A 243,793-nucleotide genomic window follows, 5' to 3' on the forward strand; every position below is an offset into this window, starting at 1 on the left:
TGAACATTCTCTTCCATAGACTACACAAGGGCAAGATAACTGCTACAGTAGTTATGAACTAATAGCAAGATAAACCAGGATTTTCTCTAACTTTTGAAGCATTTGCAGCAGAGAGTTGTTTCAGTAATCTCTTCCAATCCCCACTGAAAAACTATGAAGTCTACAGCCAGTAACCCATTGATACAATTGAAAGAATGTCTGTACCAAATCACTTATTGATCTGCATGCAAAGATGTGAAACCACTTCCCTTCAGCGCTTGGTTCCTCAAATTGCACCCTGTGAAACTAACAACCTAGTTACCTGCAGAGGTGAAGTAAATGTCTTATTCTGCTGCAGAAATGTTAATTGGAGGCTGAAGCATGTCTTTTAAAAGAATATTTTCTTCCAGATGATCGATTGACACATGACCTTGCTTAGGTAGAGTCAACAAGTACTTCAAACTACTGTTTAATAAATCCTTACTGGTCTACAACAAATGTGGCATTCATTTTCTTCCATTAGCCAAGGCCAGCCTGACAGTGTAGGGCTTTCACTCCTGTTTGTATGGCTGTCTCTTGTACGTGACTGCTGAATGCCAACTGCAGTGAATGATGTGACCAATTCATAGTCTCGCACACCAAGTGTATCAATTTTAGCAAATACACTAATGAACTGTTAACCTGTTACTGAAGCTGCTGCTTCAGTAGACACCAGTAGACACCACACTTAATGTCTGAAATGATAAAGGTTCTTTACTGTGGAAAAACCCTGTTTATGCGTCCTTAATAACTACACAGCTAATGTTGTTAGTGCCTAAAATTCAAAGTTTCCCATTTCACACTGACCTTTTGACACATCTCTGTGTTCGTGCGTGCTATTTAACACTCCATTGAGCAGTATTAAAATACCCAAATCATCCAATAATACAAATCATTGAGCAGTACCATCCCGAGTACCATATTTCACTGAAACCAGGCATTTCCCGGCTTACTTCTGTTACCAGTTGTGTTGGGATGCTTTTGAACACTAGATTATGATTATTGCCATTTGTATTAGAGTGATACTGATGATGAAAACACCCAACTTAGTAAACATGAAAGAAAAATTTTAGAAGAATAGTAACAGACATACTTTTTCGTCTTGCATTTTCAGTTCTTGAGGTGTTTGCACATGTTTCTTGGTGTGTAGCTTATTGCCTTTTTCCATATTTGCCCAGATTCATGGGGCTTATTTCAAACAGAAATAGTAAGATTAAGGTAACAAAATGAGCCATCATTTCTGGTTTTATTACACTTCCTAGGAGTATATTGATAAACAAATGAAAGCTTTATCTTCTTTGCAGGTGAAATTCAGAGAATACTTATATCTATAGAAAATACTAGTTCTTGGAGTCTGTAAGCAAAACACTTGGGACCCATCTGTGAAAATATCTCACAGCAATTAAAATGAGTCATGACCTAATTAAATGATTTCCTACTTCATTTCACACAGTCCTAACCCATCTCTGACTCTGACATCTCCATCACTATTTCCATTTAACCTCGGCCAAGAGGATGGGATGTTTGTCATAACGGAATAGCTAAAGCAGACTTTATCTACGTGATTCTTACCACTTTCAAGTCTGCTGGTGTCACGTTCCTGGTATGCCTAGAGGCACTCAATGTAAAGTGGATCTTTTATAGTAATTAGGACAGCAGAGGAACAATGTACATACTGTGGTCTTATAGTCCAATGAAAGAGGTCTTTGTAATTGTTGTACATTTCACTATGCCTAAAGGGTTAAAAGTAACTGTTTTCTACTCTAATAATAAATAATTTTTAGCACGAAATTTCTTACAGATCCATTTTAATGTGAAAGTTCTTAAAGTCATTTTAAAAATCCAAACCCTAACACTTTGTCAAGCTGGTCTTTGTTTTGTTTCTCAAATAGAATATATTTATCAGACTTGACAAAACTAACAGAAAGAATGTTTCAGAATTTGCATTCATGCTTTGCAGTTAATGGGCTTTTTGTTTCTTGTGTGTAATTTGGCATTCTCTCTCTTATTCATTCCTTTTGTTTTTCCCCAGTTTGTTTCATTACAGTTACAGCTATTTGTCACCTGTTTATTTCCATAGTCTTCAGAAATTCTAGGACAGTGTTATCTATCATTTTTTCCCTAATGTCTATCTCTTGTATAAGCATTTACTCCTGTATACTTATTTTTCTTACACTCAAGGAGAAAACTTTTTTGTTTTCTACTGGATGCTGTAGTGTTAAAAACACCTAGAATAAAGGAGAGTTTCTTCAACTGCTCTGGGGATGGTATCTAATTCCTGGGTGGAAAGGGGTTCATTCACTGCAAAGGATAACTCTGTGGTGGTGTTTTTCTATAACTATAGAAATACTAAGTAATCGGTGGAAACCTGTGGATCCTGTAAGGAGTCTGGGACGCCGCTGATCTTGTCTTAGCAGACACTCATCTCTATTGTCCATTCTGTTATCTCTAGAGACTGCTCCTTCCAAGAAACTGCATTATGATTGGGTTCCTTTAACTTCTTGCATCCCCTACCTCATTTTACAAGACTTGTCTTTTTCCTGCAAAAATATTAAATACATGAAAAAAATACGATTACAAGCAGATACTGTAGATTACAAGTAGATACTGTCTGAAAGTGATCTGATGTGAATGGATTTAAAATACTGCACATCAATGTGTTTATATCAATGACTTCTGAGGACATTACAAATAAACATTTTTGTGACAACAGTCTAAATGCAAATAAATACACTTTTTGAGGCTCAGAGGGGAGCTTATATGTACAATGCTTTGATCCTATCCTTTCAGCATACCCTGCACCTTTTCCCCTGACATTTTGGTTGCTTGGTGTTTATATGGCAAGGCTTGAAAAAATAATGAGTGGTGCAATAGGGAGCGTGGACTGAATGCACACAGGCTGCTGTGAATCTCTCCAGAGATGCAAACTCATCTCCTCTCTGAAAGGGATGTTGGTGCTTGGGAGTGTTTTGAAAGATTTGCTTTGTAACTTGAAAACCCTCATATACAATTTGCTATGTTTTGGGAAAGTAGGTATATTAAATCTGGATGTGTAATATCTGCAAAGCTTTGTAATTAATGTTTCATGATATAACTAATCAAAGCAGTTTGAAAGTAAGATAAAATCAAGCACACTATGACAAAACATTGATTTCTAGATGAGAGAGTTATTTCGCGCTCCTAGTTTTGCAAACTTCTAAAGTGGAGTTGGAATGGGGGGGAAATTCTGTTACTTCTAGAAGAGGTTTGAAGCATTAACTTTTTCAAGCTGGCCTGAGCTACTCTGCCTTTGAATGCTAACTACTGCAAGCTGATCTTCATTATACTGCTCCTTTATTATACAGACTGTTCTAGGAATTGAATGTCAACTTAGTGTCCTATGCAAGACATTTCTGTGTCTCTGTACCTGTTGTATTGTATTCGTTGAAAGGATGGTTGTCCGTTTAAAATCCTTTCCACTGCTCCACTATTCAGAACCGTCTTGTCCTTCTGCCATGTCAGATGGTAAGATTACAGTCCCTGGCCATTACCAAATGAAAGGTATTCAGACAAGTTGTGAACAGTCACCAAACAGAGGAACAATGAAATATCTGTTCCCTGGGTGGAAGCAAAGGGATTCATCTTTCTTTTGTCAACTGATGGAACACACTAAGCTCTTGCAATTCAGTTTTTCTGTTTTCTTCTTTGTTACTAATCTTAAGTATAGCAAGAAAGAAGCTTGCTATAGGGAGTTCATCTACAGATCACGTCATTCTAAGACTGACTAATAAATCTTTTGAGCCTGTTAATGTATTTGTTTGTGGACACTAAAAAGTACTAAGTAGTAAAAAAAAAAAACCCAACCCTTCCTAATTTTCAGAATACAAGCACTTGAAAGGAAAAGCACTGAAACTACAGCAAGAAATCAAGTTATATTGAGAATGGGATTTAGCTTAAAAAAAAAAACCCAAAACATTTTTAGCAAATTTCTGTATTTTTCTGGGGCAGAACCTGTACTCAGCAAAAACAATTCTAATTTTGCCATTGAATTCAGTGGGAACAGATCAGTGCCAATGAATCGTAGAGCAATTATGTAGGTTTCATGGTGTTGCTAAATAAAAGAAGTTTGAATGAAATTTGTTTCAGAAGCTTAAAAAAATATCTCTTGGAATACACATGTCTTATCATGGCTGTTAAGCAGAGCTAAAGAATAAACACAGAACCCATTAGCACCATTAATCCTTTACCATATTTTTTTCCAAACAGGTTGGAGGAAAGAAATGCAATACATCCAAACAAAACCTTTTTTGTGTTTTAAGTGGAACATGTCCTTGTTCTGAGCAGTTTGTGAGCTTCCTCATTGCGCTCATATCTCTTAAACAGATTGTGGTTAATGTAGCACTGAACTTACACTGATTAGCTGACTTAATTTTACATTCAGCAAAGCTTATTGGTATGGAATAATCAGTCTCTGCAATTTGGTGCCCCCAGAGGTGCTCCCAGCAACCTATAAGTAACCCAAGAGATGCTTTTCTTTTCCTCTACGGGACCTATATAAGGCTTAACACAATTAACTCCATGGGTTCAGGGCCCTCTGAGGATGGGAGCTCTCCAAGGCTTCTTTGTCACGTGCAGAAACTTTTTCTGGTATCTTTGCTCAGAGCCACAATGTGGTTTAGAAGTGACATATGAGGCAATCAAGGCACTTGTTTCTTTCAATCTATTAGTCTTACAGTATTGTCTGTTTTCATGCTCTCATGGCTTAGTTTTTTAAGGTATATTATTTTCAGAAAACCTCAGTTAGTAAAGTGCTTTTTCCTTTTAATAGAGGGGAACTGAGACAAGAACAAGGGCTGGGGAGGTGAGTTGTGGAGTCCTGAGGACAGTTCCTCACGTGGAGTGGACTCCCTGAGTGGACCTAGAGCTCAGAAATAAGTCATCCCCCTGATCAGTTGGTGTGCACAGCCCTGGAGAAAGCCATTAGGAAGGAGGGGTGTGTGTAAAACCACACCTCAGGGCGTGTGAGTGGGAGAGAAGGAGCAGTCCCAGCTTTGAAGTCTCATCCAGAAAGCAGGTTACCCAGGTTTAGGTCACTCCTTTGCCTAAGGAGATCCAAACCCACTGCTCCCACCTCCTTTTAGAGCTCCTTAATCTTGTGCTATGGGCCGCTCTTGGGTGGCAGTTATCTCCACCCTTCCTGCTGAAGCTGTGCCCACACAAGGTCCTCACAAAAGCATCCTGACCTTTGCCTTCTCCCATGCTTTTACTGAGTACCAGAAGCTGCCTTATGCACCCGTTCCTTGCTGTCCTTTGACCATATCGCTCTGTAATGGTGGTGATGGTTAAAGGGGGCCTGAGCAAGCAGGGTGCCAGCCTGTGAGGTGAAGTGTGGCAGCTGGGCACATACACATTAGAAAACCCTTATTTACTAGCAGCACGGTGTTGGAAGGGGTCCTTCAAGTATCTTTATTTTTTTTTTTCTCTGAAACAGATATGGAACAAGTGGAATTTCTCCCTACCAAGGTTTCAAAAGATAAAATGTTTGTTGGGAAGCATCCCATGTGAAGACTTCTGACATATTCATACACAGATGTGGCTTTGATTACTGTGTGCTCCTTATTTTTCAAGTGGAACCTTGAAAATCAAGTCTAATTAATGCTCATATTTGAAAGAAAAGGCATCTAGGACTTTGTTCTGATCACAAAGTTGATGTAGGTTTTAATACTGAATCCTTTGGCTAGAACATTGGATGAAAATTTATGCCAGTACAGTTTGCTAAACGATGACATCTAAGTCAGCATTTATACATAATATTACATCTGTTTTGGCTCATATTGTGCACTTATTAAGCTTTTCATCTGGAGATCTGAGTGCTATGTAAACAGTAATTTATTTAAACCTTTCTGTGTCCCGAGTGATATGCAGTTTTAAATTGCAGCTTTTTAAGAAATGAAAACAATAAAGTAGATTTTTCTCTAGAAAGTAGTTGGACTAGCTAACCTTAATGAGACCCTAGCAGAGTTCTGGTTTTGTTCATATTGAAAGAATTAAATATACAGAAGAAATAAATAGTTAGGGAAAGGACTTTTCTTCCTTCACAATCATCTTAAAATCATAACTTAGCATTTAATTGTGAAATACTCTGATTCTTCTATTGGCAAGAGTCACATGTTTTTCACAGAAGTTGCATCTAAATTCACTGCTGGCCCAGTGAATGTGTATCCCAGTATTTTGCTCAAGGTTGTGGGAGCACAGAGTAACACAAACTGCTTAAAAAAAGTAGTTGTTATGCCTTCTTGAGCTTTTCTTGCTGTTACTTCTCAACTCCTAGGAACTACTGTATAAAAATCGGCCATGTTTTGCATAGTCCTATAAACACAGACTGTTTTCATGACTAGAGCTCATATGTGTATAGCATGGATGTAAATGTTCAAAATGAAAGCATGTTTTGATCATAAGATCAAAGTGTGTCTGGTGTAGAGCAACTAAAGTATCTGGTATGCAAACTTACTGTCATATAGATCTTGCCTAATGCCCGAAGACTGGTTTCCTTCATATGGTCAGAGAGGGGAGAGGAAGGACTTTGATACAAAACCTTGCAGGGAAGAGAGAGGCTTCTCCTAACTTTGTGTTACTGATACTGTCAAGTGTGAAAATAGGATGTAAAGATTTCTTGAAAAGAAATGCTGAAAATATATTAGGCTAGACTACTGTGAAAATATTGTACCTCACACAACTGGCTTGTATGTCCACCTGGTTATTTTAACCCTGCTTTTCACAGGTTGCAAAATAGTGTACCCCAAAGCTACCAGTTCAAGCTGTGTTAGGTGAAGGAAGGAAGCCAGCTCCAAAGTCCAGGATGTAATCTAGGCACTGGCCACTTTTGTTACAGCTACATAAATATCATCATTTTAATCTACTGTGTTGAAATAAAACCAAGCTAGAACTATAGATGGGTTTTATAGATCATAAATTTTGCCTTGGATTATATCCTTGAGATTGAATGGGAGTCATGCCAGTAAGCAATTTGCTATCAAGTTCTTCTTGGGTAAATCTTCATGATCGTTTTAAGAGCTGCTACCTTTGTATCATGTCATATACTAAGCCACTGTTGTTCATCACAGAAAAGAAACATTCACAATTTTACAATGAGCAAGAAACTTTTTTGGCTAATACTATAATCTGAACATCTAGAATAATTGAAAGATTTCATAATATTCCTAAACCTCGCTTTCCCAAGGTGAAGTATTTGGGGAATTCTCACCCAGACATTATGTATCATCCTTGAAGTTTCCTGTGGTTTCTTTCTTAACCCTTGTAGGAATTAAGATAGGAGACTAAGTTGCAGTCAGCGTTACTCCAGGTCTGTAGCTCAATTAGCTGCCTGGTAAATTGCTCAGTTAAGTTGCATGATTCTGTTCCTGGTTTAACAACAACAAAGTAGAGCTAAAAAGCATCTGAATGAGTAATTAACATCCTCCTACAAATGCGGAATCTCTTAGAGTGAGAGTCTGTATTCAGAAGAAGAAATATTGCTATGAGGTTTGCACTGTGCTCTTCCAAGCCCTTGGATTTGTGAGGACACCCAATGTTTAAGTGAAAGGATTTTCCCCTCTTGCTGCTCACCCTCCCTCAGGAGCTGGCTACCTGCCTCCATCCTCCCAGTCCCCAGAGGTCACTGGCACCCACATACTTAACAAGTGTACTGAGGGGACTGGTGCCTTGTAATACGGTCTGAAAAAGCAGAGGTCAAAGTGAGAAAGAGAAAATCCATAACAGGGAGAGAGAGCGCAGACAAATGCAGTTGTGTAGGGCAGACACAGCCATGTGAAGTGAGCAGATGTTATTACTGCTGGCGTGGATACTGGATGAGCTGATTGAGTTGTTAAGTATAGATTATATCTTGTAGCAATTCTCTTGAAACACAACAAAATTGCCTGCACCACAGTGGATTATTTATATAAAAGATTATTATTTTTTTTCTTTGCCTAATAAGGCCTCTTTCCAAGATGCTACAGCTCCTCTATGTCTTGCTTTGGCTTCCCTGCTGCAACAAGATGAGGAGGAGGATAACTGTCACTAACACACTCATGGTGGAGCAGTTGGCCCATTTAGCTGCTCCACATTGTAAAGGTAGGAGGCTAAGTCCTCAGGCAAGTTGTGTTGGATGCTAGTGAGCAGCAGCTCTCTTTAGTCAGAAAAGCCAAGCCCTGGAACAACTAGCTGATGAGGTGCCCAGTAAAGAAGGAATAGTTTGAAACATATAAAAACAGCTGATGCAAATCCCACTCTAGTGCTTCTTTTCCACCTTTCTTTGCTTGAATGCTGTTGTGCAGTCGCATAGGACTTGCCCTGAAATAGGGCACCTGCTTGCTTCCAAGAAAAAAGTGATTTCTACCCTCGACCTCAGTTCTCCTCTCAGCCAGAGGGAATGAGACACAGTCTGTATTTGGGCATGTCTGTGGTATAATTTCACCTTGAGTTAATTGTTTGCTGTTTAGAAAGACTAGTCTGGACGCTTCCTGAATGTTTGTTTTTAGGCTACAAATGTTTGTTGTTCGTGCTGACAGCCAGGATGTAAATTTTACATGTATACAAAATTGACTAGATTTTTTTGTGTATCCCTATGTGGTGATACAGTCTGTTAACTTTCTGACTAACTTTTGAATGTTTTTCTTTTGTGAAATATTTACTGGGCTAAGAGAGGAGAGGGGTTTAGCATTTCTAGCAATCAGTTTTGGCTAGAACTCCACCCAATGGTAATGACTAAAATTCTTCTCTTGACTGTGCTAAATGACAGGGAAAAAAGGGAGATTTATATCAATGCCTTACATTTGTGTATAAGTGGATTTCTTCCTTCTAGATTGCTTTACCAGTGTAAGATTAATGTTAAGACTTTCTATAAATATGTGTTTTCATGCAGTTTTGCTCCATAAACATTTCAAAACTATCAGCATAGTACATCTTGGTGATTTGTGTGTGCATCTCTTAATACTACACTGCATGAAAGTGGGAAAGCTGGGAAAAGAACAATGATAGAGTAAGAAATGGCAGACTACCTGGCATGATTCTCCCAAGGCAGATTACTGTTCAAGTTAGCTGTTTGTGTGGATACATCTTTTGGTTCTGCCTATGCTACTGAAGCAATTCTGTTATCAAGGCTGGCGTTCTATAACGTTACTTATGGTAGGTTAAAACCCTTGTCATTCCAAATGCAATATTGCATTTTGATCAAAGGCATTGACAGGTTTCCAAAGTTAGGAAACCAGATATCAAGCATTCACATGCATTGCTGTTTCTTCCAGTTACCTTTGGGTATGTCTCATATTCATAGCACCCCGGTAGAGTAGTTAGAGCTAAGCTTATGCTTTAGGAGAGGCAGCTTTTGATTTGAGTTTCATTCTGTGAAAATAAATTGGATGTGGGAGCACTTTTTAAAGAGGTCAGGAGCTCTGACCATTGTAGGGTATTTTTTCCTGTCTACAAGTTTGATGTCAGCAGAGCATCATCTAAGGCAGTTAGATTTGTGGAATCTAGGTTTTCACAATTAATCTTTGTAATTATCTATGGACTTGCTCAGATCTGGCACTGAGATGTGTATGCTCAGCAAGGAGAACACCAATGTTATGAATGGGAGCTTTTGAAAAACATCTCAGTGTGACATTGCTGACTTAATGTACTTCCTACCCATATATGACTATTACCAAGAAAAGTTAGGCTTAGGAAAGATCCTAAAAGTTTCCAGGTTTGTTTTCAGTCTGTATTTTAGTAAGAACCGGACACAATTCTTCAGAATTGTAAGAAAGCCACCAATGGTAACTCTGGGCATGTTTCAGTGTATGAAATCACAAAAATTCTCAATGCAAAAGTTTTTCTCCTGGTCTAGACCAATATGTTTTCCTTTGTATTAGTTTACAAGTTCAAGTTTCAAAGGCATAGCACTTAAATCATGCAGCAGGTCCAAAATTTGCAAAAAGTGGAAGTGATCTTGGACTGCTTTCACATGTGACTTTGAAAACCAACAACCTTTTGGAGGACAGTTCTCACTGGAAGTCAAAGACGCTTCACAGAATCACAGAATCTCAAGGGCTGGAAGGGACTTTGAAAGATCATCTAGTCCAATCCCTGTGCCAGCGCACGACCACCTAGAGTAGGTCACACAGGAACACTTCCAAGTGGGTTTTGAATGTCTCCAGAGAAGGAGCTTCCACAACCCATCTGGGCAGCCTGTTCCAGTGTTCCCTCACTCTCACAGCAAAGAAATTTTTCCTTGTGTTTCTTTGGAACCTGTACCTCCTCTGAAAGTGGGATTTGGGTTCCTAAGTCAAGAAGTAGCTTTCAGTGTCTTATCCGCACCCTTTCTCCCCTCAGCAAATGTTGCAAAGGAAGCCCCTGTGGGCATACCGAGGGGTGGAGATATGTTTGATTTGAAGTCAGTGACTGCCAGTCCTGCCAGACTGGTTGGCTTGCGCTAATCCCTTTCAGAAAGAGGGCCAAGCTTAGACATGATACTCCAAATGGCGTGATGTTTGCTTAGCATCAAGAAAGATAGTTGAATGTAGTCACTTGGGGACTACCCTTCCATTATTTTTTGAGATGAGTAATTGCTTCAGAGTAGGGGGTATAGAGGATAACGCTATTTGCTGAAAAGAAAATTAGGCATGGGTGTGCCCAAGTGACAAGTGAGCAACAGACTTCTCAAACAGCAATGGAACATGTCTCATTGTAAGCTTATATTTGTTTATGGATAGACTGCACTCAGATGTGAATGTATGACACTCATGAGCGTCATGGAAAATCTTAATATTTGAACCTTGGAACAGAATTTGACCCTTATTACTCTTAGCGAAACATGCAATTGACTGTTCAGCTGCATTTCTTGTTCTTAAGGATTTAAGTCAAAAAAACCCCAAACAATCACCACCAGTGACCAAAAAAAAAAACCCAAGCAAACAAAACACTCAGAAAAAATATTTTTTTGAGCCAGTGTTAATGTAATTTATAGAAGTGCTTTATAATACATATAAAAGTGCTTTATACTTGAATGTTGAATGTATCTGGATCTTAACTTTTGTACTTGTACATGTTTACGCTGGATTTGCAAGTGGATATAATAACAGATTATTTAATTAAGAGTTATTCAAACTAAAGACTGACTACACATTGCTTACAAACATTCCACACTGAAATTAGCTTAATTTTCCTCCTTAGTAATTTGAATTTGTACTGGTTGTTCATTGACATACTTTTTATCTACTGATGTTCATACTTTAAACATAGGATCAGGAAGAAAAGTCAGCCTTAGTCATCTTGTGTTTAAGTGAGTAGTTTATAAATATGAGTTATGAATTTTTGCAGACATTATGCTGTTGGAAGAATTTGTTGGGAATTGTGAGGTATTTCTGAAGCCTTCAATCTGAAGTGTATGTTAACATGCAAATAATTTCTTCTAAAGAAATCTTGACTACTTGTAAACTTTAAAGCAAAGGATAGTAATAAAATCTTGTGATGGAACAGGATTTTAGTTTTCAGTCATTGACTACATGATTAATATGTATAGCTATATGAGTGATTATGTTCAGTTAACCAACATTCAAACATTGGATTTGCAGTTAAATTTTAAGAAATATTTTTGAGTGTATAACATGGTTTAATGCCTGACTGCCATAAGAGGAGACACAATACAGAACATAAAGCAGTAGAAACAGTACTTATGCATGTCGTGTACTAAATACATATATAAAGCCAGATGAAATGTTGAAAGCAAGTTCCAGTTGTATCATTTTCTCATTACTTCCATTATTTGCATTGTTCCATCTATCAAGCCCTGCTGTTATTAAAGCTCTATCTAAAAATACTTGCAGACTTAGGCACTAGGCTCAATACTTTCCATTCTTGTGTTTGATATTATTTAGTTCTTTAGCAATTTGAATTAAAATGGAAATTTCTCAGGTTAATTATATACTATGTATCATGGCTACCTTCCCACATCCAGGCTTTTGGTGAGGGGCCAAACTGTTTGGAAGATGTAGAGCACTAATTGCAGCGGGTTCCTAGACAACAGAACTAGCCATAGTGTTCACTTGTCCTATATAATAAATAGGGCTTTCATCTAGACAGATCAAAAGATACATTATAAAATGTTTAGAGTAATTCCTTTTGAGTCCTAGTGACAGATGCAGTCTTTCACATTATTTGTACATTAAAGTCATCTGTGGCAATACAGATCTCTATAGGAGTGTCCTTCAGTAACTAAAAAATATTCTATGAGGGATTTTTTTAAGTAAGATGAGAACTTCAGGGCTGAGCTCAGTTCAAATTGCTGCACTGGCTGTAGTCTGTGTGAAGGGAACAATCTTGTCTAACATGCAATATCCACTGGTACTGATTCTGATACTTCACCTGAAATTATCAGGTATGGTTGATGGAAAAGAAACAACTTCCCTGTTGTCAGCCATGTCCCAGACAGAACAGCAATAGCTGGAAGAGCTCATCTGAGAGGAAAGTGTGCAGGAGTGATACCTGCTCACTGGGTCAATCACCTTTGTCACTTGGTCATCCCAAAATGTGTTGCTTTTGCTAGACTGGCAAATGAAAATAGAACAGCTTGGTCAGAACTTTCCCAACCAACTATGTTCTCCATTATACATCACAGAAAAATCAATTCACTTTTCACTGAAGCATGTTTTAGTGCACCAATTTGGCTGTTATGATGAACAATGCAGGTATCCCAATTTCTGATAGCCTGTGAAGGCAATCTCAAATTGTAGGCCAAACTTCTGTTGGAAAATTTTACTCATGGACAGATCTTTACAGTATGTGTGGTTTCCTCCATTAAAGAGAAGTACAGATATCCATAAGATGGTGAATGAAACATGCTTATAGAAATAGCAGCTATTTATGTCACTAATATGCAAATGAATAAAATATTCCATAAACCATACATTTTCAGTATAATAGTATAGGCTTGAGACTTAAGGAATATGGTTATGGTGTAGTCTTGTACAATGCTTTCCTAATATTCTCTGCATGGGGATCGGTCTGTTCACCCTAGTAACAAGCAATAGAACAAGAGGAAATGGCCTCAGGTTGCACCATGAGAGGTTCAGGCTGGATACGAGGAGAAATTTCTTTACTGAAGGGGTTGTCAGGCATTGGAATGGGCTGCCCAGGGAGGTGCTGGAGTCACTGTCCCTGGAAGTGTTTGAGACAGGTGGATGTTGCACTTAGGGAAATGGTTGAGAGGGCTGGGACAAAGGCTGGACTCTGATCTTAAAGGTCTCTTTCCAGCTGAAACAATTCTATGATAACAGCTTGTATATGTCTCTATGTGTTACCTGCTATATGGCTCCTGTGGCAGCAAGGCATGGACAGGAATTTGTACCTTGTGTGCTGCCTGTACCACACCACAGGCTGAAAGTGTGGGTCTAGCAGAGAGGAAAATGGGTTGAGAATCAGGAGAGCTTGCTTCTGTTTCCATCTTAGTTACTGACCTGCTGTGCACTCCATTCAAGCCACTGCAGCTCCTCTGCTGTCACCTCAGCTGATGCTTGGCTTGTCTGTCTATTCTGTGATCATATCAAAGCAAGGGCTGTCTTGTCCTGTCTTTTAAAAATACATAGTATAGTATAACAACTTTCTGTCTTGTGAGGTCCTATTACTGTACAAATGTTAATAAGAATTACATGATTTAATTTTAGATGAAAATGTACCAATTAATCACTGGGTGTACTGGGTACATCTTCAAGATTTCTAACTTCTTTCCTTTTACAAGCAGATTCCAATATCCTGGGCCAAACAGCAGAGCCTTGTGGCTTTTGCATAAACTTGTCTGGTTACCCATCTTTAAGCTAGGAAAATGTCCATGCTTCAGTTTTAAAAGTAAAAGGAATCCCAGAATACTGGTGTGAAAGCAGCTTGGCTGGAATGACTGTGACTTAGTGGTTGTAAGCTTTGAGCTGAAAGTGTGTGGCAGATGACTTCTGAACAGGCAGGTATCTCTCGCCCTTGTTACTGCAAAGATGAAACTCAATTGCTAATGACTGGAGGAAAAGGAAAAGGCTTGGAAACTCTGTGGGGGAAAATATTGGAGGGAGGGGCAATGAAACAAAGTTAATAATGAAATATACGTTCTATAAACTATTCCTTTAGGCATAATAAAGCCATAGGAGCTGATAATTGTGGAGGTGGTTATGAAGCTAAAATGCAGAAACAAGTATAAGGTCCAATTAATATTGTCAAAACATGGTAATTGTGTTCATTAACTACGTTAAGTGACCTACAGGTGAATCACTTCAGTGACACATGATGAGAGACTTTAAACAACTGAAATATAAACCTGGCTCAGTTCGCTTGTTTTATACAAGCTCATTTGCAAAACAGAAATGTCATTGCACATGCTTCGCTTGTGTAAACTGGACTAATAGGTCTGGAGTTGCTTTTACCTTAAGCTTGTCTATTAAACTGAGCTAAAGACTCTGTTTTCTTTGTGCTACTGTTTTTGGCAAATCATGTAGGTAAACACTCAGAGGAACATGACAACATCCCAGGTCATAAAACAGCAGCTAAGGCTTAATGTTCTAAGAAAGGAGTGCATTGCAGAGAAGCTTTGATGATATAAAACTATGTATCATCTAGGAAAACACTCATTTCTCCATATTTATGAAGTGTAAGTTTAAAGTGAAGGGAAAAAACAATTTGAGTATTATCTCATCCTTAAATTCCTATCATGACAGTCTATTGCAAGTTCTGCAGTCAATGGCCTTAACAGCTGAGTTATCAAAAACCCTAGGAAAGTCACAAGACTTGTATTGATCTGCTTTCCTCCTTTTCAGCTGGCTATGGTGTTGATACACTGTGAAAATAGTGTGGCATGAACTCCTGTGCATCCCAGGCTGCTGTTTGTTAGAGGGTTGTAGTGAAATAGCTTGAAGCACTAGGTACATGGTACTTATCAGAGACTCAGAGTTTTCTCCCTTTTTACAGGGCAGGAGTTGATTCATGCCCCTCCTGCTACGTTCCTATTGTCCTGGCTTCTTTCTGGTTTTTGTCTTGTCTTGTTTGTTTCCTTCAGTTACTTCCTCTTCAGCTTGAGTTTCTTTGTCATGGTTCCATTCTGTTTGTCAGGGTTTCATTCTCCATGCTCTTGTCTCCATCTATTTCCAAGTTATTTTGGCAGTGCAGAGGCAGGAAATTTTTCCTTCCCCAACAGAACAGAAAGCAGCAAGGTCCACGCTCATTACTACCCTCATTGGTTTAGAAATCTCTCTAAGCCAGGATGACATTTTCATACCTAACAGTACACCTGACAGGTAGGGAGTAGGGCACAGTGTTTTGGAAAACCCACACCCTGAAGTCAGTAAATATGTAAAAAATAACTCAAAATAATCAGATTATTAGGTTATTCTATTTCTCTTTGGCCTTTCTCACAGGTGGTACCACTAGTTACCCTTGTCAGGGCTAAGAATCAGTGATTTAGAACACACTGCCTTCAAACCTGTCTTTTCCTGTACTAAACTTCGAAAAACATTTCTAATCAGCTCACCTCTGTGGCTGGTGCACAGCTGGAAGTGCCATTCTGTATGTTACAGATACAGGACACCTGGAGCTGTGTGTGCTATTATATCTTCCTTTGGAGTATGGCAAAATTTGAGTGCCTGACCCTCTATTATCTTGTCAGAGCAATATTTTTTGAGATCAAGCAGGGAAAGTAGAAGACATGGGAAATATGCAGGGACAGGATAATAAAGATGTCAATCTTGGCTTTAATCTTTTACTATATTGGTGATTCATGAGTCATCCAGTCACTCTGATAAGAAAACCTGTTGTAGAATTATGTCATAGGCCTTACCATGAGAAAGTGAAGAGCAACTGTGAAAGAAAGGGCAACGTTAAAAAAGCTAGAAGTTTGCAGTCAAAAGCAACCAACTTGCTTCTGTGCTAGTGGTAGGAAGAACATGCATCAGTGTTTTCAAAAGGTAATCTATGTCTCCATTTCCAAAGTCACTTTTCGTCTGTTCTTCAGATGTGTCTATCAAGTGAAGATTCAGTGGAAGGCAAAAAAAAAAGAGGCTGCACTGATAACTAAATGCATAAACTAATAGCCTGATTACATGAAAAAAATACATTGTAAGAGATTAAAACAAGGGGATTACATTAAATTGAAACAGGGATTAAAAGCCTTTAGGAAAAATATTTAACGCATTTTCCAAAGGCCTCCTTGTGAGCACAATTTAACTGATGAAAACTATTTCTTTTAGAGATAATAGCCTAAATCACATAATTAAGCCATGTGAAGTGCAGTGCTAGTAAGCTGATGACAGTATGTTTCAAATATGTAAGAGCTCTTTCTATGAGTCACAGATGATTTTTAGAGTTTTGTTGTGTGGGGGGTTTTTTGTGTGTTGTTTTTTTTTTCTTCCAGTAAACTCTATAAAACCCCAAGACTAATTTTATCAGGATTGTGGTCTGAGATAAATCTGAACTGGTGTCATGGAGCTATTCAGCAGGAAAGATGATTTGAAACCATTCAGAAAAGAGAAATATACTTCAATGTTAGGGGAACTGAGTCACAGAAGAGTGAAATTGTTTAACATTTTCATTATTGCAGTACCTAGAAGGCTTTGAGTAGATTAGGCCTCCTTCTGCCAGATGGTGTACAATCACACAGTAAATATCTTCATCAAAAGCTTACGCTCCGAGGGAAATAAGATACCACTCATTACCCGAGTTATTCTTCAAACAGGAATAGAAACTGTATCTCCCTATCCCAATGCTTCACCGTAACTTCCCTCCTAGAATGTCATTTAGGAGATGTGCTCCCTCCTTGTGTGAGAAGCACTGCCTCATATTAGAAGGGGGAAATGCAGAAGGGAGCTTGGAAACATGTTTAAAGAAAAAAACAAACAGGAGGGGTAGGGGGAGGCAGGCAAGGAAGAGTTGAGCAACAGTGGCATAAACCAGCTGCAGAGAGTAGTGTGTCCTTACAGCATGTGTCATGTTATTACATAAAGAATTAGAAAAATACTGCTGAGACTGTCACATTGCTACACAAATAACGAGGTTTTGCCAAGACTTAAAAAATCGTTTTCCTCCAGATTTTTACCAAGTGGGATCCTAATGCTGAATCCATAGAGTCCCACCAATTCCAATGAATTAATGAAATTCAGAGCAGATGATGCTGAGTGGGGGAGGAGCAGGTTGGCAAGAAGGAGGAGAAAAGTTACTGGGAGAAAACTTATCTTTTTTCATTGAAAATAGGTTTCTGGAACACTTTCAAAGCTGAGGGGAGATTTTAATCAAACTTCCCAAATAAAGTTTAAAGTGTAATAAAAGCAGAATGTAGATAGTGTGTAAAGCCTGTAGAAGTTCTGTTTTAAGGGTATAATCTAATGCTCTGGTAGAGTAGTACTGAACACTCTTAAGAAATGAGTGGCCAACTCAGGAGTGTTATGCAGTGTGTGAAGCAGTGTGACAGCCTACCCTGCATGGAAGGTTCTGCTCTAATGCATTTACACAAGTAATGTATTAAATTATGCAAGCAGTATATTTTAGTGTATTTTTTTAAACACTATTTGACAATTCTGCTTGAAGACATTTGGCTGATTTGCATATAGAGCCCAATTTTGCTTTGGTAAATGGAAGCTTAACAGAAAACTTTAATAAGCTCAATGTGAGTTTGTACAAAAGAAGTAACGTCTGTGTAGAGTTCTTGCTCTTTGCAATGCTCATTTCTTTAAACATTGTGTGGCAGCTCAGGAGCAAAAATATCAAGTGACTTCAAAGGACAACTGCTTCCAACAGTCCACAATGGCTTGTATTTCAACTCAGTAACCAGCACAGCTCACCAGACCTGTTATTTTATTTCAAGGCCTGTGCTGCTCTTTTCATGTATTGAGCTACAGTCCCAGCTCAGTGTAAATGAAAAGGGGGGAAAAAAAAGCCTGAAGTAGTGGGGAATTTGGGATGGGGGGAGGTCTATGTGCATGTCTCCAGACATAGGCACAGAGACTATTTTTAAAGTAAGCCTGGAATACAAGTTTCATGCAAGCAGTCCTTTCACACTTCCTTCCCTCCTTCAACTATATTTTGTCTGAAACCAAGAATGTAAATTCTTTGGAAAAGGATCGGTCACGATAACTCAACCAGACGCTGATTTGGCTGGCTACCTGCTGCCTTAGAATAAGTGGCAATAATTAATAGGGCATTCATTTTGCATGTCAGTGGTGTTCATTACAGTAAAAGTATTTGCCTTCTCTCTTCCCTCCCTCTTTAAGGCATCAAGTGGTATCCCTACAAAGTGCTTATTCAAACTGGCAGTTTTCTCACATGTGTTACAGACTAGAAATATATTGAATTTGATACAAAGTCTTCATTGTGATAATATTGTTTGATAGTGGGTTTCTGAAGCAAGATCCAGGCTAAAAGCTGGACTACTTGACTCATTTTGCGATTCAATATAGGTGAGTATAATTGATGGCAACAAAGCTTTAGCTCCAGCCTTAGTCTTCCACTTGAAACCTTCTCTTTAGACTTTTATCGAGGGAATACTTAGTCTGACTTAAGGTTTTGCCACCATGCAAGCCAGCATAATATAGTGCCAGTTGCTGAAAGAATCAATTCCAACTTTCCAAGTGCCTTCAATTTCCCTTTTTTACCATCGTATCTTGTCACTGATGGAAGTATTTGTGTGACTGTACATTGAGCTACATCAGGGAGTCACCTAAATTAAAGGTCATCAACATTTTCTGATCTGGTTTACTATCTGGCCCCATAAGCTCTTGTATAGGCACAAAAAGTGCTGTGTAGGGTCAGAAAAAACATGGCCAAGAGCAGCAAACAGACAGGACTTGTATAGTAGTGCTTTATAATGCTTGTTTAAAGGGTACATGAAACTAAGGCCTAATTCTACTCTGATTATATCTCTTGGACAAAACTCCCTTTGATTTCTATAGGAATTGTCTGAAAGAGACCTGACAGCTTCAGTTCTTGATGGTTCCTTTGAGAAGCAGATTCAGAGTACTGAATAAATAGGGCAATGTGGTGCTATACACAGATTTATTTTAAATACTTGATGATGCTGTTAAGGTTTTTTATTTAATCTGTAGCTGTCTGTATTTCCTTGTCTGGTCTTAAGTTGACAGAAAGATTGGACTGGACTTGACACTGGGAGATAGAAGAGAATGGTATTAAAAAAAACCCAAACCCACAACATACAAACCCAAACGAAACAAAAAACCCAACAACCCAAGCCAAGGTGTTGGTTGGAGGTTTCACCTCTCTTGGCAGTACCAGAAAGCAGACTCATGGTGTCAGCTAGGTTTTTTTTCTGCTGCTATCTCTCTCTCCCATTCTCTCAGAACTGGAAATGAGATAAAAATCCTGCCCTTCTGTGATTCTGAATTAGTTCTCCTAACCCTTGGCTAGGTGCCTGGCAAAATCCCAGAGCCAAATTCTGTGTCAAAGTCAAGCATCCTGCAGCTTGTCTTTGTTATCTAAGTGAGGGTACACAAGTCCAGAAGAAGATGGGAAGTGAGAAGTATTGGGTCCAATGCAAACAGTGGTTTCCTCTTCTGTACCAATGTTCTAATAATGGTTTGAGAGAGATAAGGATTTGTAAAGATGTTTGAATTCCATCACTGTGCAGGAACAAAAACAGAGCCAATTGCATTTGTAACTGTGTTTAAATATCAAATAAATGTACCCAGTTCCCTCTGCACAACATAGCAACCCATTCAACTATGTACTTGTATGAAGTCACTGCATCTCCCACCAAAACCTTGAGCCTACAGTGCCACAAGCATGCACTCTCACCCGTTTTCCTGAGACTAGGCCCAACAGCTCTGCAGGGTCACAGTCTACTGCATCATCTCTGGGGCACAGAGAAGCTGAGAGCAGGCACCACAGGGTGCCCTACAAGAGTGTCTTCCAACAATGTGGAGCAAAAGTAGTTTTGTCCTGTTTTCAGGCTTTTCTTAACTAAGGCAGACTTTGCTTTGCCATTTTCAATTTCCTGGCTTCCTTCACCTCAAGCTCCACAAAATACCTGACACATATCAATAGTATGATGAAGTATGACCTGTTGCAGCTTATTTCTACAATGTGCTTGCTTTTTATTTGCTTGGTGTGGCTAATGGGAGAACTTACGTAAAGCAATTTCAGGTTTATTGCTTACATCAGTCACTGGAGAATCTATCAACGGTTACTTGCGTCACCCACCCATTCCCTCTGCGCTGCTTAATACAATGCAGGGTAACAATGTGATTCCTGCACCCCTCAACTTCTTCAGCTCTACTCCCATATAGATACTTTTAATTTCAGAGTGAGGTGAAATTCCCTCACTCTGGACATGTGTAAATACTTCTAAGTGTCATTACACTACCCCTGCAGGGAGTGGATCTCTAGAAAACATTATCTGTTACTTCTACCTCAGGCAGTCCCTCAGGTCAGCAGACAGTGAGGGGATAATGCTGTCAGGAGACAGACTGGAGAGGTGTGGCCTAGTGTATCTTTCCACTTGTTTTGCAAGTGCATGAATGACACCATAACAAACATGACATAATCCCTGACCCAATCTATATTTTCTTTCAAATCATACTCAATTGGGAACACTTTAAATTTAATCTTAAGAGTTTTATTAGGTCTAAAAATAAGTTCTTAAATATTTTCCAAGGTGGACCATAATATGAAAAACAATTATATCATCTGTGTTTAAAATAAACCACAGTTTGTTATAACTGAGACCCCTTCAGTGGAATAACATTTGTCAAGAATTATAGCATACAGGGAATTGTACAGCCTCAACCAATTCACATACAGTATTTCTCAGATTGCTTTCAAACTAGACCAGTTGCAGAGTCTAGTCCAGAATTCCTACCAGCAAGAACGTCGCAAAAGGGTGGAACCTGGTCTTCAGGTGAAGAAGGTGTGAGGTCTTTACCACAAATAAAAACGTGTCTATTAGTGTACCCCTTTTTTATACCTTATCCCTTAAATGAACACTTTCATAAATAGCCCTACATAAATAATAATGTCAGAAGTTTCTAAAAATTTACTCCATCAGTCAGACCTGACTTGACGTTCTCTGGTCTCTCACTGCTCAGTGTTTCTGCAATTATTCTGTGATACAAGAATCCTTAATGTCACTTACAGAGCAGATCATACATTTTCAGTGAGAGTTAAGCTGCAGAGGAAGATTTGGCAGTTAAATGAAATGCATGTTACAGCTGATGCTGTATTTTTTTTCATTGGAATAACTGAAAAGATTAAGCTGTAGTGCAGGCAGGGCTTGAGTCATGCTTACATCATTGTATCTCTTGGCCTGATATGAACCATTAAAAATGGTAGCTCAAGCTGCTTCTTTGCTTATCTACAACCATGCTCAGTCAAATAGCAGTTAGTCTAGTGGGGAAAAAAAAGTAGTAGTTGAAGGCTGTATACATACAAGCACTGCTCGTTACTGTCAATGACTGTCCCAGGACCATTGATCTAATAGATTCCTTAGTATACCTTTAAACAAAGCACACTCTTACCTATGCATAAGAAAAAGCACTACAAAGAGCAGTTAATACAACATCTTACTCTGCATTTTGATTCAGGTTGTTTTTAAAAAAGCAATTTGTTGTTGTTGCCAAAACTGCACAACCTTCCACTCTGGGAGATCCCAGGGTCAGTGGCAATAGCACTGATACCTCTTCTGTAGTGTTTAAACAAGCAGCAGCTTTAGTCTCAGTGCCTTTTCACCTGTGAAGGAGAGCTGGGTGTATTACTAAACAACAGCCACTATTCCCATCTAACTTTTCTATGCTGAGAAACTGTTCAGGAGAGAACTGGTTTACAGTGCTCCACTCGTGAGCAGCATCCCTGGAGCGCCTGTGCTGCTGTGGGGTAGTGTGGGGAGCCACAGCCTTAAAAGGCCCAGCAAGAAGCCTTCGGAGGGAAGCAGGGAGCAAGCAACCCCCGACGTGAGTGAAACACAAACACGTTGTGGGTTTTTCTTCCTCAGATAAAAGTACCGGCGCACCAGCCTAAGTGCTGCCCGCGGATGACTAGTTAGAACAAGTTTAAACGCAAAAGCTAAAATTAAAATGTTTCCTCGGCGTGACTGCCTCCTTCAGCGAGTTTTCTTGCAGTCCTGCAGCTCGCTCTGTCCCGGCACTGCGGCTCCGCTCCGCCCGCCGCGCCTGTGCCGCGCTGCCCAGCGGACGGGGAGGGCACCGGACCGAGCTCTGCTGCCAGGCGGGTGCTAAACGAGGGACTCGCAGACGGGCAGCGAGTCCGAGTCTTGGCTGTGCATGGAGCTCAGCCCCGTGTCCGAGTCCTCGCCGTTGTCGGCGCGGTCCTTGCGCAGCGCCCGCGCCTGTTCCACCCAGCCGGCCGCGCTGCTCCCCGCCGCCCCGCGCGGCTCCGCCGCCGCCTCCGCCACGTCCAGGGTGCCCAGCGTCTCCAGCAAGCGCTGCAGCTCCCGCTCCTTGTCCTCCCACGCCCGCTGCGTGTAGTCCAGGTCGGTTTTGACGGCTTCCAGGTCCGTGCTCAGCTTGAGGCCAATGTAGAGGCTGGTGCTCAGCTGGGTCTTCACTCGCTCGTGCTCCAGGTGCAGCTCGCCCTCGCCGCCGCCGCTCAGCTCCGTGGTGTCGCAGTCCGTCTCGGCCAGGCCGGGCCCCGCTGCCAGCTCCAGCTCCTCCCGCCGCCGCTTCATCCAGCGCTCGTTGAGCTCCTCCTGGATCTCCGCGGCCAGGTGCTCCAGCAGCTCCTCCTGCTGCGCTCGCTGCTCCTGCAGCTGCAGCACCTCCTCACACTTCCTAGCGTAGTCTTCCTCGGGGCGGCCGGCAGCGGGCTGGGCCGCCCCGCCCGGCTCCCGGCCCGGCTCCGGCTCCCCGCCGCCGGCCCCCACCAGGTAGGTGTCCTGCACGTAGTTGACGCCGTGCCGCTTCATGCGGTCCAGGTGGATCTTGGCCTCGTACCTGTCGATCTCCCGGTCCAGCTCGCGAAGCCGCTGGATCTGCTGCCGGATGGTGTGGTCCTGTGAGAGCACTAGGTGCACCAGCGTCTCCATCCTCTCCGCCGACGAGGCTTCCCGAGCCAGCGGCTGCTGCCGCCTCTTGTTGATCTTGGCCAGCTTGCGGAAGGCTTTCCTCACCACCCGCCGCTGCCGCTCCTGCGTGAGTGCCAGGCTGGCGCGGGCCGCCCCCAGGCCGTGGCCGGGGCGCTCCTTGCTCAGCACCACCCGCGCCTCGGCGCTGCGCGGCCCCGCGTTGGGCAGCGAGGCCTCGCTGCGCACCAGCACGAAGCGTACGTTCTCCTGCTCGTCCCCCCACGCCACCCAGAGCCGCAGGATCTTCGTCTTGTTGGGCAGGATGCGCTCGAAGCCGCGCCACTTCTCCACGATGCAGTAGGAGTGCGGCGGCCCCGACAGCATCCCGCCGCCGGGCTCGGGCAGCGCCGGCCGCTGCCGCCGGTGGTGGCTGTCTTCCAGTAGCACGCGCACCACGTCCGAGCAGGTGGTCCGCCGGGAGAGCCCGGAGATCAGCTTCTCCTCCTGGCAGATCCACACCGAGATCTTCCGCTCCTCGGGCTCCATCGGGGTCGGCTGCGGGCGGGCGGCCAGGGCCGCCGGCTCAGGGCTGGCCGGGCGGCCGTTCCATGGGCAGCGCTCCTGGCAGGCGCGGCGCGGCGCAGCCCGGCCGCCCTCAGCCCGGCCGGGATGCCTCCCCGCCCGCGGCTCCCCGCCCGTGCGCTCCGTCGGCCGCTCCACCCCTTCCTGCGGGCCGCCGGGAGGGGCTCGGCCCGGCCCGGCCCGGTGCGATGCGCGGCGGAGGGCTGCCGCCTCCCGCACCTCGCAGCCGCCGGGTTTTCCTCGCCCACCACGTGGGCGACCCCGCGGCTCACGCCCCGGCGGCGGCCGCCCCGACACCCCGCGCCCGGATCCGCCGGCGCGGAAACTTCAAGGCGGGCAGCTGTCCGTTCCGCGTCTCGTTCTGTTACCAGCCGCCGCCGCGGACGAGCGGCGTCGAGGGATCTCCCAGACTGCCGAGGGACAGGAGCGGATCCGCGAGCTTCAAAGCGAGAGCCAGAACTAGGGAGGAATTTCCAGTTTTAGTAAATCATCCGCCTGTAATTAGGAAATTCATGTTTGTGAAGCACTTCGCAGATGAAATATGCAAAGGACGGGGATGTCTAAGTCTTATTAAAATACTAGCCGAGCCAGATTTTAATGGGAGCTTGCTGCCTGCTTTGATGGGAACAGGCTCGGTCTCTGAGTGTGGAGTAAAATGAGGAGCTGTAAAAAAATGGTAATGTTATGGTAGCGATTTTCATCTTGCGATTGCATCGCGAGCATTCTCTGACCTATGCTCTTCTGTGTGGCTAGAAGGTATTATGATAGGCAAAAACCTTAAAGTCCCTAAAGCCTGAAGGCTGATCTGTACCTTCTGGGGAACTGTAAGGGCCAATAAAATAGCTGGTGCCTGTGGAGAGGGTCTTTGTGTGAATGCCATTTGTGTTCAAATCAGTGGAACAGAACAGAGTTGAGAGTATGGTAGCCTGATTACTCTAATTCCACTGTTTGGAACAGCAAAGTTGGTGCACACAAAGTTAACAATTCTGCAGCCTAGTGCTGTCTTTTCCCCTCTGGTGCACAGGCTCAGTGTGGGCAGCTGCTGCTCTAGCTTTTCCTGTATTTTCCCGGGGAAGGCAGCCTGCCTGCTGCTCTCCCTGCATACAGCAGCTAATTATGATGGTGGCTTCTGCCATGCAACCTTCAGTCCCGTGAGGAAGTGGGCTGAGGGACCACCGAATGCCTGCATTCCTGGAGCTGAAGGTCATGTAGATCATGTGCCTGCTGCTAACGTCCCTTTCCTGTATTACTGCAGGTTAAATTCCAAACCGAAGTGGCTGCTGCCTGTTGCAATGAGGGCACGCAAGATAGGGGCGTTGGTACCAGGCTGAATTTTGCTTCCTGACCCCAGCCACCTTCCATTATAGTTGCGTGGTAGTAAGTTGCATTTAGTGGTAAAGCCTGCTATTGCTAAAGTTGTTTAGCTCTTAACATGTGTCAGAAGGGCTAGATCACTGTGCCTTTTTTTTTTTTTCAGAGGTAAGTGTTTGACAATGGAAGGTTATTCCTGAGGTGCATAGTCTTTTTGTTCAGTGCATCAGTTATACCTAAAAGCATTGTTCACTCCAGGGCTGAGGAAGGTGGACCCAGCAATAGCAGTCCTATAAGAGAGCAAAATAGCCCTAACAAAGGGAGTCATAAGGACTCTGGGATACCAAACAACTCACACTGCCCTAGAATGATAGGGTCTTGAACAGGAATGAAACATGAAACAGGGCTGTACAATTTGGCTTCACCACTGAAAAGTCTAAGATAAAAAAAGACTTTAGAAGAGTTAGAAGAGCCTTGTTGCTCTCATCAAGCTGGCAGAGTCTTGGAAAGACATACCATTCCTTGATGTCTTCTGTAGAAGCAGGTGCAGCAAAGGCTTAAAGAGGCAGTGAAAAACTGTCAGATTCCTTTACTAATGGTTCTTTGTCTTTCATATTTAGTTTTGATCTCATTTTATGGGTATTTCCTATGGAAATGTCTGTACCTACTTCATTCTGGCAAAGAACAATACAGGAAGAACAGGGTGTGATGTGAAGAGGCATCTTACACTCCCCACAGGTCAAGCTGCTCCAACTTGTTCAACTACCTTTATCTATCCAGCATCCAGCATCGCTTTGTGCGATGAAATTGGAAGGTGATCTTTCCATCTTTACTTGACCACATCTCTGTATATGGAAAACTGGCTTTGCCTCCCTAGCAGAGGCTCCAAGGCAGCATTGCCAGAGAGAGAATGAACATGTTGGCAGTTTGATTGCAGGCAGTAAGATTAAGTAGACAAGCGCTTGACTTTGGCTGGATAAGCCTATTAGATGAGTATGTGTGTGATATGTGGTTAAAAGCTCACATCAGAAATATACATTATAAGATCTCAGGTTTGCCTTCCAGAAGTTTGTTTTAGGCTGTCTGCAGACTCAAGAACATGCCACTAAAGCTTCAAAAGTTTAAGAGCTTAAACAAATAAGCACCTATCTGAAGCAGTTTTGGCCCTGCCAATGAGAATTCCAGAAGCAATTGAATGCAGGCAATCCTTTGCCTTCCCTCCAAGGATCTCAAAGCATCCAACAGAAGAAGGTAGTGTCATAGTCTCGTTTTTACAGATATGAATGCTATGGCATTAAGAGAGTCAAGTGCCTTGCCTAAGGTTATATAACAAGGCAGTAGTAATGTCATGAAGCGAGTCAGGTTCCTTCACTTCAGTGCCATTAGTCACTGAACTTGATTGTCTAGTGCTCTCTATCCTTCCCCTCCTTTTAATTATTCTATGAGAAAGGGAGATGAGGAAGCATACATTAGTTCAATGACTACAGACGGTGATAAAGTGAAAGTGCAAACTCAGCAGATGATATATTCTGCATCTCCAACGGGACCTCTCCCACTTGGTGAGGACAAATCTCTCTCAGCGGACTGTGCCTGCAGACCTGCAAGCCTCAACAGTGACATGCAAAGAGCCTGTCTCATTAAAATGTCACTGGAAGGACGATTGTTCCTCTTCCCCACAGAACAGCGTTATATGAAGTCTTCTGTAATTTCTGAAATGAGCATATCACACAATTTAAAGCTTAAAATGTAATAAACATGGTCTGTAATCCAGAGACTCTTTCTGTGCTGCTCTATCAATACAGAATTGTCAACAGGCTCTGCTTCTGAAGCACAGACTTCCTGGACAGAATGTTATTCAGAACATCACTACATGGTATATATTTCTTTGGTTTGTTTTATTAATTACAGAAATTCAAAGTTAATTATATTCTTAACAGCTGCCTAAGCCAAAAAGGAGATTTATGAGCTTAACATTTCAGGCTGTGTTGAAAAGTCCAAGCCCAGGTGTAGACTAGTTTGTTTTTACCTTCTGCAAAAAAAACCTACAAGGCTGAGAGATAGGAGATCAGCTGTATGCTGGCATTTCACATAGCATTCTTTCTCTTCCTTCCTTTTCATTGAGCTGTGTAAGTAAATTACTAAGGCTTTTGTGATAAGAACAGCATCTGTTATAGGGTTAGATAGTGAAACATTCATTTATTTTTTAATTCTTTTTTTTTAAGCTGAGCTACCACAGTGAAATTGCAGTCCTGCTATTTTTTTTAATAAGTGAAATGACACAAGACTTTATCTTAAATACTTTGAATCTAAAACAAATGAATAAAAATGTGTTTCCTCCTTCCATAATTCATATAGCAGCAAAGTGGAAGAAGTTTTAGCAAACTGTATTTGAGGCACAGAATTAATTTCTTTTAAAAGCATTCAAATGGAAAATAGGTAGGGATTCAGATTCAAGATGTTTTTCTTTTTTTCCACAGTGAAGTTGCTTTTACTTTTCAGATCACTTTCAGGACAATTTACTTATTTTTCCTGAGGTTACAGTTCAAAAGAATACAGTCAAAGTGAGATGAGTAAAGGCAGGCTACAACTGGTAATCTATTGAGCCATCACTGTCTGGAGAAGTTATTTTTTGTTGTGATGCTGAACAGCAACACTGCTTTCCCAACTCTTCTTCCTATGTTGCTGTTAATCTTATTTGTGTGAAGTTTAGCTGTTGGTGCCTTAGATTTTCTGCTTTCTAACCTCTTGCCTCAACCAGCATTGATGAAGTCCTAGGACATAGTTTGACCGTTAATATTACAGATTTCTGCGATGCTTGCTAACCTTTACAGATACGTGAATAGTGGAAGGGGCTACTTGAGCATACAGGTCACTCTCTCACGGGTGCTGTTGTCATTTGTACCTAGTTTTTCCTGAAAGTATAAAGCTGAATAAGCAGATCATGATGTGAATAAGCAAATCATCCCTAGTTAGCATGCATAGAGTGAAGCGCTTGAAAAACTACTTCTTAGTAGGAGTATTCAGACTTTAGTCAAAACAGTTTGTAGGCTTAGACTTTGATTTGAAAGTTGTTCAGTTTGCATCTGAACAGCTTTAGCTATGAGATAAAGCTTCTCACTTTCAGGTTTTCTGTTGAAGACAGTGAAGCAACTGGTACTTTTGATAAAGATAACTCGTAAGGACAGTAATGAACTGCTTCTGTAAGCTCTGTGAACCCTTGATCTGCTTCTTTCAGTTTCTTGCATCTGATGTGTACTGTCTTGTTTCTGAATGCTCCCTGTGCAACCAGTACACTTGACGTATACAGTCTGCAGTAATTCTTTACTTTGCGTCGATGGTGATGCTTACATGCTTGTGTGATCCATTTGGGAAGACTGTGGTGTAGTCTGGTTGAATAATAGCTGCCAGTGTTGGGTTATACTGCTTTGACTACTTCATCTGACTTCTTTTTTTTAATGTGCAGACACCCAAACTACAAACGGATATATCAGGAGGAAACTGTCTTCCAGTGAAATCAGTGGGGACTGCATGGGTAAATCCCTCTGCACTGCTTTGAAAATGCAGGTATGTCTATAGACTACCATTAAAGAAAATTATGATGATGATGTATATTCATATTACAGTGCAGTCTGAGAGTCTTGATGTGCTAGATGTAATGTGAATGTACGGGAAGAGACTATCCCTGCCTTGAAGGCTTAACCAATTCATGCAACAGGTTAGGGGCACTGCAAAGATCAGTAGGAAGAATACTAATTTCCAACTTCTCATCTTCAATTTGAGTCTTTAACAACTTGGTTTTATTTGTTTGTCAAGTACCTGTGATTCTTAGGATAGAAAGGAGTCCAGCACCTTATCTTTCAGATTTTATTTTCCTACTGAATGCTATTTAGCAGAAGTGAAGAAAACAAAGAATTGAACAGAGGAGAAAACTTTTTTCTTTATAAGCTATGGAATAGGTGTACAAAGCTTTGATACTACATAGGTCAGTGGAGATGTATTAGTATGCTTTAGGAGAAAATATGAGAAAGATCAGAGTCAAATGGTGGCTATAACCTTCCTTCTCAAAAAAATGTTAGATGTATTTGAAAATGTTTTAATACTACTTTAATAGCTTAGTTTTAACTTGAATACTCAGCCTTTGTTGATCAAAAAAGGACTCAAGAATTAGGTATAGTGACGTTCCTGTTCTCAGCAAACATCCTCAGTGCAAATATGACAATTTTAACTATTTAGCACTTGTAGCTTCTTTGCTTTTACTTTAAACAGTTCTCTCATCCCCTGAGAAAATGTCTGAGGTGCTTGTGTCTTCATTTTTGCTAATTAAGTTCAAAATACTAGGTCATTTGTTGTCTTATTGAGATTTATTGCGAAGGCTTTTAACTACTTTGGGATCAAAATATTCTTGCTGATTTTTTTCCCCTGCTAATTTGCAAAGACCCACTTGAATGTGTCTTCTGTTTTTTCTGAGTAAGCAAGCACTGTGTCCTCAGTAACACAAATGATACAGGATTTCCCATAAAGGTACTCGGATGACCTCTTTTGCAGGTCAGCTATATGTGCATGGAAGGGACTTGAGCTTTCTGGCCTTAATGGGGGATGATGGCTAGTGAAAAGCTCCCTTGTTTTTTCTGTTCAGACCAGGTAAAGAAACTGCCCTCTGTCTGCTGGGATCAATGGCAAAACTCTTGACAAATTTTGCTGGGAGCTAGCCCTAGAGTGCTGGTAGTTGGAAATACAAGTTAGGTATGAAGCAAACATCTGTTTTCGTACTGGCAATATGAGTAATAAGGTTCCTCAGCATAACTGCTGTGAAGAAAGAGGCCCCCAGATCAACCTGAGGGTTGCTTTTTGGCAAGCACGTTGGACCCACATGTGCTCACAGGTACACTGTATGCACCACATCTCTTTAAGGCGGTTCTTGCAGATACAAAGAGAGGGATAGAGTTTAATTAGGTATTCTTTGAGCTGGGGAGTAGTTAGTGATGTAGTCCTGTCTGTGACTATGAAGTGTGTATCGTTCTCTCACTCCACAAACACAGTCACTCAGAAACTCATAAGAATCGAAGGGTTTGTGTGCAAACGAGGGCGTTGTCTGTGTATTGTGTATGGATCTCTTGTGTTTAGATGTAGTGACATCCTTTTCTTCACTGAAATACCTTGCAGAGAGCTTTTTGAGGATGTTGCAAACCACCTGGAAGTGGGACATGATAAAATCAGGATATATTATTGCAGTAAGATGTTTTGACAGATTAGAACGAGGACAAAGGAACTCTCAGTGTTGGAATGAAAAGAACTTTCAGTACTTCTAGTATTACTGTGAAATTGTTTTATTTTAAAAGTCTGTCCTTTCAACATGCTTAACAGGCAATCCATTTTACTTGTTCTGTTTGTAGGATCAGTAGTTGATTTCAGCTTTTATAGCACACACTTCTGTTCAGATATGGGTTTAAATATGCAGCTATGAAGTATAAGTCACTTTTCAAGTATAATTAAATCCTTACAAAGGATTCCTTACTAAACTAAGACTGTGAGATTGCTTCATTCTCCAGTCTCATTCTGTCAAGTTGTGATCTTTCTAACTCTGTAGAAAACATTCCTAAAGCCTTAGTTCTGAACTTTTGTGTTATTACCGCAAGACATTTGTATCTTTGACCCATTTCTAAACATTTTTCTTTTGTATTCTTGGTAGATCATCATAATCAAGCCTTTGTGAGTGTTTCAAGTAAGTAAATAAAATTCATAGATGAATAAATAAGGATGTTTTACAAATGATTTCAACAAAAGGTAATTGAAAAGGACTTAAAGAGAATCCAAAGCTGGATATAGACTCCGTATATTCACATGGCCCCTGACCCCATTCTGACATCAGCGGTGTCAGATGGATTAGGTCCAGAGGCCAGAAGTCTATTTGGAAAGCAAGATGATTTCAATGATGCTCTTCTTTCCCTTGAGCAGATATGTTCTAGATGGGACAGAAGGTAAAATAATATGCAACTTAAGCTCGTGAAAAATTTAAGCAGCAATATTTGAGCAGTAATATGCAACATGAGAGAGGAACCTAGGTTAAAGTAATGTGGGAAAAGCCTTGGAGTTGGGTGCATGCAGCAGGGAAATGATGTGTGTTACTCTTTGTAGCATGGCTTTCCTGAGAGTGCCAGGAAGATGGTGTGATCTAAGGAAAGGCTCCGTTTCCCTCAGGATGGCTCAGCACAGGTCTGAAAAATAACATTGTAGGAGACAGCTGAATTGTTTAGCTCTTGTTACATGGCTATTAAAAAAAAGAAAACAAAAGCTTTTGCTTTATCCTTTTCCACAGCTTATTAAGATAGCATGATCCCTAGCTAAGCCACAAGTATTAAACGGTATTGAAGCAATGGAAAGATGACAGCAACTGCAGCGCAAGGAGAACAAGAAAAGAGAAATTCAGGGGGATGTCAAGAAAATCAGTTGGATCTGTCATTTTTTAGAGTTCTGGTTTAAAGGGAATGACAGCAACGCTGATAAAAACAAGTATTGACACAGCACTCTAAAATGTGCTGAGTGGTCCTGGCAGAAATGGGGACTGTATCTAGAGCTTGTGTGTGTGTAGTAGCAACCCAGTTTTGGAAGGCCTAAGTCTTTTCAAACCCATGCAGATATTATACCCAACAAGGGAATAATATTCCTGTATACTGCTGTGCTTTTTGCACTAGCGAATTTGAGGCTAGCTTACAAATTGACAACTGTATTAAAAGTGAGATTGTATCTGCCTCATTTACTTGTCACTCGAGAAAGAATGATACTCCATCCATCATCAGCTCCTTGTGCTGCAGTGGGCCACCGCATTGTCATTCTCTTGTTATTGTAAAGACCCTCCAGTCTTATCCTTTATAGACAATTCTCCAGGAGTATCATGGGGCTTCTGAGGTGGGTGTAGGTTCTGCTGGCAGCTGATTAGTGTGGATGCCTTGCATGCATCCAAGTGCTTGTAAAGTCAGTTGTCAAAAGCTGGCTATTCAGTGGGAAAAATAACACCAGCCGGCCACATTTACAGTGCTTCCTGTTGACTGGCCGTTAATGACTGAAGGGTCATCATTTTGTAATGGTTTCATACTTACAACTAAAAAGGCAGCTGTTGAAATGGAGCATGTATATTTTACATCTAGTGAGGTCTTGAGAGTAACCTATCACTAATTAGTACATATAGTAATTAATAAAGTTAACTTGAGTGGTTTTTATATGCGGAAAACACTTGAGTATTGCTTCTAATAGCAATATTCACCATGAATCAGATTTTTAATAGCTTCAAGTGAATTAACTTCTTAAAGCTATGATGACTTATATCAGCCTAACATTTGGTTCAGATATCTCTTTAAAGCTGTTACCTACAGTGTCTTGTTGTAATTGATGTCATCTTTGAATCCTGTGTACTTTTATTATGGAAACTTAACTGATTTCGTTTATCCTGATCAAATGCACTTTTAACTCTAAAACTTTGTCAGCTACTTATTTAGAAGGCACTGGATGAACTGGTACTATTTGAACTGAAAAAAAAAAATCTTGACTACAGATTTTAAATCCCACATTGTTATGACAAGTCCTCTATTCTTTTTGGTATTTTTCCTCCATTTCCTTTCTATCCTGCTTGTACCAGCACCAGTCATTGGTTTTGGCAGTGTTTCTTAACAGATAAAAGGAAGGAAAGACAACCTCTGAGCATGAAAAGTTAAGTGACATTTTTCCATTATATAGAGTTTTAGCAGTCTTGACAGCTTGAGGTCTGTTTTTCCTAAGGAACTTGTCAGTATTCAATGTACTACTCATAGACACAGCCTCAGACTTGTCAAGTTGCCTACTGCTAATAGCTCTGTGCTTTGGGTATCTGATCTCCTAACATCCTTCTTGACTGCTGCTATGCCTGATCTAGTTCCACTGAACCACTCCTGCTCTGGAGTATGAAAGGTGTCATACAAAAATAACACAGCAAACCAATAAATGAAAAAACAAAAAGGGAAATTGAACCCATCTCTGAGGGTTGGGTTTGTTTAAGCAGAAAAAGAAAAAGAGCACAGGCAGGGAAGCCTCACGTATTTGGCAGAAATCCTAACGTTAGTAGCATAGAAGCAGTGTCAGGAGTGGAAAATAGACCTTATTGAAAATCCCAAGAGAATTACTTTCTGAATGAGGGAAGGCTTAATCCAGAGAGATCTTGGATTGTTGCCATGAGCTTCAAGGAAAGCTGGAGATGCTCGGAGCTATATGGCATAGTCCTCCAATCTTCTTAGCCTGGAAGTTCAGGTCTCATCTTTCCCTTACTAGAATACATGCTTACTCATGCTGCAGCCCAAGTGAGTGATATGAAGCCTTGTGGCTAAAAGTTGAAAGGAAGCTGAAATCCTGTATTGGGATGTTTGACAGTGGGGTTCTTAAAATATGCCAGAGTAAATGCTGAGAAGTGGAGCTTACCTGCAGCTCAGTGCCCTGGTATAATACCATGGTCAGTGTGACAGAAATGTCTAGATAGCCACCAAGCTCTCACCATCTTTAATGAGAGTGGATATGTGTGAAAACTTTCAATCCAAGAATTTAAATGAAACTTGAGTGCAGAATTTGTGGAGTAATTTCCTCCAACTTTCTGTTACATATAGTTTTCTTTATTCGTAGGGCTAATTGTGATTTCCAAATGGTGGATTAGAAGCCTTCAGGTAAACAAAGCTGTAGAAAGGACACAGCCAGGGCCAGGATCCTGTCAGGCTGTTTACTGTATAAGCACATAGTTAGAGATGTATACCTGTTAGGACTGGGACTAGTTAAAGATATGCTGGGAGAAGAAACCAGCTACACTTGTGTTTTACAGAGAGAACACAGGGATGCAGAAATAGAGCAGATAAGATTGAATATGTACTGGCTCTGGACTTCTAAGTGTCACTTGTGCCTTTGAAAGCCAGCTTTTGCATGGTAGACTTGCCTAAGTTGGGAGGTGTTGATCTGGCAGCCCCAGCCCAGGGTCAGCCAGAAATGATGAGGCAGTGACCCCCACACCCATTCCTTTGGGACTTGTTGCCTTTTGGTGGCCTATTTCCACGATGCTGTTAGCATCTTCCACAGCTGATGGGCTGCAGTTGCCCAGCCCACAGCCAGGTGTGGCTGTTGTGTTTGAAGCCTGAGTTTGATGAGTGGAGGGGTGGTGTGAGCAGGATGCAGGATGAATGTGGATGTGTAATGGAATTGACTTGAATTCTCTCTAGCATTATTTGGCTCCTGTCCCTCTTTTCCTTTTCAATCAGTACAGTAGAAAATTCTTTTGAAGGGAGATAATTTTACAAAGTGCTGAGTTCAGAGTTCCAGAGCCTCTGGCATTCAGCAGGAGGCTTGGATGCTTTTAATCTATCTCCTGTGTTCCTATATTAAAGGAAATGTTTTCAAAGTGATTTGAGCAAGTTATTTTTGTGAAGCCTGTTAACAAATAATAGGATAAACGTGTGTAACATTTTTTTGCCTTCAAAGTTTGCCCTTAGGAGCAGAAAAGCTTTCTCACTGCTAAAAATACTTTTTTTCTTAAAAAGAAAGGAAAAGAAAGGCTCTTGAATGTGATTTTTCGTTCCTATCTGTCTTCTGCTGACTTTAATCATGCAAACCTCCCACCAAGGTCAAGAGGAGTTCTGTCTGATTTACAGACTACAGGAACTGGAAAGTTGATACAGATTTAGTGGCTGTCTCCAGAGGACTGGCTGATGACTGGGCCCAGAGACTGATGGGGACTGGAGTTAAACCCAGCTGGTGGCTGGTCACCAGTGGTGTTCTCCAGGGCTTAGTGTTGGGGCCTGTTCTGTTTAACATCTTTATCAATGATCTGGATGAGATCAAGTGCACCCTCAGTAAGTCTGCAGATGACACTAAGCTGGGCAGGTGCATAGATGTGCTTGAGAACAGGAACGCTCTGCAGAGGTACTTGGACAGGCTGGAGCAATGGGCTGAGGCCAATTGTATGAGATTCAACAATTCCAAGTGCTTGGTCCTACATTTGGGCCACAACAACCCCATGAAACGCTACAGTCTTGGGATGAGTGACTGGGAAGCTTCTTGGTGGAAAAGAACCTGGAGGTGTTGGACATAATCCGTCAGGGTGGCAAAGAAGGCCAATGGCATTCTGGCTTGTATAAGTAACGGAGTGACCAGCAGGGCTAAGGAGATGATTGTGCACCTATACTCAGCCCCTTACCACAATAATGACATTGAGGTGCTGGAGCATGCCCAGAGACAGGCAATGAAACTGGCAATAGGTCTGGAGAACCAGTCTTTTGAGGAGCAGCTGAGGGAACTGGAAGTGTTTAGTCTGGAGAAGAGGAGGCTGAGAGGAGATATGATCACTCTCTACAACTGCCTGAAAGGCAGTTGTAGTGAGGTGAGGGTAGATCTGTTCTGATGGGACAGCAGGAAATGGGCTCAGCCTGCACCAGAAGAGGTTTAAATTCAACATTAGGAAGAACTTTTTCACTGAGAGGATTATTAAGCATTGGAATGGACTTCCCAGGGAGGTGATGGAGTCACCATCCCTGGAGAGATTTAAAAGATGCATAGATGAGGTGCTGAGGGACATGGTTTAGCAGTGGGCTTGGCAGTGTGAGGTTAGTGGTTGGACTCGATCTTAGAGGTCTTTTCCAACCAAAAATGATTCCATGACTGAGGGATACAGTGGAGGCAAGAAGCAAATCTCAAACCCAGGAGCCTCCTCAGTCATTTCCCCTTCACCAATGTTTTACTCCTTGAGAAAGAATATTCAAAGGGAGAATTCTTTGAGAGATCCCACCCACTTGATTGCAGCATTTTCCTGTCAGAGAGTTGATCTTGTAACCGTGTGTTTGGGCTGGTGAACGTGCTCATATCCTAATGGGCTGGAGAATACTGAAGTGATTACGTCCCACAGACAGTTTTGATAGGCTGTAGACAAGGTGAAAGTGTGTAAGTATGCATGTATGATATTGTTTCTTACTGTTTCAGTTTTGCTAAGAAATTAGATTTTTTTCAAACATTATATAAATTGAAAATAGACAAAATTGTAGCTATGATAAACTGCAAGACCAGTGGTGCAATAGTACCTATTCCTGCAGTGTGACTTGGCTTTGCCTCTCCCACAGAAAGGCTGGTCACCTCCTGTTACTGAAGAGCAGCCAACGGGCACCAATTTGTTCCCATGTGAAGCAGCAGTTCATGGCTTCTGTGGTCTGCAGTGTCCAAGACAAACTAGAACCTGCATTTCCAGGTGGGAATGCAGAGCATGAGAGGGCCAGAGTATTTAGGAGAGGAAAGAACAAAATGGACTGTGACTAATGTGGCCAGCATGAATTTTGAGAGGAAAGAATTCCTGGCTTGGATTAGGTGAAGTGAGAAGCACAAGGATCTTGTTGTGTGGCATGAAGTAAGAAATAAGATATGGGAAGGCAGTGCACAGGGAGCAGCAGTCAGAAGTAGTGGAGAGTAGAAGATACATGATGGGACAATCACGGACTATATTTGTATCCATGAAAAGTATGGTCCACCAGCAGGCCTCTGGAATAAAACACATCATTATTTGTTTTCATTTATGGTTATTTCCCATCAGCAGTCTTTGAGCTAAAATACCTTATTTTGTGGTGATTCTGCTGCTCCTCTGTGCAGTCTCAAGAGTATCTTGAGTTGACATCTGTTGCAGGCCAAATAACTGCAGTCTGCTATTTGAAACTCTGGTCTTCTGTGCTCATTCAGTGCATTTTTGGGGGACTGAGTGCCTGAGAACCTTTTTTTGGTAGTCATAGCCTTTAGCATTACTGATATTTGCGTACTTAGCTGGATCTCATTTGTTCTGTGTAGTGTAAATCTGCAGGACTATGGTCAATCTTAAACCACTATAATTGTGAGTCCTATTTAATTTCTTTAAGCTGATGGAAGTCTCTCTAGAGACATACCAGAGGGAGAAACAGTGATCAAGTGGGGCACAAAGTGTGTTTGCTGTTCTGCTTTATTCTTCTGTTCTGAGAAACTCTCCCTGCTTCCCTTGCCTGTCTGTACTTAGCAACATCCTCTGATGCTTGTCTGATGAGACAGAAGGGGAGACTGAGGTCAGAGATTTGTCTGTATCAAGAGCAATGTGACAAAGCTTAGAGGAGTTGTGGATGTGTGAAAGAAGTGGCCACTCAGGGAATGAAGTTGCTGACTGCTCAGCACAATGTGATGCTGTTTCTGGTTTTGGTGTAGTAATTTAAAAAAAAGTGAAGGGTCCATAAAAAAACCCAAATCACCTCCCACCCCCAGTGCTAGAAGAGAAAGGGATACTGCTTATAACATTACTCCTTGGGAATTCAGACTATGATCTTTTTGCCAAGTGAGATATATGCACTGTTATCTTTTGTGTGACTTATTTGATCTTTACAGTTGGATTTGCCCAAGTATGTCTCTAGTGATCAAATGTGGCAATGTAACTTACCAGTCCTCCCCACAGGAAAGAAAAGACTACTGTCGGTTTTCTTGTTTCACATTCCATCAATACCTCTGCTACTGCTGCGTTTTATGTAGGAGTATTTTTTCTGCAAGTCTTTTTTGTCATTAGAGCTCTTTCTAATTTGAACAGCTGCTCACACTGGTTGGGCAAAGATTTAGGCCCACGGTGAATTAATATGATCTGTTCCTAACAGATACTAGAGGGAAGGATTTCCCCCTTCCTCCTTTCCACTCTGACCCAGCACCTTCATCCCACCTCACTCTGCTCCTTCTGCAATATACTAATAACAGCACCTGCTGTTGTCTCATTGATTTTTATTTTCTCTTTGGCTTAATATAGGTCAAAAATAGGCAGCAATCTGTTCCATTTCAAGTGTCAAAACAAGTTCACATAGTGTTGGAGAGCATGATGTCACTCCACAACTTCTAGATGATATTGACCTCAAACCAAGCTGGCTCCAAAACCCAATACAGTCACTGGTAGTCTGGTGGTGGCTGGGTCTGATCCATAACCCTCCTGCCACTGTGTAATTAACATACCAGTTATGAGGGCTGTGTATGTCACAGACTGTACTGGAATGGCTCCAAATGTACCTCACTCCCACTAATTTTCTGGTTGTCTCCTAGCTGGGCCTCGGGCGAGCTCCCGGCACCCCGCCACCATGGCAGGCTCCTCTCCATAGCAGCAGCTCGGGCTCTGGTTGCCGCTGTTCTCCAGCTGCTTCTAAAACCGCAGGCCAAGAGGGGCTTCCGACTTTCTGCTCAGAGGGCGGTTCCGCTCACCGAGTGAAATACATTCCTTGCAGAAGGGTACTGGAACTGCCGTCCCGCTGGAACGTGCTGCCCCACGAAGCTTCAACCTCACTGCGAGCCGCCGGTGCCGCCGCTTGCACCGGGCGCTGCGGGCACGGCCGGGCGCTGCGGGCCGTCGGGATGGCGGCAATGGCCTGGCCGCGCTGCCACCTGCGGGCTGCGCGCCGCCGCACCCGGGCTCGGTGTCGATCCGTCCCATCCCGCCGTCAGGAACCCTTCGGCTGCCGGCGGCACGGCAGCAGTCCGGCACCCGCTGCCGCCCGAGCGCTGGCCGGCTTTAAACGCGCTTGCTAGTTACCGGGCGGCTGTGCCCAGGGCAGCGGCCGCCCCCGGCCCAGCACGCCTCGCCGCCCGCCCGGCCCCGGCCCCGGCCCGCGCGCAGTGACGGGCGGAGGGCGCCGCGGCTCCCCGGTCTCTGGCGCCCCCTGGCGGCGCGCGGCGGCCGTCGGGGAGTGGCCGGGGCGCGAGGGGGCGCGTGCCGGGCCGGGGGCTCAGGGCCGCGGGGTCAGGGCCGCGCGCCGCCGCCGCCGCCGCCGCGCCTTGGTCGGGGTTCGGGCTCCTGCGTTCGGCCGTGCTCCTGCGTTCGGCGGTGCTTCTGCGCGGCTCTGGCTTTCGCTCGGATGGAGAGCGACCGGTATCCTCCGTCGAACCGGGATGCTCCTCTTCAGACTGCCCCTCAGAAAAGTCTCCCACGTAGCTAAACTCTTGCCCAGGGTGCTCTGGTTTACCTCAGGATGCGTTTCTCTGTTTCTGGGAGCCTAGGGCACGGGTTGCCCACTTTGCATTCGGCTGAGCCTGTGTAAATCTGAATCTTTGCAGCAGTTGCAGGTTGTGCAGAAACAACGGGAAAAATAGTTTCCTGATGTGACATTTTCCTCCCAGAATACATTTCTCCAACAGATTCCCGAAATGTTCTCAGGATGCTAGGCCTTTGACTTTATTTTCAGGGTAGAGAGAGGCAGATAATCAGCCGATATACGAAGAAAGAAACTTAACAAAAGATGGCTCCTGCTTGTGCTGTAAAGTCACAGAAGAGTTCCAGAGCCAGTCTCTTATCACAGAGCCCCAACAGGGATCATACCAGCTTGGGAGGTAATTTGTTATGACAGTTCTCCTCTGTAACCCAGCATGGACAAAAGCTACAGTACTTGAAAACTACATTTTGTCTTCAGGATATCTTCATGGTACTGATAATAAACCTTTAGTACAAACCACATCATCTTCTGGCATCACATAATAGTTTGGCAAGCAAGCACAAGAGTTAACAAAAAAAGCATTGTCTGCACATTTTGATCTGAACTCTTGTCTCTTTACTGAGGAGTTCATTTTGAGATCTCATAAAGATGGTTCACTGGCTACAGGGCTGCATGTAACCAGGAAAGGTCATCATTACAGTGCTGGAGCCCAACTGCACCAAGGTCTACCCATATGCAGCAGATCAACTGCAGGTTCTCACAGCTCCATGATACACATAACACACACTGACGGTAGATTTGCATAGATTTTACTGGTAAATAAATTAAATTGAATGGAATGTAAAGAGAGAAAAACTAATTAAGTGTGGTAAATATGATTGCAAGAGAGGATTCATTCGTGAAAGTGGAGAAATGAGGCAAATTCATTTCTCGTTTGCAGTAATTTACCTTGTGTTTTGCCATGAGGATGCATGTTCAGTTGCAGACCGCTTTGATAGTAAGCTGATTCTCATTTAGCAGCATGTCACCTTCAAGTCAAAGTAGGCTCTGAAAATCAGTGAATTATATATTTTAAATTAGGGATGTGATCAAATATTTTGACAGGAAGCCAATTTTTTTGGTTTTATGTTCAGCACCAGTGGGCATTTTCTCTGTGTTGAAACTGAACTCCGTGCTTCTTACAGCTCATGATGGTTAAAGGAAGTGATTTTACTCTCCTAATCAAATATATTTACCTCTGAAGGTGGTGTGGTCATTTCCCTGCATTAGCCATCAAAACCATTTGTGTCAGGAGATGAGTAACAAGAGTAATCTTGCAGTCAACACTCATATTTTGGAAAGAAGGAGTACCTAAAGAGGTATTCACATGGGATGGGCATGGGTTCAGAAAGGGTCTTTCATAGTAACAGTTGCACTTAAGTGTTTTTTTGCATGGGCAACCTCCAACTGCTTAGTTTTCTCTTCCCCCCCCCCCCCCCCCCCCCCCCCCATCAGCTGCCACACCTCAAATACTGTGTTAAGTTTTGAGCTCCTCACTACAAGAGGGACATTGAGGTGATGGAGCATATCCAAAGAAGAGCAATGAAGCTGGTGAAGGGTCTGGAGCACAAGTCTTATGAGGAGTGAGGGAACTGGAGATGTTTAGTCTGCAGAAAAGGATGCTGAAGGAGACCTTATTGCTCTCTACAACCATATGAATGGAGGTTGTAGTGAGGTGAGTGGTGGTCTCTCCCCAAGTAACGAGTGACAGGAAAAGAGGAAACTGCTTCAAGTTGTGCCAAGGTGGGTTTAGATTAGATATTAGCAAACATTTTTTTCACTGAAAGGATTTTCAGGCATTGGAGTAGGCTGATTGAGCCCCCATCCCTGGAAGAATTTAAGAGACAAGTAGATGTGGTGCTTAGGGACACGGTTCAGTAATGGGCTTGGCAATGTTAGGTTTATGGTTGGACTTCATGATCTTAAAGATATTTACAACCTAAGCGATTCTACGGTTCTTAAAAATTGACTGTAGTAGATTATTAAGACTAGAGACAGACTTTGGGTGCAGTAGCAATCAACATCAAAATGTCAAGGAACACTATTATTTATACTTCTTAGCCTAACTGATATCTAGCATAGGGACAATAATGTCTTGCAGCTCCAAGTTCAGTGTTCCTAGAGAGTTCTATATAATAGATTCAAAAGAAGTTTTAAGATTTCTCCCTCATATCTGTGTTAAAAGTAGGTATAGCATAGTGCTGTTAGGATGCTATTTAACAGTATTTAATGGAGAAGCATTAGAAAAATCTGTTACAGAGCACTGCATGGTCAGAGAGTGCCCCTTTAACTGCGCTTTTTACTAGTTTGTACTTACATTAATTTTATTTAGATTTGCTAAATGAGGTAGGCACTAGCAGTCCCTGCAGTCCTCCATTAGACTCACCTCCAATAACACTTCGCTGCTGATTGTTATCCTTTGTTTACAGAGCTCCTGCCAATTTTCCATCCTGTGACTGCCTATGTCTGACACTGAGTACAAGAAGGAGCTGCTGTAGCAAATGCCTTCATAAAATCCCCAAAGCCAAAGTCTCTCATGCTCTTTGCATCCACTGATTTTGCAGTCCAGTAGAAGTGAAGTTTGTGCAAAAAGATTTCTACACAAGTGCACGTTGCTCGTGGCTCAGACCTACCATCTCTGCTAGATGATTTGCAAATTTTGGCTCTAGATATTGTTGATATTTTACAGGTGTCTGAAGTAATGGCAAGGACTACTGAAGCTGTACTTGCTTTATTCCTCTGTGGCACATACTGCAGTGCTGGTAATTTCTGTACTGAACATTCCAGTGAGATTCACAGTGATATACTTTCCGGGCTGGTGGAGATTTTAGGAAGTGATATTAATGTGAAGTAAGAATTTCATCCCCTGATGCATGAGTGTTTATTTCCTCTGTATTTTACTGTTTATTTGGACTGAAAGAGCTTTGTGTTTGAGGCAGAACTCCCATGCTGTTGTGCCTATGGCCTTATCAGCCCTTCTGATTCACTGGTTTTGTTGGTTATTCTGAGAGGTGTTTTTTCATTACCATTTTGCAAATCATTGGATACATGTAAAACAAACTTAAGTCAGACACATCAACAAGAAAAATCCCTGCTGTTGTTCCACAATCCCTCCACTCTGAGAGCTTTAATTATTTAATAGTATTTGGGCTCATGTATGGCTTTTCATATCAAAACACCTTATAAACATAAACTAATTAATTCCTCTTACTGGTAAGCAATCTTTTTTCTGCTGTTCCCAACCTCATCTTTTCTCCACCCACCAGGACACAGAGGTCAATTTATAGACCCTTCACTAGAATTGGAGCTGGAGTGACTAAGCTGTCAAAATATTTGCGTCACAGGTTTTCCAGTCTTCTCTCTGCCAAAAATCCCACCCACCTTTTCCTAGATAGTCGAAGCACAAAGGTTACAAGACTGAGTATAAGTTACATTGGCTTGGTGTCACTACAGAAAAGACCTCGAGAGCTGATTCTCTCTTTTTAATGAGAAAGCAGCAAGAGATTTCAGCATGAGTTTGGGAAGTTACAGCTGTCATTTAGAATGTCCGTATTTTTAAGTGTTGAAAAATACAGCAGTCAAGAACATACATGGAGGCATCCTGTGAAAGACTAGTCACCATCTGTTAGATTTGGTTGATCAGAGTACTTGTTTTGGGAAGTCTTGGATACTTCTAATACATTCTATCCCTACATCAAGTACCCCTGTAGGAAATACAGTCCTGCATCATTTCTTCAGTTCCTTGCATTGGGTAGTAGAAAGGCAGAGCTTCCCCTTCCTAAGCAACCTCCTCTCTGGTTTCGGGGTAGGTTATAGCAAGTATGACTGGCAGGAGGAGAAGAACTGGCTGAGAATGCAGCTTCCAGGTACCAGCTGGGTGTCTTTGGTCTCAGAGGAGTGCTTGGCCACAGGCTCCCATTAAATACAGTCAGGATACTGGGTAAGAATACCAGCATACAGAACATGGCAGGATACTAAGAACTGAATAGTGCTACACGGTGAATGTGTGTGCAATTTTATCACACAACACGTATTTGATCCTACTGAGTAAATTATACTATAGAACGTGGAACTAAATTAAACATTATTTTACATAAAATATCTTAATGCAGTGAAGTGTTGACTTGAGAACCAAATTCTGCCCTCATGCAGGCAACCATAATTCCATGCAAGTGATTGGTTCAGATTGTGTCTTAAGGCAAATGCAGTTCCTTTGTGACTGGATTGATACTGTTGCACACCAATGTAGAATTCCCTTTTCTGTGCTTTAAGTAGAAATTTGGAATTGCTAAATTGAACTTGTATAATAACAGCTTCTCTTTTCTTAAAAAAAGACACAGTCTTCTTATAAAGGAGCTAACTAGAAGAATGTATTTCCTGTGTGTTTGTTCTCATATTGTATTTTATCAGAGCTGGAGTTGGGGATTCCCATTTCCTGCTTTTTCTGTAAGATAGCAGCAGCAGTATGGCATAGCTAGGGGGATGCCTGTGATGTAACTGCTTCTGGGCATTGCAAGCAAGCAGCTGGGTAGTGTGGGTTAGGGGAGAGAGTGGAAGCACCACTGCTGTGAGATGTGATGGAAATGTTTCAGAATTCTTGGGGTTTTTAACCTCATCAAGATCAAACAAGCTAACTTTTTCACAGTGACAAAGTTTATCATAAAAGAAGACATTCTTAACCATCTCTTCCTAAAAACCCTTTGGAAATCCCAATTTCAAGCCCAGTAACGCAGTGATAGTTTTGCATGACACTTCCTGTATATGAGGAAGCATTTGGGTGTCTAAAATGTGAGCAGCAGGCTGATGTGTTATGGTTCTCACCTGTACTGTGGCCAGAGGTAACTCAGTGTCAAGATTTAAATAAATCTCAGAAAAAGACAACTTCCTCCCTCACCTGCCATGCAGTGCCAAATAGTTAAGCAAACGGTTGAGAGTAGGATGATTTTATGTCATTTGAACCTTCAGTGCAGCAGTGAGCAGCATTTAACTGGTCTTCATGTACATCTTGTTGTAAAACCCAGCAGTAGCTGGAGCATGTCTTTTCCCACCAACAGTGGTAGTTGTACTCTAGTGATGTCCTCAGCATCCCCAAACCATCCACAGCAGGGCTAAGACTGAGATGCCATTAGAGGGGAAGGAGGAATTCAGTTGTTTCTTCAGGATTTTCTCATCTGTAGGTGTGAAAAGCCATGAGGTACATGATACTTTTATCTCTTCATTCAAGGCTATCCAGCCAGTAAACTATGCTAAAGAGGCTGTCCAAGTTTCAGCATCAAGACCCTTCAGAAGTGATTTAGATAGCAAGAGCAGCAGCAACAAGCGATTGCTAAACTTCTCTGGAGCAGTATCTTATAGCTGCCTTGAAGCAGCCCCTGCTCTACTCTCTCACCAGACACCTCACAACCATTCAGCTTCTTATTAGATCCATCTCTTTCATGCCAGCATCTGCTGCATAGCTGATAGGACATTCCAGTGTATCTGGTCAAATCTCCTTTTTTCTTGCGATATAGAAAACCTGACAGAGACTTGATCTTCTTGAGGTATGGTCTTCTATTCTGTTGCAGATCCAAGTGAGAAATCAAACCCATGGGATTGATCCGGTTGGGCAGCCCTGAGTAAATTAGGGAAGAGATTAGCTCACTGAATTGTTGCATGAGGCTTATGGGGGGATTAAAGATTTCCCCCTCCAGAACTGAGTACTGTTATTTTTTTGGTCAGAGATATTGCTAGTAATCTCTGCACTGTTTTGAAAAGTACTTTTCTTCCTTAGGAGGTGAATATTGGCAGAAAATAATGGTTTGTGGGGTTTTGATTTTGTGTGGGATTTTTTTTTTTGAGGAGTGTTTGGCTTTTTAAGCAAAATCTCAATGGTTGCAGTAGCAAATTTGGAGATTCACTTTGTTCAAATCCAAAAAACATAGCAGAACTGGCTTTGAAACAAACACAAGTTATGAAAAAGGCTGTGTTAATAAATCAGACCAGAAGAGATAATTCTAATGGTAGATTTCAGCTTCCCATTTAAGTAGGTCATCAGAGTTCAATATTTTAATTTATTTGAACTAGAGCACCTCTTTAAGAAATTGCAACCTATTTTGAATTTAAAACTGGTAATGGGGTAAAGTCCATCATAAATCTTGATGTGCTTCTCCAAAGGTTTATACTGCCTTTTGAAAAATATATTTCTAGTGTGAATATTGCAGGGTTTTGGTTTGCATCATTAGATCTCTTTATATTGTTACCTTTGTATGAGAAACAAAAGCATTTTTCTCAACCCTTTTAATCATTCTCATGATTCTCCACTGTCTTTTCTTCATTGAATGAGCTGATCAATCTTTGCTTCTTGGCACTGGAGCTAGGTACCATAGACTTGCTGTAATAATACCATATATAGTAGTATCTTGGTTTAACTCCATGCAGCAACTAAGCCCCACACAACCACTCATTCATTCTCCCTATGTTGAGGTGGGAGAGAGAATCAGAAATGTGAGAAAATTTGTGGATTGAGACACTGACAGTTTAACAGGTAAAGCAAAAGCCATGCACACAAGCAAAGCAAAACTAAGAATTCCTTCAGCACCTGCCATGGGTGGGCAGGTGTTCAGCCATCCCCAGGAAAGCAGTGCTCCCTCACACATAATGATGTCTTCCCAGGTAGGAAGACTAACACCATCTCTCTAAACATCCTCCTTTCCTTCTCCCTCCCCCAGCTTTATATGCTGTCCATGACATCATACAGTCTGGGATATCCCTGGGATCAGTTGGGCTCAGCTGCCTCTGCTGTATCCCCTCCCAACTTCTTGTGCACCCCCAGCCCCCTCACTGGTGGGATGAGATGGGGAGCAGAAAAGGCCTTGACTCTATGCAAACCTTGCTCAGCAGTAAGAAAACCACTTCTGTGTTACCAACACTGTTTTTAGCACAAACCCAAAACACAGCCCCAGACCAGATACTGTGAAGAGAATTAACTGTACTTCAGCCAAAAGGAACACAAGTAGTAAAGTACTTCTAGACAAGGTTCTTCCATTTCAACGTTCAGGAACTGCATTCACTGTTCTGCACCACAGTAACAGCTTGGATTTAACTACTTGTCCATCACACACCAAATTATTTTCTGTTTTGCTGCTTCTTAGAATGGAATCTTCTGTCTGTAACTCAACCAGTAAAAGTCCTGGGTGGTATTAAGTCAGATTTAACCCCAATACATTTTTTTATCTCTGTGATGCGTCAGGTGTGCTGAGTGTAATATTTTGAGAAGCTCTGAGTGCAGTGCCTCTATGGCCTCAGGCAGGTAAATTGCTCATGAACAGGTCACCTGTGCAGAGCTGTTCAGATGAGCCAAAAGCCCAAGACAGAGACATCATCTGACCTGTCTGTCTGTGCACTTTATCCCTGCTTACATGTGTTTGTAGTGGCTGCTTTGCCAGGTGCCCATCAAGCCAAGAAACTGAGTATCCAGGAAAGCAGCCAGTTGCTATGAAAATGAAAGAAGAATGTGTCCTGTCTGGCTTTTCAGGTCAGACTTAGGATTTCACATTAGAGTAAGAAAATGCAGTATCATATGTCCAGCAAACCATACAGTGGCCCATACTGTCACTTTAAACCGAGAGTCCACTGTATAGGAGCATGCATGTCCTGCTCAATGCTTAGTACTATTGACTGCCATCATCACTATTGCAGAAAAAAGAGAGTACTGCATCACAGTTATTAAGTAAGGAATCCTCCTGACATGTTTTCTTACTATGAATTCCAATAACAGAGCAATGACTGGCTAATACGTTCCTTCAATGCTCTCACTCAACAAGGAGGATCATTTCCATTTTAGAAACACTGAGGTTAGATGGGCAGGCTGCAGCATGCCAAAAGATGACACCCACTGCAAACCTGTGGAGCATATCAGGGTTAGAAACCAGTAATGTTCTTTTAACCTTTCTCTTTATGTGCTCTCCCAAACAACTTGAAGAGTGGCCCACGTCTGAGCACTTAATTGCACCTAAGCAGATGTATGAAATGAATATGCTGAGGTGTGTTGCTGGAGAGGTCTTGAGTGGGCAGCAGCAGGAGCATCCCCAGAGTCACACAGGAATGAACACAGCATTGCACAGACCTATGATGATATTTTAGTAGGCTTCCTGTTCCAACTTGATTGATTCCTGTGTGCATAAACACTTGGAGGACAGACCAGCCTCAGGCATTTGGAAAGTTTAGTCGATTCTTATCTTTTTTGGTTTGTTTTGAACATAAGGCATATCTGTACTTGGGTGCTGGGAGCTTTTTGTGACTTCTTAACTGCATTGGCGTTTTCTGTGTCAGTGCGTTTTGGTCAGCTCAGAGAACTTCTCATCTTTCAACACAGAGGAAAAGGTAGGAAACTTTTATTTGAAAAAATATTAAGCCATCTTCTTGGGACGGTGTCTTCATCAAGCCCTGAAGTAGCTATGGGGCTCAGTTGGGTTCCCCTCACTGTCCTCCCCTGTATGGCTCAAGGCTTCTCACGGCCTCTACTGTATCAGAAATGTTGATGGACGTTGGAGGGGAAAATTCTCAGTTCCAGCACTTTGACTGAAGAGCCTCCAAAGAGTTTTCAGAGGATGACAGCTAATAAGCCAAACTTTGAACCTAAATGCAGACGTTTACCACATGGCTCCCGCTGAGTACAGAGTCTGGAATTTGGCATTGCTGCCTTGGGCTCTCCAGGATTTCAACAGATGTAGTGCATTGATTTAATGTTTAAAAGGGAACCCTGCTGTGGCTTCCACAGCTTGTTTCATCGCTTTAGAAATCAAGCAGTAACACACAAACAATACAAGCAATTTTGTGTTATAAACAACATCCAATGTTTAGGGAATTGGGATTAAAATAAAACGTCTTCAAGACTTTTGGCATTCCCCTGTCCTCCATCTGGAGGTCATTTTCTTTTTCCAGACTTTTCCCATTTTTGTCTCTTTCTGAGTTTTCAATATTTTCCTTGTTAACTTGGCAATATCTTCAATTTGCACTTCTTTTTTTAACCACACACTTACCTTGACAAGGCTTGCTGTTTGCCCAAAATAATACAGAGCTAATAAAAAGGCTGACTTCACACATATGACAGTTCAGTGTTTGTGCAATGAGCACTCCACAGTGCTCATTTCATTGTTCGATACTCACATACAATAAGATGCAAAGCTCACAATAAGATTTTTTCTGTGTTAACATCCATGCTTTGTTTATACATTCTTGGGACCTGGTGCTTATGTTAGGCTCTCTCAGTTTGTACGTGGTATGGGAAGGAGGTCATCATACTTCTAAAAACACTTCTAGAAACATAGATGTGCAGAGATTTGCTAAATCTTCTACCATTTGCTTTCAAGAAGTTGCTTTCTGAAGTATTCAAAGGACTTTGCAGAAATAAATCCAGATTCCTTTACCTCTACCACTGTGTCATTGACATTACACCTCTAAAAAAAACTAGTAGAGCTAGAAAAGATAACGATAAAGGCAGATAGGATAGTAAAAGATATGGACCACCTTCTGTGCTGAGCACATGAGGTTTTTAGCTTAGAAAAAGACAGCTGAGTGGGGATGAGAGAGAAAAGTATAAAAGTCATACATGCAGTAGAGAGTGTGACTAGGAAAGCATCATTTGCTGTTTCTCATAGTTCAAGAAATAGGTGGCAAATGTGAAAGAAATTAAGAGATGCTTCTCCAAACATAGTATAGGTACCTGTGAGCCTTACTGCCAGAGGGTATTGTCAATGCCAATGCCTAGATTCAGAGTAGACCCATTCACAGAAGTAAGCTCCACCAAAAGCTATTAAACACCTCTGGTTGCAGAAATTATTACCCTGTGTATCTCTGAAAGCTGAGTTTGTCAGGCAAAAAGCTCTATACACTTCTGTTCTCCTTCTCTTCCATCCGACTTTAAGCAGTGTTGAGACCTGAGACTGGACTGTATCCTGGTTTGAAGTCCAGCAATACTTATGGTTTTAGTCTAAAACTTAATTTCATTCAACTTAGCTTCTTTTCTCTTTGTTTCCTGCTTTTTCTATCACTCTTCAATTTTTTCCATCCATCAAGCCATGGATTTTTTGCCTTCTTTACTACCTCTGCTGTTTTCTACTTTTTTTAGGTCATCTTATGAAATTACCTCATTTGACCTCCAGCAGATCTTCTACCTTGAGACACAGAAAAGAGGCAGAAGAGTTTAGCAGCTGGACACTCATTTTCTAGTTACCAGTGATTCGAGAGTCTAAGAATGAAGTACCTCAAAAAGTAGTTGGAGTTTCACTCCCTTGAAAAGGTAGATTTGTTTAAGGAGTTTCTATCCAATTACCAAAGAATTCTAATATACAAGAATTTGGTTGTCACTACTATTTTTACTTGTTCAAGAGCTTGTTAAATTTTTGTGCCTTTAGCTGAGCATTGACTGCAGAATTGGGCACAGTGGGGATCATGAAAAATGCCAGATGGAACAAAATTATTCTGATTTTTGATCCACAAAGAGCCTAACTGTCAGTCATGCTGAGCATCCAGCAGCTCCCATTGAAATGAATGGCCCCAGGCCAATCCTGCTAGAACTGCTTAGTTTAGTTCACTGGGTTGATATTACTGCTCAACCTGCCTTGCACCACAGCTGAGCTTTTAGAATACAGGAAGATATGGTAGTGTCAATAAAATAAGGAGATGCAAAGAAGCTCTGGGGAAAAGCAGGAGATTGATGCCCTACTGTTCCTTCCTTTTTCTTTTGAACCTCCTTTGCGTTTTTCATTCAAGTGCTGAGTGTCTGTTCTGTTTACCACTGTCAGCTCTGTTTAGTAGGACCTGGCAGAAAACTTATTTGGAAAGATAAATTTGCATCTCAGGTAGCAACCTGAAATCATACTTTCTGAATCCTTTGCCTCTTTTGTAGCACATTCTTACGTGTCAGACCATAGGGGAAAAAATCCCTGTGATCATACTTGGTTGTGGTACATTGAAGGGCATGGCAACAAGCAGCAGAGCAGTTCCTAAAGATACACTTGGGATTCACTTGTTAAGTTTATTCAGATGATTGTTTAGTCTTCTGGTTTGTTTTTGAGTATTTTTCAGATGGCAGTTCAGTTTTATTCTGAACCATATCAAAGCTCCAAATCAAAACACACCTGAAATTGGAACAGTGAACTTCAGATTCAAGTGTAAGACTATTTGGATGTCTGGATTTAGCCCACTCTTGAGAATAGTGGAGCTGTGATGCAGATTCAAAGTCTAAACCTAAGTATTTTATTTGAACCTATCTCTATATTAAAATAGCAAAACAACTACTGATATGTTTATAAGAATAAGCATACATGCTCTGTTGAAGGTGGTCTGTTGCTTTGTCTGCATGAAGATAAAACTGCTTGCGGAACAGAATGATACTTTCAAAAGTTGCACAAGCAATAGATATATATAAACTTCAAAGAATGAGGCTGAGGTAGTAAAGACGAAAGAAACAAGGAAAATAAGAAGGGACTTGAAAACTTTGGTCATTGTGTCTTTTGGGTATAACTCTTTTTCTATTTCACTGAACAATCCAAATTTATTAAGAGGTTCAGATCCCTGTTCACAGAAACAAAATCATATGCTCACCTGTAAACAGGGAGGGACAGAAGTCTACAATTCACTTGAAGCACATCATGAATAGCCTGCTTTCTTCGAAAACTGAGCTTTTAACATTAACCTGGTTTGAATTCTGCCACCTGCATGGTAAGATCCTTACCTGAGATGATACCATAATCCCATGGAAATCTTTAACACAAAAGCATTGAACTGGTAGTTTACTTTTTCATAGCTTTCAATTGTGCCTTTCCATATTGAAATTGCCTACAAACATGCTGTTTAAGCTTCTAGCAATACATTTCGATTTGAATCACAATGTATTTAGTCTTGTGGTAGTCTTCTATTTTGTGTTGCATAGAATTGTGATAACTGGAAGAAAAGAAAAAGTATTGGTGAGTAGGAATGGGAAGCTGGAAGTGAGTACTAGGAGTGTCACAAGTGTTTCCCCACGTGGAGTTTATCAGTCTGCAGGACAGGCCAAGGCTCTTAGTAACGACTGTGGATAGTTATTATTGTCAAAGACATGCAATTAAGCTGCTCAGACTGCCCAGCATCTCGGTCCTGTATATACACAGTGTTGGAGGCCCAAGAAGTTTAATTGCTGCTTTGTGCCATGTCCACAAATATCAGTTACATCCCTCCTGCCCTATGGCAGAGCTGCATGGCACTGTCTGAAGATTCCCAAATGTGCTGCCAGCCCAGGTGCATGTTTTCTATGTGCTAGAGATGAGGCAGTTGTGGCAGGAGAAGCCTGGCCACCGACACCAGCAGATGGGCTTATCCTTGGAGCAAATGAAGCAATGAAGCCAGGTGGCTGAGAGTTCCCAGCTGGCCACTTGTAGCTGGGGGTGGCCTGTCCAGAGGAACCAAACTCGCAGCTTTATCCCTAAGTTTTTGGAGGGCTCATGTGTAGCTCTGCAAGACACAAAGTGGGGGGGTGGGGGGGGGGGAAGGATATTAGTGTGATAGCAGGCTAGAATTTTGCCAGGCTGTTTGCTTTCCTTTTTGACGTCACATAACATCATAAACAATTTCTCCAGATGATCAGGTCTCCATCTAGCTGTCCTATAGGAAAATGGGATCTTCTGGCAAGTAGTTACAATACAGGAAGCCTATGTTGGAATCTCCTAACTGTCCATTTGCAGATTTTAACTGCCAAACTTGGACAGGCTACAGTCTGTAGCCAGTGGTTGCCCCCGGATGACTGGTGGCCTTACCCTTTTGTCAGCTTTCCTTTAAGCCTGGAAAAGTTAGTCTGTGCAAACTGTGGCTGGCACAATGTTGTCAATGAGCTTTTACTCCAGTGGGAGGCACTAACAAGGTGCGTTTTCAACCTTTAGTAAGAGTGTCTATGAATGAAACAGGAATGAGAGCAGATCTATGTGAGAGAGTGAGGTGTTTGGTTAAACTGATTTACAACACCGATAGATGGCAGCAGATAAAGAGACGACATGTTCAGGACTGGTCTTTGTATTAGACAAGTCTGGATTTTGTTTCTCTATGGCAAACAAGCAATTTATGCTACCAGCTATTTTTTCATTTTGTGGGAGGCGTGATGCAGCCTTTTCTCTAGGTGGACTGCATTTTGAACATTACTCAGGGGTTTTTTCTGACTCTTAGCTAGCTTAAAGGTTTCTATATATAGTAATGATCCATCCCTCCAGCGTCCAGGAGTGGCTGTTGAAATAGCCAAGCAGAAATCCTGAAGAAAGTAAATAAAGAAAATAAACTATCTATATTGTGTGTATATGTAAGCACTGAACACTTCACACAGTTAAGTAGATGTCCTGTCCCCTTTTAAATGCTCTAGCTGCATTGGTGGCATTGACATACTATGTCTATTGCTCTGGGCTGACGCTTGCTCTGGCTCTCAACATCGAGTCTAGAGCCTGGAAGAGGCACTCACCAATAAACTGGCTGCTATCCAGTGAAGAAAGGAGGTTATTTGTGTCTGCCTGCATGGGGTTATTTGTCTCTGTAAATGTGCGCTCTATTCAGTGCTGACAATTCCCACAGTCTTATGATATGGCTCAATATTTAGCACTGGCCTAAGAGCCAGACCTGGGGCATTGTGGGGGCTGGATAGAGGTCCTACAATTACAAACACAAAAAGGGATGTTTTCCGTTCCCTTGAATACAGCAAATTGGAAACACCAAAAGGTAAAAGCAAAGGTTTCCTTCAAATGGTTCTTTTTAACAATTCTATCACATGAATTTTGGGAGTGTGACATGGTTGCTGGCTGGCTGGCTGTAGTTTACAATGCTGCATTCATCTGTTTTTAGTGAAACCGTGGTCAGAATCTGCCTTGGCAATGCCTGCAGCTCTGAGCTCCATTATGGGCTGATGCATCACAGATTTAGCTGCACAATGCTCCTTCATGGTGCTTTCTGCTCGCTGGCCTGGTAAATGGCTCACGCTAACCCGAGCACGCGTCAACTGCAGCTTGTGCTCGACACAAATGATGCTACTTGATGCGGTCGCTTTTGGGGCAGAAAGGCACTGACACGGGGAGATGCCTCCTGCCTGTTGGCCTGGCTGATGAAGCACAACCACACTCCCAGGGAGTTTGTTAACTGCCTCTCGTAGCGGTGTAATTTGTCCCAGGTGCCAGGCAGGGGAGAGCCGAGGAGAGTGGCCAACGGGTATGGTGTCTTATGTAATAAAGATAGTGAGCACTTAAAAACAGGTCTGTCAGCCACGCGGGGAGGGTTTTACTCTCTTGAGGGGAGATAGAAAAGCTATTAACCTGCCAGCAGATTCACAGGTTAAAGCCCTGAGGGATCCTCAGTGATAATCTAATCTGATTTCCTGTAAAACAGAAACCGTGGAATTTCCCTGGCTCGATCCGCGCTCCTTCGGTACAGCCGCGAGAACGCGCTTATCGGAGAAGCGTCCGACCCGCTTGCAACATTCCCTGCCCGAGGGGTCGCACGGCTGGCCGACAGGGCTGGGCGAGCGGTTACCGGCCGCGGGGCGGCCGCGGGGCTCCCGGCTTGCCTGTGCGGGCGATGGGTCGGCAGCCCCGGTAGCCTCTGCAGCCCCTCAGCCGCAGTAGCCCCGCAGCCGCGGCAGCTGCGGCGGGGCGTGGGGCGCGGCCGCTGGGTGGCGCTGCGGGGCCGCAGAGGTGATGCCGCGCCGCTCCCGCCTCGCTCCCTCTCACCCGCGCCTCGCTCCCGCCTCCCTCGCTCTCCCCCGCGCCTCGCTCCCGCCTCGCTCCCTCTCCCCCGCGCCTCGCTCCCGCCTCTCTCCCTCTCCCCCGCGCCTCGCTCCCGCCTCCCTCGGTCTCCCCCGCGCCTCGCTCCCGCCTCCCCGCGCCCTGGCCATGGGGCGCCCGCGCGCCGCGCGCCCGTGGCCCCAGCGGGAGCGGCTGCAGCCCCCCGAGGGACAGAGCGCGGAGAGCTGGAGAGAGTCTGCGTGTCGGGGACAGATCCCACTCCCTGTCATTCTGGGAAATACAGAAGTCGCCCCTTTGCTTACCGCCTTATCAGAAGCTTCTGACGTGACTTTTCTTCCAGGGACATAGTTTTAATAGGAAGTCCGGCTGCTCTTCAGTCTGAGTCCCCGGGGTAGTTATCCGCCATCCATTTTACATCGGAAACCGTGAGACAAGCCAATATGCTGATGACGATGGGGAGCACAGACTTCCCAGTCTGACTCCATTCCCAAAAGGCTTTTCCAGCTGTGAGCAGCAGTTAAACAAAAGTTTGTCCAAAAGGATGAACCACGTTCTGAACCACGTTCTGAGTGCCGAAAATCAGGCTGCAGAGGGAGCTAGGCTCAAGGTAAAACCTTTCCTCCCCGTGCTCTTTCCCTGACAGTTGATGCAATTTTTGCCGATTCCTCTCAATGCCACAGACAGGATTCCTGAAAATACAGTTTTCCCAAATACATCTTATGCTGTTCCCCCAACACAACTGTTTTGCAGGCCAAGTTTGAGGATTCAAGCTGTACCAGAGTGCGTGAACAGTAGTTTCAGATGATGAGCCAGTCAGCCAGAGGTATTGGCTGAGCACTGCAATGTGTGCACCAACACCACAGAACAGGGCCAGAGGGTCTGAGGCAGCCATAGATGTATTGGACAGTTGCTGCACAGATGGTCAGTGCTTGCAGAGTAAATATGATGAAGTCAGAACTAGTCAGACTTACCGCACATGCTCATATTTCTGCACGGAAATACAGTAACTTGGGAATCCACCGAGGACTACAACGACAAATTAGTTTGTGGATCATAGAGTCAGCATAGCTCAGCCTTCTGGTGAGCTCTGGGCAGCCTGGGTATGGCAGAGCTTTGCAGATGTAAAGCCAGTTACACTCAAAGTGCTCTCAGCACTCAACGATTGTCACTTCATCTCTTGCTCCTGCAACGTGATAGTAGCAATTTATGTTATGTCCCTTGACTTAGAGTATGTCTGCTTCACGACCCCAGTTTGAAGCAACATGTTTCTTTCACTATCTGTTAAAAAACTGAAGGAGTGTAAAGTAAAGCAAGCTGTTCTCAGCTGGGCAGCTCTCAAGCTGCCCTTTTATGGGAGGTGGCAGTGGCTGCCAATTCCCTGTCCTAGTCTGGTTCTGCATCTCATGGTCTGACCAAGCAGAAATCTGGGAAGGACAGAGTCTGTATCAACTCCTGCCCATGGTGGAAGGTGGCACTTCGTTTTCATCTGGCTTTGGTTGCTTGGCCCCTGACTGGATGTCTGTATTCAAAGTATTTTAAATCTCTGCGGATTTGTATTCCTCTTCACCATGGAAACATATGAAATGGCAAGTGAGCAAAGACTGATAATGCCAGCAATAGGCAATAAAATGCAAAGATTTTGGCCTCTGTGTCTTCAGCTTGACAGGTGTTGTTACTGTTTGATGAGTTTTCTGTGGACCATATGAAATGATTCAGTGTTGTAAGATCAGGTCCTACCTCATTGTCTCCTTTGCAGCCAGCAGGCAGTCACAGAGCAGTGCACTGGCATGAGTGACATGTCTGTTTCTGAGGCATGTTGAGCTGAAGTGATTGGCCAGTGGTCATACAAGTGGTCAGTGGCAGAGGTGAGAGGAGATCTCCATACCTTAGTATGAAACTGTAGCACCTAATCTGGTGCTCAAGTTACCAGAGTGTGTCTCATGGCTCTGCACAGGTGAGCATGCCAGGATTTCAAAATATTCCTCTGTGTTTTTCCTGCACAAGTAGCTGATAGAACCTTTTTTCCATTTTGTCTCAGTCCTTTATCCTTTTTCATCTCAATTTAAGTTTTTGCTAAACAGAGTTGACAAAAATAATTGCTCACTATTTATCATAATCCTGTTATCTGTTGGTATTGTTGATAAACTATTGAAAACAAAAGTTCTAATGAAGCAGTAGTCTGTTATAGAACTACTTTATTTCAGGCTGTAGTATTATACATATGTGAACAGAAACCCAGATGCAGCATGCACAAGGGGTTGAAAAGGGACTCCATCACGTTTTTAAATTAAACCTGTTTCTCAGCATGCCCCAGGCTGTGGCTGGTGGGTAGGGTTTCAGGAACCGAAAGTCTGCCGGTCACAGCTAGAAGCACTCGGGGCACCAGGAATCCTGAGTACCTGGAGGTGGAGGAGAGGGCTGCAGGCACTCAGAGTGCTCCCCACCAAAGGGGAAGGCTGCACCGGGTCTGTACCACGCACTCTGCCGGAACAAAGCCTTCCAGCATCTGTGGCAGGAAAGTCACCCACTGCCATATGTCACTCTGCTGTGCATATGTTAAGTGGGCCCAACCATTCGAGCCTGCACGTTCCCTGTGTGACTTGTAGCCGCACACAATGAGTGCCCTGTTGTCACCAGCGCTAATGCGATGCAATCTGCTCTGGTGCAGCAGGCTGCTCGCCGCCTCGTACCGCAGCACATCGGGTGCTCAGCAGTCTGTTGCCAGGGGTGCGGGCCCGGCAGGCGCAGGGGCGCGGGCGGGACGCGGCTGCTCCGCGGCCGACCCGGAGGGGCTCGCGGCGGCTCGGGCACAGGGCAGCGGTGACGAGCGCGGCCGAGGAGCTTCACAGCTCCCTTGTCTGTAATCAATCGTTCCCCTTCCTTATTGATTTTTGTTTGTATTTGCTTCATGCGTAGCAAGCACATGCCAGTCTGCCAGTCTGACTTGCACAAGGGAAATGGGGTACTTGGAACGTTGCTTAGAGCAATGCTTACTCAGCTAACACACGTGAGGTAGAGCAGTGGCCTGGTACCTTACTAAGAAACAGAGCTCACTGAAAAAGTTTCTTCGAAAACTGTTGGTGTACCACCTTTTAACTCAGGTCAAGGAGATTCGTAAGGGTTTTGTAAAGTGAAATTCACTGAAACAAACCTTGGAGCGACACAGCCTTGCTGAGGACTGGAGGCCGAGCTGCTGCTTAGAGGAGCCCCAGGAAAAGAAATACACACTCTTGAGTATTCATGGGACATAAAGGCCTTCTCCATGACACAGTTAATGATGCTGGGGGTCACCTGTTGATCAGCAGAGATGTAATAGAGTATTTAAAAGCTTGTGCTTTCAGATATATCAGCAAAATCACTAGCATCCATTTGGAGATTGTAGTCTGTAGAGAAATGTGTATGTACATGGAACCTAAATTAGGTCTGAGAGGACAGTTTTAATTTAGGCATGCCTTAAAACTAGGTGCTCTATTCCCAGGCTGTAATTCCTTATTGTAGCTTTTCTCAATGCGGAGTAGTTGTGTCTTTTGACATACAACTGGTATTGAGTCAGAAAAAAAGCCCTGATTTAGCAGTGTAATTTTATAACATTCACACATATGTTTCCACTGAGAGCTTTGAAGCCCAGTAAATGGGTAAGACAGAAATGGAGAGAAGAGTCAAAGAAAAAAAGAAACCTGCCTGTAGAAGTATGACTAATGCCCAGACCTGTCTGTACTTGTTAAAATGTGCTAGAACGACAACGTTAACAGCTTGGCCAAACATCAGAAAATCACTACTTCATCTGATGCTGTTAGCTGAGTTATTCAGTAAAGGCAGAGCCGGAAAAATAGTGATGCCTCCGTGATGCTTCCGTGGGCCTGCGGGCAGAGTGGCAGAGAGGTGACGCAGGCGTGACTAAGAGGTGCTAATGAGAGTCTGGCTCTTGCACAAGCTGCCCCGTGCTCCTGTCACCCTATCTTCAGTGGCCTGGTACATCCAGGCCCCAAAAGCTGTCTGTATCTAACCAGGCAGTAACTTGAGGGGCCTTTCCTGGACAGCACTTCAGAAAGACAAAAATGTCACTTCATAGTTCCTTGTAAGGCTATGTTCAGGCTGCACAAGAATGCCCAGGGCAAGTCACAACCACCCTGAGAATTAGCTGTGTGCCTGATAGTTGCTTTCAAAGCCCCACTTTCCTGAGGGTGGGCTTTCTGAGCAGGAACACAAATCCTCATCAGCTTTTGTGGTATAACTTGGACAGTTATATTTCTACAGCAGTAACACCAACAGTGGGATTTGTCTCTCTGGTGTTTCTTTGCCTGCCCAAAGGCACACCTTTGGGAGGTGAAGAAGCTGATCTTTGGATTTGTGTCTCACCATTCTAAAATGCTGTGTGCTGCTTTCAGGTTACAGGCCCTGTCTTGTCTGCATCCAGAGAGGCACGACTCTCACCTGCCTGGCTTGGGGGGAACAGGACCTGTCAAGTTGTGTTTGTGATAATCCTGTCTGGCCAAGTGTCATCCCCTGAGCAAAAAGTGACACGGAAGAGTGAGCCTGTGATAAAGCCAGAGGTGCTTTGTACTGCAGCTTCGTGTTTCCTGGAAAGGTCTCTAGGAATGAAGGACGGCAATTTAAACAGCACTTGCCGTAGGCATGTACTTCATTATGCACTTCATGCAAGGACACATTGAAATCCAGTTCAAAGGGAGAAGGAAAACCATTTTGCAGTAACCAGAGATCAGATTATTTGGTAAGGACAAAAGCCTTTTGAGTAATAACTTTTCTGTCGAGAGTCAGATGCTTTCTATGTGCTTAGTAGTCTCAGTTTCTCTTGAACTGTGTAATTCAGTTGAAGTGCGTCACTCAGCTTTTAAGCCATCTCATGGCAATGTGTCGCAGTACAGCTGTATTCCCAGACTGGCAAAGCCACTGACCAGTGCTTGCAAGGACAGGATCTGCAGCCTTGGGCCTTTGTATTTGGAGGGGTACAAGGACAGTCTGCCTGACTAAAATCCAAATCAGTCTTCTCCAGTGACCTATCTTCAACAGTAGTTGTAAGCAAGACTGGAAGTAAACTGATGCTTTGAATTTCTGTTTGTACTAATCCAGAGGTACATAGAGGTCTCCAGGAGAGACAGAGCCTCTGTTATTTTATTTGCTGTGTGATGTAGGGTATTGCATAGGCCAGACAGAGAATTCAGATCCAATCCAAGAGATACATGGCTTACTGTATTGGCAGTGATGTGAAGAAACAAAACAAACAAACAAAAAAGCAATCAACCTGAACTAGAACTAAAAATTACAGTGATTTTGTGTAGTGGTTTTGCCTGGGCCAGGTTTGGTAGTGGGGGGAGCTACAGGGGTGGCTTCTGTAAACAAAGATCAGCCAGAAGCTTCCCGTGTAGCTGATATAGGGCTAATGCCAGTCAGTTCTAAGATGAACCCCACAGCTGACCCAGGTCTGGCCAATTAGTGACTGAGGTAATGACTCTGTCAATGATGTATTTGAGAAGGGGAGGAAGTGGCTGCACAGTTGCTAAATGGCAGCAGCAGCAGAAGGGAGTAAGAATGTGAGAACAGCATCTCTGCAGACACCAAGGTCAGTGGAGAAGGAGGGGAAAGAAGTGCCCAGACACTGAAAGAGAGATTCCACTGTTACCTGTGGTGAGGACCATGGTGAGGCAGCTATCCCCCTGCAGTCCATGGATGCTACTGGCGATGAGAGATCCACTCACAGCATGTGGAGGACTCCATGCCAGAGCAGGTGGACGCCTGAAGGAGGCTGTGACTGTGGGAAGCCCACACTGAAGCAAGCTCCTGTCAGGACCCGAGAACCCATGGAGAGAGGAGCCCACGCCAGAGCAGATTTGCTGTCAGGACTTGTGATCCTGTGAGGGACACACATTATAGCAGTCTCTTCCTGAAGGACTGTTCTCATGGTGGATGACCCACACTGGGGCAATGTGTGAGCATTTGCCCCTGTGGGATGCCCCATGACAGAGCAGTTTGTGAACAACTGCAACCTATGGGAGGGACCCCACGTTGTATCAGTGGAAAGTGTGAGGAGGCCTCCCTGTGAGAAGCAGTAGTAGCAAAGTCCATCTGTAATGAATTGACCATAACTCCCATCCCTTTTGCTGTGGAAGGGAAGGGAGGAGAGTCCTGGGAAGAGAGGTGTTTTAAGATTTGGTTTTATTTCTCATTTCACTGCTTTGTTCTATTTGTTCAATAACAAATTAAACCTGTTCTCCCCAAGTTGAGTCTTTTGCCCATGATGCTAATTGCTGAGAGATCTCCCTGTCCTTATCTTGACTCAACAGACTTCTCATTATATTTCTCCCTTCACTGTCCAGTTTAGGAGGGGAGTGATGGAACAACTTGGTGGGCATTTGGCACCCAGCCAGAGCTGGGTTTTGGGTTTGTTTTTTTTTTTTTCAATGTGAGCTTTACTGTCTCAGCAGAAGCCAAGAAGTCAAAATGTTATGGTAACTGGTATAGTTTTCCTTCTTTTCAATGTTTAATCGATTTAGCAACTGAAAGATGTCAGAGTGGATGCTAGTGGTACAGGAGAGAGCTTTGGAAGAGAATGGAAAAGACAATGTATTAACACTTGCTTTTACATTAGTAGTTCCCTAAAAAGACTTATGGGCTGAGGTAGTAGATAAGTAATTACTAAGCTATTCCCAAGTACCAAACTGTGTTGCTAAACCAGGCCATAGTGAGAAAAGGGAGGAGGATGAACAAGTGGGTCAAGTCTTTGCAATCTTGGTGCTTAATTTATGTTGATGGATAAATTTCTACATTGTGCATTCAGAATGTGCACTAGAGAAGACTGAGAAAACGAAATATCTTACCAAATCCTATTCAGCTTCTGCTGAGGATCTCGCTATTTTGTTAATTAGGCAGGAACTGATCAGCCCACCTCCAAAGGACACTCAGAAGGAGTTGCTGCAGTTCATAGTCATTTATGATGAATGCTGCAGCTGTTCTTTCTGAACATAGATCCAGAAAGTAGAAGGGAAATGACCTTCAAGATTTACAGAAGATCAAAAGAGTGGCTGGCAGGAATATGAGAGGAGGGGAGAAAGGTGAGAAGTTTCTGTAACAAAGAACAGTAATCCCTCTGCCTGCAGGTCAGCAGCATCTTTAAATTGGTAGTTCTTCTCTCTTGTGCTAATTAGTAAGGGCTACAGTGGAAGTGCATATTCTGTCAGCTTAAATTCAGTTAGTCCAGAAGGTAGACTGTGCCTTTTAGGTATTTTTTTAGGGTAAACTCTTCCTATTAGGCACAATGCATTAAGTAGGGATCCATCCTTCACTCGAGATTGTAGAAAATTTCCCGTGTCCCAGCTGGGATCACGTGCATCCAGAAAGATGGAGAACAGAGGCTTTCCAGGCTATCCTAGTATCTATCCATAAACAGCACGCTGGACAGATTGTTCATGATTTCTTTGTACTACCTATATGTCCTATATATCTCTGTTTCTTATTTATCTTTATATATATTTATTAATTCAAAGACCATTTACAATGATTCCCTTTATTTAAACATCCTCTAGATTCTATCTGCTTGTTTGTGCCTCCAGGAAAATCAATCTGTGTAGGGTACTGAGCACAATTGTAATAAAGGAGAAAGAAATAAAACAGACAATGAAATACGACGTGCTCTCTCCAGAAAGGGAAGGTAAATGCCTCAAGCTAAAGTCCAAAGGTTACATACTGTGGTAATGGTCTCATCTAACCTGGTTATCCCTAGTACTTGCAAGTAAACAGATTGAGCCACCCTGCAGTCATGAAATGGCTATAGCAAAGCCTGATGAGCCTCACTGCCACCCTGTGCTCTACATTAGACTGCATTGCAGCAGCAAGCACCAGAATCCTTCAAGACCTAGCTGTTGTCTTAGGGCTGTATCCTTCTTTTGGGCATCCACTTCGGTGAGGATTCTGAGGAGAAAATTTGAAACATGTATGAGCCTCCTGGGCTCCTGACTGAGGGACATTGTCAGATGTTCAGATCACAAAGTGATCCTTTGTATAAGCACAAGAACTAACTTGATTGTCTAATGGAAGCTCAAACCTAGTTATAGTAGGAATCTATACACTCTTGGAATGAAAAGGTGTAAGAATGATTGTTTCTTTTTGAGATATTTTGGATTGTACACTGGGTTGTACCCTGGTCAGACTTTCAGGATTTTTGTTTGCTTGCTGGCAGAGAAATTTCTACTCTTTCACCTTTCCCACGTCCTCTCTGTCGCCTGACCCTTCCTATAGATGTGGGCTTGGGCACACTCTCAGCACCGAGGCTGAGCGGAGCTGAGCAGAACGTACTCTGAGCCCAGAGTCCCAGCTTCTTGTCAGGGACTTTTCTAATAGCTGAAAAGCATCTTTCTGTTTAACCTTTGAGCAGAAAGCTTAAATATTGTACAGAATTTATCTTTTTCTGTTTGTTAAAGAAAGTGGACACTTCCTCATTACATGGTTCCATGTTCCATGCCTGTTGTTTGGGTACTACGAGAGTAACAAACTATCCACACTGCACAAGTTTCTATTGTGCAGGTATCAGTGTCCATAGATCTCCTTTGTAATCATGACCATCTCTTACGCACAAACACTTGCCTGTCCTGCTGACAGGCAGCTGGAAATGAGCTCCAGATGACGTGTTGGCTTTTTAGCCCTGTGTTTGGAGAGCTGTTAGTCTCACCACTTCCCTGTTCCCCTTGTTTTGCAGACACAAGCACACGACACTGCCTTCTACCACCACACACTCTTCTAGTAAGGAAGAACTAGTTGCTGGAGCTTCAGCTTCACAGGTCTGTACTATGCAACTTTATCTCCATCGTGCTTTTATCTCCTTGCTTCCCTTGACCTCCCATCTGCCTCCCTCACAGGGAACCTGTGGGCAGCCGTAATCATGAATTCTCCATCCTCTCTTAGATCATTCTTATCTGTAAATCTGCTACTGCTACATCCACAGCTTTCCCATGCATGTCTTGGGCACACCTGAGAGAGCCTAATTTGTGCAGTAGCTCCTGACCTTGGCAATGGTCACTTGCAACTACCCAGCCACTTGAACACATAGAGCTCTGCACCTGCTCTTCCAGTGTTTCAGGGACTGTCTGACATTCTTCTCCCCTTCCACCACTCAGTGGTTCCCTACCAGGTTATTTGCCATGTGCATATTAATATGCATATATTAATGAACAGCCTGTACCCTTTCCTCAGTCTGGTCCCTGAGGTCATTTCTCTTTAATACTTTTCCAGCTGCCTCCAGTTGATTAACACTCACCTTTTATGTGTCTCATCAGAGGTAGTGGAGAAGTCAACTTCTCTTTTGCAGTTCTCTGAAGCAGCCATTACCCTATCTCCTGTTTCATCAGCTTCATAGCATCATAATTGTTTAGGCTGAAAAAGACCTTGAAGATCATCAAGTCCAACCATTAACTCAGCGCTACCAAGTCCACCACTAAACCATGTCCTTCAGCACCACAGTTACACAGCTTTGGAATGCCTTCAGAGAAGGTGACTCCAACATTTCCCTGCCCAGCCTGTTCCAGTGCTTCACCATTGACCTTTGAATGGGCTCATCTTCAAATCATGGCTAATCCCCACAGCTAATGATTTCTTTCTGTTAGTGTTCAGGTACCTTCCTTCACTGTGCTTTTACTGATTCCCTTTGTGCTACAGTTTTTAGGGGTAGAATTTCTCTTCCTACCTCCTCCTGAGCTAAGAAATGACCCTGGCCTAGAGCAGGGCTCAAGGAAAGAGCTTGCCTGCCCATGCCTGCCCTCTTTGTCTCCTCTCAGTGTCTCTTGAACTCTCAGAGTGGCTCTTACCTTTGTAACACTCCAGCACTGATGTACTTAATGGGAAGATAGTTTGTTTGCATGGGAAAGAATGCTGAGCTGATGTGTCTAAGTGCTCTGCATGCCCTGCAGTGCCTCACTCAGAAAGGAGTTGTGAACCTGATGATCTTCTGTCTCAAGTAACAGCCTTTCAGAGACTGGAGCAGTCAGAGACTCTGAAAACATGGTGGGGGATATCTCAGACCACCTCATTCATGTGTTCATTAGTTCAGTGCCCATGTGACATTGTGTCCTTTTCTTGTCTGGGAGATGGGTGAAATTGGGCAGAAAAGCCAGAAGTTTGGAGCTTGCTGTTACTGTATCACATCTACCTGTTCCTTTGCGCTTATCCAGAGGCTATCGCTGGAGAGTGTTGGGTCACCTCCCAAACATTACTCACCACCACCTCCCTCAGAACAGGAGATCATTGGAGGAGATAGGGGAGCTTGAACCCTGCTGAGACTGGTGTTCTCTCTCCCACATTATTGCTATAAACTCTGGAGGTAAACTGCACGAAGTGTGCACCCATCATGATGTTCTGATGATAAAGCTTAGATTAAATCCTATTAAAAATACAATATAGTCCTAGTAAAACCAATACGAAGCCATCAAATTCTCTGTACTGTGGAATGGTATAATATTCATGCAATGTGGTTGAATCCAGTGCTTGATTGCCAGAGTTTGTCATATGTGGGTTCACTTTTAAACTAACTAATGGAAAGGCCAACATAGACGTAGATGGTCCCTCTGCATCCCTTTCAATTAACATAGAGCTACAATCAAAAGACAGAAGTGTTCTCAAAGAGTACCAAAGGGAATGGCTATAGCCTGAATTCTGTTCTTTCACATTTTGCCAAATATAATGCTCACTAGGAAGTTCAGCATCACAGGTGAAAGGATAAGACAAGTATCTTGGAAAAATAGAAATTCTCTGATAACACTGTAGAGAACACATGATCTTAGCAGAAAGGAATTTTTTAAAGTCTGGAAAAACCCTTATTCTTTGGGCTCTGCCAACAACAACAAAAAAAGCGAACAATCTTTAAACACAGCTAATAAACTTAACATGCTTGGGGCAGGGAAAAAAAAGATCAGTTTGTAGTTTGTTAAGCCACTGGCAGAGTCAGCTCTGTTCAAACAAGAGTCAGGCTGAAAGCTGCTGCCAGATTCTGTCTTTGCTGGAACTGCAGAAAGCAAAGCATTAAGGTACATTGCAAGGTAAGCATGGGTAGTGAACTAATCCCCACTTTGAACTGTATAAGCAAGAGGAATGAAAAGGGACAGGTACAGAGTCATGATGGCCCCAGCCACCATCCTTAGTGGGACGTGGGCTTTACCAAGGAAAAGCTACAGCGCCTAAGGCTCCAAAATTGCTCCCTGTGTGTGGACATCTCCGACAGTTGATAAAAGATGTTTGGAAGGAGACATGATGTTGTTGTTGTTTTGTCTTTGTGCTCAGATTTAATAACATCAAGATTACCTGTCTGTGCTCTTACCTCTGGAATGGAGTGAGAGGCATGGAAAGCAACATTTTTGAAATTACTCAACCTAAACCTGTAACAGACTCAGTGCATATGTATCCAAACCCACAGGTACATGGAAGGAAGGTGGCTTTAGAAATCACCAGTGCAGGATTCATTGAGACCAGTCACTTGAACTCGGGTGTCTTTGCTCAGCTGATTGTTTCAGATACTCTTATGGCTATTGCTCACGCTCAGCCTCTCTCTCTGCTTTCCAACTGAAACCAAGCTAGCAGCTTTTCACCAGTCAGGGAGGCTCCAGGGTGCCTTGCTGCTGAGATTTTGGGATTTATTGATGCTCCACAGTGAGGCTTACAAGAACAGAGGCCTACAGCAGCCTTTTCCCTTAAGCTTAAAGAGCATCTGTCCCAAAACTAGAAAGGGCTAATAAGAAGCAGTACAGGAGGGGATAAAAAAATCCCCCAAGAAATGGCAAGTCTGTTCACTGACCTAGAAGGTGAATGGTTGCCCGTTTTCGTTGTAGCTTTTTTCTTAGTTTCAGTTCTTGCGCCTTCTAATGGATTTTATTGATGGTGGTGGTCTTCAAACAATCCTTTTCCTCCTTTCTTCCTATTTTGTCCTGTCCTCTGCTTTTAATTTTCTTTGAAAAGCAATATCCTGCCACTCATTACTTCAGTCACTTGCACTCTGGGTTTCTAGTGTTCCTTTTCCTTCTAACACCGTCTCTTTATCCACTCCCTCATGTCCTTCCCACCTTTACCAAGTTTCTTGTGTCTGCAGCACAGCTCCAGCTCTCACAAAACAACAGTCACATAACAATTTACAACCATTAACCAATGAAATGTCACACCTCCTGACAAGGTAGGTAATTATTTATGAACATTGCTAAGCTGCTGCTGTTTGGTGTAACAGATTGTTCAGCTGTTTCTGCCGTAAGGGCCCCAGACAACAATAGTAAGGCCGCAAAAGGTCAGGGTGGGATGAACAGCTAGAGCTGTGTGGGGGAACTACAGACATCTGCTAGCTGAACCCTCTTTCTACTCTTGGGTTTGTGAGCACTAAATGTGGTCTGTACTTGTAGCGTCAAATAAGCTGCATCTTTAAAACACAAAATCCACAGAAAAGCCCACAGAATACGTAGAGCACATCAGGTTCATGGCAGCCCCTGCTGAGGCAGGGAGAGGCTCCTTAAGAAACTAATGGTGTGACGTTACGTGGGGAGTCCCGGCCTGAAATGCTGCACAACATTTTTCCCAAAGGTGGAAGATTTATGGTTTTTTTAACCTAAATTAATTACGAAACAGAACCTTAATTAAAAAGCAGGTTGCTTCTGAAGCAGCTAACCCACTTCAAAGGGCTGAAGCTGCATACTTAATGGGGAACAAAGAAGAGAAAACAGGGTCAAACCAGACCATATCTGTGTGTTGTTCTCAACCCATTCATCTTGCACATGGCGGGGGTGCTCTGCTGGCATTTCAGAAATGGCAGTGGAACATCTGCCACCCAAAAGGAGAATTGGGGTGTGTGGGAGGGGCATGTGGTTTATTCAAAAGCCACTGCCTCACTTTTGAAGCTGAAGATGAGCCAGATGTACATTTCTTTTTCTCTGCCAAGCCCTGGTCATGTTCGCCTTGATTTCAGTTGAGCAAGGACATCCTGCTTATTCTCCTTTTCTTCCTCCTGCCCCCCAGCTAGGTGGTTTCACTTAATGAGTGTGGCAGGCAAGTTGATCCTGTTTTGTCCTCTCATGGTGCAAAGTACAGTTGCTAGCTGGGGGGCAAGTGGCTTAAGAAAAACAAGAGAGCAGTCTCCCAGAAAATGTCGCATTTTTAGGAGCTCAGTGTCCTTCTGGCAGAAATGGAGATGGGTGGCTTTTCCCATTAGAGCAGTATAGTTAAAATGATGTTTCAAAAAATCTGCTCCTGTGTCTTCCTAAAGACACACAAGCTAGAGGTGGGTCTCCTTTCTTGCTGATAAAACGCCAGAATGCATATAGACTCATTGCTGTGCCGACCCTACAGGCTTTTGCAAACCCTGCTCGACATCCAAGCAGCAAATCTTACCCCATTAGATGCAAACACCATCGCTACTGCAAGTCTGCCCCTGTGCTATTTTCATGCTTTTGAAAGTTGCAGCCGACATAGACAAGACTGATGTAAGAGACTAAGATAAAGGCACAAGACACTTTCATTTTCTTTATTTTCAATCGATACTGTATGAATACAAAGTTTCTAGAAAGCTACAAAAATTCTACCACTTTATCAAGAAGGCATCAAAATGTGTCACTTTGCAAAGACATGAAAACACCTGCAGTAACCGACACAAAAATAGCATTTTTAGAGTGATGAAATAATTGCACTTAACTGTCATGGATATTAAAGTTATCACACATATGTACCGCCAAAGCTAGAATACATTTGTTTTTTACAAAGCACTTTATAAAAAAATTCTCTGCACACAAAACCTATAATTTTCATATTACTATCATACTAAAGATAAATTCACTTTAAAGCCAACACTTAAAACATTTTAAACAAAAAAAGGTACCAGTACCTACACACAGACAATAACAAATACAAGAATACTGTACTGCCAAGAGGTTTGACTGAAACTCCTTTTGAAAGCTTCTGCAAATATGTTAAGAAAACATTGGAGAACATTCACTTTTTTTTTTCAAAGAGCCTTCCCTCACTGTCTAACCTAGAGGTACTTTATCATCAAAAGGCAAGTTCTACATCAAAAGTTACCAGCAGCAGTACAATATTAAAGTAACCACTGACCATATATGAATATGCTTAAGTCACAAACCCATTTTATACACATTACACAAATAAACATAAAGTGAGAATTCCATTAAGTCATTTACAAATGTGAACAGATGCACATGGCAAAAAAAAACCCCAAAACAAAACCCCAACCTGTTTTACATAAAATGTACTGAAGAATTAAAGGCTATTCAGGTTTTCAATGTTATAAAATTCTTTTGTCTTTTTTTTTTTTCAGGCACATATTGTATTTTTTGTCTGCAGTCATGAGCCTGAATCAGAGGCCCATAAAACAAAGCAAAACCAAAACCACCTATTCTGTAAGGAGGTAACAGGGATCCATCTCCTTTTAGTCAACTGAGTGCATTTAAGGTTTAATTTACACACTAAAACTAATTACATGATCTCAGCAAGAATGACCTGAAAAGTTAAAAGATGAAGATGTCCAAAGTGTTTCTTGTACTTTGACTTATCCAGCCTCAATCTTTTTTTAGGGAGCTAAACGTCTCATTATGAAAGATAAGAGGGGAAAAAAGAGATCATCCTGAGAAAAGTGTAACACCAGACTCTGTTATGACCATCTGCTGCGTGCCCTCGTATGTGTGTCAGTCTGGGCCAAGTCAAAGGTAGACAAAAGGTTTCTCAGTATGACTGAGTGATCCAGGAAAACTGTTAAGGGGAACAGAAAGCAAGTACCTCCTAGGACTTGCAGTGGAAAAATAAATAGCTACAGATTAGTACGTCAAATGTTGTATCTGCCTTGAACTGGCCAGTTCCTGACATTCAACATTAATGTACACCCTTCATTATTTCCAATAGCCTATACTGTGGAGGTTTGAGCAGAAGCTACTGCCAAACTTACTGAGCTGTAGCTGCAGTAGAAAGGAAAAGTGAGAAACAGGCATAAGATCTGCAATTCCTTCAAAATAGTGGTGCAGTACCTAAACAAAATAATTTGGAATTCAAGTAAGTAAAACTACTTCTGTTAGTAGCAATTTTTAACAGCCCCAAATGGTACCGTTATGCTTATTTTAATGAGACAGAGGTGTAGTTTATCACAAATAATGACTAATACAGCTGAAAGGTTTGGTAACTGAAAAGATCTGCTCTACTTGTGGGGCGAAAGTGTCTTTGCCCTACCTCGGTCTCACTGACTTCAACAGGATTACTTGTCTTATAGAGAGGTAAGTGAGATTTAAACCTTGAAGGAATAACAAAAATAATATTTTAGAGACAGGGAGCTTGAATTATCACAATATTTACCACACAGTGTCACAATATTTCTATATATAAAAAGTTAATCTTAGTTTTCATCAAATACTTTAAAAATCAAGTTAAAATTGTATTCACAACTATATAATCCCTCTGACAGCTTTTGGTTTTGCTGATATTTGTTCTTTCTAATATCATTTTCTTAAAATCTGTCTCCTCTTCCCATCCATTTGAGTTGTAGCGTACAGTATGGCCCCCGTTCACAGAAGGTATCAAATACAGACACAATATCAAGAGGAGCAGTTTTTCTTTTTTTAACAAGACATCATCTGGGAGAAAACCAAAACAAAATAACCCTGTGTTTAGAATTGTGCTGGCCAGAGTTTCTCTAACAAACAGCACCTTCATCCGCAACGCTCACATTCGACACTTCATTGCTTAAACCCACCCAATTGCATTTACCCAACTATTTCGTTCTCTGGTTGAGTCTCGCTTGATGCATCTGACTTGCAGCATGCACAACTTTGTAAACAAAAATCTTTTGTCTAAACAAAAAAATCTTCACAGATACTCAAATATTGTTAGAGGAGAGCAATAAAGTCACATTTGTCCACTGTCTGAACTTCTGCAGTACATGGATCTGTCACCATGCAGATGCACGACTGGATGAAGAGAATACAAACGTGAACCACTTTCATTTTTATGTCACAGACAAATCAGTTGCTGGTTTGCAATGCTGTCAGAAACGGCAAACAGTAGGTTATTCTTCAGCAGGCTGATTGCTAGCAAAACGACTTTGCTATAAATGGTGCTGTTTTGTGAATGGAGGCCTGTAGATTCAACTTATTCCAATAAACCAAAGGCATTACGGTGATAACTAAATATTTTTGGTCTCTCTACAAATTGTCATTATTATGGCAGCACTTTTCTAAGCTGGAATTTCAAACCAAAGGCACTTTCATGCTAGAGTGCAGAAGAGTCACAATTAATTATTTGGTCATGAAATTTAAAAAGGCAGCATTTGTTAATATAATTCACTTTTCACGGAGAACTAAGAATCTGTAACCTTTCCTTTTGGTATAGGCATTTAACTGCGCAGTAACGGGACTGACTTGTACAGAAGGTCGGTTTAGACCAAGCGGTCAAAGAGCATTTCTCTGGGGAAAAAAAGTACAGATATTTTTTAACAATGGAACCAATTAATAAAACAATCTATAAAGTTCATGTTAGAGGCTAAAGGTATTTCTAATATAATGCTAAGGCACTGCATATTGTAATGCTTTGGCAGCTCTCAATTAAAAGGTTCCTACAAAAAACTTAACAGTAACAGGAGAAGTACTTCCAGCTTACAAAAGAGCTCACAGTTTACAGGCAGCCTGTTGGACTACACACCCCACACTGGACAGGTGAAGGATTAAGGCTTTTAAGAATTAACATATACAGGGTATGGATCATTTACAGAAGTGTAAGGAAAAGACAATGGAAGTAGTTTCCCTAATATTACATACGTGAACACCAATAAACATTGTGACTTTTTATACCCTATAGTTATGGCATATGTGGTGTGCCAGATTCTATCAAAAAGACGGTACCTGGTTTTGCAAATTGACTTACATACTTTATATGCCTCAGAGTGTTTGCTTGTTATTTAAAAAAACAAAAAAAATTAAAATCACCAAAACCACAATTCAAACCCTAAATAAAAGACAACTTTAGAACAAAATAAAACAGAAAAAAACAAAGTAGTTTTTGACTTGTAACACCAAGTGCTTAGAATAAAGGGCTACCGTTAGGCTGTTACAATGCAGTGCTTTTCCTGATGTGACTGTTAGTGTTAACAATGTGTGTTAAAAGAGACCTTACCATGGACATGTTTCTCTGTTCAGTTCACAGACCACAAACCGAAAGATCATCAGCTCTAATATCCATGAGCAGGTAACAGCTAGACATCACAGCAATCACCCACCCACCAGTGTCAGCTCAGAGGCATGCTAAGGAACTTCAGCAGTCACCCTTCCCCTTGCTGATATTTGTACCGTCTTACCTGAGTCCACCCTGGTGTTAAGTAAGAACATGGTCTGACACAGATGTACAGCAACCCACTACCTTGTCTGGGAAACAGAATATAAAATAAAAACAAAACTAGATTTTTGAAGACTGTGCCTGGGAGCAGTCTAGACTTAAATTGTGCATGGGCGCATATCGATAAAGGGCAGGGAGGCGGAACCTGCTAAATGTTAACTTCTCCCATCTGGGACTGCAAAAGACCTTCCCAAGAACACTCTGCTGATACCTTATGACTGATCTTTAAGGTGGCTTGTGCTTGGCGGGACAGCCCTCAGCCTTTCAGACAAATGTTTCACATGAGAACCTGCTGCTAGCCCGGCACCCGCCAAAACCACCGCTGCTCAGGCATCCGAGAGGAGTGCTGGGTGTGCAGCAGGAGAAAAGAAACCGAGCGACACTCTCTGGCATGGCCAGGAGGAGCGAGACTACTTCTCTCACATGTGTGTACCTCAGACAATCACTCACACCCACATCCATGGTTTGAATCCTTACAGTATTAAAATATCTCCAGCTGTACTTCATTTCCTGGAGTCTTCCCTGAATATATCAGAAGGATGAATACTACCACATCCAGACACGAGAGGACATCAGACCCCATGTGGTACGTACACGTCTGTTTTGTAGAAGGCCTTCGCCAGTCGGAACTGGAGCGACAACTGGGAGAGGTGTAAGAGCACCATGAGAAAGAGGAAAAGGAGAAAACAAAAAATCTCCGCTTTCCAGTCTTCTTTGCCTGACGTTGGTTGTGATTTTCTAGCGCCTCACAGATATTAAAGCTGCTGATCCTTTCGGAGGTGTCCGTATTCTTCTTTCAAACACCTTAGTGTTCTGCTTTCGGTGCACGAACCAGGCGATGCTGTCGCAGTGTCAGTTGTTTCCGTTCGTCTGCTCGTCTCAGAGTTGCAAGTTTTTCGCTTAACTTACGAGGAAACATAGTTGTCCATATAAAATATAACTACACACACAAGACTACATATAATGCAAGTCTAAATCTTCAGTATTTACCCACTTATTGCAAAATGAGCCATCTTTTTTCATTAAATAATCAAATTTTCATATTAGTACAATACAACTTTATACTCTTTTAAAATACACTAGATATGTTAGGGATAAGGGATGATGTTTTCTTTCTCTGCGATACCTGTTTGAAAGTTTAATGGATTAGAAGATTAGTTTTAGTGTTGAGAAAAAAATACAAAATTTGCCTAATTTTAGGACCTGTCTGTTTCTACCAGGCATTTCTTAAGGCTCTATTTTTCATTTGGTTTCAAACAGAAAAATGTTTCATTTTAAAAAATAATTTAGTGAATTACATTCGTCCATATCTTCCACCCTAATTAGTTACAAAGATAATTCTATAAAGATTATTAACTTTGCGTACTCATTTACAGTTATAGCTAAAGATTCATTTCAATTTCACTTGCATTGTAAAACAAGTATTTCATGTTGGAAAAAAAACCCAAAATAAATTCTTAGAAATGCTGTCAGTTTTTTCCCCATGGCAAATGCTCTGTCGTACATTTTTCTACCAGAATTAAAAATAGGCCTCCACAGACAGAGGCATTAGGTTCTTAAATACAGTCTTCCCAAAGAACTGTGGTTTACAAATTTGAAGAACACTTAAGTTTTAGAAATAATTTTTACAACTGTACCAGAATTTCACAGCTACAATTATATATGAACACATTAAAAATGACTTCACTAAAACAGGATTTAGAAAAATGTGGGTGAAAGTTGGGCCAGAGGCACTGCCACTTAGTGTTGAGGTTTACAGTCTGTGTTTTGATAAAGAAGTGAAATGAAGTGTATATATAAATAACTGCTCAGTCCTTTACAAGCCTGTAGATATGATGCTGTGCTCCATGTTCGCTGTTTGACACTTCAAATACACAAGCCATGCAGAGCAGGGTTTCTTGTGTATCCCTGTTTGTTACAACCTGTGTGAGGGGAAGAAGAGGCAGACAAGGTATTACACATTTGGAAGCACCGGGGCCAAACCAAGCGACGACGGCTTCATTTGGAGTACCTTGAGATGTGACCATGCAAAGTGTGTGGCCCCTCACTGGCCCTTTGGCAGTGTGGCCTGACCTCTGTGCCAGTGCTCGCACGCTGCACTCAAGCCTGTGCGTCCCTGCGGAGGGCACAGAGAGCCATCCCACCCTGGCTGCTTGCCCATGGGCCACCATCACCTGCTCTTGGCTCAGTCTTCCTCCACTCCTACCCAACATCAAAAGGGAAACCAGAGCAATTGTGGCACCTTATGCTTGTCTGCCAGAAGGCAGCTGGGCAGGAAGCAAGTGCCTCTGTTCTCGTGCCCTCCTCCTTCCCCACGCTGCCAGCCCCACAGTAGCTGTGGCACTGCGTGGCTCCCGGTAACTGGCTGAGGTGCCACTGCAAAGCCATAGCCAAAGCAAACTGGGGAACTGGATGGAACTGGCTTAGAGGCTACTATTCTTCACACTTTAGATCTGCTGGTGGGTGTACCCATTACTGCATGCTTTCCTGGCCCCAAAAAATAATTAACACCACTGACATTTGCAGCCTTACAACTGACATCTCAGTAACAGCACATTAGATCAATGGGATGGTTCAAAGTTACTGCCTCAGGCTCTCTACACACGCCAAACAGAGACTTGTATGAAAAAAAAAGAGAAGTAAGCTGAATTTTTGGAAACTATCAAAGACATTTTTTCATGTTCTCAGCCAGAGCAGCCTTTTCATCCTTAGCGTCCACAGAGCACCATTCCAAGAGTATTACTCTGAAGCCAACGGGATGATTTGTTTAGTAAGCAATGTGACTAAGGGTCTCTGAAACTGGTTCTAAATATCACAAGTTAAGCAAGCCATACAAAGCCTGAGAGGATTTTAGAAATGGAAAAATAAAAAGTGATTCCATACCAATAAAATTGTAAAATTTTCCAACACGCTGTTCATCATATATTTCTCTGGTAAATGCTTCAGCTTGTGTATGAAGTTGATCATATATTCACACATTGGAGAGCGATTTATTCTGTACACGAATCGGCCATTCTCAAACCTTGCATATTCAGTCTACAAAAAATTTTAAAAGAGGGCATTTAGAATAATTCCGAAATAGCAAAAAAAGGTGAATACTAAATCTGGTTTCTTCTTTCTTCATGTAGGCAGAAAAAAAAGAATGTGACTCTTGAACATGTGCGCACACACACACGCCTGTCCACTTGCCAACTTCCCGCTTGAGCTACATGCTGCCTTGCTAAAAATTCAAGGGCCCTTAATGTTAAGCTATTATGTCATTTCTTGTTCTCTAACCTGTGACTTAAAAAACTGATGAGGATTACACAAAGTAAGTCCAAGTCAAGTTAAAATGACTTAAGCAGAAAAATTTTCATGGCAAAATGTTTTCACAGCAGTTTTGAGGCTGCTGTCTGTAAAAGGCACGGCAAAAAGAAGCGTATATATTTCTGCAGAAATATACACATACAAACATAGCTATATTCTTGCATGATTTCTTATGGAATTTATGAATTACAGAAAGATGCAAGACTACAGTTGGAAGAAAACTAGACTGATCTAGATGGTAGGGGCTCACAAGCAGCTACAGGAGGGTAAGGCTGTGACTGAATTCCTGCTGCCCATCAACCAGTTGGTCAGATGAGCATCTTCGTGGTATGGGGTTTTTTTTGACTTTCTCTAAGCTTGGAATGGTGGAAATAATGGAATACTTTTGTAGAGTCATGATGCACAGAAAATATACTTGGTATAAGAAGGACATGAACAGTGACCAGGACATCTGTAAAGGCTCAACCTGCAGCTCTAGGCTTAAATTCCTGTACAAAAGCTGTATTGCAGATAACAAATGTGGGGCTCAGTACACAGAATACAACCTAAATAGCTACAGTACCATTGTACAATAAACCAAATAGCTACCTGACCATGCTATACAGTTCTGTGCTTAGAAAAGGTAAAGGCCCCTGCATGTTAGGATAATGTGCAGCTTTGTATTCCAAAGCTGCTGACTTGAGGAAAGTGTCCCTTTCTGTGAGTCAAGTAAGATAAAACAAGCTTGAGTATAGATAAAACATAGCACATCATCCATCCATGGCTTTAAAATTGGCTGGCCAAGTGTTTGGAAATGGAAGCAAAAGCATTGTTGCTTCATCTCTTTTCTGCCAGGTGATGGAGGAGGTGGCTCTGATGTCAGCTGCAGGTTCCCCACTGAAGGGTGCCACATACTGGGGGGAGAAGGGTCTCCAAAGCGACAGGCAACTATAGTGTCACCATTCACACAATGATCTTAAATGAACTCAAACACCGTGGGGAAGAAAAATACTCTTTCAGTAAGGATTAGAGCAGGGAAAAGCCAGATGAGTGCAAAGTAAAGCCAAGACAGAGAAATACTAAATTGGAAGGGAACCAAAGGATCATCCTACATTTTCCCTCACAACACCCACCTCTACTTTTTCTACTACTTGTTTTCCAAATGAGCAGACTTTGGTGGAACAGGTGATTGTCATGTTTTCTGAGCTCTCGTACTGACTAGTGACTCCATAAAATGCTCCTGTATCATCTTGAATGTTGCAGTTTAAGTCAGCCTGTTGGGAAAAAGTAATAGATGTTGAAGATTTTACTTTTCATTTGACAATGTCAGTAACATAGGCTGTAATTAGCTCACCGTTCTTCTCAGAACTAAGGGAGACAACAGTGACTGTGGAAAAAGGCTGATGGAGAAGTACCTGCCTAATCATTGCAGTAAAATCTTTAGGGAAGAGGCAATTTCTTCAAACTTTAAACAATGAAAGACAACCCAGTATTTCTCTGGGCTACAGGTGATGTTCTGGTCTGGCAGACAGCTGATGAAGTCCCTGGAGCAAAGGGAATGATCACCTGCAAGGAAACTGGTTCTAGAGCTGACTCCTCTGGAGGGAACTTGCGCCATGGCCTTGAATCCAACCGAGCCATCCCGCTCCTGAGGGGACAGAGTTCACTTTCTCTTCCTTTCTTAAAGCAACAAAATCCTCATGGTAGACAGCTGTGCAACATGGGAATCCATCTCTGATAAGACTGTCCAGCCATCTGGCTCTGATTCAGCAAAGCACTAGACTTCTCAGACCTGTATCACATAGCTCATGGGCTTTGCGTGAGCCATGAGCGCACTGAGCTGTGCCCAGGGCATCAAGAAAATACTGCTGGAAGCATCTGATTTCCTTCAGTATTTCTCTGCAGCCTGAATAACTGTCCAGCTGCCTCTGATATCTAGCAACACGGACTGAGACTTGCAGGATCAAGTGAGGAACAGTGCTACCTTTAATTATTTACATCCAAATCCAAGTCCTGTGCACAGCATGAGTAATTTGGCTACAAAAAACCTGCACAGGGCACATGCTGAATTCAGCCTCCCTTGGCCTGCAGCAGCACTGAAGCTGCTCTGCCACTGTGCTCTTTGTCATCATGAATCCACCTTCAAAAGCCCTCAACTTAAAAGAGCACTAATATGGAAACAAGCAGAGTCTAGAGAGATACCCACAGCTGGAATTGTTGATTCAGGCTTTAGCTCTGCTGGCATCTTTGGTGCTCAGAGAGAGTTCTGTTTTTATGTGGAAGTAGCGGATCAGCTGCTGGAGCATAACATCTAAGAATCACCTGGATTTTTTAGCTTAATCTGAGATGAGCATTTAAGCAGAGAAATGCAGTTTTGCAGCTGTTTCACTTGCAAGTCTAATTCTGCTTGGTTTATTTCTAATATAGAAATATAACAAAAAAATTTTGACAAGATACCTTCATATCTATTTTGAGGTTTTTTAAGACCCAGTTTTACAGGTACGTTTATTTGCTAGTCAATGTGGAACATTTACAATCCTGCCTTCACTACAGTTCAGGTCATTTGTAACTGCTATTTAATTTTTAACTAGGCAATAACTCATTAATTCTACTTAGTGTCTACAGTCCTTATTTGTGGTACAACATTCTGAGGCAATATGCTGATACTAGTACATACTGAGGTAGTTTGTGGTATGGAGAAGACATAGGTCTAGGATTACTTCAGGCTGGCTTTGGTAAATTAGTCCGTGGAGATGTCTCCTGAGGTTTACACACAGTAACACAAACAGCCCTATAGTCACGTATTTTGCATAAAAGAAAGAAATCCTATCACTATTACACCTTGTTTCTTGCACAGGTTTTGCATGAGGTCAGTAGTTAATGTTTAATGTACATCTGAAGTTGTGTGTTCACAGTGAGCTGTAAAAAATTGTTCCGAGCTAATAGTAAATAAGCAATTTGCCATCACAGCTGGCTTGCAATGGAAACATGACAAACATCTAAACATGACAAACCGTAGCAGCATCAGCCATGAAACAGCTGCTCCATTGGAATTTCTGAAGAACAAGGATTTCTGATAAAGCAGTTGCATTGTTGTAAATAATAACAACAGTAATCTCTTAAAAGTAGTTATTCCTGCTGCTCCCACAGTTACAGTTTTAGTAGCAAAGTATCAAAACATTTTCTTTTTTTCCTTTCAGATACAGGCAAAATATTTAAAACATTATAACTAAAATGCTCCTCATAATTTCATGTTTCCAAGAGTCAACCACATAGATATTTTAAGGTCACATTTTAAGCTGTGATAACAACTGTTTATAGAGTTAAAAAACTCTCCTTTTTTTCTTCTGCCTTCTGATTTTGAAGCCCACTGAAAAAACCCACATTATTGTTGTATTTACATGCTGACATTTAACCTGGAAAAGGAATGCATATGACCATCTGGCACCCTGTTGATCACTCCCATAGCTCTTCCAACTCTTGCTGAAATCACTAGGAGTTCTGTGTACACACAAAACACAGGCTGGGGCCCAGATGTTTGACTGGAGAACACTTGAAATTATCATTCATGATTAACTCTCATGCAATCACGACATTGTTGCAAAAGTCCTATAATGATAATACAGATGTGAATTATCTTTATTTGCCCTTTGATTTTTTTTTCTTTGAGTTTACCACACATTAAAGGTGTTTTCAAGGAAGGACAGGGTTTTCCCACTAAACAACAATTTTCATGTTCAACTAATTACAGACTACTGAGAGCTGAAGCATTAAGATTCCTGCAAAAAGTGTAACATCAACATAAAAAAGTTGGCAATGGCAAATACTCTTAAATGAAGGCTTCACCAAAGCCTCTTTAATACTGAAAGAATTTTGCCTGTTCTCACATACTAGGGAAAAAAAAAATCTTTCCCCTCAGTCTGGGCTAAACCTTTTTCACTGGAGGCCGAGTACGTGAACACTCAGGAAGAGCGTGTATCATTGCAAAGAAGGGATGGTTACATCAAGGAAGTATTTGAACCAGGTGTTGAAAGCTTTGTTCCACGCTGAATACTTTTAGAGAAGAAGGAAGGACTATTGCTGCTGGTGAAATACAAAACTTAGGTTAAAAAATGACGGTGAAAGGCTTGCTAATTACATAATTACAGCTTACATAGTATGAGCTTCATCTAAACATACATTCCTGAAAGAAAAATTGTCTTCCTGGAACTGCAAAAGCAGCTCAAAATTAAAATTTTAATTAAAATTTAATTTTAAGTTTTGTTCCCCGACTCCCCCCCAAGGTTGTGAGACTACCCAAAAAAATTTAGAACTGCTGTGCCTAAAGTGGGCCGTGCTGTGGCTGGGAGAGATGCAGATGTAGCTGTGAGAAGGAACAAGGTGATGTGTGATCCCAGTATTAAGTTTTAGCGGGCTACTTAGTATTGATTCCAGTTTTCGTGTCTACATTCTAGAAAGGATGTTGGAAAATTGGAAAGTGTTCAGAAAAGAGTTACAAGAATGATTTCAGGTCTGGAAAACATCCTTTGTAGTGAATGACTAATGAAACTCCATCTACTTACTTTTTCCAAGGGAAGTTTTTCCACAACTTTGTCATAGCCTGCAAGTTGCTACATGGGGAAGAGTCTTCTGATAGATTAAATCTTGCAGAAAAGGACATTAAAAGACAGAAAGCTAAAGCTGTGCAAAAGCTAAATGAAAAACAAGGCAGAGGCTGGTAAATGAAATGCTGGCATAATTTTCAAATGTGGTGGAATCAGCATTACTTGGGGTCTTTTTTAACCAAACTAAAGATGTAACTACAGGGCTGTTTAGTTCAGGAAGGTTTATTGTCCAGTGGCAGACATTACTTAGTGAGGTTCACTGCCTGTGTTACAGAAGAGGCAAGACTAGATGACTATAATAGCAAAATTGAAATATATGAATTTATCTTATTAACCTCAATTAACCCTCTTCTTATAATTTCCTTTTTCAATGACTCCTGGTGAAAAACGTAACAACACTGAAGCTTCTAGAGCACTGTGCTTGCAGTCTCTCATGCTGCAGCCTGCTTTGTCTCATTATTTCCTTGGTACTCTGTCTCTAGCTGCTCTCTTGCATTTCAGATTCAGATTGCAAGACTTTCTGGGCTGTAAACCCACTTTCCCTTCTGTACAGCTTCTCATGAAAGTGTGATTTGACCCATGGCTCCAGGAATTAGGGTTGGTGAGCACTACTGCAGCATACACAGATAAACAATCTTTTGAATGAGATGATTTCACATATTATGGCATTTCAAATATGATGGTATGTTCACGTGTGATGAATAGGAGTCCAATTACTTATCAAATTTTAAAATACAAGATCAATACATTTTAGGAAAAAAATCCCTAACAACTTCAAACCACAAACAGATTTTTTTTTTGCTTTCAAGAGAAAAACCAATTTGGATTTATTTCTAAGAATTATACTAGCTGAATGTGTTTGGAGGCAGGAGAGGCACTCAGCTTTCTGGCACCCTGTCTACAGTGGTTATGTAAGAGCATGATTAATTCATTAATAAAGCATAGCTTGTCAATGGGTAGCACTGAAAATATTACATATTAAGAGCACCAAGTGTTTCACATACTGCATGGAGAAGGCTCTGCCAGCATGCCAGAGCAAGCACCAAAACACAATCTGGCCACAACCAAAATGAAGAGTAAAATTAAATGAAAAAACCCTTCTCCTTCGCTTCAAGAAGAGCTCTCAGGCTCCGTGCTAAAGGCGGGGGACAAAGGGTAGAGCGCTTGTGTAATAACAGCTTTGGCAACAGAAAAGTAATGTGGCAAAAATTGCTGAAAAGAGTCTAAATCCTTCCTGCTGGGTAGAAGGAAAACATCACCTGCTGGAAACAGTGGGATTTGGGGAGGGCCAGAACAACTTACACTGGCATTCAATAGTTAACATTAAGCACGTCAGGTCACTTATTAACAACATCTCGGCTGTAACAACTGCTGACTGTGGAGAGGTGTGTTACTCCTATGACTGCACTGTGCCTCCCCACCTCCTCTCCAAAGAGTGATCAAAGAGCAGAGATTCCAACCCATGAAGCATTTTTTTTTCCAAGGGGAGCATCTGGGTGGTTGGCACATTTCTCTGCGTGCTGCCCTGCGGCACAGGAACCGCGTCCAGGGCTGCCACATGGTCGGGCTGCTGAGGGACAGGCCGAGCGGCTCCGGCCTCCCAGCTGCTCGAGCCTTGGTGCTCATTAGCCACCTCCAAGCACTTAGGCCCTCACGTCAATCTGTGGAAGGGTCCTCCACGAGCCCCACGTGAGCTCCCTGAGCTGAGAGGGTTGTGATGGGGAAAAGAAAATGGATGGCTGCTTTCTTCCGTATCTAATTTGTTTTGCATACATTTGCATGCTGGCCACACAGCCATTCACATCACGGATCCCAATTGTGAGTTGCGGATCATTTGCCAGTCAGAGCTGGTGAGTGAGTGTGCATGTGTGCCTGTGTGTGGAGGGAAATCCAAGATGCTAGATGATGCAATATAAATTACATGTAAAAATAGAAGGGAAAAAAAAAAGGCAGTAGCCACAATTATGCGTGTGAATGAAGGGCACAAAGAATCTCTGCACCTTGTAAGACGGCTGGAGGCACATGGGGAGAAATTCAGGAGGGGGTGGGAGGAGACCACAGGCACAAGCCATTTCTGAACACTGATTACATGGGTAAATTGTTTGTTCCAGTGTATTACAAAGAGAAGGAGCATTATTTTTCATGCCACAGCTGTTTTGAATAAGAATAGGAATAAACTTAACTATCCTCCTCATGTTACTTACCACTAATTATGGCATATATTTACATCTATAAAACAGTGAAATTTTGGGGAACATAATTTAATGCCCCTTTATTGTGTAGATTCCTTTATTTCTATCCCACATTTGAATTTCAAAAATGTTTAGGACTTCAAAGCATCTTTAAAAGCTTGCCCTAATTATAATATGCATTACTTTCTAAAACTCCTAGTTTGCATTGCAGATTCCTGCAAATAGAGGCATTCATTTTAAACATCAATTAATATCATCCATGCATCTTCAGATGAGTTTGGGTCTTTATTTCAGAGTTGCACTGAGCTCCTACTAAGCTTTCTTCAGTTTGAAGAATAGTTCAAGCTACTGCAAACATTAAAATTAAGCCACTGGATCAGATCACCAGAAAGCATGATATCTCAGTATTAATACATATCAGCTGTTTTTTCCCTCTGTCACTAGTCAGAAAACATCCCTTCTTTCAGATGTATTTGCTTCCCATATCTGCTCCTGTCACTGCAGAAGTCAGAATTCAGGTTGACATGAAATGTTCGGCAGTGTCAGAGACATAAAATCCAGGGCCACATTATTGAAGATGTGCTTACACCATCACTGAGCATCCCAAGGGAGGCACAGGCCCACTACATGATACTGCAGGTTACAGAGGAAAGGCATGCCAAAAGAGAATCCCTGCCTCAGAACGTGTAACTGCGGTTGAGAGAAAACACGAGAGAGAAGAATTGAAATAACTAGACAAACCAGAATCATTCAGTCTAGGCTGCAGTGGACAGCTATGTGCTGCCGAGTTATGGTTAAAGGCGCTCCCAGTAGTGAAAAGTGTTTGCAGATGAACTAGCCCTAAGACAAGGGCAAGTCAGAGGCCTGGCAAAGCTAGCAGGGGCCCAAAGAGAGATGCAGATGCCTAGAGAATTTCCCCTTGCTGAAGGCAAAGGAGACGTACGTCATTGTAAGAGCAGAGTCAAAATGAAGTTAGAGACTGAGGTATCGCAAGCAGGATGGTGCACCTAAGCAGCATTCAGAGAAATGTTTGATCTGCAGATATTCTGCAGACTCGTTGGAATTCCTCATCAGTGTTCTAGGAAATAACTTTCACATTTATTTTAGAACACTTATTTGTGTTTTCATTTGATATCTCTCTAATCTCCATTTTTGTACCACTGTCACATACACTTCCTATGACATATTATTAGTATGCTGCTCCCTAATTTACTCATTCTACTGAATGCACAACAAAACAAGTAAAGCTCCTTCTATGACTGTTAAAGCCTGGCTCTGGAGTGACTGCCTTGAACTGGGAAGTCACTCTAATCAAGGAGCAAGAAAAGGACCAAGAAATTTCTTGGTAAAAGAACAAGTCTCTGCCTTTTATCTCTCCTCACTGTTAGGATGGAAGAGGCCCACAAGTGTGACGTCCAGATGTGTCGCCAGGACTGAAGCCAGAAGCTCATGCATTCCCAGAGTCAGGCTGTATTTCACAGGAGATACAATCTGCATGAACCAATAAACCTCTGGAAAGCAAAGCAACACTTTGCTTTGTACTCCATACCTGTGATGCTTTGTAAAGTCAACTCTGCAATTACCAAATGTCTTCTTGCAAGATCCCAGACCCTTCCCTCCCACTTTTTATCTTTATCACAGGGAAAACCATGCTGCTGAGAAGCCTCAAGCAGAACTAAATGGGAAAAAGCAAGGGTAGCACTCTTTGCAGCTTACCAGAGCTAAGCCACTTTCTGCCTTAGTCATCCTCAATGCGAGCACTCATCTGTCATCTTCCTGTTTCCCATCTTTCCTTTCCACACTAAATTTACTGTCTATACAAAATACCCTTTGTGCTGTCTCTAGCAACATGCTGACTTCTCTTTAAATCTGTTTATGCTCTCACCATCCCTTCCAGCATCAAATCCTTGCTTTCAAGCTTCCAAATGCCACAACACCCATCTGTTTTCCTTCTCTGGTTTCCCTTAACTTCTTGTACTCACAGCCCCTGGTTTTTCTTTTGTTGATTCTCCTTGCAGTGCTTTCTCACCTGCACTTACTTACCCAACACAAATTCATGTTCCTCTTTTACTTATGTTACAGTAAAATTCCACCAAAATGTGGACTATCACTGGACACTGATCATAGGATGCATCAGCTTACAGTACTGAGCCGACTATTGATGGCTAAATGATTAAGAAAGGATGGGAAGGGGGATGATAAAAAGAGAGCGGATACAGATTCTGTAGTAGATACTTATTTGAAAGGAAGGGAATACAAAAATTAATCTATATTCATATTCATAAAACCATAGAATTGTAGGTGTTAGAAGGGACCTCTAGAAATCATCCAGTCCAATCCCCTGCTAAATCCCCATTCTGTGTGACTTGATCGAGTCACACAGAAATGCATCCAGATGACTTTGAACACCTTCAGAGGGGACTCCACAACCTCCCTGGGCAGTGTGTGCAAAGACTCCCTCATCCTTACAGTATTAATTTATATTAATTTATATTAAGAAACTTGAAGTTACTAATAGTGTCAAAAGGATTGTCAGCAACCTTTGTGAGCTTTACACTGGTAATATATGAATGTTAAGAACAGTTTATCAACATTCTCCATAAAAATAGGAACAGTGTCCTTTTTCTGAAGAACTGACCTATTGAGGTCAAAGAAATTAAGAACGGTGAACTTACAGTTTAGGACCTAATCCTCATGACTAATTACACAGCCATCTTCTGGTTTTCCTATACATATTTCTAGCTGAGAGTCACTCGTGTAAAGTTTACTCCTAAAAGGGCATTCATCATGACTCTTGCTACATCTAAAACACTGCCCTGGCACACTTTCCCTCTGCCTCACTCAATAAGGGAGAAAATCCACTGGGCTATTTTAAAGTCGTGGCTCAGGAGGGCATTCTCATCACATTTCTAATGTGTAAGTTAGAAGGTTGTTAGCACTGCACGGTTTTTAATCTCTAAGTTAATACAACACAAAATTGCATTAAAAGTCTGTTATGTTGGAAGCCACAGTGAGGTTAGGAAATGTTGGACTGAAGTTGCCTGCACATCCTGACTGCTGGGCTGCATCACCACACAGTCTTTAGCTACATACATGGCTGCACACTGGCCCTCTGAGTGTCTACACAATATTTCTTTGTCTTCATTATTCAGTGAGGTCCAGTCCCTATTTTGTGCACATTGATCAAAACCTGTTATAAACATAGAATTGTTGATTTTAGAAAGGGTTTCTTCATGGCATTATCTTTATCCTTTAAAAACAGCCACAAGTTTGATTTCTCAGTGGCCACTTGAGGTGAAGGGATGGTATTATCCCCATATTACAGATAGGGAACTGAGTCAAGAGTGTTAAAGGTGTGCACTGCTTGTAGAGATCAAGCAGAGAGGGCTAGCGCTTGAATTTTCAAACTCATGATTACAACACAGACCTTAATGATCCAAAGAAGATCTCTTACTGGCTTTAGAAACATCTCTGAGCACTCAGCACATCTGAAAATCAGTTTCCACACTGAGGAAAAGCAGAATATATATCAATGACTGCATCACAAGTCTCTGCTGCTTCCCTGTTGAACAAAGTCCAAGGCTTGTCATTCTCTGTGGGAACTGAGAACAGGCAAGTGAGGAGATATTCATTTTGCCAGTGGGATTCACAAGTATTTATTATGCAAAGTGGACTGGTGAGATGTATAGTCTGCAGTTCAAGTTTTTAGTGCTCACAGATCCTTAAACTCCAAGCTTTATTTCTCTGCAGTCAGATTTCTTCTGCCTTTATGCTTGTCCTGTTCCTACCTCTCACACTCACAAGCTGTGTGCCTTCACCTCTTCTATTTCCCTGCAGGTTCCTAATCTCAAATGCTCCCTCTTCCTACTACCTCCCTTACTGACCTTACATTCTCACCTGCCTTTTTCCAGGCTCCTGGTTCCTGCTGTGTTTCAGCTTCCAGTTCTCTGTGGCCTCCTGTTGACCACCTCTTTTCTCAGCTGACGCTCAAATACCTGGTCTACAGCTCCCACGTCCAGTTTTAAGCCCTGTGAATTTCTCAACAGATTTCTTCTGCAGTCTAGCACAGCTCCTGCTCGGTGGTTTATCTTGTTTACATCCAGATTTGAGAAAAGACAGTCTCCCTCATTCCTACTTTCCAGTTCCAAATCTGGTGCCAAAGAAACTCTTGGCAAGATACGAAGTCTGAGGTATGCACAAGGTGGAGAGTATTTCAGGTCACGAAGATAAATTGAAAGCAATAAACACCAGGAAATTCGATCACAAGCAGTGATTCCAGATCAACCTTCTCTGGTTTTGGACTCAACATGTCTATCCTGTAATTAAATCATGGGTATGCCTCTTTCACTGAGTTTTAAAAGACATTTTTTTAATGTTTAGATGATAAGTGTTGCTATGAATTGAGACATACCACAAAAAAATACCCCAACAAATGAATGAGTAGAAAAACCTTTAGTATAAACATAGGGTTTGATGATCCTTTTGAATGAATCTTTAGTGTTGCTAACATGAGATTTTGCAAATAAAGTGTGAAAAATCTGATGGAATTTATCACTGAAGAAAAATCAGTGATTAAAAAACAATCAACGAAATTTTTCATAACTAGATCAACACACAACCTGTCAGTCTTCCATTCAAATTACTTTTTCACTCTTGCTCACAACTGTTACAAACAGATGTAACTTTTGGAGAACAATTCCCTGACTGACTAACAAAAAGGCAAGGGGAAAAGCAGATGTCCTCTAGCAACCAAAAACTGTTTAAGAAAAACCCCTGGAACCTTTCCAAGCTCACAGTCACCCTGCTGCACAGTCGGTTCAGATCTTGCTCGGTCCTGTCTGCCTTGTTGTGGCTGGATTGCATGACTGAGACTTGCACTGGTTGCATGTGGTGAGAGTTCAGCATCTGAAACACCCAAGTGTAGTCTCCATTGTTGCAGCTCCCCATGGCTGGGGATGGGGAGATGGAGGTTCCACATTCCCAGCCCAGGCCTCACCCTCGTGCTCTGGCCCCACAGCTCTGACAGCAAAGCTGGGGCAGCATCTGCCTTTGTGTGTCCCCTGCCTGCAACACAAGCCTGCTGCGCAGCTGTCAACAAGAGGGGCTGTGGGCCAGCGTCCTACCTGAAGGATGTACAGCTTTGTGCTTTACAAGTGCCCCTAAGGGTGCTAAATACTCAACACAGGCTTTATCGACAAGAGAGGTTCTCCATGTCTTACTCACCCAGAATTTTACGAGGAAGAAAGCGTTTTGGGGCCCCTTCCCAAACAGTTCCTTTAGGCCGCCCTTCTTTTCAGGAAATTTGTCATAAATCTGACGAATGTCCACGGATTCAAGCAACGGGTCACTGTAAGAATGGTTAGCGTGTCCAATGTGTACGAAGAGGTGTTTATTGTACTGCAAGAAAGAAACAGGAAAATCAGTGCTGTACAAAAAGAACAGAGGTTTATTGTGGCACGAGGCTGAGGGTGTTCCTGTGGAGGGGAGTGCGCTTTGATGGATTAAATGACTCACATGTTACTCTTGGGACTATGATTTTCTGCAGTATGATTTGCATGAGGAACTTTAGCAATTCTGCTGTAGTCCCTTGTGAACAAGGGTCAACATCAAAAAACATGTGTCCTTACTGCAAACCACAAAACATGGCCATCTTCAAGGGAGTAATTTACACTGAAAGAGTCAGCAGCAGCATGGTGATAAAGAGCCCTTCACAGAGCATAGTAAGATGAATATGCTCATGAGGAAAGCCTATTTCTTCCTCTCTAAACCATGCCTTTTCATGTCCCATGTCCTCAGAGGCTGAATTTCTGCTAGTGCCACGGTGCCCACAGTGCCTCCTGTTTGTCTGTTAAAAAAATCAAAACTCCACCAATAGCATACAATAATTGTGCTCAACTAAAAGAGATGGAAAGTACAAAACAAAAAGGCCACTTAATCTATGTTGCTGTTACTATAGAAGTGATCCTCATCATATGTCCCGCAGTATTTTGACCCATGTAATATTAAAGAGCCAAATTTTTACAACTTCCCTCAGGAGCTAGCTCTACAGATGACCATCTCTGCCAAAACACATTCAGCTTCAATTTCCTATTTCTTAACTTCATCCCATTGCACCTCATTATAATCACGGGGATCACCTCAGCAACCCTGTTCCTGGCTAGGGGAAATCCCTGGCCCAGTAAAGCAGCCCCTTATGAGACCAATATGGTCTTTTAGGGACTGCCATTTCTCCAAGATAAGAGCACCTTTCAGCACCCGAAATGAAAGCGAAAGGACAAACCCCAAAGACCCTCTGCCAGTCAATCAGTAGCTCACAGTGTCATGTGAGCAGAGTGAAGGAGCTCAAGAGTGGCAGGATTAAATATTGGGGGTTTTAACCATGCAAATCACAAAACACTTTGCTAACTCAAGTAAAGTAAAACTGATATGCAGTCAATGAACACTAAAAAATCCCGTCATACTGAACAGATGCTGTAGATAAGAGGCAATTCCCAAAAGCTAAGTACAAATAAAATATTTAAAATCCTAAAGCAGACCTCATTTAAGCTACTTTGTTTACAATATACCTGCTGAACGAACAAATTGAAATGACAAGCCTAAATTAATTGGACATCCACTCAGAGCCTTCCTTTGGTGTGAGCAGTGCCTTCCCTAGCAGATGTCCAAAACTCTGGGGAAAAGGAAATGGACTAGCTAGATTTCTGCACTTTGAAAATTAAACTGAAATCCATTTAAAAATTGTCTAGCACAGTGAAATCTGAATTTAGAATCAAGGAACATTCATCTATGTATGGGCACAAAAATGAGACAGGGTCTGTGCTTTTTACAGAGCTGTATTTCTTTTTTGATTCTGTGGAAGGACAAAGGAAAGTGTAACACTTTATTAAGGTGTTTGCACAATCAAGTCCAAGTCTGAGAGCACTGCTTCCACAGATTTTCCTTGCAGTCCTCTTTCAAAATAATGCCATCCCAGCTTCTTCTGTGCACAAGTGGAAAACTGACTTAGCCTTTAGCTAGTGTAGGTGTAGTCCAAAAAGAGGCAGAGCTGATCCAAAAAAGCCATTTCTACCTTGAAGAGGAAAACAGACATAGCAGAAAAGTAAACGGGTGGTTGGAAAGTTGAATGCATGTGTGCAAGAGTGAGTGTGCCCATGACCACGTGCCAGGTAGGCCTCACCCAAGCACTGGTTTAGCTTATGTGCTGAACATTTACACACGACATATGAAAGCATTGCACTGATTGGCAACCAGGAGTGTCTACCATAACAGTGTCCACAGTCAGATTTGGCACGTCACTTTACCCAGCAGTGTCAAACACAGACTAAGTAGACATTTTAAAATGACAAAACAAACAAAACAAAACAAAAAACCCTCAAAGTAATGTGAGAAAGCACCATGTCTCCAAATGCTGACACAATTTTTGACACTGTTGTCACATATTTAGCTTGCAGTACTGTGAGTAAATAGCTAAAGCTCATGCTGAACAATTATGCATCTTGTTCACTACTGAAAAACTAAGACCTCAGTAAAATCTATCTGGGGACTACCAGGAATGCAAGAAAGGGACTCTAGAAACCTGTTCCTGATGCTTTTCTAAGCTACCAGGGTGAAGTGTGAGAGGACAGAGCACAGGCTGGGTCACGGGACACGGCTACAATGGGAGACTATCTGTGGTCAGGCAAACATCTCCATTTCTTGAAGAGAATGATAAGAATTCCCCAGTAGAGGCAAGCACCTCAGCCTTCTCTTGAAAATTAAATTGAAACAATTCCTTTCCCCCAGCATGCCTATAGCCTGGCCAGCAGTGCCCAGCAGTTGTGCTCTCCCTGGGGATGTGAGGTGCCTCAAATAATCTCTCTGCCCTCCCTTGTTCAGAATAATGGCTTTAAAACCCATCCCCATCATTAGTGACCAGGTTATTACTTATTTTTTGATTGTTTGCTCTCAGCCTTCTCTGCTTCTAGGTTGTACAAATAACCCCATTTTTATAGGAGCAGAACTGTCCTCCCAAAAGAGTGGCTGTGGAGGGAAGGAGTGAGGGAGAGTTGTATTCTAGTTTGGCGACTGCAAAGTCCCAAGACAATTCACATGTTGTACCTTATTCTGCAAACCAGGAAAAGATGCAAATTGCTCAGTATCCAAACTTCAGTAAAAGCAAATATATTTATAGGAACATGAGTGTGAAGTTTTAATACTCTTTAAATAAAAAAAGCAAAGTTAAAAGCAGCTGTAAAGCTACCACAGTTGTCTGCAGAGCTTGCCAAAGCACCAGATGCTGCTGCAGCAAAATTTCCAAGCGGGTACAGTAGGACAGATGGTATGACATCACCTGACAACATTCTTAGGACAGAAATGTTTATTTTGATATTGCAATGTGTGATTATTTACTCCTTATGTTGCTGCAATTCCTATGCTAAGTACAGTCATTACTAACCTAATTAGATACGGCATCTTTCTACAAACTAACGAGAATATAATATTCAGAGCAAGCTAAATGGATACTGAAATGATCTCTATCATTTTTATACAAACACACTCCATGACAGGAATTTATGCATAGATAAAAGCAAGGAAGCTAAGCTTCATGTCTATGTTTTTGAGCCCATCAGTGTCTGAAAAGCTTAAAATCATCCTCATTATGTTGAGAATTCACAGTTATTTTAAATTGTTTCCAGAGTCATTGAAGTACATTAGGTGCTGAGGAATTTACTCATACTGCAGCATTTAAAGGATTTGCATTTGGCACTGGGATAATAACGATGCTGTAAGCCATTCATGAGTCAAATCCTGTATTTTCTGAGGATAAAAACTACGTAAAAATACAAAGAACGTTTTCAGCCGTCTTCAGCATCTGCACTACACGACATGCCCTGGAGATGGCTGCCTCTTACCAAGCTCCTTTCCTTAAAAAAATTCTAACTATTCAAAGAATGCAGTAAAGCCATGAAATATGACTGTTGTCAAATAATACCACGAGAAAAATTATAATCCACTTAGGAATTTAAAAGAACCAAGACAAATTGCCAATGGCACTGGATGCAAGCTTTTGAGCTGGTGCAGAACAAAGACAAACCACCTACATTTGTTTCATCAGCCAACACATGTATGTATTTGTAACAGCTCCTCACCAATCTTGCATTTAAGATTCTAAGGCAATAGCCTTTCTGGCCCATGAAATGCAGGTTTGCAAATTGCTACAGCTCTCTCTGCCACGTCCCTGTGCTTCCCCACACCTGTGGAGCTAACACCAAGCCTTGCCAAGTCTATATAGAACAAAGTTTCTTATTAAACAGTGGCAGCTAAGATTCAGATGGCAGTGAAGCCAAGCCCCTCATGCTCCTGGCACAGGCGAGCTGGGCATGCTAAGCTGCTCGGGGATCTGCTCTGTCACGGGTAACCATACAGAGCAGCGCATGGGGCTGCCCGGGCCTCGCCGAGTCTGCGTGACATGGAGCAAGGTGGAAGGCAGGTGGCCCAAGAGAGCGCCCTTGGCAGCTGCTTCTGCAGGGATGATGTTGCTCATGAGTACAGCATCCTGACAGCGAGGATGCAGTCACCAGCCTGGGAGTCATCCCTGCACCAGTATGGGCAGCATAAGGCCCCACAGCAGGACAGCAGGCTCGCAGCTCGCAGGCTCTCACGCACCCATGGAGGTTGTGCAGGGCAGGAAGGTGGCTGCACCCCACCGCCTTGTCTGCCCTGCACAATCTAACATAACAGCACCTTGCTAGCTGGGCTGCTTCATGAGATCCATAGGTACCTGCAAATTTCCAGCATAACAACCGCAAGGGTGAGGCCATCTGTATCGCTACTTGCAGCAACAAATCCCTATGAGGAAATACCACGGGGAAAGTCTGACAACTCAAATGGATTGTAGTCTTGTGCGCCCAAAGAAACTCTATTGCCCAAAGAAGCAGCACACCAAAAAGGCTTTGCTGCCAGTTTTCTCTCTATCTGACACAGAGGAACAGCCTCTCGGCTCTCTCTGGACCAAATGTACTCTGTACTGGAGGTCATGGGGATTACTGCTGCAGCTGAGGGGAACAGGTGAGTGCCAGGCAGGTGGGACAGCCTGAGATTTCTCTGACAGGAGAGAAACCGGCACAGCTCGAGTAACTGGCACCATGCATTGATTCCCTCTGTACTTTCACATGCTAGTCCAACCAGTCCCTTAAAAATGTATCACTGCCTATGCACCAATTGCACTTTTGGAGGAAAAAGGAGCCAGGTGGGGTGGACTGATTAAAAACCAATCACTAGTCTATCAGCTGTCTGCATGCAACTCTAACCTGTATCCTACCCAGCCTTAGCTCTGCTGCCTCACTGTATCTTGTAAATCTGACACTCTTTAATTTCCTGCTGATGTAAGAAAATCACTTGGTCTGCCAACAACTTTTCTTATTCCTACCAAAACACTAGTAACTGAATATTGAATTCCTGTTGTTGTTGTCCTCCTCTGAAGCAGACTGGGAGTTATAAGATTTTAATGCTGAACTGGAGTCTGTCTGCACCAACTCCTGTTATGAAGGTTTTTAACACTTGCATGTGAAATCCTAATTGAACTTTCTCTGCTTGCATGCTATGGTAGAACTGCATGGTCAGACCCATCTTCAAGGGATCTCCAGCTGTTCAGGCTCCTGCCTGGATCTGCTCAGGGATCGAATCAGGAATATAAAGTAAAAATCTCTGGCTACTTTATGGTTGCAGAAATAGGGAGATAGGTGATGAGTAAGGGCAGTTCCCAGCCCTGACACATTAATGCTGCCCAGCACTTCCCAGTTAACTGACACAGGAGTTCCAGTGTGAAACTGGGACTTGCTGGTTGGGCAAGGTAAGCTACGCACACATTTTCATCAGTTTTCCTGCCACAGTGAAGATACATCCTTCATTTCTGGCATGTCTGATTTGAGACCCTGTGGTCTCAATTCCAGAAGTGCCGAGTGCTCAGATGGCAAAATTATGCCTGAATATAGGAAGCTCTCAATAACACTAAGTATTCTGCAAAATCAGGCTCATGACAAATCAAAGGGGACCCTCAAAATCAGTGGCCCATTCACTCTTTTGCACCTGAACTTCTTGGTTTGTCAAATGTGAGTAATAATGCTCCTTCATCTAAAAAATGACTGCGCTAATACATCTGTGAAATGCAAATGGGGGGAGTTATTAATTCTGTTTGGAGGAGAGGTTAGACACTGCACAGCGAGCAGGGCACGGGGCCACGCATTTCAACAACAGAAGAAAACAAACTACTGAATAGTTGCTTATCAAAGAGAGGCCATCTATACCCACAGTGAATGAAGCAGGAACAAATAAACATGTGAGCATATAATTAACTGCTGCATTGTAGAGCAGATGCATGAGGATGTTTCCCAACTTCTGAGAGCTTGACTTGCAGCCTCGCTAAGCGATTTTAGGGTGGGTGTAGGGGTGGCAGAAATTGCACTGGAAGGAGATGGGAAAATATAGGATAGAGGCATAGGAAGGTGCAAAGACCCTTGAGGCAACCCCGATGAGGGCTGCTTGGGATGCAGCACACAACAGGGCAGGCAGTGTGGGGGACATAGCCCACCCACTGCCAGTGCCAATCCAACCCATATGTGCCCCCACTCCTCCTCCCCGCAGGAGCAGCACAAGCTGTGCAAGGCTGTGGGAGGCAGAGGGCCCCCCACGGTGATGACTCCCCTGATTTTACGTCCCTCCTGGGCTCATCACAAGGGCTGTGTGACTGGGCTCTGCTCCAGCTACCCCACAATCTCCCTCCCTCACTCCTCTGCTACGTCATGCTTCCCTGGTCAGAGCGCAGGGGCATGGGTAGAACTGGGGCACCGGCCAAGGTGCAGGGCTCAGTGGAGGGGCCTGCTATCACTGCTGGCACCAGCACCCTCCTTCTGCTTTGCAAAAAGCAGCACTTTAATTTTGCTGGGAAATTTCTGGCAGCAGTGGCGGCTTTTGACAAAATGAGGAGAGAGTGTGCATGAAGGCAGCAGCAAGAGCACAGCCAGACACTACCTGTCCTCAGTGCTTATCATGGGCCCCCTCAGAGGAATCAGTTGTGCTCTCTCTACCCACAGCACTGCATTCTCACCCCAGGCCCCTTCCCTTCCCATGTTCTGACCTGAGCCCTGGGCTGCAGGAACTGGCCCAGGCCTCCTGCCACATCTCCATGGGGTTCCCCTGGAATATGGCCAGCCAGGAGGTCTGCTGTGACACTTCCATGTCCAGATTGGAGCCTGTGTCAATACCGGACCCCCTTAAAGTGGTTTCTTAGCACTTCTAGCTACAGACATCTGAATGTAAACATTTTACAGAGTATGACATTTGCTTCCCAGGACCAACATGTTGCTCTTGAGCACTGCAAAATAAATGACCCTTGCATTTAGTTAAACTTTATCTGATTTCAGATTAAAATTACCTCGAATCTGGAATCTGCCACTCCAAGGTGTTCATCCTAATGTGGGTTTGCTTCCTTGTTCCTTCACATCACAAAGGCGCTAAAACAAGGACTTTACTACAACTGAAATACTGCTTTTTATACTGTTTATAAGGAACATGGAAGGGATAAAGAATGCTTGTAACAATGGACATTGTTCAAAGATGGAGGGCTTCTTTTGAAAAGATCTCATTTATTTTTCATCACTTAGGTGGTTTGATTAACTTTGGTGAATTTTACTGCATTTGGCTAATGATGGCAGGCTGTTTTTACAGCCCTTGAGCAATTGCTTTCACTTTCTGGTTCTTAGGCACAACCCTCTGTGGGCTCACAAAGCCCTTTTACAACGACAATAAAACCTGAATTAAAACATAAAGAATACTTTATGTCTTCACCACTTTTTAAAATACATTTTGGAATTTGGACCTAACACAATCTGACAGTTTGGATAGGTGGATTAATACTGAAAATGCCCATCAGCCTTGTTCTTTACAGCCCTACATAGATATTTTAGACGTAAAGCTGTCTGAAGTCGAAATGAATGTAGCAGCAAGAGTAAGAAATCCCAAAGAGGAAAAGAAGAAAGGGAGCTTTTTGTTGGGTGGTACCAACCTTTTTCCTTGATTGGAAAGCAAGCTTGAATATATATATATATGAAAAAAAAGAGGAATTATTATCATTTCAGTGTATAGTCTTTGAATTTTGTAGCTGCTTGTGTAACATTCAATCGGTTAGATCCTTTCTAATCTGCTTGCGTACTTAGTTTATAGTTGTTAGGGAGTACAGGATTACTTGGTTTAAGCATTTGTCCTGAACTTTCACAGAACCACTACAGTAAAAATGGAAAGACCCATTAATGAAAACCTATCTCAAAAGGAACAGATGAGTACATGAACTTGTTAATCTGTTGCGAATATAGTTATATAGGGTAGGCAATAATTAAAGATAAGCAAAATACTCGTGCTTGGACCTACAAGATCAGATTCTATGCACCGTTTAGGAATTGTACTTGAGCACAAAATGACACAAAAAGAAAGTACAGCTTGACATTTGTAAACTGCATTGATTTTCATGTAAAAGGAGGAGTAATTTTACCCATCTTTAACTGCAGTCACTATTCCAAGATTTTGCCAACTGTGCCATCTGATGTCTGCCAGACCATCTACTGCCACGCAGAGTAATAGTGAGGGTTGCTTATTGTTTCCTTTGTATAATTTTTCTTTTGTAAATGGAACAATTTTACGGCTAAGCAAGGGAAAAAAGTCAGCAGCCCTCCACAAGTGACAGGACTCTACCGAGCACATTTCCGACCCACCAGAATGCCCACTCTAAATTAACATAACTGTCTGATATTGAGAGGCTTTTGTATTTTTAAACACCGATTGCCATTGAAAGAACACCAGAAATGTTTAAGACCCCACTCCTACGACACGTTGTCTAAGTGGAACTTTGTGCCCATGCACAGTCCCATTGAAGTCACTGGGAGTCACCACGGGCAGACAGATCTATGTTTCTAATTGCTGTACAGGAGTATAGATTGCAAGCAGTCTTCCAGGGTCATCAAGTCCTGGCCCCAGGTGCCATATCAAATAAGCCTTTCCAGGTTACATTTTAAGGTAGAATTGCTCTATTTGCCCCCACTGCTATGAGGCTTTCTGGTTTGGTTTTGAGTTGGAGGAGAGAGAGGGGAAAGGTCATCTGTTTTAAATAAAATGTTGGAAACACATTTGATAAAACACTACTTTATGTCATTTTCTGTAAAAAGACAGAAGTGTAATGAGCATATAACTATCTTTTTTTAAAGAAGATACATGAGACCTCTTGCATAGTTGTCATACAGCAGCCTATACATGTATTCACTTCTGAGGCTAGCAAAGGCACAAAGGCATACAGCAGATGCTGCAACCACGGCACAGGTCTACACAACTTCATATGCACATTGTGCAAATCACACATCTTGGCTGGGTTACTGATTTTGTTACTTAAAAAGTAATAAACCCCATCTTTTCAATGCTGTGCAAACATCTGCAATAAAATGTTGCCTGGACACAAAGAAAGATACAAAAAAACACAGGCAGAATTCAGGTTTCCTTCAACAGCACTAAATGAGGCTGGATTAGCTCTCACCTCCAAGGAGGACTTGCTTGTTGTCAGAGTCTGTGCCCATTGGAGATGGGAAAGTTTGGCAGGAGGCAGCTCTCCTCTGAGATGTCCCTGTAGACAGGTGTGCACCCATGCCTCTGCCCAGCACCTCTGCAGCTAAATGGCCTCTATGTTTGCTCTGGGAAGTGGTCACACTGCCTTGAGTTGTTTGGTTGTTTTTTTGTTGTTTGCCCTAATTTAAGGGCAAAGGTTTGTTCCTATGCCCTAATTTAAGATCCAAAGAATTAAATTTACTTAATTTGATCTAAAGAACACCTCCCCTTCTCCTGACTGCCCTTTGGGGGGCAGTGGTGGTGACAAGCTGCCCATCTGAGGTCGTTCCTTGGTCTCCCAGGCAGGGCACTTGCCCACCAGTCCAGGCTGTCCCCATGCAATCCTCACACTGCACTGCCCCACTACACCCAGCATGGGTGTAAAGAACGATCTCCATTGGGATTAATTCATGAGCAGATACTGGCTTTTTTTGTGCGTCTCATTGTTGCAATGTTACAGCACATGAGTAACTGAGTTTTTTAAAAAGAAATCTGGGTATTTTGATGCTCTTGCTTCTCTGGTAAATCTCCTGCACAAATGCTCTGCATTTAAAGGTGGGTTTCTCAGTAGTGCACTCACAAGCTGGGACAAGCTCTGGTGGGCCTCACTGCACCCTCAGGAATTCCAAATAATATTAGTTTACACTAAAAAAGGCTTTACAGTATTTACAAGGTCATCCTGGTAACCATGTTTCAATTCAGGCCTCCACTCTTCCTCTGTGATGCAAGTGGATATGTTGCACTCCCCAGAGCATGCACCTGCCTGAAAAATGAGAGCCTCAACCTATTGGCAGGGCCCACCCCCAGTGTGTGAGCACAGCTAGCCCTGAGCTGAGCAGAGTTAGGACCTGCGACTCCTTCTCCCCCAAGAGCAGCATCTTCTCCAGTTTGGTCTGTCAGTCACGGTTCAAATACGTTCACGACACTTGACTGGTTTCATGTCACAGACAATGGTGGTGTGATGGGCAATCACATCGTATCTGCTAAGAGGTTTGAGGGAGATTTTTCTTAGAGGGAAAGACATAAAAACTACTCAGTTGCTGACTTCTCCCTCACTCTCTCTTATGTAAAGCCATGTGGATACACAGAGGCTCTACATCATATAAGCCCACGGGTTGTGCAAACAGTTTAGTGTTATAAAAACCTATGAAGAAAGGATAATTAGGTGGTAGACTAGCAGAACAGTAAATCGAAATACACTGACATGCAGTTTCATTCACATGCAGCACAACAACACTGGGCATTACATGGCCACATCCTGTTTCCCAATAACCTTGAGGCACAGACATAACATCCCGCTGTGCAGCCGTCTGGACATGGCAGAGCCCATCAATCAGCAGGACACGTTACATGGGATCGGTGAGCCAGGGGCTCCCAAAGCTGCCTATCAATAAGGCTGCCTGGTGAGAAAACCTGGGTGGCGTGTTTTGGCATTGGAAATACAAAGCACCCTCTGGATGAACTTGGGGCTGGGGATGCAGAGGGTGTCCCAGCTGTGGATTAGTCTAGAGGACACTAAGATGAAGCTTTAGCCCACCAGAGTCAGGACCGATGGCAGAGCATGGGAATTAAGGCCACAGGAAGGCAGAGGGATTCCAGGGAAACCATGCAGTATCTAACAGTTGGATAAATGCTAAGAGAACTGTACCTGCTGCCAAAGATTTTCCCCCTCAAAGTTAATACAACCTGACAAAATGTGTATTTAGCAAACCAACACACTGTCACATATTTAGTATATGAATAGCTGAGATATGGTATATTTTCACTGGGACGTTTCTCCATCAGGAGCATTTCTCTGTTGTAAGGTTTCTGGGCTATGTCTCCCATCTCCATTATGCAGAGTAAACACTCCCTGGATAACACTCCTGACCAGAGCCCATGAATGCTATGGTTTCCAGTGCTGAATTATAAAGAACAAGCGATAGCTTCTCCCTGCTCCAAGCTACTGTGTTTTACCAGGAGTCTGAACAAGAATGGCCTGTCCATATCACTTATTCATGACAATATTTGCTTTTCAGAAATTATCTCAGTAAAAATTCTCAGGTTTGAGCTGACAGAAGCTCTTTTGATTTATTTGTGGCGTAGTAGAAACAGTGCTAGGCTGCTAACAAATGTTCCCGGTAAACATATGATGATTAATATCAAGGTTCAAGGCTCATTGTAGCAAATGAAGCACTACAGCCAACTTCATAAACTACCCTTGTAGGTACAGTATGCAGGTTAAAAATAAAAACAAAATCAAAACTTCCAAAAACCAAAAAATTCCAAACCTTGGATTGGACCTGAAAACATAATTTAAGATCAAGGAAGACTGAATGATTGGGCATCTAGATAGGTAGCCTCATTTACAAAAAGTTAAAACTTGATATAGTTCAATGGCACATACCACAGAGGCTGGAACCAAAAGAAACAATCCTAATAGCCTTGGAGGCTATCCCAAATGTCCGATATTTAAAGTAATATGCAGCGTTTCTATGTAAGTCCTTACTTTTGTTTCTATTAGGAAATAGATTAGACTTTAACTTAACACACTGAATTATTGCCAAAAACATGATGCAATTTGTTACAACTGCTAAACTAGGTCAACAGTGAGACAGGCACCATAAGGAATCAAGCCCGCTTTCAGAGAGGCCTCACTTCTACACATGGGAAAAAGAGGGCAAGAAAGGAAAATACAGCACCCATGTGAAAGGAGTACTACGCTGAGCAGCAGCGAGTGCAGAAACACCAGGTGTATCCCATCAGGCTTAACCCTGCAAAGCATCCTCAGAGTGTGGGAAGCAATGGAGAAAAGCTGAAGATTAGTGGACACAAGGGCAACACTTACTGATTCGGGATCCCTCTGCTGTTCAAGGAAAGCTGAAAACTCCACCAGCCTGAGCTTGGTCGTACCAATTGACCGCCCCTGCCACGCAGGGACTGAAGGAGCTGGAGCTGACGTAGGCTCAAATCCTAAAAGAAAGGCACCATTTTCATGAGGAAGTCAACAATTCCTTGGTTTATATTTTCAGGATTAAATATACTAGGGAATTATGCATGTAGCCTGTGGATGTTTATATTCATTTTAGCAAATAATGAATTCAGAACAAGTTAAAATTGGAAGAAAACACAGAAAAATATGTAGAAAAAAGAGGTCTCAACCCAGCAAGAAAATAATGGTACAAAGAAAAGCTCTACTTTTTTTGTTTCCTTGAGGCTGTAACTCACTGTAGGATTTTTGTTTAAATTATATACTAGATTATAGAGATTTATAGAGACTTCACATAGACTTGCAGCTGACCCTTCCTCAAAAACTGGCAGCAAGACTCACAGGAAATATTACTGCCTTGGGAGTCCAGAGAACTGGCCTCCATTTCTGGCTCCTGAAGTGCCACATGTTACAAGTAAATCACCTCTCTTTTTGCCTGTTTCTTTTGCCACTCTCAATTCTCTTCTCCTATTTCGACTATGAGGTTTCCAAGGTAGGGACTGCCTCTTACTATGTATTTGCACATTGGGTCTTTGACTTCTTTTGGAGCTTTTAGGCAGCGTTATATTACAGATAATAATAAATAATTACTGTAGAGAGCTGAATCATACCATAAAAAGAAAAAGGGTTTAAATTGATAATAAAGAGCAAATGACATGATCTAGAGAGAGAAGAGATGTTAACCACTGTCTCTAATTCACCTCTAGAGAAGGAATAAATGCTCTCTCTTGCTCCTCATTGTGGAAAATTAGATGAGAAGGAAGCCAAACAGTAGAGGAAGAAGGGAAAAGTAGCAGCTTGAAGGAAAAGCTAATCTTGGGCGAAACATAGGAACAAAGAAGGCAGGGGTGAGGCACCAAAAGTTAGAAAACAAAGAGAATCCTAAACTAGGTTGAGAACTAGTGAGAGGTCACAGATAGTTTATGCCCATATTCCATAATGGGATTATGGAATTTGATTCTAACCTCTCAAATTTAGGCAATGAAGGTGTGAGGCTTGTAGGAAATACAGAATTACAAAGATGGCTGGTTAAACGTAAACAGGAATTCTAGTGAAGCAAATATTTATGCATGAGTTTTGACTGATTTAGAAATACTAATAATCTTATTCTGAGAGAAGCCACGGAAGAATAAAAGAAAGCAATTAGAAATATCTGCCTTAGAAAACAATTAGGAATATAAGGAATAGGGAGATAATCAAGGATGCAGGAAGACTACCTTAGTTGTAAGCATTAAATAGCAGCAAGTTAGAAAATCACTAAAAACTGTGTGAGGGTCAGAAAACTGCAGTTCAGAGTCAGAAACTTGGTGTCATTTGGCAAGGAAGATGTAAAATTAGTTATAATCTGCAAAGAAATAATAGTCTTTCCTGAAATTAGTCATGAAATTAACTTGGGAAAAGGAGTAGGGAAGTAGCCATGGCATGGCTTTGATCAATTTGAGCAATGGAAATCAGAATAAACATTAAGTACTTATTAAAGTGGTACCAGGCAGAGCAGGACTTTCAGGAGAGGTAAAAGTTATCAACAACCAGATACACAGAGATGTCTTATACTTACAGCTAAACACATGTGGTTTTGGAGGAGTTTTTAGCCTCAGTTAAAAAAAAATGAATGCATATTCTTGTTACAAATGGAATCAAGGCTTAGCTATTCAAAAAGAAATATGCACCACAGTAATCATTTTTGTACAAAGCATTTTCACACAATAAGGAGTGTTGTCTGGAGATCATATATCATAACTCCTTGCATATGTATTAGTACCTTAAATGTAAAAAAAAACCCAAACAATCCACAGAAAACCCCAAGCACAGATTTTTCCTCATATATAATCAGGTAATAGGACAATGAGACTGGTGTTTGATTTGGCTACAGGGAATGCTAGATACGGAGTAGAGGCTCTGTCTGTCTCAGGAATTAATACATGACATTTAGTACATAATTCAAATTTCTTTAAAGAAGAGTATATATGGAAGAATTACCTGAAATGGGAGCTGTGACTGATGGCTGTATAGGATAGGCCTGCTGAACGAATGGCTTTACGCTGGAATAGAGAGTTACACAAAAATCATATACCATGCCATTCACAGTAAATTCCATTAACCACATAGTATCAGAAAATACAGTAAAGAGGTATCAGAAAGATAATAAAGAGGTAACAGGGTGGGGGGGGGGGATGAAAATTACACCCAATATCTTAAAGTGAGGAGTTCATCTCTGCTCAGTCACGCAGCAGGAAACCTGAGCCGCCCGTCGCAAGCATCGCAGCAGATATGGGCGGTCATCGACTCCAAATAAATCCAGAGGACGCTGAGCTACAGGGGCACAAAGATACCCATGGGCCTCAAGGGAATAAGGTGAAAAATCAAGCTGGAAAACATTGCTCCAAAGATGACCACAGGGCTAAAAATACACTACCTGACAGAGGGAAAAGACTTCCTTCTCTGCATGGTGCTGTTGCTACCACAGTGCTGAAGGGCAGCAAGCCCACTGACCACTAACGAGCCTCATGCTGTCATCTCCCATCCTGAAGGAACATACACTCCCCCTGCTTGTTTGTATATTTAAAAGAGTATGGAAGTATTTGAAATGGAAACTTATTCACACGCAAGCAAAACCTTAACAGCTGCTTCCCTGGCTTTATCATCCCATCTCACCATATAATGGGAGAATAAGGAGTGTGCCCATTAGGTATTCAGCCTCAGCTTTGAGGTCTAGCATCCCTTATAACCTGTTGAATGTGAGCTCTTCCTTTCCCAAGAACTATCTTTTCCTGATGTTTTAGAAAAATTTGCAGGTTCTTGCCTCGTTAATACCCTCTGGCAGCAAAGTGCCCAAGCCAGCCTCACGCTGCATATAGAAGCATGTTTTAATTTCCAGACTTACTCTTGTGAGGATCCAGGCTGCCCCGTTTGAATCATGCCCGGCCAAAACTGAAAGACGAAAAACAAACAAACAGACCCACAATTGTTTTCTTTGTTTAAAGATTTTGGATATTTCTGAACGAGCATGATTCTTCTTTCAAACGCAAGTGAAAACATTAATCCATTCATTCAGCCTCAGTTTTCTACTGAACATTGTTAGAGAATACAGGGATTTTTTTTGGGACTTGTCTAACAACTTACCCCAGGTGCCCCAGGAAATGTAGGACGGGGAATTCCTGGCAGGCCCAGCTTGTTGTGAATAGCAGTAGCTGAGACTATCTGAGCTGATGACATTGCTGCCATGTGCTGGAGTGCTTTGTCCTTTGCTGTCTGATCCTTTAATATGACAATTACATGGAGTCTTAAAACATTTGGCACAACAAATGATGTTAAATAACTGCAGCTACAAGCATGTAACTTAAAACTTTTAAAAGCCACAAAGAAAATGCAAAAAATAGCAAACCATGCAGAAAAAAAAAATATTACAGCACGGAGGCTAACACTCAAACTACCTCAAGGCAAAACCTCCTCTCAGACATGCATGGTAGACTTGAATTCTTCCAGTCTGCTCTGCCAACACGCTAGAAGCTCTGGGAGAGCAAACTACTGCCCACTTTGTTTATCTGGGCAAATTCTGCTGATTTTAAATCAGGCTGGACTACACACGGTCTGCTGCTAAGGCTCTGCCTGCAGGACAGGGAGCGCTGAGATTTGAGCTCTGTCATTTGTGATCATCTAAGAGAAGTTTGCCTTTCATATTACACCGTAAAATGAGAACACAGAACTGCGACTGACTCGCAAACAATGACAGACTTTTCTTCATGCTTACAGGTTTAGAAGCATTTTGAATTCTGTTTTACAGCAGGTATTTTAAAAGTAAGGTCACTCAAATGTAAATAACATTTTATAACTTCCAATTGTGGTATTTTATCAATTTACAGTGTTCCCAAAGAAAACAATCAGCCATAAAATTTCTGCTGTTTTCAAGCACACAGGAACAAGTTTAGGAAAAGATGGGTTGTTATCGTTTACTTGTATTAGAGCAGCACTTGGAGTCCTAGTCGCTGCCAATCACGTATGATCACAGAACAGAAAAGGAAAGCCTCTTAACGCAACAGAGTTAACTAAGTGGATATCTTAGGTCAAGTAAAATAAGTAAACAAGAAATTGTTACTATCAGATAAACTGGGGTTTCTCATCCAGAAGTACTGTATTAATAAGTGCTAATATTTAGGTATGTGACTTAGAATGAAGGAACACAAGCAGTATTAGGCAAGGATTTTTTGGTTTTTTTCTTCTGGTACAAGCAAAGTAGCAAGCATGCTGGCAAGAGATGCATGCTCTTATTTATGATACATGACTCTGCACGTATGCTCCCTCTAAAGCTTGTATGTAGTAGTACTATAGGTGAGCAGTTTCTTCCTTTGAATAGCTCCTTTAGAAACAGCACAGGCTGAAAGTACAGGAAAAGCTAGCCAAAAATTCTGCCAAGCACAGCTAAGGTACATAATACTTGGTTTAGTTAAAATACTTACCATGCTTGTTACCTGGATACAACAACAAACAGTTTATTAAAATGCTTGTGTAGAATAGCAGATTCTTAGCAAAATATGAACAAAATAGTAAGAGACAAAGGAAGAGCAGTTTGCTCAGTATTAAATATCAGCTTTAAACAAATGCATTGTTTTCACCCAGGGACTGATTCATTAAAAGGAAAAATAAAGCGGGGGGGGAAAATAGAAACCTAACAAAAAAACACTGTGGGGAAATAACCCTCCATCTCCCTGTGTGAAGCTGCAGGTACTGAATGAAGGGGATTGCTGTGCTGCAGAGCTTGACTCCCTGAGCTGTGAGAGGAGCTATGTGAGTGCCTTAGTGTGATGCAGCCCAGGAGAGGGGTGGGAGGAACAGGGGAGTAGCTGCACCTCACAGAGCAACTTTTCACCTGGCTAAGCCTTGGGACTGCCCCGCCACAGCTGACAATGTACCTACAGAGCAGTCTCTGTCCTGCTGCTGTGCTGTGGGCAGGAGGACATGGTACCCATCAGCACATAAACAAAATTTGGGTCATTTCTCCAACATCTAGCTTTCTCATACAACCACAACCAATTCACTGGGTAAGAGCTGGAAGTCTCTGGCTCTGATGGCTATTGGCACTCTCCTCTGCCTGCCCTATGATTGGAGGGCATATTTTATTGCCTGCCTTTGGATGTCTGCAGACCACCGGGCTAGAAAATGCTTTGGTGGGTGTTAAGAGGTGTCAGGATCCTGGGGTTCATGTAGCTCTCCAGAAAGATGAACTCTCTACACTCCTGCAAAGTAAGAAGGACCTTCTGGCCTGGTAAGGGCTCATCTGGTGTACTGCATCCAGTTCTCAGCTCTCCAGCTCAAGAGAGACAGGGAACTTCTGGAGACAGTCCAGCGGAGGGCTATCAAGATAATCAGGGGATTAGAACATCTTATGAGGAAAGGCTGCGGGACCTGGGGCTGTTTAGCTTAGAAAAGAGAAGACTGAGGGAAGACCTCATCAACACTTAAAAGTATCTAAAGGGTGGATGTCAGGGGGATGGAGAGACACTTTTTTTTCTATAGTGCCTAGTGACTGGACTAAGGGTAATAGACAAAGCTGGAATACAAAAAGTTCCACAAGGAAAAGCTTATTTCCTGTGAGGGTGAGGGAGCCCTGGCACAGGATGCCCAGGGCGGTTGTGGAGCCTCCTTCTCTGGAGGTTTCCAAATCCACCTGGATGCATTTCTATGTAGCCTGATTGAGGTGAACCTGCTTTACCAGGAGGGTTGGACTGGGTGATCTCTAGAGGTCCTTCCAACCCCTCCCATTCTGCCATTCTGTGAAAAAGAGGACATAACTTTAAGCAATATAAAGATGCTAGTCCCCACAGACTTTTCTGTTCCTTTCCTCCCCCAGCTCTTTTTTACATGAGATGGTTGGGAAATGAGATGTGTTCCTCTGGGTTCTAGTAATCTCCAAAACTACATGAGTTGTGACTATCTTGTTATACTCCAGAACTGCTGCAGCACTCCAGCCTCCTCTCTTGCACTGCCTCCTGACTGCAACCAGCCACACCAGTGCCACCACATGAAACTGGCCAGTGCCTCTGCCCCTTACAATTCCCAAACTCATGCTGTTCTGTTGCTATAATGGCCTTAATGTTTGGCAGATCTAAACCAAACGATAGCTTTGTTAGGGATATAAAACTCCATACTTGAGAGTTGCACAAGCACAGAGTAAGTTAAATATCTATGACATAGTTCCTCTTGCCTCGCTTTAGCCATGTAAAGTCTCCAGTGTAAGGTAGATGGCTACCTCTTTGCGTTTCAATACTGCAGTAAGCACCTCAAGGAGATAATCTATTTTTTTCTTTACCAGGCATCAAAACCAACTGGGCCCACTACTTTCTGTACTGTTATTACCATCCAAGGACTTGAATAGGAGTCTTGGGCACCCAACTTCTATGTGGCAACAGGTATGGCAATTAAACCCCACAACAGATGAATGAAAGAAAAATTTTCAAAGATGTACACTTCCTCAACACCTTCTGTTCACAGAAGGGAGGGACACAGACTGTCCTGTGGAGACATTAGCCACCATCTGCAGTGAGCCTGATGATCTTGAATTTTAGGAACAGACAGTGATTTTTGGAGGGAGAAAACATCTTTTGTTTCATGACATGAGAAGTGATATGCCTTTTCTTCTTGTCAATTGCTGCTTTTCAATCTAGAATGTTCTGCATTTTATGGTGGCCATTCATCTCATCCTCTTTGACTGATTGTTAGAAGCAGATGATCTTTGCGGTCCCTTCCAAGTTAAACCATTCTATGTTTCTATGACTCTGTTTTCAGGAGGATGGAGAGAAACTGAAAATCCTTAAGATGATAGCTCGGAAATATAGCTCTTGCAATAAGGCTAGTCTTGAGGAGCTTCAATAACTCCTACAAAGCTTCCCAACAGTGACAAATCTAATCGCTCCACTGCACATCAACAGACTCAGGTCAACACATATCAACGGGAAGTTTCACCTTTTGTAGGCTTAGGAACCTCTGCATGTTTGGAAGATCAATTTTTCTCAAAGTAACTGTAATTTCACATTCAAACATGAAAGAAGTCAAACTCAAAATCAAATACAAATACCTAAGAGGTCCTGACTTCCAATGGTAAAAAAGCACCTTCAGCTCCAGGAACTTTTTGGAGAGCTGCACTACCTTGCAACTCCTACAAAGCTTCCCAACAGTGACACATTTTAAAGACACTTATTTAGATTTAAATATTAGTCTGCCTGCCACAGAAGTCCAGTATACATCGGGGTTTTTTTAATGCTGTAATGGAGAGCGCTCATAACCAGGAGGGAATGAGTCTTTCTACCTATCACTGCAATGTGGCTGCTTCTGGGATGAAACTTGGTAACTGATTAATAACACACAATGGTATTACATCACAGTTTAGGCAGCAAGAGAAGTAATATATCCAATTAAAACGGCAGGGGTAATTTAAACAGGCAGATTACTGTAATTACCCAGGTTGGAATTTGGCCAGGACAAATGGGTTAACACCCCTTCTCTAAACAGGAACGTTGTGGGATTTTTAATGACTACACATAGATAAAGAGTTTGACTTCTTATCTTGTCCAATATAGGAAGGGTTTGGTTTTGCTCTCCCTTGTGCTGCTGTGTAAAGATGGAATAAATCCTTTCGGGTCAATGAAGTTTGTGCTGATGTACGTGAAATAAAAGTTTGGCCCAGTGTGCTGCAGAGTCCCATGCTGAGGTTCGGCAGAGGCTTGAGGGTCAGTATCTCCTACTGAACCATTAAATTCTGATGGAGCCTAAGTATTCCTCGGATAGGTCTCACCTGGCCCTGATCTGTCTTGACCCTACTTCATTTATGAACTCTGAGGGGATTGCCCAGGAATGACACTCTAGTAACAGACTGTACTCTTAGGCTGCTACCTTCCCCACCCCTTCTACAAGTCTTCCGTGCTGTGGTAATTAATTAATAATGGATGTTTCCGAGGTGGATTTAAAGTACAATCAGTGGAAATCTGGTCTGTTTCCACTAAGCCCCTAAAATATCACAGTAACGGAGATCAGGATCTGCCTCATGTTTTAGTTGACTGGTCCTGGCTGCAGTTGCAAACACTCAGAGGCATAAACGCTAAGAATCTAATGTAAGTAGACTATGTAACTTTTAATGAATCAGGCCCTTGAGGTTTACTTTTCACCCATTAGCTCTGGAATTCAAAGTATATAGTTAAATTAGATAGTAATAATTCCCCACTATCATCCAATTATAAATCTCAGTATCTATGAAAGCCTCACATGAAACAAGACTTCTACATGACAAGCACAGAAGGATTTGTGCTTGACTTCTTTTAATCTAACATAAACAGAAGAATAATTCAATCAATCAGTTCAAGCAAGTTCTACAACAAAAAAATAAAAACTGTTATCCTAGAATGATAAATGAGGCTTTGAATACCATGTTATCTATGACTTTGGGGAAAAAAAAATCTAAGACAGTATGAGGAAAAGTAAGCAGAACAGAACACAGCATTAATTCAAGAAGCCCTAAAACATGTACCAATATTTCAAATACAAAACTTTTCTTGTAAGGAAAAAAAAATACATAAAAGAAGAAATAACAATTTGCTCACAAAATGGATATTACAGTAACACTAACATAAAATAGATTCCTAATAAGCAATTTTGCAGATGTTATTTCTGCCCAGATCTCGTATTGATTCAAATAACCTTTGCAATAATTAGCTGTAGCTCAAAAAAGATAAACAAATCATGAAAATATACAATTGTTCTGGACAAAAGACAGAGAGCACTTCAGTGTTTCTAGCCCTGATCTCCAATTTGCTTATTATTAGAGAAGACAGGAGTAAATACAAAAGCTGGCTATTTCAGCCAGGCAATAGCTAATGCCAAGAAGAGAATGCGCATTCAAAGCTGTCCCAACTTGCTGCCTAATGAGTAGCAATTAATCCATCTTATTGTATTTCAAAATGCTGAAGACTCCATTCACATCAAAGGGAATTTTTCAAGGCTTTTATCATTGCTCATTTAAAAAGTATAGAGCTATCTTTAGCATTTTATAATTGACAACAATATTTTCTTTTTTATCCTTCAATGCCGAATGTAGAATAATGGATTTTAAAACATGTAATACATGTGAACTGTAGGCATTTTAATGTTTCTTTTTGTCTCTGTCTAATTAATCTTGCACCATGAAAAAAATATCTGAAATGAAAGTCTAAGACAGATGTATAACCTGCTGTGAAGACCTTTACTCTCTATTTATGCATGACTTCCAATCCTTCTTTTGTCCTGAATGGACAGAGGCGACTTTGGCTCCCTGGCAGTGCAAAGGTGGGAAATGCTGCAACCTAACTCTAAGGACTGGCATGTTTGACATGGAAGTACAACGTTAGAGTGTAAAAATTCTCTTTTGCCTCCTCTAGTCTCTGCCTGAAAGGAACTGGCATGAAGAGGAGTCACGTTTCAGATCTGTCTCCAAGGCCAGCTTTATCTCAGTCTCTCCATTTCATGAGAACTTCAGGAAGATTTTAATAACTTTAGAAACTAAAGATAAAAATATCTATAATACGAACTTTTCCCTGCTGTAACAAGAATGAAAATGTACAACATCTTTTGAAGAGCTGATGGGACATCCTCTACCGGTGGTCTTGAAATGCAGCAACAGCATATTCGGGCAAAACTTCTCTTTCTTGTGGGCTAGGGATCCATCCATCCAGAGTGACTGTAGGCACTTATCAAAGAAAAGGGTCTTTGGTGGACCAAGCAGACTTTAAGCAATGCACGGGAGATTTCAACCTATTAGGTAAGTGTCAGTAATACTCTATCTAATGCTATCATTGCAGATAGCTTCAAAATCCTTCCATCCATTTGGATGAACACTAGAACATTTGCCTTTTATTCACCACGAGCAGGATTCAAACTAAGGTGAGACATAAAGATCTCTTGGTATGAAATAAACTCAGCAGGTACTTGGGAAATAAGAGTTGTTATACCCTGCATCACAGACTAGGAACTGAGGTCAATGGGACAGATTGGCCACATCCTAGATAAGAAAAGGTATTATGAAGAAAATCGCTAGCCATGGATGTCAGCTGGGGGATAAGGGCCTCTGTGCTGTGCCCCTGCAGTCATCAACAGCCTGTCTGTGATTATTTCCTCTAAAGCAGTGCTGACACACAGGGAATGACCAGTTTCTCTGCAATACCTTGTCTCATGTATGCCTGGGAGGTCGCAGAGAGGATGTCTGGTGGCAAAGAGAAAGAAACATGAGAGACACAGATGGCTTTGGGTCAGAGCTGACTGAATTTGTAGCTATGGACCAGAATGAATGATCTCTGCATTAATCCATTGAGTATTTTCCCCTCATCCTGTAGGTAGGAAACTTGACATCAGATGCATGTGGGGTTTTTTGAAGTATAATTGCTCCCCTGGATGCCATCAATCACGGGTCTTACAGACTAATTGCAAGCATCAGCTCATTGTTAAAAGGGCAAGATTGGGCTGGGTCAGAAGCAGTGTTCCCCTTGGCTATCTTCTTGGTCACCTCTTTATCAGAAAACACAGGCAGCACTCACTCCAGGAGAGCAAGAGTCCATCATCTTCCTGAGGAGGTTGATGAGAAAGTCCAGGCTGCTGTCAAAACGGCTCCCGTTGAAACGATGAGCACTTGTAAATGCCTCAATGTACTCACCTTGTCTTCCTTTCACACCAGTGATGTCCTCCTCTGGCAGTCTTCAAAGGATACCAGATCACACAGATGGTTCAATACAGGAATGATAAAACCAGTGGCTCTAACAAAATGTCCAGAGGAGCAAGGTTCCATCTCGAGTCTAAAACCACTTCTCCCACTTCCAGGGAATAATTGTAGCTCTTTGGCAGAAAAAGCAAGGGCTCTTTTTCTCATCAAGGTGTCTCACTTATAGCATCTTCTTACATCAAAGCTTCATCTCTTCTATGAAAAAAGGTCTGTGGGAGGCTGCAACTTCTCTGGAAGTAGCCTGTGCAAGAGGTAACTTGTCTACTGAGATCAAGAATGGCAAGAAAAAGAAAAGGAGATGGGGAGAGCCTGGCTCCTTCACCTTTTCTGGGCACCTATCAGGCTAAGCAGAGGCAGGAGGAGCTGACCATGAGACACTGCCCAATGAGACCTGCTGGGGAAGGGCCGGGACAGCTTTTGCTGTCAATGATGCCTGGAGGACAGCAAGGCCAGGGGACAGCAAACCTCTTTCACCAGAGTGCACTCTGTCCTCACTGTGTAGTTGTGGACAGTTGAAGCAAATGCTTGAGCAGAGTTTCGGGGGTGGGGAGGTGGGAGACACTTCCTGAAGCAAGCAATTCCTTCCACTAAAATGGCAGCTTCCTCACTTCCTACAGAGCTCTTGGGGAGCTGCAGCCCACGGTCAGGTGGGAAGCAGGTCTCAAGCCCTTACAACATCTTTTGGTGCCCTAACAGATCTTTCCTTCTTCAGTTGACTCCTTAAAATGAAAAACACCTCAGGATCTCTACTACAAATGGCATCTACGCTAGGGCTCTCAAATATTACCAGGGTTTAGCTAGTCTTTTCCTTCTTTGGAAATCCTCAATAAAAATCAGACAGCAGGTGCAGTACTTTTTTTTTTTTTTCTTTACAAGTGTCTTAGTATTTTAAGCTATTTTAGGCATTCAGTAAAGGAAATATTTTAGAACAGAAAATCCAACATTTTTGTAGGGCTCCTAAGCCTGTATTTTGATGTCTAAGTGGGCTTCCTGATTTTTGTAGCCCTGAGCACTCACCAGTCCTATAAATCTCCCTGAAAGCTGCTGGTGCTGAGCACCTCTGAAAGTAAGGCCATCTATTTACATACTTATTTTTAGGCATCAAGGATTGACAATTTAAGCTTAAAATGCTACATATCTCTGTATTATTGCACCCTTGGTTAAAAAGCAGTATGTTTAAGTCATCTTAGTTGTTCTTTTTGAACCCCAACTGCTCAGCCAGTGCAGCTAAAAAGCCAGCCACCAACAGCCATACAAGCTTGCCAGCATGCTGCCCACTGCAGACGAAAAACCCAGTGCTTCTTCAAGGAGGCCTGTTACAAAGCCAGGCTGTTATTTATATGCTGCAGTTCCAGGATCGTGGTAAGCATCCGCAGTGCTCACCACTTAGTATTGTGAAATTACTTTCTGAAACACTTTGCTTTTCAGCTAGAACAAAAACGTGACTTGTTCTCATCTGGGGGGGGGGGGGGCGGGGGGGGGGGGAGACAAAAAGCAGGAAAGTAAAAGATTTACAAGTTCCTTCACTTTTCATTAAAAAAGAAAAAAATCAACAGCAAAACCTCTCTCTTCCACCTTAAAGTAATGTGAAAACAAAACAAAAAAGGTCCCAAGATCTCAGCTGGAAAACTTGAAAAACCAAGCAATCCAAGAAACCCCGGTTAAGCATTTCCAAGAGTTTCTTTTTCATCTTAGAATATATTTTATGGAAAGCAGGAAAAACGGGGACATGTACAATTCATCACATTAGATTAAGCAAACATACTTAATATTCCCTGATCAGGACTGTGGCTCTCCAAAGATTAAATGTCAGTATTTTACTTAAAAAATAAAATTTCAGGGAATCTTGTAAATAGTATGTAACTTGAGGTGATACTAGATTGTACTCTAGAAACACCTTATAGTTAGAGCAATCTTGTTAAGCTGTGCTCTCTGGCACTTAGAATAAACAAACTGTTTTAAGTATTCTTGATAGCATTTCAAAAGCATAGACAAAAAACATTTGGGAATGGCAAACAATTACTCCAATTACCCCTCTGGAAAAAGCAAAAAAGAAAAAGCATCTACACAACTGCACAAAACCCCCGTGTATTTAAATACACTCTTAGCACTTGGCTGTTTAAAAAAACCCACCAAAAACAATACAAAAAAAAAAAGACTAATGGGTTAAAAATCAGGTTTAGGTGCTGAGGTGTTACGAGGAGTAGTTTACTTTGCATTTGGACAGTGTTAAAACAACGTTTTTAATGTGGATGCTAGTGCAGAAACCGGAGATTAAACACAAAGAGACACAGACAGCTACCACATGCAGGAAAACGAGGTTAGAGGCACGGCAGCACCAGGCGCTCGCCATCACCGCGGGGAGGAGGAAGGGACAGGCATAGCAACCACAAGCCCAAAAGCAGAAAAGCGCATACCTTCAGCTTGGAATGAAAATCACGAGATTTCCTTCTGGCAAGAACCTGAATGTGACTAGACACCTGCAGGGTAGGGGAAGGGAGGAAACAAAGGAAAAGCCTGTAACCATGGAGATGAAAAGCCCCCTACAACTGGGCAAGCCAAACGTACCTTAATGGCGGCTTGAATTTCTCGAACTTTCTTTCTTGCTAAGACCTGTATGTGACTAGACACCTACATTGTTCAGGTTTATAGGGGAAAAAAAAACAACAAACAAAAGAAAAACAAAAAGCAAATCAAATTTTAAATGTCTATTTTTTCTCTTTTCTGTTTTTTTCTTTTTTTTTAAATAACTTTTCTGAGGGGAGGAAGTTATTTGCACCTTCAGTAAGCTCTGCCGTTAAAGATACCACATTCCCAGCCAGATACCGAGCTCTTAGCACTGAGGCTTAACAATACAGGTCATCACTGCAGTGACTTAAGGGGGAAAAAAATTAAAAAGTAAACAAAAAAAAAAGTAAAACAAAAAATAGTGAAACCCACCAGGTTGTGCATTCAGCTACAAGACAGAAGACACAGTTCGCAGTTGGACGCAGCCCACGTGCTTTGGTACCGCTCCCATCCGTGGCCAGGCCCTGCACTCTTGCACGGGGAGCTGACAGGATGTCTACCCCATCTGCCAGGGATGCAGATGCCCACTCTGACCATTTGCCACTAGGCTTGAGACATAACTTGGCACTGAGAAGTTTTATCCATTATTTATTGGTTCTGCAACTCCAGTGAGGAGCCTCAGGCTGTGTTTTGACCTCACTGAAATGCTTTAAATTCTGGCACAAATGATACAATACTGGTAGAAGAGAGGTCCCTGAACCTGTGCTGGCTTCCTCTGTAATCTCAGCATTGTATCTGTCCACAAAACACTCATGTAAGTGGAGACCAGTAACTTGACATCAGCTTGAGTGATGTCCAGGTTTGGCCCATCATCATTACATTTTGGTAAGGAATTTGTAGACCAGTTATTGGCCAGAAGTTGTTGTCCATGCAGTGAAGGGTCTGGGCCCAGCCTGATGTTCCTGTTTAACTCAGACATGTACTGAAATCCATGCTACTGATGATGAAGGTTTCATGATGCTGCCCAGCATCGCTCAGTAGTGCTCAGCATCCCACAGCCCTCTGCGTGAACTTTTAAAACCAGCAGTAATGGTAAAAACCGCTAAAGAGAAATCTCCTATTCTTGTGTAATCCAAGGCAAACCATAGCAGGTGTTGTACATTTTTCCTAAGTTAGTTACAATTCCTGCCTGGGAAAGAACAAAGCAAAAAAAAAAAAAAAAGGAGAAACAAAGCTTGATTTTCCTCCCTCTGTATGACTGTTCCATGACAATAGTACCAAAGAGGCCATACTTTTAGTAGGGAAAACAAACTGTAAGGCATAAATGAGCACAGCACCTGGAGGCCACCTTCAGAGACTTCTTCAGGAAGCATCTCAGGAAGCAGTTGGAAGTAATTCAGAGTTATGCTATTGCTTACTAAGCAATTTTGTAGTCATATACATTGACCAAGTTTTCACACATGTTCATTTGTTTTGCTTTCAGTAGGACGTTTTAAAGGTTATGCAAGAAGCATAATTGTAATGTTTAATTAATTTCTCAGTTCAAACTAAAAAATAATGACAATCAAACTTTTCTAAATGTTCTGAATTGCTATCGTGGGATGTACAAGTACAAAGGCAGAACACTGCTACAGGTAAGCCATCACAGACCTCTGGGTTTCACTGCAGTTCTGCCAGCACCTGCCGGCCAAAGATTTGGCCCTAATGTCTGCATTTTGACTGATGATGCAATTTTAAGATCCCAGTGTAACCCCTGACCTCTTGGAGTTCACATGGGCATAGTAGGGCAGAACTTAGGACTTTGTCTTTTGTTTCAGATTTCTTTGCCAATCTTTTGTTTGCTCTGTCTCCGTGCACAGCAGTTTCTCTCCTTTCTCACGTCTTTTTTCATCCCTTGTACACATGTTTTCTTCCTAACTGACAAAGGACACCACCCAGGGCAAAATATCACCCAGTTCAAAGTGCTTTAGGTCTGAGCACTGGGAGCAGGCCAGCGCTAGAGCAGGCTCATGGCACACGTGTGCATGGCCCTGCCTTCCCCTCGGTCACGCACATAGGTGGGAAGAAGGGGAATCTTGTACTTGGCATTAGAGAAAGCGAGGGGGGCTCTGCCATTTGCAAAGCATTTTGGAACAACCCAAGGGTTTATTAACCACCATGTAAACTACACAGAGCACGTGCCTTCTGTGAGGCTGCTGATCACTGTGGATATCGTGAATAAAAGGATTTAGTCATATGAGATAAGTTCATGGTTATGTGATAATCATCTGAAAAAGACTTAAGGCTGGTTAGAGGTTTATTCTGACTCTTTGATGAATGACATCTTACAGTAGTCACAGACCAGGAGCCTGAAGACTCTTTTGGGGAATTTTTTTTGTTCAATTATTTTTTCATCTTGTAGCAAGTGCTGCCCATGAGCCAAAAGAGCAATTATGATCAGTCCTGCTACATAGTTTTTGTTTATTTACCTCTCATATCCCAGGACCATAACCTCTATTATATAGGCAAATTGGATGGACTTTTAGAAGTCCCATCATTCACCATCTTAAAATAATAATATTCTGTAATTGTCCTTACAGAGAAATAAGACACAATGCTTTACGCTTCTGCTTGAAATTTGGAATATTTTCTTTCCCAAATACAATGGATAATAGCTTTATGTACGTGTAGGTTAATAAAAAATTCATCTTCAACTGCCTAATACTCAACATTAAAAACCAGAGTTAAAAACATTTTTTAAACAGCATGTATTTAATCTGAACAGTGAAGTCAATACATCATCTCATCAGAGCTGAAGCACAGACAGCCACTGCAGCCAAAAAATGCTATGTTTTGTCATTCAACTGACATGCATACTTCCCCACTGGGTTATTTTACCTGCTTCCTGGTCCGTGTCTTCCCTGTTCTAAGTTTGATGTATCTGGCTATCAATTCATTCCTACCTGAAACAAAGAAAAATTCATGATAAGGGACAAGCAGCATCATATCCATAAATACCATGAAAAAATACCAGATTTAAACATATGAGCTCCATGCATATGAGGCTTATGATTTCTTACACCTACTCCACTTTTCCTTTGCAAACTATTTATTGCTGTTTCTCATTGTTCAACAGTATTTCTCTTTCTTCTCCTTAACAGACTTTACATGTGTCACACAAACCATGCAGAGGGTTCAGTGTTTTCCCACAAGTCCTACAGTCGTTTGTGGGCAGAGGCACCTCCTTGGCTAGAAGCAGTGCCCAAGATGATCTCCTGCTGGAGATTCACTCATGCTGGGGGCTGACACGAGGTCTGGGCTCCTCTGGTTTTGCTTCCGACGGCGCTGGGCGGTGTTTGCCCCCCGGCCCCTTGCTGGGAGGAGCAGCTGTCTTTGAGAACACTGTGTGCCACACCAGCCCAAGTGCCAATCATCCACATGTTACAGTTTCCCATCAGCTTTTCTCCAAGTTTTAATTCCACATGGAGGAGAGCAAAATCTGTCCTGCCAGGAAGCACTCTGCCTCCCCCACTGACAGAAATCACTGTCCCAGTTCACCAGGTTCTCAATCACACCCTTAACTCTACACATAAGAGTGGTCACCCTGTGGTGCCTCGGTTCCTGCTGCTGTGGGACAGATCAACACGGTGGTTTGTTATTCAGAGCTCTATTTCTCTTGACAATGTATTGTATTTCCAAGTTTCTAAAATGGCTATTTGACTCTTCTTCAGTCACACATTGTGCTACCTAATACAAACTAACATTTTCTTTCCAAACAACTTCCTTCCTAAATATTGCTGACATGGAAGATAACACAGTTTTATGTGGTGCCCTGTTTATTTTCGCTGCATATTATGTTACTTCTCTATGAGTTGTAATAACTTAAATATACTTGTTCAACAAGTCCTAAGTTATGAAGTTACTTGCACTTAGCACAGGGAATACGTAGCCTGTGTGTAGATAATGAGAAAACTGATTTAGTAGCAAGCTGAAAATGAGGAGGTTAAGAAAATAACTTGTCACCCACCAAGTTATTTTAAAGTGGTTGAATACATAGCTGAGGAGTGTAGAAAGTTATTGTATCAGTCAGAGACTCAAAATGCTTTCCGTTTAAGGCTGTGAGGGAGAGACAGGGAAGTTTTGAAGCAGCCTGCCTGTCTGAAGGGCATTTTGTTGACTGGAAGATTGAACCCAATTAGTCAAACCGGATCTTTATTTTCCTACCCCCCCTCCCATGTTTCCCCCTTATTTTACACCCTTTGTAAAAATGTCTAATGGTCCCTGTCTCTTTCATGGTTTGTTTTCTAAATGGATGCCAGAATAAGAAGTACCAATGTGCTTCAGAGCAGACCTCTGTTTTCTCCAGGTTTGGTATGGACCATGTGCCAAGTTTCATGCAACACACCACTGTAATGGCAACATGAGGTTTGTAACTCTTCTCCAGGTCTCTTCAGGACAAACTTCAAGAGGTAAATTTCCTGTGAGCAAACAGTTACAAACAAGCAACATTTCTGCACACAAATGAGGGATTTCCCTATGCAAACAGAGCAGCAGCTGGTTACCTCATTTCGGGCAAGGACCTTGTCTTTTGGCTGGGCAAAAGCTCTGCAGCCTGTTGTGCCCACAACGTACTTGTGATTTGCAGTGAACAAGAGCCTTTGAGTTCATGGGGTGAAATTATGGAATGCTGAATCTCCATGTCTCTCTATTCTCATGTTCTTTCTCGAAATACGGAGAGTTAGTTTTCCTACTGGTGGCTATCTCTCAATGTCCTTTTGCTGTAACAGGAGCTACCTCAGTGATGGGACCATAAATCCCTTTGCAGGTGCTGCATATGGAAAGAAACAGAGCTGCTCTACTCTTCATTGATATTTGATGGAAAAGATCTACAGTGGAAAAATATGCAGTTTGGGGAAAGGAAAGACAGAGAGGTTGAGAACCTGAGGCCATGGCAACAAGAAGGGAGGGGGAAAAGCCTACAATGATGGCACGTCGTACTAAACATGCTTTGGACAAGAGTTTTCCAAAACCTTCTTGCTTGGTACTTCTTATGCCTCTGCAGTGTTCCTTTAACGACTACTAAGCTATCTGACAGTAAAGAGGTGCACAAAAATGGAAAGAAAAACAAGATGCATTTCACCACCTGCCAACGAGAAGCCCAAAGGGATGACAGCCTGCAAGAGCAGTCCTCTGAGATCCAACGATTAGAGATCACCATATCCCTCCAAACACCAGTATGGTAGGTAGTACGAGCACTTTTGTATTTCTAAATGCTTGTTTAGATTTAATTGAGAGATGTTCCCCCTCCCTGAAAGTACATTCTTTGAATATCTTTAAGTATGTACAAATACTAAGCACTCAGATTAGCTTTTTGATGTAAAAAGTGTTGTCAGGCTGTCCTTTACAGTAGTTTCTGTAAGGTCAGAGCCTCTATAAGGTGACCTAAAGGATGTCTTACCATCTCTTGTCCCTCTGTCTGTACTGAGGATGTTTCAGACACGTGGTCACAGCACAGATCACTCCAGCCATCCCTTGCTCACTAAGGCAGTCCTACACAGCCCTCAGCTGTAGCTGAGGGAGGGTTAAAACTTCTCACGGTTTCCCAGTTTTCTTCCCAGTGAAGAAAGCTAAAAAGCTAAAGTATTTTTAAAGGAAAACTCAGATTCCCAGGCAGCCATTTGACAGGAAAAACAGCCTTATAAAAATCACCAAAAGCACTGAAAGTCTAGACCGTATTTTTCAAAATACCAGTCAAGTGCTGTCTCCAGTTGAGCCCAAGTCCATCCACAAAGTGGTTTGGATTGAATCAAGGAGTTTCTCTAGCTGCTATTTAGCCTGGCAGAGGTATGCCCAAGAAGATTGTGGTTTTGCAAAGTGATGGTTTCTCCTTAAGGTGAAGCCTAGCTGAAGCCTGGCTCAAGAAGAGTCACCAGGATAGAATAATTGGACTTAACTTACAGAGAAGAGGAACTCTATGTGGAACCTTGCAAAGTGGTTGAGGCAACAGCCTTACATTCAACACAGCAAATAAACATGCATCAGGTTTAGCCAGAGCAGGAGATATTGCAGCCTCATGATGCTCACTAAATACCTCTGCTCAGTCACAGTGATGCGAAAAGACTTAAATTCTTTTTTGAACTGCCAAAACACCATAAACAAAAACATAAGCACTGCCTAACACACACAAGAAGGATGTCCCTGATTAGAAGTTTATAGCCTTTATATTACCTACCAAACACTAGTGCTCTTCTTTACCAACTCTGACAGAAGCTAACATGAAAGATGTTATCTCCAGATCCACTAAAGCCCAGAGAGGATTTTAAAGAAAGGAAGGCTATTTAATAACCCTGAAAACAGTCTTTCCTGTTCTTGGGCATTAAAAGAGTCTGAAACAAATGTAGGTTCAAGGAACTTCTTTAACTGGCCATTAGGAACCTTAGGGTGAAAATGCTCACTAATGAATACATCTGTTTTTCTCCAAGAAGAGCTCAGCTGTGGAAATACTTTCCATACACACCCTCCCCTCTCTCTCCCTGTCATATATATTTGGAAGATTGCCTGGCAGAAGAGGTCAGGTTTATGAACTGTAAATGTTCATCTCCTTCTTGTCATCCGCTATGACAGTCTCCTATTTTGAATGTTTTGGTTCAGGTATCAGAGAGGCATGGGGAGATGCCTGGTCAGACAAAACATCTTCGTAGCATGGATCTTTTCCAAAGATCTTGAAAAGACCAGGAGAGGATCACAACAAGTACTTTATACAGGTTGCTTCTTGTGCTTCTTTTTTCCCTTTTAAATTCAAGCTTTATCTGTCATAGCCTTCTGAACTGTCAGTGCAATTGCAAACTATAATTCTCCCTGGACTGATGCTGAGGAAGAAGCATTTACACAACAGAACCTCTTTTTAATCAAGGGGGAAAGTAAAAATGGGGTTCAGCTCGAAAACAGTGCAGATGCTGGAAAACTTAATGAGGCTTCACAGGACGCCAAAGTCTCACTGTTGGCCCCGCAGGGCAATGGCCATGCCTCCAGGACAACCCTGCTTCAGCCAGCCATCAGGACACAGGCTCCCTCCACCTTCCCAAACTGCTGCCCCAGCCCTGAGGAGCACTGCCCTTAACAAGGGAGTGTGTGGTGATCCCAGACACCTCACAGGCGGCACAGAGGACTGACATTTCTGTTCCTCTTGTTCAAAATAAGTAGAAGCAGCTGCAAAGTGGGGAGGCTCCCACCCGCCTCTCCCTGGGGGAGGCAGTTGTTGCTCTAACAGAGGGCCCTTGTACTGGGAAACCTCCCCCACTATTTCCAAAAGCAGCCTGAAGCAACCAAGCATCAGGCCCCATAAAGGTCTCTGTCAGGCTCCTGGGTGACACCCTTGCTGCTAAGGGTGAGTTTGGCCCCACTTGTTCAAATATGCAAAGCCCCCAGAAGTGAAAATCACCACAGGCAGCTCTACCAGGACACGTGTGAGCTGCAGATACGTCCTCTGCCATGCTGGACCCCTTTACCTGGGTCCTGGCTGCAGGTGTTGCTGCCCAAATGCAGCTCCTGCTGGTGAAGGAGCCACAAGCCGGCACACCGTGGCCCTGGGAGCTGCTGGTTGCATGGCGTGGGAGTGGGCATCTGTATTTAGAACATTAATGATACAAATTAAACCTCCGCCTTCCCAGATCCCAGTAGTAAGCACTATCTGAATGTGATAAAAATAGGCGAGTGTGGGAAATCAAGCTGGTTAGCAATTTGAAAATGAACAGCTAATTTTACAAAGTTTTCATACTTGGCAATTCAACAATTCAAGTAACAACCAAGTAGAAAAGCCTGTTTTTTTCAGATAATGGTGTACCATGAATGTGTCCAAATTCCACAAGACTGTGGCTCAAAACAGGTATTTCACATCCTGGGCACAAAGTCTGGGGGCAGACCTGCACAAACATAACACCTCCCAAGTCACACTCATGGCTGTACTTTCTCCATGGCAGTTTTCAGCTCATTTTGGTAAACTCCATTTCCGATTGCCTCTGCTTGAAGCCACTATGATGGTCTGCTGATCACAAAGTGCTGCACATGTGTCCGAGGGCCAAGTTTGGAGAGCTCGTGGGAATTTTGCTTAATGATGAGCCTGTTGATGAGCTCTTTCCACCTCAGGTGGTCTCCTGGGACAGCCTCTGTGAATGGCACCAAGCCCTTTGTCTTGCTGCTGAGCACGGGCTGAATCTGTCGTGACAGTCCATGTGTGGACATCGTCAGGAGGGATGGGCTGGTTTGATCACTTTCCTCAGTCAGAAGGTGGTCATGGGGCGCTTGGTGGCCAGGCTCACAGCCCATGGAGGAAGAGCTGCTCTTCCCTGTCTCTCTTCTGCTCCGAATTTTCAGCTTTGGGAGAGCTCGCCTAAAATTTGCCAGTGCCATGTTCTGAAGACGCTTTAAAGCTAAATTGGCTAACAAAAAGCCTCTTGTAGATAAAAGAGCTCTGCAAGTCAACAACTGGCTAAGCAGTTTAAACCCCTAAGTAAGGCATCCTCTATTTAAACGTTATAGGCAAATCTAATTTAAGCTTTTAAAAATATTATGGGCAGGTGTTTAAGTCGTCCGCACACTGGGTTTTGCAAGGGCTTGGGAGGGGGCTGGGCGGCGCTTCCCAGGCGGGCAGCATTTTGTTCAGACAAGCTTTCTGCAGAAGGCCACGTGACACAGGCCAAATAAACAGCATCTGGGGATTTTCAATTACAGACCTTCACCCAGCATGCCTGCACTGTAATCTCTACCAGATGAGGCTCAGGCCTCACTATTTTCAATAATTCACACACTGTGTACACATAACATGACAATAAGGGCATTCATGCAACCGCCTGATTCGCACATCAAAGCTCCCAAATGGCCAGCTGTAAGCATGCTTACTGCTGAATAATTCATTCTTTTCACAGGCTTGAAAAAACGCTCAGCGGGAGTTGGCAAGCTTGTGTTCTTTCCTGTGTGGTATGCTAAACTCAAATTTTGAAAGAGGTACAGCCCCACTAAAAAGAGTCAGAGATCCAACTATTTAAATGTGCATTTGCGAGCTTTCGGATGGCTGCTCACAAAAAAAAAAAAATAAAAAAGAGGAAAAAAACCCAAAACCCTGAAGCTCTACATTTCCAAGTGGGTAGAGGAGATAAGATGAAATAACCTACATGTTCTCTGGGCCAGGTGTTTAATAGAAAGAAAATGATAAAACTCTTTTCCAGATGGTAGAATATTTTTTTACACATATTATTCCTTGCTAAATATCTTCGATATACAAGAGGCACAATAGTTAACAAGCTCAGCAAACTTGAAATTTCCACGTACTTAGCATAAGTTTTCTACTATGTGGCAAAGAGGGTTTTAGTTAAGACTAACGCATATGAAAAAGGCAAACACAGAAACACCAGAGCTAATTCTGTAACTCCTACTTACTATTCTCACAGAGGCGGGTTGAATACTAATTTCTAGATGATATTTTAACAACTCCAAATTTGCAGCTGTGTCTCTGAACATTGATCCTGCAACTAGTCACCGTTCCAGATTTTGAAAATACTTTGGCTTTACACAACAGAAGCGTCATTTCTTTAAGGAAAAAAAAAAAGGGAGGAGAAAAAAGAAGGATCTGCTTCATAATATCAAGTTTTCTTGACTGTCAATCAACGCCAGAACCAGCAGGATCAACTAGTCATGACCTCTCCTTATAGCAAACACATGCTGCTTACCAGCTGTGGACTGTGTTTTTTACACCCTTTTCTCTATCATTCAGAATGGCTTCCTCCTAATCACAATAATCCCAAAAGTGCTAAAACATATCAATCGTCCTTTAAGCCCTGCCTACAAAAGGCCAGCCGTCCGCCCTTTATGGGCTTGTCCAACAGCAGCTGATACTTCATTCAACTACAAATCCAATTTAGCAGTTACAAGAGGTTTAGCATCACTGGAAAAATATTGGTGTTGATCCTGCACTCTTAAGTCAGCAAATATTCCTTTGCCATATTGTTTAGCTTTTTCTGCCATATTTACACTTCTGCTGGATTTCCCTGAAGGGCTTCAACAACAGCATTTAACCTCTGAACTGGTAATATTTGCTGTTGATCAAACAGTGATTTTTAAAATATGTTTACCACAATTACAGAAACATAAGCTTATTTGTATTCCAAGTGTTACCATGCTGAAAAAAAAAATCCCAACCAACCAACAACCCTAAAAACAAACACAGTCATTTCACTCAAAACCATAGAGCGCACTTTATGTACTACTTACACAGGATGTTATTTATTGTAGCCCTTTGGGCAAGTTCACAGCAATTGTTTTACTTATGTATTTTTAATTGCCAAGTAAGCCAGTGCAAACACAAAGGAATCAAGGGATTCCTTCCACTTTTTTCCTCTTTGAGCAGCAGTATATGTAATAGCTCAAAGAACAGAGACTCTATCTAGGGAATTTACTATTCCCTAGCCCAAAGCTGTGGGATCACTCAGTTTAGGCAGTCTTTAATGATGGGAATATAAGACAGGAGATAACTCCTCCAGTCCTGTGGAAGAGAATGGGAGCTGCCTTTCACGGTCTCAAAGCTGCATGAAGCACAGAATTTCCATCTCTCTGCACGGGCCCTTGTCAGAGGGCGGGGGCTGCCCAGCTCACCCACAGCCAAGGACACAGGCAGGTCCCCACAGTCCCCCATGGAACGGGGTGGAGGCAAAAAGAATTAACCAAAGTCTCAGACCTGGTAGAGCTTTTTGCTTAACTCTGCACGAATTCCTCAAGAGACAAAGCCCTGGCTCTGAATTTTGATACTGACCATGCACAAAAGTGGCTGTCTCAGGACAAGACAAAGGCCAAAGGGTTCCTAAAATGGGTTATACGGGCTGCCCGAGCAGTGTGTGTGTGTATGCAGTCACACACACCAGATTACAATAAGCCACTTAAATATTATTATATACAAATTAACTGCTTGCAAAGTGTACTGTAACCGGGTTGCCCAAGAGGGCAGAGAAAAGAAAAGACCCGAGAAACAAAATAACTGAAATAATCCCTTTGGATGCTAATTAGTGAACAATTACAATGACTCATTGAAGTTATATCATAATGATACTTCCAAAGAACAGAACTTTTTGTGTATTGTATTAAAAACAACAACAATAAAGTGATCCCAGATTGAAGCAATACCGCAAATGAATTTGCACAGCAAAAGGGAAATGACCTAATAGTAGCATGGAAAGATAGTCTCCTCATGTCAAGTCTTACCCTGTTGGTTTTTATCACAACTTCAGTTGAAAAAAACCTCAAATAACAATGAAAAAGACCCATAGACACATCTGGTTCAAAAGCCTCCGTTGACACTAATGCAATACATTGGATTCAGTTTGGCAGGTCTTCATACTGGGAAATATTCCACATGGGCAATGTTTATTAATTTTCTTTTGAGTTTTTAAAAACACGGTCAGAACATATTTAAAAGAGAGATGAGCGATCCAGAGATCTCTCTGAATACTCATTAATTAATATTTTGTCAGTGTCAGTTGTCTCAACAAAGGAAGGTTTTACAATTTACTCTAATCCTCATTTAATTAAAATTTAAATGTTACAAAAATATATGGAATTTTTTTGCTCTCTTGTAGTTACATTATTTTCTACTCACCATAAATTTTATTTTACTGCAACTAAAAATGCATTTCAAGACAAACAGCAATTTTTAGGCTATAGAGTATAAAAAGAAATGCCCATAGGAAAAAAAAAAAATCCCCAAACTTGACCTTTGCCATGTCTCTGGATCAGCTACAGATGTTTAATAGATTATACAAAACCCTAGATGTCCTTAATCTGACATTCTGGTTTTTTTTCCCTTGCTATGATAGGAACTCTTAGTAACCTATCTGCTAAGACCCTGTGTGACTTCCATGTGCATAAGTAATTCTTGTGTTGTTTTCCAAAGCAGCTGCAATTTTTCAGCTACATGAGCAGTTCAGAAAAGAGAAGACTCTTGCCCAGTGTACTGACAGAAAGTCTGATTTGGACAGGAATCCTTCAAATACACAGACAATGGGCTGGCTGACCTGTCATGCATGATGGATGAGTTAAGGGGATTAAAATCACTATTTGCATTAGAATTGATAAAAATTAGCAAAAATAGAATTTCTCAATAGGTAGCTCCAGTTCTGTTTGTTCTCTCAGGCAAAATGAAGTTCATTTTTAAAGGAATTATGATTGTTTAAGTAACGCTCATCTCCAGAAGAGAGATTTTGGATGTCAGTTTGCTTTGTGTTGTTTATTCTTTAAGAAATCCACTTCAACTATCACTACAACAGTATATTTTTTTTCCCCTCATGCTTAATATTAAAAGATTACACAACTACAATGTTCTAAATGCTTAAAATTGTATATATATCTTAATGCTGCTATGTCTCTAAGCTGCATGTACCCAAAAAAAGTGTTGTGAGTTCAGAGAGAGATGATCAAAAAGGCCAAAAAAAATAGTATGTATGGATGCTTCACTGAGGTTCTGGTGTGTGAGTGTGACTCAAGAGGTAGATGCTTGAAATATTGCATGATTCTTTTGACCAGGTTCATACTGCACAAAGCGATGGTATGTAAAAGACTCAGGGATGGCTGCACAACGTAACATAATGAAAGACTCATAGGATAGCATTATATTGTTTATAGAATGTAGCTTTGAAAGAAATCTGTATGAACAAGTCAGCACACAGAAGTACGCAAACAGAAGTAGAAACTCCAGAAACATCCATGGACCACCTTCCCTCAGTCCTGCAGAGAGCAACTAGGATTTGTCTGGAAAATATAAGCTGTAAAAGCAATAGAGGCTCCCCTCTTTGCAAGGGTCATACATCCAGTTTGCAGGCAGCAAGCAGTCTCCAGAAAATCCATCACATTTTAAAAACCATGTCTGTACTGCCAAACACAGTTTTGAACCCCTCATCCATGTTAACAGAGGACTGCAGTCAGACTTGTGACGTATTCCACTAGGCTCTATAGCAGCATTAATACAAGGCAAAGCTGAGGCATTAAGGAGGTAAATTTCTTTCGCTGATGACATTACAAACAGGGAAAGCTGTGACATGATTTCTCAACTCAGCATTTAATATAATGAGATTTTAAGAGACCAAGTCACTTCTCTCACTCAATGAAGGGGGTTCTGGTCAGATTCAGAGGCTGTCTAAAATATATCAATGCCAGAGCCCACAGTCAGGGACGGGGTCCCACTACTCGGCTCCTGTGGAGGGAGTGTTCATCTGCAGCAAAGGGAGGACCCTGGGAGCTGCCTTCATTTTCAGCTGCACAGACCCTTTGCTGGCATTTCATGTAGCTCTTTGCAAAAACTGTTTATTTAGCTTATGAATTAGTTGAGGTCTGTGTCTCATGCATTTAAGATGCTTTATTTTCACAGCAGGTGTAAAGAGGTATTTACATTTGCATTATGTTCAGGGTATTTGGACTCAGTTTGTGTTAGATGACAGCTTCTGACAGCAGATGGGCCAAGTGGAGAAACATTTCACCAGCGTATGAAAGAGCTTGGGATACATCCAACACTAACCTTGGTTTCCCAGTTATTTCACAAGCACAAAGTAGCATTTTGTGGAGATTTTATAGCTAACAATGTCATCCTAGCTATAGTACAATAAATATTTTGCTCAAATTACAAACCCACAAAAGAGACCCACAACATATTTGAGCTACAGGGTAAATAATTTCTTGCAAACCCAGGCTCAAAACATGCTTAAAATCAGGACTCCTTTAGCTCTTTTTTTATCCTAAAGAAAGACCTGTCCGTACTTCCAGATGTGATATGAACCTGTCCAGATCAATTGCCCATTCCTGCCTCCCTGCTGATTCCATCTGGTCATTCATGTTGGAGCTAAAGTGGAGAAGAACAATATCCCTGCACTTCTGAAGGATCCCAAGGGGGAGAAAAAGAAACCTTAATGTCACCCTGAAGTCAGGTATGAAAATACAACAGGCTGTTAAAGAACAGAAGATACTGTTGATAACTTTGAAACTTAGCTATGAAGAGAAATGATGATGCACCATAATGTATTTTGTTTAAATTTGGAAGCATTCTTCTTAACTCACTTGTTCACCAGGAGGAAAAATGCCTGCCTGACTCTTTCTGTCCCTCTGCCCCAGACTCCGTGGCCTCCAGCAGTCCTCAGTATGTCTCAAGAAGTATAAATATTGTGTTGCTGATTTCATTATCATCAAAAACACCCATCTGTCCCTTTCAAAATCTGCAGGGTTATCTTGGAGGATCATAAGAAACTTTTGCTTTATGTACCTGCCAAATGTGTTAGAGGCCTAATGTTTGTAATTTTTGTCACAAATTATTTTACTTAAAGTGGTTGTGCTTTGGATGATGGGAAAGCTCTTTGAAAAATTATTTTGAAGGAGTAGGACATACCAGAGAACCAAAAGGAAATGACAGTTATTTATAATATTTTTACCAGTTATTTGTTTCTATAGTAAATCACCACTTTCTCTTGCTTCCTAGCTCATGCCTTTACTTCACATAACATTTATCCAAAAAGCATACATTTGGAAACCTTTCCTTTGTTTGTTTTGGATAAAAGAGTAATGGACTGCAGACACAGTTTCATGCGTAATTCTTAATCTCACTTGCTTTAGGCCTGATGGAGAAGGAGAGAAACTTTACAGTCAGGTTAGTTTGTGCCTGATTACCATTGACATGGGACTGGGAGAGGAGACTGGTTTTCCAGATGCAGCTCTGCCGTGTTTCCTTGTTGGTTCCCTCAACCCTCTTCACAGGTATGTGAAAGATCAATCCCATTTCCTACTTGATACATCTCCCCTCTGCCCAAGTCCATGCCAGCATGGTTATCATACTGAACAGTCACCAGTGGCTTCTGATCCTGACAGCAAAAAGAGACATTTCATGAGGAGCAGAAGAACTTTGGTCCTCAGCTCCAACATGCCTCATGGGGGGTTGTGGGTCCAAGGCTGGCATTAGGACAAGGACAGAGGGAAAAAGTGCCAGTGCAGTCATATCATAGAATCGTAACAGTTGGAAGAGATCTTTAAAATCATAGAGTCCAACCACTAATCTAACACTGCCAGGCCCATCTCTAAACTAGGCTCATCTCTAAACTAGGCTATATGTCCTTCAGCTTCTCACCTATGCATCTTTTGTATATCTCCAGGGATGGTGACTCCACCACCTCCCTGGGCAGCCCAGTCCAATGCTTAATAACTCTGTGAAAAAGTTCTTCTTAATGTCCAATCTAAACCTCTCCTAGTGCAACTTGAATCCATTTCCTCGTGTATTATAATTCCTTACTGGAGAAAAGAGATTGACTCCCACTCTCACTGTAGACAGTGACCATGTCTCCCCTCAGCCACCTCTTCTCTAAGCTATATATCCTCAGCTCTCTCAGTCATTCCTCCTAAGACTTGTTCTCCAGACCCTTCACCAGCTTTGTTGCTCATCTCATGCTCCAGCATCTCAATGCCTTTCGTGCAGTGAAGGGCTCAAAGCCCCCACAGCTCACATCACTAGACTCATGACAAGTGCACTGGTAGGAGGTGTGAGCATGGCAGCCTCATGCAGTAATGAATGGAAGTTTAAATACACACTGATCTGGAAATGCATTCAACAATTATTAACACTACTTAGAGATTTCTACCTCTACCAAGCTCTCAGTTTGCTCATGTAACCTTATCATCTGCTTAGTCTAACCTGCTGATATGGTAATCTGTAGTCTCCAGCATTTCTTTTGAATGATGGCTCTTTACGTACTTTTCTCTTCCCTCTTGCAATGCACGCTCTTTGCTTCTCATCCCCAACAGTAAGGATAAGTAATCCCATCCTTCCCTTTCCTCCGTTGTTTCCAGGATAACTCTCCATCCTATATTGGTTCAGCTTTACAGATCACTGCCTTTCTGCCTGGCCCTTACTGTACAGACTTTAACAAACACACAGGCTGTCAGACACCATGGGAAGGTTATTTTTCAGGTGCTACTTCCTAATGAGTAAAGCCCTGAATAAGACTTACTTCTTGGCCAGTGGCTGGCTGGATGCTTCTAGACACATGGGGAACTGCATTATCAACTGAGAGAGAGGCCCTGGGTTTCACTGGGACATGGCTGAAACTGACAAGTGAAAAAAGGTTTTGAAGTGTTAAATGCCGCATAGTTTTTCAACCTTCTAACATTTGGTTGAATTCAGATGAGTCTCTTGGCTAAAGGGTATTTTCAGATCAGTGGCAATGCAATCAGTATCTCCCTAATTCACAAGTTTCTGCCTGTATAAGCACAGAAATAGCCATCCAGTGCTTGGCTGAAACACAGGTAGTGTACAGAGTATTATACTGGTACCTAAATTTCTGCCAGCTGGCACCAAATTTCTTAGTTTTACAAACCACCGAGCACTAAATTTTCTTATTTCTCTAGTATATGTATTGGTCATATAGGCATTTTCACTGCAGCCAACTTGCAAATCCATCCTGAACCTAGCAATCACACCACTATCAACATTTTAGCACATGCTAGTTTTTGCTATTAAAAGACATGAAGAAACAGTCATTGGATCAGCCACAGAACTTCCACCTGACATCAGGCATAGCTAGAACATATGCATGAAGATCAAATCAGTGCCGCAGAGACTTATCAAGAGTGCTTGCAAGTGTAGCATCCTTTTCATATTTTGTGAGATGTATATGAATATACCACTACTCCTCCAGACACTAAATAGAGCCATAGGCTGATTTTCCATAAAGACTGGTGGACTTGGCAGTGCTAGATTAATGGTTGGACTCAATGACCTTAAGGAACTTTTCCAACCTAAATGATTCTATAATTCTATGACATAAGAACAAGAAGTTGAAGTATATTTACTTACCTCAGAGGCTCACAAATGTTTATATGAAGCTATTAAAAAGTTGAGATTTAAAGCAACACATTCATTTAAAAGAAAACGAAAGGTTGTTTCTGGTATGGCTGATGCAGTTACATGTTTTCTGTTGGGGGAAATTTATAGCCACATTATTGCTGTCAAGGAGGGTAGTGAGCTACAAGGATTTCCAGACGCCACGTGTGAAGTTTCTCATTTCCCCTACTATACTAAAATACATTATCACCAAAATGCAAACAAGCTTTAAAAGTATCTGTCATTAAAACATGTGTGGCCCCCTTGCCCAGACTTAAGAGATTTGGGTCCTTCCCCTTCCCCTTCCCTTCCTCCCCTCCCCTCCTCTTCTGGCAGATGGGGAGACTGTACTGCAGCACTCCCAAAGGGTCTAATATTGATCATAGTGATGTTGACAGTAATACTTCAGGCTGCACCCGTACTGCACCCTGTCAGTGACAAAATCTGGCTCTGCCAAACAGGAACATTTCACTTGTATGGAGTCAGAGAAAGGAGGGGAAGAATTGCTGCCATGACACTTCTCAAAACAGCTATAAATGTGAAAACAGATATTTAAAAGGAACACAGAAGAGAAAGGAGAAAACATATTTAAGTTTCTCCCGTACCTGTAAATACAACTTGCCACTACCAGCAGACAGCTGAGGGACTTGTCCTGCTGTATGGACAGCAGTGAGCAGCAGGGATAGCTTCCTGTGCACGAGACCACCCTCACATCTAGTGGTATGTTCACAGAGATGGCAACTCCATGCTAAAAGGACATTCAAAGGCAAAGAATACCTTCTGCAAAGAACAGCTTCTGCAAACCTAAAGCAGAACAATGTCTCTTATGGCTGTCTGGGATTGCTGTATGCTCAGGCATGAGGCTTTCAAATGAGAATGGGTGCAAAAGAATATCTTGCAATTAATGACCTTTCTTTCCAGCTCTTACTAGGACAATGGTAAGAGAATTAAAGCTAGAAAATCTTATGAGGGAACTTTTGTTCACAACTGGATTTGTTTCTTAAAAACAATGAAACACAGAATTTACACAAACATTCAGTACAATGGTGCTGAAAAGGAGACAGAGGTGGAACATCAGAAGGCTGATGCTGTATAGTCCCCATTGATTTATTGTTACAGTGAAAGCCACACTCTCAAAGGAGGTGTTTTGTTAAATGATGTTAACTTCAATCTTTTGGTGAAGGTGAAAACTAAAGGGGAGATGTTAAGTCCAAGGCAGAGTTGCCCCTTCTGTCTCACGTCTAAAAGCACACCAGCAACAAGATCTTGAGTGGGAGCAAGAAAAACAGTTTTGCCCAAAACCCGGAATGAAACAAAATGTATTAATGAAATGGGGACATGTTGGCATTCATTACTCCAACTAGAGAACTGTCTCACTTCTGCAGGGTAATGGGCACAAGGTGGCTTCTGCTTCTGAGGTATGCTTAGCAGAATGAAGGCCAAGGAGAGCACCAGCATGAACCAAAATGATCGTGTACCAGTTTTATCACATAAGCTGTTGCCCATTATCTCAAGAAACAGTTACCATGTCTTCAAATCTTTCTTATGGTTCTCTCAAAGAGGATATATAAAACATAAGTCTTAGATATCAAAAGGCCACTTTTAGAAGCATTAGAGCAAATCCCTGAAACTGTTTTCCTAATCACATCAGACACTTGGCTTTCAGTTATGCTACAGTATGATCTGAAAGAAACATTGATCTGAGTAACACAACTGGTCCCTCAGAAACTCTCATGTTCCACATTAATACTTCAAAAGAGATGAATTGAATCTCTGCTACGGCAACCACTGCAAATAGCTGAAGACTCAAGTGCTGAGTGTGCACGTCTGATGAAGCAAAAAACAGCCAGTGCAATTATTTCCATGAACTTAAGACAAGTCAATGAGAACAAACCCCTTTTAAAATCTATACAGGACAAATCATTGCCTTGCTGTAGTATTATGATTGAAGCTGAACTGCCTGAATCTTCATATCACTCACTTCTCACTAAAAAAACTCATCCACAGTGCCTACTGCACCTGTCAGTACTTGACATTCCAGTCTTGATAAAAAACTCAAGTTAATACATTGAAAACAAAAGTGTCATTACAATGATTTTAAAACAATCATTCTGGCTTCTTCTTCATCTTTTCATTTCCACTAGGTTAGCTAAAGACTTCAATTGAAATGGAAAGCAATTTATTAAAGTTTTTAAAAGTCAGTAACTCAGATCTTTCTATCCTAGTATTTATTTTCTATTGTAACATTTGCCATTATGTCAGGCTTTTGTTTACATCTTCCCCCATTCTTACCTGGGCAAAGGGTTCTTTTTTATTCTCCAGAATAAAAAGAAAGCAAGTGAGGATGTCAGATAATTCTATCTATGTAAGCTCTTCCAAGGGTGAATATAAGCTAAACAGCCTCAGCAGCTCTAAAAATCTGTTCACAAACTTTTACGCCTGAAATATTTGCTGATTCTCTGAGCACTGGAAATACTTTGACTTGTGCATCTGAGAAATGAATCTCCACAGAAATCAGATCTCAGTCTGTCTTCTTTCCATACCTTCCCAAGCAAGCCCCACTGAGGCTCTCTTGCCTGTCTGTCAAGAAAGAGGTGGAAATATCCAGGTATTTGCACAAGAGTGAATGCAGCCAGAGTAATGTGCATCTACCAGGCAGGTGCTTGGTGGTGTATGTACAGATGTTGCGCAGGGGAGGCACAAGACTCTGCTGTACAGGATCAAGGTCTTTCACTTGAAAATGCCTTTTCTTAGTCTGTGCCTTTGCAGAAGACCTGCTGACTGTTATCCTCTGCCCATAATCTGTCCTGTCAGCATTATCTCTTAAATTAAGGGTTGTCTTAACCAGGAGACCTGATTTTCTATGGCTCTGGGTCCTGACAATGAGATTTTGCATATATCCTCGTGTCTCACCTCCCAAGGGCTACATTCAGCCTTTACTCAGAAAGATGCTCAGAGTCTCTCTCCCATATACTCATTTTCCTGTTCTCAAAAGATCCATCACTTCTACAGTTTGGTTAACTGCAAGGATTTGCAGAAGTAACTAGGCAGAACTGACAGGTGGATATTTGTGAACTGCTGTGGAGCTGTGGACAAAAGAAAAGTCTGAGAGGGTTCTGTTTCACTGTCATGTTCAAATTTGAATTTAAATTTCAGCTGCTTATGACATTTGAACAGTACTGCAAACTGTGGGTGAAGGAAACTAATCTCAGCCATCCTTGTAGTAACCAGTAAGGATCACAGGAAAAGAACAACAGCGATTAAAGTGGATCAAGAAATGTGCCTCTTCAAACAGATTTTCTCTTCTAAACATGTAGTTTCACAAGTGTGCTTGAGCAGACAAGGTAACAGAAACCTGAGCTCTCTATGCTGAAGACATTAGTGGACAAAAATATCACTTTCAATCCCACTTCTTAATATCTGCTCTTTTATACAGCTGATAGTTCAAATACTGAGCACATACTCTTACTAAACTTGGGTTTAAAATACTTTAAGATCAAGTAGAAATTATTATTATTTTACAATGCAAAAATGTTCATGGGTGAAGAGATCAAGATAGTACAACAGTAGACCTTGCAATGTTAAATAATGGTTTATCTGGCTTTAGGAATGAGTAAACTGCACTGTTATATTAACTATTAAAATTTGCTCTAATTTGAGAGTCTTAAAACCAGTGCAAATTATATCACGTAGGCAAACTTAATGCCTGTGTTTAAGCACCTTCTTTGCAGTCTGAAAGGTTCATTGAAGTTGTAGTCAGTGGCATCTTAAGAGCCTGATTTTAAATTCAGGAAGTTTTCTTAATTGTTGTAATAAAATATACTTTCAAAACTCCTGTTTTCTTTCATATAAATGTCTTTTCCTTTTGCTCGAATGTGGGAAGTAAAATCATCTAGCATTCAATACCGGGCTCAGTAGAAATCATTGGCCCGAAAGTTCAGCATTGCTTTCCACAACATAAAATCCAATACATCCAATAACAGATTACATTAAATTTGACCTAACCAGTGGATAGAGTTTTTTATCCAGAAATAACACCTCTTTGCACAAAATCAGTATTTTGAAGGAACATAACGTTAAAGTGACCTGTAGAAATATAACACCTCTTGTACTCCCAAAAGATTACACTAAACCAAAGGATGGTATATACTTACATGCAGGTAAGGCACAAATACCTACTGAGCCATGTAGGAATAGACCTCAAATATAAACACTTAACACTTTTTTCCAGAAACAAAGAAACTCCACTACCTCATCTAGGAACAGTCTCATGTGAATGTAGTGCAGTCTGTAGGAACAGAGAAATGGGCTCATTCCCCGGGAAATGGGCACATTTCCTGAAGACTCTCTTTGGTCCTATTTCTCCTTTATCAGTTCACTCAATGTGCAACACAAATGCAGGTTTATGCTCCAAAAAAAAATATTCCAGCATGCTGAAGGCATCTGGGAAGGCATTAAATTACTAGTAGATTGGAAAGATTGATTTGTGAAGAAGTTACAACAAAGTGGAGACATTGCAATCAGCATGTACGTGGTGTAAAGGCCGAGTCTCCCAGCAATCTCTGAATGCCCTCAATTCCCACTAGCAGACTGAAATCAGTGGGAGCTCAGGACATTCAACAATTCATAAAAATTAAAGCAGGGAAACTACTGTTTTTATTGTTTGTTCTTGGCAATGCCCTCCAAGAGCAAGATGCTGAAAGAATGCATGATCTATGTTGTGACAACTTTGCAATTTAGAAAGATTCAGGGAAAAGGGTTAGGGTAGTGAAAAGGGGCGTAACAAGTGAATAAAGTGATCAAAGCTGATGATGGCTGGCATTCTCTATCAATACCACAATCTCTGTATTATGGGTAGAAACTATTCACAAAGTAGTTTGACCCACCTGGTATTGACATAGTCATTTCCTACAAATCACAGTAGAAGTGCTTCTTGCCTGCTTCAGAGGGTCCTAGTCTAGTGGGTATTGTATGTAGAGAGTCTTGTGGGACAGCTCTGCCACTACATTGCTCTCATGAGGGGAGTGTACAGCAGGATGATCTACTGTGGGTGGGAGTAAAAGGGGCTGATAAACAGTGGCGGGAAGAGCAGCACAAGGGTGGTGCTTCACAGGCACAGGCAGGAGTGCTGCAGTCTGCAGCATGAAGGAAGACATCTGAGTTGCATAAAGAAAGAAAAGCAGCAGAAAGATATTTTCTTTTTTATCTGATACAGAAGAATACACACAGGAGGATGATCTTAAAGTAAAGATTAAATATTAAGCAAGAAAATGCCTTCCAAATTTAAAACAAGGTCCAAAGAATGTCCCATGTTGAGTCTCTACAAACTAAATTGGGCAATGCACTAGAAACTATATCAAGAAGAAGAATCTTCCACAGTTTTATTTTTTTAATCAATGCACGTATATTTAACATTTCCTCCTTGTATGACCTACAAACCTACACCTATAACAGAGCCCCAGGTGACAGGCACACCATAAACCATGTGACAGGCCTGCAACACAAATGTTTCTGAATCTATCCAAACTCAAAAACCCTACAGTACAAATACTGTTATTTACTTGGATTCATATGTTTTAGTTTTAGGTAATCATGCAAGGAGCAGGGAGTTGGACTTGTTGACCCTTATGGGTCCCTTCCAACACAAGATATTCTACGATTCTATGACTCTCTTCAGTTACATTCCTCTAAACCCAAGAGTTTAATAGCCACACCCAGAAGGCATTCCTTGCTTATCCTTCCGGCTTTTTTACACAAAACAGAGAGGAAGAAAAGTAGGAGGTGATAAATCACTAGAAGATTCCTCTTCAAGAATGGCTGCAGCAAGTTCGTATTGTATTGACATAATTTTTTTAAATCTCACCTTTTCCTAAGAAATTACACTTTTTATTTAAGCACACACTGTGTTTTTCATACACCAAAAATATGCCAAAATGCCTCCACAAATCATCCCATTTTCTTTGAGGGAAAAAAATAAACCAAAATAAAATAGGGACCTGCAGTAAATGCAAGGGACTTAACACCAGGCTTAAAACTGCACTGTATAAACAGAAGCTGAAACACCATGAGCAGCCCTTCCATCTACTTTCCTTTACACATTAAACCACGACTCAAACACAGTCCATTAAGGCATCTAAATGTGACTTACCACATGTGTTAATTGGGTGGGGAAAAAAAAAGAAAACACAACCCTGGATGTGGACATTTATGTATTCCCATTATTCAGACCCTCTTGATGCCACAATTTCTCACTTCTATAGTTTATAAATGTTTGATTTAAAATATAGCCATTTTATCATTTCTACCACATTTACCTCATCTTACCACTGTTCTGACTGGATGAGAAGCTAATGTAGCCTACACTGTCTGGTCAATTATTGCATGGACACCAGGGACCAATTAATGCCATCCATAAAAGCCTGAATCATTCTGTCAATTAACTAGAACTAACTATGTCATCAGATATATTACTGGTGAGCAAGTCTATTTGGTTGCAATATGTCTTGAAGGAGAGCAGTATCAAATGAATCACAATTGACTTGGACAACTGCTAGCATAATTTCAGAAGATGAAAAGACAAATGTGGTAGTTATTAGTGGTCCCCTGAGGAATTACGGCCAAGCAATTGTAATGTGCTAAGACTGTACTAGCAGGTGCCCACAGCACAAATCAGGCAGAGGGTTAAATCAATATTTTCAATTTCTTAGGATCAATCCAGTGTTTGAACAAGATGGAAACTTGTTAGCAATTGGCAGAACGTGTAAATGAAAAGTCAAACTTCTTATTATTTGCTAAAAAGGAACCAGTGCTCTGCATCATGCCCTTGGCACAAGGTAATGCTTTCATGATCCAGTTGCTTGGGCATTCACTAAAAATCTAGCAGTTCTTAAATTTTAATAGAGTGCAAAAGGTTACTTTAATACATGAAGAACATTCAAGATCTTTAAAAATGATTGAAGCGTCAATAGGAAAGTTTTTGAGCTGTGACAACAGGCCAGTTATTAATGATTAGTGCAAGAAGCAGAAGAAACCTTGATCGCTTTGGGAAAGTCTCACCAGGAATGCAGCTTGTCATCCTTGAGACAACTTCACATATATCCTATTACATACGGAAGAACTTCAGGATCATTAAGTGATCCTTTACCAATCAAACAAGAAAAAAGTGACCTTACAAATTGATTTAATTTACCACTGCTGGGTTTAAAGATGCTTATAGCAGGACCTCAAATGCTGGCATCATGGTTTTTTAGTTTTAACACAAAGGAACCAAATGTACTCTTACATCTCATTATTAAAAAGTAAGTTTCCAGCTACCCTGACTATCAGGGATTGGATAACACACTTAAAATTTGAGTTACGGAAACATACTCTTAAAATGACACCTTAGAGCACAGCCAAATCTCTGAGATTTGCAAGCAGAAAACTAGTGAGTAACATTATTATACCTGGGGAAGAACAGGTGGTGACAGGGAAAGCTACTTCCACGATGCACACTCCACTCTTTAATCCCATAATTTCAAACAGATCAAAAACATGACCCATTTTTCCTGTTTTAAAAGTAAAGTAATTTTTATTAGGAAAACAAAAAGCCTTGATGGTTAATTACAAAACAGAAACACACAAAAACAGTTTTGAAACGTACCTAACAAAAGCACCTATGCTTCAAACATGAATACATTTCCTTATGTGTTTGGCTGCTATAGAAATTCTTTGTATTGTCTTCACTGTTTGGACTTCAACTCGTGAGCACAGACAAGTGCAGAGGTAGGTGAAGCTCCTCTTTCACAATTGCCAGACAGAGAAATATTGTTTTTAATATTCCTTGTTGCGTGTTCTTTAATTGTGATGATCACAATAATCACAATACTGAAAAAATAGTTCATCTGACTGAAGTGCCTTTCACCCAAAGAATCTCAGAGCACTCTCAGGCACCAGAGCAGGGAAACGATTTCTCGCTCAGTGTATGGCCTACTTGTGATCTCACTGCTACAGAAAGTTATTAACAGTACCTCTCTAGTTGCTGCTTTAAAATTATATTTGCAGTCCTCACTGATACAGGCCAAAATAATAAAGAGCGCTTCAACTTCAAGAAAACGCAAACCCTTTTAAAGCTTTACATTAGATGCTGCAGGTGAAGTAGGAGTTATTTATTCTCTCAGCTCTTTCATGGAAAAACAAGGATGCTGAGCCAAATGAAATTTAAAAAAATCATCAAGGTAGATTTCCCTGTTGCAGGGTTTGCCCAGCTAATCTGTCACTAATGTCAAACTGACTGTTGCTTTGTCTGACAAGAAGGCCTTTTCCTCTGGACACTCCATGCCACAGAGCATCAGCTCCAAAGTACACAGATACTCTATCAGTGTAAGACAAGTACAATAAAACCACATGAATGCAAAACATTGTAACATTGCAATATTTCCTACTAAATTGCCTAATTATTAAAAAAAAAAAAAGAAGAGAAAGAAGTCATTATAGTACTGATATAGTTTTTCTTTGAAGAATAATACAGGGAAGATAAGCCCTTTAATCCAGGAGACGCAGTCAATAGATTTTTTCTTGCCTAACTCCTTTAAGTACTGCGTATCAGTAACAATGCGTGTTTTTGGCTCCTTGTACACACCCTCAGGTGAAAACCATTAGCTGGCTTTATGGAGGATACAGCATACATATACTTCCTTGTGCTGGACTGAGGGGGCTCAAGGAATCTACACCTTTAAGAAGCCCAGTGAACAAGCACAATAATTTGAAATCAAGGTTCAGCAAATAGGAGACAATAAAACACAGAGTAACTTGAAACCAGCCCACGCACTGCCCAAGAGAAATCTCCAGCTTGTCTCACTCTCAGACACACCCTTGCAGCTCTTGTGGAAAGCTGTGCCCTGTTCACAAGACAAGGAGCTAATTGATTCAATCGTTTTCTGTATACGCAACTATAAAATAAAGTGCATGAAGAACAGTGGGGACACACAGCTCAGCTGACTGCATTAAAAGACTCTGCTGTCTGACAACGTGCTGATCACAGAACAAGCGCCACAATTGTTCCAGCCAGACGCCACAGGACCAAGAATGCATAATTTCAGTACTTGTGTGTCCAGCAGTAGGATATATTGGCAGCAGAATAGCAAACTGGCTTTAAGTTCGGCTAATTGTTAACATTTTTCTCTACCGTCTATGGAGTTACCAAGACGGCATAGAAGCAGGGCTGGTCCATCCTCCGCCACCAGCTCACACACCTGCCAGAACGCCTCCTCTCCCTGCACACAGCAACAGATTTTCATCTTCACAAAGTGGCATTCTTGTTCTGTCTAGAATTTCTATTCTTTAACTTCTTCTGCAACAACCTTTGAGTTGGGTTTTCCACAGCCAGACAAAAAACAGAGAAAACAAAGTCAGTCTTTTCAGATTGAAATTCAGTACTTCCATTTGATTTCTTTTACAAGTGTGACTTATTTCACAGACTTTCTGGTTCTGACCCAGTAAAACTCACCAGGCTGGAGGGAAACTCTGACACTGGATCTATACGAAAGTTCCTGGCAGTGTGAGGGGAGAGTTGTCTGCCACATAAAGATAAGGAGAATACCTCTGCTGTATTTGGCCCAAGGTGACAGATGTAAGGGCTCTTGTGAGCTACAAGCTTAAAAGCAAAATGGCATGAGATGAATTTCAAGCAAAGCAAGAAACATGCTGTCTTTGTATTCGTGTGGAATCTTTCTGCTAAGCAAAGGCATCAATCAATTCCATTAACGATGAAAGGAGAAATTTGGTGTCAAGAGTCCATTCTTCAAACTCTGAATTCAAACTCTCCTCTTGGATCTCAAAGATAACAGATCTCAGTATTAATTAAGACTGAGCTATATAAAGATGGATATTAAATAAGTCTAAAAACACAAGTCTCATTTCTTTGAAACATTATTGTTTTTTCTCCAGAAATAATGATATGGAAAAAATATATCTTTAGAATATACTATTATTTTTCTGTATGAAAAAAAATATGGAAAATTCTGAAAATCTAGGATAAAACATACAATTGGAAAATAACTCTAAGCAAGTTTTCACACTGAGTTTCTCATCAGTTCTTCAGGTTTATAGATGTAGTTATTTCACCAAACAGGGCAACAAAGTCAAGCTGACAGAAAACTGGGGTCTGTCTGAGGAGAGTCAACTCCAATGTATTTATCGGATTCCACAGATTTTAGACACATAACTCCCACATACGCAAGTTAGTGGGGAACCAGTAGTTCTCTACCAGGTAAACAGGAGCTATGGTTTTGGTCAAGCTAGAAATTAATTTCCAGGTCTTGGCTAAATTAATTGAGCAAAACAGAAAGATAATAACAAACTAGCAAGTCGACAAATGTCATAACTCTGTGGACAAAACCAACAAGAAGCAGTATCCAGCCAGACATTCCCAGGACTTCAAGATGGGATTTCACCTCAGTGTCTCAGTTGTCCCTACCCCACTAAAGAGTGACTTCTTAAGTCGCCAGCAATGATATTATTCCATTCAGTCAGATTCTTGCACACAATTAAATTCAGGTGAATTCTTTCTGGATTAAGGGCAGGGTTTGAGGATCACATCACAGGAGGAAGTATTTATGTGTTCCATCTGATTTCCCATTGTTTTCAATTCTCTGAATTCAAAGGACTTCATGACGTCTGCTCACAAAAAGGTGACCCCATGTTTTTCCTTTCCCTACCTCCTTGCTCAAGCCACAAGCCCTACACTAACAAAACGTAACACCCCACACAGTCAGCTATATACTTGATACAAGAAGTTGAATCTGCTCTGCTATTAATGCTCTTGTCTTTAATTTGTCTTTAGCATTCACTAGTCTTTAACATAACTGAAATCTGACTCTCCTCCCACCCCTCAATTTGTGACTTTGTAATTCTATGTTGATTTAGAGCATCCATAACAGGACTTCCTCCTTATCAACCAGTCTTACAGGCCGACCTCTTTTCAATCTCTCTGATATATCAACATGATTAATCTTGATATTGTTACAACATTTTAGTAGGGTGTCTATAGAATAACAAGTCTAGGGGACAGAAAAGACAGGAAGCAGGATTTCTTTCCAAGTCTGAAGGATGGCACACCAGTCCACAGCTGTATTTTAAAGGGGGATGAGGTTGAGGAACTCTAAACCCTCAGATCCATCTGGGAGAGCAGCTTCCCTCATCATAACAACCGTCAAATACACCTCCACGTTAACACTCACAAGAATATTTACAAAGGAAACAAAGGCAAGATTCTCAAGTCTCTTGCTACACATAATTATTATCTCCCGTATTTATTGTTGTTCCGTTGTGCTAACAACATGTTTCTGCCATGTAAAAAATGCCCTCAAATAAAAAGATTTAAATATATTCTTTCCAAAATTATGTGCTTTTAAAGCAAAATCACAACTCTGTACATTCTTTCTTCAAGAAGAATTTCTCTCCCATAGTGCTGTGAAGTAGAGAACACTATTTTATCGTGATTTGTTAATGTTTTTCTTGGATGTGGTGCTACTGTTAACCAAAATGGAGGGCCACAATAGTCCTGACTGATTGGCACTCCAAAAAAGACACAAGAATCAGAAAAATCGTTGCAACTAAATAACAATACAGTTTGTGAGCAACTTTATGACGTGCAATTAATTAGAATAATCATTAAAAAGTATCCGATTATTTACAATTTAAATTGAGCACACAAGGTCAAAATGGAATCTTGTGCATCCTAAACTGTTTAAAGAAAGAAATAGACCTCTGTGGTTTTGAAAGCAGTTGAGCAGCTACTCATGCTCCTGTATAACTGATTCTGAACCCTGCATAGTTTTGCTCAAGCAGATACACTGAACAAAGGCACTCAGTATACAAATGTTGGTTAATATTTATTTTATTCACAAGGCAGTGTTGTCAGGTTCAAGAAAAATGTGTTGCAAATCATTCCATGATGTTGATGATGTTGAATTGCTCCATCATGTTGATGATTTTGTGTAAGACAGATTGTGTATAGCCTGCATCATTTAGGCTTAGCATAATAAACACTATATTTTTATGTTAGATCAGAGTAAAGCAGAAAAATCTATTCTAAGTCAATCTAATGCAATGAAGTTGTCTAGACTTATACACAAAAATATGTCCAATCACTTCTGGACTCATGTAGATTTTATGTTGATACAGAAGAGGTGACTTCTCACTTAAAATGAATTTTGCATAAGTTAAATCCCCGGCGGAAAAAGAATTCCATAATTATGGGTGCAATATCATTCACTGAAGAACATAGCTTTTCAAATCTAATTATAAACCCTAAACATACTTAGCTAATCGGATCAATTGCAAGACCCAGCAAAACACATTCTAATTTTCAAGATAGATGAAATTTTGCCACCTCTCAGCTGCTGTGAGAGTCAAAGTCAGGTGAAAAGTAAGATAAACCAGACAAGCATGTTTTCCAAGCACCACATTACAGCAATTTTATGATGGTGTTTGCAGAGAGGTTCCCTGCAGATCTTTGATTTGCTAAGGCTGGTTTTATCTTGCTGAGCCTCTGCTGAGCAGCAAACACCCTATTGAGAAGGCAACAATACTTTTTTGACAGGTCCCATCATCCTTTCTTGCCCCAGGAATGCAACAGGTCAGTTCTCAAAAGCCTCTTTACGAATTTACAGGGGCAAAACTGAACTTCTACATACAGAAACATAGGTGAAATCTCGAAATAGCTCTTAAGAGGTCCTGATCCAGATCATAATTGCTGCACTTACTCTAACAGACCTACAGCAGAGACTGAAGTAAAGTCTTTCTTCAGGCACTCACTCCAGCAACACAGCTTTCCCACCACTCTCCTGCTTCTGCTGCTGAGCTGGGGAGGTTGCAGTGTCAGTCCAGCTCTGCAGGATGTCTAATGAGTAACTGGCCCGTCACAACAGGAAGGCAGCTGACGTGTTGTGACTCTGGATCATCAAACCCTTCTGGCTTCCTCTATCTTTTCTGTAATATCAACCCTTTTCTGCAATGGGAGTTCTTTCAGACAGGGCCACCTCCTCCTCATGATTGTGCAGTGGTTAAGTCTAATGAAAAATAGAGCCCAGAGTGCTGCAAGACAGTCATATTTACAGTATTTCAGCTAGGTAACAAGATACAGTATCTTTCTTCACAGGCCTGTGGTAATTCTACTGTGGTTGCTCATACTGTCATCTTACGAATGGTCTTAGTGGTAACCTGGGCAAAAAATAGGCAAAACCGAGTACAAACCAGATGGTTTGCAAATACCAAGATCAATACTGTAGTCAGTCTACTGTAAACAGAAAGCAAAAACTAGCATATGCAATATTTGCCACTTTGTTTCATGGTTCTGTTTCCTTAAAATCTCCAGATGACACAGCAGTTGCAAAATGAACTGCTCTAATCACAGCACAGTCTCAGATTGACACAAAGGCACTCTAAAAAGGAATTAGTGTTGTATTGTAATTACATGGCTATAATATTATTTACTAGTTGCAATATTTGCAGTTACTTTGAGGTTTCAATTGCATCATAGTAGTTGTTTAAAAATACAGTTTCTCAAAGAGCTTGCTTGCCACAGAAAATCAGAGACAACAGGTAGAGGTAATGGGCAGGCTAAAGGCACAGGAGAGAGGTAAGAATAGCCTGACAGCTGTGCCAGATAAAGTAACCAGTATTTTCCTCTTTCAAAATAAATTTTGGCACATGTAGGGGTAGGCAAATCAAAGCAATTCATGAGCTGCCAGGGCCCTATTGACATCTATACAGTGTGCTGCTTCTCTAAGAAAAACACCCGAGTTTCCTCTAAAACACTCCACAGCCTCCAAGGACTGGGAATGTGCCCCAGTGCTACCCTCTCTAATCTCCAACAAACAGAGGACAGACTCAATGAGAAGAGTGAGGATCCCAAGGAAGGACAAACGTGCAGATCACCAGGAGTAGAACAGCAAGGAGACCACCAGTTGTACAAGAAAAAATACTGAAGAGCAGTAGGGTCTGAGACACATGAGACAGAGAGCCTGGCCTGGCCAAAACCCAGTGAGGTCAGTGTCTTACCTCTAAGTAAAAAAGAGTCAATGTAGGGACAGCTCAGGAGAATTCTCTCAAATTCAAATATCTCATGTCTCAACAGTGTCCTAAGACAGCAGCAGTGCCTCTGGATATAATATGGGATTTTTTTTTCTATTTGCTTTCTGACCCTTCATAAGTATTTAGCTTCCACTGTATCTTCCAAAGAGTTTCATAGCTGAAATAGATCTTACATCAAGAGCTACTGCCTTTTGTTTGTTTTGACCCTCTCATCTAAACTTTAAATTGCTGCAGAAGAAGCAGTGAGCAGCTGCTCCTCATTCACCTCTATGCAACTTGATTTTACAGACTTCAACCCTATCCCCCCTTGAGTCATCTCTTCTGGACTGAAGAGGTGCTGTACTCTGAGTCACTGCTTGTGCCGAAGCTGTGCCTGGGGAAATTCTTTGATCCTCCTTGTTACCCTCTTGGAATATTGTGCAGCTCTGCTGCTCTCCCTTTTGAGTGGGGGAACTGAAGTGGACAGAGTGTGCACAGCTGCCCTGGCTTCCAGGCCCAGCAAACCTCCTCAGTCCTGCAGCACCAAGGAAAAGACAGCCTTCTCAAAAAAAACCCTGGAGCACTTTATGCTGAGCTCTGAGCCACAGAGATCCTCACTTCTATCACCTAATAAAATTTAAGGCTAGAAATCAAATAATCACTTACCACTTTTATTTCCTCACTTTTTTTTTTTTTTGCTTACTTGCCAGTATGGGAACATTAGCATGGACTGGATTGTTTCAGTTTTTTAAATGTGTAGTCCTCTCACAGTATCTTTTGATGTTTTATGGACCTCCAGACATCACCAGACCACATGCTGAGTAGCACTGCTGTTCAGTGCTTTAACAAAGAGCCAAACAGGAGTTCAGGGGACAAAACAAGTTAGACTCAAACTGTCTTCTATGGTACGACTAACTGCTCAGGAATTTTCTGTATACATTCACAACTGCTTACACTTAATCTGATGCTCATTTCCCATGCTATAAATTTACATGTGTACGCTGAAGTGTGGTTCACTGTTTTGGACCTCAGGCATGAGAGAGATTAATGCTTGCCTGTGAGGATGCGTCTTAATATGGAGATAAGCCCAAGAACCACGGGGTTCATTGCTGAACTAGCTATGAACCCCCAGACACAGCATGAAGAATATGGCCAAAACCCTGAGAGACATTGTGCCTGTGTTTTTAAGGCAAATACTAATAAACATCAACTATTTTCTCACAGTAGCCGATCTATGTGCAATTTTTTATGACTCATTGAAAACTCAGAACAGCTGTAACAAATGATCAGTACACTGAAGCAAGACCAGAGTGGATCAGCAATTATACTGAAACAAAATGTTACAAATCTGAGTGATAAATTGCATGAGATGCCCATAACGGAAGGCTTGAGGCTGCTGTGCAAAGGATCACCCATGAAGATGGAACCACTGGACAAGAGGCAAAGTCAATAACTCCTATGGATTTAACCATTATATTGTTTCTAACTAGCTAGTCCTGCCTAACTTTGAAAAACTCTGAAAGAATGAAAATTTCACTTTTGCTTGAATTTATTTTGAACCAACATCACAATTCCAACAATTTATCAATTTCCACACTGGTCAGCAAGTTATGACTTACGGGGAAAATGTTATGCTGACCTCATTGCAACAGCAATGCTAAAACCTAGAAGTCACAGAGTTATCAGTATTTTAGCAATCGAGTTTCAATTAGTTGAAAAACTAGTGTGGTACTCAAAGGTAAATGTTGGGAGTCATGGGAAAGGAAATGATTGCATCCATATGGTGTAGAACAATACATGGGATAATAGCTCCTTTGGAGAAAGGCTGCAGAGACTAAATATGATACTTACAATCTACATCTCTAAAGATTATAAATATTTATTTTATATTATTTAGACTTGTCCATCGATCTAAGGAAGCCACAGAGAAGAAGTTTATACTGAGAGAAAGTCTGGCGAAAGAAAACAATCCAAGCAAAATCCCTAAAACTCTACGATGGAGGAATATGGCAACATTTTAGTATTTGATACCGTGTAGTCCACTAGAAACTTAACAAGTCCTTTTTCTGCCTCCATCAGTAGCTCACCTCATTTTATACTCTGTTTCTGTCAGTTCCAGGCTTTAAATATGCCAAATGGGGTTCAAATACATGACAGTATAACTTGCCCACATCTTATTCCCAGGTTGCAGCATGAAGACTATAATTTTACTTTCCTCTGGTAGGGGAACAATGGCAAGATGTTTTCAGTTTTGAAGTTGGGCTCAATGAGATGAGAGAGTGTTGGAGTGCTTAGGGAAGAAGCAAAGCCCCAGGCTCCAGCATTGGTGGAGATTCTGATGTGCCTCTAAGGGAAGATTGAGTGCAGGTACTTTCTTTGCTGGCACTTCCAGTGTGGGAGTGGTTTATTTCCACTAACATATTTGCATATTTTTACTATCCACATAAATATCTGATGTTCCCTTGTATCTCACATGCTGCAGAGTCATAGTACTGAAGGAGGACCTGCATTTCCCAGGATTACCACTGGATTCTTTTTAAAGAATATTTGCTTCCTCCAGCTCTACATTTCAGCAGCTAAGTCCGAAAGAGTTCCCCCAAAATATTTCTGTGAACAGGTAACTTGTTCTCATCAATGACCCAGGTATTCCATTATGCATTTCCATTTTGTTCCTAAAGATACAATTTCACTGACTAGGTTGTAATTAAATACAATTCCCGACTTTTTTTTTTTTTCCCCCTCCTCTCCCCCCATTCCATTTACTTAACTTTACACTTTAAATTCGATAGAATTACTCCTATGGAGCTATTCTGTTTTGTCTGTCCCAGAGGCACAAGAAGAGAAAACAGGTAAAGGTGTTCAGTCATGCCTGAACACCCTTTAGCTCATCTTCAGAGCACTGCAGGGAGTGGGAAGGAGACCACCAAGATTTCACACCCTAGAGAACCACGTGGCATCACCACCCTGGGTGCCTTATTCTGAGTGCACACCAACAACCATCAATCCATACACAGGTATGATATTTCAAATCAATGAGAACAGGGACATATCCAGCAACAAATTAGCCATTCCAAATGCCAATCAACTAAACACTACCATCAGAACTGCCTTTGGGAACTAGGAGACAGAACCATCCTCCTGAGCTCCTGGACATACACAGAGGAGAGTGAGAAGCAAACTGTGGCCCACTTGCTCCCAGTGAGTCAAATCCCAGAGGAGCAGAGCATGGGAGCACCCAGCCTGTGCTACAGTAGTGCTGCGAGGCTCCATCACTGTGCTCTGATCCCAGCCTTCGCTGCAGGGCTGAGCACCCCACTCCCCATTCGGGAAGGTGTATGCATGTTTAATTACAGGCATGTACCAGGAGAGAGCTCAGCATTAAATTTCCCCCTTTCTTGCCTTGCTATATTTGCAGTGCTTAACGTTCCATAATTGACTACATGCAAAATCAGGTAACATCAGAAACTCTAAGGCCACCACTGCAATTCAGTGAATACATTTTGCAAGGCAGAAACAAAAAATGAGTGCACTGGAGACTAACCTTTCAGAAACAAGACAGGTTTACTCTGAGCATTAATCCTGAAAGGACTGTGGTTGTGGTTTCATTTCAGTCTTTAAGAGTATTCACTGCAAAAGCACTACAGATAACCATAATCATATATTCTGTAATTAGTGATTTCTGATCAGGAGAATACTGGAACTAAGCTATTGTAATCTGAAAACAATAAAACAAACAAAGCAATGATCCAATCTACATATATCAACAGAAAAGACAGGGAAAACAATTTAAATATTTTGGCTGTTGAGCCATTTGAGGGTCTAGCCACATCTTCTATTAAAATTAGCAGTAAAAAACTTGAGTTCTGCCTTGAAGCTCTCACATTTAGAGTTTTCTTAGTGTGTACAAAACATATTTTATTGTTGCTTAGCAGTGATGACTCCTTCACTACCAGTCTTGCTCGAGAAAAGTAAAAGTATTCCCATTCAATGCAAATTATTTTGTTATATGTTTTGTTGAAAAAATTGTTGGAAAAAGAATTGGAATTAAAATCAGTTTGGCTGGAAAGTTCAATATTACATCCCCTCTCTTTAAAATTAGTGTATATGGTTGTTATTAATTTTTGAATCACACCATGTGCTCTTTCCTACAGTAATTGCTAAATGAAGTCAACAGCAGTACTGTCATCCATTTTAATGGGCTGGGATCACGCCATAAGACACAAAGTAAAGACACTTCTTGTTTCAAAATGCTTAGGATCAAAACAAGAAAAACACAAGAGACACGCTGGGAAACCCAGAGGGATGAATGACTAGGAATTTAATTTCTCATTTATTGTTAATATTATTGTTGACTTGCTCGTTAATGTAACATAGCACTTACATTAAGGGATCTGTGTCAGAGTGACCCACTAATGATGATTTGTATCTACTGCCACGATAGGCGGACATAGAAGAGATTATTTTGGTGGTGTTCAGGGGCTATTTCCCTGTCGTTTAAGGTATTTAAAGTTCTTAATCAGTTACAGGCTTGTTTATTTTTTAATAATTAGAGCTGGCTGAAATTGTAAGTCAAGGAAGACAGAGGCAGGTAAGGAGCCTCTGCTATCTATAGTGGAATCACAGCACACAGGAGAAAGCAGGAGCTACAGGGCTGACTTTCCTCCCCTCTTTACCAGGTGGGGAGAGTGAAGGAGCCTCCTAGTTTTCTTGAGCAATGCCCCAGCCAGCATAGCCATGTCCCTCTGTAGGTAAAGGCAGCTCCTCATCACCAAAACAAAATGAAGGACAGGATTTCCTAAACCACAGCTCTCTCTGAATGTGTATGATTGGTTATTCCTCACACAGGGCTGACCAGACCTCTCCACTGCACTTTTTCTGTATGGCTGCACTAGGCACAGTCACTAGCTGTCTACTTGGCCTTGTCACAAAGCAACTGACACAGTCTGCTGGAACTGAGCTGCCACTGGAGCACACCCTGGAGCAAGGAGCTCCCTGCTTATAAATATCACTTTTTTTGAGCCATGCTGACACACCATCTAGGCTTCCAGGTTAGCAAGGCCAGTGCTGTGAAGTCCTGACAGTAGATCGAGAGCAGATGGGGAAGGGGCTGTGGGAGGAGAGGTGGGAGAAACCTCAGCTTTGCACAACTGAACTGGACACAAAATCTGATCTAGTGAAGCCATAACTATCTAGCAAAAAAAGCCTTACAATGGATACATCTTGTCTAAAAATCATGCATCAGTGGCAAACACCCTCTTTTGCAAGAACCACCTGCTTTCTCCGTGGAGGGCTCAGCAGCACAGCAGCACCAGCATACACAAGCCCAGAAGAGTCCCAGGCATACACCTCTAGCTCAAACTTTGCAAAACACCTTCCACTAAACTTCTGCTTTATTAGGGGGTCACTGATTGTGACTGTATATCAAAAAGCACAAGGGGAATACATACAAGGAAAAAAAAATAAGCTGCTTGTAATGTCAGGCATGGACAGATGCACCAGGAAGACTGCCCTTCGATCAGTTCGGTTTGGTTTTGTCTAGTTGCTTATATCCCTTATTCCACCTAGGAATCTGGTACCACTTAGTGATTAAATTTGTAACCCTTTACTACAGCAAGCATTCATGGACACAAGCATCCAAGCAGAAAAAAGGCTGATGAAAATAGGCAGAACACAATTAAAAATATTTGAGTGGCAACTAAACAACTGCTGCTTTTAATCATGGGTCATGTTTAAAATCTGTGCAAGTGGGTGTAAAATTCTTCTGTTATTAAGGCAAAGCAGTGGGGAATAAAGTCTGTTGCTCACACTCCAACAGCAATCACATTATCTTGTCTCTCATCCTTGGCCTTCACTATAAGAGCCAATACCAGCAATAAATCAATAACTCACATCCGTCTGTTTGTTTTTCAATCAGGAGCATACAGAAGCCCTCACATACCTATAGCAAACATGAGAAGGAGAACTGGGCAACAGATACTATCCATGCTCTTGCAAAGCAGATGTAAACCAAGAGTGTCTCTTGCCATTCTTTCCTTAACTGGGCTGGTGCTTTATCCACCCCATCTACAAATATTTAGACCGCAGGCTCTTCAGGCCAGGGACCACGTCCCATGTGCATGTTTCTACAGTCTCTGGAACAAGGCTTCCATTTGTGCTGGTTCTCCCTAGGCTAGACCATAATAAATACGATTATTTTAACAATAACACACATTAATAATCGTTAATGCATTGCTTGAATTTTCCTTTGAAATGCAATCTGTGCTCTCCTGCCTCTCAGCAGTTTGGCTGAACTTTTCTCAGTTAACTGAAAGTGCCATAGGTAAGATTTTTTCCATTATCAGCACTTTTAATCTTTGTGTAATTTAAAGCAAATATATCTTTCTCTGTGATTACAAATGAGCCCAATTGTTGGGGATTTTCTTTGTGGGTTCTGTTTTGGTGGGTTTGGGCTTTTTTGGTTTTTCTTTTTTTCTTTCATTTTTTACTTTTCTGATCTTTTGAGTTATTTTCTAACAGCAACCTGTCCTGGCAACAGTAGTGCAGACATGCCATAATGCTGGCTGTTATTGGTTACCTAACCCTGGCTGTCAGCTCTCCCCATTTCCTTGAGTACTCTCAGAGCCTCTTCTGCCTACCAAACTCACCATGCTCCTGGGCTGGCCCAAAGCCTCAGCTCTGCATAGGACAATAAGCTCCTTTCAAAGCTCGTGTCTTCCTGGACTCAGAAATAGGGTTCTAACTTGTTTCAGTGCACCAGGCTGTCTGCATTTTCATGGGAATCTTCAAGTTCCTGGGGCTGCGGGAGGCCATGCAGCTCAGAGGCCCCGGCAGGTCGCTGCACAAGCGGGTGGGTGCCAGCAGCATGGGGGCAGCGTGCAGGGGAACAGCTGCTGGGTGCAGGGCGGTGGCCAGCCAGAAAAGTACCCCTAAATGTTATGAACTTTGCTGGCATGCTGAGGAAAGGAGAGTCAACCAACACCACCCTGGCCCTGAAAATAGCCCTGCTCCCAGGGCTGCTGGTGGGCGTCCAGCTCCTGCGTGCCTGCAAAAGGGCACGGCACTGTCACAGGGAGGCCGGGCCCGGCCACGCTCTCTGGCCTGAGCACAGCACACGAAGCTTTGCCATGCCTGGCTGTGCCAGCCACTGCCTGCAACATGCTCTAAGGAGAAAAGTCCGGTCCCCTCGAGGAGGAAAAAAATCCAGCATTTCAGCTGCCTGTTTAGGATTGAAAGAACCATCTTCCTCACACAAAGAATTCTTCTCATCTTACTCCACATCAAACGTGATTATTTATAGGAGTGGTACATATGACAGAGGGACCGAGGGGCCTCATCACAGACCAAAACCCCACTGTGCTAAGCACTGTACAAATACGGAGCAAAGAGATGATCCTTTCCCCAAAGAGCTTACATCTAAGCATAAAATGAAAAAATCTCATTATTGACAGATTAATGACAATCTGTCAGAGCAACCACTCCTATTAGGAGCGTCTTGTGCAGAAAAGTAGTACAGGGCCCTTATAATTAGCTAAGGATAGCTAATCTGATGCGAAAATTGAACAGTTAAAAACTGAGGACTCACCTCCATAGTAATGTTATATAAAAAATGGTGAGTGTGATATGAACCCACAGAAATATTTTAAAGAGAACATGCAGACGAATAACTCCCAGCCAATGGATGGATTTATTTTGTGAACTTCAAAAAAACATGCAACATATATGTCCTTAGAGCTGGTGTTTTTAAGTAACATCTACAAATTTTCCTCTTTCAGTCCAGTTTACAGAGCTAGTTTTAATACTAATGCCCCAAAAATAAATAAATCACTGGGAGTTGATAAATCACTCTTGGCCTTTTTTTGCACATTAGTGTTACCTTACCTATATTGGTGAAAATAAGATTTTCCTCAAATTAGTGCTTCTTTTGCTTGATCATCTATAATTCCGTGTGGCCAAACACAGTGCTAAACTTCCTGAGTCACACAGCTTTCAAAATTACAAGAAGGTAGTACAGAAAAGGTCATAAGTATTTGTTCTGCATGTATAAATTGCATCCACACAGAGGGCTTGCAACAGCCTAAGGACAATTTCACACCACTCTCGTTCAGTTTCTCAGTTGCCATCTGAGATGAAGACGCCTTTTGATATTCAATACAATATTTGACACTTAGATGATATCTAAGTATATGTCAAGAAACACAACTAGAAGGAGCTTGAGAAAATAAGATATTATATCCTCGTGTGGTGTAAATGAGCACGCACTTATGTATGCCAGTGAAAATCATGGTGATTTACACGACGTGAGCATCTGGCTCTTTTCCAAGAGTAAGGACTTACTGCCCAAGGGCAAGAAACAGCCCATGACGTTATTTCACGTGGGCACATGATTTTCCCTCCATTATTGCTGGATAACTCCCATGTGGCCTCTCCCACCCACAGTAAGGAAAGATTCTGACCTCCACTTAAATTAAATTATTCAGATCGAAATTATTTGGGCAATAAAACATTCAGGGCCCCAGCTAGGGCCCAAAGCATTATTGCTGTACCATCAATGCCTAACTTGAGCATTAGGACTTCTAAGTTTTCACATATTCATTGCAACCAGTCTTGCTATGTACTCATTACACAATCACCAGGATACACCGTGTTTAGGTCTAATCCTGCAGTACTGACATTGAAAAAAAACCAACCACCAAAAATTCAGTTACAATACCACATTAAGCCCTTCATAAAAGACTGTTAAAAGGTGTCTAAAACCAAATATCACAGCAGCAAGAAAACTCTTTTGCACCAAAATGCAGAATATATGCATTTTCAGTAGTATAATGAAAGAAAGGCAATCGTTCCAAAGTACTTGCTGATCAATAGGCTGAAATGAGTGTGCTAATATGAGAAGAGAGAGCTTGGAATTAACTGAAAGCATATGTCTAAACGCACATGGGGTAATTCTACTACTTTAAAAATTAAGATTTGTCAAATTTTGAAATGACAGCCATCAGTACTTAAAGAAATCTAGTTATGGCTTATTCACTGCTTTAAGAAACTTTCAAAGATGAAGGAGAAACTGTTCCCAGTTGCATACAGTTAATATATTATACAAGAAAATGCCTGTTTTTGATGTTTTTCATTGACACACACTGATATACATTATGCCATTTTAAAAAATGATAGCTTTGTCAGTACTTAATAACTACAAAGCGTGGGTAGGAAACAACTAAAGCATAAAACCCTAAGGACAAGGCTTCATTGTGAGTGTTAAATAATTATTACAATGTAAAATTAGCCAGAGTAATATCTCTGTTTTACTTAAAGCAATGTGAGGTCTGATCCAGAGCTGAATGTACTGTCAATTCTAGTTATGATGGCATTTCATACTCTATTTTTTGCTTATAATTAGAGGCAAAAGCTATCTAATTGTTTTAACATTCCAGTTTAATTTATTACATTCAGTTTCTGATAGTAAATGGTTTTAGACTTGAAATGTGCCCTAGTTTTATTTATAAGTATATCTGAATTCGTTTCTTATGTCAAAAAGTGTTTCACCATAAGAAATTGAATATGCAGGGGCGAAACAGTGGGATTTCTGTCTCTCTTCCCCCCCAAAGTGAGAAATAGATATTATTAGAAATTTCTAAATTAATAATCTTGAGAAGAAAATAGTGTTCTTACAGCTACCATAATAATTTTTACTCAATAGTAGACATAACATAGCGCCTTGTAGTTGGCACTATACTTTCAAATAATGCCTATATTTAATTTCAGTCATCTTCTACATTTGTCAAAAGAAACCTGGTACATAAATTCTCCTTGGTAGAGAAGCTGTGGAAATGATTCATAAAAAATGCTGCATTAAACTGAATGCTAGCATTAGGAAACCTGTTACATACCTATCTGATTATTATTTGTATTGAGTAGCACCCTCCATTTCAAATCCAAGAGCAGAACCTTGCTGTGCTAGGTAAAAACTGAATAAATAAATGAATAAATAGACTGCAGCAGGCCCAATTGGCAGTGCCTGTGGGGCTAATTGCCTCCTCCTTCAGCTACAGCTACAGAACAAAAAACCCTACACCCAAAAACAAGGCCAAAAACTCTTGCTGCGGTCTGCCATGTGTGGCCTATCACCAAAAGCCTGTACTGAAGGGTCTCCTTCTCCTGCAGCACAGGTCTTTTCCTTGAGGAGAGGAAACATTTCTTTTTCCTGGAGTGTATGCAGATCCAGACTGATGACAGCTGAAATATATGTCATTCTAATGGGCTCTGTCATAACTGGGCAAAACACAGCAATGTTAGAAAGCATTTATCAAAGATATGACAGGGCTTTCAAATTATGCTGCCTTTCAACCCACTGCCTAATAAAAATGTGTGAAGTGATAGAACACTTTACCTCGTCAACATGACTAGCAGCAATGGACTTATTTTCATGGGGAGCAGCTATCCAAAAGCAACTTATGTGAACTTCAGAGTCATAACTGTAGACAATACAGCTCAGAGATTTTAAAAACCCCATCTGTGTGACAAAGTAATTATATGAACTTATTATATTTAAAACAAACATTTCAGATCCAGTGAAGCTGCTTGCTTTCCTTTCCTAAGGTGAGCAAAAATTCCCTTGTTCATGTCAGTCCTCCTGCAGCTGCACTAAAAGAGAATCCTGGCCTGAGCACTGGCTGCAGCCCAGGCTCCTCATGCCTCCACTGCACTGCTACAACCTGAAAACAAGTCAGCTGAAGAGATTTGGACGGGAAACTCTCTCAAGCTTTCTACTCTACTGGTGTTTATTACATGCTACCTAAATACAAGTAAGAGTAAAGCATATATTACCATAAGTTTTCAAAAGCTTGCTATGAGGGTCACTTTCAGAAGTCAAAAAGAAGTTTTTGCATTGATTTGAGTGGGGTCAAGAGTCATAAGAGAAGCTCACTTCTCACTGACAACACTGATGAGTTTCCACTAATCTCAGCTACAAAACAAGCCCACACCTTGTGTCACCCTTCAATTACATCTCAAACATACACAAGAAACTTTGTTCCAACTACAAAGATTTCAATGAAACCAAGAGCTCACCAATGATATTTAATATCGATGGACTGCAGTTCAGCAAAGTATGCAAGAAGATGCCTAGCATTACTTGCTTGAAAGTTTTCTGGCTGGTTTTTGGAATGTGCAGTGTCCTCGGCTATAAACCTGTATGTAGCAGCTATTTGTAAAGCTCTGGTTACTGAGGTGGCACAGCAACTCTCTGACAGGCAGGTCCTTTTTTGTTCTTGCCTATTGATGGATTTAGAGGTCTAGATTTCAACAATCAGGTTTGTATAGTTTGCCTTTTCGATCTGAATCTGTCTGTGATCACAAATACTCACTGCGACTTACAACACTAAGAAACATGGTGTATAAAATATTACCTGTTTATATCTTAGCTTTTATATATGAAGGACTTCATTGCTTACAAACATGCAGGTCCTTACCTAGTAACTTTGTGGTTACAGACCTTTTTCCCTCTGTCTGTCAGTACCAACCTAGAGTCAAGAACCCTGACACCAAATTTCCCTTGCTTAAGCTCTAAATGCTTTACATTTCTCTCATGGTGATTTCACTCCCCATCTACTTACAGCACAGAAACAGCACCAAAATCCAAATTCACCTCAGTTTCTGAAATTTGCTCCTCCATGATTCCGTTTCTTTATTTCTACAGTGCATTTTTTTCAGGTTGTTCCTGTGTTCCATACCAGACAAAGCAGACATTCCTGTTTAACCCACTCTGCCTACTTTTGTTAAAGCCCTGCCATCCATACTTCGTAAGTCTTTGCTCTGACTAATTTTAAGTGAGAGATGTGACCCAACAGCTGTGGCAGGGCTTCCTGCAGGCACCTGTGTTACCTTGTTTAGATGATGATGTACCAAGCTGTGCAAAATGGGTGTCCCAGCACAGAAAGAGGTGACTTCCCTGCCGCTGCAGATAGGCCAGGAAGCTGGAGAGGACAGCATTGCTCTGAAAGGGCAAAATCTTGCCTTCAAACACACTTTCTATAAAACCATCACGAAACCTAAAATCTCACTGATGACCCAGAAATCTGTGAAGCTATCCATGCCATGAAGAACTCAGCTACTTAAACAGATGCCAATATTACAAGTTTTAACTGGACTGATACTAAATGATATATACAGCCTTGCTCTGTTACTACCCATAGGTTTCCGTTTCCCTCTAAATGAGGCACCAGTGCAGGAAACTCAGACACAAAAACTATGCCTCTCCCTGGGCTTTCATTTCTTCCCCCTGCCGGGTACCAGCCCCTCCTATCCCAAACTCACCACATTCACACACTGTGGATTTTCTTTTTGTCTCACCACACCACTGCACTTCAGCCTCCACCGCAGCCTTGGTATCTTAGATTATGAATAAACAGGGTAATGATGTAAAATAAACTCACTGGTCACATGCCTCTTCCTTGCTGATTTCTCCCAGAGCTCCTAATAAAACCCATTATGTTAAAACACACACAAAGTGGCCAGGCACATACAGACACATACCCCTATTTATTAGGCACAGTGGCTTTAGATTTAAGGTGGTATAGCAGAGCTCTGAACAGAATTTACAACTCATATATTAAAAAAATTATTCCTTCGGCAAGAAATTAATTTGAGCCTCAATTTTCAACAAGTTATAGACTTTGTACAGGTTCTCCAGGGGTATTCAGAGTAAGCCATGCATGGCACAGGTGTTCAGCCCCAGCTGCCTGGAGGGACCTCCAGCAGAGCTGCAGCTACCCAGACAACAGGATCCCCGGGCAAACTGTGCAGAGTGGGCTGGGTTTCACACACATGCAGCACCTTTATATCCACAACCCTAATTTAGAGGGAATGCCATTATTAAAAATAATTCATGACCTCAGTTCAACCTTCCATTGCCACACAGTTTTGCGTGAGAGTGGTGTTTTGCTTACATTCAATATGTGAAATAAAACAGTTACCCTTACATTTTTCAATACAATGTGAAATCCTGGCTTGTGACATCCCAAAAAAGAAAAGTCAGAATATATGCAAAAAAATCCCTGCTGGTGCTCTCCCAACTGCTGTGGTTATGGGCCAGATTTTTCATGATGCAGTTTCCCTGAGGAGCTAGTTTTCAGGCTAGTTTTCAGAATCTCACCTCATCTTGCTGAAGAAACTCCAGTGGAGCTGCATGGGTGAATCTGGCTTTTTACGTGTAACCTGCTATCATACTTTTGTCCAGAGAATTTTGTTCTGTATTTTAGCATCATTCTTCCTAACAACCTGCAAGGCAATTTTCTTCAAAGAAAGCTCTTATTAGGCTTTACATCTATGACCTTAGGTTATCTTTTATAGTTTAATCTACACAAGCTTAGAAATCAAGTTTTGCCTGTCCTAGCCAGGCCATCAATTCATTTGATTGTCCAGTACAACTTCCAATTCTCACAAGCAATTTGACAATTGCAAGTATTTTGCACTGCATGTTATGAAGTCTAGTGCTGCAAAAATAATGAGACCTGAAATTACACACAGCATTGCAAGTCTACTCATTTAACCATGAATTTTCAGGTAATTTAGATGTTTCGATAACAGGCATACTATAGGCCAACCTGTCATATTACTCTTATCACAAAAATGCCATGTGCCTGTCTCCTGGCTTGCACACATGCCAACTCTCAAGACTCCCATCAAAGTTTCTGTAATTCACAAGATATGTAAGCAAAATACATTCTTTGTAGTGGACAGTTTCATAAATGGTAGAACCCTCCAGCCACTAAATGATGCTCTCAAGTAATTTACTAAGGTTTGTAATTTATTAATAGGGCATATATGAATCCTCCTCAATGGAAATGACAGAAGAAACTTGGGTTAAATTGCCCTGCCAAAGGCACAGAGCTGGACACTGCTTCTGGTGATTCTTTCCTGAGGGTAGAGGGGTGTTCTGCCTTTGCCCCTTAGTCCCACAGAAGAGATATCTCTTGCCTGGCTATCTGGGAGGCAGATGTCAGCATGAGCTGGAAAGCTGCTTCACCCTTTGCCAGTGGCTGGAACACTTGTCACCAGCTCCTGACAAGCTGACTGGCCACACACCTTTTGTGCATGTCCGCTGCTGAGAAAATAGCTTACCAAGGGCAAAGGTGGCTCACAAGGCAGGAGGGGGCTGTGATGGCAGGAAGGGCTGGGTCATGAGACACCATGAGCCGGGCAGCAAGGCCCTGCTCCTGACAGGAACTGGGGAGGAGGAAGCACCTCACTCCAGCTGCAGGGACCAGGCACCCAGGTGCCCTTATCAGGACCAGGGCACCTGGCAGCAATGATGGTGCAAGTGGCAGCATCATAAATAACATCAATCAAAACAGATCACAAGTCACATGATTCATGGAATGTGAAGAAATTTTAAAATATCACGTGATTATATGAAATAATAATAATAACAACAACAACAATAATAATAATATCATAAACATATATATAACATTTAAAAGGCAGCCACTCAGCTCTGGCAGATCATCATGGGGTCTGGCCTGGCTGCAGCCACACACCCATGGTTGCCTGTCCCATATCACCAGACACAGCTTCTCTCCCCACTTTCTCCTCCTTCACCTTCTGCCTAAACCACCAGTGGGTGGGAGCCGAGACAGGCTGCCCACGCATAGCTCAGCATCCGCCCTGGAAATGGGACTTCATAACTGTTTGCATGGCCCACATTCAACAGCCTGTAACAGTATCTCAAATCCCTCTTACCGCTGTATTTAAAGTTAGCTTTGCTTCTTACTGCTTTTATTTCTGCAGTTAATCTGCAGCTTGGAGACAGTGAACTCTAGAGAGTAGCAATATGCTATATTATGGGGTTAACCTGCACTATCTTCTTAAATTACATGGATGGTTTAATTCAAAGAAAAATGAGCAGGTACAGAAAGGCCAGGCCGAAAGCAGGCTGTAAACACTTGCTTTCAGCAAGTCCAATTCACTTCCAATTCTCATCTGATATTTTTATAGATTTAATAAAGGTGTCAGGTTGATACTATGCAATGGGATAAGTGAGCAGTCAGCTTTGTTGCTCAGGCTTTGTTTTCATGTTTCCAATTAAAACAACAACAAAAATCCCACCCAAGCAATTAATAAGAAACATTAAAATGTAGGAATGTAACAGCTTTTAAACCTACGGAGCTTTCTTCTGAGGAAGCATTTTCCTTGGAAAAGATTGAGGTGAGCTCACAGCTTTCAATCAAAGGTCTCTCTATTTCTAAAAAACTTAGTTGGTTAAAGTTATCACAGAATATGTGATTTTAGAGGCTGGCTTTACTAGAATTAATTATTGATGTCTTACTTTCATAAGTGAATGACTTGCAAAAACCAGCATACAGTAGGTTTCACTGCTGCTGTGAGCTCTACAGACTTAATGTAGCTCTGGGAAAGTGAGCCAAATTCTTTCTCTGAATTGCACATTAACAAAAAGAAGACTGTAAAGGACATAGTTACTTCGTAAATGGATCAGTCTTTAAACTGTTAAAAACAATTTCTGTACCTGAACCCCATTGACAATTTATGTGGCCTTCTAACTGTTCTTCCTGTTTTCAGAAGTCTTTCTCTTCCCTGCTAATTGACAGAAGCTGAACATCTATTTCAGTGGAGCTCTGCCAGTTTATACAAGCTGAGGATGTGGCTCATATTTTTAAAAAGGGAGGTCCTTTCCACTGTTTTGCCATCTGCCAAGCTCTACTTTAAGCTAATTAAATAACATCAAGTTCTAACAGGCATTTTCAGGCCATTAGAGTTTTCCATTTCTGGACCCCTAAAGGTACCTGGCAAGCCTGGCTTCAGGAGAACTGAGCCATAGATTCAAAGTTGCTGACAATGCTAAATGCCTTTTTAAAAGTCAGAAAATATCCTGACAGTTTGGATACTCCCTGCGGTTTCCATCCAGAGTGAGTTTGTGTAAGATTTGTGAATGTGAGCAATCTTACACATTTGGAGTCACTGGGGGATTGCCTTCAAGTATCTGTTTTTTGAACTGAGTCAGACAGCATGGGAAACAAATCTGTGTAATGCCTCGTGGTAGACGGAAGGGTGCAGACAGCTTGCTCTTGATAAACAGGGAGGTTATTTATCACATTGAATCATTCCCCCCTTTAGCAGTCCTCTCATTGCCAACCTTGCCTACCCTTTGGTCCAGTGCCTCCACGAGCTGCTCTATCCACTGCTCTTTCCAGCTCTGAGCCCCTCAGCTTCCTTACAGTGCTGTGGGGATAAGCAGCAGACACTGCCCGCTGGGAAAAAGCAAAGCATTTTATTTACCTGCTACTCTACAGTTATAAATGTAACAAACACTGAATGTCTCAGATACCTAAATGAACAGTTACTGCATGTAACCATGGATTTCCTATCATTTGTAGCATTTTCTTTCCCTCTCTGCTATTCATATGATAAACCCACTTATGCTACTAGTCTTAAAACAGACTGTAAACAGCCAGAGAAGAGATTGTCTCATCTTGTGTGCACAAGACCTATTACAATGGAGCCTTTATCCTGCCTGCAGACTTTGAGCACTGCCATAATTCAAACACTACTAATAATGATAGTGAATGTGGAATAGTATGAGCAAGACATTAACATGAACAGAGAATAACCCTCTATCAACCAGAAGCTCTTTAGGAGTAATACGGAGAGTATGGCAGCAATTCTAACAGGGTTTGCATGCACCCTGCTTTTTTATCCTGAAGGAGCCCAAAACACCTTCTATGGAAATCTATGGAAAGACTGTTTCAAATTCATCATATCGAGTGAAGCCTTTTTATCAAGATGCAGCAGCCCAATATGCCACTGGGGCTAAAAAGAAGGATGACCTTTGCCTGTCACTGGAAAGAAAAGGGAGGCCAGTGATTACTGGCATGGCTGAACAAGCAGCTCTGGCTTCTGGTCTGCCTAGGATAAAATGAGAATTGCTCCAGTCTCAATCAGCCTCTCATCCACTGTACTGCCCACTAAGAAAAAAACAAAACAAACTCTCAACAATCCAAGCATTATTAAGCAAAATGTCCAGCAAACAAGAAAACGGTATTTCTCATGCAGCCTCTCATGCCAGGAGCATCCTGGTTTCAGGCCAGACATAAACATTGGATTGAGGCACCAGTAAAATTTCACTGTGTCTTCAATGACACACTCACACCTTCAAGCCTCTAGACCTGTGTGCGTATGTGGACACACCTCTGTTTAAATTCAAACACGATGTAAGTATGTCATCCTACACCAACAAAGTCATATTAGTTACAATAGGCACAGATTTGTACTAAGTCACATGAGTACACAGCAGATCTTTTAACACCAATTTAATGGCTAAATTTCCAGTGTACTTTGATTTATATGACCACAATAGCTCTTCTTCTTCCCTTCCTAATTAATTTATTATATGGAACCAACACTCATTCAGATTTCACTTAAAACAATGCTAACATAAAGGAAAGCAAATAGGACTACAGTGTTCAACACAGCTGAGGCTTGTACAGGGACATGCTCTCAATGCGCAAGGTGGAGCTGCCTGAAATGGCCCTGGTTTGGAGGGAGGCAGGTTTCCTCACAGACCTGGATGAAGGTCTGTGCCTGTGAGGCTCAAGGGCTTAAGTGTGTGTCAGCGGCGAGGGAACACCATGTGAGGTAGAGGCTGCAAGACGCTGTAAAAAAGGCCCAGAAGTAAAAGCAGTGTTTTAAAATGCACAGTACTCCTGGCAAGTCATATGCTTTAAAATGGGATGTAAATCATTGCAAACTTCAACTTTTGTTTCCACAGAACTTTTTTCATGTTTTTGCTTTCACACACGAGGCCCTGTTCAGCATCTTGCTGCCATGGTGTTTTTCTGTCTTGACAATTCACTTCCGTGAGCAGGCATGCGGCCAACTCAAATGAGACTCAACGCAGTGAAAAGCCCTTCAGGTAAACAGTGTGATAAGCTAAACTGCAAAAACGAGACAATGTTTTTGGACTATGAGGCAGTTGCTATGGAGACGGTTGCTAATTAACTGCATTCAGCCAAGAGAACAAAGAGTTTAAGGGCAGACAGGACTCCGTATCTTGGAGTGAGCAATGCATGTCTTATGCAATCTGCACATCTATCATATCTGGAATACCTGAGCCTTTGCTTAGGTTGCAAAATACCTCGAGAAATGACAACAGAGTGCTTTATTCCTTTAAATTTGAACAAATTTTTAGGTAATTAATGATCTATCAGTACTTTAAAATGAAACAAAATCCATACTTAGAAGTCACAGGTGTCATGAATCAATGCACCAAGTCAGGACTGTTTTAAATATTGAACTGATTAACATCTATTCAGAGTTACTGCTTTCACAGCTAATAAAAATGCCATTGAAAAATCACTTCTATGATGTACCTAATCTATTATTCTCACTTAAAAAATATTAGCTTACAATGCTTGGAAAGCTTAGAATTCTTCAAGTCCTTCCTAAATGAAGTTCTCAGAAATACCCCTTGGACCTAAATACTGTATTTACATTACAACGGGTTATTCTCAACAGACATTGAATGACATTATTTTAAAGGGCGTATGTTTTGGGATAGCTATGTATTACAATTCTTTACTATTTCTATAATGCAGTGCAGGCCTACAATACTCTAGGAAGAACATTGACTAGTCAGATGTGACATAAATCCCAGAGCAGCACAGTTTCAGCTTATGAAGTCCCTGTGTGTTCCTGGGGTAACTGCCCACGCACACAGCAGCCCCCTGCGAACCCACGGGCCAGGGCATGGTCAGCAAGCCAGGGCTGCTCAGGCCAGACCACGCACCTCCCTACAGTACCTGGGTAAATCTAACTCACTTTTCAGACCAAGATTTCAAAAGTTGATCTCTTCTCCTAAGTCAAAAATGAGAAAACCAATAAAGAGCCAGTTGCTTATTAGAAAGCCCCTAGAGATGAAAAACCAGTGGATAAAATCCATCTGTGCTAAGACAAAATTTCTTTAGGTCTAGATAAATAAGGTAACGTTTCTCCTTTTTAAGTCATTAAATATATGATTTTAATAAAAACAAAACAAGGGATTTTTTCTTTAATGATTTAGATACTGTTAGGATTTAAAGGGTCACCATTTTGAACTTAAGTCCTTACTAAAGGGAATGGGATGAGTTCACACCTCATGAAGGGTATTACTTCAGCAAAGCCTGCTGCACACTGAACAAGCAGTATATTAATTTACTACATGAAGGCCTAAGGTTTGGAGGGGTTTTTTTGACATTTTAAATTATGAGGCATCTGCAAACAGATTCTAAATCTGAATTGCACATGGATTTTCCACACCAGCCAACTCAGATTGCCCCTAGACATCCCCTCCAGCATTAATCACTCACCCACACTACCGTAGTTCATATTTCTTTTACAGAAACAGAGGTCTGCAAGATTCTTAAACTCTTGCCTAGAAAATAGAAATTATTACTTTTGTGGCAAACTAAGTTTTAAACATAAGAGACCCAATTCTGCCTTCAGTTACACTACCATAAATCTTTAACAACTCCAATTAGATTTATGACAGTGTAACTGAAGAGGAAATTGAACCCAAGATATTTTCTAAATCGGTAATTAAATAGCAGAATTTTAGTTTGGCACAGAGTAAAGACCTCTTAGATTACGTCTTTGGATAAGGCTACATACTTTTTTGCTCCTTGAATGATGATGTTATGAACAAATTAAATCCTGTTATTTTCACCAGCCTCTATATTACTCTGCTGGAGGACCACATCACCTCAAGGAGCATCAACATGGGGCTAAACATTGCCTTGCTTTCCCATCCACTTTCTCTCTCTCTTCTCCATAAAAATGTTAGACTCCTTAAAGCTGTCTATTATTAGTACACAGTATATAGCACCTCAAGGATCTCTTCTTGTTTGGTTTCAAGAAACTGCTATATTAAACAAATGTCTAGTAATAATAAAATGGCATTTAGCCAACTCCTTTTTTAGAGGTGCAACACATCCTGTGGTCACATCATGCCATGAGTGCACTTTTTAGAAGATGCAGCCTGTTCTCCCAACATACAGGATGTGGTGCAGGAAACATGGTTTTGCCATAGCAGTCCTAAGCTCCCCATGGGTCACTAGACACACTGTGAAAGGGGCCTCTTCAGCATTAGGACATAGATGGCACCGAGAGAGAAGACGACTCAATTCCCAGCTCTGCTGTAAAACTCTTGATGACATAGGACAAATGATTTAATCTCTCTAGACTTCTTTTCTTTGTTGGGGTAAAGGCAGCTTGTGAAACTTCCTGTCTCATGTTTTTAATAGAAGAGGTTTTATTCTCACGGCTATTTTACCTCATTTTTATCTTTCCTCTGTATTTCTGGTTCTAATGCATCTTTCCTATTATTTCCCGCTTTGCTAACCTCACAGACCAGAGTCCATGCTGTCCTCACCACCTCTGCACATGTCACACTCACAGAGTGAGAGGCTGTAACTTGGGACAACTGCTACCAAATGGGGGCTGAGGGAGATGAACAGCCTTTGAGGCAGCCAGGCCAGGCCAAAGGGTTTTCTGAGTCATCTCATCTGGTAATGACACTAATCTGGCAACCCACCTCTATAGTTCCAACAGTCTTTTTTCACCGCCTCACAGGATGGAAAATTCTGCGGGTGGCCAGCTCCTCTATACACTATCCCTTACAGTAATTCTCCTCACCTCTTTCACAGCCCCTGGTCATTAGACCTCCTATAGCTAAAAAAATACATAATGTAGTAGTAGTCTAAAAATGTAACGGACAATATATGCTTGCATACCTCACCTATCTAAATATATGCCTACATACCTATCTAATAACTACTATGAATATGAATCATAACATTTCTTTGCAGATAGCTCTCACGGTAGGTTGCATTCCATTGCCAAAGCAAAGAAGGAAGGTCCCAGCCAAGAGGCAGCCAATTCCTTGTGTGTTGACTTCCTTGATGAAGTCTCTTAAATACTTTTTAATTGTTTGGAAGGGAATACATTATATTCACACACACATATTTGCACATATATGTGTGTATATATATTTATGCAGCTACTGGTAAGCACTTATCTCACCATTAACTGTACAAGGAGGTTTATTGCTGACAGACTATCCAAGAAAAAGCTAAAAAATGAAAAGCAATTCTTGTTCAATGAAGTGAATGCCAAAGTTACTGAAACCATACAAAGGCACTTGTTAAAATGACTCAAAGGTTACTTTCACTATGGAAAATTGTTTTACTATTTATCTAAAATTGTCGACAATACCCATAAACAACAGCAGATCTGCTGTCCCCAAACATCTGGTATGGGAACCAGTGGAGTTAACATTTTCTTTTTCCCAGTATTTAAGACAGCAGTGCTACCTGTTAGTTTAGGGGAATCCAAGTGGCTGAAGATGCTTTTTTCATCTGCATTACCTACTCACTTGCATTGCTAGCATGACATAAAAGGCAATTCAAACTACAATTTCTATTTAAGTCACGCTTTTCTTTTCCATGCTAACCAAACGTCGGTTGATGTTAAGGTATAAGTAAGCAAGCAAAAGTGAAGCTGCTTCAGGCAGTTTTAGCTTTGCTGCAATTATTAGACATGCTGAAAAAACATCTTGTTTCTTATCTGCAAATGTTATATAATCTACCTCACCTACTTCCACAGAGATTACTGTAATATGCTCTGTAACACCCTCAGGCATATATTCTATGCTGTTGCCCCCAAAACTATCAGACATCAAGTCTGATACTGTTGCCTACAAACAAACCAGGATTCAGCCCAAGACAAATCCATCGCTGCCTATTGGGTCTCCTCTCTATCTGCACCAAGGAGTACAACCAAACAAGAAATTAGGTCGATGATCTGATCTTTTTTGATGGCTCACATACATGGTAATCTCTGGCAAGCTTACTGCCCCCTTACAAAAGCAGGCCAGCTTTTGTGCTAACTTTAATTCCATGTCAGGTTCCTAAATTCTGTCAGACTGTGTGGGTACAAGACAGATCCATCTTTGGATTTCTTTTATTTTTCTTTTCTTTTGTTTCTAAAGACAGAAAAAAGATATCAATTAAGGTATGAAATCTGCCTACATCCAGGAAAATCCTCAGGAGATTTGATGTAGTTGGAGATGGCTGTTTTAGAGGGCTGTAACTAAGCAGTTGCAATAGTGACACTGATTTCTCACATCAGAGAATGCATATGCTGACCACAATTTCTATTAAGAGTACTTATTTGAGTCCTCTGTAGGTAAAATGGCAATGGCGTTTGACTGACATCCCAGCAATTCCCACCACATCCAATGATTTCTGAAGGTTTCAATTTCCTCCAGAATTTGGGATACATTGTTGTCTCTTTTACAACAGGACTAACAAGCTGTGTTGAAAACAGTATTCATGAGATGGAATTAGCATGTCTCTCCTCCTTCCCCAACTTGTATTATTTTTGCTTACAAAAGCATGTCCTTCCAATGTAAAAACTTCTGTATGCCTAGAACAAAACAAGAAAAGCTTCAAAAGAGTCTTTTTCTATTAGCTAAACCATTACTTCTACTGTAAGTCTGTAAACTGTTAATCGATTACTGTCCAGTTCCTTAAACTATATGCTTAGACTAAAATCATCTGGAAGCCCAGACTCTGAAGTGTTTCTCTCTGAAGTTTCAGACCAAGTGTCTCACATGAAATTGTTTGTAGGATAGGAAAACGTTCATACAGTGGTATGACTACAACTTCTCAAGGGCATCACCAAAAATAAAATAAAATCCTGCATGCATCTGTGAGGAAATTCTTGTCAGACGCATACTAATTTTGAATAGCATGGCCCTCAGGGAATTGTGTAAGACTCATGTCACAACAACCGCAGCATTCACTCTCCAACAGTTAGCCCAGGCTCACTCCTGTGAGGTGTGGGGTGGAGTATAAACCTCCTTCCTGGGAGATTGCATGTCCCCAGAAGACCAAAGACACTGTAAAAAGTTCTTTGTGCTGCCACTGTTCCTTGTTCCCTGTAGTGCTTTTTGTGATCACACCCACACCGAGCAAATCAACCAGAGGAGAGGGGGAACATTAGGATGAAGTTTCCCTCCCAAGATGATTCAGATGCCTGGCTTTCAGCACTCATCTCACTGGCCCCAGCTCTGCCTGGCTTGAACAGCCGGCTTGGAGTCTCCAATTCCAGCAGCCCTTGGGTGCCGGTACAGGCCATAGTGATGCTGCTGACTGATGCTGCTGCTGCTGCGGATAGTGGTCAGAGGTCAATTTGTTGATCAATTTTTTTTCTGTTACTGGTCATGTAAGATGCTCTCTGCATTGTCCAAGTCTATTTATAAAACAACAAACAGTTTCTATGTTTTCTTATCTCTTCTGTTTTCATAAGGACTTTACTGGGGATGTGTGTCAATGGGCTACTGCTATGACTGCGTGTGATAATTCAGCTCGTATTTGAAGCTAGTAAGAAAGGAAACACTTCTACTGTAATCTCACACTGGTATCATGAAGAGGAACCCAAATCTGACAGCCCATCATAACCCCCCCAAGAGCACATAGGCCTTACTTGTCTAACTCAAATTATCTCCAGATTGTCTGAACTAGAAGGTGTTTGCCCTAATATGCTTCTAAGAAGGGCTCCCAATTCTGCAAGAAGTGAGGTCAAATAAACAAGTATATTATTCCTTACACTATCAACATACAGGATTTTCAATTATTGTGTGCTCTCAGTATTCTGCAACCAACTAACACACTACATCAGCCTGATCAAGGCTGTTTTAAGTACCTCCTAGCATGACAACTCTATTTCTTAAGGCTGCAATTACATGATCACAAGTTCATCTTGTGAAATCAGTGCTGGAAGAAAAACGAGCTAACATAAATCATACTAGACAACCACCTAAATGTATCCTGGATGTTCTAGTAAGGTTGCATCACTTTCATGCCTACATGCGTCATTTCTAAACAAGGGTTTTACTAAAGGAACAATGTAATAAAGGGAAAACATCCTCTTATGCTGTTTAGTGTAGCCATTTGAATAGGGCTAGCCATTAAATTACTCTTAAGTGGTCAAATGCCTGATTCAAACCTGCCTTTGTAGCTTCCACTTAGTTCCAGGCAAGAAAAAAATGTTGCTAGTTGTTCCTCTAATACAAAGATACCTACTAAACAGTGGAAGATTTGGGCAGCAGCCATACAGTTTACTTGACATTTATTCCCATGATCAGTGACTGTGTGTGAGTTCTTCTTTATATGGATGACTGAAGAGAACACACTTAGACAGAGGACAAAACCCAAAGTACTAAAAAGCACTCCCAAAGGATGTCCTGCTCTTCTTCACGCATAATTTTTCAGCAGAACTTTCTAGTATAACTTCCCATTTCCTTTGGAATACATCATTCTCCTGACCCAATACAGACAAATGGTTCTCGGTGGCTGTGCCATGTGGGACTTTGCACAGCATTACTCACACTTTCAGATGTGGTGCTTCCCACAGCTCTTCTGTCTGCTTCCCAGGCAGGAGCCCATATCTTTATCATGTACAGCAAATTTTCTGCCTTATGAAGACACAGTCACTTTATCCCTAACCGCTGACAATTTACTCCTGAGAGACCAAACTAAAAGATTAAACCCTGTTCCCCCACATTTCAGAAATCCTTGACGACAAGCAAGTCCAATACCCTTCATATCTAATGCGAGCGGTGCCTATTGCTCAGCTCACAAAACCAGATTGCCTTTTTGCAAGCACAATATGCTGATGTTGCAAGAACATCATCAGATTGCAAAAACGTTTCTGGGCAGATTTGTTCATAATCTGAGTAATTTAAGTAGCAACTTTTCAAACAGACACTGGATCTTCGGACCTTTCTTTTCTTCACTTTTAACTGATTGCTCAGCACAGGCTTGCAGCCTGCCTTCATGCATGCACTGTGCCATGACATAATACAGTAAGCAATCACAGGATTGCAAGAATGTTTCTAGACAGATTTGTTTACAGGTTAAGAAACTCAAATAGTAACTTTCATAATAGGAGTCCTATCCCCAGTGCATTTTGTGTATGTTGCTGTGAGACCAAAAAGAAAAAGAAAAAAACCCAATAGAAAACTACAAGAGCCTATCTTTGTAGAATGATTGCAACAGCAGATGAATAAACATGCAACCTGATACTTCACATCTGGTATTTCACCACTCCAAATACCTTATTCGCATTCAAATATATTTAATACTCTGGAAATTTTATAAGGTAGTGATGCCTTTATAGACAGCAGTAACTTGCATGGAACTTTTAAAATTAAAAGCAACAGTAAAAATAATTTGTAACATGTTACTCTATTGTTCATAAAGCTAGTTACCTTGCAGTTTCCTAACAGAAACCCAGAAAGACACCTAATAATAGTGATTAACTACAGAACCACACAAGCCTACACAATAGTAAGAATAAGATTTCTTTTGCCACTGTACTAGTTCAAAGTTCAATTTTAATATTCAACTTACACAAGGTGCTTTGGAAATGAAGACTAGGATTACTCATCGTGCAAGAATTCTATCATCTGAGCAGAAATTCTTATGAAAGTATCATTTTCCCTTTACCATCCTGGTAAGGCGGGCCAAGAGATTCAGTGCATGACCTAATAAACCTACACAACAGCCTTGAAAGTCTGCTATGCATCTCCTCACATTAATTAGTACTTATTCCTCTCTGTGAAACAACTAAACAAGCCTCATAAAATTTTTAAGTTATCATCTATACACTCTTAAGTAGTTTTGTTGCCAAGGTGAATATCTCTGATAGGAATCACAATGACTAACTTGGATCACAACTGAAGAGCTGTTTGCAGGTCTCAAAATTTAAGATCAAACTGTTTTCTCGTCTTAAAGGTAAATGTCACCTTTTCTACCTTGAGGCTTAGTTAGCAATGCTGATAGTAGTATGTCTGCAGGCATTATTACACTTGCCTACAACTTACGTTACTTTGGCATTGTCTATAGACCTGCACTAAAGCTACATCTTGCTATAGCTGAATTTCAACAAAGAAGATGAAAACATCCAAATAGGGCCAAAACCATTACTGTGGTAACTCCAGCGACTTCAGTGTTACACCAGGGATAAAAGTAAGGCTGCATTTCAGAGCAGCTTTCATTTTTGTAATCTTTTCCAAAACACTCTCCCAGAGGCGAAGACAAGCACAGGCAAATATCCTGCCAATAAGTGAGTTCACAGGAATTGCTACAAGTAACTAAACTGTCAGCAGTAAAAGACCCAACAATTGCAATGAAGTACAAATACGGGACAGCCAATGCCCTCTAACGGGCTGGAGTTTTACTATGTACTGGATAAACAAGGACAGAGAAATTAATAAGAACTGATCTGTGAGAGGGAAGATAAATTATAGGGTATCTCACCTTGTACCACTGGATATTTGTCTTTTATCAACACTTCTTTTGAAATGGTATAGGTGAAAAAAAAATACCTTGCAAGACAAATGAAAATGGGTCTAAGAATTGAGTCTCTCCTCCATAGGCTAGTCAGCTGCTTCCACAGAGTGTGAACATCAATTTATAGATGTGTTCCTCTATCCTCTTTCAAGTCTTTGTATTTATCCCCTCTTCACCGTTTTTAATTTTTACTTACTAGTAGTCAATACTGTATTAGGAGCAACACCAAACCTGTAAGTCCATCATAGTCACAGGAACACACACAGATAGTGCTTTCCTGCAGCACACTCCCTCTCTCCCAAGAATGTCCAAACTATGGTTCCTGGAATTTGCCCCTCTGAACCAAAACAAGTGTCTTTGCTTCTTACCCAATCATTCCCTATAAATTTAAGAGTTTCATTAAGCTTTTCTTTTGTTTTCTGGGAGTTTTTCAAGGAGCCAGAACCCTGTAGGGATGGCAGGGTCAGCAGCAGCATGAAATACTCCTGGTCTTGCTCAGGTCAAGACTTTGTTCTTACAACCTGAGGATGCCCCAGGGCCAAAAAAAAGTGAAGACATCCTTTTCCCTCTCCCCAGCCACATCACCCTGCAACCCTATTCTGTGAGAGCATGATCTAAAGCCTTTTGTTCTCTTAGTCCTCTGGCACTGTAAGTTACTTTTTTGGGAAGACAAGGGGAGAGGGAAACACCTCCCCTTCTCATTCCTTCTTCATCCAAGATTACAGCTGTAGAGAAACAGCTGAAGTGATTCAGGCTGCCCAGAGAGGTCAGAGATGTCACTTGGTATCACTGGGGTGGCCATGCCAGCATGAGCCATACTGCTACTGGCCTGGTGGCACATGGGCAGGCACCCCTCGGCCACCCACCCCCCACGGCCCCTGGATTTCAAGCCCCCCAGTCCTGCTCAAGCAACCCTCCAGGTCCCCTGAGCCAAGTGACCAGGATCCTGTACACAGTCCTCCTAGAAATATCACATTTAAGGATGACTTAAAAAACCACCACAAAGAACAGTGAAGAAAACTCTGGCTTCTGCTTACACGAATGTCTTAAAATATTTCTTCAAGCAAAATCTCTGCTCTTCTCAAAGTCTCTCTGCAAAGATAAAAAGCTACAATTGCCTAACTTAATCCACGCAGTGATCATTCTATTTGCCTCCATAAAGATCACATTTGTCCCAGTGCCTATAATCTAAAGGAAATTTCTGTTCAAAAATGAAATGTTACTCTCGACCTTTTGTCTTACACGGTTCATGTATAACTGACACGTTACAATATCCCCCAACACCACTGAAGCTTAGAGATATTGCAATATCTCTCTTGTAAGTGAAATAAACTTGGTATGCCACTAAAAGGCATTAAATTATTTTCATTATGCCACACAGAATCTGAAACACTTCCACTGTTTTGATTTCAAAATCCTTGGAGAACAATTATGCTCTCAGGGCCATAAGACTCTATTAGAAAGTGCTCAGAAACCTAGCATGGTTTCAATAAATCCTCAAACACTACAAAGTAGTTACTCAGCTTGAAGAATGAAAACATGAGTTCATCCACTGCAAAGTCAGGATGTAAATTCTGCTCATATAGTGCCCTGTACTTCCTAGCACATTTTTTTCTTCCCGATCAGAGCAACCCTTTAAGTCAAATTTTCAGCATCAAATGCGCCAACCTCTTTTTTGACTATAAATAAACATTATTTGATTTGGTATGAGCATAAATATGAGACGTGCATACACACTTATGGCATTACATAGTTAGCAGGATTAATCAGTGACTCGATATGCATAAATAGTTTTATACATATATAATTTAACAAATGTTAACATTCAGGATTAGAGAACCATTAAATTGAATCGTCAGCTCTCAAAATGAATGGATAAATATGTTGATTTCTTTAATTTATACACCAGTACAAAGAACACTTCAAAACACCAAAAATCAGATTTCAGAGGTGATTACTGAGATTGTAGGGATCCCGATTTCAAGAAATGCACCTACTCTTATTTTGGCTGATGAGGCTCTTCAAGTCTAAGTAAAGCTTTGGAGCATAAATACACAATAGGCTTGTTTGTATATACATGTGTATGTTCTCCTAGAAAGAGCACAACCTTCTAATTAAGCAAATCGTCTCCCCTTTTCAAAGGAAAAAAACAACACCAAATGCAATCAAAACGGGGGGAAATGGGTGAGAAGGACAGGACAAGAGAAATTATACTCCCCTGTGCAGGGAGAGAAGGGCTGGGTGAGTGGAGAACTGAGAGATACAAAAGCAAACACACCCCCAGTCCCAGCAGGAAACCGAGGCCCAGCAGTTTTCTGCCAAGGGCAGCTGAGACGCTCCATCACAGCTCTCTTTTTCCAGACGCGCTTTGGTGTGGCCGGGGCAGGGTCAGACGGCAGCTGCGCGGGTAGTGGGGCCAGGGGGGAGGTGTGGGGGTCCCCTCTGCCCGCCGGCAGCAGCCGCAGCCGCTCAGGCCGTGTCCGTGTCCTTGCTGCCTAGCCCTGGGGCCGGGACACAGCTGGGGCAGCTGCAGCACCATCTGCTCGGGGCTGCCCCCGCCCCGGACAGCCTGGCCAGGTAGGGGCACGGGTGCCTGCTATGTAAGGCACCGAGACTCATCGCTCTCTGCCTCTCACAGAACCAGGGACCACAGCGAGGGCTCCGCTGCCCGCCAAAAGAACTTTAAAAACTGGAAAGAAAAAGCAAAGGGGCGAGCGGGAGGAAAGCTCTGGAGGGCAGCGAGTGCGTGCGGATGTCCAGGATCCCTCCACAGAGCCTGTATTTATGGAATGCCGTCAGCACGTCATCTGATTTATAACAGTTTGCACGGAGGGATGGGGAAAGGGGTTAAAAAAAAAAGAAAAGGAAAGGCACAAAAGCCTCCCTAACTTGCCTCTTTCATCAAGAGGCTTCTGGACACATCGAGAACTTTATCACTTTGCAATTTAATATTGCGCATTCTGCCAGGCAGTCACACAGAGTGCATTTCCCATTGCCCTTTCTTCACTATTTATTGAAAAATAAAGAAAAATGCTTACTTTTTTTTAATGCTCGAGGAGTGACACATCTAAAAGCTTCTTCTAAACATTCTCATTCAGCCATAGCATTCATTAAAGACACAGTTCTGCATCAATATTGCTTTCTAGTGCCAGTGGTGAAGGGACTGGTTCGGATGGCCCTGAGCAATGCATCAGCCCAGTTGAGCTGCCTCCACTTTACAGACTTCTTCAAGTTTTACTCCAAAAATAACAAAATCAGAAACAGGGATTTTGTGTAAAAACAAACAGGGCCTTACAGTTCTCATTGGGACAATTATTTCCAAAGGCTAAATGTGTACCACTTACCATACATTTTGCCTTCATCTGATAAGATGATTTTCCTCCTCCCACATGGTGGATAGATAGCTAGAGCCTCCTGAAAGCTCTGTTCAATGTCAGGGCTCCAGACACCTTCTGCATCATTGTCAATAGGTTTATCTGCAGAATCACTCATTCTTTCAATATCTTCGGCAGGACTCTCACTGCCGCTCCAGCTGCTGGGCTCAATGGTGATGGCTGGGGTCTCCAAGCCGAAGCCTGGAGTCTTCAAGGAAATAAAGCTGCAAAATAAACAAACAAACAACCCCAAAAGGCATTAAAGACATGGAACTCGAGGCAAACATTTCTGACTGCTTCCAATTCTAAGTTAACAGCAGCTGATTAGTAATGGCAACATCTGCATGGGAAGCATCCAGGAAAAGTAAAAGCTTGGCAACTGTTCCACGTCAAATCAGCAGAGGTAGAAAGACACGGCTGTCAGAAGGGGAACACTTTACCACATTTTCTATGTGCAATCACACAAGAGCATCAGGCTATTTTTCACAGACCATCCAAGTGCATCTTAATGCTGGGGAAACTTGTGGCACATAACACATTTCATCTGGCGGAAGACTGGCACTCTTAAAACAATGAGCCAGCTCCTCAAGCAGGGTAAATCATCATACTTCCACTGCCTGGAAAGGAAGCACACCAATTTATGCCACAATGACCACCAGAGCCTAAAACCACTTAAATCTAAAAACAAAAGCAAAAACCATTGTTCACATTCATCCGGATGTCAGTAGGGTAAATGGAATTACACTAGCGATGACACAGCTCAATGTGATTAACTGAGAAAGGCTGTAATTCTCAGATCTCACCCCCAAAAATAATACGATCAGACTCTGAGCTACATACAAACAGAAATCTTTAAAGTGATAATACCAGAGAAAGGAATTACAAGAAAAGACATATACTTTGCCTGTTTTAAAAGGTCTCTGTCACAGAACTATAGCAGAACAAAAATTACAAGCTTGAAGTTGCTGAATCAATTTAATAAGAAATAATTTAATATAGCTGCACCTGCTCACACCACCAGAGCAGCAAATCTGTCAGTGTTCCTTTTAGATTTTTGAGAGAAATACAACTCTGCTATAAAGACTTGCTCCAGGCAAAAAAAAAAGCTGCTATACAAGACCAAATTCACCTCTGGTGTAATTCTTCGGGAAGTCAGTGAAATAACACCAGGAACAGATTTGGCTCAACATGTCTAAGCATAATGCAGTTTTATTTTGAAAAATGGATAAGTTTGGTGGCTCTAACTGATCTAAGTGGATGGGAGGGAGTGTTTAAACATGCATGCATGAGCTGCATACGCGATTAAAAATCCAGTTAGTTGGCTATACACTCAAAAACCCCTGAACTATAACATTTTTATTCTGCTGGGGAAGATGAAAACAGACCCTTTGCATATGCAGGTGAGAGAGGCTTCCCCTTTGGACCCTCCACCTTCATGCTGATATGCCTCTCTGTGGGGTCTCCATATGTCATAAAATGACAGGCCTTCACCTCATAGAGAAAGAAGGGGAAGCTGTACATGGGAGGTCATGACAGCTCTGATGAAACACCTCTGGGCTGGAGAACTCCTTGAAAGATAAACATTTACAGCACCCTTACCTGAACTAACCAATCAACCAATCACTAGAGATAACCAAAACCTGATAGTCCGGTCCCTCAGAGGCTACAGTGCCTTGCAAAAAACCCCAACAAAACAGAGCTGAAACCAGGGTAACAGGAGTAGTCTCACAGTCTCAATAACCAACAGTACCGGTCTGACATCCAAAATACGGGTATTTCCACTGCTCCAGGCCCTAACAGGAGCTCAGGGGGATCACTGCATGAGAAATGAACTCCCAAGAACTTTATTTTCTTTACTTTCCTTACTCTCTACAAAGAGGCATTTCTTAACTTTACACTAGTTTAAACATTTCAGTATCTCTCAGGAAAATGTTAGTGCCCACCCACGGGTAATCTCAAGGCTAATCAGTGTCTCAAACGCCTTTTAATAACTGATAATGAGGGAGCAGATGGGTTCATAAGGAACCACACACAAATGATAAGTGGGTGGGAAGTCTGGCCACTTATTATCTGGGAAATCCAAAATGTACAAATTTTTAAAAGACTCATCAAAGAGAGATGTAAACCTTTGTAAAACAGTGAAACGCATCCTTCATAATTCTCAGAAGGCTGAAGGGTTGATTCAAGCCTTGCAAGATTTGAACTTCATGTGCCAGATTTGAATCTTGTACACAAGATTTAGCCAGAACATAAACGCTGCTGTGCTGGGAAAGAACTGGCAGAAACAATCATGTCCAGCCTTCACAAACAGGGCAAATTTTAGCTAAACAAGAGGTAACTGAATGTTGACTGTGATAATCGGTGGGGTTCAGTTTTACTGCCACAGTGCAGGGAAAAATGGCTACTGGAGATTCTATTGGCCCTGTGTGATCAAGACCATGATTTAGCCTTTCACCAGAAGACAGCACTGAGTGAGACTGTTTACTGGGTCAGTTCTTCAAAGGTGGCTCAAGGAGGAAATCCTTCCCCTTCTTTCTCCCAGGCATGACTATGCAACACACAGCACAGCCACAGGCATCTTTCACTCAGCCCAACCACTCTCTGCTTACAAAATCTGCCACAGTCATAGCCTCAAGTCTTATTATCATCCTATAAACCAGCCCTTGTTATTACATTATGCTGAAATAATAATTAAAATGCACACAAGGAAAACAGAGAGGCTCTAAATTAATTAATGCTACTTGATATTCATGTTAGATCCTGCATTGTGTTTATTGGTGAATTTTCACTAATGTGTTATCACCCTTCCCTTTCCTTTTTACCTACTTGGTATCATCTTGGGGCATTAGTAGCTGCTATTCCAACCTCTACAATGTAAGACAATCAAGTGTTTCTTCCAGAACATCAGTACAATAGAGGTGGGGAGCAATCTGCTGGAAAAAAACTTTCTCATCCTAAAGGTTGCTTTTAGTGATTTCCATTCTGGTGAATGCTGACACTGCAGATCAGGCTAGAGGACCAAGGAGCTAAAAAACTTGTATCACAGGCACTAAATGACTCCCTCTTATTTCATGAAATTAATTAGCTACTCAGTTAATCACTTCCAGCTCAGCTCTACGTATCAAAAGGCAATTCCACCTCCTTCTTAGTTTGAATTCTAAGGACCAAATTGTGCTGAAAAATTTCAGATCTGTTATGCTGGAATTCAGTGTGATTATCAAAAATAATACAAGCTGTCAATAGATGAGCCTTGTTGGAGACTTCTAATGAGCTATAAATCTCATGTGAAAAATGTGGATTTACAGTCCAATTTAAACAATTTTAATTTTTGTTTAAAGCAAGCCTTCCTTCTGTTAGTAAACTGCAAATCTTACAATAACAACTTTCAGTGGTGGAAGAGTTAATCACCTGAAGGCAATTAACTTCACCACTACCCCAGACTCCCCCCACCTCTCCCAAAAAGCTGAGCTTGCACATACTACAGATCAAGTTGAAGAGTTCTGCATTTGCTTTTTATCATATTAACTTTTAGAGAACAAATTTCATGCTTGTACTTTCTATTAACAAAATTAAAACACCTCAACACCACCCAGAAAACCAAAAAAAAAAAGACCCCAAAACCCAAACTAGATTTTGGCTCAACTACTTGTACTTTTTCTAAGATTGCTTAAAGCACAATGCTGCAGTTTAGGTCTCTTTTTAGATTTTCCCTTTTACCACCAGTCTCTGTCTCTCTCAGTATTTCAACACAGCTTCCCCTGTGCGTAAAGTTCTTTTAGTTGCAAACCTGAATGCATCTTTCTTGCAGTTGCTTTCTACTCTCTCCAGTTAGGTCAATTATAAGTACATCTGGGTTTCTCATGTAGTTATTAAGACACTTTTTCTATGCATGAGAGAAGTATGTTCCTGCCTCAAACACCACATTGTTACATTTAGCATTGGAGAAACTATTAGGGATAATACCGGGTTTTAGAAATACATTTTATAGTCAATCCTTTGATACAGCTTCATGAGGTACAAGATATGACTTATTGTCATTATGTTCACTCAGTAGAGTAACTTATTATTTTAAAAACTCAGAGAAACAAGAATAGCTATTGTTAGAGCTGATCTAACCAATGAATTTAACTGAAACCAAATGATAGTCTGCAATATCTTATCAAGGGAATGATTTCTTTGCTTGCATAAAACATTCTCTTATGCCTTCACTTTATGAGCAATGCAAACCTGGACTTGCCCAGAAAGTTGCTGCCCACAGACCAACAACTGAGATCAATAGCTCTTCGAAGGAGTGTAGGACAAGTGGAGATCTAAGGCCTTGATATGTTTCGTACATATCCTTCAATACTTGCACAATGAACTAACGTGGCCTTTCAAGAGCTGAACCTTACTTTACAAGATCTTGCAGAAATTAAAGAATTTTCACTGTTTGTTCAGTTAATTTACTTCCTTGAATTTCAGATGTTGAATGGTGCCTTCCCTGAGGTATCACATAACCCCTGGAAGAGGAGTAATATTCTGCAGGTATTGGTGCAGGAACATGAGAAAGACTAAAAACGTGCCTTGACTCTGAGAAGTATCTGAGAAAAAATTTTATGTTTCCTCAGTCTTCTAAATTGTGTCTGCTTGAAAGGGATCAAGTGCAGATGTTTTTGAGATGATCTGTAATGGCATCTGCAAGAATTTGCACGTGAGAAAGCACCAGTGCAGTTATCCACTCTGATCTTCTGGCTATGAATGGTTGCAGAAGGCTAACAATTCTTACAATCAGCCCGATATTTACAAAACACGCCTTTCAGAAAAATCTTATTTCTTAAGGTAAAAACTTAAGTGGTAGTGTTGAAAGTGTTGAAGTGGTAAATTACACTTTTAGGAATACATTTTATTTTTAGTTCATGAACAACTTCATCTTAGCTTCAGTTACATAAATACAATGGGACCAGTAATCCAACAAGCTTTTTATAAACATCAAGATGACAATAAGCAGATGAGTAAAAACCAAACTGATTCTAAATTTGCAGATGGCAGATTTTCTCTCAAGACTTAAAAAGTTACAGGGCCATGGGATTTTCCTTCTGCTTTGTTCAGCAATGCTAATCCACAGCTGGAGTGCTAAACTCTGGAGGGAATCCAGAGGAAGAAAGTTATCAGATCTAGAAAATATGACCTACCAGGAAAGGAATTAGGTTTGTTTAAATTTAGAGAAGACTGATGTTAGAAGATAACCACTTTCAAATAAGGAAAAGGTTAACAGCAAAGCAGAAGCAGCTCTTGGCCATTTCTGCCAAGCACAAGAAGCAAAAAGCTTAAGTTGCATGAAAAAAATATAGGCTGAGCCTTTGGAAGTCCATTCTGACCCTACCAACAGTCACACTGAAGAAGTGAACAGTCTGGGGTACTGCTGGAGGGAGAGAGGTTGTTAAGAACAGGTGACACAAACATTTGTCAGGAGTGATACAGCTATGCTTAGCCTTGTCTGAGGTAGAGGAACACATAGGGCATGGGGAAACCCAAATGCCCAAACAACTTTTGTCAGCTGCAGGGCAGAAATCCAGGGAATACCAGGCTTCCTACCACTAATGCCTGCGGAGCTACATGCTCCTTTGCTCTGCATGGCTTCCTTGCACAGCTGCTGAACAGTCTGCTGCATGAACATCACTGGTAAAAGCCACCTGTGAAGTAGCTCATCAAGACTGGCAGGATGGGGAGGGAGAGCCAATCCACTAGACTGGGGAGAAGAGGACTCCTCCTGCTGGTGCTCTCTGTGGCAGTTTTGGGAGATGAGGCTGCCTCATCCCCAGCCACTCCATTCTTCTCATATTGGATCCATATTTCTCAGGCTCTATGTACACTGCTTAAAATATGAAATTGGCGGAAAGCTTGAATTTTACTAGGATTTTATTCTTCTCCTTTGCCACTAAAAGTATCTTTGCAGTGTTTCTGCAAGTCAAGCAGTATGCTTAAGCCTAAACACAAATTCATACTCTGGATTTTGTAGCTGTGCTGTGTAAATGTGTGTGGATTTTTCCAATTCTTTGGACGTTTAAATGGCATTACTTTCAGGAAAACACTACAGATATATTCAAGCCATTTTATACAGGATTGATTTTTATGAGGAAAGGATATAACACAGTACAAAGAATAAAAATGTAAATCATTTACAGAGCATCCAATGGCAAAATCATTAACTTTAAATGACTTTATATTGTATTTTTATTTCAAGGTCTACTTACTAGCAATTATTCCCTCTAAGATGAAAGAGCACTGGGAGAGAGAAATGGTCCATTTCTAGGATAAAGTATTCCTTTAAAACTCAGCCAGACTAATTCTTCCATTCACTTTTGCCATTGAAATGAAATAAAAAGAGTTTTTCTCTGACTGCATGAACACTTCAGGGAGAAATTCTGATGCTGTGCTTTTTTGGCAATCAAATAGTTGCATGTAATAGATGCTTCCATGTACTTCCTATCATTCATATAAACTAGTTTTGTTCTACTAGGATTGAAGTACACCATTTCTCATTTGGGATTCAACCTATTAAATAATTACAAGCTGCGTACTTTAGATTTGTCTTTGGGATCTGTGAAGGAATAACATGATCAGTACATCTACAGTTACACCTGTGAAAAGCAGCACAATGGGGTTTTTCTGAAGTGGGCACATTATGCAGTGAGTGAATTCAAGCACTACTTTCTCCTTCTCAACTACTACACTGAAGGTATACATAAAAGCTGCACTCAGACAGTGCCATGCCAGTGTGTAAAATACCAAACACAAGTAACTTAACATGAGTAAAGTGATCGTTTCCTTCAAATATAACTCTGTGCCCCACTCATCTGGGAAGATTTACATGTGCGTTTTCACAAACTGTCAGGAAACTTACCAAACAAAGAATGACTTAGGTCTGCAAGAGTAGGCAGTATATAGGCCTAAATGTGAAGTTAGGATTATATGAACTATTTCTAAAAAGAAACAATGCATTCTCCTTGAATTGCTCTCTTTTTTTTTTTTTTTTTTGCTTATAGAAAAGGATTACTCAGCAAAGAGTGGGCTGATACTAATACATAGGAATTCTTCTCTTTGTGAACAGCTTTCCTTTCTCCACACTTTTTATCCAACTGAAAAGAGTATTTTGTACCACTCTGAGGGAATAATACTTTTTTCCCAAAAGTTGCTTTTGTTGATATATAATTACTGTTTAAGGATGCCGAGTCATTTACTCCAGACTAATTTTCTTTTCTGTTAGTTTTAATTTCATACAGTTAATAAAATGCTTCACCTTCTCATCAGTGAAACAACTGCATTCTGGCTGTGACTCCAGCATGCTCACGGACTGTGTCAGCTTTGTTCTGGCTCACCAGGATGCCTTCTGCAAGCAGCTACAGCTTCAAACCATCCACAACATCTAGCTAACACCCAGCATTCCGGCATGCAAAGTACTTTGTAAGGAGCTACACGTTACACATGGTCCATGATCTGTACTGATTACCAAGTTATCACTGGGTAGGTGAATCTTAAACATGTCCATTGTGAATCCCTATCTCATTATGGTCACAGCTGCTTGAGAAACAATTCCTTTCTCATGTGATACCGAAGCAGTCACATTCATCCTAGGTGCTAGCGCTCATTTATGCCCAGCTGGTTTCAATTATAAGGGTGTTTCTGGGATTTAACCCAGCTCAAATACTGCATTGTGGTGGTAACCAACAAAGATTATTCTAAATATGAGTTGGCACGCAGTGGAATGAAGAATAGCGAGTGTTGTGTCTGACTAGCTTTTGCTAATTACCCACACGAAGCAAAGCAAAGGGTCAAATATTTACCAGCTCTCAGAAGGAGAAGCCATTCTTCCTGCAACTGCAGGAGGTGACTGTGCAACAACCCAGCTGCTGTGCTGGGCAGCAGGAGCTGAACATGCACCTACCCTCACCCAACAGGGATGGCTTGTGAACACCAACATCTATTACCAATGTCATGCTGTGGTGTGCTTAGTCCAGCTGTATTCCAGCTGTGGCTTTTGTATAGCAAGAGCTGCTATATTGCAAAGGGGGGAGTGTTAATATTTCACCCATTTGTGGATTACTTAGCTTTTAGAAGAATTCTCTGCGACCGAGGGAGATGAGCCCACACCCGGCAGCGCTTCACTCCAGGGACAAGTGAAATGGTTTGGACTGGCCAAAGGACAGTCCTTTGGCACTGAGAAATGCCAGTCCTGAAACTACAGCACTGCAGCTCTTTAAGAAACACTACCCAGCCCTGAGACGTCTAAGTAGAGGCCATAGTATAGTCCTTCAGGGTCAGCTCTGCAGCCACTGCTTCACTTGGGGCATGTTTATGGAGTGTTTGTCAGTTCACTATAATTCATTCTGTTGCCATAACATGTGAACAGAAAATAAAACCTATCAATAGGCTTTTTTTAAGTACAAAACTGGAAAAAGGGTCACAAAACCAGATGCTGTTCTTTCTTATACTCAACAACTGTCTATTCCTTGAATGCCTTAAATTCAGTCACCCGGTGGAGGTTGAGGCAGGGCTTCAGTCTGTACAGAGGCTCTGTGCCTCCCCACTGACTCCAAAAGTTATGAACTACAATATAAAACCCCAGGGAAAAGAAACACTGGCCCTCCTTCATCCCTAGTGGTGTTCATCTCTCCCTATTCCTACATATACACAACTTTGTCATCCAGACCTGGACACAGACACAAACACCGCAGATACCTTCAGAGCAAGCCATCTTGTGCACCTAACAGTGGGTTTGCCACTGCTTCAGTCCCATCCACCTGGGAGTATGTGAATGATATTAAGTACAGTCAATGGTTTTCATATGTGCAAACAGACAATCTCTTCTTTGTAGTTTGTTGTAACTGCCTTCCTACAGCATCACTAAGCATGATTAGTCATTTTGTACCCCAAAAGCCAAGCTGGAACTATTAATACCACATACCAAGTACTATAAATATTAGAATTAGTTATGTCCTTGATCTCTGGTGCATTACTAGCTTCCTGCTGGGATCACATATGACCCGTTGCTCACACATATGATGGACCTGGCAGCATATCATTCTGTCTAGACATAGCCCTGAAACCGTTTGTTCCCCTGGTTCCCTAAGCCTCCCCAATTTTATTGGAGTCCCCATGTCACATAGGCATTTGCAAAACCAGATCCAGTCCTTCACACTCACAGCTCTCTTATTCCATTCCTGGCATATGACTAACTAGTTTTCTAATCCAATATTAGATGTTTCTTTTTTAGTAACTTCTTTTCAGGATGAAAGCATTTTTTTCCACAATGGCTGCAAAAAGATGGGTGTTCACTCTAACAGCTCTAAGTAAGGTGGGAAAAGGGACAGAAAATCACCTGCTTGAACAACTTTATGTAAGTTTGGTCAGGAAAAGGAAAACCAATGCTATTTCAAGGGTGGTCCAACATCTGACTGGTTCATATGTAACATAAAACTTTCGTCTATATAAAAAATATTTTATATAATGATTTAAGTATTCTGTTAAAAAGGTACAAAAAATGCACAGTAAAGTAAAAGGTTCATTCATTTACCCAGGTGCATTTGTTTAAACAAGAAATAGCCACAAGATTAACCCTTTTCCTGCTCCAAGCTGAAGAAGGGCCCTTCTTTCATCAAGTGGGGAGAAAGGTGATTTTCAGACTAACAACTGAATTGACCAAAGCCACCTCTGGAATCCAGCGCTGGCACCTTTTGTCCCTCAAGCCCACTTGTTCTCTGCTTTGCAGATGTTACACAAACACTCCTTTGAGTAACTGCAAACACACACACATGTACTGTCTCAAACATCTGTTGAAAGAGCTAAATTTTGGCTGAAATTCATCTTACAAGTTAAGAAACTCTGCCAAACACCGTCAAGAAGCTCAGTCCCTCTAAAGCTGCTACGGAATTTTGTGAATGCCTTGTGCTCACCTGAATGCGCTGATTTCATACCAGGCAAAACCAGGAGAAAACTGTTTTATTCTGCCTTAGTGTTACTACTTGAGCTACCGCCCCAGGCTCTGATTCTGCAAACACAGAGCCATTTTCTACATATGAATAATCACTCTAAGTTTAATGAAGCTCCTCACATCTCCATTAGCAATTGTTTTGGCTGGAAAAACGCCCTGCCTATCAGCCCTGAAGGAGCCTGGAAACAGAGGAGTGATAATACTGGGAGGCTCACTTTGGGAAAGGCTGTGGTTTTCTGGTGATAGGACACAGACTCACAAGACCAAAGGGAAAAAAAAAGAAGATGGGGTGAAATCACAGCACCGCAGCCCTCAGCAGGGATGGGATTTAATCCCAGGTTTCTGGCCTTGTTCTTACTGTCTCTAGACAGAAAGAGATTTCAGAAACCAGCATGTGAGATCAGAAAGGACTTGGGGTCCATGTCAGCTAGTCACAACATGTCTAGTGGCTTGTCTTCATCACAAGCCAACACTGGAAATCCCACCTTGTGTTTTTGTGTATAAGGAAAAAATCAAAGCAACAATTTTGTTTGCAAGTGCAGAAGCTGTCAAACAAAAATATTTTAATTCATTTTGTTCTCCAACTGCTAGAAGTAGTGTTGTGGCCAAATTACCTGCCAATTTTTAAGTCTGAGGTGTTTATCTATGTAGTACAAAGGAAACCTATGTAAGGAAAGGAGCATTACTAATACAGCACTTTCACCCTCCAACTTCTTTCTCCAACACTTGCGTCTAACATTTATCCTTCCACAGGTGGTGAATGCATTGTCATCAGCTTTACTTTGTCCATATGACTGTCTCACATAGGTGAAGACAGATCTATAGCTTGCATTTTGACCATAACTGACAATTTATTTCTGACATCTCAGAGAAAGATTGTCCTTAGAAGTAAGGATGCTTTTATGCAGCAGGACTTACATCTTCTAAAAGGGTGTAGAAAACACTCTCCTGCTGAGATACTGAAACAATCCCAACCTGCAGCAATCTTTAATTGCTAAACATGAGCAAAACCTACAATGACTAGCTGCAGCATTTTCAAAGCTCAATATAATAGCTATGTAGTTATTCTGCACTTCTCTTGTAGTTATCACCTGTTGAGGAAGCAATTTCTGTCTTAAGCTCTGACTTATGTTTCCAGTCTATTTCAACTCCTTGTTCACTGTAGTTTAATCCTGCTTCAGGAGGTGTCAATTTTCCACAAAAATAACTTTGCTGGCAACCGTTAGAATTGCGAATTCACTGGACGCCGGCAGAGTTGAAAGAAAAAATAGCACAGTCCAGGCAGCAGAAAACAAAACATATATAAAAACTCAAACAAAAAGTACAAGCCTAGGAACTAATCCTTATAATTCTACTGGACAGAAATACAGATTTCACAGTGCACTCTTGTTTCTGCCACAGCACCCCTTCCTCCCCTCTGCTCACCAGTCAGTTTCACAGGCAATCATCATCTCCCTCACACTCTACCTGAAGAACAGCTTGCCTGTCCAAGACCTCGCTTCTTATTTCCATCTCTGCCAGAAGGCCCAACTGCCTCTCATGAGCCACCCTGATAAAGCAGTGCATACCTTCTGGTGAGGCAGAGACCCTAAAACCAAGATCTTCCCGAGCAGGCTGGATGTGTGGGAGCAGTTCCATGCCTAAGCTTAGCAGACCCTTGCCATTTTAACACCATCCTTCTGCCGCACTGCAGCTGGAGCTGTTTCTTGGAAAGGGAGTGTTGGACTCATCCAACCCCACACAGAGGTCTGTGCTGGGGATTTTCACTGTTGTCTGGTTGCTCATGCCTGGGACTTACATCTGTCGCTGCCACATGTGGAAGAGTAGGGTGGGAAATGAGCACAAACAGAAACCCTTGCAGAAGGAAGCCTGTCCAAAGCAATGAGGAAACCCACAGAGTACATTAGAGAAACAGAAAGCAAATATATGGACATGTGTTGTTCCTTACTGCTCTTTGCCTGGAACCTTCCACATCCTCCCTGTACATCAGTCCTCTGTTTGGCAGGGGGGACACAGAAGGGAGACGTACCCCTTCAAGGTTTGTTTTAGTTCTCTCTACATGGGCAATTGCCTCAACAGTTAGGTCACATTTTCTCCATTTTCGAGAGCCAGAGCTACCACTGTGCCCTCAGACATCTGTGTGCTGCACGCCCAGGGCTCCTCTGTCACAGACTCGTGCAGGCCACATGCCTGGTCAGGCTCCTGTCTGCCAGAGCAGACCTGGCTCTCCCCTTCAGCACCTGCTCCTGTGTGGACAGGCAGCAACCAGCCAAGGTGCTCAGAGGATCCACGGGCACATCTAAGCCAGAAGACCAAGTGCTGTCACCAAGGTGATGTAAGCCACCCACTGCAACCAATTTTACTGCATGTTTTCTCCATAAGACTCTGATCAGGTTCAAAAAGACCTGAAGCAGTTGTATTGGCTACACGTTGCATGTGCTGCTCCTTGAAATGGTGCAAGCACTGCAGGGTCCAGCTTAGTGCTCTGAACAATGTGGGCAGAAATACCTTCTCAGAACAATGCTGTTATTTAGGCTGCAAGGTCTCTGAAGGAGATAGAATGTGGGCTTTTTTTTTCATATAGTTTTACCATCCTAATTGAGTTCTTCAGGAGAAAGTTTTGTAGTAGTATGAAGATATATGAAATTTTACAGATTCCTCAGGGAACAGAGAGTATGCAGTAAAATGCCAATAATGTCTTCAATGACAAAAGAAATGTGTCTCTGTCCACATTGGTCAGCAATACCTTGCTAAAACTGGCTGATAGTAGCACTATCAGCTATAAATACAGTGCCTCCAATACAAGTGTTATTTAGTATCTGAAGGTTAGGCAGTATTAAAATCTGTTTATGAAGAACAGTTAATGCCTTTATGCATGCACACAGTCCATACCAAAGTGTTTTGTCAAGCTCAGAAAAAGACAGATTCAATTATTTATACTTTTAAATTATGTTTAATCACATTTGCTCTTCAAAATTACCTCTGTTTTTGGTAATGTTTTCTCTACACAAAAGTTCCTTTAAGTCAATGGATGCTTTTGTTGTAAGGAAAACTGAACACTTGTGGCATGGTTTCCCCAATATGTTTCAAATTAGAGGCTTGGGGTAGTTTCATGTTGATAGTTGAGACTTCAAATTTCACAACTTAATTCACCATCACAAAGCACCATTAAAACCCTGCACTTTTTTCTTTTTAAATTTAAGGTTGCAGGCTTTCCAGTTCTTAAAGGGTAGACTTCCCTTTAAACTAGAATAAGTTCTGGACTGTCATGAAAAGCGAGTGTCAAAATGGCACGTCTCTGGGAGATCTGACTACTAATCTCAAACTATCCAGCGGTGTTTCTAGTGAATCTAACACTTCGAGAAATGGATTAGAGTGCCCTTGATTCTTCTCCTACTTAGCCATTTAAATGATATGCAATTCTTTAAACCTTCCTATGCTTTACCATTTGGCATATCCTCTTTGCTGAGAAGCTTGTTCAGGCTGTGATCCAGCGCATTCAAAACCAAGCAGGCTATTTTCTACTTACTTACAGTTAAATCCTTGGAAATCCTAGGCAAATGTATCTCATTTCAGTATTTTTGTTATTATTTTAAAAAGAATATTAAAAAAGAAAACAGAATGATCTAGGCAAAAAAAGAATGACCCAGAAAGGGAATGAGCCAGGAAATGACCCAGAGAAAAGTACTTTGACTTTCTTCCTCAAACTAGAAGTTGGTTTCCTCAAATAACATTTTAAAAATTGTATTTGAATGTGTTAAAAAGCAAAAAACCAAAAAAAAAAGCTGATAGCTGATGAACATTGCAATAGAAGTAAAAGCTTGGCTCTTGGTAGAGAAACATTATGACTCAGAGCTAAGGACATTTATTTTTCATATTTGAATTATTTTTTGAACAGCATTTCCTGGCTCAATGTCACTGCACCACAGATAGATATGACAGCAGATAAGCATATGAGATTTTAGATCAACAAGAATGTTACTTCTACAATGAATGTATTTGTAGTCAGAGCTCAAAAGCAGTTTTATTTCTGCTCTGTATGGAAGATGTTGTATTACACGCTGTTTTACTAATACACTTTTCTTTTTAAACAGAGTGTAATTCAAATTTTCTGACACTGCAGCTGCAACTCGATAGTTGGATTTACTAACCATGTGGATTACAGTAACTCTTCAATTTTCTTTCCCTCTCTAGCTCACCTTTCTGCCACCTTGATTTATTTCTGTTTCACAGCTGTGCCTACCAAATGATTCTTACTCTCACTCCACACTTTCCCACCTCTTCCTGCAGCCGATCCAAACTAAAACACAATTTTTCTGGGAATGTGAAATTAAAGAACTCTCACAGCAAGAATACAATGCCCAGAATCGAAGAGAACAGTTTACCTGGGGGGAAGGGTGCAGGGAGACAACGATTCACATAGACAAGACCACCAACAAAAAAACATCCTGAAAGATGGAGGTTCAAATTTAGATAAGTTAAAACATCCTCAGTTCAGAATATACCATCAGTAGCCACTACAGCACAGCAATACCTCTCCCACAGATTCTATAGAATTTATCCACCTCCAGTACTTACAGCATTAACCACTCTAAGGAGTAATTGCTTGAGTTACATGAATATAGTCACAAACCTCAAATACCCTGCTCTCAAAATCGGTATTGCTGCTGTTACAACTGGCACCAGAAAACCTTAGTAGCACAAATACGATCCAAAACACAAATCAATCCAAATAAATAATGAATACCAGATCAAAACAAAGCAGAGAAGAAGTGAGCACAGAGGACCAACAAAATTAAATTAATAGGTAAAATACTGATGCAAACTGAGGGAGTCTGCTCTCAGCTCCTTCCCCTGAAGACCTCTCCACAGCAGTACAGATGGGAAGGAGACCCGAGTGCAGGCAAAAGGCATGCTTGAACTCTGCAGGCTTGTTCAGCCCTGTGCCCCATCCAGCAGACAGCTTCCTCTCCGTAGCATTACACAGGGCGTCAAAAAGGCAGAATGAAATTGTAGCCTTGTGTTTACGTATTAATTACAGAAAAGTTACTTAACCTTGAGCTATATCCTAATGTAATGAGCTGGGGCACTCTTAAGTCTCTCGGAAAGGGAGCTTAGGGCAAATCGTCTGGCTTGTCTTCTGAGTAGCCTTGCCCTTGAGTCTTTCTTTATAGGTACTCTAGACACTACCCATCAAAGGCAGGCTCTGACAGACCAGTAAAATGTGTAACTTTCAATTACAGGGACTCTGCACTTCCAGAGCAGCCCAGCTGCCAACCACACAGAGATTTGCAACGATAACAATTATAGTTAAAAGCACCGCTACACGTTTGAATGCATTTACACGTTCTCCTTTTACTCTCTATTTATTATTAATGGCAACTCAACTAAGATCAAGACCCCAGTGTGTTTGGCTCTGTGGGTGTACAGAAGGACAGCAAGTTCTTGCTCTGAGGAGTTTACAGTCCAATTATAAATGATAGCAGATGGAGGGTAAACATTATGAGCGATTCTGCTTTTCATCAGGAAATTTAACTCAAGTAACAATTTTTAATCAGACAGAAACAATCACACATTGAATCATGTACCCTAAGCTAGGCTACAGGCATAACCTAGTCAATCTTATACACTGTGGTGACAGCAGCCACTTTCAAGACAGATAATAAAGTCCAGGAAGATTCAGGGCCACCTGTATGGAGATTTTGCAGGAAGCAAACAGGAAATGTACCTTTGTTTAAGTAAGTCATATTCACATATGAGTCGCATAAACATGTTTAAATCCATGTTTACATTCACCAAAAGACTTGACGTGTAAGCCCAGCACAAGCTTCTGATAGTGTTTTGGCTTACTCATATTTGTAGGTGTCATCTCTAAGTCCACCAGAAATTAGCTGCCTGTGTAACTTCATACTAACCCAGGAGAGAGGTCACAGCTGACTGTTACAGATCCTCATTTAAAAAGGGATTTTGAAGCTTTAACTGATAAAATTTCTCCATTGTAGGTCTATACTGGTCATTCACTGGAAACTGTGGTCTTATCTGCTTTGCACACATTGAAACTTTGCACCCATCCTCACTGTGGTGGCACAGTCTGCAGACCAGTACAAGAGGTACCAGCCTCTGTGTGTCTGGGTCTGAGCTGCACACTGCCATTTGAGGAGCCCCTCAACAGCCGTCATGTAGGATAGCACTGGGGGCTGAGCTGCAAATAACAGTATGTGGGGGAACAGCTCCCATGGAAAACTCAAACATTGGGGAATAGGCTTCTACAGTAGAGAGAGGCCCTTGTGGCTGTAGCTTCAGAAGTGGGCACAAGTGAGGAAGGACTCTTGTATCTCCTAGACTAAGCTGAACCTCGCTTCTTAGATTACAAACACAGCTCTCATCTCCTTCTGATGCCTGGAGCAGGATAGCCCTCTTGGAGGCCATATCTCAGTACTGAAGAGCACCAGAGACTTAGAAGCTGTGCTTGTAAACACAGGTGTAAAAGATGAATGTCACACTAGGACTTCATCTGCTGTATTTCCTACTGTTTTACAAGAAGATTTGGCCTTTGATCCTGCAGACTGTCCTGTAGGACTGGAGGCCTGCTGAGCCCTTCCCTAGGAGGGCCTCTTGCGCAGAACCTCGTGCTGGCCCTTATTCACAAACAACCACCAACCCGCAAGTGCAGGAGGTGCCAAGCACCACATTTTCCACTGAAGCCACCTAGTATCACAGGGGACCCACCACTCCTTAAGGACAAGAACTGCGTTTGTTCGCGTGAGGCACAGAATCACAGATTTGACAGAAAATGGGCAGGTAAAGGTCAGATTCTCACAAGTGCATGCAGCTGTTTTAGGAAGCCAGAAGTACCTAGAAAGCTACTGATCACTCATGTCCAGTTGGAAGAAGGGTTATTTGTTGCACCACACTGAGGGAATGACTGCATTAGCTAAGAGTCCTGTGCTTAAGATCCATTTTGTTCCCACTTGTATATTTGCAAACAACTCATACAACAGGAGCAAAGGTCTTTATGGCTCCCTCATTTCCAAGCCCCCTCACTGGCTACCTTTTCCTGCTTTCCACAGCTAAAGACACCTAAGGCTACTCTGACCCTTCCCCATGCAATGAAAGCACTGTATGTCCCACACTGCCAATAGAGATCTCTTTCTTCGGAAGTATAGCTTTGACACATCTACGCCAGCTATGGATACTGCAAGGGCCAAATTCTGGTTTTCATTCTCTAATGCTGTCAAATACATGGAGGTTCACTCTGTTCACTCCAGTTCTCTGCGCTCAGCCTGCATGGACAGCTGCCTCACTCAGGCTTGTAGTTTTGAGGTCCATGCAGGGAGAGCAAGCTATTCTCCCGGAGTAATAGTACAAATAGAGGATACAATTCAGAACACAAAAGGGTCAGGAAACCACTTTACTGCTGAAAAAAATAAAAAACTCACTTACATGAAAATTGGACAATCAATCTTTTAGGATTCAGTCTAGTAAAAAATAACCTCAGTGACTGATAGAGATTCTACAAACCTCCTTACTCCTGTGCTGGTTGTGGCTGGGATAGAGTTAATTTTCTTCATAGTAGCTGGTATAGGGCTGTGTTTTGGATGTGTGATGAAAACGGCGATAACGCAGGCATGCTTCTGTTACTGCTGAGCAGGGCTTGCAAAGAGTCATGGCCTTTTCTCCTTCTCATCCCCCCCAGCAAAGAGGCTGGGGGTGCACAAGAAGTTGGGATTGGACAGAGCTGAGACAGCTGAGTCCAACTGACCCAAGGGATATCCCAGACCATATGACATCATGCTCAGCACAAAGCTGGAGAAGGAAGGAGATGTTTGGAGTGATGGTATTTGTCTTCCCAAGTACCCATGGAGCTTGCTTTCCTGGGGGGTGGCTGAGCACCTGCCTGCTCATGGATCCAACATGGATCAGCCAAAGAAAGAATTTCAATGTCGAGGTTACATGTCTTCCTAGATACTGTGCAAAGAGAAAAAGTTTATACCCTTGAAAGACAGAATAATAATTTGAATTAGAGGTAACATCAGAGTTAGACAATTGATGTAGAAAAGAGAAGCAGAAGATCTGAAAATGGCTTGAGGTATCACTACAGTAAATTTATGGTAATTTTAGAAAAAAAACTCAAACCATTCTTGAATCTTTTATTCCTTTCTTCAAATGATTTCAGATATTCTAGCAGGCCAAGGAAGAAAGCAGTGAGGATATGGGCATTGATGACACCAAAAAGAGTTGGCTGCCCAAAAAATCAGCACCAGAAATTGAGGATGAAATCTCAAAGCCAAGAAGAATGTTTTCTATCTCCCATATTGTATTTGTGAATTAGATTTTCTGGGAGGCTCCCGCCTCTGCTGTAACACACAAACCAGCTCATGACAGCCCAGCTCATCACCAGGACTGATCCAGAGGCAATGGAACTTCACCTGAGCAGCTGTGAGCTGAGAGGCATTTCTCACCAAAACCATAAAGCAGAGCTGTACAGTGGGACCTGGTGATGCTGATTAAGGAAGCCACAAGTGGCTTCTTGTTGCCTTGCACACTCCACTACATCAGTTAGGAGCTGGCAAAAAAACTTTCCCTCTGGCTTTCTCAGACTTTCAGCATACTCCAAGTAGGGAAAGGGCACTTCAGTTTGCAGTATCACATGCCTGGCCTACTCTCACTCAGGTAATGAAGCTTCTAAAGGACTATCGGCAGCAAGTCAGGGCTAACGACATAAACTAGGTAAGAGTGGAAGAATTTAGACATGAAATGTCTGTTGCTAGGCATTGTGGGTCAGGGAGAGCTGATCCTGAATGATTCCCACCAGTTTCAGTGCAAATTCAACAGTGGATACAACACTTTTGAAAAGCAGCCCAAGACACACGAGACCCATATGAATGGCCTTAGCACTGGACACACTGCACCTCCACTTCACCCAGGAAATGGCACTCAGTGTAGGCAATGGGTGCAGGTTTTCCTTAATACATGGACTGATTTCACAGGAATCTTAAAGAACACAGGAAAAACTAATTCATGCACACGTTGCTGCACTGCTGGAAAATACGATGAGTTTAATCCTGAAAATTAAAGAAAGTGTCACATCTTGTCAGTGACTTCATCCTCACTGTGGAGCACAGAATATTTAACTTCTACATGCTATTCCAACAAAGTTGTTCTGATTTTCAGGTAGTTTGGGTTTTGCAAATGGTCGGACACAATTACGAATTATTTGCATGAGGGACTTTCCCAGGTATGCTTTATAAGCTCACCAAGATTTCTGAAATTGTGTCAGTCTTCTCTGTCTCACAGTGAAACTGTAAGATTTCTTTCCCAAGGACTTATCTTTGCACAGTATTTTGCTATTAAGTGAAAAGCTTTTATATAAAAATCATATCAAAATCAAGTATTTGCATCCCTATGCCCTGCCCTTTCTCATCTTTTTAGTGTCTTTCTCTCACAATTTTAATGTCATAAGTTCTGCAAACAGCTATTCTTTGGGCAAAAATTAGGAAATGTTCTTTCCAGGCATTTAGCACTGAATCGTTATCTGTGTCTATGAGCCCACTGAGATTTTCACATAAATTCCAATTGCTTTCCCACTCCACTATTTTTCCATTCTTGAAGATGGTTGTTGCACAAAGGACTGTAGGATTACGTTTTATTTTATTTTCTATTTATTTCTTCTGCTACATAAATGATCTATTTCTGTATGGTACTGTTTTTTTCCTTTCAATGATTTACTTTCGCATGAAGGTGGCGGAAGGAAAAGCAAGTTTTGAATATGCAAGTAAATACCTAGATAACTGCAGGAATAATCCAGTAAAGATGCACCACAAGATGGAAATCAGAAATAAAAAGAACAGTATGCAGATAATAAAAACTGTCTCTTGTTAGACACATCAGGAGGCTGCTGTGACCTCGGACCTATGGTCACAGAAGCCAAAATCCATTAAAACCTGCAGAGAAGTCGCAGATTTGCACTGAGAACCCCACATTAGAAACTCTGCTATTATTTTCATTCTTGGTTGATGTTTGAATGTTTAACTTAATTTTGGCTTTTGCCTTTTTTTTTGTTTTTAAATGAACACTTAACTAATGATTTCATTACAGCCTTAAGGATGGCTTTGTTTCATGTGCAAAGCAAACATTTAGTGAAGGATGGCATTAAAACCACACAAGTAAATGTTTCACAGAGATAGCTTAGACGCTACAGCACAACAAGTAGTTAACTTTAACACCAAAAACCTAACCTTTGTGCAGAGATGCCCGATTTGACTCCCCCATCTTTTTTTTTTGTTCTATTCTTTTGCTTGCAATCCTATTCAAAACCACAAAGAAACATATTAGGAACAAAGCAATGTTCTCAGCCCCAGAACAAGTTCTGATGCCCAGTTTTCCAATAGGGTGTTGCTAGTAGTGAGCTGGCTAAATATAGTTTACTCAAATAGCCTTCAGCAAGTATGGCAGAGCGTAAAAAAAGGGTAAGGGGAAAAATCTATCTTAGACTCTTAGCAACTACTGAAACAGCAGAGCATACTTTTGACCTCAAGTGTTTACCCAATAATTCACCAGAAAGTAAATAGAAATTATGACCTCTCAAATGGACATTTATGCCCAGACATCAAGCTATCAAAGATTTCTAATCAACTTCATAGAGGAGTATGCAGTCATTCTTTAAGATGAACAGCCACGGAGCCAAAATACGGAGAGATGCGGCAGATTTGGACTCTTTTCTCTGGCTATTCTGGTCTGCCCCAAAGCAGGGAACATTTTGCCAGTGCAGCATATCCCATGGCACAGGGAACACACACCTCCAGAGCCTGGCACTCAAGCCCAGAGAGGGGGTGAGGGGCTGGCAGAGTTTCCAGGTACCAACCCTGAGCCATCTGTGCAGGGAAGATACACTCATTGTATGGGAGCAGCGACCCAGGCGTGATCTTTCTCTGGAGGAAAACTACCCTCAAGATAAAAGAGTGGTTTTCTGCTAAACAGGGAAAGCAATCATTGGAAGCAAAACTGTACAAAGCTATTTACTGTGCTTTTAAATTTAAGGGGTTTTCCTCTCTCCTCAGAAAAGTTTCAAAAAAAATCCTCACTGCTCCTATCTGCAAGTGATAGTTTATGGAGAGGAGGGAAAACACAGGACAGGCAGTAAATCAGACTACTAACAGATCCAGAGTCCATTACCAAATGTTTTTCATTACAAGTATGGCTTCACTAATTCCTGCAATGCATTGTAGGCTATTTCTGGAAGCTTTAAAGATGCATGATGTTTCTGCATTTTAATACTTAACAGTAAAGTTATTTCAGTTTATTAAACAAAAAAAAAAGGGGGGAGAGGAGGGAATCTGTTTAGCTGCAACTGGCTTTCATGTCACAAAAAGACTAAGCCAGTGCAAAAGCAAGCCAAGCAGGAACCCTATTTAAGTCCAGCATGAAGAAAACCTTTCCAACCTCTTACACCAATTAGGATAATCTGAATCTTTTGATGTTAAAATCCTCAAGAATCATATGGAAATCATAAAAAGCATAGTATTTAAAACAGATTCAAAATGCAGATAAAATCACTTTTCTTTCTTAACATTTCCAGAGCTAGGGGCACCATCAGCTAACAAATTCTTTGTAAAGCTTATGTCACTTATACTGTAGTGTTTGCTCTCAGTCAGGGGAGATGAGGGAGGCCATCTCTAAAAGGAGCCACTCGGTAAACATCAGAGCACATGAGAGGCGAAGTGGGGCTGTGGGCTGAAGCTGGGCTGGGCAGGCGCTGGGGTGAGCAGAAAGATCAGCCCCAGGCCCCATGCACAAGCTGTTCCCAACCAGGGCAAAGGAGACCCAACAACTATGCAACACAATCCACTGGCTAACTTCTGGAGTCAAAGCCTTTGGGTGCTTTGGTGGGCTTAGGACAGACTTCCCTAAATGAATGGTGTCCTTCATGGGCACAAACGGGAGCTTACAGGTATTGAGAGAACATGCTTGAATTTGTGCAACACGTTATCTTTAGGTGAAAAGCACTCAAGTCTTGCATTTCTTCCTTATATTGAACAATTTCTGAAGCATCTGAATTTCTCTAAGTGTTCTACTTCCAAGGAAACTTGGGGCAAGAATTCTGTTTGCCTTGACAATTCAAAAAAAGGCCACAGGCAGGAAAGCGAGGGATGTTTTGCTGCATGCAGAATTGCAGAGCTGAAGAGACGTTTCATTTTCTTTAACTAAAACTCTGATCAACACTATTTTGCTGCAAAATCTGACACAGCAACAAAGCTTTGCCAAAATCATATGCATATACACACAGAGAGACAGACAGAGAAAGTAATTTTACAATGTTCTTCCAGGCTGTAACGTAGTGTTTTCTGTAACGGGAGAGGTTAAACACACCTTCTTGTGCAATACAAAGCTTCAGTACAGCCTCCCTATGGAACTAGTTACACACTCCTACTACATGTGAGATGTTGTACAACACGGTTCCCTAGAGGCAAGGGGACAAAGAGGTGAAGAGACTAGGGTGAAGAGGGGGAAAAGGCAACTCAGGAACCTTACATTGGCATTTGAATAAATTGAAAAGTAAGCAAAACTGTTCATGTTTATACAAGCAACTTGACTGTACTCTAACAGAGGACAAGGGTATGAAACTATGTCCTTATAAAGTAACGCTCATCTTTTCCTTATCTAACAAAAAGAAACACAGGAGAGGGTAAGAGACTGCTGAAGGAAAAATACCCAAGTGTTAAGGCCAGAGAAAGGGAAAACAAAGTTTAACAAAGATAGGAGTAATTTGCAGACAGAGCACATAAAAAATCTTTAATGCTACTTATTTTTCTGTAAAAATAAACACATAGTACTGTTGTCAGTGGTATGCACATCTCTGTGAGAACCTGGTATTTAAACTGTCAGTTTGACAAGCAATAAAAATATTAAATAAAGATGAGCATTACAGTTCTAGTACACTTATAAAATAAAATTGGTAGTAATGTTACAGATGAATGTGAAATCAGCCTTTTTAACTAATCATCTCAATTTTCAGTCATGTGTTATAAAATTCTCATTCAGATTTTGAATTTCCTTTTATGTCTTAAGAGTAATCCTAGAACTATAATTAATATTAATTGCCACTTCCGTAATTTCACAATGTCTGAATTGCTTGCTATTCCTAGTATTTGTAGGAAACAAGTCATGCAGTTCCTGACACAAATATTATTCCTTATTAGTTTTGCAGCTGAATAATATTCAGCCTGTAACAGAATCCTCCGAGGTCTGAGAAGTACTCATGTGCACACGGAAACACACAAAAACAACAACTAAAAGCTAAAAGCAAACTCGCCGAGAACTTCTGGGTCAGCTTTTGACACCACCCATAAGAATGAAATCAGACACCAACCAATCAGGCACCATGAGGCTGGCAGCACAAAATAAACAAAAGCTGGGCCCAGAGCTCTACAATGAGGGAGGGAAGTGGAAGAGACTATTGTTCCAAAAGCTTTTAAATGATGTTGCTTTATTTATTTCTTTTGACAATGCCTGAACTGAATCTTTAAAAAGGGAAAGGACCCTCCCCCCGCCAGGATCTGTTAAAACAGAGTTGAGGGCTTTCTTTCCCCTGTTGCTATTTGTTCTCTTTAACAATGTTTCTGCAAGTCCTGTAAAGCGCACAAGCACTATCCCAGCGCGGCGTGTGGGAAGGCAGCGTTCTTCCCAGCATCTCCACAGAGGCTCAGCACCGACACTTGGTGCCAGATTTTCTGAAAAGCTGGGCAGGCTGGGTGCTAAGCTCTTTTCAAAATCTGACCCTTATTTAGGTGGCTTCCAGGAAGCTGAGGTCTTTAGAAATCTGGCAACCAACATAGGTACTGGGCATTTCGGGAAGCTGGGGCAAGAACGGTGATGAAACCACTGATTTGTGTCCTCCCTCAGAAGAAAAGCATCAGCTCTTTTGGTGTTTTTGCACCGTGCATTGCCGAGCCTGCCCAAGCCGAAACTCCTGCATGAGACTGTACTTACTTATTCACATGAGTGGGCTGAGGAGGACAATGCCCCGTGCAGCATCATAGCTGCGGCCAGTGTACAGTTGATGATTCATTTCTTGGACACTCTAACCTGTCACTGAACTCGAAAGATTTAGGATTAGGCCCAGAGTTCACTAAAAGCACACATGGTGTATTTTTTTCAAAGCTCATCTCAGCTGAACAAAGCTAACTGAATGACTTCAATCCTCTCAGTGCCTCCCCGAGGGGAAAAAAAAAAAGGCAACATGTCTACAGTTTGGAGTGGATTTGCTGCCCCTTTCCCATTGCTGACCATGCTGCATAGCCAAGTGTATAGAGACAAGTAAATGCATTCCAGAAGTAAAAGATAAACTCATGGACCCTGGAGTTGTACAGGTAAAGAATATCAGCCATTCTAAAGTCTTTAATAAAATAGACCTTTTTCTACTCTTGCCAAGAAAATTAGTCCTAAGGTGCACACAAATTATTACATATTGTGGAACAGTAAATTATTACAAATGCCATAGAATTCAAGCAGTCCCAAGCCTGGGCCAGATTTTCAAATGTTTTGCAGATGTTTACGGTTTGCTGCAAAACTTTTGTCAAGTTACCCACACAACACAGCATTTACTGAACGATTTTGGCATAGGGTAATTCATTTTCTTTGTGCAGGTGTTGCATTCCAGAAATATTTTGTCTTCTTATAGAAGACTGCTGGAATTCTACTTTAAAAAAAATCATCATGAAAGAAACCAGACCTTCTCATCTGGGAGAGGGGGAAAAAAACAAACCCACACCCCAAACTCAGTTCCCTTGCCTTTTCCTTCTTTTCAGGTAAAAGAAAACCCTCTTATAGGTAAAAATGTATTTAAAGTATGTTACAGATGTCTGGTATTTCTATGAAAGTTGGAAAGTGGAAAGCACAGTCCACTACAGGGCAAAGTCCTAGCTTATCTGTCCAGGGTAGTGTTTCATTGGTTAATTTTACTTAGTAGAAGCTCACAGTTGATGGTACTACTAAGGCTCAACCCTTGACTGAAGTAGAGAGTCACAGGAGACTTTGTCAAGCCAATCACAGGCAGAGTCCCAGCCAGGACCTTGCAGGCGCAAGGGCAGAGCCAGCGTAGGCAGCGTCAGCATCCCCACTGCAGCCGCCACCATCCCACTCAGCCTCACCACAAAGGCACCACATGCACCTCCAGTACTCCCTTTTGTCGAGAGCTTTTATTCCACACTGCGTGGGGCAGGAAGCAAAACACAAAACCGAGTTGTGCAGTACTTTGGACCTTTTCTTGACTGAGAGTTGCCTGGAGGCAAAGTAAAATGAAACCCTTGGGATTTAACAACTTTCCCTTTTAAGCATATGGAAATTAAACATTAAGCCTAAAAAATTTTCCAGGAGCAGATATGAATCCAGATATAATATCACTTTGTAGATATGGAAAAATACAACCAGCTATCTTCAACTTCCTAGACATGCAAGCCACTAAGTCTTCCTTCAGGGTAGGAAAGCAAAGATGAAAATGCCAAAGGACTGTTAACCTTTAGAGACACGTTTTAAGAGATAACACAACTGAACTCAGATAAATCAGAATTAAATTTAATCAACCTCCCACTCCCTAGCTGCACTATCAGAGGAGCAAAATCTACAATTAGGAAAGAATCAGATGGAAATTCAGACATCTTAAACTGAGCAAGCTCCCATCTCTCATGTGCAGCTTCCCTAATGATACTAAATACTGCAATTCCCACATGCAGTGTTGCAGACTTACTGTCTTAACAGTCCTCTTACTAGTAATCAGTGGAAGAGAAGATTTAAATAGTGTTTTGGAGTGCATATTATCTAGATTTGGCTGTTGTTCCTTCATTTGGAGCTAAATTAATCTAAATTTACAATTTAAATACTTTGCATCAAATCCTTAAATCATCCTTCTCATTCTGTGAATGGAGGTGTTAACATCTACATGGTATCTGTGACCCACTAACTCATGTGCCCCAATACAGTGGCTGAGAATATATAATCCTTTAATCTTTTGTTCTGTGACTCCACCTACAACTCCCTGGCACTAATTTAGCAATACATACCATGATGCTTCTAATGAGCAAAACGTTAAAGTAATATTGAGTGTCACCGTCAGCAACCTGCTGCCAAAAGCGTCATGAATGTTAGACAGGTGTGAAGATACGTGCAACAGGAATCCTAGTTTTTAAGTGACAGATGAGGAGCATATAAACATAAAAGCCTATATTAAAAAGAAGTTTAACTACGTAATATTAAAATACAGATCCTTCTACTGAGTGCATTTTTTGTCTTTCTAAATAAAACCAGTACATTATGGTAACTTATATCACATTTTCTCTTATTCTAAACTATTTTTTAAAACGTTCCCATGATTCTGTGTTGCATGGAAGCTGTATGTGCATTACCATTCAATCTGTTAATTTGTCTGGAGAAAGCTAAATCCCTGAATGGGTAGCTTTCCTTGCCTAGTTAACTAAAATATTTGTTGAAGCTTTACGTAATTTTTATTCCAACAGTACTTTTGTTCCTGCAAGTTACAGAAATAGTTTTCTTCATTTTCAGCTAGTTCAGTTTATAATTAGCTTATTATAAGTTAGTAGAACAATTAGGAACTCAGAAAGCAAGAAAACTTGTTTTCCTCTTTCCATTCATGAATAAAATGGAAATGTGCAATGATACTTTAAATACTTAAGTACTTAAATACTTTAAAGTAACTTGAAGTACTTGGCATCTGGAAACAACAGGCATAATATGCTAACTGCAAATACTAGTTTTGTGTATCAGATCATATTTTAAAGCACAATATGTTCCAATATAAATTTTGGCTTTGTATGCCAGAACATCAAACATAGTTAAACCACTAAAGTAGTCTTGAAATGTCACTTTTGTATATTTTAATTGAATTCAAATTACAACATTTTGCTACATATGAATCACAATAGAAATAACAGATCTTTTTAATCTCCTAAGAAATGTGATTTGCTATTTTCTAGCATGACAAGAATGTAAAAATTTAGAACATGAATAAATGGATGCAAGCAGTACACATGTAGAGAAATCCAATTGTGTACAACAAACAGCTCTGGTTAGCAAACGATATTGACCAATAAAATTGAGCTTTTGTTTAGGAAAGTAACTGGAAAGCAAAAATGCAAAACAAGATTACACTTAATTATTTAAATCAGTGTTCTGCTTGTTGATTTAAATGGTGATTAAAATCAGGGATTTAAATTAATCCACTCTGGATTGCATAAACATCACCTTAATAAGAGGGAACAGTAGCTTCAGTCACCCAAGAAGTCATTCAGGAAAAGCATTGCGATTAAGTCCAAAGAAAGACTGAGAAAGTTCATTAATGGACATCCCTCTGCTGCCTAAACTCTCTCTTTTCTCCAGAACAGAAAGAAAATGCATGAGTGGGAGGAGGTGTTTACACAAGTATGCACGCATAAACACATGCGCAGATACAATGAAGTATAATAATGATGATAATTTTTCATTAAAAGCAGGATTTCTCTCCTGAAATCTAAATAAAGTAGATCACTCATGCATTTCAATTATTCTTACGTGGTTTACTTTTCTATGGTTGCCAGTGTAGTTCACATTCATACTCCTCCCCGATGAGCAAGAACATGGAATATACTCCCTGTGTACCTGATACTGGCATTAATTAATGTGTCATTTAAACAGAAAGAAATACTAAATATTACACCAAACCAAACAGTACAACGTATTGTTGAAGGAGAACTACTCCAACTTAACTAAAAGTCCAATGCATTGCCAAGATGATCAAAATACCAGTATAATGACTGTGGAGCATAAACTAAAGCACTTGACAATGCAACCTACAGCATATTTCCCCTAAGGGCACTTTAATACCATATATGAGAACATCCTCTCAAACAATATCATCTCTTTTTCAGCAGAGGTTCCATTGCAATTCAAATAAATTAAAGCAGATAAGTTTTTCTTCCTTCTGCTCCTCATCTTGGTTGTGAAGGACGAATTACTCTGGTTGAGCCCACTTCTATTACGAACTACTTTTCTTCTCTGATTTTACAAGAAAGTCCTTTACAATCCAGAGAGGGTGAGTCATCAGAAAATCCTTGTCTAGTTGCCAAAAACCTGCCCCTCTTCATTATGAACATAAAGATAAAAGCTCTTACAGTACATTAGCTGGCATACGCCTACACAGACAGTACAAATAAATTAATTGTGCCTAGCCTCAAAACATCCAAAGAGGTGCAGTAGGAGCTCAGTCCATCTTGTTTCATTAACAAATTAAACTGTAATAGAGCATCAACAGTTCTCTTATGTACATAAGCTTGGCTGTTGTACAGAAAGCTTTTGCAGGTAACTATGCTTTCTTAAATACATACATTGCAATTCTTCTAATATTCACATTAGTTTGCATACATTACAGAAATACCAACAAAAATCATATATACTAGAAAATAATTATAACCGTTGACTTGTCCATCTTCCAATACTATTCAGAAACCGCATAAGTTTTTGGAACCCAAGACAGGGATCATGAGGTTTACTAAAAACGGAATTTTGGGTATGACACTATTTTGCACAAACTTTACAGATTGTTTTGCATTTGACAAGAAAGGCAAGTCTATTTGGAAGTGTGAGTGGACTGTGTCTGGTTCGGTATATGCAGGTTCATTTGAAGACTGCACTACTTGCAACCATCAAGGTTGTTTCATAAAAATATATATACATATGTGTATTTTACAACTTAGCCAATGAGAATACAGATCAAAAGGAGAGTCACTGTATAAAGTACTGTACACGGATCAGAGTCCAGAATTACTGGAAATAATCAACATTTGCCATCAATCCCCTGCTGTAGAAGAACACGAACTGTTTTCCTTCTGGAATGCTCACAATCTTTAGCATGAGAAAGTTATACACAACCAACTTGAAAAACAAGTTTAACTCTACTTAGCCACGAGCTAAGATTACACCCTCAAACACACCTTTCTAAGATTTCTTATGAGAGGTTTGTTTGTGCAATCCAGTTAAGGGCAATTTGTTAAAATTGCTCTGTGATTTTCTTTATCCTTTAACTGCATAATTTAAGCAACCTGCATTTTATAAGTTCAAAGATTTTTTTTTTGTAATTACATATTTCTGTCTGTTTTTACCTCCTGAAAAGCAAAAAGGTGTAGAGAAAGAAGCCAGAAAAAAAAAATAGAATAGATAGATTGAGCTCAATCTATCATAGAAAGCAACTCCTTAATGAAAACAGAGACTGGGTTAACATAAAATGTGAGGGTTCAAAAGAAACTGCAGTCTGTGTTACTGCTGCTCTAGCTTTTTGGCCTCCAACCCCAGGTCTGGGAAAAGCCAGAGAGAAAAGCAAGGCACTGACTGCTCTGGAAGATAAATACTGCTGGATACCCAAAGTCCAGCAGCTCCCACTTGTCCAAAGCCTCGATAATACTTGTGCAGAGAATTTTACCCTCTGTGATTTGGTCAGGCAGTTGTTAAGATCCCTCCTCAGGGCATTGCCATGGCTGTGACATTCTGGCTAGCTGTCAGCCAGGGCTTGCTTCCAGCTTCGTCCCTCCTTAAGTTTCACTTTGTATCTTCAACCACAGACAATATTTTGCTTCTCTTCCTACCTCAGGAAAGCACACTGCTGCTACCAGCAGCTCCCAAACAAGCTCCAAACTACGTTTGCAGAGGCCAGGGTTTCTTCTGAGGGGTAGAACAGCATGACCAAAGACACAACGAGCACCTTACAGAAGGCTGTGTGGCTCACTACTCCTATTGCACATGTATTTGTTTTTCCAGAGATCAGTTTTGACAGGCACTGAGGCCAACGCAGATATACTGGCCCAGACTCGTGACATCACCTGATTAATAAATCCAAGGAAGGTTTGGCAGCTCTGGCTAGAGGCAGCCAGCCTGCGGGAGAACAGCAGCCACGCATCAAATAATGCAATGCTAACTCACTGCTCTGTACAGTGCTTCAATCAATAAACAACTTTCTCACAAGCCAGTTGTACTAACCCTCTGTTTATAGGGCCCCTTCCCTAAGCCCCAAAGGCCCTTCCAAAGCCAGGCCCAAGCCCTGCCGGCCACCACAGCAGTGCCAGAGCTCCTGCTCCCCTGGCCACAGGAACGTTGTCTTCATGACAGCAATGGCAGAACAGCTGTCAGGGAGGTCACAAAGAGCCCTGGAACTGCGACTTTGCAGAGCCAGGGCAGCGTGTGCCCTCATTCAGCCAGTGCAATGAAACACGCTGGAGCCTCGCTGAGCTCCCCCTGCCCCCACAGAGCACAGCCAGGCTCAGGGCCTTCAAAAATGAGGCCACTATAGGTCCTTTTTTTTTTTCTTCTTTTATGAATGGTGCCTCATTATTGAAGAATGATGTGAGTGCTTAATTAGTGCTATGGGTTAATCATTCTGCCTGAAGAGTTTCCCTCTCTTTCATGAATAAAGGAAGCCAGCCCAGCTTCCCGTTATCCAGCTACCAGCATCGGTTCTAATAAAGCCCCATCTTCAGCCAAAGTCAACCACAGCCATCACACAGATACGTAATGTCTGATGTGTAACTGTAGATATTCTTTCTTTTACGGGGTTAATACTTGCCCTTGGGGATAATTGTGCAGGACTTTAGATGAGAGATTCCCATAAAAGGCAGCAAGAGTCACCCAGCTAAAACCACACATAACTCAAGCTAGTTTACCCCTTTGCATTATTTAAATGTCTCCCTTTAATGTGAATGCATCAATTTAAAGGCACAGCGCTGACAATGCTCCAGGCAGGCAGCTCTTCTCTGGCAACCAACTGTGTCTCTTCAGAATTTAAATTTGCATGCATTTCAAAAATGTGCCTGGTCCTAGGCCTCCTGGTTGTCAGAAAACAAAGGTGTACATCTGTCTCTCCTGTTGCTGTCAGTGAACTTGCAGCATCAGCTTTAGTGCACCCCTTTACCTAGGTGTCAGGCAGGTAGAGGATTGTGCCCAATCGCTGAACCAGATGTGGATAGCAAAACCCAACACACTGGCATTTCAAACCGTTGGCTGCCACCAATTCTTCTGACTCAGAATGAGCACATGACCAATTCATGAGTGGACCCATAGAGAGGAGGAACCACCAGCTGCTCTGACCCTTCCACTCTGCTTCCCTGTTTCCAGAGTACCACCTCTGGCTCATGCCCTCCTTGCAAGAGCTTCTGTTAAATCAAAATTTATACCAGTACACACAGGTAACCACACTTTTTAAGATCACTTGCACCTTGTCTTTCAATTTTAAGATTATATATTTTTTCAGGTTTATTTCTAGTGTATATTCATACAAAGAACATCAGCAAGGTTCAAGTTACAGCAATTAATAAAATTTAACAACATAGATAGGGAAAGAGGCTTTTTTTAAAACAAATTTTGGTTTAATGTTATAAACAATGCAAACAGTAATAACAGAGAGGCAGAAATACTTTCATTTGATTGTATGTTTCTTTCTTTCTCTCACTTCATGTATGAACTTGTTTCCTGGTCAAGGAGAGTTTTTGTGGGTAAGAAAAAAAAATAAATCACCTTTTACTCAGTCCCTGAGTATCTTGTTTTCATAAAGCACAAAGGTTTTGTCAGTAAGGTTACCTAGAAGTGAAAGTTCTGTCTCATAATCCGTAATTCTGTTGCCTATTACACACCATCTGGTGACACGGTCAAAGATAATCTGATTTTTGTCTTTTAAAAACACTGCATAGCTATATCATATGGTACATGCAATATGATAAATTACATACTTAAATATGGTGCTTCTCTGTAATTTACAAATCCATGATCACTCTCAGTTAACCTGAAAACAGTTTTGAGCGGTGTATATTTATCATTTCAAATGTCTTAGATTTGTATCTATTTACCTAAAATTGCATAATTAAACAGCTAATATTCTAACTTAACCAAGTCTTAAGAGGCTGTTAGAGGAATTCACAGTTTTCCACATACAGTGGGGAACAAATATCATGACAAAACATCTTATTGCAGTGACTTTACTAGGAAGAGCCCAATATAATTTAATTATGGACTACTTGTTTGATGTGATGTAGGAGTTTTCAAGATTTCAACTAGATTCTGGAAATCTACCTATAAAGAGCTACTTGCAAGACAATGGTCCATCAATATACCTGCAGGTTTGCAGCAGATTTGCTTTTGTCACGTTATTTTCAGTCTCCAAAAGTAATAAAAATAGTTAGTGGGTTGCCAAAAGTTGTATCCTCACAAAATAAAGAAAAAAAGAATCAATAACGCTGGACAAAAGAAAGCTCTTACACAATTAACTGGTGAAGGGAAACAGGTTATTTGCTGTTGCTCAATTCCTTTGCCAAACTATTTCATTAGCCCTTACATTTTCCAAGGCTAAACCTTCAAACAACCACCTCATACCCTTCTGATGCACAAGACACACCCGAAACAGTTTCAAGAGGCGTGGAAAGCAGTAAAAAAAAAGATTTCTATGATTTGCAGTCAGGTTCTTCTGGGAAGATCACATATTTCCAGAAGACTATAATGTACATGTACATCTGTACCTCTGATACAATCACTCTGATATAATCAGCTCTCAAATCTAGATAACTATTTTTCCATGCAGATTTTTATTACCTTCTCTTCCTGGCATTATTAAACACTTTGGAGATTTTTTTGTAATTTAAGATGTGAAGATTTAATTTTCATCTGAATTTTCAATTCTAAATAATTCTCATTTTTTCTTGTAGGATATTTTTAAGTCAAGTCTATCAGGCTACTGTGTCTGAGCAAGCCAAAGCACATCCCTACAATAATCTCATTTAGTTATACATCTGTATCACTCACCAGAAGTTTCCAAGGTCTCAGGATTCATTTGAGGAGAGGGAGGCAATAGTGCTCCAATGAAAAAAATTCCTCACACAGCTCTGTCTTGGAAAATGGCTCACCAGCAGCCCAGCTGCAGGGATGCCAGACCATACACCATGGGGTGTCAGGAACATTCCCAAAACCTGGCAAGCACAGAGACAGCACACAAGCCTCAAGTGCAAGGTCACAGGTCTTCCATTATGCTATTCCTCTCTCGTACACACCTGTGGAGCCTTAAAAGTATGAGACCTCATCCACAAAGCATGGAAAGTTTGTCCCGTTTCCTCTGCCCTGGAGATCTGATCAGCCCATTGTTGCTCCCTCTGACCAAGCTGTCCAGCTGCCTATGCCTATCAGGTATGTTACTAGAAGGGATTGGAATAAGGCATTTAAGTGTCTGGCAAGCATCTTCTTCAATGAAGACACACTGTGAACTAGGCAATCATATTTTCAACTGTGCTGCTGCCAGAAAAGTCCACAAACTTCCAATAGCAAAGAAATGAGGTCATTTTGGTGAACTGCCAAGATCAGCACATTTCCTCTTTTGGTTCTGGATGCTGTACCTCCACACTCCATGATGTGTGAGAAGGTGCATTCTCTCAGAAAAGGAAACAAAAATTAATCTGGTGGATGTTATTAAAAAAGATAAATAGGGGGAGGGAAGGAAAAGAGAGGAAGGCAGAAAGGGGAAAAAAATCGTGAAGCATCCTGATGTCCTACGACTTCCCCCTGAAGATCTATTTAATTGGAGTCCAGCATAACACCCCTAAGATGCCAACAATATTTGGTCTTGATATTGCAGAAACATAAAGCCTCATGCTGTTAGAGGAATTCAAAAGGCTTATATGAGGAATGCAGCTTCTAGTTAGAAGGGTGGAATGGGATTTTGCAGGTCTTGCCACCTGCAAAACCATGTGAGGTTTGAGCAAGACTCTTAATTTCCCTTGTCTGAGACCCTATCTTCTGCCTGGTCTTGTGCATTTAAAAAAACTATGCTTTCCTGAGCTGGGAATATTTCTTTATAGTAAAGCACAGTCTGGAACAGTAGATTTTGGATGCTCATTTGGGCCTATTAATGCTAATGCAGCACAAACTGAAATGACAGTAGTAGTAGTAATAAGAATAATAATAGTAATTATCTCTCAGTCTTTATTTTCAAGTTAATGTCTGCCAAAAGTGTTAGAGTAAGTTTCTCATTATGGCAACTACTATATTTATGTACGTAATTTACAAGAAGCTCATCTGAATAATTTGAATTCTTTATTAAGATTATTTTCTCATTTTCCATTGAGAAGCCTTCTCAGATACTGACTCACATTCAGCCTTGTAGGGAGAAGTGCCAAGCATTTGTTTTTCTTATGTCTTCAAGTAGTTATTTGACTCTGCATTAAACTCAGCAAAGCCAAAACTGAATAGGAACAATCTTAATTTAATTATTAAATACAGTTCAAACTTCAATGTGATTTTAAAGAGATCTTTCATGTGGGATAGTAGAAATGTGACAGGGAAATCTAAAGAAACCATATGTAATACTCTCTTCCCCCCATCTCTCCTTTCTTTCAAAAAAGAGGTTAAGTGAACTCAAATCTAGTGGAGCTAGGATGAGCTAGTTTCACTTCAGGTTTGCTAGGAAAAAAGTTACCAAGTCTGCCACTTTTGAGATAAATATGACTTTCTGTCAGGGGCAAAGCAAGAGGCTCATATGGTATAGCAACTCAATTGCAGATTTAGCTATGCAACAGCTGCCACTGCCTCATTATAAACAACAGTTCACTCTGAAGTTCTCTTAAGAAGTTTATAAAAGGGACACTGTATTTATCTGACGTCTGTTACAGTAGTGTAGAGATACACAGATGGCCTTTGACTCTCACCTTCTGCATCACACAGAGCCAAACCCAGCTCTACAGAAAGGATTAGACTACATTTGCCTGTTCCTTTCTTGATGACACTCCTCTTGTCTATTCAACAATCAGAGCCTTCTTACTTTCCATGGGAGGGTCAGATTGGCAGATGAACTATAGTGAGGAAAGGAAACATGTTAAGTACGAAAACATTCTCATAAGCTCACACAGGAAAAGGATGTAGCTAACAATAAAAGAGAATAGTGCATTTCTCTGCCAAACCTTATCATATAAGATTATGAGTTTCCAAAACTTACATTTACACCAGTCAAATATCAATAGTGCTACATCTACAGGAGGCGTGTTTCAAAATACCTTTCCTATATTTTCCATAGTAAGACAGTTCTGCAGGTTTCTTTCTGAGGTTAGCAACAGGCAGTTGTATCACCATCTCACTTAACTTGGGATACTATCAGAGGTATGGAAGTTACAAAGTGAACTGTTTCTCCACTACCTGACCAGTCCCATGAGTGATCTGTCAGGGAACACCTTCAAGTGCCACTCGGGCAAGGCTGTCAAAGACTGCCTGAAGCAAGCTTCATTCACCAGATCCTCACCCGTAATATTGATGGCCTGGCCTCCTGCCAGGCACAAATACTGTTTGCTGCACAGTTGGAAGGGTAATTACTTAAGGTTCATCCTTCCTCCTCTGGGGTTGTTCCCTGAACTTCTTCAGTTTAGCAAAGATGGTACAGTAAAACCAAAGAGCTGATATAAGTACGGTCTGGGCATGGCTTTGAATTGCTTGCCTTTGCCTGGCTTAACAGCCATAGCATTTGCAGTTCCACTGAAAAGTTTAATCTCTGACTGTTTTGGCCAACTTTCATGGCTTTCAATAATCTTCCAGAGAGCAATCAGAATGAGCTTTTTGATGGCCCATCCCTAGGTCCAAGTATTATTCTCAGAAACGTACCAGCCAGCAGAGGACCTACTGACCTTTGCTTGCTGTCCTTAGTGTCATGAGAGCATCATCTCTCATTTTGTTCAGCTGTGGACATGTCTGCCAGACATGAAGCACAGGTAATTTTTCCTCCACACAGGCTGCTGGACAGACACTCACAGGCAGTCCTCAGTTTATACCCAGTGCCTGGCTGTTGGAGTGAACACCCAGGTGAATATCTGCATTCAATTTTACAAATGCAAAAGAAGAAAGACAAGCTGTTGGCAGGTCATTCTCAAAAAGGGATCCAGGGAGCTCTGTAACTTGCCTTAACCTCATGGATCTAGAATTGCTGCACATGATGAAAGCAGTCTATTAACGGTTCATCATAAAACACGCTCAGACATTTTATGTCTTAAATTATGCGTATGATTGTTTTTGACAGTCTAAATCACTGTTATTACACCTTTAAATAGGGATTTTTAAACTATTATTTAAATTGAAAAGAAAAAAAGACAAGTCTTTAGCAAAAATATTTCCAAAAGCTGTGATCATTCTGTGAGCAGCCTTAAATACTGACTTGATATTTCTTCTTTCCTGGGATACACCAGTTTCAGCATGTTAGTTCAGAAAAGAATCATCTTTTCTGCAAGGACTGAGACCTATGCATCAATTTCACTGCTTAAAAAGGTTCTTTACATACATTTTCATAATAAAACACGTTATAACTATTACCCAATTATTGCTTACAGCATTAAGTAACAAGGTATTATTACTCCAATTTTACAGAAGGGAACAAATCATGAAATCTGAAATACTTATTCTGCTTCTGCGTAGGCTTTCTCATATTAATTAATTATGAGACTTAATTACACTCAATCTCACCGCTCCAAGCCAATTACGGAAAATTGTGTAAAGCAAAGAAGTAGGGAAATCTCTGTCTCAGAGACAATCACACTGACAGTATTTTCCATATAGGTATATAAAAGGATTCTGCTAATATTAACTCACATACTCAATGCAACAGGATGCTTTTCTCCCTGATTTTTCCCCAACTGTCCCAACAGTAGTAATCAGAATAATGAACATTTCTCCCAGCTTTCTCACTTAAATCTGGCCCAGAAATGAAATGCAAATCTCTGTCCCCTGACTTGTACTTTAATCACATGATCACCTTTCTTCCCAAAAGCAGTGGAAAAGAAAAGAAATCCCAAGGCATGTTAAAAATCACCAGATTAGAAAAGCTCTAATCCAATGACTTTAAACATGGACTGATAAGAATCGGTGTAAGTTATATATAAAAGTGTTAAAAAATATTTTCAATCTTTCAATTTATTTTCAACTTATAGCAATTTTAATTACTGAAGTTTAGCCCACAAGGGGAATAGTAAATCCTCTAAAACACCACTTTAAAAGTTTCTGTTCTAGTGGAGTATCTATGAACACTTTTGCACCCTATGTTGAAATATTAATTCATGTTTTCTCACGTTAGCCACAGGGATTCACAACACTTTTCAATACCTTCAACATCAACAGCATTCCATGGGGAGCCACTCTACTACTTCCAAGCCATAGCTCTCTCAAAGAAGGACTAAGCCAAGGTAAACTGGCCCTTTGTATTAATAGCAACTGATTCTCCCATATAATGTTCACATTTAAAATCAGAACAGAAACGAGAGCAATTATCATCTTTGCCAGTTTGTCTAAAGAGGGCTATGAGATCAAATATATCCACTTGATTAAAACTGGGGGAAGGCATTGAACTGACAAATATTGATCTGAATTTTCCCTAATTTCTTTACTCTGCCAGCAAGTGAAGGCTGCTTTAAAAGACTCCTTGTGAATAAAGGTGTAAATGTAAGTGGAGGAGACTCCATTCATTTATGACTTTGACTTCTTTGGAACCAGGATTTCCCCCCAGTCTTCACAGTTATGACATTTTGTGTTTGATCTGGCCAATTCCAGCAGAATATTCCGTCTGTGCTCCTCGCAAATATGCCTTGTTTGCATCACACCATACCAAGTGTGCTACCAGAGTTTCACACAGCAGAATCTACCACACACAGTATTTTAAATGCTCTCCAGTTGCCTAAGCCAGCCTCATGGCATGGCAGCAGAACTATATAAAATGGGATCTGGCAGGCTGCAATCATAGGACTGCATTATAACAAAAGGGAAAAATAAACATTAACATTTTGATTGTTTCTTACAATTTTTATTCCTAAGTAAAACAGAAATACCTTCCTGAGCCCGAAAAGTCAAAGACTTTTTAAAAAGTTGAAGACAGTTAAACCAGACACTTCCTTATTCTGCAAAGCTTTCCCTTCTTCCTTGCCCAGCCATGCTCCCATAGGTCCATTAGGCCAGGAAAGGGCAGCTACAGTATAACACAGGCACAGATAACCTAAGTATTTCAAAAGGGGAAATGCTCAAATCCACATTATTCCATACCTAATGACAGTTTTACTCCCACCCAAGTATACCCCTACTTTTCCCTTTTCAGACAAGGGAGATGCCATCCACCTCCATTTAGGCACAGAGAGTAGGTGGCCAGGATCTTCCACTGCAAGCCTTCAAAGGCACACAGCTCTTCCCTCTGAGTATACGGAGACTAGTTCTCAGCAAGACTGGTTTACTCAGCACCAAAAATTTAACAACAAATTTAGCACCTAATGCTCTTAATTTGGACTCCATCTCCAAGCTTTAGAACCAACACTTTCCTTCAAGAAGCAAATTAAATGGCAAGCATAACATCAAGACACGAACCTACATCTTACTGTAGTATTGTTAAAACAAATATCAGCACAAATTCTGTGTTAATGATGGAGTCATGTATTCTCCATGCTTTAGTACTAATCCCTGAGCTTAATTATTATATTTAGTTTCTAGAGCAGCAACGCTTCCTACTCAGCACCTGTCATCAGTCCAACAATTAATTGCATACCACTGGCCTTCACAGAACACCATGGAAATTTTATTACTATACAACTCAATTGCATTTCAAACAACACTGGCCCATAACTTGGTCTTATTATTAAAAAAATCATGTGTTACAAAAGGGAGAGTTGAGCCAACTGAACTATTTATAATTTGAAAGAATAAAAAAAAAATATTTCACAAGGTTTGCAACACACCTAACACAAAACTTTGCAGCCTTAATACAAGACAAATGTTACTAAGATTCACAGTATAGACAAAGGCAGAATGGAAAATATTCCCTGAAGTCATAATGGCAGGGTTATGCAGTATGCTTTTTAAAAGCTATTCACCAATGTCCTTTTCCTTTCAGACAGAACTCTGTGGTAGAATTCAACTGAAGAAAGTCAATTCATTGAAATTATCATTCTACAACTAAGGAATTGGATGTGTAAGATGCAGCAGCAAAGAATTACAGTTCCATATAGTATTCAATACTAGCAGAGAGGGCTAGCAATCACAGCCTGTGTCTTCTGCCTTGGAGTTACTTCTCTACAAGTTTGTCATTTTGAGAGCTAAATTCTGCTTATGTCCTGCCTTATTCTCCTTTCTTTTTTACAAAAATGCCAACATTTAGAACATTTCTTCTATGTTCAAGAGTCCCCTTTCTCCTTTTCAAACTCAGTCATTGACAAAATAATTATTGTATTACTTAATTTCAAATTCATCCATTAATAAATGAACAAATGTAAGTCAGAGCAAGAAGACTTTCTCCTTGGATTCAAGAGCTACATCCAGGACAAAAAAATTTTCACATTCAGGATTTCAGTGCCTGCTTCTGAGTTTCCAGACTCAAGTGACCTAGCAAGACACAGCCACGAGCCTCCACACTAACACATCTGCAACAGCTGCAGACTCAGAAAAAAAGACTGGTATGGCAGGCAGAATGGGCTTTTTGGAATGTGTACATGTACACTGAGGAGCCCCAAGAGCTGCTGGTGTGGTAGTTTGCACTGTTCTTGTGCACTTCTGAGCTGTCCTCCAAACCTCTTACTGGAGCCATTGGGAGGCAGTGAGCTGGCAATATGCCCACGTACATGGTGAAGTGGATCACTCATCCTCCACAGTCAAAACCCAAAGAATATAAAAGAGATAACTATGGAGTAAACTGGAGGTCACCACCAAGCTTTCTTGCAAATCAAATGAGTAATTTGATTTTAAAATATTTAATCTCCCCCACACCTTGTTTGGTTTTCCTCAAGCAATGAAAAAGCTTTCTGCCATGGCAAATTCCACATATGTCAGACAATGCATTTAAATGCACCAAGACCCAGTTATGATTTGCTTTACCGTGTCAATCCAGTTTCAAAACTCTTTTGGTTATAGGTTTATAATTTATACTCCTAATGACAAGATTATCTAACAAACAACTCATCAACAGTTTGCTTTGAAGAACTGCCTACACACTGAATGGATGACGTCTCTGAGTAATCCAGAGCTATATGATGGCAGTGGTTTTGTCTTGTGGGTTTTTTTCAGTTCATTACATTTTTTCAGTTGATATCAATAATTTATTACTGCCTGTTCCATTTCTAGAGTGCAGCACAGAAAACATGACACGAAACTAGCTTCATTGTAATGAAAAAGGGATCTTAAAGGGAATTTAATTCACTTTGCTCCCTAATCACAAATGCACAGAGAGCACGAAACAGGGAAGAAATATGTAAAGTGATGCTACAACATAGCATCCACATTTTGAAATCTCTTTTCCTATAGAAGCAGGGGTTACAAATCAGAATGGAGTGTACACACATTATTGAGCTCACTGAAAAGTTCTAGGCAAGGTTATGATTTGGAGGCAACAACCCTGCCCTGTTTGAAATTAAATTCAAAATCCCCATTTGATTTTGCTGCCACCTTAGCTTAGATATTCTTAAGGCCTGATCACAGGGCATAATAATAAATATATATAGATTCCTGGAATCACTTGCTACACATCTTGATGTAAAAAGAAGTTCCAAAGTGAACGCAAAGATGACAGACGAGCCTCTCCTCTCCCAGGCAGGAAAGCTTTTACTGCCATCTCTTCAACACTTTCACTTCTGCCAGAACCCCTCTCTTCCCGCATGGCCCCTCCAGCTGTCCAAAGTGTCTCCTCCAGACAGTACTGCTGAGCAGGCGGGGCGTGGATTAAACAGTATTAGACATTCTTTCTGTCATTTTGTTTTCAGTAATTTAGAAAATTATTTTTCTTGTTGTGGATATTTTTAAGTGAGGTGAAGGAGACTTTACAGAAAAACAACAGAGTTTCCAAGATCAGAAAATATCAGAAGCTCAGAAATATTTAACGTGTCTCTGTGACCATGAACATATCCACACACACACGTGCATGCACACACGCATTAAGATTAAAGTCCAGTCTTTTGGAAGAAGCTCACCAAAAAAACTGTTTTAAACCCATGTTCAACAGGAAGAGTCTGGTTAATACAGGATTTAACTGGGGATCTTTCATTTGCATAGATCACTTACAGCAACAGCAATTCATTAAATTCTCCCATAAAACCCGTGCTATATTTTGTCTGAAGCGACACATTCCTTGCAGATCACAGTGCCTTTCTCATGCTGTTAATAAGATAATCTGTTACATGAGGCTTACAAATCCATTTAAATTGATTTTAATTAATGAATCAATCACTAGCCGCTGACGACTTGGTCTACAGACAGCAAGCAATTCAAAGCCCCAGGCCTCTAATCCCAAACCAAAATCCACATTAGAGCAACAGGACATCTCCCTGATCAATAGCAACAGAAAGATGTTCAGCTCATACACATTTAAAGTGTATGAACTTGATAAAAATGTATCTCTGGACCTCGTGCATTATAATTCGCATATTCAGGATTGTTCGATTGGGAAAACAACATTAAATCATTTACATTTCTTTACAAGTAAAATAAATGGAATTAAGCTCAACTACAACCTGCTTCCTAAACTTTTCCTCTTGAAGTTTTTTTTCTTTGTCCTTAAACAATCCATTCTTTAACATTAATTAATAAAAAATTGCACTTCATATGGTCACAAACATGAAAAATGCTTTTTCATTCCACAAACACTCACTGCTAAAGTGCTTAAATTTTCTCTTAAATGGAAAACAAGAAGAAAGATTTCAGTATGCAGAAGCAGCAATGAAGAACATCTTTATTATTTCAGTAAGTGAATTATAATAATTATTGTTATTAAAAGAAGTTAATTACAATGCAGCAAGTTAAATCCACAATAGGTGGTGTGATGCTGAACACTGCAATTCTTAAAGCATCAGCACCTGGCTCCTCATAGCAGAGGGGACACATCTGAGTGAAGTTTCTGCTATGTACATACACAGCTGGGGCTCTAGAAATGCATATTTGAATAAAGCACCACCTAAACTATAAACTAGCCATGCATACCTCCTCCTGAGCCTCCTTCCTGGATGCAAGCATCTCAACCTTCTTTCAACGGCCATTTTTTCTTAAAACATGACAGGGAAGGAAGGGTGAGACAAGCCAGCTTGCCTCCAAAGAAGTCTAGCTGTTTGTATAGCTACACTGTGTTAAGCCCAAGCCACTCTGCTCACATGATGCTCTGCACTGCACAAGCTTCATGGCACAGATTGCTGCTTGTCTGGGACCTGACTGTACTGAGCTTTCCTGCCTAACACAGACTTGTCTCCAGAAGCAGAGCAGCAGGTACTTGGAGAAACGTAGTATCAAAAACCGAGATCTCTACAAGCTTCCTGTACCAGAGGATTTGGTGCTGTGAGAACTACAGCTCTGGAACAGTTATCCAATTTAGTTTTTTTTTTTTTTTTTAAATGCTATCTGCACCTCCATGGTTCAATAGCATCCCATTAAATACCCTTGGAGAGATCTCAATCCCTTCCAGTCAGAAAAACAGCTTACTTCCATGCTCACTGATGAGCCAAATCTCCCAGTAACCCACCTCGGGGGTACAGCTGTATTATTATAAAAACATCCAGTGGCTCATCCCTACAGTGGGGAGGAAGAACAGTTGGCACAGGCCAGCAGAAAAGTGCCCATGAAAACTGTGCTGACAAAAACCTGTCAGTCACAAGAGAAGAGTCTCATCCTCTCCCTCAAAGACAACCTAACCCATAACTCATGGTCTCTCAAAGGCTTCAATGTCACTGTTTGAGCAATGGATTGACTCTCTCCAGGTCTTCCCCGTGGGCACAGAGTTGCATAGACAGAGGGAGGAGGGAGGAAAAGTCTCAACTATGGATATGGGTCTCCACAAGAAAATCCTCTTCCATACTGCCTGACAAACACAAAGACTCAAAACCATCACACTGGGCACAAGTATAGGATCACCTGTCAGCTATTTGGCTCCCAAACTCCGTAAGGGGCCGTTACACACAGGTCAGTTCTGCATATTGCTTTATTAAAGCAGTTTCCCCTATTATCCAATACAAAAAAACTGTTGTTGCCTAATGTGCAATAATCATTCTATCTGTTTAAACACAGCTCTGTATTTGTTTTTAATCAATACTGCATATACAGTTTAACCAATGCTGTCAGAACAAGCTTTTTAATGTAGTGTCTCACTAATTGCTCACAATATTTGTGTTCCTCTCAGTTCATTATGAACAAACCCCTTTTTTGGAGGAAAGAACAAAAAGAATAATTAAAGAAGGTAGGCTTGGCTTTTATGTGCTGCTAATTAATTAGAGAGTTAAATTAACCAAGTAATAACTACAAGATACCAAACTATCTTTCATAATATTTAAGAAAAACATAAAGGCTTGAATACTTTCCAGGTGTAAACATATTAAGATGAACACTGTACCAAATCTGAACCTGGCCCAGTTAGCTCAAAAAGGTAAACAGTGCATCCTCTTGCACAGATGTCGTAGTGTACAGGCACTCCACTTTTAAAGAGACAAATTCTGCAGCCAGCAATGCTCCACTGACATAAAGACAATCAATGTGTCCTTGATTATGAGGAGGCAAACAGTTTTCACTACAAAAGAGGAGACTGAAAAACAAATCATGTGTTTTTATTTTGCAAGTTCCAAGTTTGGATTGGGTTTTTTTCAAGTCCTTTTGGAACACTGAAACAGAATAAAAATAGTTTGTTGCACAAGCATAAAACAAAGTAACTGTTAAATAAACATTTTTCATTTACTTCTATGTGTTCAGTTCTCATTCCCATTACTCTTCAGGAGTTGGATGGTATCACTAAAACATCTCCCCATTTTCTAGTAAACTGATTAAATGGGTTTTGTCCAAGAACTGTGCCATAATGTGTTCTATTTCATATTCTGAATATCGCTGCTGAAAAATGTACTGCAGCACAGAATTTGGTATATGCCAATACATCCTGACATTCAAATCAAGACCACAAATTATAAACAGTTTCAGCAAATTGACTGGAGTGCCTTTGTTCCTCAGACATACATCTTCCTATTGCTTACAAAAGCAGCATATACTAACCACGAACACTGCCATAGCCAGTACTGGGAAAGGAAGTTATTGAAGCCTGGATTTCCTGCTTTCAGTCGTAGCCAAGAACTGTGAGGCTTGTAGTGGTTTCAGGAACTGACTCATCTAATGATTCATGGATAAGATACTGGTTTTAATATATTTCTGATCATAAGACTCAAACTCCAAAACCAGTGATGCCCAATTTTTATTTTAAAGTAAAAAGAGGTACATAATCAAGTAAACATTGTCACGGGACATGCTGGCTAACAATGATAATTGTGTTTTACAGTGTACTCTGTTTAAAAAAAAATGGTATGTTAAACTTCCTGGAAATTCATATCAAGAGAATACTGACAATGAATTCTAAATCCATTGTCACAAACCCAAGTACTTTTGTTGCAATCCTGATACTGCTGAAGTTGAAGTGGAGGACAGGTGGGATATCCACTGCATTTTTAGCTATACCCTTAGGTACACATCTATATCCTACACACTAATCAGTGAATCCTAGAGCTACTATTGTTACTGCACACGGTTTCTTTAGCTGCATAATAAGAAGTATCGTCAAAAGATCCCCTGGTAACAATGAATCTGAAACAAGGGGAAAGTTTTGTTTCAGGAGTGACTGGAGCTGGAGAGGTCAATCTTAAAGCAATGACTAACACTGGATCTGAAGCACTCGAGCACATATGCGTTTTGTGCTAACTCAGAATTCAAAACCAGCCATTTTTACATATTTATTTCTTCCAGAGGGGAGCATGCCCTCCAGTGCAGCAAAATGCTTTTTGCCCACAACACAAATCTCATCAGTATGCTGTAACTTGAACTGCCAGGCTCTTGCACCTAAAAAATAGCTTGTGAGGGAAGCTTAATTCTGCTTAGGCTCATGTATGGAAAAGTACTGGTTTACTTTTTAATTTCTGAACTGCAAGCTACAGCTACTCACACGCTACGTACAGTGCCGAGGGGAGGGAGGGGGATGTTAGCATTTCTATATTTCATCATGTGCACAACCAGCACACACACATACAAAAAAGAAAAATGCATGTTGCTTGGAGAAAAAAAAAAAAAGAACAAGAAAGGAAAAAAAAAAAACCCAACAACCCCCAAACCCAGCAGTTAAAACAGTTGACAAGAAAAGGCCAAAGTGCGCTCAGTGGCTGGCAGTCATTTTATGGCTATAGTCCTACAGCAGATTTACTTAGATGACGTCAGTGGCTCCAATCCAGCTTTTCTTTGGTAGCATTTACCACTTGCCTCTTGAAGCCTCCACTATGCTACAGAGCAGTAGACCATAATCAAAATTCCCTTTGTGAAATAGAGTTTACCTCAGGGCACAGAAGCATTGCTAGCTGAATTGCAGGCTCTTCACCCTGTACTGCATGCCCAGAAATAAATAACCTACAATACTGTACTTTCCTTAATACAGAAGAACCATTAAAAACAGTCTGCTACCTAAAAAAGGGTTCTTGAATCTGTTTCCAAAATCTCAGAGGCCAGAACATTAGTTAATTTTCCAAGCAATCAAAACTATGATAATTCTACTACCCTTTGGACTTCTTTATATTGTTTTTAGAGATTATGGAAGACAAAGTCATTTACAGGTCATTGTTTCAACAACAGAAAAGTATTACTAATGTTAGAGGCTAAAGTGAACTGGTATAGGAAGCTACATATTTTTAAATTGTCTTTCAAATGTGCCCCTTCAACTGCTTATCTACAACTGGCCAGCAAGCATATAATAAATATGTCAAGAAGCAGAAGAACAAATTGCTATGCGTAAATAGTCAATTTAAAGAGCAAAAGGCACATTATTTGGAGCTACAGATTTCATATCACACAACGACTGGAACCGAAGAAACATTAGTAAAGTCAAGTCAAGCAGATACCAAAGAAACTTCACAGGCCCTGAAATTTCATTAAAAAAATCCCCCAAACCCCACAATCATATGAAAAATGCATCTTATTGTACTAAATAAACACAGATTTCTTATGCTTTAATGTACCTAAAAGTCCAAAGGCAACCATACTCATTGTGGGTGATAAATAGATACATTAGAGGACTGAAAATTGTCTCTTAGACATTTAAGCACTTAAAAATTACACGATACACACTTCTCAGAGAAGTAGAAGTCTCAACAGACTTTTTAGCTTTTTTGTTCACTTTCCCCTCCCCCTCCATCACATCAGAATGAGAGATCACAGGTTTAACCTGCAATAAGCCAGAGACAAAAAAAAAAATGTTATTTATCACCCAGCTGTGAGACACACCATAGACCTGAATTCTAAATGTGAATTTAATGTGGATTTAAAATTTGAGGTGACCCCCAAACCAGCTCTAAGTGGACAGATGCTAGCATTTAATGTCCCTGCAGAGAAACTCTCAGGCTAGTTGACTTAGATGTCAAGCCAAGGACAGCAAACCTCTCATTTTCTGCAGGTGTTCATGTCACATCAGGCACAGTGGTGAGATGAGAGCTTCACCTCTCACTTCACTGCCTGTCTGGTTGGCCTCTAGCTGCTCTGCCAGCTCCTGCATTTTTCCATGGTTCATCTGTGTAGGCTTCAGGGAGGGATTAAAGAGTGCCCACTGTTCCAGACTGTCATATCATTCTGTTCCAAAGGGAGAAAAACTTTCCTCTTTTTGACCTCCTTTCATTACTAAAAAAGCAATGCCAGCCAACAGATTAGAAGATGATTTTATATTTCTTTGAGAGAGAATCTGGTCCTTTTATCAGTCATTAAGGATCCTGGACATGAAAGGCAGTGTACAAGCACAAACAGTCCTTTCTTTCCAATAGTCAGAGAAAGGAAGAAGTGGAAGTAGCACGGCAACTGGAGTGGGCGAAGAGACCCAGGAGTGAGACAATGTCCATGAGCAGCAGCAGAGAGATGGGATAAGGAAAACCTGGTAAGAAGAACAGCAAAAGGAGGAAAACAAAAAGCCACCATCATCCAAAGGAAAGAGAGCCTTACAAAGCACTGCCCAAGAGCAATTGCATATCCAAGGAACGAGGAGAGTCCAGGCAATCAGAGACAGATGCAGTGCCCTGTAAGGCACAGTAGAGATGGAGCCTTTAGGGCAGAAAACAGAGGAATGTGTTGCAAGGTCAGAGAGCAACACTGACAGATCCAACCCTAAGGACATCATTGTGGCATTGAATGGAAGACTGTATTTATGGTTTGAGACTTTTCCTGCAACAAAATGATGACTGCCAAAGAAAGGCAGGGAGGCAAGGGGAAGTTGAAGGAATCTTCAAGGCTTCTAAAAGGTTTTCTGTCCATCGTTGAACAAGCAAGAAATAAAAAACAAATCTTCAAAGATCAGCTGGCAGCAGACATAGAGACACAACTGTTTTTAAAGGCTAAATTTTTCAAAAGAATCAAGGTAAAATCAGGCATGTTTGAAATGAAACTGTTTAGAATTCTGCCCACCAGCTGTATCAAAAAGTGTGTCAATGGTGGTGGAAGATTAAATATTCATAAAATCTCCTTTCTCCCATCAATTTATGTCTCCAAACACTACATTTTTTACTTGAGATACACATAATGGAGGCTTTTAATCCACTAAACCTCTATGAATTTACCTCTTCTTCCAAAGTCTGTTCTGACATTTTCTCCCCTCAAAATCAAAATGTCATTCTGTTGGGAGATTATAATTCAGTAAAGAAAACCATGTAAAAAACTGTGCCAGCTAATTCCAAAAAGAAGCACTATTGTTCACAGCACCATGAGGTGGATGAATGGCGAGAGATTCCACCAAGGGAATAACTGTGATGTCTATAACGTTAAGGAATAATTTGGCACCAAAAATACCCAAGGCCATAGTGGTTGGTGATTCAAACACAGAGCATATCAAAATGCTACTGATAAGCTAAATTAACAGATAGCTTATCTGAAGCATATACTAGCCATATGGTGCCACAACTTCTGTTGCCTGTTGCTGGCATAACAATAGGCAACTGCAGTCTTAGACTGGAAGCACTATTTGACAAACTGTCAACAGCATTTTTATTTTTCTGCAGAGCTCTAGGGCAATGGTGCACTCGCCTATTTGCATTCTTTTTTTTTTTTTTTAAACAGGTGAACAAAGAGTAAACCAGATGTCAACTTTAGAAATCGAGCTGTCTGGATCAGGAGATTTAACAGAGGCAGGCATACTGCTACAGCTCAAATCTAGACAATGAGCTTTTCTAAAAACACTCTGGCCTAGGGGAGTGGCTATTTAAAACACTTGGCTTCTTTTATTTCAGCACTATGGAAGTGAATTCTGTCCTTAAGTGCCAGCTCAAATGAAGTCATTTTGTTTCACTGGGGCTTTCTTTGCATTTTAGAAATGTAGCATGTACTGTAGTAAAGGGAAAGACAAGTATGAAAAAAAAAATCTTATTCTTTTTCAGTTAAAAGCTGGGTAAAATCAGGGGTTGGTGGGGGACTAACAATTTAATCACATAAAAAAAAATCTGTGAAAGGATAATTTGAGTGCAAGTTAAATCAAATTTATTTTCCCCTCATTAAAGAAAAAAAAAAAAAAACACAAAAAACCAACCCACAACCAATCCCAAACTAACACTTCCAAAAGCTTTAGAAAACCTGGTATTTACAATCCCCTCAAGCCCCAGCAAGGCAAGGTGTGAATACTGACTGATAAGGAAGACTTACAATGGGATTTTAATATGTTGCAGAAACACAATAGTTAATACCAAAAAAGTCATGAAAGTTGTCTTCTTGCTTTATTTAAGAAAATAAAAATCTTTGTTACTCACATACTACTTGAGGAAAAAAAAATCTTTTAATAACAGCACAGTAATCCACTCAATCATGAGGGTTTTTTTAAATGGCAAAATAAAAACTACTGTCAATCAATATATAGTAGATTTGTCTATGGTATTCAATTACCAAAATGTGCTTTAGTTGTCATCTGCAGGAGTGTGAAAGCCATAATGAGAAAAATAGATAACTTTCTTCTCTAATAATCTGTTCTGCTTTGGTAGACAGTTATGGGAACATATTTATTTTCTGACTTATACCCAGCTAAGTATGTAGCATTTTTAGATTATCTTTTCAAATTGTTCTTGAACATTCTCCATTAAAAAAAAAACAAACAAAACCAAAAAAACAACTCCTTTCATGTGAAGTTGAGATTGCACTTGAACTCTTTCCAAAAGCCGGAGCTGTACTGAATTATGATAATTAGAAAGCTGTGTGCATAAAAGGCAGCACAGTTGATGCATTTAAAAAAGTTCATGCCAGAGAATATAAGTTCAATATGTTCTCACATAATTAACATTTCCCATCATTAGCAGCAGTTTTCAGTTCATGTATCTGTAAAAACAACAGCACTCATCATTGTTTTAGATTCCCACTCAATAGTATTTTAATAGTTTTACACATAACCCTAAACTTTCCTTCCCTTCCTCCTCCCTACACACTGAGATTTCACATTCTACCTTCTGACCTGCTAGCAAATAAACACGTATTTTGTGCTCACTTGCTTCTGCTGCCACACACACCATCTCCGGTTCGAAAGTTTAGTGAAGAGTTAATAAGAGCTAGAAATCTAAGAAGGCCATTTGGAAAGGTACAACAGGATGAAGAGCGAATAATCACGTTGCTCCAGTAAACAACGGCTAGAAGACAAAGAACAAAAAGTTGTAGGTGATACCTACATCTGGATCAGAGCCAAACTAAAATGGGCTGCCTCTGAAGAACCCAGACACAAGCTGTAGGGACCAGGAAATGGAACTGCAGCCCTGCACTAACTGGGCAAACGTCTATAAACACTATAAAAGTCTTTACACACTTCGCGGATTTTCATCATATTCTTGACGTATGTACAAATCTTCATCTAACAAATAAAGGCATGTTTAAAGACATGGGTTGCTCTTTGAGACATGCATAGACTTCCTTCCTATGTAGAATATCTCAAATTTGTTGTTAGGAGCCAGCTTTTGACACAGACTCATTGCTTTCCTTCTCTCCTCTCCACTTCTTCAGTCCTCGTACTTCAACACTACTATAATTCTGGTGGAACTTCAATAACCTGATAAAAGTATAAAAATTGCTGGACCTGCATCAACACAGAGATAAACTTTGGCTTTACCAATAACAAGGTAAAAGTCACAATGATTGAGGTGGAATCAGAATTTCATACATAACCAAGAGAGGTCGGGGGACATTAAACCAGAAAACTCCTCACTGCATTTTATGCGACAAATCCGAGAAACAAGATTTGAAGCTGGTGCCTCAAAAGATTGAAGTCTGCAATTTTTCACTCTTATGTTTTGGAAATGAGCAATCGCTAAAACCAAACTCAGAATTATTCCAGGAAATATTATTCCATCCCTGTTCCACTTGCATAAGTCAAAAAGAGTTTTGTGCAAGAATGGTGAGCAAGATATGGCCATAAAGGGGAAATTTATTGGAGAGATTTTTCTTCTAAAAATGTCTCTTCAGTGTGGCTTAGAGTTGGTTGGCTTTACAATAAATAATGTCATTATGCTGTTCGTATATCACAGGATACAATGTAAATTATGCAGTACTTGCACAAGCTGCCATGAAACCTCTAACGGCCGTTTCTTTCAGGGAGATGATTTACCTCTTGCAGGTTCTAAAATTTTGTTGAGATTCAATTTTTTTTTAAATAGTAAATGATTGTAGTTTAGGAATATAAAACGCTCCTACTTGAGGCAAGTGCTAATTGCAAAATGCAGCATGGTGGCAAAACAGTAATTAAATCTCAAATCCTAGTAACTACTGTTTCTCTGATGGGGATTTCAAAGTCACTTTTAAAGGGCTGATCTGTGCTCTCACTGCATTCAACATGATACAGCAACGGGCCATATGAAGTTGATAGAATGAACATGAATTTCAAACAGATTTTTTAGAAGTCAGCTTTCAACTCATATTTGCATGTGCTGTGAATAACAGCACAAATGGAGTGAGCCACTAACTTTTAACAGAAATTTGCCTGCAAGTTTTAGTCAGGTTACAGGCAAAGCACAACAGAAGCATCGCACAAAAATTTGAAAAAGCGTGTGTCAAATCTGATATTGTTTTTAATCACAGACACAGGAGAGCACCCATGTCCTTCTTTAGACATCAAATATCATACTAACCATGTACAGAAAGCACATGCTGTAAATATCTTAGTATTTGATCCAGCGAATGTTTATTCCTATGAGTCATCCCAGTCACTTTAACCTGAGTAAGGATCGGATCTAGCAAACCTTTTCTTCTTAAATAAATGGAATCACATCAGAAAGCCAGTCTTTAAACCATACCTGGAATGATGCAGCACTAATATTAACATCACAAAGAAATTCCGGATAAAAAGAGTGATGTATGCCTGTGTACATACAGTCAGAAACCATGCATTCAAAATATAATGACTGAAGGTAACTTTCTCCCAAATACACACATTCAGAACTGTACACCAAACCTCTGTGCTTTGGAAACAGTCTTAGGCATTTTCCAATAAAATCAGTTCGTTTCTACTGAAATTGTTTCAACAGTGAAACCATCCTACTTTTTTAGACTGAAAACTGACAGCTATGTTGCAGTACAGTTACATACTTCTGCCTTTCACTTTTTTTAGGTGAAAGACACCAGAATTTCTCTGTAGCTCCAGAAGTCTTTTGCCTGTAGTATACCTTGAAAGTTTGCTTACAGCACACTCTACAAAGGTAGCTTAAAAAAGAAAGGAAGAACTCTTTTTTTTCCCTCTGCATGCGACTTAACTGAGCTTAACTTTCCAGGCACGGACAAACAAAGCCTAAAAACCACTTTAACGATATCCAAAACCACTACACCATCTAGCAACAACCAAAAAACAAAAAAACACTACTTACAAATTATACCAAACATGTTACACACATGCTCACACATCTCCACACATCACAATAGGCTATCATTTCTCAGCTGGAAACTCACAGTGGGTCTAGCTCATAATTAAGTTTCTGTTGTTCTTTTTTAGCTGTTTAATTAAAACTCCTTTAAGCAGAAGCTGTCTTTGCTAAGAGCCCTGTCAAATCTAAATTTTCCCTCTGCTTCACTGCTCGGGTACATCCCACTCAGCACTAAGAAACCGTCCAGAACATAAAACTGTAATTTGAATCTCAAGAGCTGTTGTTACACTCTCCTGGGTGCAAAGGCTAATAATATTTACTTCACTAAAGCAGCGTATGTAAAGCTGATGCTCAAAATACACCTAAGGTGTAACAATGAAGTACTTTGCAAAGGTATCTTGAGATTGTTGAGAGGAAAAACTGAAATAAATCCTGCACATTCAAAACTTCTGCTTCATCAGCTGATAAAAACCTGCAGCAGATAAAGCAAATAAATATCCCTACTAGTATAGAAAATGCCTTATGACCCAATTAAAAACCAGCACAGTGCGACAAAATGTTCACCATAAAGGTGAAAAATAAATGCACCTCAAAAAAAGTTTACCCTTAGGGAAAATCATTTCAACAATTTGATTTTAAAAATTCAAAATCTTAGCTAAACAGAAAAATCTTCATTTCTTTTAAGAACATTCACTGTATTCACTCCTGTATTTCTATTCCCAAATGAAGTATGCACATGTATATTTATATTTACACATACACATATATTTAAACAAATATGCAAGCTTTCCTGACAGCCCCACAAGTAATTTAATATACAGGTCTGTGTCATTTTTGATAGCACCATCTTACCATCAGTTCAATCTAATATTCCTGTAATGGTATTCCCCAGCTATTTATAGAGTCAGAATACATCATACGTTACAGACACGCATTCCCAATCCAAGGCTATACGAAGAATCCTACATAGTTTTAAATTAAGACCTAGTGTAATTATAATGATTTTTGTTTTCATATTCAACTGCAGGTAGCACTTAGTTATTTACATGAATTTTCCTGTAAGAGGCTTTCCCACAGAGATTTCCATATTAGATGTGCTGCAAAATAACTGAACATCCAGCTAGAGAAAAGAGGATTTTACCCATCCAGTTCCAAACTTTGTCATTATCTATGTTATATATCTCTGTAGAACTGCTAACTGACAATATCATGTTTCTAAACTTTATCAGCACTAAGGGAAAGCAAATATGCTTCTGTTGGACAGGAAATACAGCTGTATAGGTACTTCTTTTTCCCTGTGGCTCTGCCATTTCAGCTTACATTTCTTAAATATACTATTTTACTTCAGAAAATGCCAAAACAATCTGATGTTTCTTGGCCTTTCTTTCCCAACGAACAGTTAAATAATACTGGAAGCCATTTACATTCAGTAAGCGTAGAAGAGAACTGCTCCCCTAACTTTCCAGCACTTCTGGAGGTCACTTTTGATTTCTTCATATCAAAGGCAGGCACTTGTTTCTAATAAGTTAACAACTCTCCCGAGAAACGTGGGTGGCTGGTATTTCATTGTTTCATAAATATTTTTATACTGTAACACCATTCAACTTAAAACAGATTTCAAGAGGAGAAAAATCATGACTAGGATTACGTTCAACTGAGGTAGGAGCACAAACTTTTTTACTCGGTAAAAATAGAGATTTTCTTTCCCCCACCCTCTCGCTTAATTTCTCCTCGTTGTTTCCGTTTAGTTGTTTGGAGGGGGGCGCTTTGTTTTAATTTCGTTACAAAAGCCGTACTGTATAACTTTTTCCCTCCCCCTTAGAAGTGCACTTCCTTTGAAAACGCTCCTTCGGTGAACAAAGGCTGCCCCCGGCCCTCCGCATCAGCACTGTGGACATCTGCAGAATAGATCTCTTTAAAACCTTAAGGATAAATAAAAACCCCTATGGTTCCTACCGAAAGGAAGTTTTCCAGAGACAATCTCCTCGCTGGTGTTGTAACTGCGACTTTGTCTTTTTTGGATACAATGTTTCTGCTGACTCCTGAAAATTTTCCACTTGAATGTGCAATTAACCAGCAGCGGCGGCGGCAGCAGCTCTGGAGAAGGAGAAGAAGCAGCGAAAAGGGACATTCCTTCTTTCATCTTTTAGAGGAAAACAACCGGGGAAAGGAAAACAAAACTCGGGGCAGGGCACCGAGCAGAGCTCCGAGCCAGGCCGGGCCGCTCGGCAGCCCACACTGCCGGAGGATCGCTCCTGAGGGCTGCGAGCGTCTGCGACGAGCACGGGGCTGCTCCCAACTTCTTGCTTCCTCGTGGAAAAAAATGTGAAAAATGCCAAGGATCGGTGCGCGCGTGTATGTGTGTGTGTGTGTGTGTGTGTTTGAGGGAGGGAGGGAGAGAGAGTGTGTGTGCGCGCTTGTGTGTGCGCGCCCGGCTGCCGAGCAGTGACTCAGGCAACTAAGTGCGAGCAGCGGCGGCGAGGGGGAGCGGAGCGGCGCGGGGCGGGCAGCAGCCGCCTGTTGCAGCGCCTGCCGCGGCCCCGCAGCGGCACAAACTCCGCGGGAAACAACTTCTCCCCCCGCTGCGGCCCCTCTCCCGCTTGCGCCGGCACCTGCAGGGGCGCCGGCCCCCCGGGCCGACCCCGACCGGGACCGGCCCCCCGCCCCGCCGCACAAAGCGCCGGCGGCACGGCGAGCGCGCCTGCGGCCCCCTCTTACCTCCGCGCCGCGGCCCCCCTCCGCGCACCGCCAGCGCACCGCACTCCGACGGCAAACTTCGCCCGCCGCCCCCGGGCCGCCCCGACTATTTATGGCCCCGCGCCTATTTTTAATCCGCCGCTTGGCTATTTATACCGCGGCGGTAGGTTGCCGCGGGCCGGCGGACGGAGCCCTCGGAGGATGAGTTGCTGCCCGGCCGGCGGCGGGGCGGGCCGGGCCGGGCTCCCGGCCGGGCTGCGCGGCGCCAGCGATGCGAGGAATGCGCGGAATGAGGGGAGGAATGAAATGAACGCGGGAGCGGGGCGGCCGCGGGGCGGAGCGCGGCCCGCCGCCCCCTGCGGCCGCGGGCGGGCGGGCGGGCGGGCGGGGCGGCGGGCGGGGCCTCCGCGCCGCGCTGACCTCATAGGGGAGCCCGCGGGAGGGAGCCCGGGCCGCTCGGGCGGCGCGGCCGGCTGACCCCCCCCCACACCCCCAAAGTCGCAGCCGTGCCGCGCAACGGGCTCTGCGGGGCTTCGCGGAGGGCTCCCAACGGAGGGTCTGCAGGGCAGGGGGCAGCGCCGCGCAACAGCGTTGCGAAGTACGGGGTAGTAAGGAGGGTCTGCAACGGGCCGCAAGAGCTGGACGCTGGCGGATGGGGACGCTCCCCCGCGAAGCCCGGCTTAGCCGCACACGCACCCGTGCCTTCTGCAAACAAATCCGGGGCCACCCGCATCACCTCGGCGCCCAACTGAGCTCCGGAGCAGGGAGTGAGTGAGAAGGCTTTGTATACATCACGCTCCAAATCAATGTGAATATAGCCCAGGGGTCCACAGTCTTCGCTCTGAAACTAGGTCACGACCTCTCTCACAAAACTGGCTCCAGCTTCAGGTTTCACAATGCAAGTTTTGCACCGCTCCAGTTGTGAGCCTAAGTGCCATTAGACTATCTTTACCCTTCTTGTACTGGCACAAACCATCCCTCAGAAATGCTCCCCGAGCATTATCATAAGGCACGACTCCTTCAGTTAACAATCTGCTACCTTATGGAAATAATCACAGTGCAGACACAGCTGTTGTGCTTGTGAAAATTTGTATTTGCATAAGCAAAGCGGATAACTGGACACCTCGGTGCCTGTTTGTGAAATAAATTGCATATTTTGATGTGCAAACATACATTTCTATCCACCTTTGAAAGTTTGCCCAGCAGGGCTACCAATTTCTGAGATGTCAGGGAAATCACATTACAGTGTCTGAACAACCACATGTTAGTGTCATCAGACAGCACCAACATGCTGGCATCACACGTAACTTCATGACATGCTGGTGTAATGCACAATAAGTGCACTGTATACTACTTGTGTATGACATTAAGGAAAGATGCTGAGCATGTCTCTGTGACCAGAAACGTGCTGGTCCTGGTGCTTTCGCGGTACCAAGCTTGTAAGACAGCAATGCTGATAATGGCCACCTTTTCAGCCCGTGACTGACCTAGGAGCCTCCTGAAAACCTGTCGCTTAAAGCTCACATTGCAGTTCGCACAGAGGCTGCAACTGTTTTTTACCTCTGCAGACCAGGCACAGAGTCTGTGTGATAGTGCAAGCAGAAGACACAATGTTCTCACTGATCACACTAATGATACTGGTTGAAATCCACTAAAACTCAACCCTACAGAAATGACTTGTGACAAGTAACAATATCAAATGAAGCCAAAGTTTGAGCAGGTGTTGGTCAAAGGACTGAGATAAAGTAAAAATAAACATATTTTAGGATATTTTTACCTCACACCATTCCACACTGGCTGAGAAATTTCTTTCCCGAGGAATCCTCCCCCCTACACACACAGAATTGCTTTTCTCTTTGCCTCGTCTTTTTCAAATAGCTCTAGTAATATTGTCTAATAAGTGGCTAAGTGTCTGCACAATTTGTAAAATTCAATCACTTTACAAATGTCTATACAAAAGCTGTGGTCTCTTGACTGCACCCAGTTTACTTACTCTTTTCCAGATTTGGAACAGAAAAATGGGAGAAAACATTGCCCCTTAACAGCTAGAACAGATTTTGTTAGTCACTAGACTTAAACTCACTCTACTATGTTCATTGGATGTACAGAAATGTGAATTGTCTTTAAATGATTGTGGTTTGTTTGGTTTTTTCCATACGGCTTGCAGAGGAAGTATCAAGAATATTGACAATTGTGCAGGGCTCAAAGGTATCAGCTCTGGACACATGGAGGAAGAACAGAAAATTTTTGGACAATGGATAAATAGAGTTTGAAAAATTCTTACCTATCTCACTAATTAAGTGGTGAAAAATATCCAGGGTTAAGGTCTTCCAGTAGGAAAAAAAAAAAAAAGTAACTGTTTCTACACCCATGGCTGTAAATGAAACAAATCAAACTCAAACTATGTTGTAGCTGTTTGCCTGCATCTGCAGGCAGACAGTTCAGTAGCTCTGTTGCTATTCAGCACTCTTTCAAGAATAATTAGATTTTTAAAAATGCATATTTTGCGTTAACTGCTAGCAGCAGGAAAAGCTCCCAAAGTTCTGATTCTTTCTCATGTTCTGAGACTTCATACATTAGTGTTCTTTACAGACAGTGAGGTCTCAAAAACAGATGTTCAGGGAAGACTGATGGTCTGCCATTAGCTCAATGTAAAAGTCCATCTACAATGCAAAGTTTTCAACTGAAGGCTGAATCCTGACAGTATGTTGCTCACAGATAACTATACCAATTAAACTACCAAAACTTATTCCAAGGTGATCAGCAAACTAGTATGATGACTAAATCATGGCACTTGATTGAGCATAGGTCTGTGGGCCAGGAAGCACCAGATAAAACCAACAGGCTCTGTACACTGAGGCAGGGAAACTGTCAAATATTGACCTTTCTTGCCTTTTGGCTCATAAATCCTGTTGGTTGTCATGTTATGCCATGCCATGTCATGTCATATCATACCATACTGTAAGTCACTTAAAAAAATACACACCTGGAATTCCAATGAATTTCTGAAAGAAAAAAAGATGTTCCTGGGAAGAGGTCTGTGCATTTTGACAGAGGTGAGGATAGTGAAAGGCAACATCAGCAGCATCCAGTTTGTTAGTCCAGCCACAGCCTTCATGCCAGCGTAGACTTCTTTGAAGGCACTGTGGATGAAGAAGAGAGGTACACTGGAGGCACATTCATACACACAAAACTTTCTCTGATGAACTACCTGCCCTGTGTTTATTGATGAATGGCTTCTTCAGGCACACAGGTGTGCTAAGTTACAAAAGCTGACGAAAAAGAAAAAGGACATTGGGACAAGCCCAGACAGAGACATTTCCTGGGGACAAATGCTTATCTCAGCCAGAAAGAAGAATATGGGAAAATATATTAAGAGAAATAATGAGATTCAAGAGACTGATACTAATGAAAAGATTTCAGGGAAAAAGATTGAGGAAAGAGAAGAGACATAGGAAGAGGAAAGAAGGGAAAGTGAGAGAAATATTTGTGACTATAGAGGAAGGCAGGAATAATAAAAAGAAAGTTAAAAAACAGGTTTAAAAATGGAGAAAGACAAACCTGAAGAAGAAAAGGAATTGATGGGGCAGAAAGAACAGCTGAAGGGAAACCAGCTGGGAGAGCAAAGAAGACTGTAGTTTATGAGAAGAAAAACAGCAAGTAGGAAAAAACAGGAGATGGCAGCGAGGAAAGGGAATCATCTTAAAAATGAAAGGAGTAAGGTAAGGAAAGGTAGAAAGAACAAGCAAAAGGATATACAATTAGATAATACAGGTCTGTAGTACTCTTAAGTCTTGCATTTGTCAACAAAACATTACTTTGAGTGCAAGTCTGACTGAGACTGGGGCAGAGGCAAGTGTGAACATACCTAAAGATAAGATGGAGGCTGGATTGTGGTTTACATATAGGAATCATTTTTGTCTTCGTTAATGAGATGACTGATAGCAGGGGGCATTATGGAACCTAACAGAAGAGGTGTAGTTCCTTTCCCCTTGCCATTAGCTATATCAGCTACAGGACACATAACTTAGACGTTTAATCCCAGCTACCCCAAAATAGATGATGCTTTTAAGTCTGCAAGAGATGAAGCGGTACCCAAATATACAGGGTTAACAGAATTCCTGGTTTACTCTAGGAACAAGTAAACTCTCATCTGCCTAGAGAACACTGGCAGACAAAACCAAGATGGACTTTGAAAATTCTAGATCCAGAGCCCAATTCGGACTTGGAATGAACCTCAAAGCTGAACACTGCTTAGATGGATCATCTTGGTTACAAACACTGAAAGAATGTTAAGACTTTGTAGTTGGATTACAGTTCAGATTAGGAAAACTGCTTAATCTCAGGAAGTGCTTAAAAGTAGTATGTAGATTAGATTTAATCTATAGTGTGCAAAGAATTAAATATCCAAATCAACATGTTGCTGAACACACCAACAAAAATACTATGAGGAAACTGTAATGTAATGGAACAGAGCTCTCCATGTTATAAATCTAGCTGCTGAGCTTTGTAAAGCAGCAGACAGTGTGAAGAATGAAAACAAATAACAGTTTAATAATGAATTACAATAATTGAGTCAAGAGGAAGCCAGGACATGAACCACAGCCTCAAAGCCCAACCGAGTTAAAATAGTACAGAAAGTGGAAATATATAATTTTAGACAATTCTAGTTGCTTATTTCTAAAGGTGAACTGAGAGCTTTTCAAAATTACATGACCAGAGTCCAGGGTTGTGTATTTCTCCCATTGATGAAATCTCTAACGTCAAAATGGTGTGGCTCTTGTCCTGCTTTAGAGCAAACAATATAAGCACAGCAGCCTATTCCTTCTACTGATAGCAATAATTCTTAGCACCACTCATTGAAACAAATTGCTGTGAAAACTACTTGGATGGTTGGGCTTTTAAAAATATTTTGCACTACAAATTTTGCCGTGTTGCTGTCATTTTCTGCTGGGGTAAAAGGAGAAAAAAAAAGTCCTATTCAGATTCCCAAAGAATCTCTTTTCTTTGACTCATCAAAATGTCAGGTTTCTGAACATTTCTCAGCCTGCTTAATATGCAACTGGAGTGTTTTGTTCCCTCCCTTCACTTTGGCCCAGATTTCTAACGGTATTTAGATGCTTGAAAATAGGTGTGGGTATGATTTAATCCTCTTCATTACTTAAGTACCTAATTTCTTTTGATTTCAATGTTTTTAGGTCGGTACCTACTCTTAGAAATCTCAATACTTATCTAGACACCTGAATAATTAGTAATAGTAATAATGATAGCAATAATTTTAAACCACTTTAATGTTTATCTTAATCACCTAAGAATCATTAAAGGCTTCCTTTGGACCATGCTCAAAATCTACATCCAAGGAATATTTCAAAGCACTTAAAAGCACCATCTGCTGTGGATCTGTGGCACACAGTCATTCACAAGCATTCACCAAAGTCACTCCACAGGTGAATTCTAAAGGGAGAGTCAGGGGCCAGACTCTTCTCTTTCCGGAATGAATTCTTTCTATGTAGGCCTTTTCCAGTCCCAGAGAATGACAGACACACCATTACTGGTGTCAGTTTTTCCCAGCACACCCCCATGGCAGCCTAGCCGACTCTCTCCTGCCTGCCGTTGTCTCATAGGCTGTGGCATGTCCATTTGAGGGCAAGCCTTGCCTTTGTACCCTGTAACGCTGCTGCTTCCAAATCAGCCTGTGGCCACCCTGTCATCACCACGAAGGCAGTGAGACTCACAGACCTGGCTCCCTGCTAAGCCTGGCCTGGGCATCTGTCTACACCATTTGTATGGAAGGAAGAACATCGTGGGATGTCACTAACCAACAAAATTTCAAAGAGCATCAGCAAACATGGAACTTGCCGTATCATCTTAACACAAGAAATGGAAGATACTTCAGAAGAGAACATCTCAGGCAGCTTCATCAGAGATAATGACTCCTTCTGCAATAGCACAAATTCCACTTTCACAATCAATCCCGCTGAGACTGCCAAAGGTGTAAATCCATGCAACATTTGGACCTATCTGTTTATAAACAGCTTTGGTCATAAGCAGGCCTTCGGGTGACCTGGAGCTGCTGGAAAAGAGCTGAGCTGTGCTTCCAGCTGAGGCTCCTTGGCTCAGTCAGGAGAGCAAAAGCTGCTTCCCCTGTCACACCAAGGGCAGCACACAGAGGCTTCCCTAGCTGCTGCTTCACCCAAGCCTAGAAACAGCATGTGCTAAGGGAAAATTTGCCATATATTGGGAAAGGCTACCAAAACCAGTGAACCATGAGTGACAGTGTCTAAAGTGAAAACAAACTGTCCCAGACAAAAAAGAATTGCTTAATGCTCCTTATCCATACAAAGTATCACTGAAAGTTCTGATAAATACAAAACCAAACTTCACCTGAAGTGAAAGGGATACCTGATATTTGACCAATTATAGTTTGCAATAGATTCATAATGCAGGTAGAATCACAACATGGTAAATCAAATTGAGAGAAAACAGAAGTGAGAAAGTCTGAGCTCTGCAGAGGTGCTAAGGGTGATGTGCCTAAGAAAGGAAAAAAATCAGGAGAGATACGTCCTCTTGTCATGCTGTCTTCTATCTCATCTGCATAATGAGACCTGCAAAAATACTTGAGATCCTCTTGCCTCATTATTTTCTCAGCGCATATTCTTCTGGTATAATATAGAAGCTTGTTCCAGCCACTTGCAAAGCTCAGGGTTTGTTCAGGACAGAACTGGGGAAATGAGAGAGAACACAGTACTGTTTCTGAGGCCATTCAGATCTAGCAGGATACAGTCTTTCTGCTTTTGAAGGGGAGAAGTACGAGAGGACAGGCGAAGAAAAGAGACTCTTAGAAGAATATATTCCCATTTCCTGTTAAACTTGACTATTTGGAAGTTTGAATGAATCCAGAAGTAAATCTAAAGAGAGGTAATGCATTCCTTACTGCAACCAGTCCTTGAATGCTAGGTTTACATGGCTTTTTGGTAGTAAAATTACACATGGTAATCTGCAGTTGGTTTAGTAATTAAAGAACAAAAAATTACCTAATGTTTCTGGGAAATCATAATGGTGTATGGGTATGTAGTTAGATGGACCCAGTTCATGGGGAAGAGAACTGCTGAATCAAGTTTCTGGAATGGCAATTACAGAATTTGTAGTAGTAAATATCACCATGTAAATCCTGACCTTTCCTCATCTTTCCCAGGGGGAACCACAAATACTTTTCATCTAGCCTGTATTTAGTAAGACAGTTTTGGAACCAGGAAAAAGAAAAGTCATCTGAAGATGTAGGAGCCACTGAGGCTGGCTGGTGCTCTGTTCTATCAGAACAGGATCCCCACCTTTCATTTTAATATTGCACTGTTTCTTCTCTCTCTGCTTGTTCTCTGACATGTTCCAGTAATGACAAACAGCAACTGAACTGACAGTGTTACTTACTTGAAAATGAAACAACTGTTTAATGCTCTTAAAATTCAGAGTTTTGCAGCTTTGTAGGCTCCAGTGGATGGACTGTTGCTGTGAAGCTTAATCCTGATTGAAAATGCTCTTTTTGTTCTGCCTTTTCTACTCATTTGCTCCTCCCACAGAGAGCCAGTCAGAACACATTGCCAGTGTTTGAAGTAGTCCATGGAAATGGAGGACCACCTCAAACAGGTATCCTGCAGGAAGAGCAGTGCCTCCCAAAGCCGGGGAATGGCAGTAGAAGGACAGAGATGACCACAAGACACTTTGGACAGTAAGTGTACACGGCTCAGTGCAATGAGCTCCGCTCATGGGGGGTTGTCACAGGTGAGTGGGACACAGAAGGGTACAGGCCTTGTAAATGGTCATTTAAGTTGGGTAGAAGTGTGTCAAACTGTGAGACGATACAATGGACAAATGCTTATCATAGAGAATCCTCACCTTATTTCACATTGAATTTCAAGTTAGGAGACCTCACAAGTGCAGTTACTCTACCACCTGCACAGCCTCGTATGGTTTTTGTGCTTCTTTTACCCTCTAGATCCTGAGGAAAATAGTTAATTTGTTATTTTTCACAATCAGTCCCAGATGGATGACGTCGGTCAGCATTTCCTGATTTACATAACAATTTATCATTTTCAAAGCACTTTCTAAACACTAAGCAGTTGATCCTCACACCACCCCTGTGCCTTAAGCATTAGTACTTCCTTTTTACCAACTGGAAACTGTTACGGAAAGTCAAAGCAATCCTCACAGTAGCTAAGGTAATGGCAGAATCAGTACCAGCCAATTTTTTAATTGCTCTTTACACCTCTAGCACATCACATCACATCACACTGCCTCCGGTAGTTCTTTTTTCTTTCTTCTCTACCTGAGAAGAAAGCTAAGCTTTGGTGAGTTTTTAAAGCAATAAAATGGCTTGTAAAATAGAGGTATTTCAGAACTGATACCAGTGACTGTTAGAAAGAACAGAAATTCAGAATGGCTGTGTTCCTAGCTGCAGTAGGGTATTCAGCAACGTTAAACTTCTTCCAAGCACAGGCAAAGGGAAGTGGCCTTACGTACATATAGGCAGGTGAAGGCTTTTGAGTCACTTTTATCTGCCCAAGGCAAGTAGAGAAGAAACACTGGGTAGTAGTTAGACAAAATTAGAAGCCTGTAACCCTTTCCTTGGGTAGTGTTTCTTCATCTAATCTTGTCTGTACTAGCCAAAAGTAGTGGTACGTGGCTGCAGGCTGCTGATACACCTGCCAGCCCCTCAGCACAGAGAGGCTCTCTGAGCCCTCCACTCACTCAAGTCACATCATTTGCACAAAAAAATTACCTCAACAAGAACACAGTGCAAGAGCTTTTGGTTACTATATTGTTTATGATGGTCTTTTCCTTCCTTCCTTCCTTTCCTTCCTTCCTTCCTTCCCTTCCTTCCTTCCTAAAATGCTTTAGCCATACTGGCATAGGTGACTCCAGATCCAATGCCCTTAAGGATAAACCTCCCCAGCATTGAGTGTTACAATTCACGACTTACGAGTTTGCTTTCATGTTCGATGCAATGGCCAATGCATGGCAAAAGCCAAGTGCTTAAGAATAAGATTCAGTACAGGTAAGTTTGAGGTACCTAGACCTAGCTAAAAGGGAAATCCTTAGGAAAGCAGTTAGAGGTCTGCCCTCTGTCAGCATAAAGACACCTTGTGTGGTGTAAAAGGAGTTCTCTTCTTGCAACTCAAAACCTTTCCTGCCTCTGCTGAGCATGGATGTCTCTGCTCTTGCTTTTCAAACTAGCAGCTGGCCTCTGTGCTTTACAGCAATGAGAGGAAGAAGGAGACATTGCCATTCACTGTCCTTCTCTGGTAGCAAAGTAGATTAGCTGTGGTTCACTTGGGACTGAAGGAAACTTTTAATATCCTTCCCCACCTGAGACAAATACACTTCTCTCAGCCCCATGGAGAAAGCACTGTCTAGCAGGAGGCAGCTCTGAAGCAGAATGGTAGGTTCTCCTTCAGAGCTATTGCATTTTACATTCTTCCTTGCAGAAGAAAGCAGTGGGTCTGTTCCAGCTTTTCTGGGCAAGCTGGTGGATGCAGCCCTCCAAACTGCAAACTGAAATGGCACATCATCTCTTCTGTCCACAAGCCCAGAAGCATGACCACCAGTATACCTTCTCAAACAGGTTAAGTGGGCTTCATCAAATTTGTGGTCTTGATGTAGCCTGGGCAAAATTAACTTGTTGGCTGCATCTAGACTGGAAGTAAAGTCATTAAAGTAACTCTGAATGATAACTCTGGCTCACTCTGCTCCCTTTTGCAGTAAAAGAATTAAAGGTTGAAGACTGGCCAGAGGGAATGAGAACTCTAAAGCAAGTTGGAAGGGCCAACTGCTCAGAAGGAGCATTCATTGACTGGAGATTTTATATCTTTAGATTAGGCAGGTATACTCCTTCTCATTATGATTATAGCAAAACAATGGAGAAAATAATCTTGCCTGGGATCAAGCTGTTTTAGTAACATATCAATACTAACATCCTAGATATGTAAAACATTGGCCATACCTTTTGTTCTGTTGGTTTTAGGTGGCTGTTGTCTAACTTCTAGGTATCTCATTAACTCAGGACAGTGCAAAAGAGTGAGTTAGAACTATTTGTTTGAGACATGGATTTGTTCTGCTACCCAGGTTTGAAGGGGGTGAGATATTTATCTACACTTCCTTCCAGCATTGGCTCAGGCACAGAAATTAGTTACAGTGGCTTAGCAAGGCAACTCAAATGATCTGGACTATGGCTGCTCAGTTATGTCAGAGCTCTTCATGACATATATGTGAATCCTGCACAGAGAATATGAATTAGGTATGCAGGCTGCAGCACTGGGAAGGGACTTTTACTCCTGCCTACATAGTTTTTAATCTCCAAAACTAGGAGAGAAGCCGTTACAGTGTAGCAAAGGAATGACTGGGTGACATATGTCACGCTTCTTCTACAGCACCACTATTGACAATTCATGGCTTCTGTTGTTGGTGAGGAGAGTCAAGCTACTAAAAACCAATTTTATGTCTCTTTCTTCACTGTGTGACTCAAACCAGTTTTGCAATCTGTTACAGGTTAACTAGCCAGGGTTAGGCAGGGTGGGGCCTGTAGCAGATTGCAAAACTGGTTTATTCAAGTGCCAGAGAGAGAAAACATCCTTAAAAATAGGCATTCTAGAGGAAGACGAGATAGCTTGCTATCAGTTACAGCACATTATGCAACAAAACAGATTTTCAGGCCCCTCAGCTTTTGCTGCTGCTGCTTTGAGTGAGACACTGCATGCAAGTCACGTGCAAGCAGAGGCCAACCAGCATTGTGCTGCAGCTGAAGAGCGTGCCTTTCTTTCAGCTTGGGGCTATGCTCAGAGGCACACCCTCACCTGCAGCCTTTCTCCTCTCCTCCATAACTGTGTGCCAAGAGCAGCTGGTTAATAGATCACAGATCAGACCGACCAGCTGCTTCCAGCATATGGGGTCATGGAGGAGGGTAAACTGTGGGGCTGCTCTGCAAATGTATGAGATTCAGGTCTGGAGCTGTGTGGAGATCAACAGGTGATTTCAAGTAGGGAAAGAAATGGGAAAAAGCTGTACTGTTTTCAGCAAAAGAGAGAGGAAATGCAATCTGTTGTCTCCTGCAAAGTTTTGATCTTTTTGAGAGGATAGGCAGAAGTGCAGATGATGGGAGTTACAGACTTACTTTGTGAGGTATCTGGTACAGCTTCATCCGGACGTGGGATGTACCACACAAGGTGGTGACATAGGTGCATCTGAAAGCTCTCCTTTGATGTTAAACTGAGGAAGATGGAATACACAAAGCATGGGAGAAAACTGTTAAATTACATCAGAATTCTATTGTATACATGTTAAAATATGAGACAGATGGTTTCAGAATCTTGTACTCTCTCTTATCATCAATGCAGTTCTTTTTATTGCTTCCAGATAACTCAAATTTTGGCACTGTACAACACTGTCAGAGGAAAGATAAAGTATATAGTCTGCTTCTTTTTATGCAGCCAATGCCATCATTGTTCTAGGGAGCTTTCCTAGGCTACAACCATAGAAAGATCATCAGCCTCTGAGAGCCTCAATTTTGCCCTTGCCATTCTTCCAGTAATATAAAAAGGTCCTAAAGTTTAAGTTAACCTGAATATAAAACTCACTTGAGCAGTCCTTTACATTGCTATGGCAGAGCAAATTTGTGCCTACTATAAACATAACACAACCATGTTCTGAATCCCTGCTATCTTGTGTTATAAGGGTGAAACAGCAGAATAGAACAACAAGGAGTCAGAGGAGCTTCCTTCACAGGAAGTTTTTGAGAAGTTAGGATGTGTATGTGCCAGGGTAGTCTAGGAGCAGTTGATCCTGCTTCAATGCAGGGCTAGATTGAGTGATTTTCTGAAATCTCTTCATACTTCTGCAGTTCTAATGGTTTCTGTTTTCCAAAGAGACAATTTCTTTGTATGTCAGTCAGTGTAATCTGGTCTTACCTCCAGAACATTACTCCATATCTTTGCAAAGGCTATCGGTTTACTCACTGTAGTAGTGAAAACTAAAAACTACATTCCTGCAATTGGCCTATCTCACCATAACATACCAAAGAAAAGCAAACAGAAAGGTATCACACATAATTTAGTTGAGATTGCAGTGTAACATATGCAGTGTAACAGTGTGAACATATATTCCCTTCTTGTCCCCCAAACTGCCGAGCCCATTGTGAACTGTGATTCTAAGGACATTCAATTTTTGTGCTTCTAAAAAATGTAATTAAATCCACTCCTTTTTATCTTTGAATTCACCAAAACTACTTCAAGTCCTGCTCTGCCTGGATGGAAGACTCTTGTTTTCTTTTTTTCTCACAAGACATCATCGTTTAAATGGGGCTGTTAGCTTTGTTTCTGAGCACAGTAGCCCCTATTTGTTTCACGGTAGCAACTGCTGGGAAAGGAGCTTCATGATGCATCTCAGTGAAAGTCCAGATGTAACAGCTGTAACATCTAGAACCAAAATCAATGTACATGTGAAGTGTTAATCTACAGCTCTCCTGTCCCTTCTCCATGGAAGTAGCCAGTTGAACAGATCAAAGCTGTTCAAGTATCCTCATGCTGCCCCACAGAAGAGGTATGGGGATGCCTCCACTGCAACCTATGGCACAGCAGAGCAAGCTGGGTAAGCAATCTGGCTTGGGTAACAAGGGTTGCTTCATTGGCATTCCACAAAGCTGCTTTGCAGGGTAACCAGCCCACGTGGTGTTTTAGGTTGCTGTGGCTGGGCTACCTGTGGTACTCAAACAAGCTCTGTCATCCCCCTACAATATAAGGTACCTCTACAGTGTAGCCCTGCCATCAAGTTTCAATGATGAAAAAGAAACTTCAGCTTGCATATGTGTTAATGTCAGCCTTTTGCAGTGTCGTGCTTGTGCTAGAGACAACAGTCCCAAAGGAGTTGGACTAGAGCTACTATTTCCCTTCCCTGGAGTCAGTGAAGCAGCCGCTGGCTAGAGCTGTGGTTTGGGTGACTGCAGTAACGAGGTTCTGCAGTCCATAATTCTGTGCTGTGCGTTTCCTCCCTAAGGAGTCACACAGCAGATTTACTGAAATCACAAGCAAATTGGTCTTAGTACAATTCTTAGCAGCTGATATTAGAAGACTCAGATAGCCTAATCGTGAAATATGCCGGCGGAACCTGCAGAAACGTGGGCTTTATTCCTTGCTTTGCAGCCAGCTGGAGGGCTGACTTCAAACAAATCTTTTAACCCCTTTGTGTTTTAGTTCCCCTCAGCTGTAGAAGAGGGATGCTCACCCCCTGTGTGCTACTGCCATGTGCTGGCACAGGCTGAGTACATTCTGGGAGCAAGGCTGGGCAAGCCTGTCCTACTGCTGACCTCCAACACCTGTTCCCTGGGTAACTGGAGAGCCTCAGCTCCAATGGCAGCCAATACAAGACCTTTACCAGCACTCTATTCACTAAACAAACATGTCTTTTTATTGTTGTTATGATTGCAGTTAGTTGACAGAAATCCCATAAAACTTGATGTTGTAAAAAAATATTAAAAACATTTAATGCTACAAAAAAGTTACTTTGATACTAAGAGCCAATTTGGCAGGAGCAAGAGTGTAGCGTCATACACAGCAAAGCTACTAATGCTTCTGCAACTCATCGAGAGGCTTAGGCCACTCTTGGACAGGCCCCTTGGCTCTGTACATGCCCTCACCACACACCTTCCAGGAGAAATCCTCAGCAGACCTTTCTTCCCCTCTCAACTGAAGCTACTTCAGTAGCTTTAAAAGTGGCTCTGGACTGTGCTGCTCAGCTCCAGTTCAGAAATTGCACTTGATGAGGCAAAAGACACTTTACTCTTTGCCACAACTTCATTTTCTGGACCACAAGAAAACCCAGCAGTGGCATGGACTTCCCCACTCTCTGTCCATGTAACAGCCATATCTGATGTTTCGGTGTAAGTCATTTTGTAAGCTGAGATCCTAATTTTCAAACTGCAGCTCTGCAAGGCAGTCATTAGATTTGACCTGCAGCTATTTCTTACCTTGGGATGATTTTTCATAGCATGTGAAGTGTTACAAAAGTTAGCGTTTGTCCAGGGCAATAAAATTTGCATTTCACAAACTTTTGAATACATCTTTAAGAAAAAAAAATCATAAATGTTAGGTAAAGTATAGTTTATTTTAATTTTTATGGCTTCTCTGTATGGCAGGACAGCTGTATTGGCTGCATAACATGTATTTTTTAGAGGTAGAAATATATAGCCATCTGTTCAGCTTGTAACATGTGTTAATAGGTATCTCAAATTTCAATTCAAGAAATAACCATCTTAATAAATAACATAACAGCAGGAAACTTGGGTTAACTTATGGAGACCTAGCTGCAGTAGAGCTACGTCTGTTTAAGTTAGTCACTACAGAAATATTCAGGTACAAAGTACTTGGTTTAAATGGGATCTTTAGCTAAAAATCATTCGAAAACTGCATTTCCTGCAAGTCTTGGAGTGAGACTAAGAAAAAGACCTAGTTAAGACTTACAGCTTTATATTGACACTTGGATACATTTTACAGAGATGACAGCTCTTCACGAACAGTATACCAACCCAAGCTTCATAAATTTCTCCTGTGGGCTTGGTGTGCCAGAGATGACCCTTTAGATAACTTCAGAATTACCTTGGATTTGAAGTTCAGAACACTAACTCTAGAGAAAGAAATTGTGCAGCCCTTGTGGGACAGTATCCTACCTTAAGCGGTCTCAGTGCAGATAATAGTCAGCTCTGAATTTAATCTGAAAGGTGAGTTGGTAGTGGATGACAGTACCTGATACTTGCATGGGTATGCATGAAACAAGACAAATTACAAAATAAAGTAAAAGTATGACCTGTCTTTTTCTTTTCTTCTGCTTCCAAGTCTCTTTTTGTTGCACAGTTACAGGCACTGTAAAGGGCTGTAACTCGTGGTCTTTGGTTGCCAAGATGAAGAAAATGTCACTGTCAAGCAGATGGTACTGCTGATGCAGAAGGTCACAGATTTGGAAATTCATTTAAATAACCCTAACCAAAAGCAAGTGAACAGTAGGGACAGTTCGTTATTAGCTTTGAATATTGAAGAGAGGGTAGAGAAAGCACAGGGAAAAAAAGGAAAGCCGGTTTAACCTTGGATGAGCTACAGAAAATGCATTTGATTTCCTTAATAAGAACTAGAAGGAAACATAAGCCACAAAAATAAATCATCATCAGGTCCTTGGACCTCAAAGGATGAGGATCTTATCTGACTAAGGGGAACCAGAGAGGACACAGTGGTACCGTAATTAGTGGTCTTTATGCCATTTTCCACTGCAGGGATGCATTCTACTTCCACCCCATGACCAACTGGCTGCTGGAGGGGCCCAAGTGTCCTAGTTGATGCTGTTCCTGGTTCAGTTCTTAATTTGAGGACTGAGCAGCACACATCTTTCTCTCATATCTCCAGTCATCTATAGCTCATCAGACTGGTGAATTCTAGTCCTTTATGGACAGCATGGGGTAAATGTCATACTGGAGAAGTTACAACGTGTCTTTATGATTTGATAAGTACCTTCACAGGAAGTAATTAGGGGATAACTTATTAACGGAGAAACCACCAAGTTATGTATGAGCTGTCAGTTGCTGTGCCAAGTAACATGCATCAGAAATTAAAGTCATAAACCTTCTGGGTAAAACTTAATAGGACCCTTCCATGGGCTTTGCAGTCTGTCACAGGAAAAATTCAGTGATTCCTCTCTTTGTGTCAGCTACAGAAGGGCCTGTGATCTCCATTCAACTCTGTGACATGAATTTGCACCCATCTTTGCTATTCATTAACCATGTCCCTTTCCTCCCCTAAATTTCTAGCTCATATGTATGTGGAGAAAATACAATTTAAACATATTTCAAAACAGCGAGATCTTCCTAAATCTGTGGAGATCCTAATAACATGGTTGTGAATATGTACTGCCCTGTTCATATTAATCAGTAGATTCATTGGTCTTGCAGTCATGGAACTGCTCATTTGAAAAAATACACTAAAACTAATGTAATTTTTCACATGAGCTTTGCCACAGTAACAGGACATTTCACTTTGTTTCTATACTCTGCTAGAATCTCTCAGCAGCTGTTTCTGTCTCAGTGCTCTTCCTACAAGCAGAAAATCTGTGGGGTTATGGTACATCACTCCTGCCCTCTCCATTCAGTTAGGCAGCTGTACAACTCACCTTTGGCCCAGCTCCTGCTTGTGTGGCCACACTGAATTGATACCAGGAATTTGGAAGCCACAGCAAGGTTTACACTTTCCAGCACTTACACCATGCCCCTGTATCTTCAGGCCTGCTTTATAAATTGGTATTATCACATGCCAAATTGCCAAACCATCTGTCTATAGGAGGCAAAATCAACCAGTATGTTGTATTGTTTCATGCTTTCCTCATCACTAGGACAACTTGCAAGCATCTGAGCAGCTTTAAACAGTTGCACACTAGAGCATATGAATTTGACAAGCTTTCAAAAATGCACAGCCTCAAACACAGAAATACTTCCCACACAAATAGCCTTCCTTAGCTCAGCAGCACAGTCTGAAAACTCTTGCAAATGGAGAGAGACATGGCATCTGACTGAAAAGAACAGCTTTC

General features: G+C 41.4%; 2 protein-coding genes across 5 annotated transcripts; both read right to left on the reverse strand.

The window, feature by feature from the left end:
- Positions 1-20,644: 20,644 nt before the first annotated feature.
- Positions 20,645-23,676, reverse strand: RASSF10 (Ras association domain family member 10). Its single transcript, XM_061999803.1, has one exon. It carries the CDS (start codon positions 23,573-23,575, stop codon positions 22,241-22,243), a length of 1,335 nt encoding a protein of 444 aa, XP_061855787.1. The 5' UTR covers positions 23,576-23,676; the 3' UTR covers positions 20,645-22,240.
- Positions 23,677-67,923: 44,247 nt separating this feature from the next.
- Positions 67,924-226,535, reverse strand: TEAD1 (TEA domain transcription factor 1). Of its 4 annotated transcripts, none has more exons than XM_061999374.1 (13): positions 226,442-226,535; positions 172,616-172,869; positions 114,819-114,883; positions 112,002-112,064; positions 103,153-103,164; positions 101,819-101,953; positions 101,580-101,626; positions 100,676-100,737; positions 98,555-98,679; positions 86,326-86,499; positions 75,440-75,580; positions 73,905-74,057; positions 67,924-72,943 (listed from the first exon to the last, which is right to left on the reverse strand). In XM_061999374.1, exons 2-13 carry the CDS (start codon positions 172,761-172,763, stop codon positions 72,830-72,832), a joined length of 1,239 nt encoding a protein of 412 aa, XP_061855358.1. In that variant the 5' UTR covers positions 172,764-172,869; positions 226,442-226,535; the 3' UTR covers positions 67,924-72,829. The 4 variants fall into 4 exon arrangements, with proteins under 4 accessions (XP_061855358.1, XP_061855357.1, XP_061855359.1 ...); XM_061999373.1 differs by lacking the exon at positions 103,153-103,164 and adding an exon at positions 111,851-111,913; XM_061999375.1 differs by lacking the exons at positions 103,153-103,164; positions 112,002-112,064 and adding an exon at positions 111,851-111,913.
- Positions 226,536-243,793: the final 17,258 nt, after the last annotated feature.

This window comes from Colius striatus, chromosome 7 (genome assembly GCF_028858725.1).
Source record: "Colius striatus isolate bColStr4 chromosome 7, bColStr4.1.hap1, whole genome shotgun sequence".
NCBI classification, from domain to species: Eukaryota; Metazoa; Chordata; class Aves; order Coliiformes; family Coliidae; genus Colius; species Colius striatus.

Bases quoted from the DNA above. Each gene is read 5' to 3' on its own strand.
- RASSF10 (XM_061999803.1), bottom strand. From the start codon at position 23,575: ATGGAGCCCGAGGAGCGGAAGATCTCGGTGTGGATCTGCCAGGAGGAG.
- TEAD1 (XM_061999373.1), bottom strand. From the start codon at position 172,763: ATGAGTGATTCTGCAGATAAACCTATTGACAATGATGCAGAAGGTGTC. The intron at 75,581-86,325 runs GTGAGTAAGACA...TTTTCCCAACAG, and splicing joins TCTTCCTCGTAAAATTCTGG to GCTGACTTAAACTGCAACAT. The intron at 72,944-73,904 runs GTATGGAATCAC...CCCCTCACACAG, and splicing joins AAAATTTTACAATTTTATTG to GTTGTAACAAACAGGGATAC.